The following is a 217,154-nucleotide window of genomic DNA, read 5'->3' on the forward strand; positions in this document are numbered from 1 at the left end:
TATTTTTCTTTAATGTTTTGTGAAGACGCTTCCTCATATTCTTTTTTCTTCTTGTAGGATTTGTAAATTTGACAAACTTGAAAATTATTCATCTACGAGGAAATAGAATAAGCGGATCCGTGACAAGACTGGGTACTAACAATTCAATTTATAGAAAGTTGCTTATCTATTTATGAGAAAAATTAATAGACAAGCAAGATCTTGAATTGGATTTAGCTAGGTTACATCGGTGGTACCGTACCACTTCTTTTATCTTTTGTGACAGCTCCACGAGAAATTTTCTTAGAACCCCTTCCACACCAGAAATTTTCCTAAAATCCCTTCCACTCACTTTTATTCAAACTTTATTTCATAAGTATTAAGCTAATTTCCACTTGCATCCATGAGCACATTTGAATTAGCACCTTGCCATATTTAATATTATTTTTATTCTATATAGCACCTGTATCACAATACCCCTTCTTTACTATTTTGAGATTGAATAATTGCCATGTTTAATTTAGAACCTTACACTCCTTTTTTTTTAATATTAGCATTTTTTTGAATCTATTATCAAATTTTATTTAACACTTTACACTCTTTTTATAATAATTTTTTACTTGTATTTTTATCATATTATTTATTTCAAGTATTTTTATCTTATGGGTGCATCTGCTTCATCATTATTTGTTTTATTAGGTTGTGTTGCATTATTTTTATCACATTAGGCTATATTAAACTATATTTTAGTAAAATTTTTATCCTTCTTATGTAATAATAAATTTTTTTAATAATATAATGTCAGTCAGTCTATACTGCATAAAATTAATCCAGCACCCATTTAGATATGATGAATTATTATTTACAACAGCAAATTAAAGGTTAAATAACATGATAAAAATAAAAGTATGAAAAATTATAATATTTTTTTGTAATAGAGTTATTAGAATTACATAATTTGTTGTGAATGTAAGAAAAAAATACCATATCATTTTAAAAAAATGAAACAAAAAGAGTGTAAAGTATTAAATGAAATTTAATAGTGGATGTAAAAAAAAATTGGAATTTTAAAAATGTAATTAACAAGGAGTGTACGGTTTTAAATTAAACATGCCAATGATTCAATTCCAAAATAGCAAAGAGCGGTATTGTGATACAAATGTAATATTGGATAAAAGTTTACAAATATGATATAGTATAAGGTGCTAATTGAAATATACTTATAAATGCGGATAAAAATTAGCTTAATAATTATGAAACAATTATTAAATAAAAGTGAGTGGAGGTTTGTATGAAGATTTATCACAAAAGACAAAAGAAGTGGTACAGTACTACTGTTGTACCCATATATACACACACATTTCTTCTTTCTTGGTGCTAGACTAGCAAAACTTAGAAACTTGAAAACATTGTATCTGAGTTATGATAACATAAACGGTTCCCTAGAATGCCAAGCTAAAGTTTCACTATTTGCACAATTATTCTCATAGATTTAAAAAAAAAATTTCTCACATTTTGAGTATGATTTATGTTGGATGGCTGTATTTAGTTTGTAGTGGTTTATATTTATTTATTTGCTCTTTTCAGTTTTTTGTTTTTGAATTGCACATGATATGAAGAAAATGATGACAAAGCTGTCTTTGAATATTTGTAAACAACAATTGTTAGTTGCTTTAGTCTACTGTAACTCTAGTTTTTCTTTTTTTATTATGGATTACACATCAGATTACTACATTGCACATATATATACAACAACTGCTATTATAGCAGATATTACACTGATATTTACAATCAGATATACATGATTGGGACTTATATCATTACATTAAATTCTATGAAGTACATGCTCAGACAAATAACCCCTCACAGACGAGGGATATCCATACTCTATTCGCATTTCACAAGAGAGAAGAATTTATACCTATTTAAGAATCTTTAACCCCCACAATTCTTTTGTGGGGGCCTGAATGTGAGGGCAGCAGCCCACCACTTCGACCAAGGCCGAAGTGGCGTAACTCTAGTTAATGTCATACTAAACAAAGAGCACGTACATGGCTATAGTTCTTTTCTGCTGAAAATAACGTTTTGAACTTGAATCAATTCTCGATTTCACCGTCAACCATGGTCAAAGGAACTAAGTGTGTAAAAATTAAACAATTCACTGTCAAAATTTTGAAAATTATAATCTTTTAGCAGAAAATAAGAAGTAATAATTGAGTGTAGTATCGTTGATGGTCTGCCATTTCTAGCGACTGTTGGTCAATAAACTATTTCATGCACAGATTATGAAGACAAGTTTATTCCTAACTGTTGCTGAAAAATTATTTTTTGTTTAGTTTTTCAAAATTTACAATTGTTGATGCCGAAAAACGACCTCAACAACTGAATTTGCCTTCTTTTGAAGAATCACAGTGCGAATCCAAACTTAAACGTCGGTCTGAACGTAACTTTATATACATGCCAACCAGAAAACACAGTTGAAATACGCCGGTGGGGTTCCGGCGTAAACCCTCCGATGCTTAAGTCAGAAATTGTGTATAAGAGAAAGACAAACAAGAAGGAAGAATCGTGAAAAGTGAAAATCAAGGAATTTTTCTGATAGAGAAGCTAAAAATCTTCTAGGGAATGTTAAAGCATTTAGATAGGTGACTTATAAAATTTTTGGTTTATTTTTCTAACCCCTTCACCTGATGCGCTCTTCAGTTTAAATAGGCTCTTGGTCGTGGACGGTTACTTCCTTAACTTCAGCCCGCTTTCTTTAGTAGTTGCAAGTGGTTGTCAGTTAGAGGTGGTTTTAATAGATCGTGGCACACAACTTCCCCATAAATTAGGTCACGTTCTCTTGACTAGAAATTTTCCATGCCAAGCTAATTCTCAAGTTAGACAAATGAAATTTCGAGGTCGGATTATTTCACTTTCAGATCGGACAGATGAATTCCTCAGTCACTCATATAGGCTTGAGGTTGTATTCTTAAACTAAGTCATTCACATAGACCTTAGGTCGTACTTGTAAACCAGGTTGCTAACATAGGCTCCAGATTGTACTTATGAGGTCAGCTCAACAAAAAAAAATTATGAGTAGATTAGGATCGACTATATTTCGAGACACTACCAGAAAAATCCAACCTAAACAATGATAATTTGTAGTGTCACAAAATTTATGATTTCTTAATTTAGATTGCTGGAAACGTTTTTGCTTTCAACAACAAATCATAGTACATTTAATAAATAAAAATTATTTGTGAACCAAAATACGAAGACTACTTGTTTTCTAAACTCGATTTGTTAAATTCTGGCACATATTGTTGATGCGAGATTCTGGTTACCCTCTCTACCATGACTAGGATCTCTGCTCAATCAACTCGACCACGATTAAGATTTCTCCTCGTATGCCTTCTTCTCTAAAAATTCCAGCGTACACAGAAACAAGTCAGAGCACGCCGGTTATTTTTCCGGCATAAACCCTCCGACGCACAAGTCAGAAATGAAGGTCTTTTGTTCCTAGAAACGTTAGCCACTAATCTTATGGCTTATTTTTTGTATCGATTATTCAATGCTCTCTTTATCTCAGTTTCAATGTCAAAAATTCTAACCCTTTCACCTTCGTTGGCCACCTTTTTATAGGCTTCTCCTGAGTTCAGACCTACCCTCAACCCACGCCTATTACCTTCCCATCTCTCGGAAGTAGATGCTTCGTTTCCATAATTGTGGGTGGTTGCGTGGTCTTCGTGCCTTGATTCTTGGGCTGGAGTGTACGTCTCGCCAACTACCGTTGACTGGGTCTTCTCGCCTCAGCCATTAGCAGGAGACCGGCCTCGCTGATGGCATATTCGTGGACGAGCAGAATATTCCTGCACCTGTTCTCCTGCTACTAGACTTCTGCTCATCACGACTGGTCTCATCGAAGTACATATCCGAAACACGGTCCTCCAGTTTCTGGTGTTGGGTAATGATCTACCCCTTCGTTTGAATTTCAAATAGACGGTTATAAAACTCTTGGGATTTGCGCCGTTAAATGCTGGCAGCCCAAGAGTTTATTCATTTGGAAAACCCAAAACCCCCGAAAGAGAGACTCGTCATTTTCTTCATCTCTGTCTCTCCGGCGAAGGATTTTCGGCATAAAAAGCTTCCATCCGACTGAGCCACAACTTCATGTATTATTCATATCGCCTCGTTCTTGGATAGTTGTAGACAATTTTTTTCTCTTTGTTTTATTTGGGTAGTGTTTGGTGATACTGCTCTGGTTATAGTTTTAAGGAATGTCAAAAGACAAAGAGAAAGTTATTGAGATTGAGGACGATGAGTTAGGCTTCTTATCTAGTCTGCTCGCCGGTCCTACCTTTGACCCCGTGATCCCCTTAGAACCCATTAGATCTAATGTTGAAACTAATGCTAGGAGGATGTCCCCCCAAATAACCTCCTCAACTAGTAATAACGACGACGAGGATTCTTCTGGTTCGGAAGACACCTTGAGTAATGATTAGGGAGATGATTCTGGTGAGATGCCCTCACCAGGAACATCGCGACCAGATAGGAGGAGCACAATAGGAGGTAGAGTTCTATCACAGCATTACGCTATTGATTTCATCACGTGCACGACAACAGTAGACGAGCTCACTAATCTCCGGATTAGGTATGGAATTCCCGATGAGGTACCTCTTAGGATCCCACGAAAGAAGGATACCCCCACCCGGCCTCCTAGGGGATATGTTACTCTGTTCCTAGAGAGTTTTAAACTTGGGCTAAGGTGCCCCATACAGCCCTACTTTGCCCAAATACTCAATGGATTGAATTTAGCTCCTGGTCAACTGAACTCCAATGGGTGGCGAGTACTTTCTGGTCTGTTCATATTATGGGATAGATGTTGCCAAAGCGAGCCAACAGTTGACGAGGTGAAGCACTTGTACCAGCTAAAGAGCAGCCTCAAAGATGCCGACTGGTATTACTTCCAGTCTAGTACCAAGACCAGGAAACCCATAACCGATCTTCCAACTATTGGTGGTGGGACTTGGAAGAAAAAATTCTTTTTTACTGGGGGTCCCTGGGGTCAAATTGCACAGATTGACGGGAAGGATTACCGCGTCCCACCCCGTTACGTGGTCCCAGGTTGCGTGCTCGCTTCAGATGTCTTGTCTCCATAGTTGTTTTTATTTTGCTGATTTGTCTCTAATCCAATATCTGTTCGCATTGCAGGTTCTCGGGGTGTGTACTACCAGCTTAAACTTGAGCCACTCAAGCGGGTCGAAGCTGTGCTGGCCAATTCCTGTACGAACCAAGAGCTGCTAACTCCTTATAACTTCGTCGAATCTCGCTTGGTGTCTACTGGCCATAAAATGGAGGATGCTATGATCGAAGCTTTGAATCAGAAACGTCCTCGACCTCATGCTACAAAGCAGGACTAGAATAAAGACGCTTCCACTGCGAAGCGGGTGAACATTGTGCAGCAGGTTCCTCCCTTGAAGACTCTACCACTTCCTCCTGCCAGAGTCGGAGAAGCTAGTGGAGCAGCCACTGATCCCGCTTCCTCTTCTCCTCCAGTTGGGCTGAGATCTTGTTTATCTGACAATCGAGCAGAACACTTGGTCCCCTATATCAATGAGTTTTCTAAACTCATGAGCAAAAGAAACCTGGAGGATTTTGACGGTAGTACTCTAGGTGAGCTGGTGGGAGCCATGCAGTATAGCGCTTTCCATCTCAGTTGCATGGCCACTTACTATAAGGCCAAGGTTGGCGCTATGACCAGAAGATGAAGGAGGACATTCAATTGGTGATGACCAAGGCTGATGCTGTCGAGAAGAAAGCAGGAGACCTGAATCTCGAGAACTTAAAGTTGATAGAGCAAGAATCTCTCGCTCAAGCAAAGGCCATTACCCTTGAGGAAGAGTTGATTAAGGTCAAGGAGGATCTGCAAAGGCAGCAGGCTATGTATGAGGCTCAGCTCGAATCTCTTCGGGATTCCCACAAAGATCAGGTCAAAAACCTGGAGAAGGAGGCTGACAACCAATATGACCAGGGGCTTCGGCATTCCTATCGTTGCATCATGGCTGTCCTGGGGAAGCAGCATCCTGATCTAAAGATGGACGAGCTTGCTACTGGTGTTGCTCAGCATATGGATGAGGAAGCAGCAAAAAAGAACGTCGAAGAGGTGGAGCCAATTGGGGTTGAGGAGGGAAACTCTCCTCCTCGTGCAATCCCTGCTGATCTTACTGAGGTGAGTACCCCCTCGGAAGCAACTGATGATACCTCCCATGCACCTGAGGTGGACCAGCCAACTGAGGCTGCTCGACTTACTGACCCGCTGTCCTCTTGAATGTATATTGTGTTGTAGTTGCTTTTTTAGAACACTGTATGTTATGACTAGCAGCTTTTCATGATTGCTGATAAATTAATAAGAATGTTCTTATTTGCTTTCTCATCTTATAGTTGTAAATTAATTTACGTTTAAGAGTCTGCTCACCTTCACTTGGTCGAGCAGATCCTGGCACGCTTGGCCTCTGGTCTCGCCATAAAACATGCTTTGAGATTTTGTGAGCCTTTGAATGCCTTAGAAATTTTTCAATACTTGGGAGTCTGCTCGCCTTCACTTGGTCGAACAGATTCTGGCACGCTTGGCTTCTGGTCTCGCCATAAAATAGGCTTTAAGACTTGGTGAGCCTTTGCATGCTTTAGAAATTTTTCAATGCTTGGGAATCTGCTCGCCTTCGCTTGGTCGAGCAGATCCTGGCACGCTTGGCTTCTAGTCTCACCATAAAACAGGCTTTGAGACTTGGTGAGCCTTTGCATGCCTTAGAAACTTTTGAATGCTTGGGAGTCTGCTCGCCTTCGCTTGGTCGAGTAGATCCTGGCACACTTGGCTTCTGGTCTCGCCATAAAACAGACTTTGAGACTTGGTGATCATTTGCATGCCTTAGGAATTTTTGAATACTTGGGAGTTTGCTCGCCTTCGCTTGGTCAAGCAAATCCTGGCACGCTTGGCTTTTGATCTCGCCATAAAACAGGTTTTGAGACTTGGTGAGCCTTTGCATGCCTTAGAAACTTTTGAATGCTTGGGAGTTTGTTCGCCTTCGCTTGGTCGAGCAGATCCTGGGATGCTTGGCTTCTGGTCTCGCCATAAAACAAGTTTTGAGACTTGGTGAGCCTTTGTATGCCTTAGAAAATTTTCGTACTTTTACAAGTGGATGAAATTCCTCGACGTTTCATTAATTGCTGAATTCAACTTACATAGAAATGCATAGCAACGAGGACAAATTGAAATAATTTTAAAACATGATCAAATCTTACTGGAAATATTTCCTGAGGTGCGCTGCGTTCCATGGGTGTTTCACCTCGTGGCCATCTATACGAGCAAGCTTGTAAGCTTCGGGTCCAACTATCTGCTTGACCCTATATGGCCCTTCCTAATTTGGTCCAAGTACTCCTCGAGTCGAGTCTTTCGTGTTCTGATTCACTCTCCTTAACACCCAATCTCCGACCTTGAACTGCCATACATTCATCTTCCGGTTGTAATACCGAGCAACCCTCTATTGGTAGATGGCTGATTGCTTCGATGCTTGCTCCCTCTTCTCAGTTAGCAAATCCAGATTCAGGCACTTGTGCTCGTTGTTTTCCTACTCATCAAAATGATCTGTCCAATGCGTGGTCGTCCCTATCTCGACTGGTACAGCCGCTTCATGTCCGAAGGCCAAAGCGGACGAAGTTTCCCCAGTTGCTGTTTTGTGGGTTGTCCTGTATGCCCATAATACACCTGATAGTTCGTCAACCCATGTACCCTTTTTTGCTCTAAGCCTGGTTTTCAAAAGCCTCTTGATCGTCTTGTTGGCTACTTCTACTTGTCCGTTAGACTGAGGGTGAGCAGGCGAGCAATACTTCAATTCTATCCCAAGGTTCTGGCAGAAGTCCCTGAAGTTCTGGTTATCAAACTGCCTGCCATTATCTGTGATAAAAGCATAAGGGATCCCATACTGACAGATCAGGTTTCTCCATATGAAGTCAGTTGTCTTTTTCTCTGTGATCCTGCTGAGGGCTTCTACTTCTATCCACTTCGTGAAATAGTCTATTGCTACTATTGCATGTGTTGCTGCTCCTCGTCCTTTTGGCAATAGCCCGATCAAATCAATTCCCCATTGAGCAAATGGCCATGGGGAGGCCATAAAAGTGAGCTTTTCTGGTGGTTAGGTAGAGAAATTTGCAAAACTCAGGTAACTTGCGCAGTTCCTGGTCTTCTCCTGCGCATCCTGGTGCATTGTCAGCCAGAAGTATCCCCGCCTTAGAACCTTGTGGGCAAGGGATCTCGCACCAGAATGATTCCCACAAATTCCTTCATGTACTTCTCTCAGTACGTAATCTGCGTCGTCCTCATCTAAACACCAAAGAAATGATAGGGTATATCCCCTCTGATACAATACCCCATCAATTATTGTGTACCTTGACACTTTGGCTCTGGTTTTTCGAGCTTGTAACTTATCTAGTGGCAGTACTCAATTTCGGATGTACGAGATTATCGGGTCCATCCACGAGCACTTCTGTTCTATCTACAGTACCTCCAGATCCTGCTCGATGCTAGGGCTGGACTTCACCTCCAAAGGGACTGACTTAGGCATTTTCGGATCTGCTACCGCTGCCATCCTGGCCAGAATGTCTGCTCGACTATTCTCCTCCATTTGGATTTGTATTACCTCTACCACTTCAAACTTCCCAATCATCTGCTTGACTTTCTTCAAGTACTGTTCCATTTTCCCATCTCTCGGCTGAAATCTTTCATTGACATAGTTTGCAACTGGTTGGGAATCAGTTCAGATCTTCACTCTATCCGCTTTCACTGCTTTAGCCAATTCCAAACCTACTATCAGGGTTTCATATTCTGCTTGGTTATTTGTGGCTGTGAACTCCAACTTTACAGTATAAGAGATCTCTTCCCCTTCTGGGCCTTCCAGGACAATCCCTGCTCCAGAACCCTACTCCCTTGATGATCCGTCCACAGAAACCTGCCATACTCAAGCTTCGTTGCCGGCTATAACAGTATCCAGCTGGTCGAAACATACTTCAGGCTCTGCGAATTCTGCTACGAAATTGGCCATTGCCTGGGCCTTTATTGCTGCTCGGGGCTTGTAACTTATATCGAACTCGCTCAACTCTATGCCCTATTTTACTAGTCGACCAGAGGCATCTGACTTGTGTAGAGTTTGCCGTAGCGGTTGGTTCGTGATTACCGAGACGGGGAATGCTTGGAAGTATGGCCTCAGCTTCCGAGCAGCAACCACAAGGGCCAGCACCCATTTTTCTAGCGACGGATATCTGGTCTCAGCATTTAGTAGGGCCTTGCTCGTGTAATATATTGGGTATTGAACCATTTCTTCTTCTCTCACTAGAATAGAACTTGTGGTATGATCCGATACCGCTATATACAGGAACAACACATCTCCACCCCGCGGCGTGGACAACAGAGGTGCTTGCTGCAAATATTGCTTCAAATTCTGGAAGGCTTCTTCGCATTCTGGGGTCCATTCTGTTTTCTTTCCTCTCCTTATCACTTGAAAGAATGGCTGGCATTTATCTGTTGCCTTGGATATGAATCGGCTCAATACTGCCAACCTCCCTGTAAGGCTCCCCATCTCCTTCAGGTTACGAGGAGACCTCATCTGCACGATCGCCTGAATCTTCTCGGGATTCACCTTGATCCCCCTATGACTCGCCATGAACCCGAGGAATTTGCCCGATTCGACCCCAAAAGCACACTTCTCCGGGTTGAACTTTATCTTATACTTCATCAGAAGTCCAAATGTCTCCTCGAGGTGCTCGACATGTTCCTTCGGGATTTTTGACTTGGTTATCATGTCGTCCACATGCACCTTCATTGTTCTCTCAATCAGCAGCTTAAAGATTTTTTTTACCAGCCTTCGGTACGTGGCCCCCGCATTTTTAAGACCGAACGACATTACCCTGTAACAGACTAAACCTTAGTTAGTAATAAATGCCGTGCTCTCCTCATCCTACTCGAACATGGGGATTTGGTTATATCCCGAAAATGCATCCATGAAACTGAGCAGGCCATGTCCGGCTGTTGAGTCTACCAGCTAGTCGATCTTGGGTAAAGGAAAGCTATCTTTCGGGCACGCTTTATTGAGGTTCGTGAAATCTACACGCATCCTCCATTTGCCATTAGCCTTTTTTACTAACACCACATTCGATATCCACTCAGGATAGTTGACTTCCCGAATGAACTCTACCTTCACGAGTTTTTCCACTTCACCGTTTATAGCCTCATACCTCTCCTGATTGAAGCACCTCCTTTTCTGTCTTGTTGCTCGAGCACCCTTTTTTATTGCCAACCTATGGCATGTGACCTCAGGGTCGATTCCCTGCATGTCTTCATGTGTCCAGGCAAACACATCCGCATGAGCTCGTAAGTAATGCACCAGCTCTTGTTTCTGCTCATCTTTAAATCTCGACCCGAATCAGACTGTTTTTCCAGAATCATCGTGCTGCAAACTTACTGTCTTTAGTTCCTCTACAGGCTCCTGTCTGCCAATTTTGGTCTCCACTCGAGTATCAAGGGATGTGATCTGCATTGCTTCCTTTGCTGCTGTGGAGTAACAGATTTGGGCAATTCTTTGGTCTCCTCGCACCACTCCGACAACCCCATTCACCTGATATTTGAGAGCTAGATAATGATTGGATAGTACCGCTTTGCTCGTCCTCAGAAAGGGGTGGCCTAGAATCATCTGGTAAGGACCCTCTTTGTCGACCGCCACAAAATTCAGTATCATGGTCTTTTCTGTCGGAGAGCTGTCAATTGTGATGGGTAGCTCGACCATACTCAGAGAGACTAGCTTTCCTCCTCTAAATCCCTTCATGGAGGTATTGGTGTGCTCCAACCTCAAGTCTGCTATTCCCATCTCCTCCAGAGTTGACTTAAACAAGTCATCAATCGAGCTCCCTGTGTCAACCAGTATCCGGTCAAACTTCTTGCTAGCAACGGTGGTTTTGATGACTAAGACATCCCCGTATGGATATAGAATCCCTTCTTCATCATCATCTGTCCACATAATTGGTATTTGCCTGACTCTTGCTCGTTTGGCTGCTGGGGTGTTGAAGAATACTTCTTTGCTAGTCATGGCATATCTAGCATAGTTCTTCCTCGGCCTGTTGGAATCTCCTGTTAATGTTGGGCCCCCAGCAATCACTCTTACTATAGGCTGCTCACGGCTCAAGTTTCTATTACTTTGCTCCCCTTCACCTGACAAGGTCACCATCGAAAAAGTCTCATCTATAAACTCGTCCAGTATCGATTTCTCACCAAATCTTCAACCTGGGTCTTGAGATCTCTGCATTCTGTTATGGTATGGCCATGAGTGCCATGAAACTTACAATAGTGTCCCATGTCCTTCCTGCTGGGTAGCTTTGTTATTGGGGCAGGGAGGTACGCAATCCCCGGTCCTTTATGGCCTCGTACACCTCGTCCAGGGGCATCTTCAAGGAGGTATACCGCCATAGTCCTAGTTCTAGTCGATCATGTACACTACCCTTTCTCTGTTTGTGCCGTTCTGAACTAAAGGGGGTGGTAGCGCTTCTGGTCTGCTCCCTCTACCACCATCGGGGTGTGGATGAGGATGACCATGAGTCGAGTCATGCCTTCTCTAAGGCTCCCTTACTGGCGAGCGAGGAGGTTGTGCCCTGTTGCACTGATACTGTGGTGGCCTCTGATAAGGCTGATAAGCGGCGGCCCGATCTCCTGTACCACTACCTGAGGCATGGTGGTCCCTCATCTTGATCGGCCCATTTCCTGGTAAGGCTCTTTTCTCTTTCCTTCTCAACCCTTCTAGCCGGTCTGTTTTAATTCGTGCTGCCTTTTCCTCCTCAATCTCTATATCCCTTTTAGCCTACTCGTAAGCGGCTGCATACGTTTGAATAATTGGGCTCCTCAAATTGTACCACAGTCTTCCTATCATCACCCCTTCTTTCAATCTCCTTAATCTCTGAGGATGGTTAAAGGCTTCCAAGTCGATGACAGTGCGATGAAACTTCTTGATGAATTCCCAGAGGGTTTCTTCCTCCTCCTATTTTATACTTTTCAACTCCATCATGTCATCTTCCAGTGCCATTGCCCTACGAAACTACTCTGTAAATTCATGGCACATCTGCTGGAAGGATTTGATGCTTCCTTGAAAAAGTTTCCGATACCACTCACGTGCTCGTCCCTCTAGAGACATCGGGAACACCCTGTATCTTTGAGCTTGAGATAATCCTTGCACCCTCTTTATGTCGTTAAAGTGCTCTATGTGCACCAATGGATCGGTTCGCCCTGAGTACTTGAGGTCTGGGAGGCGAAAATCCCTTGGAATGACTGCTCTCATGATCTCTATCGAGAGTGGGGATTCTCCGTCCAGCATTATCCTCCAACTAGGTGCTCTACTCCTTCCTTGCATGTCATCAATTACCTGCGCTAGTCTGTGCACTTCTCCTCCAACTGTACTGCACAACCAGAGTCACGTGCTACAACATGATCCCGCTCTTACTCTACTTCATGTAAGTGTTGCCTGAGCTTTGTTTCCTTTGCATTCGCCACCCTGTCACCATCATAAAAAATCTACCTTCCTGGGGATTGGTTTTCTCCTCTATGAATTTCTCCCTGTAGAGATAAGTTACCTCATTCACCACCAAATCTCCTGGTGGTCCGACTTCTCATCATACCATCGTGCCCTGGTGCCACTCCGTCACCTCTTACCCTTTCCTCATGGGTTCCCCTTCGTTCACTCCTCAGCTCAGGTAGGATGGTTGTTAAGGTCTCCATCTGCTTTTCCATTCATTCCATTCGATCATGCATGGCTTTTTCCCGTGCTTCAATGGCTATCTCCTTCAACGTTATGGATTCGTTAAGCCTCATATCACCTCCTTGTGCACTACTTTCTCCTACATCCATTGTTTCTGCACTTGCTTTACTCCTCCTCTTTTTGCCAACGGAAGCTTTTTAATCAGCTCCCCACAGACGGTGCCGAAATGTTGATGCAAGATTCTGATTACCCTCTCTACCACGACCAGGATCTCTGCTCAATCAATTCGACCACAATCAAGATTTTTTCTCGTATGCATTCTCTAAAAATTCCTGCGTACACAGAAACAAGTCAGAGTACGCCGGTTGTTTTCCCGGCGTAAACCCTCCGACGCTCAAGTCAGAAATGAAGGTCTTTTGTTCCTGGGAACGTTAGCCACTAATCTTATGGCTTATTTTTGTTATCGATTATTCAATGCTCTCTTTATCTCAGTTTCAATGTCAAAAATCCTAACTCTTTTACTTTCGTTGGCCACCTTTTTTATAGGCTTCTCCTAAGTTCAGACCTTCCCTCAACCCACGCCCATTACCTTGCTATCTCTCGGAAGTGGATGCTTCGTTTCCGTAATCGTGGGTGGTTGCATGGTCTTCGTGCCTTGATTCTCGGGTTGGAGTATACGTCTCGCTAACTGCCGTTGACCGGGTCTCCTCGCCTCAGCCATTAGCAGGAGACCGCCCTCGTTGATGGCGTATTCGTGGACGAGCAGAATATTCCTGCACCTGTTCTCCTGCTATCAGGCTTTTACTCATCACAGCTGGTCTCGTCGAAGTACATCCCCCAAACACATACATTACTTGTATCCTGTCTATTTGAAAAGAATACTTACAAAAGCTTATAGGGGAATTAAAAGCTTTTTAAGATGCCTTAGCTGCTAAAGATTAAAAAAAAAAAAAAGCAAAGCTTGAATGAATGAAGTTGACCAATACTTTAACAAACAAAGAAAAAGGAGATACTGAAATGATGTGACTATCTATACTCTAAAATATATTTTAAATATTTTATTACTCTCTACACTCTCGTATATAAGATTTTAAAAATAAATTTTCTATTCTATACCTTTTATAAAATGTCAAAAATATCCTCATTTAAGCCGTTCAAATTAATTTTTTTCATTAACTCTACACATCCATAAAAATATTCGGCACACCTAAAAGAAAATTCTTAAGATGAACTACAAGCCATTAAAACTGATGGTCTTAGGCTTCTGTTTTGATCATCCTAACTTTTATTGAGTTCTTAAAAAATACATTATAAAATTCTTACAATTTATTAATTTTGAAAATTGTAGACATTTTATTATAAAAATAATTGTCGAAACTTGTAATTACACTAGTTTGTGAAACGAATTTGTACGTTTATTTCATCTATACTCTGTAAAAGAGCACGACTTGACGCCAAGCCCATTCAATTGAGAGAGAGAGAGAGAAAGAAGAGAGAGATAGAGTTAACTTCGACAAATTTTTAGGATTTACATAAAATAATTGAATGTTGAAAGTGATGAGTGTTAAAAGTAATAATGTAATATTTTATTATCCAATATTATTCTGAATAGTAACATGCTTCATGGTATTTTTTTAATAAATTATGATGGTTCATAGTATTTTTCTAGAGTGCAAATGACCCCACTCATACCGAGAAGCAGTTTTCTTCTCTTGCTTATCGCTGAATTATTGTTGGTGGTAGGGTTTGTTCTCTTTTACTTTTGTGATATCTAAGCAAACAAACATTCTCTCTGTTGCTTGCTTTACTCTTCAAAACCATACTTGTTCATTACAGCATTTCAATTTCCGCAGAATTTTTCTTCTTCATTTTCCATTATTTCTACTGTTTCTTTCCCAGGTTTTCCTTTTTTTTTTTTGGGTTAACCCTTGCCAAAGAAAGGGGGCCGCGGAAGCACTTGTGGCTGGCAAGTGTTTCGGTGCAGATCTAAGATTCATACTAAGACCAGAGACCTCGATAGCAAAGCGGAACTCAATGAATTTGGACTCTTTCCCCCCAAAAAAAGGAAAGAAAAGAAAAGAAAAAATGTCGATTCCTTATATCGGCGTCAGTGGAGATGCTGGTGAAGTTAGGCTATTAATATTCAAGAATTTATCATGATAGAGAGATGACTCTAAAGAGTCCAGGAATGTAGGGACAATAAGAAGAAGCCGTTTGGCTTTTACTGTAGAATTGGAGTGAGTGAGATTGGCTGATTGGGGGACCATTTTGATACGAGAAGAGTAAGTATGTGCTTTTTTGAGATAGTGAGATGACTCTAAAAGTGTCCAGAAGTGTAGGGACATTAAGAAGCCGCCGTTGCTTTTATCGAGTGAGTGAGAGAGTAGGGGACCATATTGATGCAATAAGACTGTGTATGCATGTGTTTATTTGAGACAGTGTGAATATCTCTTTTAAGGAAATAAAATTCCATCAATCGTGATTCATGCATGCATGAATTTTGTATGCATGCAGATGCGGCTTTGTATCACAAAGAGACCTTATACTCTGAGCTCAAGCTGTCTATAAATTCAATCATTTCTCCATCGGGTTAATTCAACAGCTATCCAACTAGAATAATCAAAATTTCCAAAATGAAGAGTTCTTCATTAGCAGCAACAACAACAGCACTGCTTTCCTTCTCCTTCACTCTCCTCGCCTTAGCCACAATACCTGTCATTGCCAATTCCGAATCTCAGATTGAAAATAACGCCATACCTAATTGTAATGCCTATATTGCCACAAAAGGTAGCTCAGAGAAGCCCGTGACTGATATCAATGGCAATGCTGTCAAAACTAGCATGGATTACTACGTTATCCCAGCCAACGCCAAGGGTGATGTTGGCAGAAGTGGTGGCTATGGTGGCATTAGCTTAATCACGGGCAGACACGGAAATGGGCTTATGGATGTTATTCTACATCCTAATATTAGTAATCATGGAATCAAAATAAGATTTTCACAGGCAGGTTATTCGAGTGACAACATTGTCATGCAATGGAGTGACCTGAAATTTATTTTCTCAGCATTACCCGGCAAGCCATCGTGGTCAGTGGACAATTACGACAAGTCTCTTACGCAATGGTTTATAACAGATGGGGGAGTTGAAGGAAACCCGGGAGGCCACACGTTGCTAGATTGGTTTAAATTCGAGAGTGATGGTGGAAGAAACACTTACAGGATTATTCATTGTCCATCTGTTTGTTCGACTTGCGGCACACTCTGCAACCATATCGGCCTTTCACCAGACGCTGTGTGCCTTCAGCATCTGGCTGTACTTCCTAATAATCTGCCGGCTTTGTCTGTTAAGATTGTTCCAGCAGCAGCGCCATGTGTGTGTTAATTTTTTAATTACTCTCTAAGACTCTCTGCTCTTGGTTTTGCAGGTTGCTTAAAATAAAATGTATCTTTAATGAGTGTCCTTGTATGCGGTTTTAATTATTCCTACTAAACGGACCGAGCTATATATACCTTAGTCTTTATGATTAAGTATGTATTAAATAAAATAGCCTCGGATCCTTTTGGTTGAAACTTGTAATGTTTACTTATATCTGAATAAATTTGGAATGTTTCCAATGTTGTTATGCACACACACACACATACTAGTGAACTATACTCATCAGTTTTCCTTCTCGAAATTCAAACTTACAGGGCTTTTTTTTTTTTTTTTTTTAATTTGACATTTTTTCTAATCTGAGCTTTTCATCACGTAACATTATGCACAATCAGTTTATCTACATGGTATGCTAGGCAATGTCTTTCAATTCTAGTTTCTGAAAACTTTAATTGTAAATAAAGGATCTTGAAAATGAAGAGATTATATTATGATACTAGAAATTTTATGTTCAAAAGTTTGTCTTCCAAAAATAATTCTAGATATTGTATTTTATTTTATCCTATTTTTCTCTATCAAAATAAGTTGGCCAGCAATTCCAAAAGTGTTTGTACAAAACAACCCAAAATTAGAAGTTTTGCATGTGGCACAAACTATTCTCAAGAATTCTTCGACTCCCCAATGCCAAACATGATTTGCTTCGTCATCTAAATGATTCTAGTAATAGTTTCACTAGTAAGCTTCCCCAGAAAATTAGGTATGTCAAGAAACAATTTTCAAGAAATAATTATGAAGGTAATGTTGATGCCGAAATCCAGATGAGTTGGTCAGATCTCGGATCCCTGCATTAGCATTAAATTTGTTTCGTGGGAAGTCGCTGATTAGTTAGCACCATGAGCAGATTTTCCATGAACAGAGGATCCATGAGCAGACGATCCATAAGTAGATAACCCATGAACAGACAATCCATGAGTCGACAACATATGAGCAGACGATCTATGAGCCTGTGAACACAACCAACAGTCAGGAGGCGCCGGAAGTCTTTCCGGCGAGAACCCTTCGATGCTCAAGTCAGCGATTTGGGTCTATTTAGGAAAACCAATACCATAATTCATGTTGCTTAATTATGATTGCTAAGCTTTTAAGTAAATTTAAAGGAAAATAATTGAAAATAATTAATCTTAAAGAAATCATAAGTGAAAGAGAAATTTAACAGTGGTAGAGAGAGAAAAAGATCCAATGGGTTCAGTCACCCAGAGAGAGAGAGAGAGAGAGAGAGAGAAAAGAATAGAATCCCCTTTCCTTCCTTTTCCCAGCGTTTTTATAGGAAATTATAGCTGTTTTTATCCTCTCGCCTACAATTATCAAGACAACTACTAATTTTCAGCCCACTAAGAATATGGTGCCTAATATTTCGTAGAAAATGTTTTGACTGAGTCGTGCTTCCTGGTAACCTCCTGGTCGAGGTGATGTGCTCGAGGTGACCAATAACATCCTGGTCGAGGTGATGTGCTCGAGGTCATCACATATTATTCTGGTCGAGGTGACCAATAACATCCTGGTCGAGGTCATATGCTCGAGGTGACCATATATTATTCTGGTCGAGATGATCTGCTCAACCATTTACTCACTTTTACTTTGAGGAGAGCACGATAATGTATGAGCAAACACCTTTATCTTGGTCATCCTATTTCATTCCCTAAACACCAGTCCCCCAGTTTCTAGTGTTGAGAGTGAAACGAATCAAGACTGGAAACTATAAAGTCTATAGTTTTTACAAACTTAAAACCTTAAGCAACTTATTTTGCTTCATCTGTTAACCACACCATAGGTGAATATGTATTGTATGTTTAAGGTTTTATGTCTTATCAAGGGTAAGTTTCAAAGTTTTTTTTTGTGGTTTTGTTTTGTTTTGCTCGTCTGCACTTGATCGAGCAGATGTTGACAAGCTTGGCTTCCGGTCTCGCCATCGAACAGACTTTGAGACTTTGGACCCTTTGCATGCCTTAGAAATTTTTTGGAACTTTTGGTGGTCTGCTCGCCTTCGCTTGGTCGAGCAGATCCTGGCAAGCTTGGCTTATTGTCTCACTATAAAACAGGCTTTAAGACTTTGGAGCCTTTGCGTGGCTTAAAAACTTTTTGGAACTTTGGTGGTCTGCTCGCCTTCGCTTGGTCCAGCAGATCCTGGCAAGCTTGGCTTACTGTCTCGCCATGAAACAGGTTTTGACACTTTGGAGCCTTTGCGTGCCTTAGAAACTTTTTGGAACTTTGGTAGTCTGTTCGCCTTCGCTTGGTCGAGCAGATCCTGGCATGCTTGGCTTCCTGTCTCGCTATAAAACATGCTTTGAGACTTTGTAGCCTTTGCGTGCCTTAGAAACTTTTTTGGAACTTTGGTGGTCTGCTCACCTTCGCTTGGTCAAGCAGATCCTGGCAAGCTTGGCTTACTATCTCGCCATAAAACATGCTTTGAGACTTTGGAGCCTTTGCGTGCCTTAGAAACTTTTTGGAACTTTGGTGGTTTGCTCGCCTTCACTTGGTCGAGCATATCCTGGCAATCTTGACTTCTTATCTCGCCATAAAATAGGCTTTGAGAATTTGGAGCCTTTGCGTGCCTTAGAAACTTTTTGGAACTTTTAGTGGTCTGCTCGTCTTCACTTGGTCGAGCAGATCCTGGCAAGTTTGGTTTACTGTCTCGCCATAAAACATGCTTTGAGACTTTGGAGCCTTTGCGTGCCTTAGAAACTTTTTGGAACTTTAGTGGTCTGCTCGCCTTTACTTGGCTGAGCAGATCCTGGCAAGCTTGGCATATTGTCTCGCCATAAAACAGCCTTTAAGACTCTGGAGCCTTTGTGTGCCTTAGAAACTTTTTGGAACTTTGGTGGTTTGCTCGCCTTCGCTTGGTCAAGCAGATCCTCACATGCTTGGCTTCCTGTCTCGCCATAAAATAGGCTTTGAGACTTTAAAGCCTTTGCACGCCTTAGAAACTTTTTGGAACTTTTGGTGGTTTGCTCGCCTTCGCTTGGTCGAGCAGATCCTGGCTAGCTTGGCTTACTGTCTCGTCATAAAATAGGCTTTGAGACTTTGGAGCATTTGCATACCTTAGAAACTTTTTGGAACTTTAGTGGTCTGCTCGCCTTTGCTTGGTCGAGTAAATCTTGGCAACCTTGGTCTACTGTCTCGCCATAAAATAGGTTTTGAGACTTTGGAGCCTTTGTGTGCCTTAGAAACTTTTTGGAACTTTGGTGGTCTACTCGCCTTCGCTTGTTCGAGCAGATCCTGGCAAGCTTAGCTTGCTATCTCGCCATAAAACATGCTTTGAGAATTTAGAGCCTTTGCGTGCCTTAGAAACTTTTTGGAACTTTGGTGATCTGCTCGCCTTCGCTTGGTCGAGTAGATCCTGGCATGCTTGGCTTTCTGTCTCGCCATAAAACAAGATTTTAGACTTTGGAGCCTTTGCACGCCTTAGAAACTTTTTTGGAACTTTGGTGGTCTGCTCGCCTTCGCTTGGTCGAGTAGATCCTGGCAAGCTTGGCTTACTGTCTCGCAATAAAACAAGCTTTGAGACTCTGGAGCCTTTGCGTGCCTTAGAAACTTTTTGGAACTTTGGTGGTCTACTCGCCTTTGCTTGGTCGAGCAGATCCTAATATGCTCGGCTTCCTATCTCGCCATAAAACAGGTTTTGAGACTTTGGAGCCTTTGCACGCCTTAGAAACTTTTTGGAACTTTTGGTAGTCTGCTCGCCTTTGCTTGGTCGAGCAGATCCTGGCATGCTTGGCTTCCTGTCTTGCCATAAAACATGCTTTGAGACTTTCGAGCCTTTGCACGCCTTATTAGTAAACTTTGATTGGCTTCTCAATGCTAGCCTAGCTCTCCTTTCTTAAATCATTCTCATATTGAGTAACTTTCAAGAAATAAAGTTAACTAAGTTATAGCATCAGCCCTAATATGAACACAATCAATTTAATGAATATAAGGCATCCTCATCTCACAAAGCAGGATTTAAAGAAATAATTAAATTTTCATAGAAAAAACTGCTTGTAAATCGAAATATAACTTCTAACCTGTTCTGATTCCTACAAATGTGTGCCTTCAATGTGCTCTTATTTGAGGTTTTTGCTTTAAATCCTTAAATATGGATTTGCTCTGCAAATTGATCAGCTGTAATAAACCATCAAAAATTTAATTTCTGACCTGTAACTTATAACTTGTCCAGAAAATAGCTCAGCATTTACAACTTGTGCTTTAGCTATTTATATATGTTTGGGCCTTTGATGGATAAACATCCTTGGTGTTTTTATTACCATCTATAATATTTGGTTAGCAATATTATTAAAGACCGTTGCGAAAGGTGCAGAGCAACGTTTACTAGTGCTATAGATATTAAAATTTATATATAAAATAAATCATATTATGTAAAATATGTAATGAACAAATGAATGGTAACATAAAAGTTTAAGCAAAGTCATATCACTATATCAAGGAGACATGAGCTCATGCCAACCTAAGTTCTATCAATCCTTCGGTCAAGCACGCTGTGTGCCAATATATGACTATGCTATATATTTTATAATATGTAATCTTAACTATTTTCTATTAATGACTTAATAAGTCAAAACTCCATCCCTCAGATTTTTTAAGTCAAGTAGTGGATTTAAAGGATAAATATAAAACTATGGTTTTAAAACAAGTGTACCTGAGATTGTGCTTTGCATTATTTCATTGGTATTTCATCGAACAAATCCCGAGCTTGACTCTGCTTTGCTCCCTTCTTAGAATTATTCTTGAAATATTGTAACACAGGCCCAAAACGAATAAAATATGAAAGAAACAAAAATCCAACTTCATCAATTCTTTGAAGCTTGAAGACATGCCTATCAATTCTCATCATCAATAAGCATTTTTTTTTTTGTTTTAAAACCATTGTTAAAGTTAGCCAAAATACCAATGCTCGGCCTCATCCAGATTATGCTAATTATACTTCTTCCAACACTCATTAACGATTATGAGAATTTGTGCAATGTGGATGACAGCCATTATTTACAGACAACTATATATGCGTAATTTCTAATGTTTTTTCATGCAAAGGTATAATAGACTACGATTAAGAATATTTTCGTGCTCTTAATTAGTTTGATGAGTATATTGAATAAACTGAATCAGAATCTGGATTTTTGTCTTTGGTTCCTAGACAGTGTTCTTTCTAGCGTCACTCCCTTCAATTTCAGTTGCTGCCTTTGCTTTCCAATCCAATTAATCTCACCATCATGAATATTTTTCTGTAGATTCCTGAGCTTGTTCCTTAGAATTTGAGGCGATTCAATTTATTTCTTTTCACGTGAATCCACAAATAAATGAGAGCTTGCTGCGATTCGTGCATGATTAGAGACAAAAGGTTGGCTTTTTGTTGATGCCGAAATGTTGATGAGTTGGTCAGATCTCAGATCCCTGCATCAGCATTAAATTTGTTTGGTGGGAAGCCACTGATTAGTTAGCACCATGAGCAGATTTTCTATGGGCAGATGATCCATGAGCAGACGATCCATGAGTAGATAACCCATTAACAGACAATCCATGAGCAGACAACCCATGAGCAAACGATCCATGAGCCTGTGAGCACAACCAACAGTCAGGAGGCGCCAGAAGTTTTTCCGGCGAGAACCCTCCAACGCTCAAGTCAGCGATTTGGGTCTACTTGGAAAAATCAATACCATAATTCATGTGGCTTAATTATGATTGCTAAGCTTTTAAGTAAATTTGAAGGAAAATAATTGAAAATAATTAATCTTAAAGAAATCTTAAGCGAAAGAGAAATTTCCCAGTGGTAGAGAGAGAGAGAGAGAGAGAAAAGAATAGAATCCTCTTTCCTTCCTCTTCCCAGCATTTTTATAGGAAATTATAGCGGTTTTTATCCTCTCCCCTGCAATTCCCAAGAAAACTACTAATTTTCAGCCCACTAAGAATATGGTCCCTAATATTTCAGAAAAAATATTTTGATTGAGTCGTGCTTCCTGGTAATCTCCTGGTCGAGGTGATGTGCTCGAGGTGACTAATAACATCCTGGTCGAGGTGACGTGCTCGAGATCACCAAATATTATTTTGGTCGAGGTGACCAATAACATTCTGGTCGAGGTGACCACATATTATTCTGGTCGAGGTGACCACATATTATTCTGGTCAAGATGATCTACTCAACCATTTGCTCACTTTTACTTTGAGGAGAGCACAATAATGTATGAGCAAACACATTTATCTTGGTCATCCTATTTCATTCCCTAAACAGGTAATATTCCCTATTTTAAACGATTTTCTGGATTTGTCTACAAACAAGCTTTCAGGTGAATTATCTGCGCCATTCGTCAGTGGTTGCCTTTCACTCATGTTCTTGCACTTGTCATGTAATAACTTTTACGGCAGATCTTTTGCCAATTTTATGAACTTGACGAATTCGCAATGGTGGTGTTTGGACAACAATACTTTTAGTGGGATGATTAAATAATCCGGGTTGTTGAACTTCACCGAATTATTTGTCTTGGACGTATCTAACAATATGCTATCCGGTCATATATATTCCTCGTTGGATCGGTAACTTGCCAAATCTTCAGGCTCCGTCAAAATATCATTTGCAAGGCAACCACCCTCTTGTCGTACTTACCAACGTTAAAGCGCTTCAAATTTTAGATGTCTCTAAAAATAGCCTATCTAGGTACTTGACATCTTCCTTCAATATTTTATCATCGCTGAAGCAGAGTCATTTGCAAAAGAATTTTCTTAATAGTTCAATTCCAAATGCGTTGTTTAAAAGCTCTGAACTAATGACTCTAGATTTGAGGGATAATCAATTTTTTGGTACAATTTCTCATCAAATCAGTAAGTATTCAAATCTGCGTATTCGTCTTTTGAGAGGGAATTATCTATCCCATAACTCATAACGGAGAGCTTTTCTAATATAAAAATGATGAGAGAGCTTGGACTTTTCCCACATAAGATTTAGTGCCCAAGTTCCTCCTCAACTGATTCAACTCAATTATTTTATCTAACTTAAACGTGTCATGCAACAACTTGTCTGGCCCAAACCCAGATCAGGGCAATTTGATACGTTTGATGAAAGCAGTTATAGAGGAGATCTTGATCTTTGTGGTTCATTGATAAAAAAGTAATGCAGCGTTGCATTGATACCAGCAGCAACATCAGCATGTGGTGATAAAGAAGAATATGAATCTGCAATTGATATGGTGGCAGTACATTGAAGTTTTGGTTCATCCTATGTGGCAGTCATATTGGGTTTGCTTGTGATCCTTGGGATAAACACATATTGGAGCAGATAATGGTTTTACTTTTCATTGATGCATATGTATTGAATCCTGTTACTGTTGGCTTTACAAGTATGTACTCTATAGTGATTGTGTAATTAGGCCATTTGCACTGATGTATATTACGGATTGGTTGGTTCTAAAACTATACTCATCTTTTCATTATCTTTCAGGTTGTTTCTCAAATATTATTTTGTTCAATTTTTGTTAGTTAAGAATCGGAGATAGAAAATATAATATATATTTTTTTTAAATGTAGTTCTCCCTGTTTTTTTATTTTTGGGAAAAATGTCTAGCCTGCCAAAAGCATTTAATTTTTCGCTTCCAAAATAGAAAAGACAAGTTACATAGCCAAATGGCCAGTGTTTAGCGGGTTCTCTCACTCTTAAAAGTCTCTTTCTGCCTCACTCGCTCTATCTGTTTGGACTCTCAATCCTAATAACTTAGAGAATTACAATTAAATTATTAAGAGTTTACAATTTATTGGCTTCATCTTCCCTTCCAGAAACACCAAACGAGCTCCAGGTGAATCTCTATCTCGACTGAAAAATTGTTTATTTGCTACTAGGGTTTGATTAAAATCATATATTTAAAAGTCAAATATGAGTTTTTGATGCTTTCATCCCTTGATACTGAGAAACTAGAGTTTTTGGGTTTGGGAAAATGGGAAAAAGTTCAAATGCAACTACTTAGTATATTTATTTACAGTCATGTTATGAATTTTCCAGCAGCTTGCTTTACGCCCAAATTCTTACTTGCTTTACACCATTGTTTTATGTATTCAAAAGGAGAACGGTACTTTTTCCCTGCAGTAGTTGTTGCGTGACACATAAATTTTGCATCAAAAGGGTAATGACGGTGTGGGTAAACGGTAAAATACCAAAAAACTGCGAGGGGAAAGTGTCATTCTCCGTTTCCAACATTAATTCTCCTGCAATGATAAGTATTTTGGCAGCAACTTACGTTGCCAAAAGATATGTCTTATTACACTCATATTTTATTAAAGCAGATATATTAGAAGAAGAAAAAACACAAATTAATTGCAAGGTTTAGAGATCTACCTCAAGAATTGGTGGCTACGATTCTTGCAGTGCTGCCGGTGGACTCACTGATGCAATCCAAATGTGTACAAAATCCATGGTGCTCTCTAATTTCACACCCCAGCTTTGTAACTAAGCAACTCCACAATCAGATACGTAGCAAGAACACTGGTGTTCTTTTCAAGGGCTTGATTGTCACTGGTACTGGCAAAGTAAAAGATTTCTTGTCCTTCCTCTCTTTTGACAAGAAAGCAGGAACATCAGCTGGTCAGGATCATGTTTCTGCTGTTTGGAAGACTGTTGATTTTCCTTTCTTTAGGGAGTTAATGTTTTGTAGTTTCTTGGGTCATTGCCATGGAATAATATTTCTTGCTTTTTGTAACGGTGAACTCCTTTTAGCTAACCTAGCCACCAGAGAAATCAAAGCACTCCCTGAAACCCTTATCCTTCCTTCAGTAGGTTCACGTGGTCTGAAGAAGTTTCCGGCTTGTGTTGGATTTGGTTATGACCTCAAATCCAATGATTACGAAGTTGTAATCATCCATCGTGTTATAGATAATTCCGTTTTTCATAGGGTCAAGGTGTACACCTTGAGTACAAAATCCTGGAGAGAGGTCAACACCATGAACATTTTAGGAACTGACAATTTTGACTTTGTTGGTTTTGGTGGTCTATACATCAATGGAGCTTCTTACTGGTTGGCATATGGTGATTTTTTTAAGGAGCACACAAAATTCATCCTTTCATTTGACATGAGCGATGAGGTCTTCCAAAAGCTATCAATGCCTTGTTATGATGAGGGAGAAGATTTTAGGCTTATGGTGTTCAACGAATCTCTTGCGTACCTTCATAATACCTCGAGTGTCCTTGTTCATTCACAATATGGATACGGGATGAATTTGGTGCCAATGCAACTTGGAAAAAGTTGTTAATGATTGGACCCAATCCAAGACTTCGAAGTCCATTACTATTTTGTAATAATGAGCTTATCATGCACGGCAAGGATGGAATGATGTGCTGCTACAATCTTGATGTTGGGAAAATATGCTCATTAAAAGTATATGTATTTATTTAATTGTAATAAATAATTTTTTTAATTAATAAAATAAATGAGCTATTTTATTCAAATATCTTAATTGCATTAATATTTTGATTAAAGTCCATTTAATCATATTATATGTATTTATGTGATCACTATGTGGATTAACAGAAGACATAAACACAAGTTATCTTATGATTAAATAAATTTAGTTTGCAGTTGATAAATAAAGTTGGGCACTTTATTTAGGTATAGACTGTAATGAATTCATTGAATGATTTGTCTTAATCATATATGAATTTATTGATGTAGTACGACTATATTGAACATGATCAAATATGAGATTTACTTAACCTTGAAATGACTGTTAGACTTATTAAATCTCATAGACATTGATTTTACTGTAATCTTAATTTTGAGTTAGTTCTGATTTCATGATTGTAATTGTTATTCCACTTGAGTTACCAATAGGCACGACACACAATTGTTGTGAAGATTACCCGGTATCTTGGTGGGAGCATTTATGAGTATTGGAGTTATAGATTAACAATAAAGAATTTGTACAACACATCTCTTGATGGGTTTTCGGTACTTAATCATAGAATTCTCTGACCAGAGTGTATCAACATATTTAGTATGTTGAAAATGATCATTAGAGAAAACCAGTAAGTATCAAGGAATAAGATGTAATTAAATTGATTGGACAGTTGAGATATCGATTTAATTAATGATGTGATACAAGGGATTGTGCAATAAAGAAATCAATGTGGTTTGAGACGAATTATTATTCGAGCATACAATTATGGAGGTCAATTCCAATCTTTTAGTGGAGTAGATTTGGAATGAAATAATTGGGTTAGTTTAATTATACGTCTAGTTATTATAGCCACTATTATATGTTCCCAAATTATCCCCGAGTTAGCTCATTTAATTGACTGCGCCACTACTGGATTAATAAGTAAGATAACTAGTTATTTAGGTTAAAAGCCTAAATATATTATTTAGTGGGAGGCTCCATGTAATGTACTTGTGTCTAAGGGGTCTTGTGTTATTTTACAAGATGGGCCCCCATGACAAGAAAGACGTAACATTACTTTTGGTTTATTATTTTTAATTTAAATCAAACTTGATTTAATAGAATTAAATAATATAAAAATGGAGCCTACGGTTTCTGCTAAATAGAGATATAAAAGACTTATTTTTCTCTAAAGAAAAGAGAGCAGCCACTTTATACAGATTAGAAAATAAAATTTTTCTCTCTAATTTTGAGAGAAAAATTTTCTTGTGCTAATTGCTTTAGTAGTGAAAAATGAGCCCACACGTCAAGTGCAGATCAAACCTGAGTCATAACCTGGAAGATTATTGGTATAGTTCGTGATCTAACAAGCGTGGTAGCGACAGTTCATGATCTAACAAGCGTGGTAGTGACGGATCGTGATCTAACAGGAGTAGTAGTGACGGATCGTGATCTGGGAGCCTAAATCACTTCAGCAGAAAAAGCCAAATCGGATTTTCAAGGTACGATTTCTAGATTACAAATTCTTATATATTGTATGAGAGCGATCTTAAAAGGTTTTATAAAAAATTTATAAAACTGTATTTTTCTCTAACACTTGATACCCAAGAGATTAAAGATATTCCTGTTCCGACACGATTAAAGCCATATTATTTGGCAGTTTACCTCAGCAGCCTAGCTTCAGTCAAATGATCAGAAATAAGGCTGGCATATAGGAGATTATTATTTGACAAAGAATGAGACGATGCATCTAATATAGGTTCAACTCCATCTTTAATATGTGTCACAGTGATATTGGGATTGTTTATGATCCTCCAAATTAATTCATATCTGCGAAGGCTATGGTTCTATTCCATTAATGCTTGTATTTATAAATAGGTATTCTATCAGTGATTCGTTAGGCCATAAGCAGTGATGTATTCTACTGGCTTTTCAGCAAAAACTGGTGTGTAAATATTTGTTGATTCAATTTGTTTCTGAAACTATGCTCCACTTTTTAAATATCTTTCAGATTGTTCATCTAAAGTTATGCATTTGTTTTCTTCAATTTTTGTTGGTTGCAAATATAGACTTTGATTAATTGTATATTATGCCAATGTTTTACTGGCTTTACGCTATTGTTTTACTAAATTTTCGATTTTTTTTTTGAATTACTTAATTTTCAAAATTATTTTTTCAGCAAATGACAAGTTTTTTTGGCAAGAATTTATACTGGAAAGATATGTATGCCTCACTTCACTGGTATCCTATTGAAGTAGATGTAGTAGACAAAAAAGCACAAATGATTAATGGCAGGACAGGTGGTCAAGAGACTACTACATTGCTGCCGCGGTCTCTCTGATGCAATCCAAGTGTGTAGCCAAAGACCGTACGTAGTAAATAATATCTATATCTATATATATATATATATAAAGTTGAGACTTGAAGAGGTGATGTGGCATCACTATTTCTCATCTTTATATATTCTCTATTATCTAATAAATAGAGAAATTTTCTCTTAAATTTGGCTTTTCATCTTCTCATAATTAATTTGATTGTTATTATACAATAACAATTATGTAAAAATTTTAATGAGGCATATTCTTTGTAATGAACATCCAATGGGGAGTGTTATGAATTTATTAAAATAAATATAGATATTCATAACATATATCTCTTAGTCTCCTCACTATCTCTCATTAGCAACATTTACCTTCCTTATAACTCTCACTATCTCACAATGAATTATGATCCATAATTTTTCATTAATTTCATAAAGTGATTATGTAACTATAAAAAGAGAGCTCATCTTTTTGTTTTGTACACACACAATTAGAATGAATAAAATAACTCTATAATATATTCTCTCATTTTATTCTTTATTTTGCGTTGCTTCTTTATTTGTATTGCTGGCTAATAGCTTTTTTTGTTTTTTATAAGGCTGCCTCATTTAAAAAAAATTAATTTATATTTTTTATCAGTTTCATCAAGTGTAAAGGAAAAAAAAAGATAATATTAAATTCTTTTTTTAAAGCCGCGTGAAGCGCGGTTCTATTTTCTAGTATATATATAAAGCTAAGACTTGAAGAGGTGATGTGGCATCACCATTTCTCATCTTTGTATATTTTCTATTATCTAATAAATAGAGAAATTTTATTTTAGATTTGGCTTTTCATCTTCTCATAATTAATTTGATTGTTATTATACAATAACAATTATGTAAAGATTTTAATGAAGCATATTCTTTGTAATGAACATCCAAGGGGGAATGTTATGAATTTATTAAAATAAATGTAGATGTTCATAATATATATCTCTTAGTCTCCCCACTATCTCCCATTAGCAACATTTAGCTTCCCTATAACTCCCGCTATCTCACAAGGAATTATGATCCATAATTTTTCATTAATTTCATGGAGTGATTATGTAACTATAAAATGAGAGCTCATCTTTTTGTTTTGTACACACACAATTGGAATGAATAAAATTACTCAATAATATATTCTCTCACTTTATTCTTTATCTTGCGTTGCTTCTTTATTTGTATTGTTGGCTAATAGCTTTTTTTGTTTTTTATAAGGTTGCCTCATCTTTAAAAAAATCAATTCATATTTTTTATCAGTTTCATCAAGTGTAAAGTAAGAAAAAATGATCATACTAAATTCTTTTTTCAAAACCGCGTGAAACGCGGTTCTATTTTCTATATATATATAAAGTTAGGACTTGAGGAAGTGATGTGGCATCACTATTTCTCATATTTGTATATTCTCTATTATCTAATAAATAGAGAAATTTTATTTTAGATTTGACTTTTCATCTTATCATAATTAATTTGATTGTTATTACACAATAATAATTATGTAAAGATTTTAATGAAGCATATTCTTTGTAATGAACATCCAATGGAGAATGTTATAAATTTATTAAAATAAATGTAGATGTTCATAATATATATCTCTTAGTCTCCCCACTATCTCCCATTAGCAACCTTTAACTTTCCTATAACTCCCACTATCTCACAAGGAATTATGATCTATAATTTTTCGTTAATTTTATGGAGTGATTATGTAACTATAAAGGAGAGCTCATCTTTTTGTTTTGTACACATACAATTGGAATGAATAAAATCACTGTATAATATATTCTCTCATTTTATTCTTTATCTTGCGTTGCTTCTTTATTTGTATTGCTGGATAATAGTTTTTTATTTTTATTTTTTATAAGGCTGCCTCATCTAAAAAAAATATCAATTCATATTTTTATCAGTTTCATCAAGTGTAAAGTAAGAAAAAATGATAATACTAAATTCTTTTTTCAAAGCCGCGTGAAGCGCGGTTCTATTTTCTAGTTTGTTATATATATCACAGCCAGATTTATAATAAGAAGGTACAGGTGTTCTTTTCAAGACTTTGGTGGTGGTTAATGTAGTGTAATGATGAGCCCTTATTGATGAGAATCAAAACAAAGGTGAAGATAAAGAATCAAAGAGGGTTAACTATCGACAGTGATTGTTTCAACCTTTGCCAATCAAACCATCCAATGAAAAGAACAATTGCAGTTTTTGTCAATCCATTAAACTTTTAGACCATCGCCCTCATTTTAATGCTTTTATGTGTACGAGGGGAATCCATTTTCCACTTCAGTTTACCAGTGAATTTACGTGGTGCTTTTGAGCCAAAATTACGTGTGATTTTCACCAGTCTGTCTGGTAAATGTCCAGAAACAATTGGTGATTGATCAAATTGGTATTAGTATAAGAAAATTGTCCAGTCTAATTTACTTGCATTGTTACTATATAGTTTGCATATAATGGATTAATGGATCAATAGCTTCATGCTTTGCTAATGTATTGTTCTGGAGAGTAGGAAATAACGATCTTTATGGTAATTGATTTAAGTGATTAGCTGATATGAAACCTAAACTTGAAGTAGTGCTGAGATATTATTAAGAAATCTTAGTGATTACTTACACTTCCCAAAGTTTTAAGTAGTTGGGGGACTCCTTAAAAATAATAATATGGTTGTGTTATTATTTGTATCGTTAGTATTTCTCATTTAATTTAGAAAAATACCGTTTATACACAGCTAGCAAAGTCCAATTTATCCTTAAAAAGTAGCTTTTTGAACTTGAGGAAAAGGAGTATCAAGCTAAAAAAAATGGAGGACAACTTAATTGGATGTTGGCAACTTAACTGCGACCGTGAATTATATTCGATTGATAATAATTTTTTAATATAAATTAGGCTAGTGGACTTTTGACCTTGAAGGCTTGAACATAGATGTCTTATTTCATTTGTCCGTTTTATTTAATTATTATTGGTTAATGTTAGTGGGGTTAGTTGCTTTTGCGAAGATTCTTGAATCTAATGTAAAGTATTGTATTTGCATGATTGTGATCGATTTCTTTTGCTTCATTCACTACTCGTCTTCTCCTGTTCTTTAGTGGTAAACGCGGTTTTGAGTGGTTATGAAAATTATGGCGACATGAGCAATGGAGAAATAAAATTGCGGCCGTTAAAAAATACAAAAGTTAATGGGGACACAATAATTTTATGGGATTCGAAAATATTTCTGCATGCAGCAAATGTTGGCAAGTGAAGTGTGAAGCTAACTTTTCACTTTGCCGAAAGCCATGTGAAACTAATTTGCATCTTGGAATATTTCACATTCCAATTTCTTTGGTAGGTGCTAAAGTTAACTTTAGCATGATATATTGAAGTCAATATTTCAACATTCCTTTCTCTCTTTAGTCTTTAATCTGGTCAAATTTTTTGTTCTCTTACATATATATATAATATATCCCACTTACTTTTCTCAATCCATGCATTGAAAGGGCACGTGAAAATGCACAAAAATGTCATTGTAACCATCGAATCTGCCCCAAAAACTGATCTTATACCAAGGAATTAATTTCTTAACATTTCCATGTGTGTGTGTATATATATATGTTTTGCATACATATATAAGTCGTACAATTTGCTAGAGAAGATATAAGAACCTCAAGAGATCAACAAGTGACAGGTCAATCTTGTGAGTGTTTCTCTTACAAATAATTATTATATTAACAATGAAAAGGTTTCTGATTAAGTTGTCATTGTGGATTGGCCTAGCTTTGATTCCAATACATGGATGCAAAGCCTGCTTGGAAACAGAGAGAACTGCTCTGTTGGAAATCAAGAGCTTCTTTATATCAATCAGTGATTTTGGATATGAAGACCGCATTCTTCCTTCATGGGTTGATCATGATGATGGATTGCCGTCTGATTGTTGTGATGATTGGGAGGGAGTTAAGTGCAACGCCACCACAGGACGGGTGATGGATCTCTCGCTTGGTTTTACGAGGATACATTACCATTTCAACCAGTATGATGGAGCAGTTTCGCTTCTGAATTTGTCGTTGTTTCGTCCTTTTGATGAATTGCAAAGCCTTGACGTATCTTTCAATGACTTTAAAGGCTTCTACGAGAATAAAGGTACTATATAGAGTCGTATTTAGGTGCGGACGTCCACATAAAATTTCGTGCAAACACCCGTTGACAAGTCTTATACAAGGCTGTAAAAAAATCATTTCTTTTATTATATATATGTAAATAATTTGTAATTATTGTGTTCATTGGTGACTAATTAATGCTTACCATTTCCTTTGTAGCTCACCATGGCTTTGGGATTTTGAAGCAACTGAAGGTCTTGAATCTCCGTTATAATTACTTCAACGACAGTATATTACCATATTTGAATAAACTTACTTCTCTTACCACTTTGTATCTTCGACAAAATAGCATTGAAGGTTCCAACCCTAAGGAAGGTAGTTTTTCTCGATATGTGCGTCATGCCAAGCCATGCCATGGAATTTAATCATAATCAATGTTTATCTACTTTTCAAAGTATATATATTTTCTCTTTCAATAGTTACATCTAATTTTCTGTATGCAGGATTAACAAATTTGAGTAACCTGAAAAAGTTGGATCTTATTCACAACAGAATAACGAGTGCTTCCATAACAAGGCTAGGTAAGCAAAGCTACTGCAATAAGAAGCAAACCAACACTATTATACTGATCAAAACCTTCTACAATTATTTTAAAGTAATTTTATTACTATTATTGTCGTTTTTATTGTTATAGCTGATTTGAGATGCTCTATTGGGTGCAGTGTACACAAACATCAAATAAGTTATTATAAAAAATAATTTAATGAAGAGTGGATTCTCATATAAGTGATATTTATTTGACAATCCATCACAGCCCAAACATGCATTACCAATTTCTGACAGCACGTGCACTTGAAATGTCTATATAACCCCAATCTTTTTTTTTTAAAAGTGACTTAATTCTTCTTTGTGTCGGTTCTTTTATTTTTTTAAAGCAGGATTAGCAAATTTGACCAAACTGGAAGTTTTGGATCTAAGTGCAAACGAGATAAGCGAATCCATAACCGGGTTAGGTACGAAATTTAATTTGTATATGTATTGAAAATGATCTGCAATTAAAATTTAAGAAACACCAATCTATTTGATCTTATTTACTTTAATTTTCTCCGATTTATTATATTCTTGTTGCAGAATTAGCGAAATTTAGAAACTTGAAAGCACTGGCTTTAAGTTATAATAAAATAAACGGTTCTCTAGAAAGCCAAGGTAAGATAAATTTCATCATTAAGGTGCCTTTCCTTATTTATTTTTTTGTCTTTTTAAATGTGACTGAATTCACTGTTAATAGGAAATAATTAATTAAAACTGCAATTTTAGTGTTTCTTTGTTAAATTTAAAGCATGTTTCTTGCCCATCTTCACTTTTCAGGAGTATGTGAGTTGAAGAATCTTATTGAGTTGGAACTTAGTGGTAATAATCTTGAAGGTCACCTTCCACCATGTCTAAACTACTTAACCCGTCTCAAGGTTCTTGATATTTCATCCAATAAGTTAAGAGGAAGCTTGCCTTCTGTTATCACCAACTTCACCTCACTTGAATATTTGGATCTTTCTAACAACAACTTTGAAGGCATATTCACCCTCAGTTCATTAGCTAATCATTCAAAGCTTGAGGTCTTGGTACTCTCACCTGGAAACAAAAAGCTGCAAGTGAATACTGAAAACTGCCTCGCTACATTTCAATTGAAGGTCCTCCAGCTACCCAACTGCAATTTAAATGTCATTCCTAGTTTTCTTGTACACCAGTACCACTTAAAATACCTTGATCTCTCACACAATAAGATGGTCGGCAATTTCCCAACTTGGTTGTTACAAAACAACCCAGGATTAGAAATTTTATATTTGGCGAACAACTCATTCACAGGAAATCTCCAACTTCCCCGTGCCAAACACGATTTCCTTCGTCATCTAGATATTTCTAGCAACAATTTCACCAGTATACTTCCAAAGAATATGGGCATTGTCCTTCAAAAATTGACATATTTGGATATGTCAAAAAACATTTTTGAAGGTGATATTCCTTATTCGATAGGTGAGATGAAACAACTACGTTTGTTGTATTTGTCTAGAAATAATCTTTCAGGAGAGTTACCCGCAACACTTCTCACTGGTTGCGTCTCGCTAGAGTCATTGGAGCTATCAAACAACAATTTCCACGGCCAAATTCTTCCCAAGTTTACGAACTTGACTCAATTGAATTGGTTATATTTGGACAACAATCATTTCAGCGGGAAGATTGAAGATGGGCTGTTGAGCTCCTATCCATTAGAGGTCTTAGATATATCCAACAACATGTTATCTGGTCATATTCCATCCTGGATCGGCAACTTCCCAGCACTAGCAGTTTTGATAATGTCCAAAAATCGTTTGGAAGGTAATATTCCTCCCGAACTCAGCAAATTCGGAGGGCCTCTAATTTTAGACGTCTCCGAAAATTGCTTATCTGGGTACATGCCGTCTTCGTTGAATCTTTCATCATTGAAGCACCTTTATCTTCGAAAGAATGGTTTTAACGGGCCAATTCCAAATGCATTGTTTAGGAGCTCCGAATTACTTACTTTGGATTTGACGGATAATCACTTTTCGGGTAGAATTCCTCATCAAATTAATACGCTTCCAAATTTGCGTGTTCTTCTTTTGAGAGGGAATTACCTGCAAGGACCTATTCCTAATCAGTTGTGTGAATTACAAAAATTAGGTATCATGGATCTTTCGCATAACAGATTTAATGGGTCGATACCTTCATGCCTTACTAATGTGTCATTCTGGAGTCTAGGAAAAAATGATTTGTATGGAATCGAACTTAACCTTGAATGGGATTTAGGTGAAGGTGCTGCTGGTACTTATGACAACTCCAATCTTGAATTGTACCTATCTAATGGAGCTCATGGACCGCCAGGTCAACATGTAGAAGTTGAATTCGTAACAAAGAATAGAAATGAATTTTACAATGGTAGTAATCTTGATTACATGAGTGGATTGGATTTGTCATGTAACGAGTTGACCGGAGGAATCCCAATGGAAATTGGAGAACTTCAAAATGTTCGTTCATTGAATCTATCCCATAATTACTTATCGGGATCTATACCAGAGAGCTTTTTCAATTTGAAGATGATAGAGAGCCTAGACCTTTCTTACAACAGATTAAGAGGCCGAGTTTCTCCTAGACTGACTGAGCTCAACTTTTTATCCAACTTTAACGTGTCCTACAATAACTTGTCCGGCCTAGTCCCAGACAAAGGGCAGTTTGCCACGTTTGATGAAAGCAATTATAGAGGTAATATCCATATTTGTGGTCCAATAATTAATAAAAGTTGCAACAGTGCAGAGGAAATACTAGCAACAACATCCAATCATGAAGGGGACGAAGATGAATCCGATATTGATATGGTGTCATTCAATTGGAGTTTCGCTGCATCTTATGTCACATTCATTTTGGGGCTACTTGCTATCCTTTGGATAAACTCATGTTGGCGGAGACTATGGTTCTATTATGTTGATGCATGTATTGATTCATGTTACTATTGGCTTTTCAAACATGTATTTAATCGGTGATCGTGCTAAGCCATATGCAGTGATGTATTATATTAGCTTTTCTTCAAAAACGATTTATAATAAATGTGTGTTAATTCAGTTTGGTTAAAAATTATACTCAACTTTTCAATATCTTTATATGGTTCGCCAAAATTATACATTTCTTTCTTCAGTTTTTGCCAAATTAAAGCCCAAACATAGCCTAAATATAGACTAGTCCAAACAAAGCCTAACATTTAAAAATCAACTTTCATAATCACTAAGGAGACTTGAATTCTCACCTTGAAGTTCCTCCACCTCACTAAGGAGACTTGAATTCTAGTTTGAATTTTGCGTAGTATCAGTGAGAATCAGTTTAATTGTGAATGTCGACTGGGAAGAATCCCACCAGGTAGTATAAATAATTCCTAATTACACATATAATTTTAAGACCAAATTAATTAACCAAATAAAAAGTTTCCTCGCAATGGAAAATTCCTACAGAATTTCTCAGTGTCAATGATTTTGATTATTTTAATTTATAAAAGAAGGAAAAATCGTAATTAATAATGCGCATTCTACATGACCCTTCATTGAGAACCAAAAGGGGAAAAAAAATTATAAAACTGGTTTTGTATTATCAATTTCCCATCGTCAAGAAGTCGATCCTTAAATGATGTGAATTCTTATCGAAAGTGGACCAGGCCAGAAAGTTGGAGTTGACGAAACTATATCCTATCAGCTATCACCAATAATTAAGATATTTCTTTTCAGTTGAGTGGCTACACTTATAAGCCAAATTAAATTATTACAAGTAAATTGTATTGTATTGTATTTGATTGTGATGATATTTTTGTTCAGAAATAATACTTCCTAATTAAATTAATAATCCATCTAATACGAATCTAAATATTTAAATGCATACATCCACTGTAATGTAGCTGCAGATTGGAACAATGAAAATTTTCCTCAATAAGTTCCCAATATCTGTGATTTTAATAGCTTAATTTGATTCGGATGCATGGATACTCAAGAGCTTCATATTACATTCATGTGTTTGTCATTTCAATGTACACCATATGCAATTTACTAAACATGTATGAAAATTTCATTAGTTGTGTGGACTGGAGTGTTATGAATTTAAAACTCAAAGCACCAAAACGGCTGCGTTTTGATTAAATGCTTTTGCTCATAAGTCACGTGCAGTCACGGGTCACTTAACTTAAGGGAAAAACGGCGTTGCTTCTGTCGTTTTGGGCAAACTTAAGTAAAGCACGTGAGATAGCGTGTGAGGAAGGAATCAAAGTCGTTAAGAAGCCATTACCACGTGGCCAAAGGCTGTGCAATCTGGGTTTTCATACACAGGGTAGATAGAGGCTGGTTGTTGAAGCAGTTTGAGCGTGAGTTAGTGAGCTTTCCAGAGAGTTCCAAGAAAGTGAGAAAGAGTCATCTTGTTCCTTGTATCTCTCTCTGTATTATCTCTGTAAAAAATCATCTTGAATCATCAATAAAGTTCTTTTTGTGGCTTCTCCCGTGGATGTAGATTGTGCATTTTATGCACAATCGAACCACGTTAAATCCTGTCTTTGTGTGTGTGTTTTGCTTCTTGATTAGTTAATCTTGTAATCTAAATCTCCATTAACCTAGAGCTAAGGTTTTGTTTACGTCATTGAAGTTTAAGATCAGTTGTTGGTTTAATTGCAACTTGAATAGATCTTGGCAAAGTTCTTAGGCAGTGGTTTATTGCTAGCTAGTAAATTAGGCAATCTAATCACTTCAAGTTGATTATTAATTTTCTAATAATTTAATAAATATCTCAACCATCCAATCAAATTATTTTCAAAGAATCAATGTTAGACTTGAATGGAAGTTAACATTCAGAAGAAGTATATCTCTAAATAGTGAATAACAAGTATATCTCACTCAGAAAAGTATCTAACATAGTAACATATTTTTTGCTGACATTTTGAGATTTTATTTCTCACCATCTGATGAAATTACAATTGTATGTAGTTTCTATCAATCCATTAAACTCCATTGACGACTTTCATGTTTAGTGCTTTTATGTGCAAGAGAGGAATCTTCGGTTTGCTAATGAATTTACCTGGCGCTTTTAAGCCAAAGTTAACAAGCCAATCACCAATCTGTCCTGGTGATTAATGCGGATCTGAACCCGACTATACTCGGGGTTTAAGTGCTGATCCTTTCGGCACTCACTACAATTTCTACTCTTGACCTGTGGTATGGATAAATTATACGAATTTGTGACAAAGAATATAAATGAAGATGCAATGGTAGCAATCTTGACTACATGACTGGACTGGTTTTGTCATGGAACGAATCGACCTGACAAAATCCCGCCATTAGGTGGAACAGAAGAAGATGAATCTGCACTTGGTGTTTGCTGCATTATTTCACATTCATGTTGGAGTTATGGAAATCATATCGGCGTAGAATTTAGTTACTGAAATTCATGTTACTTTTGACTTATGTATTCTACCGGTGATGGTGTGCTAGGCCATATGCACTGATGTATGTTGGTTTTTTTTTTTTTTTTTAATAGTTAATTTCAATTGGGTTCTAAAACCATACTCATCTTTTCATTATCTTTCAGGTTTGTGTTGATTCATACAGGTTATAGTTTTTATTTGTTTTGTTTATCAATATCACATTACAGAGTAGGATGGATATTTGAATTTGACAAAGAATGAGATAATGCCTCTGATATAGTTTCGGCTGCATGTGCCAGATGGGGGATAGTATATAACGAGACAGCTAGCTTTCTTGATTAACTTCATGCTCTAATGCTGTACTGGTTTTGATTCCGAAGATTAAATTTCCATGGCGCGTTTCAGAATTTCGTCCTATTAGTATCTGTAATGCCATTGATCGCATTATTGCTAAGGTTCTTGCAAATCGGCTCAAGGTATTAGACGAGTTGATTTCTAAGAATCAAAATGCCTTTGTCCCTAATAGATTGATAGCTGATAATGTTATTACTGAATATGAGTGTTTACATAAATTGAGATCCCATATGTCTAGAAAATCTGGATTGGTGGCCATGAAATTGGACATCAGTAAGGTGTACAATTGGGTTGAGCGGGGCTTTTTATAGCAGATGTTGCTTCGATTGGGTTTTGCTGAACAATGGGTGAATTTTATATTGGCCTGTGTTTTCACGGCTCAATTTCTTTTATGATTAATGTTCATATTCGGAATTCTATTCAGGCTACACGTGGTCTACATCAAGGCTGTCCACTATCGCCGTACCTCTTCCTTAATTGTGCTAAGGCATTTTCTTGTATGCTTTATGCGGCTGAATTAACGCGGCTTATTTGACGGGTCCGTTTTGCTTCTGATATTTGGGTCTCTCATTTGTTGTTTCCGGACACCCTTCGAGGACTACGCTACGCTGGAGGAGATTTTTTTTCCTTATTTAATGGCTTCCGGTCAATTTAGTTACGAGAAATCTTATATTTCATTCAGTCCATATGTGGCACCTTCTGTTTGGTTGGAGATTAAGAATCTACTTGGGATTACTGAGGTCTCTACTTTTGGTAGGTTCTTGGATTTATCTGCAATGGTCGGGAGGCAGCGGAGGGCTTTTCCCAATGAACTCTAATTTCAGGTGGATAAAAAATTATTGAATTGGCAAATGGCAAGAATGGATGTCCTCTTGTGGGGGTAAAGAGGTTCTGATTAAAGCTGTTGGCCCTGCCTATCTCAACGTACATGGTGAGTGTTTTCCGATTACTTACGAATATTTGTGACGGTTTTTAGAGAAAACTCACATCATTTTGGTAGGGTTCGACTGAATAGAAGCTCCAAATTCATTGGATGGAATGGCGGAGGCTGAGTAAGTCAAAGAAATCAGGTGGATAGATCAGACTTTCGTGATCTGTTTTGCTTTTAACCAATCCATGTTTACTAAGCAGGGGGTGAAGACAATCATTGCATGACGATGTTGTGTTAAGGGTGTTGCGAGCTCGGTATTATTGTAGTAGTAGTTTCCTTGATGCTACCACTGGTGCCTGGTGGTAGTCCTTATGTTTGGGGCAGTATTCTTTAGGCCAGGGAGCTTTTACGGAGGAGCATTAGGTGGCCCGTGGGCTCTGGTGATACAATTAGTGTCTATCATAGTAATCGGATCTCGAGACCTTTTAGTTCTATACCCGTTTCGCAGATTTTGCTGGAGTTGAATGTGACTGTAGATTTTTTTTTTTTTTTTAATAAATTATGGATGGTACCTCTTGGAAAGTTGCTAGTTCACCTAATTCTGCTATTTGGCATTTTGATAAGCATCGGGAGTTCTTCATAGGGTGCAGTCCCTTATCCATAGCACATGCCTTCATAGAACTGTACGATTTTTGCGATCTGAATCAAGCAAGTTTGAATGCTTTGCTTATGTACAAAATCAAAAATATTCTAATTGGACCATTGAATCATTTTTCACTGATAAATCACTGCAAGGGACGAAGATACATGATTTACATAAGAAGGAAACCAATATTTAAAAATGTATCCAGAACAACTGGAAAGTTCATCACTTTGTTATCATGTATAATGACTTGATTCGTACCCTTATATTCGAGTTTTGCTTCCAAAAGTCTCATGAAAGTTTAGTCTAAATTGAAGAGGCAACAATTTAGTATATAATAAAATGAATATAATTTTTTTCATCAAAATTAACATGTGAAAATTTATGAACAAATACTGCGGTATGTAACATCTGAATTCTGATCTGGAAAAAAGTAAAAAGAAATTTGGAACTACTAGAATATTTTTAATTTTTTTTTTCTATTTTGCAACATTCGCTTGAGTGAAAATGGTAATTATTCTATGCATCAATTGTCCATCTTCAAAAATCAAATGCGTGCGTGTTGGGTTATAATTTTATCGAAGAAAGTGGGACCTGATCACATTTATATTCCTATAAGATAAATATTTTATTCACAATCAAACCATAAAAAAAGTTGAGAAATAAAACAAAATTAAAGAAATATGTCAAGTTAACAAAAACAGTAGTTTGGACCGGATAATATGGTAATTTCTCAAAATCAATGATTCTTTTCGATTTTTGTTTTAGGGTAATTTCTGCCCTGCCCCCAATTGTTTGGGCAATTTCCGCTGCACTGCCAAATGTTTTGCTAATTTCTGCCACGCCCCAATTTCCATAATTTGACTTATTTTTATTGGAACTGTTTGAAAGTTATTTAAAAGTCAGAAATTCTCCGTATGTTGAATTGAAAAAGAATTAAATTGACATAAAAGCCCAATCAAACAATTGATTCCTTAATTAAAGGTAGTTACACAATAATCGGGTCAATTAACTTATCAAATAAATTTAATTTATCACCATCAAATAATATTAAAGGCATGAAATTCTAAATTTATCATTTCACTGTTAGAAAAAAATGATCAAATTAATGGATTTGGGTGCTAGGTGCAACATGTCAAAACATTTGGGAGCGTGCCCAAAATTGTCGAAACATCCAAGGGCAGGATAGAAGTAACCTTTTGTTTTAATTAATAAATGAGCAATGAGGGCAAAAGATCGTAATTATTATATCATGCTACATTGATGCACCCTTCATCGACAGCCAAAAAACATAACAATACTAGAAAATAAGTTTTGGTTTTACATCAATTTTCCATAGTCAGAAAGTTAGACTTGACAAAATTACACCCCTATCACCAATTAAGATATTTCTTTTCAGTTGAGTGTTTGCAATTATAAGCCATTGAAATTTTTGTAAGTCTATAATGGATGTGATGATATTCATGATTTCGAGTTTAACCGCATCGAGAAAAAAAAAATAGACAACCATGGCTTTACTTTGAAAGTCAAAGTCAACTTCTGTTTTTCCACGGAGTATTAATGAAGCGTTTTTTCTCATTGGTCCAACTTCTCAATATAATGTAGTTTCAAGCTTCGAAGACTTCATTCAGGACAGACTTCAAGATGGCGTGTATTGAAAACATTTTCTCCTTAACAAACTTAAATGCAAAATTAAGACTTTTTAACTACTTTATACCCCTAAATATATCACCACTTAAGATACTTCATTTTCGTTGGGTTTAGTGGTTGGTAATCCTAATCCAATCAAGTTGCAATGTCTGTGATAAATGTTTAGTATAAATATTGAATTTTCCTTACGGTACATTGAATCTTAACCAAATTAAAAATTGCTTTGCAATGGAGAGTGCTTCCTTTATTAAGTTGTTAGTAATGTTAATGATTTGGATTATTGTTTTGAATGAAATGCATGGATCCAAAGCATGCTTGGAAACAAAGAGGACTGCTCTGTCAGAAATCAAGGGCTTCTTCATATCAATAAGCGATTTTGGATATGATGACGATATCAGCGATATTGGATATGAGGACGAAATTCTTTCTTCATGGGTTGGTGGTGGAATTGTTGAAAAATAAGAAAACCACGTAATTCTTGTGTTCTTTATTTTTATGTGATTATTCGATACGCTTGTTTTCGCATTCTGCGCACAACAAGTGGTATCAGAGCCGACGGTTCGTACTTGGGGGGATACAGTATTGTTCCCTTATACAGTACTGTTCACGAATACGGTGGAGATGGCCATTTGTACTTGGGAGACAGTCTATTGTAAGTAGTGTGTATTTTTGCATGTCTAGGAAAGTTCTATCAACAAGGCGATAAGAGTCTAAGGATTCTGGTTTTTAATTGGGACAAAGTTCCTGTCCAGTCTTCTGGGAACTTGACCGGTAGACTTGAACCTTGTTCCTACATGACCCGATCAATTCGATCAGGCACTCGCCATCTATTTTCATTGTTCAACTCTTTGACAACACGAAAAACCCATTGTTCAACTCTTTGACAACATGAAAAAACCAAAAGCTCTGCCCTCCCTCTCTATCTATACAAGGGATGGAAGGGCGGAGGCCTTTGGTGTCCCCTCCAGTCAAGAAGTGGGGCCTCACAATCACTAGCCAATATGCTTTTCTCGCATGCCTTTCTTCGTTCATGGTTCGATATTCTGGTGTCCTAGGCGTAGAGGAACCACACCAATCCATCCCGAACTTGGTGGTTAAACTCTACTGCGGTGACGATACTGTAGGGGAGGTCCGACCCGTCCAGTGACCTTGGCACTGGACGTTCCCAAAATTGGTACTATCAGGTCAGGTGAATTCAATAATTGACGCTTGTTAGCATTCCAGCCTTCTTTCTCATTTCAGGACCTATTCGAAAGAGAATCCAGTACTTCTTCTTCTTGGTCGTGAATATCTGAATAGGGCGAACCGCCCCTCCTGGTGCATTTATTCACGCGAAATTAGCATCATAGAGGCTGCTTTTCAAGTGGAAATAGTTCGTTGAGAAAATGGTAGAAGGTGAAACTTTCAGAATTAGGGAGAGATCTATCGAGACTATTTCAGGAGACACTTCAGGTGGGAGTCGAGATTTGTCAAATTGCTATTCAACACCTGTTATAGGAGGCCAGAAGATCGATGTTAAAAAGTTTGATGGGAAAATCAACTTTGGCATGTGGAGGCGCGAAGTTATGGATGCCCTTATTCAAATCGATCTCGATGTTGTTCTGAAAAACAAAAGACACTTGTATGATGAAGAAATTTGGGATCGTATGAATGAAAAAGCATGTGGTCAGATAAGATCTTGTTTGAGCAAGGATGTGAAATACTTGGTGAAAGATGAGGAGTGTGCGATGACTTTGTGGCGTACATTGGAGGAGAAGTACCTGCTAAAAAGTCCTGAAAATCGTCTTCATACAATGAGGCAAGTATATGGCTTTCGAATGAAGCATGGGGTGTCAATGCACGATCATGTTTCAAGATTTAAAAAGTTACCTACTGATTTGAAGAATCTTGATGAAGATATTAAGGATGAAGTCAAGACTATGATTTTTTTACACTCACTACCAGAGGAATATAGTCATTTTATGACTACCTTGATATATGGGAAGAGTGTGATTGTCTTCAAAGATGTTTGCACAACATTGACTAACTTGGAGATTCAGAATAATGATAAAAATTTTGAACGAGCATCGTTTGAAGCTTTGGTGAGTAGAGATTGGGCGATGGAGAAAAAGAAAAAGCGTGGTGGAAAGAATTCTCGATCCAAATCGAGAAGCAGAAATATAACTTGAGATGAGTGTGCCTTTTGTCATGAAAAGGGTCATTGGAGGAAAGATTGTCTAAAGGCTCAAAAGAGAGATGGGAAGAAATCAACAACAACAAACATGGCACGGAAAGATGAAGATTCTGATTATTCACTAAGTATTACTCCTGCAACATACGTGGCTAGTTCGAGCGAGTGGATACTTGATACTGGAGCAACCTATCATTTGTGTCCTATTAAGGAATGGTTTACGGATTTTCGTAATCTGAAATTCGATGCAGTTGTAATGGGGAATGATCAACTTTGTCGCACAATGGGGATAGGAACAATTCGACTCAAAATGTGTGATGGAATAATCAGAGAACTCAAAGAGGTTAGATTTGTTCCAGCTTTAAAGAAAAAATTAATTTCTGTTAGTGCTTTGGAAGCTAAAGGTTACAAGGTTACCATTGAAGATGGCACAATAAAGTTTACACATAGGGCTATGGTGATTCTGCAAGGGGTTCGGCATCACAATCTGCACTATTTAAAGGGAGGTACAACTGATGAAGCAAATATTGTTGAGGCGCACAATAACACCACCAAGCTATGACATGTACGACTGGGACATGTTGGCGAGAAGTCTTTGCAAACTCTGATGAGGCACGGACTCTTAAAAAGTACCAAAACCTGTAAATTAAATTTCTGTGAGCATTGTGTAGTAGGCAAGAAAATAAGGGTCAAGTTTAGTACAGCTAATCACGATACTCGTGAGATCCTTGAATATGTTCATAGTGATGTACGGGAACCAACAAAGACTACATTAATTAGTGGAAGCCATTATTTTGTTACATTTGTCGATGATTTCTCGAGACGTGTATAAGTGTACACCATGCGAGCAAAGGATGAGGTTCTAGAGATTTTCGTGAAATTGAAGAAATTAGTGGAGACTGAAACTGGTAGAAAGATCAAAGTATTACGATCTGATAATGGGGGTGAATATACTTCTGATCCATTCTTGCAAGTATGCCAGAACGAGGGTATTAAAAGACATTTCACGGTGAGACATACTTTGCAACAGAATGGTGTGACTAAACATATGAATCGTACTTTATTGGAGAATGTATGGTGTATGTTATCTAATGTTGGTTTAGATAAAAAGTTTTGGGCTGAAGCTATGAGCTACGCAAGTCACTTTGTAAACCGATTGCCTTATGCTGCAATTGGAGGTAAAACTCCTATGGAAATGTGGTCTGGAAAGCATGCACAAGACTATGATTCCCTTCGTATATTCGGGTGTCCAGCTTATTATCATGTCAAAGATGGTAAACTGGATCCTCGTGCTAGAAAAGTTATCTTTGTGGGATTCAAAGGTAGAGTAAAGGGCTTCAAGCTTTGGGATCTCGAAGACAAAAAATTTGTGTGTAGCAGAGATGTCACATTTGATGAAGTTTCAATGATGAAAGCTTTAAGTTCTCAGCAGATGGAGAACAAGACCAAAGAGGTATTGCAACGGGTGGAGTTTGATGCAACTCCATATGCACCAGTTAGTTCTACATCAGAGAATGATTCAACTATAGAGGTGACACCTAGAGTTGAAGAAGAGGTTGTTTTTTCTTATGTCCCACAAAATGAAGAAACAATTGATGATGTAGATAATGATGATTTTATAGCAACAAAGAGGCCAAGAAGGGAGATAAAGAAACCTGGATAGCTTACTAAAGACATGGTGGTAGTCTATGCACTTCCAGTTATTGATGATGACATCTCCAACACTTTCGGTGAAGCATTATGCAACAGTGAAAGTGATCAGTGGAAGTTAGCCATGGAGGAAGAGATGAAATCTCTCCATCAAAACCAGACTTGGAAATTTGTAAAGTTACCAAAGGGGAAAAGGGCTATTGGTAATAAATGGGTCTACACCAAGAAGCAATGATCTCCGAATCAATCAACTCCTCGATACAAGGCAAGGCTTGTGGCAAAAGGTTTTGCTCAGAAGGAAGGTATTAACTACAATGAAGTTTTCCCTCCCGTTGTAAAATATACTTCCATTCGTATCCTACTTGCTTTAGTTACAGAATATGAGTTAGAGTTGGCTCCATTGGATGTGACGACATTCTTACATGGAGATTTGGAGGAGGAAATATATATAACTCAGCCTTGTGGTTTCAAAGTTGCTGGAAAGGAGAATCATGTGTGTAGGTTGATTAAATCTTTGTACGGACTGAAGCAATCACCAAGGCAGTGGTACAAAAGATTTGATCAATTTATACAAGGGCAGAAATTCACCAGAAGTGAACACGATCATTGTGTTTACTTTAGAAGACTACTAAATGGAGCTTTCATTTATTTGTTACTCTATGGTGATGATATGCTTATAGCTTTGAAGAATAAAGATGAGATCGAAATATTAAAAAAGCAGCTGGCTTCTGAGTTCGAGATAAAAGACTTAGGTGATGCACATAGAATACTTGGGATGGAGATTCGTAGAGACAAGAAGAATGAGAGTGTATGGTTGACTCAAAAGTCTTATTTGAAGAAAGTGCTAAAAAGATTCGGTATGGATGACAAAACTAAACCGGTATGTATACCTCTAGCTCCTCATTTCAAATTAAGTTATTCTTCATGTCATACATCTCAAGAAGAGCGTGATTATATGGCTCGTGTTCCATATACTAGTGCTGTGGGTAGTCTTATGTATGCTATGGTATGCACAAGGCCCAATATATTTCAAGCAGTGAGCATGGTTAGTAGATACATGAACAATCCGGGTAAAAATCACTAGCTTGCGGTAAAGTGAATTCTCCGATATCTGTATGGGACAGTTGATGTTGGGTTATTGTTCAATAAGGATTGTGGTCAACAATGTGTTGGGTATTGTGATTCTGATTTCGCTGGAGACCTAGATAAGTGAAGATCAACAACGAGCTACGTATTCACATTGGGTGGAGGTCCGGTTAGCTGGAGGTCGATTTTGCAATCGACAATTGCTCTATCCACTACGGAAGTAGAGTATATGGCAACAACTGAAGTTGTAAAAGAAGCTATCTGGTTGAAAGGTTTGTTAGGTGATTTGGGAGTAATTCAGGAGAACATTACAGTCTTCTGTAATAATCAAAGTGTGATATTTCTTGCGAAGAATCAAACATATCACGCTCGGACGAAGCACATAGATGTGAAATATCATTATGTGAGGGAGATTATCGAGAGCGGTGTTGTGTTGTTGAGAAAGATCGATACCAAAGATAATCCATCGGATATGTTGATAAAGGTAGTTTCTGGAGTTAAGTTTCAACATTGCTTGAAACTAATTCAAATCCTTTGATTGTGTTAAGTTATATCCTTCGAGAATTTTGAACTACGGTAGGCTTGATCCCAAATTTTGGGTACGTAGGTAGTCACAGAGATGCAACTACTTTGGGGATGATGATTCGTTGGTAGTTAGCTCAGATTTGGATAAATCTTTGCCGATGTGGAGAATTGTTGAAAAATAAGAAAACCACGTAATTCTTGTGTCCATTATTTTTCTGTGATTATTCGGTGCACTTGTTTCCGCATCCGCACACAACAGGAATGTCATCTGATTGTTGTGATCATTGGAAGGGAGTTAAGTGCAACCTTACAACACAACGGGTGATGCAACTCTCACTCAGTCATACAACAAAATTCAATTACTCTTACGACCCTCTTGATCAAGTTTCGCTTCTGAATATGTCATTGTTTGATCCTTTTCAAGAACTGCAGAGCCTTGACTTGTCTGAAAATTGGTTTGAAGGTGTCTATGAGAATAGAGGTATGTGTGTGTTTTTTGTTCAGATATTGTGTTTAGTCACTAAAATGCCTTTGCAGCTTATGGAAATAAAAATTCGGAAGAGATTTACAACGTTGGAAATTCGTTACCATTTTAATAAAATTTGGGATTCCCGGATAGGAAACTAATACACACACACACATGTATATGTATATGTATATGTAGATTATATATGACCCGTGCCTGAGAATCTATATACACACACATATTATCACTTACTGCAAAAACCAATCAAGTCCAAACACTTTTGAACTTTACTGTCAGGATCGGCTTACTCATAATATCTATTAGATCATCTGCTATAGAAATCTTTTTCACAACAATTGTACCATATGATATAATCTCATGGATAAAAGTGAAATCTGTCATTAATTTATTTGGTTCTTTCAAAATTCATTGATTTTTGATCCAATGTATAATACTTTGGCTATCACAATGAACAACAATAGTTTCTTACCAACAAAGTGTTGGCTCAACTGGCAATGGAGTCCCCTTAAGTGGCTTGACTGGGTTTGCTCCCTAGTTCGAGTCGCAAGGAAGTCGCCTTTGTTGGGAGAATATGTGGTTAAAGGTGCCTCCCACAATTGCGACCCTCCCTAGGATATCTCGTGGTTAAGACCAAAAAAAAAAAACAACAGTAGTTTCTTGCTGTAGGCCAAGATCAGTAACCAAATGCTTCAACCAAATTGCTTCCTTTATTGCTTCTGTCCCTGCCATATATTATGCTTCTGTGATAAACAGAGCATTAGTTAGCCTTCCAACTAATAACAGACTTGAAAGTGTGAAAACATAACTAGTCAGAGATCTTCTCTTATCCAAATCACCAGCATAATCTGAATCCACATAACCAACAACAAATTTATGCGTCTTGGAAGTTTTTCCTTATACCAAGCCAACATCTGAAATACCTCTCAAATATCAAAGAATTCATTTTACTGCTTGCCTGTCAACACATTGAATAATTTCTTGTTGCAAAGTGATAATAGCACGCTGAACTTCTTGTCGCATAACAAAAAGTTAGAGATAAGATTCAAGTCGAAACCAATTTCAAGAAGAAGCAAATGACAGTGAAAACTTATTTTACAAAAGTCTCATAGACATATCATATATAATTATTGATTTATGTATTGAGTGGATCCTATAGAAAAATGAGAATTTTTTGAAAATTTATTATCTAATAAATGTATTGAAATTATTAATTTACCAGATTACCCAAAAAAAACTATTATTTAATTGAGGTTATCAATTTATTAAGTACTAATTTAACGAAATTCTATTGTATATTGTTCATAATTATTTTTTCAGAGACTAGTAATACTTCATATCCATTTGTAGCTTGCGATGGCAATGGGAGATTAAAGCAACTGAAGATCTTAAATCTTGAAGGTAATAACTTCAACGACATCATATTACCATATTTGAATACACTAACTTCACTTACCACTTTGATTCTTCGTGGTAATAAAATTGAAGGTTCCAAAAGCAGGCAAGGTATATACATTTTGGTTAAGCAAATACGCATCTGAGGCAAGTTAATCTCTTAATTAAAATACATATCTATATTGTCTTGATCAAATTTAATGCTTTTTTAACAGGATTAGCAAATTTGAGATACCTGCAAGTGTTGGATCTAAGTGGTAACACCAATATAACTGGTGGATCTTTAACAAGGCTAGGTAGGCTACTAAGATAAGAAGCATTTACAAAGCTAGTGCACTAATCATAGCCTTCGACAATAGTTTTAAAGTAAAATTTTATTCTTCTTATTCTTTTTCCCCCTTTCGTTTTTAATGGCTGTGTAGGATTGGCAAATCTAGAAAACTTGAAGACGTTGGATCTTGGTTATTGTGGATTAACTACACTTCAAGGTATAATGCAACAATCCACTTCCTAGTTTCTTGTGATATTATGATGCCAACTTAATTAAATCTTAATCATGAGCGGCTTAATCTCTTAATTAAATACATAACTACATTTTCTTGATCAAAATTAATATTCTCTGAGCAGGATTAGCAAATTTCATAAACCTGCAAGTGTTAGATCTAAGTTGTAACTTCAATATAACTCGAGGCTCTTTAGAAAGGCAAGGTAGGCTACTGAGATAAGAAACCAAGCTAGTGCACCAATCACAGCCTTCTATAACAATTTTAAAGTAATATTTCCCTTTTTTTTTCTTCCGCTGTGTAGGATTGGCAAATTTGACAAAATTGAAATCATTGGGTCTCGATGCTTGTGGAATTACTACACTTCAAGGTACACTGCAACAATTCGCTTCCTAGTTTCCTTATGATATTATCTTTTACATACATATAATGTCAAATTAAAGCCAAGCTTTGGTTGGCAAACTTGACAAACTTGGGAAGATTGTGGCAACTTTAATTGCTATACAGCAAAAGTTTACTTTCTAGATTTGTAGTATAGTTTTTTGAAAAAAAAAACATAAATCTTTTTTGCGTATACGATCAACTTAATTAAATCCTAATCATAAGCTTTATCACTACAATTATTTAAACTTTGAAATTTATTTCTTAATTCTTTTGGTTTCCTTTTTTTTTTTAAATTAAAGACGATTAACAAGATTTTTCTTCTTTCTTGTGCAGGATTTGTAAATTAAATAACTTGGAAGCATTATATTTGCGTTATAATCATATAAACGATTCTTTAGAAAGTCAAGGTAAAATTTTTAAACAAAATTTACGCAGTTATTTTTCATGGAATGTCTACTGACATAACTCTCATTGTTAGGCAATTAATCTCTTAAAATATCTATGTTGTTATATATATATAGACAAATTTGACGAGCTTAAAAGCATTAGATCTTGGTCATTGTGGAATAACCACAATTCAAGCTATACCGCCGCAACAATCTCCTTCTTACCACATTCCCCCCCCCCCCCCCCCCCCCCCCCGGCGGGAAAAAAAAATTCGGCAGCCCTCAACCTTAAGGGCTTTTGAAATGTTATTGATAAGTGTATATATAACACAACTAATCCAAGGATTGAGATTATAAATTTGCTTTTACCATTTATTGACTTAATTCTTTTGTGTCGCTCTTTTTCATTTTTTTTTAAATTAAGCAGGACTAACAAATTTGACAAACTTGAAAGTCTTGGATCTAAGTGGAAATAGTATCAGCTTATCCGTAACATGGCTAGGTAATACTTGAATTTTCGGAAGTTGTCCACCAATTTTTAAATTCCGCGCCATCCTTTTTAACATGATATGCTCTTTCTTGATGCAGGATTACATAAATTGAAGAACTTGGAAGCATTGGATTTAAGTTTTAATAATATTAACGGCACAGTAGAAAGCCAAGGTAAAATTTCTAAATAAACTTACATATACTTATTTTTCACTGAAACGTGATAATTCTGAATATTTACATTAATGTTATATACGACCTTCTTGTTGGTCAACCTAGCTACTTGAAAGACAAAATTATGAAGACCAGCTTTTTTCCCCTTGAACCATTGCCTTTAAAAAGCGAGTTCTTTATCTGTACTGTTATATGCATGTTACAATAAGTGCTGGACGCTTTTTCAAGTTATTTGAAATGCTTTGGAAACTAACATCGAAGTAGATGAGAATAACACAAATTGATCTCTATGTGTTTGTGATTGACTTCGCTGCAATTAGAAAACTATGAAGTCATTTCTTTCAACAAAATTTGACCATTTTATTTTCATTTTCAGGAATATGTGAGTTGAAAAATCTTTTTGAGTTGAATCTTGCAAGAAATAATATTGGGGGTGATCTTCCTGATTGTCTCAATAATCTGACTCGTCTCAAGGTTCTTGACACTTCCTTCAATCAGTTAAGTGGGAGCTTACCTTCTGTTATTGTGAACCTCACATCACTTGAATATTTGGACCTTTCTAACGGCTACTTTGAAGGCATCTTCCCCATCAGTTCATTAGCTAATCATTCAAAGCTCAAAGTCTTGCTGCTTTCAACTAGGAACAACAATATGTTACAACTGAAAACTGAAAACTTTCTCCCTACTTTTCAATTGAAAGTCCTTCGGTTACCCGTTTGCAACTTAAAAGTCATCCCTAATTTTCTTGTTCACCAGCATGAGTTAAAATACCTTGATCTCTCTCACAATAATTTGGCTGGTGATTTCCCAACTTGGATCTTACAAAACAACACAAAGTTAGAAGTCTTATGTTTGACAAACAACTCATTCACTGGGAATCTCCAGCTGCCCCATTCCAAACATGATTTTCTTCATCATCTAGATGTTTCTAGCAACAACTTCACTGGTAAGCTTCCACAAGATATGGGTATTATCCTTCAAAAATTGTTGTACATTGATATGGCAAACAATCGTTTTGAAGGCGATCTTCCTTCTTCAATCAGGGAGATGAAAACACTCAGTTTTCTACATTTGTCAAAAAATAATTTTTCTAGAGAATTATCAGCACTTTTTACTGGTTGCATCTCACTATGGTTCTTGGACCTGTCACATAATAATTTCCACAGCCAAATATTTCCCAAATATATGAACTTGACTCGGTTATGGTTTTTATATTTGGACAACAATAATTTTAGTGGGAAAATTGAGGATGGGCTGTTGAAGTCAAATGAATTAAAGGAGTTAGACATGTCCAACAATATGTTGTCTGGTCATATTCCTCATTGGATTGCTAATTTCTCATCATATCTTGAGGTTCTTTTAATGTCCAAAAATTTTCTGAAAGGGAATATACCTGTACAACTCCTAAATCATGGAAGCCTTCAACTTTTAAGTGTCTCCGAAAATTGTTTGTCTGGGTTCATGACATCTTCCTTCAATCTTTCTTTACTAGTGCACCTTTATATACTGTTGTGATGTGAAGCAAATCTGTTGGTGAAAACGTCAGCTGATGCTGCGTTTTGGAAAGTCAAACTCGTATCTCCTGGAACGACATGTATGAAGGTCGTTTTGGTTAAGTGATGCACGAGAGTTTCACGTGCACGGATAAGTTGCGTTCTTGGTTCGTTAGAATCAGTTAACTCACATGACTGTCACGTGGTTTTCTGGGTTGGTTACTGATTCGTTAACGAGCTGTTTTATACAGCTGATTCTGGCAACAGAGAAGAAGGACAAGAGAGCTATTGTGAGTTGAGAAGATTGAAAACCAAAGGCTTCTTGAGAGACTCTGTAACAAGCTTGATAAACTCTCTGTAACTTCTTTGAACAATCAATAGAATTGGGTTCTGTTTCTCCCGTGGATGTAAGCTAGACTGAAGCTAGCTGAACCACGTTAATTCTTGTTCCTTTCTTTAATTCTTTCAGTTCTAATAATCTGTGTGTATTCTGCTGGATTGATTCTTGGTGCATCTTGTTTGTTTGGTTGTGATCTTGGGAAGTGTTTTGAGTTGATTGGGATAGTTAGTCACTTTTAAACACTACATATACAAAAGAATTATCTGAGTGGGACAATTCCGAATGTACTGTTTAGAAGCTCCAAACTAATGACTCTAGATTTGAGGGATAATGGATTTTCTGGTATAATTCCCAATCAGATTAATGAGAGTTCAAATCTACGTGTTCTTCTTTTGAGAGGGAATTATCTAGAAGGACCAATTTCAAACCAATTTTGTCAATTAAGAAGATTAGGTGTCATGGATCTTTCACAAAATAGAATTAATGGGTCCATACCTTCTTGCTTTACTAATATGTTGCTATGGACCACAGGAAATTTTGATTTGTATGGATTTGAACTTCGGTTTCTTCCTGAATTAACTTTCAGTTCCATTGGTACTTACTACAACTCTACTCTTGACTTGAGGATATCTGAAGGAGATGATTACTTATTGCCTCAGCTAGTAAAAGTAGAATTTGTAACAAAAAATAGATATGAAATTTTCGATGGTAGCAATGCTAACTATTTGGTTGGACTGGATTTGTCATGCAACCAATTGACTGGAGACATCCCATCAGAAATTGGAGAGCTCCAAAAAATTCCTGGAATGAATTTGTCTCATAATTCATTGTCAGGTTCTATACCAGAGAGCTTTTCCAATTTGAAAATGATAGAGAGCCTAGATCTGTCCCACAATAGATTAAACAGTCAAATTTGATTAGTATTAAAAATTGTTTAATTATCAAGCGATAATATGTTATTTTATGCTTATGTTATAATTTATATTTGTGTTTATGTAATATAATATGAATTATTAATTATGTTTTAAATATATTTAATTTTATGTATTTTTATGTGTTTATTAGGAGAATTATTAATTTCACGTACTTCGAGGCTCCAAACAGATAAACGGAGGTCAAATTTGGATTCCGGAGGTCCGAAAACCTTAAGATCAGTCAAGATCGGCTTAAAATTGGGCTTGTGTAAAAAAAGTTGACTTTTCCTGTTGACCGATCATTGATTGGATGATGAAATGAGCTTACAATAGATATGAGTGCATGGGATAACTGGCAATCTTGACTAAATCTCAACCGTTCATGATTCAATGGCCATGATTGTGCCACGTGGCAATGGTTGGTGAAGCAAGTTGGAGGATCCGAATCTTTGTATTCGGGTCGACCCGATCCACCCATTAACCCGTCAAATCTCAACCGTTCTTTGGGCAAATCGGACGAGTCAAATGATGCCATGTGTGATGTTGACTTTTGAAGTTTGACCAGCCATTGGATCTTGATCTAAGGGTTGTGAGGAGCACATACATGAAGCCTATGATGGACCGCAAAGCACTGGATTATGAATGTATTTTTCTATAAATAGGGCCTCATTTTTATGTTTTAGGGAGCTCTCTACAACTCTTTTCTTCTCAAATTCTCTCCATCTCCTTGTAATCTTGATTTCCAGGTGTGTTTTTAATATTTTGTATAATTATTTTCATTAATAAAATTAGTTTTATTTCCAATTTTAGTTGTTTTTATTTCTTTTAATTATAAGTAATTCAATTTTACTACTTCTTTTTATTTTAATTATGCTTAACTAAATAATATTAGTTAGGGGAAGGTGAAACTCTTAAGAAATAAATATGATTTAATCAAATTCTATGTTGAATTTTATAAATTAAATTATTTTCTATTTAATTTTATACATGTTTTATATTTTGAAAATTTGATTTATTGTAGACAAACAAATGAATTTGGCACAATAAATTCTTAAGATCTTAATATAAGGCATGGTGAAATGGTATTTTGACTTATTGTAGACAAATTAAATTTTGGCACAATAAATACTTAATCCATCATAAAATTAAAGGGAAAATAATAATAATTTGTATAATTAATCTTTTGAGTAATAAATCTAAAATAAATTGGCAAAAAGAATTTATTAAGTTTTATTTATTTCTAAGAGTGGATCCATAACCCTAACTAGTTCAATTCCATAGTTTCATTTAAATTAAGTTGTTTATATTCAAGTTTTAATTTCAATTTTTAGATAAAATAAAATAAACTAATTAAATCTTTTCTCTGTGGATCGACCTCGGACTCACCGAGTTATAATACAACAAGACACTCTTATACTTGGGAGTTAAAATTTACTTTTAAGTTGTGTCAAAATTCCTCCTCAACTAATTGAGCTCAACTTTTTATCCAACTTTAACGTGTCATACAACAACTTGTCCGGTCAAATACCAGACAAAGGCCAGTTTGCCACATTTGGTGAAAGCAGTTATAGTGGTAATCCCCATCTTTGTGGTCCAACAATTAACAAGAATTGCAACAGGGCAGAGGAAATACCAGCTACAGAACTCAATCAAGGAGAAGATGAAGGTGAATATGCATTTGATATGGTGTCATTGTATTGGAGTTTTGGTGCATCTTATATGACAGTGATATTGGGATTGTTTGCGATCCTTTGGATAAATTCCAATTGGCGTCAACAATGGTTCTATTTCATTGATGCATGTCTTGATTTATGTTACTATTGGCGGTGATCATGCAGAGCCATAAGTAGTTATATATCATTCAATTTGCTTCTCTATCTACAAATCTAGTGTACAAATACATGTTTGTTAATTCAGGTTGGTTTTAAAGGTATACTCAACTATTGTACATATGTTTTCTTTAGTTTTGGTCGATTTCAAATCTGAAAGTTCATTAATTTAATGACTTCATGCTATTTCGTCATGATGAAGGCTTGTGTTGATTCATGCAGGTTATTAATTAACTTCCATTCCATTTCTTTGAAATTGTCACATGCTTTTATGTATGTTACATGTATTTTGGTTTCTCCAAGCTGGATTTCTCTGAGCTTATTGTGCATTTTCCCTGCTGGCCATTCAGCTTATTCAGCTTATTGGTTTTCCTAGACGATTAAACTACCAATATTTAGGGGGAAAAAGTTACAATCCCATTGAACTAATTCTTTTTGCTGATTCCCCACAAGGCAAGTCTTTGGTGGCTATGAGTCCATGATTGAATCAATTCTATATCGTTTCCATCGATCCGTGATTGAATCAATTCCATATCATTTCCAAACTACGATGGACGAAAGCAATCCAACATAAAGGCTAGAAATAAAATATCTTTTACCTTAAAAATAAATCTTATGACAGTCAAGGTACAATCAAGATGGTAATAGAACCAAAGAAGTTGTGACCAAGTGCATAAAGGTTTACAACATACTACAGCTTGTTCAGTTTTCATATGACAATAAGTTGTGAGTGTTGGACTTATTGTTATTTTGTGCCCTAAAAACATGTGATAAATAACAATTTCTGAATTTCATAAAATTAATTTATTCATATTTATTTGAGCATGCATCATTAGCCCTCATTTATAAAGTATTTGATTCATGTATTAGGCATTTGATGCCAATAAATTACAAGTTCTTTATAAATAAAAGATTGTTCACAGGGGCATTTCATTATGTAAGGCTATAACTTTTCTACTTCTATTGTGAGTGATTTTATCTTGACCATTGAAGTGGAGATTTGAGTGGAACAGTTAATATGAATATGTGATATGCATATTGAATTAGATATTGAATTATAATCTAATTTAACATATGTCGTTGATCATAATTCACATAAGCTTTAATAAGCTTAATCGACCTTAATCCTGAGTGGATAATGAACTTACATTAATGTATTATGTCTTTTGAGTTATCACGGAATGAGATCCATATAAACAGTCAAAACCTCAATAGCTTGGAGATATAATTTTCACGGATCATGGGAACATATACTTATAAGATGAAATTTGTACTATTGATGCTTACCTAAGCTGTTTGTGGTACATGATCATTTAGATCTATGGCTACAATTTATTCAATAAATTGTTTATTGAATAATAATATTTATTTGTAAATTTATTTACAAATATATATATATATAGATAGATAGATAGATAGATAGATAGATAGATAGATAGATATTTTAAAAATGATCATTTGAACAAATAATGACTTAGGGGTAAATATGTAATTAATAGACACGACATTTGTTAATGGCCTATCTTTAATTATGAGCATCATATGAAGAGTTAAAGAGGCTACTATTGGTCTAAGACTGAGGCTAAAATTAATTAAAAGGAGCCCTAATTAATTGGGATTTTATTTAATTATAGGCGTTATTAGAGAGCAACTTTAGGCTTTTAGTGGAATAGCCTATGTTTTACTTAGTAGTTTTGGTGTGTCATGAGATGATTGGTCTTTAAGTATTAAGTTGAGCTAGAAAGCCTATGGGTCTACAGTGCTACCTCAATTCCTAATCAAAATCTGACTCTAATAAATGCCTGTATAAATGAGAGGAAACTAGAATAGAAAGATGATTTAACATATAGTTTTTCTTGATTTTCGTCTCCTGCATGGTAATTAGAGTTATCTACATGGTTACATGTGTGACGAAGACAATTAAGGATAGCAGAGAAGATTGCAACTATATTCTGCAGATCTTTGATCTTTAACAAGAAATTAAGGTATTTCTCTAATCCTATGCACGTATGCATAATCAAGAAAATTTATTGTCTTTCATTAATTTCATAAAATAGAAAAGTATTTTTTTTTTTTTTTAGATTTGATTTTCCAATAGTGAGAACTAATCAAGCTTTCAATAACTTAACCAAATTGATAAGGGAACAAATTGATGAGTCTTTCAAACAAGTCCTGTGAATATGAAATGGTTAGCTTCACTTGGGCGGAGGAATATATCAAAGAACAAATGCCTATTTCTGTTGTTGCACGGCTTGGTCACATTTTCATCACAAGGCACTGTCTGGTTCCCAGCCTGAGGGCTCCAGTATCTTACACCTTCAGCTATTGCCCAAAGACCCTTAATTCAGATCAACAGATGCTATAGAGAAGATCTGATGAAATCTTAATCAAGATTGATAACGTACCAAGAGGATGATAATTGAAACACAAAGGACAAACAAGAATTGAAATGAACAAAGAATCGAAAAACAAAGAACAGAGGGATATAACATGGTTCAACTAATTCTCATTAGCTTACCTCTGCGGAGGAACAAATTGACAGGCCTTTCATTGATTGATCTTCAAGATAAAAAGAGTTTATAGAGTACCTAGCATGCATAGAATATTAACCCCTTATTGCAGAGTCTATATTCTCCTTTATACTCCTCAGTGTAACTCCGGTTTGTTGCACTAGAATCAATGGCATTCAACAGTCTGTAATGACCCAGATGCAATTCCAGAAATTCACGTAGTCACGTGCGAGACACGAGTGATACCAACGTTTAACAACCTGAATCCAAGCTTCTTTATTTGCGTTCATCTCATGTGCTTCATTAAACCAGAAATGATAATGCATGAAGTCGTTTCAATGAGTATTTAGTGAACACATCAAAATGCTGCGACTGATGTCGTTTTTCCTGAATTAATAAGCACTCAAAATGCACAATATGCATGTCATTTTGAAGCCATTTGAATTGTTTCACTAGTTACACAACAATTTCGATTTATATCAATGCAACATGTTTACACAACAAGCCATTTTGTGTGGTATGTCATGCACCGCTTGGAGAAAAAAAAAAAAACAAACAAAAGCCAAACGTGTTTAGGAAAATAAGTGGCCAGCTGCCCATTGGATGCAATACACAATATAAGAAAGCTTGCTTTTTGCAGCATTTGATGAACGCTGCATTAAGTCTTACATTGAATTGGTTAATGAGCATGTTAACTTGAAAAAAAAAATATAAAAGAGAAACAAAGCAAAAGCAATACGTGGAAAATATATATATGATAACAATAAATAGTACTAAAAAAAGCTTACACTGAACTATGAAAAAAGAAAGTTTTTAGCTACAGTTGTATTTCTTTCCAATTGATCACATGTGCCAAGATCCTGTCAAATGAACCCAAAAAAAATGTTAGCTGAATTCAAATTGTTTCAAGTATAACAAGCACAAAAAAGGAACCCAAAAAAAAAAAAAGAATAAAACAAAGAAAACATCTATACACAAATTATACAAAAATGTCCTCACAATCCTTTCTAACATGTTGTATATCCTCATTCGTTTTATAAGGTAAGTTAAGTACTGATGCATCTAATATTGTATAAGAAGTAAAATCTGAATCTTTGTACATCTCCATATCATAGGATCGTCGTGATGGTGCTTTCAACATAATATAATATGATGATGTATCATCTATCCTAGAATAGAACACTTATTTTGCTTGTGAAGCAAAAATAAATATCGTTTTCAAATTGTTTCTGTCCTTTCCGAAGATTCACTATCGTAAACCCATCTTCAATTTTAATGCCATTAATAATGTTCTTCCAATCACACTTGAACAAAGGAACCCGAAATGTATGGTAATCCAATAAAATGATGTCCTTTATTATTCCATAGTAAATGATCTTTTCCAGAACTTGGTTGTTGTCTTTTGCACTTGATCTGCATATTGTTTCTGCTTCAATAGACCACTATTTTTTGTAGACTTCTCATTTTCTTTTGTGTGGAAACGAATTCCATTAATAATGTATCCAGGATATGACATTATATATCTTCTTGGTCCATATGCAAGCCATTTCAATGTCTCATTGACCCCACTTTCTTGGAACTTAATCTGTTTCAATTAAATTTCTATTAGCATATAAAAGTGCATATATTTTATAGTTAACTAAAGTTACATACTATACAACCTTGTCTGACAGTCAAGTGCAAAATGTCTCCGTGTGCCTTTTTTGAAGTAAAGCTTCACTCTTTGGTCTACACAATCGTCTATCTAAAGATTTCAACTCCATTTTGTGCATTCTATATATAAAAATAAAAGAAAAATTTAAGACTAAAATAATTGTAAATAATGTAAGGCTGAATTTCATTATACTTATTCAATATATGGTTCCACTTCTACAGTATTATATAACACATAACGATGTGCAATATGTAATAATTCATCAGATAATATAGTTGGCTTTCCACCCATGAGTGGACGCCCTCATACTAATTGTTCATAGCAATCACGTTTAGTACCTACTGCATTCACTTGCTTGCAAAACCTCATGGCCTCTTCAGCAAGTTAACATTCAACTATGCATCCTTCAGGTCGTGCACTATTAACATATCCTTTTAATTTTTTCATAATTCTAAAAAAAAAATTAGATTAAAAAAATCAATATATTTAAGTATTTAGCATAAAGTAAAATGAAATATAATGTAAAAGAGAAATTATAGTTAATACCTCTCAAAAGAATACATCCAACGATATTGCACTGGACCACATTGTTGGGCTTCACGTCCTAAGTGGATTGTCAAGTGAACCATGATGTCGAAAAAAGAAGGCGGAAAATACATCTCGAGCATACATAAAGTCTCAGCAAAATCATTTTCCATCTCTTCCGACTTAGTTCCATCAATCACTCTTTGGCATAATTCATTGAAGAATGTGGAAAGTCGAAATATTGCAGTTTGTGGTCCCTTTGGTAAAAGCCCCCTAATTGCTACTGATAACAATTGTTGCATTAAAATGTGATAATCATGAGATTTCAGACCTGTGATTTTACATTCTTCAACTGAAATGCACTTTCCAATGTTAGAACTGTATCCGTATGGCAACTTCAAATTAAACAATCTCTTACAAAATGGTTGCTTCTCTAGTTTAGAAAGCGTATGCATGGCTGCTGATAAACGTATTCCATTCTCTTCTAACTTTGGATGCAAATTAGGTCTAATTCTCAGTTCTTCTAAATCTTTACGAGATTTCAACCCATCTTTTGATTTTCCTTTCAAATCTAACAGTGTACTAGTGATGCTATCGCATACAATTTTTTCCACATGCATTACATCCAAGTTATGACGCAAGACTAAACCGTGAAAATAATTTTAAAAAAGTTATTATTTGAATAAATATTTACAATGTCATCATATAAAACTAATCATAATCATATTCTTCAATTTATTACTGATTATGATATTCAATCAATTATAATCATAGATTTGAATTTATTACTTAATATGATTATTATAATTAATTAATCTAACGAGATAGACGATAACCGCAAGAAAAAAAAACATTGCCACTTAGCGTGCAGAAGCAGAATCCGCCAAAGCCGAACCTGCTCGGCCCCACCTCCACAGTCGCCAATGGATAAGCCAAGAAAACAAAAAATAAACAAATGTGAGATAAATACGTTTAGATCCCTGAATTTATTAAATTTACAGATAAAGACAATCTACTTCTTTTCGTGGCGATTTGTCATTAGGGTACCTTTCAAATTATTATTATAAACAAATAAATGTGGCAGTAAGGATTATTTGACCAATATATTTTAAAAAAATGATTTTACCCGTTAATATATTACGAATTTTAGTCGATTTAAATTAACATAAAATAATATTATTATTAAGAATATTAATTAATACAAAATCTTTTTTGACACATGAAGCTGTCTCTATCATAATAATTATTTGACTAATTCATCATATTATGTTGATTCATTTTTTTTAATTTCAAGTCTCAACTGTTATACCTTTAAATTATTCAAATAAATAAATAAATGTAGTGGTAAGGATGATTTGAATCATATTATAAAAAAAAATTATTTAATCCATTAATATACCATGAGTTTCAGTGGTTTTTAGTTGACAAAAAATGATATTACTAGTCATGCATTATTAAAATTTTTTGACAGGTGGACCTGTGTATCACAATAAAGGTATTATTATTTCCTATTCTAAACATTAGCTATTATCATATCAAAACTCATTGTTAAGTTTAATGTAAAATGCATGGCACACATTATGACATTATAAGTCTAATTAATATTTTAAAATTTTAATGAAATTAATAAATAAGTTGAATTCGTTTGGTTAAATTTAATATGATTCAAATTTGATATGCTAATTCAAATTGTCACATACATATATGATCACGTATTACATAAGGATTTGCGTCAAAGTAACTACAAACTGTATTTTCATTTAAGATTTTACAAAATTTGGGTGTCTAAACGTTATCATTACGAAAAAACAATTTAAAAAAATAAAATCTTAAGAATTGGTCCCCCAATAATAATTCTGAGATTATTTCCTCAATGGGTGGAGCATGACAGTTGAACTAATTCTGAGATTAGTTATTAAAACACAGTGCAATCCTGTCTCACTATGCTTTTAGTGAGCATTTGTCTTTGACATTCTTTGATGCTTATGTTTACTATCATGGAGTTTACTATCATGGAGTGACATTCTGTGACGCAAGCTGTCTGGCTTCCATTTTAAAGTTTTTTCTTAATTACTGGGTGGACTGAATACTTGTATTAATATACATTTTCTTGCTTTACAGGGTGAAGTGGAGCGCATGTTTTCTTGCTTGGTAATTGAGTGGCTTAAAGTAGTGGTCTGCTGCAGTTTTTATAACAAATATTGATCAGAAGATATTTCCTCAATGGGTGGAGCTTGTTCTAGGAAGAGAGACCAAGTAGACAATGAAGATGGTTTGCACGGAGGGGTTTGTGGAAGATATCAAAAAGTTGTAGTTCAAAGTGGTTGATGACCTCATTTTCAAGACCTCCTTTGGATATTCAACGAGGCGAAGGGAAATGTCCATCCCTTAGGGAGTTGTGTGCTTACAAAATTCGTGAGGTATGCTGTGTTCATCTCATGCGTGGTTGAAGACCTCAACAGCTTGTTTTCTGTTCTGATCTTTACGGTAAAGCCATCACTGAGTCTCAAGCAATTGTCGCCCGAGCTGCGAATGCCGTGAACTCATTTAGTACAAAGACATTCTGCAATGTGGAACCAGCACAAGCATTAAACCCAATACTCCAGGCCGTGTTGGCAAAGTCCTCCCCCATCATGGTACAAAGTGAATGTTGATGCGGCTGTTAGTTCTACGGAAGATCGTGCTGGCATTGGAGTATTGGTTTGTAATTCGACAGGAGAGGTTATGGCAGCTTCTATCTGTACGGTGATTTTCTCCAGAGATATAGAGTTTGTGGAAGCTGTTGCTGTGCACAATGGCCTGCAATTGGTGATGGATATTGGGTTGGCTCCAGCAATAATTGAGTCAGATTCTTTCAATGTCGTCAATCTTATTAATAACAAAATACACAGTAGATGTGAAGTGGGGTGGTTAATCTCCGACGTTCAAGAAGTCTTATCTTCCTCTGAGAGCTCTTTTCAAGTGAAATTTGCTCCACGGTCCTGCAATGAAGTTGCACATCATCTTTCTAAATTAGCTCTCTGTAATTCCATGGAGAAAGTTTGGTTAGAAGAAGTTCCAACTGAGATCGCAGCTTATGTATGTAAAGATAAATCACTGTAATAGTTTTCTATTAATAAAATTTTAATTTAAAAAAAAAAAAGAGGCATCTGTTGATTAATGAAGTTTATAAATTATTTCAACTTAATTCGAGGGGCAAGGGGAAGTTAATTACATCATAAATAACCAGCAAGATAACTTACACCAGCTATCATTAATTCATGGATAACTAATGATGAATTTGAGAACCCTCTCTTAGTGATGACAACAAGGACTTAAGGGAAAAAAAAAAGTCCAAGTTAGGCCCAAACCCTCTATTTAAAAAAATAAATTATAAATTAAAATTTAAAAAATAATGAAAAATGCTTAAATTTCTAATTTATATGTCAATAATGAATCAGAAAATCAAGAATTATAATATAAGTCTCTTTTAAGTGTTAATTAATTAAGAGAGTGCTTAAATTAGAGAATCCAATATTAAAAAATTAAATCTCTAAGCTTTTATTTGCTTTATTTTATTTAATTCATTATTTATTATAACAATTTATTAATTATTAATTTATTTCAAATTTATAACAATTTAAAAAATATTAAAAAAATAAGTGAAAACTCAATCCTGACCTTTAGACTTTCCCTCTAATAAGCTTGAGCTTAGGCTTGAAAAAGCTCAGCCCAAGCCCGCATTTTGCCGTCTTTACTCTTAGTCAACTTGGATCATTTTTCTCCAAGACAATATTCATCCTATGTGACAAGGATTGAAGCAAAGATGAGGACAAAAACTATTAATTACCGAGAGTGATTATCTCTTTTTTTTTTAATTACCGAGTGATTGTCCAATTTATTCAATTATTACAAAGATTTATTGTCAATCAATAAAACCGATTGACACAAAGATTGATTTTTTTTTGAGAATATCAATGCTTGAATGTATTATTTAATATATAATTCAATGTAAACCCAATCATACTCTTAAGTTATTTTTATAAATTCTCAATATCGTCTTTGGTTCTAATTCGATCTTTGATTCAAATTAATGCAAGGATACAAAGGGACTCAAGAGCTTCAGATCTCGTTTATGTGCTATTATTTTGGCGTACACCATACAGTTATTAGCTGATTATTAATTGTCACAAATTTCAATATATCAAACATCCTATCGAATTATTAATTCCAAAGCATGTTATTTAAGAATCAGTATTGGAAAAAAATTATTTGATAATTTCAATCCCGAACTTACGCTTTAATTCTTTAAATTACCTCAATTAACTTTTATTTTATTAGTTGACTATCTCCATCACCTGTTGGAAAAAATAGAATTGATGACCACCGGTAGATATGTTGCCTTAATTTGAAAGTCAGTCAACATGCATTTTTCTGCAGAGATATTACGTAACTAACAATAATAAAATAGTTTATAAACCCTTTCTTAACTGGAAATAGTTTAATATATTTCTAATAATAAACCCTTTCTTAACTGGAATCACGGGATGGGGTGAAATTTGAAGTTCACATATCACACACATTTTCAAGAAATATCCGTAACAATAAGACAGAGAAAGAAGGGCCCTTGACCAGCTTAAAGAAAATTATGAACCCAAGAGGAGAAACAAAAATTAGATTAATAACTGGAATTGGGCTAATACAAAAACCATAACCGGAGAAATAATTCAGCAATATCAATTTAACAAACACAAAAGAAACAACCCCTCATACGGACAATGAGGTAGAAAATCAATTCAGCTGCAAAAATAAATTTCCAATCACAAATTCGGACAAATCTAAAAATTTATGAATCCTAGGCTGAAGCCTTATGTAAATCAGTGTAAACTTACGGAACAAAACAAAATAAAAAAAAAATTATAGAATCACAGAGAACAAGATAGCAATTAAAAGGAAGGGGTAAAGATGACATTTTCTAAATTACCATTTATGTGAAACATCGACTGTCCAGCTTTTGAGAAGGAGAGAAGGAGTTTCATTCCATTTATGATTTTTTTTTAAATAAATACAATTTATGTTGTTGAAGTCGGGTTCCCTTGTAGCGGGTCGACGTGGGTTAGAGCATCACCAAAAAGCTCTTCAAATAAGATTTTATTACTTATTTGAAGAGTCACATCAATATTTAAGGCTCCAAAAGATATTTCAATTAAGATTCTTTAAATAAGAAATGATTCTCTCTCTTTAAATTTGGAGAGTTGATTTCTCTCTCTTCAATTTATATTTTATTACTTTTCATTGGAGAAAAAGAGAGAAGTGTTTTAATTGCTATTGACTTTTTTAAAAAAATAATTATTTAATTAAAATAATATTAATTTATTTCTATTTGAAGAATCTTTTAGAGAATATTATATTTTTTCATCCTTCTATTTGCCACATAGGTAAACAAATAGATATTTGAAGAGTAAAAGTTATAGAGGCTTTTGGAGATGCTCTTAGGTTTCGTGAGTTGTAGTTAACGTCCGGTTTGATATGACAGCCAATGATGATATGTCACGTCAGAGCGAGGGGACACGTTTAAATAAGTGACAGGCTCTTTTTTATGGGCATATTTGGGATTAGGTACATATAATTATAATAACAATAATTGACTTCCGAAAATTGTTTGTCTGGGTCCTTGTCATCTTCCTTCAATCTTTCTTCACTAGAGCACCTTCATCTACAAAAGAATGCTATGAGTGAGCCAATTCCGAGTGCGCATCTTTAGGTGCTTCGAATTAATGACTCTCGATTTGAGGGATAACGGATATTCGAGTATGATTCCCCATCTGATTAGTGAACCATTTAAATCTTCATGCTCTTCTTTTGAGAGGGAATCATGTACAATGTCATATTCTTAATCAGTTGTGTCAATTAAGAAAGTTAGATATCATGTATCTTTCAAATAACATACTTAGTGGATCAATACCATCTTGTTTTACGAATATGATATCGGAGAAAGCAGGAATATGACTTTGTACATACAATTTTTTTTTATTGACATGGGGCATTACTAGTTGAAGTAGAATTTGTGACAAATAATAGATATAAATTATATGGTTGGACTAGATTTGTCATGCAACTATTTGATTGAATGTGCAATTGATATGGTGTCATTCAGTTGGAGTTTCGGTTCATCATATGTCACATTCATCATGGGGTTTTTCGCGATACTTTGGATAAACTCATACTGGCGCAGAATGTGGATCTATTACAATCATGTATTCACTAGGCCATACGCGTGATGTGCTTTTTTGCTAAAACTAGTTCATAAATGTGATTTAATTAAAATTAGTTTACACACATCTTTCCCTTGGCTTTTGTTGGTTCGAAATCCAGACTTTTATTCATATCATTACATTACTTTATGTAGTATCACCGAAAGGCTTGTGATGATTAATGCAGTTTATAAATTATTATTATTATTATTATTATTATTATTATAACATTAATGATATAATAAATAAGTTTTTTTAAGTTGTAAAAGTGAGAAATACTAAAGAGATCTTTATTACATCATTAATGTTCGATCAAAAATTTCCTCCTCCGAGCTCGTAGTCTATGGAGGAGACTGTGTCAATGTCGGAATTCTCCGGACCAGCTCCATTTTGTTGCTTCTCCATTGAATAGTGCATTTTACACAGCCCAGTGTTCTGATAGGGCCCAATGCGAAAAAGATAAAACTCAAGTTTTTTTTGTTAACTTTGGGCCTGCCTAGATACCATGCCCAATTGTGTCTGGTAGTAACAAAAGCGGCAAGACATTCATGCCCAAAACCCCAAGAATGTTTTAATATTTAAAATTTAACATGATTCTAGATTTTTTTTTTAATAAAAAATAAACCACCATGAATCTAGTTAATAAAAAATATATAGATATACATGTGTTGTGTAGACCAGGCCAATTCTCGTGGAATTCTACAACAACCATCCTAATTCTTGAATGGCCACGAAAATTCCGCAAGCGATGAACCCCCTCTATCACAAGGAACAAAACAAAGACGAGGACGAAGACTATTAATTACCGAGAGTGATTTTCTCAATCTTTGTCAATCACTACTAAGATTCATTGCCAATCAATAATATCAATTGACACAAAGATTGATTGTCTTTTTTTTTTTTTTTTTTAGAATATCAGTGCTTGAATATATTATTTGATATATATAATTCAATGTAAACCCAATCATACTCTTAAGTTATTTATATAAATTTTCAATATTGGTATTTGATTTTAATTCGAGCTTTGATTCAAATTAATGCAAGGATACAAAGGGAGTCAAGAACTTCAGATATCCTTTCTATGTTATTAACGTATTATTTTGGTGTACGCCACAAATTTATGAGTAATTTATTAAAATGTCTAAACATGTATGAAAAATAGTTGATTATTGATTTTCACAAATTTCAATATATCAAACATCCTATCGAGTTATTAATTCCAAAGCGCATTATTTAAGAATCAATACTAGAATAAATTATTTGATAATTTCAAACCCAAACTTACGCTTAAATTCTTTAAATTATCTCAATCAACTTTTTTTTTTCTTAGTTGACCATCTTTATCAATTGTTGGAAAAAATAGAATTGAGGACTACTTGGCCTAATTTGAAAGTCAGTCAACATTTATTTTCCATGTAATGTTAATGAAGCATTTCCCTCATTGGTCCAACATTGCAACATGTGGAATTTCAGGCTTACAATTCTTCATTAGTCATTACAGAGACGAAAACTGATTGTCTTAAGTGCCAGTCACTATAAAATTTGGTTGACAGACAATATCAAGATTGACTGGCATTTCAATATATGCCACAATTTTATGAGTAATTTACTAAAATCTTTAAACATGTATGAAAATTATTTGATTACTGATTATCACAAATTTCAATATATCAAACATCCTATCAAACTACTAATTCCAAAGCATGTTATTTAAGAATCGATAATGAAATAAATTATTTGAATAAATTAATTATTGATTATCTAATAATAAAAACCAATTTATCAAAAATCTAATAAATAATTTTCAAAACCCATTAAATATTTGAGAATATCAAATATCAATGCTTGAATAGATTGTTTGATAATTCAATCCAAAACCCAATCATATAATTCAATAAATAAATAAAAAAACCAATCATAGAGGAAAAAGAGTTGATGGCCACTTGTTTGTTGGCTTAATTTGAAAGTCAGTCAACTTTAATTTTCCACGTAGTTGTAATAATATATGGAAAATTAGTTAGGGTCATTTAAATTGGACCCGTACATCTGTCCCAAGTCCATACGAAATTTCTGTTTTTGTCATTTCAAGTGATTGTAATAGTAGTGAAAAGTGTAGACTGAGAGCAATGGAAACATTTATGTGTTTTGTCATTTCGGATTAGGCCCCAATTTTATGAGTAATTAAACTAAACATGTATGAAAATTTACGTTGATTAATTATTGATTTTCTAATAAATTAATTTAAACTTATCAAACATCCAATCAAATTTTTCTCAAAACACATTATTTAATAGATTGACTGATAATGCAATGGAAATCCAAGCATACGGTTAAATTATTTAAATTCTCTCAGTCAACTTTTATTTTATTAGTTATGATTATCTCCATCAAACTATTGAAAAAATTTATAGTTTACAATCACTTTATCTATATTTTCCACGGGGTATTAATGAAGTGCTTTTCCCCGTTGGTCGAATGTTGCAAAACATGAAGTGCTTACGAGTCTTCAAAGATGGCGATGTATTGGAAAGTCTTAAAAAAGTCTTCAGCCAATCAAATTGCAAGACCTGCGATAAACTTTTAGCATAAATTGCTCTGCAATGGAAAGTTGCTCATTGCACATTTAATTTTAACCAAATGAAAAGTTGCTCTGCAATGGAAACTACTTCCTTCATTAAGTTCTCATTAATGTCACTAATTTGGATTATTGTATTGATGAATGAAATTCATGGATACAAAGCATGCTTGGAAACAGAGAGGACTGCTCTATTGGAAATCAAGAGCTTCTTCATATCAGTCAGTGATATTGGATATGATGACAAAATTCTTCCTTCATGGGTTGGTGAGGATGATGGAATGTCGTCTGATTGTTGTGATGATTGGGAGGGAGTTAAGTGCAACGCCACCACACGACGCGTGATGCAACTCTCACTCAATGAGACAATAAAATTCAACTACTCTTCGGGTTCGGGTTCTGCTTTGCTTCTGAATATGTCATTGTTTCATCCTTTTGAAGAATTGCAAAGGCTCGACTTACCTGGGAATTGGTTTACAGGCATCTATGAGAATAGAGGTCCGTATATATGTATACATTTATTTCTGGTCCATAAATATTTTGTCAGTGACTAATTAATAATAACACTTCATATGCATTTGCAGCTTACGATAGCTTTGGGAGTTTGAAGCAGCTGAAGATGTTAAATCTTGGTGATAATTTCTTCAACGACAGCATATTACCATATTTGAATACACTAACTTCACTTACCACTTTGATTCTTAGTGACAATTCCATTGAAGGTTCCAGAACCAAGCAAGGTATATACATATACGTTTCAGGCCAGCAGATATACATGTCAGGCAACTTAATTAATTTCTTAATTAAAATATATATTTATATTGTCTTGATCAAAATTAATGTTTTTTGAGCAGGATTAGCAAATTTGAGATACTTGCAAGTGTTGGATCTAAGCGGGAACTTCAATATAACTAGTGGCTCTTTAACAAGGCTAGGTAGGCTACTGAGATAATTACCAAGTTAGCACACTAATCACAACCTTCTACAATAATTTTAAAAGTAATATTTTGCTTTTCATTGGTGTAGGATTGGCAAATTTGACAAACCTGAAAAAATTGGATCTTGGTAGTTGTGGAATAACTACAATTCAAGGTACACGGCAACAAGTCACTACCCAAATTCCTTGTGATATTATTATGCTCTTAATTTTTACATATGTATAATGTCAAATTAAAACCAATTTTTGACTGGAAAACTTGATAAACTTGACTACAATATGTACACGGCAAAATTTACTTTCTAATGTCTTAGTAAAATTTAAAAAAAAAAAAGAAAAAATAAAATCATTTTTGAGTATATGATCAATTTAATTAGATCTTAATCATAAGCTTTATTACTACAATTATTTAATCTAACTTTGAAATTTGTTTCTTAATTAGATCTTAATCTTAATTTTTTTTTTCAAAGATGATTAATAAAAGTTTTCTTCTTTCTTGGTGCAGGATTAGCTAAATTAAAAAACTTGGAAGCGTTGGATTTGAGTTATAATTATTATATACACAGTTCTTTAGAAGGTAATTTTTTTAATTAAACAATTTGCTCAGTTAATTTTCATTCAATATTTATCATATTATTTTAATTAAACAATTTAGACAAGAGTGACATAACTATTATTGACAAAATTTATGTTTAACAGGATTAGCAAATTTGACAAACCTGCAAGTGTTGGATTTAAGCGATAACCAAAATTTGACAACGTTAGGTAAGCCACTGAATCTGAGATAAGAAGCAAATTAAGAATTAATATTCATCAAATGTGCAGATCACATACAATGTCTTTAAATGTAATATTTTCATTTTTTATCAGCTAGAATTCGCAGATTTGCCAAACTTGAAAATATTGAATCTTCGTGATTGTGGGATAACCACAACTCAATGTAAAATTTTTAAATAAATGTAGGCAGTTATTTTTCGTTGAAACGTGACAATTTTTTATACTTACATTAATGATTTATACCCTCAATTTCTAGCAATGTTGATGCGGGATTCTGGTTCTCCTCGTTATACGACCAGGATCTCTGCTCGATCAACTTTTTCACGACCAGGAGGTCTCCTCATAAGGCTTTTTCTCCAGATGTCCCTGCACACACAGACAAGTCAGAGTACGCCGGTTGTTTTCCCGGCGCAAACCCTCCGACGCTCAAGTCAGATATGAAGGTTCGGGGAACGCTTGCCACAGATCTTATGGCTCTTTAGTGGTTTTCTCTTCCTTTCAATTTTCTCTCTAATCTCAAAAATGCTAACCCTTTTACCTTCGTTGGCTACCTTTTTATAGGCTTCCTCTGAATCCCAGTTTTCCGCTCCTTTCGAGACAGCATGGGACTCTGACTGCTGCGTTATGGGCAAACGTGGGATCTTGCGTGTTACGCCACGGTTCTGTGAGATCTTGCGTGTTACGCCACGGTGCAGAGGAAAGCGTGGCTGTCGTGGTTCTGTGAGATCTTGCGTGTTACGCCACGGCGCAGAGGAAAGCGTGGCTGCGGTGCCTAGATTCTCGGGCTGGAGAGCATGTCTTGCCAACTGCCGTCGACTGGGTCTCCTCTCCTCTCGACCTCTAGCCGGAATGGCCTTATGCCACTTACAGGAAATTGGCTTCGCGGATGGGTGCTCGTGTGCGAGCAGGATACTCCTGCTCCTGTTTTCCCGCGCACCAGGCTTTTATGGAGCACATCGGCTCGCAGAACTTTGCCACCAGATATCTGCTCACCACGCCTGGTCTCGTCGACGTATTTCTCCCAAACACCGGTCCCCCAGTTTCTGGTGTTGGGCAATGTAGTGGACCAGCAGTAGAAACTTTGACAGTAACCGCTCGCGTGGGATTGGAAGAGGCTGCCAAGAGTCATGTCGCATTTAATTGCGGACGAGGTGACGTGGCAGAAATCCCCCCCTCCATTTGAATTTCAAACTGACGGTTATGAGATCCTCGGGATTCGGCGCTGTTAAATGCTGGCAACCCAAGAGTCCGTCCTCTTTAGGAAAGCCGAACCCTCTCGAACGGCATATTCATCGTTCACACCCTTCACTCCGTCTCCGTCTCTGTCTCTCCGGCAAAGAAGTTCCGGCGTAAAAGCCCCCATCCTTGCTTTTCTCCGATTGAAGCAGTACTTCAGGTATTACTTCTCTTTCCTCGGTCTCGGATAGTTAGTAGATAACTTCCCCTTTTCCTCTCTTTTTTTTTTTTTGTTTGGGTAGCGGTTATTTGGTGTTGTGGTTAGAGCTTAGGGAATGTCGAAAGGCAAAGAGAAAGTCATTGAGGTCGGTGACGACGAGTTGGACTTCCTGCCTAGTCTGCTCACCGATCCTGCTTTTGACCCCGGGATTCCCTTAGAGCCCACTAGGTCTAGTGTCGGGACTAGTGCTAGGAGGATGTCTCCCCAAACAACCTCCACGAGCGGAAGTGATGGTGAGGAGAGATCTTCTGGCTCTGAGGATACTTCGAGTGAGAGTGGCGAGGGTGACTCTGGTGAGGTGTCTCCATCCGGAGCGTCACGACCAGAGGGACGGGGTACAGTAGGGGGTAGAGTCTTGTCGCGTGATTATGCCATCGACTATATGGCGTGCACGACCACGTTTGACGAACTCGCTGACCTGCGTCTTAGGTATAGCATTCCTGGTCAAATACTTCTCAAGGTCCCGGGCAAGAAGGATAGCCCTAGCCGGCCTCCTAGGGGATATGTTACCCTGTATCTGGATAGCTTTAAGTATGGGCTGAGGTGTCCCTTGCAACCCTATTTCGCCCGGATACTTAGCGGGTTGAATCTATCCCCTGGTCAGTTGAACCCAAACGGTTGGAGAGTGCTCTCTGGTCTGTTCATACTGTGGGACAGATGTTTCCAAAGCGAGCCCACGGTCGACGAGGTGATGCACCTGTACCAGCTGAAAAGCAGCCCAAAAGATGCCGGCTGGTATTACTTCCAATCAAGTACCAAGACCAGGAAACCCATAACCGATCTCCCTACCGGTGGTGGTGGGAATTAGAAGAGAAAGTTCTTCTTTGCTGGGGGTCCTTGGGGTCAGGTCGCACAAATGGATGGGAAGGATTATCGGGTCCCACCCCGTTTCACGGTCCCAGGTTGCCTGCTCGCTTCAGATGTCTTGTATCCATAATTGTTCTTGTTTTATTGGCCTGTCTCTAACCAAGTGTCTGTTTGTGTTGCAGTTTCTTGGGGTGTCCACTTCTCGCTCAAACCTGACCAGCTCAAACGGGTCGAGGCGGTACTGGCCAATTCCTGCTCGAGCCGAGAATTGTTAAGTACATACAACCTGCTCGAGTCTCGCTTGATACTTCCTGGCCATAGGATGGAGGACGCTGTGATTGGGGCTCTGACCCGAAAACGTTCTCGACCTCCAACCACGAAGGGGGGCCAGGGTAAGGATGCCCCTACTGCGAAGCGGGCCAACATCGTGCAGCAGGCCCCACCCTTGAAGATTTTACCTCCTGCTCCTGAAAAAGTTGGGGAAGCTAGCGGAGCAGCCACAGATCCTGCTACCTCCTCTTCTCCTCCTGTCGGGCCTCGACCTCGCTTACCTGACAGCCGAGCTGAACACCTGGTCCCTTACCTCAATGAGTTAACTAAATTCGTGAGCAAGAAGGACCTGGAGGACTTTGACGGCCGCACCTTGGGTGAGCTGGTGGGGGCCATGCAGCATAGCGCTTTCCACCTCAGCTGCATGACTACCTATTACAAGGCCAAGGTCGGGCGCTACGACCGGAAGATGAAAGAGGACATTCAATCGGCGACGACCAGAGCTGACGTTGCCGAGAAGAAGGCAGGGGAGCTGAACCTCGAGAACCTGAACCTGATAGAGCAAGAATCACTTGCTCAAGCCAAAGCCGTTACCCTCGAGGAAGAGCTCGCCAAAGTCAAGGAGGATCTGCAAAGGCAGAAGGCTATGTACGAGGCCCAGCTCGAATCTCTCCGCGACTCCCACCGAGCTCAGGTCGAGAACATGGAGAGGGAGGCCGAGAACCAGTATGACCAGGGACTTCGGCATTCCTATCGTTGCATCATGGCCGTTCTCGGGAAGCAACACCCTGATCTGAAGATGGACGACCTTGCAGCCGGTGTTGCTCAACATATGGACGAGGAGGCGGCCAAGGAGGATGCTGAAGGGGTTGAGCCGATCGTGATTGAGGAGGAAGACTCTCCTCCTCACGCAGCTCCAGTTCCTGCTGATGTTGGCGAGGCGAGCACCCCCCCGGACGCAACTGGTGATACCCCCCCTGCTCCTGAGGAGGCCCAGCCAACCGATGCTGATCCACCATCCTTTTGACATATTTCTTTTTGCTTTGTAATGAACAACGTTTATGAATTTTATCCCCCTTGTTATTCATTAACAAATTAATAGAAATGTTTTTTGTTTACTTTCTTGTGTTGTAATTATGAATTAATTTTCGTTTGAGAATCTGCTTGTCTTTGTCTAGACGAGCAGATTCCGGCTTGGCTCATGGTTTTGCTACATGCCTTTGAAGATTTTTCAATGACTGGGATTCGGTTTGCCTTCGCGCGGTCGAGCAGATCCCAGATCCTGGCACGCTTGGCTTCTGTCTCGCCATAAGACAGGCTTTGAGACTTTGCCGAGCCTTTACATGCCTTAGGAATTTCTTCGAAGCTCAGGATTCTGCTGCCTTTTCGTGGCCGAGCAGATCCTGGCATGCTTGGCTTCTGTCTCGCCATAAGACAGGCTTTGAGACTTGACGAGCCTTTGCATGCCTTAGGAATTTCTTCGAAGCTCAGGATTCTGCTGCCTTTTCGTGGCCGAGCAGATCCTGGCATGCTTGGCTTCTGTCTCGCCATAAGACAGGCTTTGAGACTTGACGAGCCTTTGCATGCCTTAGGAATTTCTTCGAAGCTCAGGATTCTGCTGCCTTTTCGTGGCCGAGCAGATCCTGGCATGCCTTGGATGGCTTCTTCAACGCTCAGGATTCTGCTGCCTTTTCGTGGCCGAGCAGATCCTGGCATGCTTGGCTTCTGTCTCGCCATAAGACAGGCTTTGAGACTTGACGAGCCTTTGCATGCCTTAGGAATTTCTTCGAAGCTCAGGATTCTGCTGCCTTTTCGTGGCCGAGCAGATCCTGGCATGCCTTGGATGGCTTCTTCAACGCTCAGGATTCTGCTGCCTTTTCGTGGCCGAGCAGATCCTGGCATGCTTGGCTTCTGTCTCGCCATAAGACAGGCTTTGAGACTTGACGAGCCTTTGCATGCCTTAGGAATTTCTTCGAAGCTCAGGATTCTGCTGCCTTTTCGTGGCCGAGCAGATCCTGGCATGCCTTGGATGGCTTCTTCAACGCTCAGGATTCTGCTGCCTTTTCGTGGCCGAGCAGATCCTGGCATGCTTGGCTTCTGTCTCGCCATAAGACAGGCTTTGAGACTTGACGAGCCTTTGCATGCCTTAGGAATTTCTTCGAAGCTCAGGATTCTGCTGCCTTTTCGTGGCCGAGCAGATCCTGGCATGCCTTGGATGGCTTCTTCAACGCTCAGGATTCTGCTGCCTTTTCGTGGCCGAGCAGATCCTGGCATGCTTGGCTTCTGTCTCGCCATAAGACAGGCTTTGAGACTTGACGAGCCTTTGCATGCCTTAGGAATTTCTTCGAAGCTCAGGATTCTGCTGCCTTTTCGTGGCCGAGCAGATCCTGGCATGCTTGGCTTCTGTCTCGCCCTAAGACAGGCTCTGAGACTTGACGAGCCTTTGCATGCCTTAGGAATTTCTTCAGGATTGGGATTCTGCTGCCTTCTCGTGGCCGAGCAGATCCCGGCATGCTTGGCTTCTGTCTCGCCGTAAGACAGGCTCTGAGACTTGACGAGCCTTTGCATGCCTTAGGAATTTCTTCAGGATTGAGATTCTGCTGCCTTCTCGTGGCCGAGCAGATCCCGGCATGCTTGGCTTCTGTCTCGCCGTAAGACAGGCTCTGAGACTTGACGAGCCTTTGCATGCCTTAGGAATTTCTTCAGGATTGGGATTCTGCTGCCTTCTCGTGGCCGAGCAGATCCCGGCATGCTTGGCTTCTGTCTCGCCGTAAGACAGGCTATGAGACTTGACGAGCCTTTGCATGCCTTAGGAATTTCTTCGAGGATTGGGATTCTGCTGCCTTCTCGTGGCCGAGCAGATCCCGGCATGCTTGGCTTCTGTCTCGCCATAAGACAGGCTCTGAGACTTGGCGAGCCTTTGCATGCCTTAGGAATTTCTTCAGGATTGGGATTCTGCTGCCTTCTCGTGGCCGAGCAGATCCCGGCATGCTTGGCTTCTGTCTCGCCGTAAGACAGGCTCTGAGACTTGACGAGCCTTTGCATGCCTTAGGAATTTCTTCAGGATTGGGATTCTGTTGCCTTCTCGTGGCCGAGCAGATCCCGGCATGCTTGGCTTCTGTCTCGCCGTAAGACAGGCTCTGAGACTTGACGAGCCTTTGCATGCCTTAGGAATTTCTTCGAGGATTGGGATTCTGCTGCCTTCTCGTGGCCGAGCAGATCCCGGCATGCTTGGCTTCTGTCTCGCCCTAAGACAGGCTCTGAGACTTGACGAGCCTTTGCATGCCTTAGGAATTTCTTCAGGATTGGGATTCTGCTGCCTTCTCGTGGCCGAGCAGATCCCGGCATGCTTGGCTTCTGTCTCGCCGTAAGACAGGCTCTGAGACTTGACGAGCCTTTGCATGCCTTAGGAATTTCTTCAGCATTGGGATTCTGCTGCCTTCTCGTGGCCGAGCAGATCCCGGCATGCTTGGCTTCTGTCTCGCCATAAGACAGGCTCTGAGACTTGGCGAGCCTTTGCATGCCTTAGGAATTTCTTCAGGATTGGGATTCTGCTGCCTTCTCGTGGCCGAGCAGATCCCGGCATGCTTGGCTTCTGTCTCGCCGTAAGACAGGCTCTGAGACTTGACGAGCCTTTGCATGCCTTAGGAATTTCTTCGAGGATTGGGATTCTGCTGCCTTCTCGTGGCCGAGCAGATCCCGGCATGCTTGGCTTCTGTCTCGCCATAAGACAGGCTCTGAGACTTGGCGAGCCTTTGCATGCCTTAGGAATTTCTTCAGGATTGGGATTCTGCTGCCTTCTCGTGGCCGAGCAGATCCCGGCATGCTTGGCTTCTGTCTCGCCGTAAGACAGGCTCTGAGACTTGACGAGCCTTTGCATGCCTTAGGAATTTCTTCAGGATTGGGATTCTGCTGCCTTCTCGTGGCCGAGCAGATCCCGGCATGCTTGGCTTCTGTCTCGCCGTAAGACAGGCTCTGAGACTTGACGAGCCTTTGCATGCCTTAGGAATTTCTTCGAGGATTGGGATTCTGCTGCCTTCTCGTGGCCGAGCAGATCCCGGCATGCTTGGCTTCTGTCTCGCCCTAAGACAGGCTCTGAGACTTGACGAGCCTTTGCATGCCTTAGGAATTTCTTCAGGATTGGGATTCTGCTGCCTTCTCGTGGCCGAGCAGATCCCGGCATGCTTGGCTTCTGTCTCGCCGTAAGACAGGCTCTGAGACTTGACGAGCCTTTGCATGCCTTAGGAATTTCTTCAGCATTGGGATTCTGCTGCCTTCTCGTGGCCGAGCAGATCCCGGCATGCTTGGCTTCTGTCTCGCCATAAGACAGGCTCTGAGACTTGGCGAGCCTTTGCATGCCTTAGGAATTTCTTCAGGATTGGGATTCTGCTGCCTTCTCGTGGCCGAGCAGATCCCGGCATGCTTGGCTTCTGTCTCGCCGTAAGACAGGCTCTGAGACTTTGCGAGCCTTTGCATGCCTTAGGTGATTTTCTCGGTTTCAAGCGGGAGAAATTCCTCGACGTTCCATTAATGGCAGTATTTGACTTACATGAAATTGTTCGAATATAAAGCGCGAAAGATAAACAATAATGAACATAAGCAAAAATAGCCTTCAAATGGGAACAGGTCTTACTGGAAGTATTTCCGGAGGTGTGCTGCGTTCCATGGCCGTTTCACCTCGTGGCCGTCCGCGTGAACCAGCCTGTAGGCTCCGGGTCCTGCTATCTGCTTGACTCTATATGGCCCTTCCCAATTCGGCCCCAGCACTCCTTGAGTCGAATCTTTGGTGCTCTGATTCACTCTTCTCAGTACCCAGTCTCCGACCCTGAATTGCCGTATGTTCACCTTCTGGTTATAATACCGAGCAACCCTCTGTTGGTAGGTGACAGATCGCTCGGCTGCTTGCTCCCTCCTTTCCGTTAGCAGATCAAGATTCAAACATATCTGCTCGTCGTTCTCCTGCTCATTGAAATGATCTGTCCGGTGTGTGGTCGTTCCTATCTCGGCCGGCACGACCGCTTCATGTCCGAAAGCCAAAGCGAACGGTGTCTCCCCAGTGGCGGTTTTGTGGGTCGTTCTGTATGCCCATAGCACACCTGACAGCTCGTCAACCCACGCACCTTTCTTTGCTCCTAGCCTGGTTTTCAGAAGCCTTTTGATGGTCTTGTTGGCTGCTTCTACTTGCCCGTTCGACTGAGGGTGAGCAGGCGAGCAATACTTCAGCTCTATCCCGAGGTTCTGGCAGAAATCCCTGAAGCTGTGATTATCGAACTGCCTGCCGTTATCCATTACCAAGGCATAAGGGATCCCGTATCGACAGACCAGGTTTCTCCACACGAAGTCTGTTGTTTTCTTCTCTGTGATCCTGCTAAGGGCTTCCACCTCTATCCACTTCGTGAAGTAATCTATAGCAACTATTGCATGTGTCGCTGCTCCTCGTCCCTTTGGCAATGGGCCGATCAGATCAATTCCCCATTGAGCAAATGGCCAAGGGGAGGCCATGGAAGTGAGCTTCTCTGGTGGTTGGTTGGAGAAGTTTGCAAAACTCTGGCAGCTTGCACAACCCCTGGTCTTCTTTTGCGCATCCTGGTGCATTGTCGGCCAGAAATATCCCTGCCTTAGAACCTTGTGGGCCAGGGACCTCCCGCCAGAATGATTTCCGCAAATTCCTTCATGTACTTCTCTCAGCACGTAATCCGCGTCGTCCTCATCCAAGCACCGAAGGAACGGTAGTGTATATCCTCGCCGATACAGTACCCCATCGATCACCGTGTATCTCGAGGCCTGGGCTCTAATCTTCCGAGCTCGCAGCTTATCTGGTGGTAATACCCCATCTCTAAGGTATGAAACGATCGGGTCCCTCCACGAGCATTTTTGCTCTATCCGCAACACCCCCAAATTCTGCTCGATACTTGGGCTGGACTTCACCTCCAGAGGGACCGACTTTGGCATTTTTGGGTCGGCTACTGCCGCCATCCTCGCCAAAATGTCTGCTCGACTATTCTGCTCCCTGGGGATTTGTATCACCTCCACTGCCTCGAACTTCCCCATCATCTGCCTGACTATCTTCAGGTACTGTTCCATCTTCTCCTCTCTTGGTTGGAACCTTTCATTGACATGATTCGCAACCAGCTGGGAATCGGTTCTGACTTTAACTCTGTCTGCCTTCACGGCCTTAGCCAACTCCAGACCTGCTATCAAGGCTTCATACTCTGCCTGGTTATTTGTGGCTGCAAATTCCAACTTTACAGCATAAGAGATCTCCTCCCCTTCTGGGCTTTCCAGGACAATCCCTGCTCCTGAACCCCGCTCTCCTGATGACCCATCTACAGACATCCGCCATGCTTTAGTCTCGTCATTGCCTATAGCTGCATCTTGTTGATCTAAGCATACTTCGGGCTCTGTGAACTCAGCTACGAAATCGGCCATTGCCTGGGCCTTTATCGCTGCGCGGGGTTTATAGTCTATGTCGAACTCGCTCAGCTCTACAGCCCACTTGACGAGCCGACCAGAGGCATCTGGCTTGTGCAGAGTCTGACGCAATGGCCGGTTTGTTATTACCGAGACCGGGAATGCTTGAAAATATGGCCTCAACTTCCGAGCGGCAACCACAAGGGCAAGTGCCCATTTCTCCAACGGTGGGTATCTGGTCTCAGCGTCGAGCAGGGCCTTGCTGGTGTAGTATATCGGATACTGAACTCCTTCTTCCTCCCTCACCAGAGCAGAACTGGCGGCCCGATCCGATACCGCCAAATACAGATACAACCTGTCCCCATCCCTCGGTGTAGACAGCAGTGGAGCTCGCTGCAAGTATTGCTTCAAGTTCCGGAAGGCTTCCTCGCATTCGGGGGTCCATTCTGTTTTCTTTCCCCTCCTTATCACTTGAAAGAATGGCTGACACTTATCGGTAGCCTTGGATATGAATCTGCTCAACGCTGCCAACCTCCCCGTGAGGCTCTGCATCTCCTTCAGGTTACGAGGAGACGTCATCTGTGCAATCGCCTGGATTTTCTCGGGATTTGCTTCAATCCCCCTATGGCTCACCATGAACCCAAGGAATTTTCTAGACTCGACCCCAAAAGCACACTTCTCCGGGTTGAGCTTCATCTTATACTTCCTCAGAAGCTCGAATGTCTCCTCGAGGTGTCTGACATGTTCCTTCGGGATTTTGGACTTGGTGATCATGTCGTCCACGTACACCTCCATGGTTTTCCCAATCAACGGCTTAAAGACTTTGTTCACTAGCCTTTGATAGGTGGCCCCAGCATTTTTGAGACCGAATGGCATTACCCTGTAGCAGAACAAACCTTGGTTAGTGATGAAAGCCGTGCTCTCCTCATCCTGCTCGTGCATCGGGATCTGGTTGTATCCTGAGAACGCGTCCATGAAGCTAAGCAGACCATGCCCAGCCGTTGAATCTACTAGCTGGTCGATCTTTGGTAAAGGGAAGCTGTCTTTTGGGCACGCCTTGTTGAGGTCTGTGAAATCCACACACATCCTCCACTTGCCGTTTGCCTTCTTTACCAACACCACATTCGATATCCACTCCGGGTAACTGACTTCCCGAATGAACCCTGCCCTCAGGAGCTTCTCCACCTCGCCATTTATCGCCTCATACCTCTCCTGGTTGAAGCACCTCCTCTTCTGCCTTACTGCCCGAACACCTTTCTTTATTGCCAGCTTGTGACATGCTACCTCAGGGTCAATCCCTGGCATGTCTTCATGTGTCCAAGCAAACACATCGGCATGAGCCTGTAAGCATTTCACCAACTCCTGCTTTTGCTCTCCCCCAAGCCTCGACCCGATTCTGATCGTCTTTCCCGGGTTCTCTGGTCCCAGGCTTACTGCTTCCAGATCCTCTATAGGTTCTTGTCTACCCTTCTTGTTTTCCACTCGGGTATCGAGGGATGTTATCTGCATTGTTTCCCTTGCTGCCGAGGAGTAGCAGCTTCTTGCGATCCTCTGGTCTCCTCGTACCACTCCTACTACCCCATTCACCCGGTACTTCAGAGCCAGATAATGGTTGGATAACACCGCTTTGCTCATCCTCAAAAACGGCCGACCTAGGATCAATTGGTAAGGACTTTCCTCGTCCACTACGACAAAGTCCAGTATCATTGTTCTTTCTGTCGGGGAGCTCCCAATTGTGATAGGCAGCTCGACCACGCCCAGAGGGACCAGCTTCCCTCCTCCGAACCCCTTCAAGGAGGTATTGGTGTATTCCAACTTCCGGTCGGCTATTCCCATCTCTTCCAGGGTTGACTTAAATAGCACATCAACTGAGCTCCCTGTATCAATCAGTATCCGGTCAAACTTCTTGCTAGCGACAGTAGCCTTGATGACTAAGGCATCCTCGTGGGGGTACAGGATCCCTTCCTCGTCCTCATCCGTCCACATGATTGGCACTTGCCTGACCCTTGCTCGTTTGGCTGCTGGGGTATTGAGGAGTACCTCTTTACTGGTCATGGCGTACCTAGCATAATTTTTCCTCGATCTGTTGGAATCTCCGGCCAATGTTGGGCCCCCAGCTATCACCCTTACAGCGGGCTGCTCGCGCCTCAAGTTTCTATCATTCTGCTCCCCTTCACCTGTCGTGCCCATCATCGGGAAAGTCCCATCCATAAACTCGTCCAGGTACCGATTTCTCACCAAATCCTCGACCTGGGTCTTGAGATCTCTACACTCTGCTGTGGTATGGCCATGGGTGCCATGGAACTTGCAATAACGCCCTCTATCCCTCCTGTTGGGTAGCTTTGTGATTGGTGTAGGGAGGTGTAGCAGCCCTCGATCCTTTATGGCCTCGTACACCTCATCCAGGGGCATCTTCAAGGAAGTGTACCGCCCATAGTCCTGGTCCTGGTCGATCAGGTGCACTGCTCTTTCTCTGTTTGCCCCACTCTGAGTTGGGGGCGGTGGAAGTGCTTCTGGTCTGCCCGTTCTGCTACCGTGGGAATGCTGATGAAGACCGCCAGATGCCGAATCATGCCTTCTCCAAGGCTCCCTAGCTGGGGAACGAGGAGGTTGCGCCCTGCTGCGCTGATACTGTGGTAGCCTCTGATGAGGCTGGTAAGCAGTTACCCTACCTCCCGCTCCGATACCGGTGGCCTGGTGGTCTCTCCTCCTGATCGGCCCATTCCCCGGTAATGCTTTCTTCTCTTTCCTCCCCAATCCTTCTAACTGGTCTGTCTTGATCCTTGCAGCCTTCTCCTCTTCAATCTCGATGTCTCTTTTAGCCTGTTCGTATGCGGCTGCATACGTTTGAATAGCTGGGCTTCTCAGATTGTACCACAGCCTTCCTATCTTCACCCCTTCTTTCAATCCCCTTAACGCCTGAGGGTGGTTGAAGGCTCCCAGGTCGAGTACAGCCCGGTGAAATCTCTTGATGAATTCCCGAAGGGTTTCTTGCTCCCCCTGTTTCATGCTTTTCAGCTCCATCATGTCATCTTCCGGTGCCATTGCCCCACTAAACTGCTCTGCGAATTCCTGGCACATCTGCTCGAAGGTTTTAATGCTGCCCCGAGGAAGTTTCCGGTACCATTCTCGTGCACGTCCCTCAAGGGATAGCGGGAACACCCTGCACCTTTGGGGTTGAGATAATCCTTGTACCCCAGTTATGTCGTTGAAGCGCTCTATGTGCATCAGCGGATCAGTTCTTCCCGAGTATCTGAGGTCGGGGAGGCGGAAATCTCTCGGAATAACTGTCCTCATGATCTCTGCTGCGAGCGGTGATTCTCCGTCCAGCATTATCCTCCAACCAGGGGCTCTGCTCCTCCCTTGCATGTCGTCAATTATCTGTGCTAGTCTGCGCACTTCCTCCTCCAGCTGCCCTGCACGACCAGGGTCACGTGCTGCAACTTGATCCCGCTCTTGCTCTACATTGTGCAAGTGTTGCCTCAACTCTGTTTCCTCTGCATTCACCACCCCGTCGTCCTCGTCACAAGTCTGTCTTGCCGGGGACTGCTCTCTTTCTCTATGAAATTCTCCCCGCAGAGGTACGTTACCTCTCTCATCACCAAATCTCCCAGTGCTTTGACTTCTCCCTGCACTATCGGGACCTGGTGCCAATCCACCGCCTCTCGCCCTTCCCTCATGGGTTATCCTTCGCTCGCTCCGCAGCTCATGTAGGATGGTTGTCAAGGTCTCCATCTGCTTTTCCATCCGTTCCATCCGGTCGAACATGACTTTTTCCCGTGCTTCACTGACTATCTCCCTCAGCGTCACGGAATCGTTAAGCCTCATATCCCCCCCTTGTGCACTACTTCCTCCTGGCTCCATTGTTTTTCACTTGCTTTGCCCCTCCTCTTGCTATCGACAGAAGCTTTTTGCTCTGAATCCCCACAGACGGCGCCAAAATGTTGATGCGGGATTCTGGTTCTCCTCGTTATACGACCAGGATCTCTGCTCGATCAACTTTTTCACGACCAGGAGGTCTCCTCATAAGGCTTTTTCTCCAGATGTCCCTGCACACACAGACAAGTCAGAGTACGCCGGTTGTTTTCCCGGCGCAAACCCTCCGACGCTCAAGTCAGATATGAAGGTTCGGGGAACGCTTGCCACAGATCTTATGGCTCTTTAGTGGTTTTCTCTTCCTTTCAATTTTCTCTCTAATCTCAAAAATGCTAACCCTTTTACCTTCGTTGGCTACCTTTTTATAGGCTTCCTCTGAATCCCAGTTTTCCGCTCCTTTCGAGACAGCATGGGACTCTGACTGCTGCGTTATGGGCAAACGTGGGATCTTGCGTGTTACGCCACGGTTCTGTGAGATCTTGCGTGTTACGCCACGGTGCAGAGGAAAGCGTGGCTGTCGTGGTTCTGTGAGATCTTGCGTGTTACGCCACGGCGCAGAGGAAAGCGTGGCTGCGGTGCCTAGATTCTCGGGCTGGAGAGCATGTCTTGCCAACTGCCGTCGACTGGGTCTCCTCTCCTCTCGACCTCTAGCCGGAATGGCCTTATGCCACTTACAGGAAATTGGCTTCGCGGATGGGTGCTCGTGTGCGAGCAGGATACTCCTGCTCCTGTTTTCCCGCGCACCAGGCTTTTATGGAGCACATCGGCTCGCAGAACTTTGCCACCAGATATCTGCTCACCACGCCTGGTCTCGTCGACGTATTTCTCCCAAACAAGCAACTTGTTTGTCGGTCAAACTTGCTACTTGAAAGACAAAATTATGAAGACCAGTTTTTTTCCCCTTTAATTAATAATACCTTTAAAAAGCGAGTTCTTTATTGTATTGGTAATATTTACGAGAGGTGATATAAATTTTCAAGATAAATTAATTAAGTGTATTTTAGACCATTTATTATTTATGAAAACAAAGTCCAAAATTAGAGAACCAATATAATGTCCAATGAACGTGTACCTAATATGCAGTAGGCAATTATGACGAACAAGAAGTGCTGGACTCTTTTTAGATTATTTGAAATGACTTAGAAGTCAACATCAAAATATATGAGAATAATACTAATTAATTTTTAGGTATAATTTAACGGGGATTTGATTTTTTTTTTTTTGATAGATTATAGAGGTTCTGACTAAATTATCTACTTTTAGAAAATTAGGATGTCATTCTTTCTCTTTTTTTTTTTTTTAGATTATCTACTCTGGCTCTTTAACAAATTTATGTTTTTTTAACTGGATTAGCAAATTTGACGAACCTGCAACTGTTGGATTTAAGCTATAACAAAAATTTGACAATGCTAGGTAAGCCACTGAATCTAAGATAAGAAGCAAATTAAGAATTAATGCTCATCAAACGCATGGATCACATACAATTTAACGGTGATTTGAATTTTTTTTTTTTGGATAAATTATCTACTATGGCTCTTTAACAAATTTATGTTTTTTTCTTAACAGGATTCGTAAATTTGACAAACCTGCAAGTGTTGGATTTAAGCAGTAATCGAAATTTGACAACGCTAGGTAAGCCACTGAGTCTGAGATAAGAAGCAAATTGAGAATTAATGTTCATCAAACGCGCAGATCACATAAAATGCCTTTAAATGTAATACTTTCATTGTTTGTCGGCGCATGTAGGATTGGCAGATTTGCCAAACTTGAAAACATTAGATCTTCGTGATAGTGAAATAACCACAATTCAAGGTCAATTTTTTAAATAAATGCAGGCAGCTATTTTTTGTTGAAACGCAATAATTTTGAATACTTCCATTAATGATTTATACCCCCAATTTCTAGCGACTTGTTTGTTGGTCAAACAAGCTACTCGAAAGGCAAATTTATATATGAAGACCAATTTTTATCTCCTTTAATTAATAATACCTTTTAAAATTGAGTTCTTTATTTGTATTGTTAATTTTATGAGAGGAAATACATACAGTTTCAAGACAAAATTAATTAAGTGTATTTTAGACCATTTATTATTTATGAAAACAAAGTCCAAAATTAGAGAACCAATATAATGTCCAATGAACGCGTACCTAATATGCAATAGGCAATTATGACGGGCAAGAAGTGCTGGGCTCTTTTTTAAATTATTTAAAATGACTTAGGAGTCAACATCAAAATATATGAGAATAATACAAATTAATTTCTATGTATAATTTAACAGGGATTTCATTTTTTTTTAATAGATTATAGGGGTTGTGTCTAAATTATCTACTTTTAGAAAATTAGGAAGTCATTCTTTCTTTTTTTTTCTTTTTTTTTTGGGCTAGATTATAGTGGCTCTTTAACAAATTTATATATTTTTTTAACAGGATTAGCAAATTTGACAAACCTGCAAGTGTTGGATTTAAGCGGTAATCGAAATTTGACAACGTTAGGTAAGCCATTGAATCTGAGATAAGAAGCAAATTGAGAATTAATGTTCTTCAAACGCTTAGATCACATACAATGCCTTTAAATGTAACATTTTCATTTTTTATCGGCACATGTAGGATTGGCAGATTTGCCAAACTTGAAAGCATTGGATCTTCGTTATTGTGGGATAACTACAATTCAAGGTATATAACAATTCACTTCCTTCAATGACAAAAATTGTTTTAGATGTTAATCAAGATGATAATATATTTCCATTCTTTTAATTGCTTTTTTCATATTTTCAAGTTTACTCAAAGTGCAAACTAATTTAAGAATTATGATTCAAATACTCCAAATCTTGGTAATGTTAAAAGTGACAGTAGATAATAAAATATCAATAGAAATGAAAAATAACTCTTCCTGTCATATTAATTATTCACGAATATCATTTAGAAAATTTATGTCTCATAATACAGTGCTAAAAAATCTCATTGGTTTGGTATGGAAGAAATCCTTTTTTTTTTCTTGGAATGGAAGAAATGGGTTTAATAATAAAAATAAATAAAAACTAAAGAATGGGGTTTACACTAATAAGTTTTAATAAGGGTACTTTTGTCATTGAAGGAGGTGTTAAAAGAATTTTATAATAATTTCAAATATTTTAATGGGGTTAATAAAGAAAATGGGTGTTAAGAGGTATTTAGAGGGGTGCCAATAGTTCCACTCTTATTTGAAATGCTTTAGAAAAAAACACCATAATATACGAGAATAATACAAATTGATTCCTATGAATAATTTTACAAGGTTTTAGTGTTTTTTTTTTATAAATCATACGGGTTTTGACTAAATTCACTAAAATTAGAAAACCATAAAGTCATTCTTTCTATGAATTTTAAACTTTTTATTTTTTACTTTCAGGATTATGTGAGTTGAAGAATCTTTTTGAGTTGAATCTTAAAAGAAATAATGTTGAGGGTCATCTTCTTAATTGTCTCAAATACTTATCCCACCTCAAGGTTCTTGATATTTCTCACAATCAGTTAAGTGGGAGTTTGTCTTCTACTATCACCAGCCTCACTTCACTTGAATATTTGGATCTTTCCTACAACAACTTTGAAGGACCATGCCCCCTCAGTTCATTAGCTAATCATTCAAAGCTTGAGGTCTTGCTACTCTCATCAACGAACAATATATTACTAGTGAAAACTGAAAACTTTCTCCCTACATTTCAATTGAAAGTTCTTGAGTTAGCTAACTGCAGCTTAAATGTCGTTCCTACTTTTCTTCTTCACCAATATGACTTAAAATACCTTGATCTCTCTCTCAATAATTTGGTTGGTGATTTCCCATCTTGGATGTTACAAAACAACACCAAGCTAGAGGTCTTGTTTTTGACAAACAACTCATTCACAGGGAATCTCCGACTACCCAATACCAAACATGATTTTCTTCATCATTTAGATGCTTCTAGCAATAACTTCATTGGTACGCTTCCGCAAGATATGGGAACTATCCTTAAAAAATTGTTGGTTCTGGATATTTCCAACAATCATTTTGAAGGCAATATTCCTTCTTCAGTTGGTGAGATGAAAGAACTCATAATTCTACACTTGTCAAAAAATAATTTTTCAGAAGACTTCTCAACACCATTTCTCACTGGTTGCATCTCACTATGGTTCTTAGACCTATCTGATAACAATTTCTACGGCCAATTTTTTTCCAAAGACTTGAACTTGACTCAGATGGAGTTCTTATATTTGGAGAACAATAAGTTTAGTGGGAAAATTGAGGAGGGACTGTTGAACTCCACTAAATTATATCAGTTAGACATATCCCACAATTTTTTGTCCGGTCATATTCCTCACTGGATGGGTAATTTCTCAAATCTTGAGATTCTTTTGATGTCCAACAATTGTTTGGAAGGTAATATACCTGTCCAACTCCTCAATCATAGAACGCTTAAACTTTTAAGTGTCTCCGAAAATTATTTGTCTGGGTCCATGACATCTTCCTTCAATCTTTCTTCACTGAAGCACCTTTATGTGCAAAAGAATGCTCTAAGTGGGCCAATTCCAGATATGTTGTTTAGAAGTTCCAAGTTAATGACTCTAGATTTGAGGTATAATGGATTCTTTGGTAGAATTCCCCGTCAGATTAATGAGGGCTCAAATCTACGTGTTCTTCTTTTGAGAGGGAACAATCTAGAAGGACAAATTCCGGATCAAATATGTCAATTAAGGAGATTAGGTATGATGGATCTGTCGCATAACAGATTCAATGGATCAATACCTTCTTGCTTTACTAATATATTGCAGTGGACCATAGAAAATGTTGATTTGTTTGGAGGTGAACTTTCGATTTTTCCTCCTTTAGGTTTTTGCTACATTGGTACTTACTACAACTCTACTCTTGACTTAGAAGTGTGTAAAAGAGATATGTTTACATCCCCTCAGCAAGTAAAAGTAGAATTTGTGACAAAGAATAGATATGAACTTTATAACGGTAGCAATCTTAACTATATGGTTGGGCTGGATTTGTCATGCAACCAATTGACTGGAAACGTCCCATCAGAAATTGGAGATCTTCAAAAGATTCGTGGGTTGAATTTGTCTCACAATTGCTTGTCAGGATCTATACCAAGGAGTTTTTCCAATCTGCAAATGATAGAGAGCCTAGACCTTTCCAACAACAGATTGAGTGGACAAATTCCTGCTCAACTGATTGAGCTCAATTTTTTGTCCAACTTCAATGTGTCGTACAATAACTTGTCCGGCCTAATCCCAGACAAAGGCCAATACTCCACGTTTGATGAAAGCAGTTACAGAGGTAACCTCTATCTTTGTGGTCCAACAATTAATAAGAGTTGCAACAGTGCAGAGGAAACACCAGCAATAAAATCCAAAGGAAGAGAAGACGAAGATGATTTTGTAATTGACATGGTGTCATTGTATTGGAGTTTCGGTGCATCTTATGTGACAGTGATATTGGGGTTGTTTGCAATCCTATGGATAAATTCATTTTGGCGCAAACGATGGTTCTATTTCATTGATGCATGTATTGATTTATGTTACTATTGGCTTTACAAATATGTACTCAATCAGTGATCATGCTATAGGCCATAAGTACTAATGTATCATTCAATTGGCTTCTCGATCCGCAAAACCTTGTGCATAAATAAATGTTTGTTAATTCAGTTTGGTTCTCAAACCAAAGTCAAGTATTATTCATATATTCAGCAAATTTTGAAATGTTGCTGTATTTTTGTTTCAACTCCTTATTATTGTATGTCAAACTCAAATCAACTTTAGCCGTGTTGATGAAAAAAGTTGATTTAGATAAATTAGACTCAATTGTCTCTGTGCTATTGAACTCATCTTTCAAGTTCTTCACTGTATTTTCAAAGCCATCGATTTGTTTGTCCAAGGATAAGCATTCTCCATACAGGAAAAAAAGAAATTAATTATTTAATAATAAAAATTCAAACATTGTTAATATCCAATATTAAGCTAAAGAGATATCACAAATTTATTAACATCATAAGGAAGAAAGCCGCAGCCACTGGATCCATAATTGACACCCGATCTCACTTTTTTTTATTTGTTGTTCATCCTTTAAACTTAAGCTCGGAGGAGGGAGTGGCAATCCAAATACTTGAGCTATCATCAGCAAAATATTAATCACTCATTAATGATTAATCATAATTATAATTAAAAAAAAAAAGATCAATGTTTCATTTCGTTTGCAAATTCTAGAATTTCGTTTGCAAATTCTGTTTGTTACCTTATTGGAGACGATGTACCATTAACCACAACAATATTTGGCTATCTCAAAGGTTGTTTAAAAACAAACTTTTAATACTAAACTTGTAATTGTAAACAAAGAAATACTAAACTTATTAGCCAATTTCAAGTCATTAGAAAATAAATTTTCTTTCTATTTAGAGACAATTGTTAACAGTGATACATGGTTTCTGTCAAGATCCATTTAGGAATAAAGTCGAGCAAAATGAATTCTTTTAGAGATCACAGCAAACAGGCTTTAAATCCCTTCTCTAATTCCTGTCCATTCAAGTTCTTTCCGATGAACATAATCTTGTTTACTCTTGGTTCGTCTGGGCCCCACATCCGATCAGGCGAGCCTTGGAATATGTCATGAACACCCTGTCAGACAGCAAACCATGATCAACTGAGAACAGATAAACTTGATCAGGAAATTATTATAATAATGCTGAACGAATGGGTCAATTCTCATAACAGCCTTTCGAAAGAACTTTATTGCTTACCTGAAAGACAAATCGCTCATCCATACCCCGAACAGACAGAAGGCCTTTCATCCGATATATGTCTTCGCTACGTTCCATCAACAATGTTCCCAGCCACATGTTAGCCTGAACAATAAGGTATCGCACGTCAACCTTGTACTGAGTTTCTGACGGTTTCAAGCTTAAAAAACATTCATAATTGAGAAAATGGGTCTTTTAAGGAACTACTGAGAAGAAAGAACTACTCATGTCACTTAGAAAGAAATGACATGCATCCGGAGACTTTAACCATGTGAAACCAACCTTATCAAGATCTAAATTCCCTTCACAAACTATGCTGACAGATGAGACACCACGATCATGTGTGTGATCATGTGAATGGTGATCATGATGATGTTCTGCATATTAGCAACCAGAAGAACTAATGTTAGTACATAATATTGATAATGATATGAGAAGAAAATTAGACTCTCATTCCAGCCAAAGACTAGGACACTAAAAGAAATGGGCAATCTATTCCAAAACAAGTCCTCCATGCGTCAGTGAAGGAATAAATTCTAGTACGCAAGAAATTGGAAAGTTCCCACTAATAGATTTATGGAAAATCACGTGCATTAATCTGAAGGGCACCAAGCGATCACCAAGTAGCCTAGCACAACAAACAACAGAATACACGCCATTGCCCACATGAAACATAGAATATATAAAGAAAACAAAATACAGCATACAAGATGAGGCATCTATAACTATTTTTAAAACTGTACCATGCTCGGGGTCATGTTCATGATGATGATGATGATGACCGTGATTGTGATCATGATCATGGCGGTCATGTGCAGCATCATCTTCCTTTGCATCGACAGCACTCTCTATCCTGGCAAGTACTAGGAAATGTTAGACCACAACCTCAGAATCAAAAATAAATCAGGAGATGGACAACCAGAAAAAATAGCTGCAAGTTACAAGCATCTCAAGTTGACAATAAATTAACAAAGTACCCTATCTTTTCATTGGATATTTTATGTCCCGTATTTTGTTAATTTTAATTAGCATGTGGAATGTACCCTATCAAGGTCATCACTTACTAGCTAATTGACTCTGAATATTTGACAGAAAAACATCAACGTAAGCTTGTAGTCACACCAGAAGGCAAGAAAAAATGTTCCCTCTGGCTAAAACTAATCACCTGGAAAGAGTGTCTATCTAATTCAAGAGACAATCCAAACTAATTCACCTTTGGTCCTGATGCCAGAAGATGCCACAAAAATAAAATCAACAAAGCACTCATTTAATAACCTGTGACTACATGTTAGTCTAGCATGACCCTTGAAAATCCCTTAAGGGCCCATATTTTGAATTCCCTTCCAAAGTGTGAAGGCTGCAGCTAGGATCTATATCAGTGCAGCCAACAAGCACCAATTAGAATTCTCTATGATGCAAAGATAAACATAATGAGAATGAGTCCTCAACATTAACCAGTGACAAGCATGGGTCACAAGCAATATGGGAATTATCAAGTAAAGATCTTTGTCAAGCTTCCAATTACATGTTAATTAAAAGAAAAGCCAATGAAAGAAAAAAATTATATTCACAAGAAACATCCAAATGTAACAACAGCTATGCAACAAACAATATTAAACCGCCTAAATGACTTAATCCAGATTCGGAGGCAAATCAGAAACATGCTCTTATGTGAAGACGACTCCAATGTAAACTCAGAAACAAGAGAATCAATGAGAAAAACTAACCTCTCTGGATCAAAGCCTCCAATTCCAAGAACATAATCCAAGTCAACTTTTCCAAACTCCATTCGCTTCATATGAGCCATCCTATTTATGTTCTCCATTCACCCAAACCAGCTTCAACAGAATAATCAAAACGAACTAGAACAATAAGAGAACTATGATGCATTTTAGTCAAGGCAAGCAGAACTCAGACCTTTATTCTCTCGACCAATGAAGCAACTTGTGGCCCACCAACAAGATCAGTCTGATAATAACATGAATAAGCATATTAGTTGGGCAATAGAACAAATCTGACACGTAAAATAGAATATTCTATCACACCCTAGATGCCAGAGTAAATAACACACAAAATAATTATTGATTGCAATTAAAACCACATCAGAAACATAAGGAAGCTCTTCTCTTCTGAAAAGAATCAGAAGCCCAAATGTTTCATTTCTAAGACATCAATCTGGGAGAATTTATCAATGAACTTGGCCACATGCGCAGAACAACCACAGGATGCCTCTGGCAGCCACAGCTGGCCTCCTATGGAATGAGCATTACATGAAGAAACAAGTCCCTTGATATACCTTATTTACTATAATACGGTCTGCATATGCAATTTGCTCTACTGCCTCATTGACAACTCCTTTTGGCTTAACCTCATCCAAATGAAAACCAGCATGCTTAGCATCAACCAAAGTGACAACACCATCCAACTTCACTTCATTAAAAATCGCATCCTCAGCATAAAACGTCTGAATGATTGGTGCCGGATTAGCCAATCCCGAAAAATAAAATTTCAAATTCACAAGAAGTCGAAACAACTCAAAACTCCCAACTGATTCAGTTGACCCAAACAAAGTCTTATCACATAACTATAGCAGAGCCTGTGTGTTAACAAAAATCATACCTGCAGTTTCAATCACAATATGGTCGAATTTCCCTTTCTTTTTACTGACTAATTCTGAAATCATCCTCACAAGATCACCTCTTACTGTGCAGCACAAACAACCATTGTTAAGCATAATTATGTCCTCAGCCCCAGTAGTTTTAGCAGCAACTAACGACCCATCAATGTCCACTTCACCATACTGCAATTTCAACATAAAAGACCATAACTTATCCATCAATAAACGTATCCCACTTAAGCAAATCCTACCAACAAATTCAATAATGTCAAAAACTCAAGTTCACACCTCGTTCTCAATCACGGCTATGCGCTTCCCGTGATCTGCAGTCAAGATATGGTTGAGCAATGTCGTCTGTTAGTCCCATCCACCCACACAAGCTTTGTTAGCCTCCAAAAATTTGAAAAAGAAATACCATAAAATGAAAAATTGAAAGACAAATACATTATGGTGGGAAAAATTGTACCTTTCCAGAACCCAAAAAGCCGGTGATTATGCTGGCGGGACTTCTGTTATCGGGTGGAATCTTTGTCAACAAGTCAGAGTCCTCGCTGGCAGAAGCAGAGACCGTGAACCGGCGGTAGGGTCTGGGGACTCTGAAGGCGATGAATTTGGAGTGAGATGAGGACGCCGTCGTTTTGCAGGATAAGTTTCGGGCTCTGGGTTTGAAGAGGACGGGGAGGACAGTTGTTCGGATTTTAGCAAATGGGTTTTGTGGGCGACTGGTGAAGGAGAGGAAGGTGGTGGCCATTTCTGTTGCGAGTGAAGAAGCCATTTTTGTTTTCACTGCGGCCCGTGTTTTGGAATTGGATAATGGAGTTTTTCGCTGGGGGTTTTAGATATTTCAGAGAGTGAGGGACACGAATCAATTGAATTGTAATATTTCGCCTGTTTAATGTTCCAGATTGTTCCGTCGTTTTATGTGCCATGTATCTTCCATTGAAGAGTTGAGGATTTAAAAAATAATAATAATTTATAAATCTTTTACATATGAATAATGAGAAATGATCTGCTTTGCAAAAGCGTTACATAACATTATTGAAGCAATTCAAAAATTAAATATTATTTATAATGAGTCATCACTAGATCAAGTTCTACTCTGTGTATGCATGTACTTAAATATTATTTACCCAAATATTATAGATAAATTATAATAAAATCTTTATAAATTCATAGTATTGGGAAGAAATTTATTATTATATGGAATATATTTATATTCTAATGATAGGCGTTTAATCAATTAAAAAATTAATTGAATATAAATTAATTCACTAAATAAACACTATATTAAACAAAAAATATATATATTTAAAATTATTGCATTTGAGAAATTAGACATGAGATCCAATTGTATTAAATTAAAGAAAAAATAACAACTGAGTTATATCTAATTTAATAAAATGTTATGATTATTAAATCTGTAATTTTAGGTGTAATAAACATAATGACAAAATGACTAATGTTTTAACTGGACGGCATGAAATAGGTTTTTAATTGACAGAAAAAAATAAAAAAAATAATTTTGTTCTAATCTTATTCTTATATTTTTATTGATGGACCCTTTCGGCCTAAGCCTAACAGATGTCATCAGGCCAATACTCATCTCAATTACCCAATTTTGGTATTTTTTATAAAATTATAAATACACATATAAAATATATTTTTTCCTTTTTTATTTATATAGTAAGTAGCTAGATTGCAAAGTGCACATTCTAAAATTTTTGTCTCTAAATTTGTCTTCCCAAGTCGGACAACCAGCAGTAAGTTCTCTAAATAAAGGTTAGGATGTTTTTGTATTTTCTTTTAAGTTTTTTATTTATGATTAAATCGTATGTAAATTTATTATTATTATTTGCTTAAATAACATAATGAGATAGGAGAAATCAGTTATATTTTTTAGATGTGAAAAAAAGTTGAGTTTTTTTATTTTTTTATTTTTTGATGTAGGGATAAATTGTTTTGCCCAAGCACAAGAAAATATTTTTTTCCCCCATTTTATGTTATCGAAGTTGAATGATATAATAGCATTTTTTAAATAGTTTGATTTAATTCATTATTTTCATGAATTTAAAATAATGCCAGTATTTGAGTAGAATAATATTTTACAAATTTCATGAAATAAATTCTTTCAGAGATCAATTCTCTTTTCTTCAGAAAGGAGACGCATTCTTGATAATTTTAAAACCCTAAAACATGATTAATTTCATAAACAAAAAATGTTTTCTGTTATATTTATTATTATCTCACGTCGAACTTAGGACATGAGATCCAATAAAACTACTCTTTAATACTAGAGCATTTAATGATCCCTGTAGCTGTAGGAAAACAATAAATCAATTTCCATAAATAAATCTTGTAAGACTATAATAATGATGTTCTTCTGCTAGAATCCCCAAGACTTGTGACATAAGTACATGGTAATTGTATTTATTAGTTTCCTTGCTAAACTTGGGCTTCGTACTATATATTTAGTTTATATAATTATTAAATTTCATATTTGTTTGATTTTCATAAATTAGAGAGGACGAAGCAGTATGATGAAGAGGCAGCAGCTAATTTCGGATTCATCAATTTGAATGATGTTTGATGAGATTATTACGTGGACTTGGACTTGCAATTGGATTCGTTTGCGAGTGTTTGTCTCTTTTTTCGTTGTTGTGACCGGGCTGTTAGAGGTTTATTTTGTACAACTCATGCTATCCCTTTTTAAGAATTTTAAGGCATGTTCAACATTATTTTTAGAGTGGTGTTTTCATTTTTGTTTTGAGTGTACATATATAATATATATTTGATAGATTAAATTTAAAAAATAAATTATAAAACAAATAATTCAAATTTCACTTTATAGTTATAAAACTGAAAACATATTAAACACGTTCTCAATGAATCATAATCCAAAATCCTGAATAAGAGAGGAGTAAGCATTCTGATGACTGTTATTTGTCATCAGGATCTTAGTGGTGTATCGACTATCAACTTCAACTTGTAGACAGCTCTAGATTTACAATTCAATTGCCGAAAAATTCAATCACATGTGGAGGAAATTGAAAAGTGGGATCATACCATGGACTTGGAAATTTTGTACATACCCTTGATTTGGAGTTTTTGCGCAGCAATATGAATTGAGAGCATGATGATCACTTTGTTAACATGCATAATGACTTGATTCGTACCCTCATATTCGAGTCTTTCTTCCAGAAGTCTCATAGAAGTTTAATCTAAATTGAAAAGAGAACAATCTAGTATATAATAAAATGAAATATAATTTTTTTCATTAAACTTGTGAAAATTTATGAACTTAATACTGCATTAACACCACCAGCAACACCTACAGAAGGAGAAGAAGAAGAAGACAATTCTGTGATTGAAATGGTGGCATTAAGATGGAGTTTTGGAGCATCCTATGTGATTGTGATTTTGGGTTTATCTGCAGTCCTTTGGAGAAACTCACATTGGCGCAGACTGTGGTTCTTTTTCATTGATAGATGCATTGACATATGCCACTATTGTCTTTTCAAATATGTACTCTTATCGGTGATTGTGCTTAGGTGCTTTTCTGCAAATCTAGTTCATAAATGTGTGTTAATTCTGTTTGGTTCTAATACCGTACTGTACCTGCTGTATTTTAATGGCTATTAACAAGAAATTAATCAACACACACAGTCTTGACCGATTACAGACAGAATGGAACCAATAACAAGGAAAGATTCAACAAAATAAGAACTCAGAAAAGTATTCACAGTGAACAAGCCTCCAAGTTTTTGAAGGAAAAAGAACAAGCTCCTATTACTCAAATGCTTTACAATCAGATCAATTGTTTTGAGGACACTTCAAGAATTCCAAAGAATCTCGAATCACACGTTTTGGCTAAGAAACAAAAGAGAAATCACACACACAAGGCACTGCACAGCAGCCCCTTTTATCTTCTGGAAATTTTCCAGAAACAGCTTAACAAACTTTAACGGTTCTGCCACATCAGCGCAAAATTTACAAATTGACCCCTCATCTGAAGTCGTTCTGCATAATTCCCCATAAACTTTCACTCGATTTCATTTTAGTCCAAAAACAGTATTCATGTCTTCACAGTACCCAATATTTTCCCCGTATTTCTAGTGATTTCACTAAAATTATGCAAATATTTTCTTCACCTTTTGTCGGTCACAAATCTAGATTTTGATTAATTTCATGACTTTTTGTGGTTCCACCAAGAGGCATGTGTTGATTAATGAAGTTTATAAATTATTTCTACTTAATTCGAGGGGCAAGGGGAAGTTAATTAGATCATAAATAACCAGCAGGATAACTCACACTAGCTACCATTAATTCATAGATAACTAGTGATAAATTCAAAAACCTTCTCTTAATTAGGAATGACAAAAAAGTCTGGGCCAATATGACCCATTCCTAGGGGCTTCGGCCTGGGCCTCCATATGAAGTGTTTAGACAAGGACTTAAGGGAAAAAAAAAAAAAGCTCAAATCAAGCTCAAACCTTCTATTTAAAATAAATAAATTATAAATTAGAATAGTAAATTAAAATTTCAAAATAATTAAAAAAGACTTAAATTTTTAATTTATATATTAATAACGAATCAGAAAATCTAGAATTATAATATTTAATTCTCTTTTAAGTGTTAATTAATTAAGAGGGTGTTTGAATTAGAGAATCTAGTGTTAAAAAATTAAATTTCTAAGCTTTTATTTGCTTATTTTTTATTTTATTTAGAAATATTCATTTTCTTTAATTCACTATCTATTATAACAATTTATTAACTATTAACTTATTTCAAATTTACAACGATTTCAAAAAATATTAAAAAAATAAGTGAAAACCCAAGCCTGGCCCTTATACTTTCCCTCTAATGGGTTTGAGCTTAGATTTGAAAAAGCTCGATCCAAACCCGCATTTTGCCATCTCTACTCCTAGTCAACTTGGATCATTTTTCTTTAAGATACTGTTTGATCTTTGCGACAAGGATCGAAACAAAGATGAGGACAAAGATTATTAATTACCGAGAGTGATTGTCTCAATTTTTTAAAGACCGAGTGATTGTCCAATTTATTCAATCATTAGAGAGACTTATTGTCAATCAAAAAGATCGATTGACACAAAGATTGATTGTCTTTTTTTATTTTGATTTTTTTTGAGAATATCAATGCTTGAATGTATTATTTGATATATAATTTATTGTAAACCCAATCACACTCTTGAGTTATTTTTATAAATTCTCAATATAGGTCTCTGATTCTAATTCAAGCTTTGATTCAAATTAATGCAAGGATACAAAGGGACTCAAGAGCTTCAGTTCTCGTTTATGTGCTATTATTTTAGCGTACACCATAAAGTTATTAGTTGATTATTATTTGTCACACATTTCAAAAAATCAAACATCCTATCGAATTATTAATTCCAAAGCATGTTATTGAAGAATCAGTATTGGAAAAAAATTATTTGATAATTTCAAACCCGAACTTACGCTTTAATCCTTTAGATTACCTCAATTAACTTTTATTTTATTAGTTGACTATCTCCGTCACATGTTGGCAAAAATAGAATTGACGACATATGTTGCCTTAATTTGAAAGTCAGTCAACATGCATTTTTCTGCGGAGATATTGCAAATATCTCGAACTTATGCATTATTAATTCAGTCAACATGCATGCATTTGAAAGTCAGTCAACATGCATTATTAATTCACCGTTGAATCCTTCTCTTTAATATAATGACAAATTCCATCTACTACTAGAACCGTAGAGTTGTTAGATAAAAAGTCAGTCAACTTTTATTTTCCTCAATGGTCGAACTTATGTGTTTGTCATTTGAGTGCGCGGATCATTTTTATGAGAAATTTACTGTACATGTTTGAAAATTTAGTTGATTATTGTGTTTTTTTTCATATCAAACATCCAATCATATTATTTTCGAAACACATTATTACTTCCTTTTGATTTCTTTAAAGTTGTCTTATTATATTGATTTTGATTTTCTTTTTTGGCCATTTGACTATATTGTCCATGTAAAAAAAGTCTTTCACTATTTTATTGACCTTAAAAGTTTTAGAATTAATTTGTGGATGCTCTAAACTATATTTACGGGATTGGCCATTTGACTCTTATCAGTTGCTTGTAATAAATCCTTTTCAATTCAATTGTCGAAAAATTCCACCGCGTGATGGAGAAAATTGAATTGTGTGATCATACTGTGGACTTGCAATGCTTTATACTTACCATTTAAATCGAGAGCATGACTTTGTTGACATGCTTGAATGACTTGGTTGAGTTCGTACCCTTATATTCGAGACGTTTGTTCAAAAGTCTCATCAAATTTTTAAATCAATTTGAAGAGACAACAATTTAATAGATAATAAAATGAAATATAATTTTTTTTCTTTGAATTTATGTAAATTTATGAGCAATGCCTTGTTTGTCACATACTCACATAGCATCTATTCTAAAAAAAAAAAAAATAATAATAATAATAATAATAGTTGCATTAGTGTTATAATTTGACTAGATTAATAATTAAATAAGGGCATATTTGGTTGATGTATTATAACTCCTCATTACATTAAATTTATACAAGCCCATGTTTGGTAAACTAAAAGCTACAGAAACACTGCATAATAGGTCAATCTAATGCGGCAAACTAAACCCGACTCACATAGTCTTGCTTAACTTTGAAAATAGTAGTTCACCACTGAACCAAAGCTCAAATGACAAAAAACTCAAATTTTAATTGAAGATAAATTGATTACTAGACACACCAATTAATTCCACTGAGAAAAAACAAACCTACTCTATTCCACTATCTTGGCTCTCATACTACATCACAAAGACTATTAAATAACCGAGAGTGATTATCCCAATATTTGTTAATCACTAGAAAGATTCATTGCCAATCAATAAGACCAACTGACGCAAAGATTGATTGTCCATTTTCATTTTTTTTTGGGACAATATCAACGCTTGAATGTATTACTTAATGTATAATTCAATGCAAGCCCAGTCATACTCTTTAAGTTATTTATATAAATTCTCATTATCAGCCTTTGATTTTAATTTAGAGCTTTGATTCACATTAATGCAAGGATACAACAAGACTGAAGAGCTTCAGATATCGTTTATGTCTTGTTATTTCAATGTAAACCACAATTTTATGAGTAATTTACTCAAATGTTTAAGCAGGTACGAAATTAATTTATTATTGATTTTCACAAGTTTCACAATATATCAAACATCCTATCGAATTATTAATTCCAAAGTACGTGATTTAGGAATCAATACTAGAAAAAATTATTTGATAATTTCAAACCTAAACTTTCGCGTCGATTCTCTAAAGTATCTCAATCAACTTTTATTTTATTGGTTAACTATCTCATCACCTGCTGGAAAAAATAGAATATACAACCACTTGTGTGTTGGCTTAAATTCAAAAGTCAGTCAACATTTATTTTTCACAGTATTAATGAAGCATTTTTCATCCTCATTGGTTCAAGTTTTACAAGTCTTCGTTAGTCATTATAGAGGCCAAACTAAGGCTATGTTTGGTACAGCTTTTCAAGTAAAACTTATTTAAGTAAAGCTTTTGTCAGTAGAGCTTTTACAAATAGAGTTTTTACCTAAAAAAATTTAGTTGTTTGGTTATCAATAAGTGTTTTTATTAAAAATCTATAAAATTAATTTAATAGACAATTTTTTTAAGTTACGTTATGAAAAGAATAAAATAAAATTTTTAAATAAGTAGAGGATATTTTGAATATTTTAACATTTAAAAAAAGTTTTTCAACCTCTACTCCCAAAAGCCCAAAATTTGAGTTTTTACTAGTAGAGGCAAAATAACTTATTTAAGATTTAAAAGCTTTACTAAAAAAATAACCAAACAAAAATAAAAATTATGATAAAGGGATTAAATAAGCATTTATGGCCATTAGATAAATTATACCAAACAGGTACTAATTATCTTAATATATGTCTATCACTATAAAGATCGATTGTCCAGTAGCATTAAGATTGATTGAATCAATCTTTGAAAATCAATCAAATTTACAATTATAATAATTGTAACATTTTTTTCATTAATTTTTAATTTTTGTATAAATTGAGCTTTTATGCCCATGATTAGTGAATTGATATAGTGAAAAAATTGATTTTGGTTTACGTGTATAATATTTGAACAAACTTCAAGTCTTGAGCTATATAACACTTAAATATGAGTTAGGTCCACATATTATTCTACTTGCCCTTCTAGTGGGAAATATTAATTTACCACACAGAGTTTTAATGGACTTATCATTCATAGGTTTTAGTAGTCACCGTGGTTTGGCACTTTAACTCAATGATTAAATGTTGTAATATATATGTATTTATATATAAAATTCGTCGTATTTAAATTGCACCTCTCCATATGTTGTGCATCATAAAAGATGTCATGTTAATGTAATCCACACTTTTATGAGTAAATTAAGAAATATAAAGGGAAAATTAACTGATTAATTATTGATCATCTAATAATAAAAACCAATTTACCAAAAATCTATTAAAATAATTTTCAAAACTCATTAAATATTTGAGAATATCAAACATCAATGCTTGAATAGATTGTTGAGGCGAAGGCTTAACTCGAGTGGTAAGAGCATTGCTTGCCTAAGGCCAAGGTCTTGAGTTCGAGTCTCATTAGAGGAGAATGAGGTGAAATCTAGTGATCCTCTTTAAAAAAAAAATGCTCGAATAGATTGTTTGAAAATTCGGTGCAAACCTAATCATACAATTCAACCCAATTATGCTCTCAAATTATATAAATTCTTAGTCAACTTTTATTTTATAGTATTGACAATCTCCAGTAATTGATAGTAGGGGTGGACAAAATATCCGACCCGATCCAATCCGAAAAATATTGGGTTTAGATAAGATCGGGTTGTTACTGAAACCCGATCGGATGAATTCTTCTTAACCCGATCTAATCCGAAACCTGATTGGATTGCTTTAGAATTAAAAATAAATAAAAAATAAACCTAAACGGCAAACACTAACCTAACACACACACACCACACAACATATTACATGGCACATTATACAATACGCACACAACGCTCACAACCTCACACTCATAGCTCAAGCCTCACAAAACTCAAAACACGTCGCCGACAGCCACAACCACAACCATCTCCCTCCCACAAGAACACTCTTCACGCCCCTCAGGGTCACGGTTTCATGCACACAGCACACACACACGCACACGGCGCACACGCATCTCAAGAAGTCAAGCACTGTCTTCACGGATCACAGTCACAGTCACTGCTGAACACTGTGCTGCTGCGTGTCCGCGAGATCTGTGCTCCATGTTGCCGGATATGTCCAAGCTCCAAACAATCTGGCAACTGCTGCATGTGCAACTCGATTCCAGTACCCGACCTGAGTTTCCCTTTCTGAACCTGATCTTATCTGAATTCAATCCGATTTTTTTTATCTAATCAGATTGGGTTATAAATTCGAGTTGCATTTGAATTAATTAATGTCCAACTCGATCTGAATCCGATTTTGCCCACCCCTAAATTATTCATTTGATAGAAGAAAAGGAATTGATGGCCTTGTTTCTTGGCTTAAATTGAAAGTCAGTCAACTTCAATTTTCCCATAGTTGTAATAATATATGAAAAATAGGTTAGAGTCAGATGTCGTTTATGTGTCATTATATCAGTGTCCACCACAAATTTATGAGTAATTTATTAAAATGTCTAAACATTTATAAAAAAATAGTTGATTATTGATTTTCAAAAATTTCAATATATTAAATATCCTATTGAATTATTAATTCCAGAGCACTCTTTTAAGTATCAATAGTGGAATAAATTATTTGATAATTTCAAATCCAAACTTATGCCTAAATTCTTTAAATTATCTCAATCAACTTTTATTTTATTAGTTGACTATCTCCATCAATTGTTGTACAAAATAGAATTGACGGCCATTTGTATGTCGGCTTAATTTGAAAGTCACTCAACATTTATTTTCCATGGAGTATTAACGAAGCGTTTTTCCTCATTGGTCCAGGTCCTACAAGTCTTTGTTAGTCATTATAGAGACCAAAACTAATTATCTTTATATGCGCCAATTGCTATAAAGATTGATTTTGAATTAATATTAAGATCGATTGTCCAGTAACAATAAGATTGATTGAATCAATCTTTAAAAATCAATCAAATTTCCAATTATAATAATTGTGACATTTTTTCTTAAATTCGTAATTTTTGTATAAATTGAGTTTTTATGCTCATGATCGGTGAAGTAATAGAGCGAAAAAATTGATATTGGTAGAAAATATTAATTAAGCATACATTGGGTTTCGATTGACTAATCATTCACAGGTTTTGGTGGTCATCATGATTGGCGCTTTAACACAATGATTGAATGCTGCAATATATAAGTATTCATATATAAAATTAAGCCTGTTTAAATTGCACCTCTACATATGTCATACATCATATAAAATGTCATTTGGATGTAGTCCACACTTTTACAAGTAAATTATCAAATATATATGGAAAATTACTTGATTAATTATTAATCATCTAATAGTAAAAAAAATTTACCAAAAATCTAATAAAATAATTTTCGAAACTCACTAAATATTTTAGAATATCAATCCTTGAATAGATTATTTGATAATTCAGTGCAAACCGAATCATATTCATACAATTCAATAAAAGCCTAATCATACTCTTAAATTACATAAACTTTTAGTCAACTTTTATTTTATAGTGTTGACCGTCTCCACTAATGGTTAGCGGATAAAGAATTGATGGCCACTTGTTTGCAGGCTTAATTTGAAAGTCAGCCAACTTTAATTTCCCACGTGGTTGTAATAATATATGGAAAATTAGATAGGGTCATTTAAATTGAACCCGTACAGCTGTCCTAAGTTTATATGAAATTTATGTTTTTGTCATTTCAAGTGATTGTAATAGGAGTCAAGCTGCAGATTGAGAGCAATGGAAACTTTCCTCGTTAAGGATTCTCAATATCTTTGATTTTAGTAGAGCTTTGATTCAAATGCATGAAGACAAAGAGTCACAAGAGCTTCAAATAACTTTGATGTGTTTAGTCATTTAAGACTGCGCCACAATTTTATGAGTAATTAAACTAAACATGTATGAAAATTTAGGTTGATTAATTATTGATTTTCTAATAAATTAATTTAAACTTATCAAACATCCAATCAAATTCTTCTCAAAACACATTATTTAATCGATTGACTGAAAATGCAATGGAAATCCAAACAAACGGTTAAATTATTTAAATTCTCTCAGTCAACTTTTATTTTATTAGTTATGATTATCTCCATCAAACTATTGAAAAAATTTATAGTTTACAATCACTTTATCTATATTTTCCACGGGGTATTAATGAAGTGCTTTTTCCCGTTGGTCAAATGTTGCAAAACATGGAATGCTTACAAGTCTTCAAAGATGGCGATGTATTGGAAAGTCTTAAAAAAGTCTTCAGCCAATCAAATTGCAAGACCTGCGATAAACTTTTAGTATAAATTGCTTTGCAATGGAAAGTTGCTCATTGCACATTTTATTTTAACCAAATGAAAAGTTGCTCTGCAATGGAAAGTACTTCCTGTCTTAAGTTCTCATTAATGTCACTAATTTGGATTATTGTATTGATGAATGAAATTCATGGATACAAAGGATGCTTGGAAACAGAGAGGAGTGCTCTGTTGGAAATCAAGAGCTTCTTCATATCACTCAGTGATATTAGATATGATGACAAAATTCTTCCTTCATGGGTTGGTGAGGATGATGGAATGCCGTCTGATTGTTGTGATGATTGGGTGGGAGTTATGTGCAACGCCACCACACGACGCGTGATGCAACTCTCACTCAATTATTCACAGGGATTGAATTCTTTTTATAGTACTTCGGCTTCGCTTTTGATCAATATGTCATTGTTTCATCCTTTTGAAGAATTGCAAAGCCTTGACTTATCTTCCAATGGGTTTACAGGCATCTATGAGAATAGAGGTCCGTATATATGTGTACATTTATTTCTCGTCCATAAATATTTTGTCAGTGACTAATTAATAATAACACTTCATATGCATTTGCAGCTTACGATAGCTTTGGGAGTTTGAGGCAGCTGGAGATGTTAAATCTTGGTAATAATGACTTCAACGACAGCATATTACCATATTTGAATACACTAACTTCACTTACCACTCTGAATCTTCGTTACAATTCCATTGAAGGTTCCAGAACCAAGCAAGGTATACATATACGTTTCAGGCCAGCAGATATACATGTCAGGCAACTTAATTAATTTCTTAATTAAAATATATATTTATATTGTCTTGATCAAAATTAATGTTTTCTGAGCAGGATTAGTAAATTTGAGATACTTGCAAGTGTTGGATCTAAGCGCGAACTACAATATAACTAGTAGCTCTTTAACAAGGCTAGGTAGGCTACTGAGATAATTACCAAGTCAGCACACGAATCACAACCTTCTACAATAATTTTAAAAAGTAATATTTTACTTTTCATTGGTGTAGGATTGGCAAATATGACAAACCTGAAAGAATTAGATCTTCGTGGTTGTGGAATAACTACAATTCAAGGTACACGGCAACAAGTCACTACCCAAATTCCTTGTGATATTATTATGCCCTTAATTTTTACACATGTATAATGTCAAATTAAAACCCATTTTTTACTGGAAAACTTGACAAACTTCACTACAATTGGTACACGACAAAAATTTACTTTCTAATTTCTTAGTAAAATTTAAAAAAAAAAAAAAAGTCATTTTTGAGTATATGATCAATTTAATTAGATCTGAATCATAAGCTTTATTACTACAATTATTTAATCTAAATTTATTTCTTAATCTTAATTCTTTTTTTTCCAAAGATGATTAATAAAATTTTTCTTCTTTCTTGGTGCAGGATTAGCTAAATTAAAAAACTTGGAAGCATTGGATTTGAGTTCTAATTATATTAGACACGGTTCTTTAGAAGGTCATTTTTTTAATTAAACAATTTGCACAGTTAATTTTCATTCAATATTTACCATATTATTTTAATTAAACAATTTAGACAAGAGTGACATAACTGTTATTAACAAAATTTATGTTTTTTTTTTAACAGGATTAGCAAATTTGACAAACCTACAAGTGTTGGATTTAAGCGGTAATCAAAATCTGACAACACTAGGTAGGCCACTGAATCTGAGATAAGAAGCAAATTAAATGTAGAATTAATGTTCATCAAACGCGCGGATCACATACAATGCCTTTAAATGTAATATTTTCATTTTCTATCGGCGCATGTAGGATTCCCAGATTTGCCAAACTTGAAAACATTGGATCTTGGTTATTGTGGGATAACTACAACTCAAGGTAAAATTTTTAAAATAAACGTACGCAGTTATTTTTCGTTGAAACATGATAATTTTTAATACTTTCATTAATTATTTATACCCCCAATTTCTAGCGACTTGTTTGTTGGTCAAGCAAGCTACTTGAAAGGCAAAATTATGAACACCAATTTTTCTCCCCTTTAATTAAAAATACCTTTTAAAATCGAGTTCTTTATTTGTATCGTTGATTTTATGAGAGGAAATATTTAAATATTCAAGACAAATTAATTTAGTGCCTCTTAGACCATTTATTATTTATGAAAACAACTAAAAAATTAGAGAACCAATATAATGTCCAATGAGCGCGTACCTAATATGTGGTAGGCAATTATGATGAACAAGAAGTGTTGAACTCTTTTTTAGATTATTTGAAATGACTTAGAAGTCAACATCAAAATATACGAGAATAATACTAATTAATTTCTAGGTATAATTTAACAGGGATTTGATTTTTTTCTTTTTTGATAGATTATAGGGGTTCTGACTAAATTATCTACTTTTAGAAAATTAGGAAGTCATTCTTTCTCTCCTTTTTTTGATAGATTGTAGTGGCTCTCTAACAAATTTATGTTTTTTTTAACAGGATTAGCAAATTTGACAAACCTGCAAGTGTTGGATTTAAGCGGTAATCAAAATTTGACAGCGCTAGGTAAGCCACTGAATCTGATATTAGAAGCAAATTAAGAATTAATGTTCATCCAACGCGCATATCACATACAATGCCTTTACATGTAATATTTTCATTTTTTATCGACGCATGTAGGATTCGCAGATTTGCCAAACTTGAAAGCATTGGATCTTGGTTATTGTGGGATAACTACAATTCAAGGTATATAACAATTCACTTCCTTCAATGACAAAAATTGTTTTAGATGTTAATCAAGATGATAATGTATTTCCATTTTTTTAATTGCTTTTTCACATTTTTAAGTTTACTCAACGTGCAAACAAATTTAAGAATTATGATTCAGATACTCCAAATCTAAGTAATGCTAAAAGGGACGGTAGATATTAAAATATCAGTAGAAATAAAAAATAACTCTTCATGTCATATTAGTTATTCATGAATATCGTTGAGAAAATTTATGTCTCATAATACAGTGCTAAAAAATCTCATTGGTTTTGTATGGAAGAAATCCTTTTTTTTTTCTTTTAAATAGAAGAAACGGGTTTGATAATAAAAATAAATAAAAACTAAAGAATGGGGTTTACACTAATAAGTTTTAATAAGGGTATTTTTTTCATTGAAGGTGGTGTTAAAACAATTTTATAATAATTTTAAATATTTTAATGGGATTAATAAAGAAAATGGGTGTTAAGAGGTATTTAGAGGGGTGCCAATAGTTCCACTTTTATTTGAAATGCTTTAGAAATAAACACCATAATATACGAGAATAATACAAATTGATTCCTATGAATAATTTATAGGGTTTTAGTGTTTTTTTTTTTTTATAAATCATACGGGTTTTGACTAAATTCACTAAAATTAGAAAACCATAAAGTCATTCTTTCTATGAATTTTGAACTTCTTATTTTTTATTTTCAGGATTATGTGAGTTGAAGAATCTTTTTGAGTTGAATCTTAAAAGAAATAATGTTGAGGGTCATCTTTCTAACTGTCTCAAATACTTATCTCACCTCAAGGTTCTTGATATTTCTCACAATCAGTTAAGTGGGAGTTTGTCTTCTACTATCACCAGCCTCACTTCACTTGAATATTTGGATCTTTCCTACAACAACTTTGAAGGACCATGGCCCCTCAGTTCATTAGCTAATCATTCAAAGCTTGAGGTCTTGCTACTCTCATCAACGAACAATATGTTGCTGGTGAAAACTGAAAACTTTCTCCCTACATTTCAATTGAAAGTTCTTGGGTTAGCTAACTGCAGCTTAAATGTTGTTCCTACTTTTCTTCTTCACCAATATGACTTAAAATACCTTGATCTCTCTCACAATAATTTGGTTGGTGATTTCCCATCTTGGGTGTTACAAAACAACACCAAGCTAGAGGTCTTGTTTTTGACAAACAACGCATTCACAGGGAATCTCCAACTACCCAATACCAAACATGATTTTCTTCATCATTTAGATGCCTCTAGCAATAACTTCATTGGTACGCTTCCGCAAGATATGGGAACTATCCTTCAAAAATTGTTGTTTCTGAATATTTCCAACAATCATTTTGAAGGCAATATTCCTTCTTCGGTTGGTGAGATGAAAGAACTCAGACTTCTACACTTGTCAAAAAATAATTTTTCAGAAGACTTATCAACACCATTTCTCACTGGTTGCATCTCACTATTCTTCTTAGACCTATCTGATAACAATTTCTACGGCCAAATTTTTTCCAAGTATATGAACTTGACTCATTTGGAGCTCTTATATTTGGAGAACAATAAGTTTAGTGGGAAAATTGAGGAGGGGCTATTGAACTCCCCTGATTTATGGGTGTTAGACATATCCCACAATTTTTTGTCCGGTCATATTCCTCACTGGATGGGTAATATCTCAAATCTTGAGATTCTTTTGATGGCCAACAATTGTTTGGAAGGTAATATACCTGTCCAACTCCTCAATCATAGAACGCTTGAACTTTTAAGTGTCTCCGAAAATTATTTGTCTGGGTCCATGACATCTTCCTTCAATCTTTCTTCACTGAAGCACCTGTATGCGAAAAAGAATGCTCTAAGTGGGCCAATTCCAGATATGTTGTTTAGAAGTTCCAAGTTAATGACTCTAGATTTGAGAGATAATGGATTCTTTGGTAGAATTCCCTGTCAGATTAATGATCGCTCAAATCTTCGTGTTCTTCTTTTGAGAGGGAACAATCTAGAAGGACAAATTCCGAATCAGATGTGTCAATTAAAGAGCTTAGGTATGATGGATCTGTCGCATAACAGATTCAATGGATCAATACCTTCTTGCTTTACTAATATGTTGCAGTGGACTATCGGAAATGTTGATTTGTTTGGATATGAACTTTCGGTTTTTCCTAGTTTAGGTTTTGGCACCATTGGCACTTACTACAACTCTACTCTTGACTTGAGCATGTCTGAAGGAGATGTGTATACATCCCCTCAGCTAGTAAAAGTAGAATTTATGACAAAGAATAGATATGAACTTTACAATGGTAGCAATCTTAACTATATGGTTGGGCTGGATTTGTCATGCAACGAATTGACTGGAAACGTCCCATCAGAAATTGGAGATCTTAAAAAAATTCGTGGGTTGAATTTGTCTCACAATTGGTTGTCAGGATCTATACCAAGGAGTTTTTCCAATTTGAAAATGATAGAGAGCCTAGACCTTTCCAACAACAGATTGAGTGGACAAATTCCTGCTCAACTGATTGAGCTCAATTTTTTGTCCAACTTCAATGTGTCGTACAATAACTTGTCCGGCCTAATCCCAGACAAAGGCCAATACTCCACGTTTGATGAAAGCAGTTACAGAGGTAACCTCTATCTTTGTGGTCCAACAATTAATAAGAGTTGCAACAGTGCAGAGGAAATACCAGCAATAAAATCCAAAGGAAGAGAAGACGAAGATGATTCTGCAATTGACATGGTGTCATTATATTGGAGTTTCGGTGCATCTTATGTGACAGTGATATTGGGGTTGTTTGCAATCCTATGGATAAATTCATTTTGGCGCAAACGATGGTTCTATTTCATCGATGCATGTATTGATTTATGTTACTATTGCCATAAGTACTAATGTATCATTCAATTGGCTTCTCGATCCGCAAAACCTTGTGCATAAATAAATGTTTGTTAATTCAGTTTGGTTCTCAAACCAAAGTCAAGTATTATTCATATATTCAGCAAATTTTGAAATGTTGCTGTATTTTTGTTTCAACTCCTTAATATTGTATGTCAAACTCAAATCAACTTTAGCCGTGTTGATGAAAAAAGTTGATTTAGATAAATTAGACTCAATTGTCTCTGTGCTATTGAACTCATCTTTCAAGTTCTTCACTGTATTTTCAAAGCCATCGATTTGTTTGTCCAAGGATAAGCATTCTCCCTACAGGAAAAAAAGAAATTAATTATTTAATAATAAAAATTCAAACATTGTTAATATCCAATATTAAGCTAAAGAGATATCACAAATTTATTAACATCATAAGGAAGAAAGCCGCAGCCACTGGATCCATAATTGACACCCGATCTCACTTTTTTTTATTTGTTGTTCATCCTTTAAACTTAAGCTCGGAGGAGGGAGTGGCAATCCAAATACTTGAGCTATCATCAGCAAAATATTAATCACTCATTAATGATTAATCATAATTATAATTAAAAAAAAAAAGATCAATGTTTCATTTCGTTTGCAAATTCTAGAATTTCGTTTGCAAATTCTGTTTGTTACCTTATTGGAGACGATGTACCATTAAACTGCGACCACAACAATATTTGGCTATCTCAAAGTTTGTTTTAAACAAACTTTTAATACTAAACTTGTAATTGTAAACAAAGAAATACTAAACTTATTAGCCGCTTTCAAGTCATTAGAAAATAAATTTTCTTTCTATTTAGAGACAATTGTTAACAGTGATACATGGTTTCTGTCAAGATCCATTTAGGAATAAAGTCGAGCAAAATGAATTCTTTTAGAGATCACAGCAAACAGGCTTTAAAAAATAATAATAATTTATAAATCTTTTACATATGAATAATGAGAAATGATCTGCTTTGCAGAAGCGTTACATAACATTATTGAAGCAATTCAAAACTTAAATATTATTTATAATGAGTCATCACCAGATCAATTTCTACTCTGTGTATGCATGTACTTAAATATTATTTACCCAAATATTATAGATAAATTATAATAAAATCTTTATAAATTCATAGTATTGGGAAGAAATTTATTATTATATGGAATATATTTATATTCTAATGATAGGCGTTTAATCAATTAAAAAATTAATTGAATATAAATTAATTCACTAAATAAACACTATATTAAACAAAAAATATATTTAAAATTATTGCATTTGAGAAATTAGACATGAGATCCAATTGTATTAAATTAAAGAAAAAATAACAACTGAGTTATATCTAATTTAATAAAATGTTATGATTATTAAATCAGTAATTTTAGGTGTAATAAACATAATGACAAAATGACTAATGTTTTAACTGGACGGCATGAAATAGGTTTTTAATTGACAGAAAAAAATTAAAAAAAATAATTTTGTTCTAATCTTATTCTTATATTTTTATTGATGGACCCTTTCGGCCTAACAGATGTCATCAGGCCAATACTCATCTCAATTACCCAATTTTTATATTTTTTATAAAATTATAAATACACATATAAAATATATTTTTTTCCTTTTTTATTTATATAGTAACTAGCTAGATTGCAAAGTGCACATTCTAAAATTTTTGTCTCTAAATTTGTCTTCCCAAGTCGGACAACCAGCAGTAAGTTCTCTAAATAAAGGTTAGGATGTTTTTGTATTTTCTTTTAAGTTATTTTATTTATGATTAAATCGTATGTAAATTTATTATTATTATTATTTGCTTAAATAACATAATGAGATAGGAGAAATCAGTTATATTTTTTAGATGTGAAAAAAAGTTGAGTTTTTTATATTTTTTATATTTTTTGATGTAGGAATAAATTGTTTTGCCCAAGCACAAGAAAATAATTTTTTTCCCCCATCTTATGTTATCGAAGTTGAATGATATAATAGCATTTTTTAAATAGTTTGATTTAATTCATTATTTTCATGAATTTAAAATAATGCCAGTATTTGAGTAGAATAACATTTTACAAATTTCATGAAATAAATTCTTTCTGAGATCAATTCTCTTTTCTTCAGAGAGGAGTCGCATTCTCGATAATTTTAAAACCCTAAAACATGATTAATCTCATAAATAAAAATATTTTCTGTTATATTCATTATTATCTCACGTCGAACTTAGGACATGAGATCCAATAAAACTACTCTTTAATACTAGAGCATTTAATGATCCCTGTAGGAAAACAATAAATCAATTTCTATAAATAAATGTTGTAAGACTGTAATAATGATGCTCTTCTGCTAGAATCCCCAAGACTTGTGACATAAGTACATGGGTAATTGTATTTATTAGTTTCCTTGCTAAACTTGGGCTTCGTTCTATATAATTAATTTATATAATTATTAAATTTCATATTTGTTTGATTTTCATAAATTAGAGAGGACGAAGCGGTATGATGAAGAGGCAGCAGCTAATTTCGGATTCATCAATTTGAATGATGTTTGATGAGATTATTACGTGGACTTGGACTTGCAATTAGATTCGTTTGTGAGTGTTTGTCTCTTTTTTTGTTGTTGTGACAGAGCTGTTGGAGGTTCATTTTATACAACTCATACTACCACTTTTTAAGAATTTTAAGGCATGTTCAACATTATTTTTAGAGTGGTGTTTTCATTTTTGTTTTGAGTGTACATATATAATATATGTTCGATAGATTAAATTTAAAAAATAAATTATAAAACAAATAATTCAGATTTCACTTTATAGTTATAAAACTGAAAACATATTAAACACGTTCTCAATGAATCATAGTCCAAACTCCTGAATAAGAGAGGAGTAAGCATTCTGATGACTGTTATTTGTGATCAGGATCTCAGTGGTGTATCGACTATGAACTTCAACCTGCAGACAGCTCTAGATTTACAATTCAATTGCCGAAAAATTCAATCACATGTGGAGAAAATTGAAAAGTGGGATCATACCATGGACTTGGAAATTTTGTACATACCCTTGATTTGGAGTTTTTGCGCAGCAATATGAATTGAGAGCATGATGATCACTTTGTTAACATGTATAATGACTTGATTCGTACCCTCATATTCGAGTCTTTCTTCCAGAAGTCTCATAGAAGTTTAATCTAAATTGAAAAGAGAACAATTTAGTATATAATAAAATGAAATATAATTTTTTTCATTAAACTTGTGAAAATTTATGAACTTAATACTGCATTAACACCACCAGCAACACCTACAGAAGGAGAAGAAGAAGAAGACGATTCTGTGATTGAAATGGTGGCATTAAGATGGAGTTTTGGAGCATCCTATGTCATTGATAGATGCATTGACATATGCTACTCAAATGCTTAAACTTATTACTCAAATGCTTTACAATCAGATCAATTGTTTTGAGGACACTTCAAGAATTCCAAAGAATCTCGAATCACACGTTTTGGCTAAGAAACAAAAGAGAAATCACACACACAGCAGCCCCGTTAACAAACTTTAACGGTTCTGCCACATCAGCGCAAAATTTACAAATTGACCCCTCATCTGAAGTCGTTCTGCACAATTCCCCATAAACTTTCACTCGATTTCATTTTAGTCCAAAAACAGTATTCATGTCTTCACAGAACCCAATATTTTCCCCGTATTTCTAGTGATTTCACTAAAATTATGCAAATATTTTCTTCACCTTTTGTCGGTTACAAATCTAGATTTTGATTAATTTCATGACTTTTTGTGGTTTCACCAAGAGGCATGTGTTGATTAATGAAGTTTATAAATTATTTCTACTTAATTCGAGGGGCAAGGGGAAGTTAATTAGATCATAAATAACCAGCAGGATAACTTACACTAGCTACCATTAATTCATAGATAACTAGTGATAAATTCAAAAACCTTCTCCTAATTAGGAATGACAAAAAAGTCTGGGCCAATATGACCCATTCCTAGGGGCTTCGGCCTGAGCCTCCATATGAAGTGCTTAGACAAGGACTTAAGAGAAAAAAAAAAAAAAAAAAGCTAAAGTCAAGCCTAAACCCTCTATTTAAAAAAAAAATACATTATAAATTAGAATAATAAATTAAAATTTAAAAATAATTAAAAAAGACTTAAAATTTTAATTTATATATTAATAATGAATCAGAAAATCTAGAATTATAATATTTAATTCTCTTTTAAGTGTTAATTAATTAAGAGAGTGTTTGAATTAGATAATCTAGTGTTAAAAAAATTAAATTTCTAAGCTTTTATTTGCTTATTTTTTATTTTTTATTTTATTTAGAAATATTCATTTTCTTTAATTCACTATCTATTATAACAATTTATTGACTATTAACTTATTTCAAATTTACAACAATTTCAAAAAATATTGAAAAAATAAGTGAAAACCCAAGCTTGGCCCTTATACTTTCCCTCTAATGGGTTTGAGCTTAGATTTGAAAAAGCTTGATCCAAACCCGCATTTTGCCATCTCTACTCCTAGTCAACTTGGATCATTTTTCTTTAAGATACTATTTGATCTTTGCGACAAGGATCGAAACAAAGACGAGGACAAAGATTATTAATTACCGAGAGTGATTGTCTCAATTTTTTAATGACCGAGTGATTGTCCAATTTATTCAATCATTAGAGAGACTTATTGTCAATCAATAAGATCATTGACACAAAGATTGATTGTCTTTTTTTATTTTCACTTTTTTTGAGAATATCAATGCTTGAATGTATTATTTGATATATAATTTAATGTAAACCCAATCACACTCTTAAGTTATTTTTATAAATTCTCAATATAGGTCTCTGATTCTAATTCGAGCTTTGATTCAAATTAATGCAAGGATACAAAGGGACTCAAGAGCTTTAGTTCTCGTTTATGTGCTATTATTTTAGCGTACACCATAAAGTTATTAGTTGATTATTAATTGTTACACATTTCAAAAAAGTCAAACATCCTATTGAATTATTAATTCCAAAGCATGTTATTGAAGAATCAGTACTGGAAAAAAATTATTTGATAATTTCAAACCCGAACTTACGCTTTAATCCTTTAGATTACCTCAATTAACTTTTATTTTATTAGTTGACTATCTCCATCACCTGTTGGCAAAAATAGAATTGACGACAACTGGTAGATATGTTGCCTTAATTTGAAAGTCAGTCAACATGCATTTTTCTGCGGAGATATTGCAGTAGAAGAAGACTAAGGTTAAAAAAGTTTATAAGAGAAGAACAAACATCCAACACCCGCTTCTCTCATTCGTTTGTTTTGCTAAAGTAGTTGAAGTGAAAGCATACTTTTCCCGAGCTGTTATTAATTAGAAAACGAGTATCAACATTATCATAATTCTTCGTGACCTACACTTCCAGTCAAGAAATAGTTTATTAATTTATTTTATTAGTATAGGTTTTTAAAAATTAATTTAAGTCTTAGTTTAAAAAATATTCTAATTATTTTATGTTTATAATTTATTAAATGAATAAATGAAATTTGAATAATTTGTTTGAATATTTTCATATTTTGACAGCTTGAGTTTATAAATTTGTATTAATCGATGCTATAATCTAAGGAATTAAATTTATGCATTATTATATTATAATTAATTATTGTGAAATTAAATATATAATTGTGAAATTTTGATAAATCGATAATAAAATATCAATTGTTCTCCGAATAAAAATTATAATTATTATTGTGGTTGTTGTTGTTGTTGTTGTTATTATTATAAGTGCTTGACTTGATGGACTTGAAAAAGTACGTTAGACACATAGACTTAAACAAAACACGTTAGACATGTGAATTTAAAAAGAAAAAGTTAGCGGACTTTTTTTTAAGTACGGCTCACAGCACAACCCACTCACTTAGTGGGTCATGCCGTGCCAACTCATGGACCGCAATAGGCCTTGGTTTATGCCGGCACAGCCCATTGGTGATCTTTAATCGAGAAGATGAAAAAGAGGAAAGTATAAACCAGTTGCATTAATTTCATTTAAAATATTCAACTGCTAACAAAATTCAACCACGTGATGGAGAAAATTGAAGAGTGGCGTCATACCACCGACAAACAAACTTTATACGTATCATTGATCTGGACCTTTTAAATTGAGAGCGTGACTTCTCTTTAATATAATGACAAATTCCATCTACTACTAGAACCGTAGCGTTGTTAGATAAAAAGTCAGTCAACTTTTGTTTTCCACGCATCTAGAGCCCTTTTCCTCAATGGTCGAACGCTGCAATAGATGGAAAACTTATGTGTTTGTCATTTGAGTGTGCGCAGCATTATTATGAGTAATTTACTGTACTTGTTTGAAAATTTAGTTGATTATTGAGTCTTTTTCATATCAAACATCCAATCATATTATTTTCAAAGCACATTATTACTTCCTTATGATTTCTTTAAAGTTGTTTTATTATATTGATTTTGATTTTTCTTTTTTGGCCATTTGACTATATTGTCCATGTAAAAAAAGTCTTTTACGATTTTATTGACCTTAAATCTTTTAGAATTAATTTTGTGGATGGTAGGAACTATATTTACGGGATTGGCCATTTGACTCTTATCAGTTGCTTGTAATAAATCCTTTACAATTCAATTGTCGAAAATTTCCACCGCGTGATGGAGAAAATTGAATTGTGGGATCATACTGTGGACTTGCAATGCTTTATACTTATCATTTAAATCGAGAGCATGACTTTGTTGACATGCTTGAATGACTTGGTTGAGTTCGTACCCTTATATTCGAGACGTTTGTTCAAAAGTCTCATCAAATTTTTAAATCAATTTGAAGAGACAACAATTTAATAGATAATAAAATGAAATATAATTTTTTTTCTTTGAATTTATGTAAATTTATGAGCAATGCCTTGTTTGTCACATAGCATCTGTTCTGAAAATAACAACAACAATAATAATAATAATAATAATAATAGTTGCATTAGTGTTATAATTTGACTAGATTAATAATTAAATAAGGGCATATTTGGTTGATGTATTATGACTCCTCATTGCATTAAATTTATACAAACCCATGTTCGGTCCACATATTATTCTACTTGCCCTTCTAGTGGGAAATATTAATTTACCACACAGAGTTTTAATGGACTTATCATTCATAGGTTTTAGTAGTCACCGTGGTTTGGCACTTTAACTCAATGATTGAATGTTGTAATATATATGTATTTATATATAAAATTCGTCGTATTTAAATTGCACCTCTCTATATGTTGTGCATCATAAAAGATGTCATGTTAATGTAATCCACACTTTTATGAGTAAATTAAGAAATATATAGGGAAAATTAACTGATTAATTATTGATCATCTAATAATAAAAACCAATTTACCAAAAATCTATTAAAATAATTTTCAAAACTCATTAAATATTTGAGAATATCAAGCATCAATGCTTGAATAGATTGTTAAGGCGAAGGCTTAACTCAAGTGGTAAGAGCATTGCTTGCCTAAGGCCAAGGTCTTGAGATCGAGTCTTGAGTTCGAGTCTCATTAGAAGAGAATGAGGTGAAATCTAGTGATCCTCTTTGAAAAAAAAAAATGCTCGAATAGATTGTTTGAAAATTCGGTGCAAACCCAATCATACAATTCAACCCAATTATGCTCTCAAATTATATAAATTCTTAGTCAACTTTTATTTTATAGTATTGACAATCTCCAGTAATTGATAGTAGGGGTGGACAAAATATCCGACCCGATCCAATCCGAAAAATATTGGGTTTAGATAAGATCGGGTTGTTACTGAAACCCGATCGGATGAATTCTTCTTAACCCGATCTGATCTGAAACCTGATTGGATTGCTTTAGAATTAAAAATAAATAAAAAATAAACCTAAACGGCAAACACTAACCTAACACACACACACCACACAACAGATTACATGGCACATTATACAATACGCACACAACGCTCACAACCTCACACTCATAGCTCAAGCCTCACAAAACTCAAAACACGTCGCCGACAGCCACAACCACAACCATCTCCCTCCCACAAGAACACTCTTCACGCCCCTCAGGGTCACGGTTTCATGCACACGGCACACATGTAAGAGAGATTGTAACATTTTTCAAGTTTCTTTGGTTTGATATTCTGGACAAAAACGGTTTGCCATTTCTTGAGAAAACGGCTAACCGTTTAAGTCCAGAGAGCATGTTTTTTGTTCTGGAATAAACGGCTCACCGTTTATGGTGAAAACGGCTTACCGTTTAACTCCAGAGAGCATGTTTTATGTTCTAGAATAAACGGCTCACCGTTTATTGAGAAAACGGCTAACCGTTTATTTCCAGAAAGTTGTCAATTGGAAAAACGGTTAGCAAGATTGAAAAGATTTCAATTGTAAATCGATGCAAATTAAAACCAAAGAGTTTTTCCGAAGAAGTATCATTTCTAATGGTTGTATTCTTTCAAATAAACATCTTCTTCATAAAAGAAAGACACACAATTAGATGAGCAATCAGATTTTGAAGATTTCATGCTTGTTCTGGAAATACAATCTTATTTGCTAAAGATTGTATTCAGGATTTGATATATCTTGGGGGTAATTTGCCATTAAAACTCTATAGCAAACCAAGATTGGTGAGGGCAAATAAAACCTTAAAGGAAAGTGTGCAAACACGTCTCAAATCCTAAGAAATTTCATTGTTCTTTGCCTTCATATTCTACAATTCTCTAACAACACACACGCGCACACGGCGCACACGCATCTCAAGAAGTCAAGCATTGTCTTCACGGATCACAGTCATAGTCACTGCTGAACATTGTGCTGCTGCGTGTCCACGAGATCTGTGCTCCATGTTGCCGGATATGTCCAAGCTCCAAACAATCTGGCAACTGCTGCATGTGCAACTCGATTCCAGTACCCGACCTGAGTTTCCCTTTCTGAACCTGATCCTATTTGAATTCAATTCGATTTTTTTTATCTAATCAGATTGGGTTATAAATTCGAGTTGCATTTGAATTAATTTATGTCCAACTCGATCTGAATCCGATTTTGCCCACCCCTAAATTATTCATTTGATAGAAGAAAAGGAATTGATGGCCTTGTTTCTTGGCTTAAATTGAAAGTCAGTCAACTTCAATTTTCCCATAGTTGTAATAATATATGAAAAATAGGTTAGAGTCAGATGTCGTTTATGTGTCATTATATCAGTGTCCACCACAAATTTATGAGTAATTTATTAAAATGTCTAAACATGTATAAAAAAATAGTTGATTATTGATTTTCAAAAATTTCAATATATTAAATATCCTATTGAATTATTAATTCCAGAGCTCTCTTTTAAGTATCAATAGTGGAATAAATTATTTGATAATTTCAAATCCAAACTTACGCCTAAATTCTTTAAATTATCTCAATCAACTTTTATTTTATTAGTTGACTATCTCCATCAATTGTTGTACAAAATAAAATTGACGGCGATTTGTATGTCGGCTTAATTTGAAAGTCACTCAACATTTATTTTCCATGGAGTATTAACGAAGCGTTTTTCCTTATTGGTCCAGGTCCTGCAAGTCTTTGCTAATCATTATAGAGACCAAAACTAATTATCTTTATATGCACCAATTGCTATAAAGATTAATTTTGAATTAATATTAAGATCGATTGTCCAGTAATAATAAGATTGATTGAATCAATCTTTAAAAATCAATCAAATTTCCAATTATAATAATTGTGACATTTTTTCATAAATTCGTAATTTTTTGTATAAATTGAGTTTTTATGCTCATGATCGGTGAAGTAATAGAGCGAAAAAATTGATATTGGTAGAAAATATTAATTGAGCATATATTGGGTTTCGATGGACTAATCATTCACAGGTTTTGGTGGTCATCATGATTGGCGCTTTAACACAATGATTGAATGCTGCAATATATAAGTATATATATATATATATAAAGTTGGGACTTGAGGAGGTGATGTGGCATCACTATTTCTCATCATCTCATATTCTCTATTATCTAATAAATGGGTTGAAATTAAAAAATAATTACATTACAAAATATTAAAATAGAAAATAATTATTAGATTATAAATGATTACATGTCTTTTCCTCTTTCTATTTAAATTCAACAATATGTAATCATTAATAATAATTAATTATAAGTCTTGAACCATTCATTTATTTTATTATGTCAACAATTAAATTTTAGTGGCTTAAAATACATCAATTAATTAATATTAGTATATGAAGGAAGATTCCTTCATCTTCTCTCAACAATGCCATTACAACCTAATTTTAATGCCATAATCCCATATTTAATTATTCAATCTTTTGTTTAGTGCATTTTAGCTTCTTCAAACTCCATAAACATTAAATATTTAAGATTTGTGGCATAATTATTTCTCATCTTTTTATATTCTCTATTATCTAATATTTTGGTTGATATTAAAAAAATAATTACATTACAAAATATTAAAAATAAAAAATAATTATTGGATTATAAAAGATTATATGTCTCTTCCTCTTTCCATTTAAATTCAATAATATGTAACCATTAATAATAATTAATTATAAGTCTTCAAACATTAATTTATTTTATTATGCCAACAATTAAACTTTAGTGGCTTAAATATATCAATTAATTAATATAGGAATGTCCCTTCATCTTCCCTAAATAATGTCATTAGGGTCTAATTTTAATGCTATAATCTCATATTTAATTATGCAACCTTTTGTTTAGTGCCTTTTGGCTTCTTCAAACTCTATAAATATTAAGTAGTTAAGATTTGTGGCATTATTATTTCTCATCTTTTTATATTCTCTATAATCTAATATATTGATTGAGATTAAAAAATAATTACATTACAAAATATTAAAAATAGAAAACAATTAGTATATTATAAAAGATTACATGTCTCTTCTTCTTTCTATTTAAATTCAATAATATATAACCATTAATAATAAATTAATTATAGTTTTGAAACATTCATTTATTTTATTAAGCCAACAACTAAACTTTAGTGGTTTAAAATACATCAACTAATTAATATAGGAATGAAGGTTCTTTCATCTTCCCTCACCAGTAGCACTAGGACCTAATTTTAATGTCATAATTTCATATTTAATTATGCAACCTTTTATTTAGTGTCTTTTACCTTCTTCAAACTATATAAATATTAAGTATTTAAGATTTGTTATGTTTGGGGTTTTTTTATTATTTAACAAACATTCTCTTTAGAAATGTTCTTGTGTTTTTATTTTTTGACTTATTTAAATTTTTTGTATTGTGTGCTTCATGGAGTATTCTTTTCTTCATGAGTTAAACAATGATAAAGATAGTTGGATGATAAGGGTTAGATTTTGTAAAATGTAGGAGTCTGTTAATACTAAGAAGAATGGAAAGTTGATTAGTGTGAATATAATTTTTATTGATGAAAAGGTTGTGTACACTTAACTATACACATTAATATATATTTTTAAAGTTAACAAAAAAATAATTAACTTTCATAAATAACATTAGTTTTATAAGGCTGCGTCATCTTTAAAAAAAATTAATTAATATTTTTATCAATTTTATCAAGTGTAAAATAATAAAAAAATAATACTATTTTTTTTTTAAAACCGCACGAAGTGTGGTTCTATTTCCTAGTATAAAATTAAGCCTATTTAAATTGCACCTCTACATATGTCATACATCATATAAAATGTCATTTGGATGTAGTCCACACTTTTATGAGTAAATTATCAAAAATATATGGAAAATTACTTGATTAATTATTAATCATCTAATAGTAAAAAATTTTTTACCAACAATCTAATAAAATAATTTTCAAAACTCACTAAATATTTTAGAATATCAATCCTTGAATAGATTATTTGATAATTCAGTGCAAACCGAATCATATTCATACAATTCAATAAAAGCCTAATCATACTCTTAAATTACATAAACTTTTAGTCAACTTTTATTTTATAGTGTTGACCGTCTCCACTAATGGTTAGCGGATAAAGAATTGATGGCCACTTGTTTGCAGGCTTAATTTGAAAAGTCAGTCAACTTTAATTTCCCACGTGGTTGTAATAATATATGGAAAATTAGATAGGGTCATTTAAATTGAACTCGTACAGCTGTCCTAAGTTTATATGAAATTTATGTTTTTGTCATTTCAAGTGATTGTAATAGGAGTCAAGCTGCAGATTGAGAGCAATGGAAACTTTCCTCGTTAAGGATTCTCAATATCTTTGATTTTAGTAGAGCTTTGATTCAAATGCATGAAGACAAAGAGTCACAAGAGCTTCAAATAACTTTGATGTGTTTAGTCATTTCGGATTACGCCCCAAATTTATGAGTAATTAAACTAAACATGTATGAAAATTTATGTTGATTAATTATTGATTTTCTAATAAATTAATTTAAACTTATCAAACATCCAATCAAATTCTTCTCAAAACACATTATTTAATCTATTGACTGATAATGCAATGGAAATCCAAACAAACAGTTAAATTATTTAAATTCTCTCAGTCAACTTTTATTTTATTAGTTATGATTATCTCCATCAAACTATTGGAAAAATTTATAGTTTACAATCACTTTATCTATATTTTCCACGGGGTATTAATGAAGTGCTTTTTCCCGTTAGTCGAATGTTGCAAAACATGTAATGCTTACAAGTCTTCAAAGTCTTCAGCCAATCAAACTCTTCACTGCCAATGATCGTGCTAGGCCATACGCATGATGTGCTTTTCTGCTAAAACTAGTTCATAAATGTGATTTCATTAAAATTAGTTTATGCGCATCTTTCCCTTGGCTTTTGTTGTTTCCAAATCCGGACTGTTATTCATATCATTACTTCACGTGGTTTCACCAAAAGGCTTGTGATGATTAATGCAGTTTATAAATTATTATTATTATTATTATTATTATAACATTGATGATATAATAAATATTTTTTTTTAAGTTGTAAAAGTGAGAAATACTAAAGAGATTTTTATTACATCATTAATGTTCGATCAAGAATTTCCTCCTCCGGGGTCGCAGTCTGTGGAGGAGATTGTGTCAATGTCGGAATTCTCCGGACCGGCACCATTTTGCCGCTTCTCCATTGAATAGTCCGTTTTACTGCAACAAGCCGAAATACGGCCCAGTGTTCTGATAGGACCCAATGCGGTAAAGATAAAACTCAAGTTTTTGTTAACTTTAGGCCTGCCTAGATACCATGCCCAATTGTGTCTAGTTGTAACAAAAGCGGAGACATTCATGCCCAAAACCCCAAGATTGTTTTAATATTTAAAATTTAACATGATTCTAGATTTTTTTTAATAAAAAATAAACAACCATGATTCTAGTTAATAAAAAAAATATACATATGCACGTGTTGTGTAGACCAGACCAATTCTCGTGGAATTCTACAACAACCATCATGATTCTTGAATGGCCGCGAAAATTCCACAAGCGATTAACCCTCTCCCACGACTTACGCACCACTCATCCTCTATCACAAGGATCAAAACAAAGACGAAGACGCAAACTATTAATCACCGAGCGTGATTTTCCCAATCTTTATCAATCACTACTAAGATTTATTGCCAATCAATAATATCAATGACACAAAGATTGACTGTTTTTTTTTATACTCTTAAGTTATTTATATAAATTCTCAATATCGATCTTTGATTTTAATTCGAGCTTTGATCCAAATTAATGCAAGGATATAAAGAGACTCAAGAGCTTAAGATATCGTTTCTATGTTATTAACTTATTATTTCGGGGTACACCACAAATTTATGAGTAATTTATTAAAATATCTAAACATGTATAAAAAATAGTTGATTATTGATTTTCACAAATTTCAATATATCAAACATCCTATCGAGTTATTAATTCCAAAGCACATTATCTAAGAATCAATACTAGAATAAATTATTTGATAATTTCAAACCCAAACTTACGCTTAAATTCTTTAAATTATCTCAATCAACTTTTTTTTTTCCTTAGTTGACCATCTTTATCAATTGTTGGAAAAAAAATAGAATTGACGACTACCTATATATTGGCCTAATTTGAAAGTCAGTCAACATTTATTTTCCATGTAATGTTAATGAAGTATTTCCCTCATTGGTCCAACATTCCAACATGTGGAATTTCAGGCTTCCAATTCTTCATTAGTCATTACAGAGACCAAAACTGATTGTCTTAAGTGCCGGTCACTATAAAAATTGGTTGTCAATCAATATCAAGATTGACTGTCATTTCAATATATGCTACAATTTTATGAGTAATTTACTAAAATCTTTAAACATGTATGAAAATTTTTTTATTACTGATTATCACAAATTTCAATATATCAAACATCCTATCGAACTACTAATTCCAAAGCATGTTATTTAAGAATCGATAATGAAATAAATTATTTGAATAAATTAATTATTGATCATCTAATAATAAAAACTCCACTAATTAAACATGTATGAAAATTATTTGATTACTAATTAGGGGAAACCTTAGGTGCAATTGTGGTACCGTGCCACAGTTGCATCCAGCTGTTAGATTCCAGTGGAACCCACTAATTCAAATGAATCCAACGGTTAGATGCAACTGTAGCACGGTGCCACAGTTGCACCGTATTCTGATCCTACTAATTATCACAAATTTCAATATATTAAACATCCTATCGAACTACTAATTCCAAAGCATGTTATTTAAAAATCGATAATGAAATAAATTATTTGAATAAATTAATTATTGATCATCTAATAATAAAAACCAATTTATCAAAAATTTAATAAATAATTTTCAAAACCCATTAAATATTTGAGAATATCAAATATCAATGCTTGAATAGATTGTTTGATAATTCAATCCAAAACCCAATCATATAATTCAATAAAAAAAAAACAATCATAGAGGAAAAAGAGTTGATGGCCACTTGTTTGTTGGCTTAATTTGAAAGTCAGTCAACTTTAATTTTCCACGTAGTTGTAATAATATATGGAAAATTAGTTAGGGTCATTTAAATTGGACCCGTACATCTGTTCCAAGTTCATACGAAATTTCTGCTTTTGTCATTTCAGGTGATTGTAACAGTAGTCTTAAAAAAGTCTTCAGCCAATCAAATTGCAAGACTTGCGATAAACTTTTAGTATAAATTGCTCTGCAATGGAAAGTTGCTCATTGCACATTTAATTTTAACCAAATGAAAAGTTGCTCTGCAATGGAAAGTAGTTCCTGTATTAAGTTCTCATTAATGTCACTAATTTGGATTATTGTATTGATGAATGAAATGCATGGATACAAAGGATGCTTAGAAACAGAGAGGACTGCTCTGTTGGAAATCAAGAGCTTCTTCATATCAGTCAGTGATATTGGATATGATGACAAAATTCTTCCTTCATGGGTTGGTGAGGATGATGGAATGCCGTCTGATTGTTGTGATGATTGGGTGGGAGTTAAGTGCAGCGCCACCACACGACGCGTGATGCAACTCTCACTCAATTATACAACAAAATTCAACTACTCTTATAACTCTGTTTATTGGGAGGGAGTTTTGGTTCTGAATATGTCATTGTTTCATCCTTTTGAAGAATTGCAAAGGCTTGACTTACCTATGAATTGGTTTACAGGCATCTATGAGAATAGAGGTCCGTATATATGTAGACATTTATTTCTCGTCCATAAATATTTTGTCAGTGACTAATTAATAATAACACTTCATATGCATTTGCAGCTTACGATAGCTTTGGGAGTTTGAGGCAGCTGAAGATGTTAAATCTTGGTAATAATGACTTCAATGACAACATATTACCATATTTGAATACACTAACTTCACTTACCACTCTGAATCTTCGTTACAATTCCATTGAAGGTTCTAGAACCAAGCAAGGTATACATATACGTTTCAGGCCAACAGATATACATGTCAGGCAACTTAATTAATTTCTTAATTAAAATATATATTTATATTGTCTTGATCAAAATTTATGTTTTCTGAGCAGGATTAGCAAATTTGAGATACTTACAAGTGTTGGATCTAAGCGCGAACCACAATATAACTAGTGGCTCTTTAACCAGGCTAGGTAGGCTACTGAGATAATTACCAAGTCAGCACACTAATCACAAACTTCTACAATAATTTTAAAAGAAATAGTTTGCTTTTCATTGGTGTAGGATTGGCAAATTTGACAAACCTGAAAAAATTGGATCTTGGTAGTTGTGGAATAACTACAATTCAAGGTACACGGCAACAATTCAATGCCCAAATTCCTTGTGATATTATTATGCCCTTAATTTTTACATATGTATAATGTCAAATTAAAACCAATTTTTGACTGGAAAACTTGACTACAATTGGTACACGGCAAAAATTTACTTTCTGAAAACTTGACTACAATTGGTACACGGCAAAATTTTACTTTCTAATTTCTTAGTAAAATTTTAAAAAAATAAAAAATAAAATCATTTTTTAGTATATGATCAATTTAATTATATCTTAATCATCATAAGCTTTATTACTACAATTATTTAATCTAACTTTGAAATTTGTTTCTTAATCTTAATTCTTTTTTTTTTCCAAAGATGATTAATAAAATTTTTCTTCTTTCTTGGTGCAGGATTAGCTAAATTAAAAAACTTGGAAGCGTTGGATTTGAGTTCTAATTATTATATACACGGTTCTTTAGAAGGTAATTTTTTTTAATTAAACAATTTGCACAGTTAATTTTCATTCAATATTTATCATATTATTTAATTAAACAATTTAGATGAGAGTGACATAGCTATTATTGACAAAATTTATGTTTTTTTAACAGGATTAGCAAATTTGACAAACCTGCAAGTGTTGGATTTAAGCGAAAATGAAAAATTGACAACGCTAGGTAAGCCACAACGTCTAAGATAAGAAGCAAATTAAGAATTAATGTTTATCAAGTGCACGGATCACATACAATGCTTTTAAATGTAATATTTTCATTTTTTATCGGTGCATGTAGGATTGGCAAATTTGCCAAACTTGAAAACATTGGATCTTCGTTATTGTGGAATAACCACAATTCAAGGTATACAACAATTCACTTCCTATTAAAGTCGAATTTAGATAAAGTTTTCGACAACCTTACTTTTTAGTGTTTTTAAAATATTATTGATAAATGTATATAACAACACAAAGATTATAAACTTTTTAAAAAAAATTTACTGACTTAATTCTTCTATTCCTCTATTTTTTTCCTAAATAAATAAATAAATTCTTCTATGCCTCTAATTTTTTCCAAAATAAATAAAGCAGGATTAGCCAATTAGTCAAAATAGTGTAAGCTTATCCGTAACATGGCCAAGTAATATTTGAATGCTGCATCCTTGACATCGTTTCTTCTTTCTTGGTGCAGGATTGGCTAAATTGAAAAGCTTGGAAGCATTGTATTTGAGTGGAAATAATATAAACGGTTCTTTAGCGGGCCAAGGTAAAATTTTTAAATAAATGTGGACAGTTATTTTTCATTGAAACGTGATAATTTCGAATGCTTACATTAATGATATATACCCCCAATTTCTAGCGACTTGTTTGTCGGTCAAACTTGCTACTCGAAAGACAAAATTATGAAGACCGGTATTTTTTTCCCCTTTAATTAATAATACCTTTGAAAAGCGAGTTCTTTATTTGTATTGGTAATAGTTACGAGAGGTAATATAAATTTTCAAGATAAATGAATTAAGTGTATTTTAGACCATTTATTATTTATGAAAACAACTAAAAAAATTAGAGAACCAATACAATGTTCAATGAGCGCGTACCTAATATGTAGTAGGCAATTATGATGAACAAGAAGTGCTGAACTCTTTTTTAGATTATTAATTTGAAATGACTTAGAAGTCAACATCAAAATATACGAGAATAATACTAATTAATTTCTAGGTATAATTTAACAGGGATTTGATTTTTTTTCTTTTTTGATAGATTATAGGGGTTCTGACTAAATTATCTACTTTTAGAAAATTAGGAAGTCATTCTTTCTTTCTTTTTTTTTTTGATAGATTGTAGTGGCTCTCTAACAAATTTATGTTTTTTTAACAGGATTAGCAAATTTGACAAACCTGCAAGTGTTGGATTTAAGCGGTAATCAAAATTTGATAGCGCTAGGTAAGCCACTGAATCTGATATTAGAAGCAAATTAAGAATTAATGTTCATCAAACGCGCAGATCACATACAATACCTTTACATGTAATATTTTCATTTTTTATCGGCGCATGTAGGATTCGCAGATTTGCCAAACTTGAAAGCATTGGATCTTGGTTATTGTGGGATAACTACAATTCAAGGTATACAACAATTCACTTCCTTCAATGACAAAAATTGTTTTAGATGTTAATCAAGATGATAATGTATTTCTATTTTTTTAATTGCTTTTTTCACATTTTAAAGTTTACTCAAAGTGCAAACTAATTTAAGAATTATGATTCAGATACTCCAAATCTAAGTAATGCTAAAAGGGACGGTAGATATTAAAATATCAATAGAAACAAAAAATAACTCTTCATGTCATATTAGTTATTCATGAACATCATTGAGAAAATTTATGTCTCATAATACAGTGCTAAAAAATCTCATTGGTTTTGTATGGAAGAAATCCTTTTTTTTTTTCTTTTAAATAGAAGAAACAGGTTTGATAATAAAAATAAATAAAAACTAAAGAATGGGGTTTACACTAATAAGTTTTAATAAGGGTATTTTTGTCATTGAAGGTGGTGTTAAAACAATTTTATAATAATTTTAAATATTTTAATGGGATTAATAAAGAAAATGGGTGTTAAGAGGTATTTAGAGGGGTGCCAATAGTTCCACTCTTATTTGAAATGCTTTAGAAATAAACACCATAATATACGAGAATCATACAAATTGATTCCTATGAATAATTTTACAGGGTTTTAGTGTTTTTTTTTTTTTGATAAATCATACGGGTTTTGACTAAATTCACTAAAATTAGAAAATCACAAAGTCATTCTTTCTATGAATTTTGAACTTTTTATTTTTTACTTTCAGGATTATGTGAGTTGAAGAATCTTTTTGAGTTGAATCTTAAAAGAAATAATGTTGAGGGTCATCTTCCTAACTGTCTCAAATACTTATCCCACCTCAAGGTTCTTGATATTTCTTACAATCAGTTAAGTGGGAGTTTGTCTTCTACTATCACCAGCCTCACTTCACTTGAATATTTGGATCTTTCCTACAACAACTTTGAAGGACCGTGCCCCCTCAGTTCATTAGCTAATCATTCAAAGCTTGAGGTCTTACTACTCTCATCAACGAACAATATGTTACTAGTGAAAACTGAAAACTTTCTCCCTACATTTCAATTGAAAGTTCTTGGGTTAGCTAACTGCAGCTTAAATGTCGTTCCTACTTTTCTTCTTCACCAATATGACTTAAAATACCTTGATCTCTCTCACAATAATTTGGTTGGTGATTTCCCATCTTGGGTGTTACAAAACAACACCAAGCTAGAGGTCTTGTTTTTGACAAACAACTCATTCACAGGGAATCTCCAACTGCCCAATACCAAACACGATTTTCTTCATCATTTAGATGCTTCTAGCAATAACTTTATTGGTAAGCTTCCGCAAGATATGGGAACCGTCCTTCAGAAATTGTGGTTTTTGAATATTTCCAACAATAATTTTGAAGGCAATATTCCTTCTTCAGTTGGTGAGATGAAAGGACTCAAATTTCTACACTTGTCAAAAAATAATTTTTCAGGAGAATTATCAGCATCATTTCTCACTGGTTGCATCTTACTATTCTTCTTAGACCTATCTGATAACAATTTCTATGGCCAAATTTTTTCCAAATACATGAACTTGCATTCGTTGGGGTTCTTATATTTGGAGAACAATAAGTTTAGTGGGAAAATTGAGGAGGGCCTATTGAACTCCCCTTATTTACAGGAGTTAGACATATCCCACAATTTTTTGTCCGGTCATATTCCTCACTGGATGGGTAATTTCTCAAATCTTGAGATTCTTTTGATGTCCAACAATTGTTTGGAAGGTAATATACCTGTCCAACTCCTCAATCATAGAACGCTTGAACTTTTAAGTGTCTCCGAAAATTATTTGTCTGGGTCCATGACATCTTCCTTCAATCTTTCTTCACTGAAGCACCTGTATGCGAAAAAGAATGCTCTAAGTGGGCCAATTCCAGATATGTTGTTTAGAAGTTCCAAGTTAATGACTCTAGATTTGAGAGATAATGGATTCTTTGGTAGAATTCCCGGTCAGATTAATGAGAGCTCAAATCTACGTGTTCTTCTTTTGAGAGGGAACAATCTAGAAGGACAAATTCCGGATCAAATATGTCAATTAAGGAGATTAGGTATGATGGATCTGTCGCATAACAGATTCAATGGATCAATACCTTCTTGCTTTACTAATATGTTGCAGTGGACCATAGGAAATGTTGATTTGTTTGGAGGTGAACTTTTGATTCTTCCTATTTTAGATTTTCGCACCATTGGCACTTACTACAACTCTACTCTTTACTTGAGCATGTCTGAAGGAGATGAGTATACATCCCCTCAGCTAGTAAAAGTAGAATTTATGACAAAGAATAGATATGAACTTTACAACGGTAGCAATCTTAACTATATGGTTGGGCTGGATTTGTCATGCAACGAATTGACTGGAAACGTCCCATCAGAAATTGGAGATCTTCAAAAGATTCGTGGGTTGAATTTGTCTCACAATTGCTTGTCAGGATCTATACCAAGGAGTTTTTCCAATCTGAAAATGATAGAGAGCCTAGACCTTTCCAACAACAGATTGAGTGGACAAATTCCTGCTCCACTGATTGAGCTCAATTTTTTGTCCAACTTCAATGTGTCGTACAATAACTTGTCCGGCCTAATCCCAGACAAAGGCCAATACTCCACATTTGATGAAAGCAGTTATAGAGATAACCTCTATCTTTGTGGTCCAACAATCAATAAGAGTTGCAACAGTGCAGAGGAAATACCGGCATTAAAATCCAAAGGAAGAGAAGACAAAGATGATTCTGCAATTGACATGGTGTCATTATATTGGAGTTTCGGTGCATCTTATGTGACAGTGATATTGGGGTTGTTTGCAATCCTATGGATAAATTCATTTTGGCGCAAACGATGGTTCTATTTCATTGATGCATGTATTGATTTATGCTACTATTGCCTTTACAAATATGTACTCAATCAGTGATCATGCTATAGGCCATAAGTACTAATGTATCATTCATCTTTAGCCGTGTTGATGAAAAAAGTTGATTTAGATAAATTAGACTCAATTGTCTCTGTGCTATTGAACTCATCTTTCAAGTTCTTCACGGTATTTTCAAAGCCATCGATTTGTTTGTCCAAAGACGAGCATTCTCCCTACAGGAAAAAAGAAATTAATTATATAATAATAAAAATTCAAACATATGTTAATTACCAATATTAAGCTAAAGAGATATCACAAATTTATTATCATCAAAAGGAAGAATGCCGCAGCCACTGGATCCATAATTGACACTCGATCTCACTTTTTTTATTTATTGTTCATCCTTTAAACTTAAGCTCGGAGGAGGGTGTGGCAATCCAAGTACTTGAGCTGTCATCAACAAAAAATTAATCACTACTCATTAATGATTAATCATAATTATAATTAAAAAAAAAAAGATCAATGTTTCATTGCAGGAAAAATTTAACTACTAATCATGAAATTACCAATAAAGTCTGCCTCAGTTCAACCATTGGTGAATCGACCAATGGCTCTTCCACCATCAAAATCAATTCCATACGGTGTGTAATTCGCCCGGGAGACATGCTTCAAATGCTGCAGCAAATCCTTCGGGCTTGTGTTAAATGGTGGTACCTTGATAAATTCTCCATTGGGTTCAGCCTTCGCTATTATTTCATGCAAGACAAATATAAGGCAATGCACAAGAAGATAATTTCCAAAACTTCCTCCAATAATTTTTCTTTCTGCTGGTTTTCTTTCACTTTGATGGGAATTGTGTCATCACATCAGGCACTTATCTAGAATTTCGTTTGCAAATTCTGTTTGTTACCTTATTGGAGACGATGTACCATTAAACTGCGACCACAACAATATTTGGCTATCCCAAAGTTTGTTTTAAACAAACTTTTAATACTAAACTTGTAATTGTAAACAAAGAAATACTAAACTTATTAGCCGCTTTCAAGTCATTAGAAAATAAATTTTCTTTCTATTTAGAGACAGTTGTTAACAGTGATACATGGTTTCTGTCAAGATCCATTTAGGAATAAAGTCGAGCAAAATAAATTCTTTTAGAGATCACAGCAAACAGGCTTTAAATCCCTTCTCTAATTCCTGTCCATTCAAGTTCTTTCCGATGAACACAATCTTGTTTACTCTTGGTTCGTCTGGGCCCCACATCCGATCAGGCGAGCCTTGGAATATGTCATGAACACCCTGTCAGACAGCAAACCATGATCAACTGAGAACAGATAAACTTGATCAGGAAATTATTATAATAATGCTGAACGAATGGGTCAATTCTCATAACAGCCTTTCGAAAGAACTTTATTGCTTACCTGAAAGACAAATCGCTCATTCATACCCCGAACAGACAGAAGGCCTTTCATCCGATATATGTCTTCGCTACGTTCCATCAACAATGTTCCCAGCCACATGTTAGCCTGAACAATAAGGTATCGCACGTCAACCTTGTACTAAGTTTCTGACGGTTTCAAGCTTAAAAAACATTCATAATTGAGAAAATGGGTCTTTTAAGCAACCACTGAGAAGAAATAACTACTCATGTCACTTAGAAAGAAATGACATGCATCCGGAGACTTTAACCATGTGAAACCAACCTTATCAAGATCTAAATTCCCTTCACAAACTATGCTGACAGATGAGACACCAGGATCATGTGTGTGATCATGTGAATGGTGATCACGATGATGTTCTGCACATTAGCAACCAGAAGAACTAATGTTAGTACATAATATTGATAATGATATGAGAAGAAAATTAGACTCTGATTCCAGCCATAGACTAGGACACTAAAAGAAATGGGCAATCTATTCCAAAACAAGTCCTCCATACGTCAGTGAAGGAATAAATTCTAGTACGCAAGAAATTGGAAAGTTCCCACTAATAGATTTATGGAAAATCACATGCATTAATCTGATGGGCACCAAGCGATCACCAAGTAGCCTTGCACAACAAACAACAGAATACACGCCATTGCCCACATGAAACATAGAATATATAAAGAAAAAAAAATACAGCATACAAGATGAGGCATCTATAATTATTTTTAAAACTGTACCATGCTCGTGGTCATGTTCATGATGATGATGATGATGACCGTGATCGTGATCGTGATCATGGCGGTCATGAGCAGCATCATCTTCCTTTGCATCGACAGCACTCTCTATCCTGGCAAGTACTAGGAAATGTTAGACCACAACCTCAGAATCAAAAATAAATCAGGAGATGGACAACCAGAAAAAATAGCTGCAAGTTACAAGCATCTCAAGTTGACAATAAATTAACAAAGTACCCTATCTTTTCATTGGATATTTTATGTCCCGTATTTTGTTAATTTTAATTAGCATGTGGAATGTACCCTATCAAGGTCATCACTTACTAGCTAATTGACTCTGAATATTTGACAGAAAAACATCAACGTAAGCTTGTAGTCACACCAGAAGGCAAGAAAAACTGTTCCCTCTGGCTAAAACTAATCACCTGGAAAGAGTGTCTATCTAATTCAGGAGACAATCCAAACTAATTCACCTTTGGGCCTGATGCCAGAAGATGCCACGCAAATAAAATCAACAAAGCACTCATTTAGTAACCTGTGACTACAGATTAGTCTAGCATGACCCATGAAAATCTTATGGGCACATAATTTGAATTCCCTTCCAAAGTGTGAAGGCTGCAGTTAGGATCTATACCAGTGCCGCCAACAAGCACCAATTAGAATTCTCTATACTCTGATGATAAACATAATGAGAATGAGTCCTCAACATTAACCAGTGACAAGCATGGGTCACAAGCAATATGGCTTTGTCAAGCTTCCAATTACATGTTAATTAAAAGAAAAGCCAAAGAAAGATAATAATTATATTCACAAGAAACATCCAAATGTAACAACCGCTATGTGACAAACAATATTAAACCACCTAAATGACTTAATCCAGATTAGGAGGCGAATTAGAAAGATGGTCTTTTGTGAAGACAACTCCAATGTAAACTCAGAAACAAGAGAATCAACGAGAAAAACTAACCTCTCCAGATCAAAGCCTCCAATTCCAAGAACATAATCCAAGTCAACTTTTCCAAACTCTGTTCGCTTCATATGAGCCATCCTATTTATGTTCTGCATTCACCCAAACCAGCTTCAACAAAATAATCAAAACGAACTAGAACAATAAGAGAACTATGATGCATTTTAGTAAAGGCAAGCAGAACTCAGACCTTTATTCTCTCGACCAATGAAGCAACTTGCGGCTCACCAACAAGATCAGTCTGATAATAACATGAATAAGCATATTAGTTGGGCAATAGAACAAATCTGACACGTAAAATAGGATATTCTATCACACCTAGATGCCAGAGTAAATAACACACAAAATAATTATTGATTGCAATTAAAACCACATCAGAAACATAAGGAAGCTTTTATCTTCTGAAAAGAATCAGAAGCCCAAATGTTTCATTTCTAAGACATCAATCTGGGAGAATTTATCAGCGAACTTGGCCACATGGGCAGAACAGCCACAGGATGCCTCTGGCAGCCACAGCTGGCCTCCTATGGAATGAGCATTACATGAAGAAACAAGTCCCTTGATATACCTTATTTACTATAATACGGTCTGCATATGCAATTTGCTCTACTGCCTCATTGACAACTCCTTTTGGCTTAACCTCATCCAAATGAAAACCAGCATGCTTAGCATCAACCAAAGTAACAACACCATCCAACTTTACTTCATTAAAAATCGCATCCTCAGCATAAAACGTCTGAATGATTGGTGCCGGATTAGCCAATCCTGAAAAGTAAAATTTCAAATTCTCAACAAGTTGAAACAACTCAAAACTCCCAACTGATTCAGTTGATCCAAACAAAGTCTTATCACATAACTATACCAAAGCCCGTGTGTTAACAAAAATCGTACCTGTAGTTTCAATTACAATATGGTCGAATTTCCCTTTCTTTTTACTGACTAATTCTGAAATCATCCTCACAAGATCACCTCTTACTGTGCAGCACAAACAGCCATTGTTAAGCAAAACTATGTCCTCAGCCCCAGTAGTTTTAGCAGCAACTAACGACCCATCAATGTCCACTTCACCATACTGCAATTTCAACATAAAAGACCATAACTTACCCATCAATAAACATATCCCACTTAAGCAAATCCTACCAACAAATTCAATAATGTTAAAAACTCAAGTTAATACCTCGTTCTCAATCACAGCTATGCGCTTCCCGTGTTCTGCAGTCAAGATATGGTTGAGCAATGTCGTCTGTTAGTACCCTCCACCCACACAGCTTTGTTAGCCTCCAAATAATTGAAAAAGAAATACCATAAAATGAAAAATTGAAAGACAAATACATTAAAGTGCCAAAAATTGTACCTTTCCAGAACCCAAAAAGCCGGTGATTATGGTGGCGGGAATTCTGTTATCGGGTGGAATCTTTGTCAACAAGTCAGAGTCCTCGCTGGCAGTAGTGGCGGCGGCAGAAGCAGAGGCCGTGAACCGGCGGTACGGTCTGGCGACTTTGACGGCGATAAATTTGGAGTGAGTTGAGGACGGCATCGTTTTGTAGGATAAGTTTCGGGCTCTGGGTTTGAAGAGGACGGGGAGAACAGTGGTTCGGATTTTAGCAAATGGGTTTTGTGGGCGAGCGGCGAAGGAGAGGAAGGTGGTGGCCATTTCCGTTGAGAGTGAAGAAGCCATTTTTTGTTTTTCACCGCGGCTCGTGTTTTGGAATTGGATAATGGAGGTTTTTGCTGGGGGTTTTAGATATTTCAGAGAGTGGAGGGAGACGAATCAATTGAATTGTAATATTTTCGCCTCTTGAATGTTCTAGATTGTTCTGTCGTTTTATGTGCCATATATTATCTTCCATTCAGAGTTGAGGATTTAAAAAAGGCCATTTTCTATTGTTTAGTTTCTCACTCCACATCCAGCCACATCCAACGGCTGATGCTGCAGTCTGTGGCTTACAGATTCTGTAAAGCTAGTCAAGTGAGTGCTTTAAATACCGATGCTTGCCCAATCATCTTGTTATAGATAAATTATAATAAAATCTTTATAAATTAACAGTATTGGGATAGAAATTTATTATTTTATGGAATATATTTATATTTTAATGATAGGCTTTTAATCAATTAAAATTTTAATTAAATATGAATTAATTCACTAAATAAATATTATATTAATTAAAAATATATATTTAAAATTATTACATTTAAAAAATTAGATATGAGATTCAACTATATTAAATTAAAAAAAAAGTAACAACTGAGTTATATCTTGTTTAATGAAATGTTACAACCATTAATTTGTAATTTTAAGGGTAATAAATTTAATGACAAAATGACTGGTGTTTTAACTGGACCCCATAAAACAGCCTTTTGATTGACAGAAAACAATTAAAAAATATATATAATTTTGTTCTAAATTCTAATCTTATATTTTCATTGATGGGCCCTTTCCGCCTAACAAATGTCATAAGCCCAATACTTATATTAATTACCCCATTTTTGTATTTTTTATAAATTATAAATACACATAGAAAAAATATTTTTTTCCCTATTTTTATTTATATACTAACTAGCTAGATTGCAAAGTACACATTCTCAAATTTCTCTCTCTAAATTTGTCTTCCCAAGTCGGAAAACCAGCAGTAAGTTCTCTGAATAAAGGTTAGGGTGTTTTTGTATTTTCTTTTAAGTCATTTTATTTATGATTAAATCGTATGTAAATTTATTATTATTATTTGTTTAAATAACATAATGAGATAGGAGAAATCAGTTATTTTTTTAGATGTGAAGAAAAAGTTGAGTTTTTTTTTTATCTAGGAATAAATTGTTATGTCCAGGCACAAGGAAAGATTTTTTTTTCCCCCTTCTTATGTCATTGAAGTTGAATGGTATAATAGCATTTTTTAAATAATTTGATTTAATTTATTATTTTCATGAACTTAAAATATTGCCAGTATTCTAGTTGAATAATATTTTATAAATTTCATGAAATAAATTCTTACCGAAATCAGTTCTCTTTTCTTCAGATAGGAGTCGCATTCTCGGTAATTTTAAAACCATAAAACATGATTAATTTCACAAATAAAAAATATTTTCTGTGATATTTATTATTAACTCATGTTGAATTTAGGACCTGAGATCAAATAAGACTACTCTTTACCACTAGAGCATCTAATGATTCCATATAGGAAAACAATAAATCAATTTCTATAAATAAATCTTGTAAGACTGTAATAATGATGCTCTTCATTGTAATTGTGTTTATTAGTTTCCTCGCTAAACTTGGGCTTCGTTCTATATAATTAATTTATATGATTATTAAATTTCATTTTGATTGATTTTCATAGATTAGAGAGGACGAAGCAGTATGATGAAGAGGCAGTAGCTAAGTTCGGATTGATCAATTTGAATGATGTTGATGAGATCATTACATGGACTTGGACTTGCAATTGGATTCGTTTGTGTATGTTTGTCTCTTTTGTTGGTGTTGTGACGGGGCTGTTGGAGGTTCATTTGATACAACTCATGCTACCCATTTTAAAGAATTTTAGGGCCTGTTCGGACTATTTTTAAAGTGGTATTTTCATTTTCGTTTTGAGAGTAGAAATATAATATATCTTCCATAAATCAAATTTTAAAAGTAAATTATAAGATAGATAATTAAATTTCACTTTATAGTTATAAAATTGAGAACGTATTAAACACGTTCTCAATGAATCACAATCCAAACTCCAAAGTAAATTAAAAATTTAACCTTTGATACCCTTCTTCTTCAACCGTAACTCACACTCCCTCTAAATTCACAACTCTCTCTCTCTGTGGATACACTTCTTCTTCAACGACAATTCACCATCACAACTCTCTCTCTCCGTCGCAATTCTTCAAGCAAATCAGTTGTTACTACTACGTCTCGACTTTGTCTGAACTACTGGTGGTGGTAGTGTTGTGTCTCTGCTCTACATCAACTAGTGGTGGATTAACTGCTACTACTGCATTGACGATCAATCACTGCTGTTGTTGCATCATTGATGATGATGGGTGGTGGTGGTGGTGCTATGTCTATTTTAGGGGTGGCAAAACAAATAAATGAATCAAATCGTAAATGAATTGGGTCAAAATTTTACTAATTTGGATTCGATTCATTTATTAAACGAATTGAAATTTCGAGATTTGGATTCGATTCGTTTATTAAATGAATATTCAATTTGATTCGTTTAATAGAATTAATAAACGAATCGAATTAAATCCTAATTCGTTTATTATTCGTTTATCCTATTATGAATCCATAACGAATCGAATAAGGATTCGTTTACAATTCGTTTAGAAAAATATAATTCATAAACAAAATTAAGCAAAATAAAAAAAAAGCCACAAACTTAATATCCCACAACAAAATACAAATAACCCAAACCATACACAGTCATACAAATGTCAAATTACAAATCCCTAATAATACAAATAATAATATTTAAAATTCAAATTATAGAGTAAGATAATTTCTTTAGTTCTCTTCATTTTGTCTTTGTCACCTTGAAAACAAAAATCCTACACCGAAAAAGTAAATAAAATGTTATTAACAAGCTGCAATATTGATAATAGTCATTGTAAAATTTCAAAATATCAAATATTTGAAATTTAGAATTGTAAAACATTATTTTCATTCTCATTTTTGTTTTCAAAAAATACCAATTAAAAAAAATTACTGAACAAGCCATTAATTTTCATTTTGGAGTAGTGACTGGCATCTATTTGTATTTTACCTTATTTTTTAAATTTAAAGTTCGCTGTAGACAAAAGCATTTTTAAATGCGACTTAAATAAGTAATCTATAAAAGTCGTAACTACAATTGTTTTTCTTGAATTTGATTAAAGTAAATTTAATTATGACTTTTATAGACTACTTGGTTAAGTCGCATTTAAAATGGTTTCGTATATAGAAAACTTTAAACTTGAAAAAAAGATAAACAGATGTCAATAACTAGACCAAAACTTGACCAGTTTGATAATTTTTAGAAAATAACCAACATTTATCAAAATATTAATCAATTTTTTAATTATAATTAGTGACAGAAAAAAAAAGAAATAGTTGTAGCAACATGTATTGTTGAATTGGTTTCAAAGTCCATTTAATGGGCTTTATTATAAACCGAAGAGTGGTGTTATTGCCACCTACGGACGCTTTACGCCTAATCATTTTGAATAACGCTTGCATCCTCTATATTATTGTGGTTGCCAGCACAGAGTTAGTCGATGCTTATTCCATAGATACCGTCATTGCCTCTTCTCTAGAAAAGAAGTTCACCACCCATGAACCTTCTACCTCCACACGGCATTGCTCCTTCAAATTTACGCCCATTGCGGAAAATTCCCCACTGCTGCCCCTAGGAGTTTGGGCTGCATCTCAGTCCTAATGCGGTTGATCATCCTCTCGAATCAGCTATTGATCATCGTCTCAGTAAACTATTGCCTCGCCAACTAGTTAATCAGACGCGAGCCCCTCCTCGGGCATATTCCTCCTCTTGCTCCTTTAGCCTACCGGGTATTAACAGCCGTTTTCAGCTGTTGTTCCCCTCTTAAGTGCCGGTTTTTACGTGTTGCTCCCTCACTTAGTGCAACTTAATAAAGGACAAAACCATCTAACAAAAACTTACTTTGCTCCCTGTTCCCTTTCCTCTCTCTCTCTCTCTCTCTAAACTCTTTACAATTGGCACACCCAATCAGCCATAGCCACATTTCTTTCTAATCTCAAGATCGAATGGATTAATATAATGACTACTGAATTTGGATCTGAGAATAAATTTTTTGAAGACACTTACGCTATAAAATAATGCACAAGTGCAACCGTGCAAGTAATGTCTCGCAAACTTGGCTTTCAAATGTTTAGAATCTAGCACTTGTGTTTTTAATGAATTCCTTTCAGTCTTCATAATAAAATTCTTAAAAATGGGAAGAAGCAAATAAAGTTAACAGTCAAATACTGTAAACTTAGAAATTAGCCTTAATCCCTAATTTAAAATTATTGGATCAAATAAATGATTGGTATTTACACATTTTCTCACCAAGAAAACTGAAGACAGTGGGTAGGAAGCTAGTAAAACTGTAGAAGACTCCACGGGAAAAATCAAGAAAATTGTGTTTCGTTGAAGGGGAAAAAAAAAAAAAAGAGGTTTCTAAGAAAGATGATAATTTCGGAATTAAAAGGAGTATTAATAGCAATAAAAAAAATTTGTTAGTATTATGCAATGCCGTTTGCTTTTAGGATGGGGCTTCAATAGAGCTTTAAAGGGTGTCAATAGTCCAGCTCCAGACCAATTCACAACTTTTCTAATTTCCTCGTTCAGCCCAAAATTATTTATTCCTTAAACGACCTTCTAAAATCAAGCACCTTCAACGGCTCTCCTTAAAGAACCTGTAAAATTTCTTTGTACGCACGCTAGTACATGCACCAAACCCCCGTCATCATATAAAACTAATCCTAATCATAATCTTGAATTTATTACTGATTATGATATTCAATCGATCATAATCATGATTTGAATTCATTACTAAATATGATTATTATAATTAATTAATCTAACGAGATAGACGATAACCGCAAGAAAAAAAAACATTGCCACTTAGCGTGCAGAAGCAGAATCCGCCAAAGCCGAACCTGCTCGGCCCCACCTCCACAGTCGCCAATGGATAAGCCAAGAAAACAAATGTATGATAAATACGTTTAGATCCCTGAATTTACTACAATTACAGATAAAGACAATCTACTTCTTTTCGTGGCGATTTGTCGTTAGGTTACCCTTCAAATTATTATAATAAACAAATAAATGTGGTAGTAAGGATTATTTGACCAATATATATTTAAAAAAAAATGATTTCACCCGTCAACATATTACGTATTTTAGTGGATTTAAATTGGCATAAAATAATAATATTATTAAGAATATTACTTAATACAAAATATTTTTCGACACGTGAAGCTGTCTATATCATAATAATTATTTGATCAATTCATCATATTATGTTGACTCATTTTTTTAATTTCAAGTCTCAAATGTTATACCTTTTAAATTATTCAAATAAATAAATGTAGTGGTATCAATAATTTGAATCATATTATAAAAAAGAATTGATTTAATTCATTCATCTATTATGAGTTTCAATAGTTTTTAGTTGACAAAAAACAATATTACTATTAAGAAAGTCATGCATTATTAAAAAAAATTTATAAATGAATCTATCTGCATCACAATAAAGATATTATTATTTTCTATTCTAAACATTAGTTATTATTATATCAAAATTTATTATTAAGTTTTACATAAAATGCATGACACACATTATGACATTATAAATTTAATTAATATTTTAAAATTTTAATGCACTTAATAAATAAGTTGAATATTTGAATTCGTTCAGTTAAATTTAATATGATACAAATTCGATATGCTAATTCAAATTGTCACATGCATATATTGCCACTGATTAGATAACGATTTGCGTCAAAGTAACTACAAACTGTATTTTCATTTAAGATTTTACAAAATTTGGGTGTCTAAATGTTATTATTACGATAAAACAATTTTAAAAAATAAAATCCTAAGAATTGGTCCCCCAATAATAAAACTGGGGCCAGTAATATCTTCTCCCTTTATCTCTATCTTCTTTAATCAGAACACCTAACACCGAGCCTACCTCACTCGCTGATCAAAACTGAACAGCCAACGTGTCGTCCATCCGTTGGTCCGGACTGTGGCTCATTGCCACTAAGCACTTTTCGTTAGTCTCTTTATACACTCTTCTCTAAGCTTCACTCCGAAACCATCTCTCTTCATCTCTCTTTCTCTCTCTCTCTGAGTCACTGTTGAAAGCTTTAGGTGTCTCTATTTCTCTTTCTAAAAAATTCCAAAATTGATGATCGGCATGAGGTATCGATAGAGATTTTTTACCCCTATTTATTTCTGTTTGTTATTCATATTTTTGTTTTTATTTGATTCTGTTTGTTCCCTGAGAAAATGAACGATTGCTAGAAAATTTTTCCGGCGAGACGAAAATTCTATGATGTAAGGTCGTTGCTGTTTTTGTTGCTATTTTCATATTTACTTTTTTGACTTTTTGTCATCCTTCAACATATAATATTTTTGTTTGAGTTTTTTTTCAGCATAATTTTTTATTTTTTTTTATTTTGTGAGTCTGCGACGACGATCATGACTTTCAGCATATTTTTGTTGTTGATTTGATTTTATTCGTCAATTCGATTTATTTATTTATTTAGTTATATTTTGTTATTTTGAGAAAAAAAAAATTGTCTCTGTTTTTGGTGTTGATATTTGAAACTGAAAACTTCTTGTCAGCTGAAGGCCACTGTTGTGTTTGTTGGTTAGTTGGTTGGTTGGTTAGAAATGTTATTAATCAAAAGGAACTGAATATTGTTATCAATGGAAATTTTGACTCTGAAAAACTTTATTGTTCGGTATGAAGAAACAAAATGAATTGATTACACTTTTGGACTGAAGCATATAGTTATGGCTGAAATCGAAGTTTTTGCTGTATTTGGAACTAAGAAACTTACATTTCCGCTACATTTCTCTGTATTGGAAGATATTTTCTTATTTCTTGTTCTATGACATTAAGTATTTTGTGTTACTGTAAGTGAAATTCCACATACATACACATGCTTTTTTCTCTGCCTCAAGGTCACTGTTATGCCAATTAGATTTTTATTACCTTGGCTTTCTGGTGACATGGTACTGAAACAGAGCTAATACTTCATGGATTGGGGTTTGTTACTATAGGAAGTGAGTGATATCATCAATTTATTGCCTCTGCATAATTTGAGATATTGCTGTTTTGTTGAATCTATGAATTTGTTTTCTCTGGCAGTCATTAGTTATGTTTGTTTTGCATTTTTCTAGAGTCAGAAGATTTGATCGTGGGCATGACAGTTGAACTAATTCTGAGATTAGTTATTAAAACACAGTGCAATCCTGTTTCACTATGCTTTTAGTTAGCATTTGTCTTTGACATTCTTTGATGCTTATGTTTACTATCATCGAGTGACATTCTGTGAAGCAAGCTGTCTGGCTTCCATTTTAAAGTTTTTTCTTAATTACTGCGTGGACTGATACTTGTATTAATATACATTTTCTTGCTTTACAGGGTGAAGTGGAGCGCATGTTTTCATACTTGGTAATTGAGTGGCTTAAAGTAGTGGTCTGCTGCAGTTTTTATGACCCGTATTGATCAGAAGATATTTCCTCAATGGGTGGAGCTTGTTCTAGGAAGAGAGACCAAGTAGACAATGAAGATGGTTTGCACGGAGGGGTTTGTGGAAGATATCAAAAAAGTTGTAGTTCAAAGTGGTTGATGACCTCATTTTCAAGACCTCCTTTGGATATTCAACGAGGTGAAGGGAAATGCCCGTCCCTTATGGAGTTGTGTGCTTACAAAATTTGTGAGGTATGCTGTGTTCATCTCATGCTTGGTTGAAGACCTCAACAGCTTGTTTTCTGTTCTGATCTTTAAGCTGCTTACTTAAACAGGATATTGATAGATATAGCACCTTCTCAATGCTTCCAAGGGATATCAGTCAGCAAATTTTCAATGAACTGGTCTATTCCCGATGTCTAACTGAAGTTTCTCTTGAAGCTTTTCGAGATTGCGCTCTCCAGGTAACTCCTAGCATGAAATTTGGCTTTTAGAATCATCATTGTTGTGCTAGTCATAGTTATTAGTAAATCACGTTGATCTCTAACATTTTTCTGACAGGACCTTTGCCTGGGACAGTACCCTGGGGTAAATGACAAGTGGATGGATGTCATCGCTTCCCAGGGATCATCTTTACTATCTGTGGATCTTTCTGGTTCTGATGTCACCGATTCTGGGTTGATTCATCTCAAAGATTGCACTAACCTGCAGTCCTTAGATTTTAATTTTTGCATCCAGATCTCAGATGGTGGTCTAGAACATTTACGAGGTACCTTTTCAACTCCTTTTTTGATTTAACTATCATTATTGGTGAATGTTGTCTGCTTTTCTTAAGTAACCAGATGCTGTAGTTTTGTGGTCCAAAAAATATATGACAAAAAGAAACAGGTACAAGAGACTAGGAGTTTATCTAAAGAGAAGGGTGGTGATTTTGAAGTGAAAAAGGAGCCATGGAGGAGTAAAATGACGGCATTTTGCTTTTCCATACAATAAGTTTAGACTCAAGAAAAGCGGACTAAAGACATTTAAATCTTTGCATAACTAATCAAAGCCACATTTCTCTTCATCTATTTTTTTTTTTTTTCATTTTATCATTTCATTTTAGCGAACAATCAGTTGGGATATGGAATTGGGAGATATCTCCATTTTACTTCTTTTGGATTTATCCTTCCCCATGCACTTTCAATAGAACCTTTTTCTAATGATTTACGTGTAGCAAAGATTTTGATGCTTTGTTATTATTGACTCCATTGAAAGAAAAATGTTTAAGCATGCTTCAACAGCTAGATTTTGTGGATTGCCCTATGAATTTAATTAAGATTAAGCTTGAAGGTATGGCATATCAACAGATCCAGATGCATTGAATGGTTGTGGCATATCAACAGATCCAGATGCATTGAATGGTTGTGACTATCTGGACCTGGATGTGATGGAGTGAAATTTTAAATTCTTATTATTTATTCACTTACTTACGGTGCTTGCTTAATTTGTTTTAATTATTTTTCTTGGTTTTAATTTTATTCTGGTTGATTTGGTTGAAGTTCCTTTCATTTATCTGTTTTGTAAAACTTCGTATCTGCCACAGCTGTAGAACATATTTATTCACTTTCTTCCTTTAATTAGTGTTGTCTGCAAATAAGCTGCAGAATCCTTGGTTTCTGCAATTCTCTTTATGATGATGTAAATAGCTAAAAGCAATGCTTTCAGTATTAATTCATCTTTCATCAAATCTTGCGTGCATCCTTATGAGTAAATTTAAATAATTACCTGATGTTACTCCGATTACAAAGATTTTTCAACTTGTTTTGTTTTTCTGTGTTTCATAACTGCATATTTTTTACTCAAAGCACTTTTTTTATGCATGCCTTTTTCTTCTTGTTGAGAATCCTTTAATTCTCCCATTATTTTGAACAGTTCTTAGGTCTGTGAAATATATTAGAATTTTCGCCTTTTGACATGTTGCATTTAAATTTTACGGCCAGAAATCTTATTGCTGAATGAAGTTTTTGCAAAGGAGGTAATTGCATCTTATGTATAACTTCTACCAAATTTAATTGTATGGTTTTGTTTCAATTTTATATTCCTTTAGTACTCGACTTTAAACCCCCTATATTCAGGAATAATTTTAGGTTTGTAAAAATTGTATTTGAATGACCTCATTGTATGTGTATGCTTGTGCAGCTTAAGTGGCTTTCTATTTTGAAACCTCACTGGTGTGCATTTTGTTAATGCTCTCCCTTTTATTTCTAGTATTCAAGTGAATTAGCTCTGCCACTTTACACTTCCAGTTGCTTTATGATGGATTAGAAGTATGACTGAAAATCTTTCAGGTCTCTCAAACCTCACAAGTTTGAGTTTTAGAAGAAACAATGCAATTACTGCACAAGGAATGAAGGCCTTTGCTGGCTTGATAAACTTGGTGAAATTGGACCTTGAAAGATGTACCAGAATTCATGGTGGTCTTGTTAATCTCAAAGGTATGTTTACGTGTAAATCTAGACCGTGAAAATATATTTTTCTCACTGTTATTGTGTAATTGTTGATCTCAACATATTTGAAAATACTCAAGTGCATTCTAAAAAATCACTGGAGTGGAACCCATTGTGGTAACAGATTTGGGAATATTTGCATTCGTATTGTCCACAAACCCTTTGTCTCCCTACTCTCTTTCTTCCAAGGTGGGGTATCGATTTGATTTCCTATATGAGGTTAAATTTTTAGAACTAGTGTTTCTTGATAAAAATAATTGTATTTGGAACTAGAAAGGATATTGGAAAAAGAAAAATCACTTGTGTTAAGCTCGGTCTTTCCTGTTGAATTTTGATCATAGAGCAATAGATTTCGATTGGAGTTGTCAAGTACTGTTGATAATTCCTAATCGGCAGTCTAATAATCTGTTTAATGTGTACCATATTTATGGTTTTACAGGTTTAATGAAGTTAGAGTCTCTTAATATCAAATGGTGCAATTGCATCACAGATTCTGATATGAAGCCTCTTTCTGGTAAGCTGATCTTTCTTTCTATTTTGGGAAAAGAAATGTGTTACAAGTTTAAAAAGGCTGGATCTATTAATATCAAATTGGTGTGATATACACTCAATCATGTCAAATGGGCTTTCTGTCTGTTAATAGACTTACCAGAAAATTCTGATGGATGCGCGTATGATAATAAATTCCATTTTTAAACATCTCAACACTCTCCCCAAACTGAAGCATAGATGTATTATCATGCATAGCTTGTTGCAGAACAGGAACTTAGCAATTGTCCTGTTCCTGAATTTTCTTTAAAAATACCACTCAGTTGATCATATGAATTCATATTCGCAGCAACAGTTTGTTTATCATCACTAGTTATTGTTAAAAGAATTGTACGGCTACAAATACTTGTGCAAATAATTTTAGACAAACTAATATGGCGATATGTAATTGGTTGATTAAAAATATAAAAATAAATTATGTGGGTCCTAGCATGATTTTAATTCAGCCAATGATAATACATCTGTTTGTACAAAACCATTTGTGGCTGTATCATTAGTCATAATGACCTTAAAATGTTCTCATTAAGAGCTTATATTCATTTTAACCTTACCCCCCCCCCCCCCCCAAAAAAAAACAATACCTTTCTACACTTCAATCGGCCATTCTTGATCATGGGGTTTGCAACCATTGAACCTTGTTGTTAGTCAATTAACTGAATGGCATTTTGTTTGCATGAGGCTTACCTTAGTTAAATTGAATATGTTTTCAGTGCCAAGTTCTGCTTGTAAGAACTCCCCCCCTTCTACCTTAAAAATAGTACTTCACATCTGTCTAAATGTATTTGACGGATCTGTGAAGTAAACTTTTGATATCTATTGTGAGTTTTTAAGCTGTAAATATTCCCGTGTAAATTAATGTTTTAATTATATGTCAGGGCTTACAAACTTGAAAAGCTTACAAATATCCTGCAGTAAGGTCACAGACTCTGGCATTGCTTACTTGAAAGGTATTTAATTCTGTTATTTATTCTCATGCTCATTTTTACTACTTCAGTGATAAGTTGTGTTACACATCAATCCTGGACATATGAACATTTCACTACCTTTAATGAATGTGGGATTTCTACTATCTGTAATTTGCTGTTATTTTTTTCACGCTATTCAAGGTCCCTTGGAAAGCAGAAAAACCTGTTAACCAAATGAGAAGACTGGTTTGAGGGGATGTGCAAGGTTTACTATTGAAAAAATATTTTGAAAGCTATAATTTTCAACGTATGGAATTAGTCTAAAAGCAAAATAATCAGTATGCTGTGACTATTAGACCTATCTGATAGTACAATAGTTGAATTACAACGACAGACCATTGCCACGTCCTAGTTCTGAAAAGACCTAAAATTACCAAAATACTTAACAATCCATACAGCTGCAAATCCCTTGAACAACAATCATACGCATTGTTTTCACAATTTTGAACCGTCGTCTTTGATCTATGTTTCAGGATTATCAATTTCAAGTGTCATCTTTATTCTATGTTCCATGATTATAAGATTGTTCTGTTTGCACGTCTTTCTGACAAGTATTCCAACTTCCTTGTCTAGTAACTTTTCCTGGTTTCGTTACCCCCATTTTATCTAACATTTGGGGCATTTAACTCAATATTTCAAACTGCTTTCCTTTGAAACTGGATTTATTTGTTCCAGGTCTGCAAAAGCTTACTCTACTTAACTTGGAAGGTTGCCCAGTGACTGCTGCATGTTTGGACTCTCTTTCAGGTCAGAATTGCTGAGTGTTTTGTGTTTGTAGTAATCATTAATTTTATTTTATTTTTTGTTGGTATCAAGCCTGCAATTACCAACTCATGTACCTAGGAATTTTTTTTTTTTGGGGGGGTGATTGACATCTGATATGGTTGTAAGACATGGAGGTAATATATAGAAAATTATCAGTTACATTACTAGAAGCGATTGTTTGCTTAGAATTTACGTTGTTACATCCTTTTGCCTATTTTTCTGCAGCTCTTGGTTCACTCTTCTACTTGAATCTTAATCGATGTCAACTGTCCGATGATGGATGCGAGAAGTTTTCCAGTAAGTAACCTTAATGCTCACTTATCCGCACATTCTGGAATCGTGGAATATACTGCAGTAGATAAGAAGTTGATATACTTGTTGTGTGCAGAGATTGGGAGTTTAAAAGTTTTAAACCTGGGTTTCAATGAGATCACGGATGAATGTTTGGTACACCTGAAAGGTGGGCTATATTCTGCTATAGTTCTATCTTATAAAGCTTAGTTCTTGTGATTAGTGTTATCCTCTTCAGTACTTGTTTATTTATATCATGGTAAAGAAAGTCGTCTTGCTGTTTTCACCATAGAATGAGAGACTCCACATTGAAAGTTCTATAACTTATTCTATTACCTGGTATAGCTTGCATTTTTCTGTTTCATGGTTGAGTAAACGACTCTTGATTTATGGCCTTTATCTTCTGCAGCTTTTTGGTGAATACATCTTACTTGGTTTACAGATTGGAACAATAGTTTTCTTTAAAAGAAATTAGAAAGAAGAAAAAGAGATAAACGGAGGGGATAATATTTATTTAATTTTTCCTCTGAAACAGGATTGACAAACTTGGAGAGCTTGAACTTGGATTCATGTGGGATTGGTGATGAAGGACTGGTTAATTTGACAGGTGATTACTCATAACAATTTTTCTGTAGTTGTAACCTCTACTTTGTAACGTTTTACTTATGCTTAATAGTTATAATAAATTTTTCGGGCTGGAATTACTGTTGATCGATTTACTTGTTCTTCCATAGTTTTCTGCTTACAAAGAAAGATAATGGAATTTCTATCACGCAGCTATGTTTATTGTGAATTTGAGCACCTGCTGAAATCAAACTTTTACTTGCGTTACAAACTTCATATTTTGAGGGCTGAAATCAACCATTGGATTAAAATCATTGATGAGGTTACCCTATGTTAGAATCATTTTTTTGTAACTAATAACACAAGATTTGTACTGGGAATGATGAACATAAATGTCTTGCATCTCTGCCAACTGAAAACAATCCTCTGATCGTGAACCTGACAGAAATTGTGATGTTTTGAACTCTTTAAGTCTAGGCAGGAAATTGTATGACTTAGTAGAATGGAAACATGAACTAGTCTCTAGGGGTAGTAGGTACCAGAGGATACCATTGTGTTTTACGTGGGGATTTCTTGAGTGGTGTGTTACCCTTTTTTTATTTATTATTTATGCACTGTGGTTTTATTCCCCCCCCCCCCTTGTTACGTGAGTTTAGCATACTTCTTCCTCATCTTTTATTTTAGCCCCTGTATATTCTTTTGTGCTTCACGAGATGCTGAAGTTTGCATTAATTGTGTTGGATTCAGGCCTTTGCAATTTAAAATGTTTGGAGTTGTCTGACACACAAGTCGGAAGTAGCGGGCTCCGCCATCTCTCTGGTTAGACATATCACCTTCTGGTCATGATTCTATCGATGTAATATCACATTTCATGTGTACAGATATACGTGCTTTAAAAAATGAATGTAGTCTTGGTCTCTGTAGATTGATTTATCTTGTTTTGCCTGAGCACTCGACTTTAATGTGTCTGGATATACTTTCTTTTTAGTTTAGCTGGATTTAAACTGGTTTGCTTCCTATACCTCATCAGTCCTTTCCTGGTGTAGTAGGATGCTGGTTTTGAAGCCTGTTTTACTATTATTATTTTTCAAATTTATTGTTCTGCCATCATGATTTTGGGATGGCAGTTCCTCAAAATACGTCTTTTCATCTGTGATGAGCTCATCAATCTCAAATAGTTTCTATCTTTCTTTCTTTCTTTCTTTCTTTCTTCATAGTGCTTTATGTCTGTTCACTCTAAGGTTCCTCTGGAAATCAATTTGAAAACTCTACTGATTGCTGATCTAAGGTTTCTTTCCCAAGAAATAGTTTCTGTTGTACTCAGTCTTGACAGACAGTAAACTTGCTGAAAGCCTTGAATTTGGACTTGTTCGGCATTGACTCAATCTTAAAATGCTCCCTGGATTTTATATTATGTATTAACGTGACTTCTACTTTTATATCTTGTTGTAGGTTTGACAAATCTGGAGAGTATAAATCTTTCATTCACTGGAATCTCGGATGGTAGTTTAAGAAAATTGGCTGGATTGTCATCACTTAAGTCTCTTAATCTCGATGCTCGGCAAATTACAGATACTGGACTTGCTGCTCTCACAAGTGAGTGTCTTTAAATGAATGGAACCTTTGCAGATTTGATTACTCATCTTTAAGATGAATGTTTCCTTTAATAGTTGCAATCACCACATGGTATCACAACCTAGGCTAGCCCAAAAGTTTTGTATTATTTTTTCCTGAACTCTAATAATTTAATTGTCTTTTTGTGCTTATTTGCATGTAATAAATTTCTCATATAAATTTGGCCATTTAGTAGGGCATGTTATTGTTTAAACTTTATTGCTGGTCCTTATATGCTATAACTTTTGAGATTAATGCTAAGTTGAATGGATGTGAGCTCTGGCTTTTTTATTCTTGAGATGTATTGAACTTGTGAAATTTTTATGTGTCTCTTGTACAGGTTTGACTGGATTGACCCATCTCGATCTTTTTGGAGCTCGTATTACAGATTCTGGAGCAGCTTATTTGCGAAGTAAGTTCCACCGTGCTTAAATGATTCAATTAGAAGGAGAAAAATATTCTTTTACTATTGATGTTCACTACATGAAAACTACACTTGCACTTTTGGACCTGCTAAATAGATTCTGGCAGTGAGGTTCAATTTTCATAATGACAACTAGATGCCCTAACCTTACCGACAGCCATTCTAGAACACCCAATGTGGACTAGAAAGATGGATGGATGCATGCATAAACGATTTCCAATTATCCAGTTTATTTATTTGGAACTGAATGACATCCTGGGTTATGTTATTTATTTATCCTATGACATCCTGGGTTATGTTATTTACTTATCCTATGTGATTGTACAGAGAAAGAACTTGAAGTGTATTAATGAACCTTAGAAGGCAGTTCTCATGAAATTGGAACTTATCTGCTAATTATTTGATATTGGACGCATCGGCTTGTAGATTAATTACTCAACCTAAGTTATGAAGTTTACTTTGGTTGTCACTAACTGCCCTTGATTTGAATTTAGTTATATATGCAAATGGTTACAAATCTTTATTATCCTTCGACAGATTTTAAGAACCTGCGGTCCTTGGAAATATGTGGAGGAGGATTGACTGATGCAGGTGTAAAGCATATCAAAGATCTTTCATCCCTCACACTGCTAAATCTGTCACAAAACTGCAACCTGACAGATAAAACATTGGAGTTGATTTCTGGTATCTTGATGAACTTTTAACCATATACTACCTTCATCTCGTTACTTTGGATGATTATCATAGAGAAATTGTTGAAAGCACCTTCTTGTGGATCTTGGATTCAAATGTTATGTGCAGGATATACATGTGCATTCGTCAATGATTAATGATTGGTAGTACTAGTTCATAAGCTTATTTCTGAAGTAAAAATGGTTACCATGACCATCTAGTGAATTAGGAGAGTATTTCACTTATCTTTGGTTGGTGAATTCCGACTCTGCATTTGTTCTACTAGGTATCATGTCATCCAGAAATAGTTTCATTTTGCTATTTTAACCATAGGAAGCTTAAGAATGCTGCAATCCAAAATAGTTAGGCCTATCCTGTCATATAATCAAAGAGAAGTTTTAATTAAAGAAGAAAAAGTAACCATATGATTATCCTTTGCTAATTTTCAGTGGGTAAAATTTTTGAACTTACAAAAACTCACAAGAAGTTAGAAACTAGAATTTTTAGCTTGTTAAGGAATAACAAAAATCATATTGGATATGCTCGTATATATATTGAGGATCTTTTAACCTTGTTGCCATAACCTCTGTTCCTGTAAATGCAGGATTAACAGGGTTGGTCTCTTTGAATGTTTCAAATTCCCGGATAACAAGTGCAGGATTACGTCACCTGAAGCCACTGAAGAATTTAAGATCACTGACTTTGGAGTCATGCAAGGTGACTGCTAATGACATTAAGAGACTTCAATCAAGGGACCTCCCCAATCTGGTAAGCTTCCGCCCTGAGTAGTTCTGGAGGTTGAATATGATGTCCTGTAAATAGCTATGTTGGCATGGAAGAGCTGCTACTTATATGCCTAAGAAGACATTTGACGAACTGTACATACGGGTTAGACTTGGAAGTGGGCTCACCAGTAATTAAAGGTGTTTATGTGATGATTCTCTTTGCTCTATGAGAACCGTTCTTTTGAATTATTTCCTGTATTTAAGTAATTGTACAGAAACTTCTCTGACGGTAGTTTGAATTTCTCGTCCAACGAGCATCATTTCATCATTTCGTACTGTTTCAAGAACTAAGTATCTGCCGGTACTTTTGGTTGATGACTGAAGAAAAGTTCCCGCATGTAATTCTGTGTACAGACTCTTGAACCATGCCATTTTATATCATTAAATATATACCACTAGTCTTGTTACTTAGGTGGGTCTTGTGATTTCTTGTTTCATTTGAATTCAGATAACTGAATGTCCGGAACGGTCGATTCGATTATCAATCCAACTGTTGGGTACTTCAATTTTTTTTGGGGTTATGATTATTGATTAATTTCAAAATTTGAAGAATATTTCCCTTCATTTGTTCGCTCCTCGTATATGACAAGTTAGCCTGTGGAAAGACCCAAATACTTTCTTTTGTTTTTCACGCAACCTCAAACCCAAAAACCTCAGTACCTCCTGCTTTCTTAACCATCTTGTTTCATTTTCGCCTTTTTGGTATAATGTAGTCGTATGGTCTATTCAAGTTTTGTTCCATGTCTTTTCAGATTAATTAAGAATTGTTATGGGTCCTGACATGAAATTGTGTTTTTGATTCGTCATCAGTTTTCGGAAAAGTTACCCCATTATGATTTATGACTGGCTGTATGGTAATGGTACAGCACTTCCTATTGAATATTAATTTATACAATTATAGGTATAAATATATTAAGTTAGGTCTACTTAAAATATAGCTTGAAAGTTTACATCTAATATAATTGAGATTTATCGGGCGCATATAAATATTTAATTGTTTACGATGGTATGGCCCTCCAAGATGGAATGAAGGGTTTCAATTACAAGTTAGAGCTCTAATACATATATTAACGTAAAATAATTAAACCTACATTAGTTTTTTTTAAATAATATAGTCAATTATGTCGTTTATGAGTAAATATTGTAAACGACGCACCATATAATTTCATGAATGTGTTGGTAAGTCATTTGTATGATAAAGTTCATGTACAACAGCTCATACGATTTTTATTCTGGAGTAAAGGTTTTAGTAACATGTGATCTCCGAATTGAGACTATGAACGGCATATCATATGCATTGGGTAAATTGTAAGTAATGTTTTGAATATAAAAACAATTTGAATATAAAAACATCATTTGTGATATTAACTTCTACATTCTAACTTTATGAGCCTGCATTACTCAATTTTAACCACCTAAACGACGTATCCCTACAAATTCCTCATGGTGCTTTCTATTTTCTGCGTGAAACTAGAACTAACAAAATTTAACACAACCTAAACAAGATAAGAATAAATGAGTATGCGTTATCAAATTTGACACAATTATTTAATGAGTTGAGTTTGAATCAACACAATTTTAAAGTTTTTAATTCATTTATCCGACCAACAACGTGATTATATTTTTTATTTTAAATTAATGTTTTAGTTTTTGTCATTAAAATTCAAATATTGGATATAATTTTCTCTTTTTATCTTTTCCTGGGGAAGGACGGACATACACACAAATTTACTTGTAAAATTTTATATAAATTATAAACTTTTGATATCGGTATATATGTATATTTTATAGTATCGATATGTAACATTATTTACATGTATATAATTAAAACTTTAATAATATAAATGTATAATATTTTAATACGTGCGTGTAAAACATTCGTTAAATATATAAATATTAAACAAGTTATTAGATAGCCTCCTTTGTTTTTTAGGTTTCAATATTTTGACACGACATTAATACGATTTGGTGACCCGCTCTGCCAGCTCTGCATGAAACAAGGCTATTTACTGCAAGCTTGTCATTCAAATTCAATCTCATCGAGCTCTTATGCAGATGACAAAGGGCAGAACAAAATCCATTGCTCGAACATTGTAGTAATAATATTTGTTGCATATTACAAAAGGTTGAGTTGCTGCAATTTTGAAAAGCTACAAAGGAACGTGCATAGTATCCTTCCGGTTGACAATAAATTGGGAACAAAAACCAAGGGGTTAAATACAATGTTAAGGAAAATTTCATTCAAGTTGATATTTTAAAACTGCGTTGATATTTAAAAACTGCATTGATGATATTCAACATCAAGAGCGGAAAGATAAATAGCAATTCCTTTAAAAAGGATCTTTCTAAGAGTTAAAAAGGGAAATCATTTCACTATCAATTCTCCCACAGCGTTTACCTTACATCTTCTTATAATTATCTTGATTAAAGAAAACATGTTAAAATCTACATCTTTGCATGTCCTTCATTTAAATTACACATCCCGAACCTCAAACTGCAAAATTGGGGAAACGAATATCAATTAGATAAGAACGAGGACAGATTGTTTAAAATTCATAAGTAAAATAGAAATAATGACATTGGACTGAATCAAAACTCAATGCATCGGTCTTAGTTTGAAATAATTATAAGAAGTATACCTAATTTGGAATGGTGGCTGGCAAGGCAAGCATCTAAAAGAACTTATGCTCTGCCAGCCATTTCATCATCTCTGTGCTTGATCTGAACCTGAACCTCCAACTGGAGGAGTAGCTGGCATGCTGCTTGTTGACCCATTGTCAACAGGTGGTGGGACGCCCCATTTACCTTCAGATTCAAGGGGCTCAAAAACATGAACCCCACCATCAGATAGTCCCAACGCAAACTCATTTGGTTCTTGTGGATGCGCAGCAATCACAAGCGGGTGGACATTGGAACTGCTGCATAAAGGCATAGTGATGAATTATCAATGGCAGTCACAGTAACAGATGCAGGAGTTGGAGCATTATTTGACTTCCAATCAATTAGTAAATTGCATATTTATAATTGAAAAATTCTAGCAATTAGTTCAAGAAGATTACATCAATCTGACTTAACATTCGGCATCGTAAAAAAAAAAAATTTACCAGGTCAAAGTTCAAAAGCTCAAGATTACATAAAACTTAAGCACTTTACTTCTTCAGTAGATTCTATAGAAATGAACCTCAGACAACCAAAATCAAATAAACTTCATTATCAAATGGTTTATTTTTGAAAAAATCTTCACTGGGAATTTTGTTAATTTTTTTATTACTAGACACTCAAATGTAATCCTAAAGATTGGGGGGAAGAGTTATTTGAAAAGCAAAAGCTCAAACTGAATAGATCGACTCAGCCATTGAGAAGATGAAATAAGAGACAAATGCTCAAGATTGGAGTTGACTGTTATCTCCATAGTGACCCAATTCCCACAGAATATTTTCATATCCATGCACAAGAGAAGGAATAATACTTCAGTTCTGGAATAATGTAGAAGCCGATCTTTTAAGGTTAGATATAAATCAGGGTGCTGAGATCTCAAAAAGTAAGATAAACTGTTGATGGTGAATGCAAAAGTGGCAATTTGACGTAAGGACATGCCATAGCAAGGGGCAGTTCTAAAATGTATGCAGCATTAGGTTGCCTGTGTTTTGTGTAAATGGTCAAGCACTATCAGGCTAATGAATATCACCCAATTGCTAATGAAACAAAGGATGATGTTAGTTCAACTCAAAATTGATTTTGATCATGAAAATAGAACCCACTTCGATCATATAGAACCAAATACATAGCAAAATGAACTAGAAAACATGCACAAAGTAAGGCAAAGGAGGAACCAGTACACCCAATTTGAGCATGTCACAAGAGATGTACCTGACACCAGCAGGAAGATACGCAGACGGGTTGATACGACAACGCAATTTGAGATTTGCAGCACTAAAAACACAGACAGTTGCATCTAAGAAGCAAGCATATACCAGCTGGCTATCGCATGAGAATGTTGCATGAGTGATTGGAGCAGAAGACTCACGCGGGACCCACTGATCACAAATTATTTATAATATTTTAAAAAAATAATAAAAAGTTGCTTCACACACAACAAAGTGAACTTGGTAAAGAAAATACCTGCTTCACACATTCTAGTTTTGTAGTTTCAAATATAGCAAGCTGTGTCTCATGTACAACAAGGAAGTGTATTTGGTCTTGATGAAACTGTACACGTGTGTCTGACTGCGCAGTTGGTGTCCTCCCAGTTGGAATTTGCAAGAATCTATTCTTTTGCTTTTCCCATCCATCAGAGCCCCATACACAAAGCTGTTGAAAAAGCAAGAAGATAGGTCAACCATCATCACAGCTTAGATTATGGCTTCAACATGAGAGCTCCAAATGGGAGCCCAAATAACGGAAACTTTTATTTTGCTGAGCATAATAGTATTCAGGGATAATTCACTGGTGCTAATAATTTTAATTTGAAATTTGATCATAATCTTTTAGTCAACTAAGCTACAGAGTAAGCAACCAATTATTGTGTGGGTAGAAAGTAGAGAATGTTAGAAAAATAGGTCATGTATTTAGGCCATTATAATAATAAACCAAAAGAGAATGCCAGTTGATGATGCACATCAACACAGGAAAATAACTACCTGAGAATCTGCTCCAGATGAAACTAGCACATTCAATGCATGAGAGAACGCCAGACCGGTTATTCTTTTGGAGTGGCCTTTAAGTTTGCTTTTAACCTGGAAGAAGAGAAGGTAGATGAATAATGCATTCTCAAAAAAAAAAAAGGGGTCAGACAATTGTATAATCCCTACCATACCTCATCTACTCGAACGTTATATATCTGAATTGAGGAATCATCCATGCCAATAGCAATGATATTGTTGTCTTGAGGATGAAAAGCAAGAAATGTCGCTGCAGGTGGCGGTGGCATAAAAGTTGCCATAGTCTGCATTTGCAAAAGAAGTTGAGATTAGTGACATGAATTTGAATATGAACATCAAATTATAGAAAAAGATTCATGGATTACCTTAAATGTCATCATATTGAAGAGGGAAATCTTTCCACCAGAGGCCGACATTACATAAGAATCATTCTTTGACAACGCAAAGCAGGGTACAGCCTCCTCAGGGTTAGAGTCTGTAACATCATTAGTCATCATAATGCCACTCGGTGGTTGCCATAGCTGAGGTGCCACACTGGCAGTTGCCTACAGGATGAAGCAGCAATCATTGAAACTATATAGTTCGTTTCTAATTAATGACTTAAAACTGTCAAAAGTCTCAGGATTGAAACTACATGGTTTTTTCTTAATAATGACTTAAAACTGTCAAAACTCAGAGGACAGAAACTACTTTCTACATATCCAAATACCTTGCCAGATGAATTACGCTCAGTTCGCTGCCACTTCCAGAGCAAATGAATTGCATTCGAAGCTAATGCCAAGATAGCATTACCTGAATTTGTGAAGATCAACCTTGATATCTGTCGTATTCAAGTAACAAGTTATAAGGATAACCTTCTTGGAGGACAAAGGAAAGTAATTCATTGTCCATCAGTTTGCACAACATAAAAAGTAATTCATTGTCCATCAGTTTGCACAACATAAAACCAAATATAAGTTTGTTAAAGTAAGTATCAAATTTACTTAAGAAATCAAACTGTCAACATCCAAGGTTAGCACCACTAAGCAGGTCCTGAAGGCATGATTGTGAATTACCATTCAATAAAGGCAATAATTACTTACACACATAGAGAGAGAAAAAGAAACAAAGAAACTAAAATAGAAAATAAAAATATTGCATGATCAAAAATCATCAGAAAACATTCACATTTCTAAACAAAGAAATGGCTGTATATGTCACAGAACAGGCTTCACAACCAGGACAACTATTTTTTAATTGTATGACAGGCAGCCATGAACAAAGCCAGTTAGCAGATTTTTGTACCTTTGTTGCTCTCAAGTTTTCAGGAAGCCTCAAAGATCGACACTGATTTGGTTCACTGAGTTCAGTTAGCTTCCAAACCTTTGATTTGTCATTGGATTCTTCAGTTATTCTAGGTTTCACATCCGCCAAGCTCCGTACATCTCCATTCTGGCAAAATATTAATTTGCTTATTGATAAAGATATGATAAAAGAATCATAAAACAATGATACCAAGCTCCATCTGTCATGGTAGAAATGTTTATTATATAATAAATATACTTAAAATAACATTGAGGGGTAACTGTAAATGGTTAAGTAAAATTGTGAGATTAAATAAAAAGCATGTACGTTCAACAGACCATTCCTGGAATTGAAACCATAGAAGCCGCTCTGTCTGCAAGTCCAGCACTAGTTGCAGCGGCAGCTGCTGCAGCTGAAATTGGGCTTATCGTAGGCTGCGTTAGGTAACACATATGAGGTTACACTCATTCAACACTGACACAATGAGCTACTACACCAATAAACAATATTTCTACCTTCGAGTTTTCAGATGTTCGTGATGCATCATAAGCAAGATTCTCAAATGTACGCAGCAAACGAATGCCATCTGAAGTTGCCAAAATCTTGATTCCATTATCATTGGTAGAAACAGCCAAGAGACAGCCATCCTTGTTAAAGCGGATTCGAGGGCTTGCCTAAGAAATATGGAAGGATGAAAGTGAGCAATTGCCAATCTTCAAAAGATTCTAACAATCAACTTAGAGATGGTACACTTACTGGAAGACCTCCATCAGCATCAATACTAGTCAAAAGTTGCACACTGTCCATATCCCAGAATTTAATAGAGAAATCATCACCAGCAGCCAAAAACCTGTTTTTAGTTGTATCAAACTGAACAACACCCAGAGACCGTTTGCGGAATCCTTGATAGGTCCTCTTCACAGCTCCTTCACTTTCATTCCATTCAACAATAAATGATTCCCCATCTTTACTTGTCCCGCATGAAAAGAGCCTGCAGTATCCACCCATCAATATAGTAAGGGGAAGAGACACAAAAACAAAGCCATTCAAGCATGAGGCCATTCAACAACAAATAGCATAATACTGGAAACACAGGTAGAATTGAGTCCAGCATATTAACCTTGTACCATCAGCACTGTAGGCCATTGTTGTGCACCAGCGGCCAGGAGCTTCGTAATCAACTCGAGATCCCAAATTGTCATACAACCAAGCTTTAATCTTTCCATCAAGTGCCGTTGAAAAGATGAACTAAACATAAAATAAAAAATAGAGGATCAAGAACTAGAAAAGATAGGACAAAAATAGACAGCAGGCAAAATAAGCAAGAAAATCTCCAACAATGTAATCAAGACAATGAAGCAAAAATATAACACAGCTACCTGGATATTTTCCTTGTGATGAGGGCAGACAGAATAAACAGGAGCCTCGTGGCCTTCAAATATATACTGCTTCGCACCATTAGTAGCATCCCACACCTAAATTTACAGACCAAATTAGCAAGGAATAGCAATTTATTTTCCACAAATAAACATGAAGAAATAATCATATAGAAAAAAAAAAACCTTTATCGTTTTGTCGTCACCACAGGTTATCACGCAAAGTTGCTTATTTGGATGCGAGAAAGCAATATCATTTACTCCACCAACGTGAGCATCAATCTGGATAACAAATTTTAGAATCATTTGCATATGGGAAACTCAAATAAAATAACAGAAAGGTCAAAAAACTGGACACGCATATAACTTAACAATGAATACATACCTCCAAGTGCTGTCGAACTTCATCTCCCCCATGATATGAATAGATTTGGACAATGTGCCTTGAGTATGCAACTCCTGTCAATTACATCGAATGGACATCAATTAATGATCTATTCCACCAAAATTAGTGTAGAATCCAAAGTCCAAAATCCTCAAGCTTACCAAATAAACTACCATCCGGGCTCCATATGACACGGTTAACAGACACACCAGGATCTTTGACTAGAGCTGCCTGGATTCCATCAATATTCAGATTTAGCCACTCCAATATTACATGCATTAATCATAGGGCCTGAACATAACTGGTGTCTTTAATTGATAAGGAAAGAGGTGACACACCTGGAGAGGCATTGAACATGCGCCGAGATCCCAAACTTTAAAGTTTCTCAAAACAAGTCGCTCCCTAGAACCAACTTCCCATAATCCTATGTCCCCCACATTAGTTCCAACTGAACCATTACATTTGAGTACAACATTGAGGAAAAAAGGATAAAAGTCAATCATAGGAAAAAAGAACAATGCTTTTTAAGGGCAGAAACATACCAAATAGCACATAAGAAATAAAAGGCTCAAAATTTTAAACCTAAAAGAAGTGTCTGTTGAACAGGATGGAAGTCCATGCTCATAGGAGATGATCCCTGATTCAAAGTCCTTGTCACAGTCTTTGGCAAGTCTTCAGGTGCACTAAAGGCCTGACTGTGACTGTGACCCGTAAATGACACTGGCAACACATTAACAGGCAGGTTTATCTGAAAAAATGACAAAAGGTCAATTAAAGAAGTCACTAAGAAGAAAATAACTTGTATTAGGAGAAATGACTACAGAACTTCACCGTGAGATGTATAATTTCATGAGTCAAGTGAAAGCCAAAGCCAGATTACCTCATCGGATATTCCTATTGGCCTAGTCCTTTTAGAAAGATGGTCAGAATCCCCTGATGGGTAGTCAACAGAGGGATTAGTTGGAGGAGTTCTGGGGTGCTTCAAAGCAGCTGAACAAGGCAATGTAAAACATCCAAAGTTAAAAATAATGCTTATGCATTACATAGATCTCAAACCTTTAATACAGAGAGGGTTGATGCCTACAGTGAGACAGGGATGTACCAGCTGGGATGGATGGACTACCAAGACCAATAGCTCCTCCAGAAACTGCTGGATGAGTTACAGTGGGAGGATTAGACATCCAACCTGCAAGGGGTGTTGGAACTGGGGCTGGTGTAGGTTGAAAAGGCTGAATGCATAAATTAAGAATGATGAGAATACATGCAAAGACTCAGAAACAAAAAACAGCAATGGAAGGAAGCTTAATGACTCACCCCATGTGCACCCAGAGGAGGGAAAACCCCAGCTTTTGGTAAGGATCCAAGCAATGGATTGTTTGCAGGTGATGGGGCCCGTGCACCATTTGGTTGTCCACAAGTGTGATCCACAAAGAGAGTCTTTATATCTGGATTTGGCCTTGGGTTTTTACAAAGTTGGTGCTGCCAATTCAGGCTGCGATTTCCATGAGAAGAATCAGTTATTGTACTAGTCAACAATTACAGCTGACAGGACCGGATTTGAAAAATGCCAATGTCATGAAAACCTTATAAAAGTTACTGGAAGAATGTGGGTGGTTAGAAGTTTATAATTGCACTGTGCAAGTATGCCTTGAACAGTATACCCATTGACAAGAACTAGAATACTATTTGTAAGCAATTCAATCAACCAGGATAACAGCATTTTCTTTCTATGGCACTTAGTGGAATTCTCCACTTGAACTTCAAATTGAAGTGATTATTACAAGAGGTTTTTAGAAAAGAAAAAATGCCCCAAGTTCATTCAACTGTTTTTCAAAACTATTTAACATTCTGAAAGCCAAATGGACTCTGTCCATGGTATACATAGACCTTTTAATAAAAACATGATCAAGTGCAAATATCCCTCTAAGTGCCCCTGATAAACTTTTAACAATCAATCGATTTAAATTTCAGGATATAAGAAATCTCTATAAAAATTACCTTTGGTTGATAAGAGTGCGTAACCTTGAATTTTTAAGGTTGGGGAACTGCAATTTATCACGAAATAAGGGGTTGGCTTCAATAAGCTTCTTGAGCTCAACCAACATGATTGATCTTGCAGACTTTGTGTCTCCATACTTAGACAATTGCTCATTCTCCCTACAATGATATAAAATTACCCATTTTAAGTTCCATTACCTGTAAATTATTCTGCATTCAAAGATTAAACCAAAACCAAATAAACACAACCATGATACCTAAAATTCTCCAATGTCAACAGCTGGGTAATCTCCTTGAATAGTTCCTCGTTAAATGTAGAAAAAACCTTCAAATCTTTCACTAATATTTCCACAGCCTTTGCCCGGTCATGCCTATTAAGAATCAGTCGTACACTCATTATATGGCAACCATATCCAGAACACACTTACAATGACAATAAATTAAATGTGTCCATAAAACAGTGCACTTACTTATCCAATGCCTCGAGATATTTCTGTTTCCTTATCTCGAAAAATATTTTCATCGAGTAGCGATTATCATCCACTTTAGTAAAACCAGAGAGGTATTTCTCAACATCATCCCAATTCCCATTATGCACCTCATCCTCAAAATATTTCATGTTAAAGAAAAACCCAGATTCCTGTTCAAGCCTATTTTCAAATAAAAAAATATTAGTCAATTAATTAATTAATTAATTAATCAACCAAATGCTGCCAAATTACTACTTAGTAAAAACCAAATTATAATTCCACTTAATTAAACACTACAGTTAAAAAAATTCATAAAAATTTTTTTAAAATAGATAAATAACAAAAGTGAGACGTTACAAGAAATGCTTACTTGTGAACAGTTTCTTTGAACTTTTCCTCATCCAGAAACTGTAAGATCAGGAACACCAGCTCTCTACTGAGAGACGACATCGTTTAAGCACCCAGTTTTTTTAATTCCAAGCGTACAATTTTCACCAACTATTACCGTAGATCTGCCAAAAATCAATTTACACAAACATAAAAATTTAATAAAAATAATTAAATTAAAAAAAAAACTGTGCTAAAAATGATTAAAAGTAACCCAAAAAAAAAAAACCCTGCCTTGAACTAGATGATTTAACTGCCTTAAAAAACACACCCAAAAAAAGATTAGTATAATTATTAAAAAAAAAGAAATAAATGAAGTTGAATCACCTAAAAAAGGAGCTTTTGAAGCAAGCAAATCATGTTAATCTCAGAGATCAAACGAACAAGAAAAAAAAAAACAGCTTTAAAATATTAAAAAATACAAAATTATATGATAAAAGCTAAAATTAAACAAAAACAATATTTTAAATAACTCACCTGGTGAATCGATTTGCAAGAGAGAAAGAGAGAGACAGAGAGTTAAAACGAGCTCCCTCAGGGAATTGGAGCTTTCTCTCTTAAGAAATGGAGCTTTATCTCTCTAAAAATAAAAGACTTTTTTTTTCTCTCTCTCTCTATTTATATATCCTCCTAAGCCTTTTCTAATTTATATACCGACATTAAACCTTGCAGAAATTGCGATTTTTATAGGAAGAGGAGACAGATTGAGAGGATGATAAGTACCAGTGCTTATACAAATAACTTATCACGGAAAGTGATAGCTTATTCAATAAGTTATAATACTTTTGATAAGCCCAGTTATCGAGTGGGCCCCACTAAGCCGGCTGCATTTTGTCGAGTTTATCGGCGCGGAATCTCTAGCTAACACAGCTGTATAACTTGGAGCAATGATTCCCTACATGGCAAGATAGGCTTGATTCTGTCAAGACCTGTTTGGTTTTTAAAAGAACAGCAAATAATTTTCTGAAATCCTTACGTGAGGTCCACGTCGGATTAATCGGACGGCTAGTAATGGAGGTTCAGGTGGAGCTGAGGAATATGGTAATAAAGCTGGGAAAGCGATTTTCACTCCTCTCAGATCCCCCCAGGAAACGACAAGCTTTTTCTGGGATGGGGCGCAATAAACAATTGACCCCAGATGTAGTGGAATATTACGGTATTTGCCATTGGGGTTTACTTATTGTATCACGTGATACAATGAAAGTTGTTCACGATTTCGATATGAAACGAACGATGGACGGTTTCTGAAATTTTGAAGGAATAATAATGATTTCTCGGCGAGAAGATGGAGTCGTTTTTATCGTGTTGTGAGATATCGCTTTCGCCGTCTGATAATGTCCTGGTTATAATTAATTAATGGAAAGTTTTATGATTAATTGAGAAATAAGATTATCGTTTTGAGTGGGGAGTTGTAGTCGGAGTTTGGTATCTTTCCCACTCCATATTGATGGATAAGTCCGTATAAATATTAAAAAAAGAAACATATTTGAAAATGGATAAAGTCATTATTGGCTGTAATTATTATTTTTATAAGTTTATTATTCATAATTATCAATATCTTGGCTTCACTAGTCCGAAATAGATTCGGTCAATTATAGGCCCAGATATTTACATTACGTCATGTTTGATGTAAAAGAACTTAATAAATTTTTGATACATAAAAAAAAAATTGAAAATGAATAACGTCATAATTAGTTATAATTAGTATTTCTCTTTTTTTATTTACTATTGATAATTATTTATCTCCCATGTTTATTAGTCAGAAAGTAGATTAGGTCAATTATAAGTTCAAATATTCAGACTACGTTATACTTGATGTAAAAGAAGATGATAAATTTTTGATTTGTCAGTGCGATATTAAAATAATAACAATAATTATAAGCTTTTAGTTTGGTACATTCATAAATGGTATGGACTATGCTTGCAAAGAATATGATTTGTTTTATATATAATAATAGTTGTATTATGCCATAATTGTATTAATAAAAAGTCTACATGGGAAATGTTTTTAATGATGGATACGTTTTTGAATTTCTTGTCAATGCCCACTTTCCAAATGATGTTATATTTAAAGATAAAAGTATGTAAGCGTTTATGTTACATGTATGAACCTACGGTTGTAATTTGTAAACCTTTTTATAGGATGCTTTTCTAAATGCATTTCATCGTGAGTTGGAAAACACGACTTGAGTAGAAAATGACAATTTTTTTTTCTCTCTTTTTGAGCTAGAAAATGACATGTGTTTTATCATAGTGAATAATATATAGTCACGTAATATTGCACCACACATTACTTTTGTGTTTAAAATCTAAATGCGAATGGCGTGTTTTCGGGAGAAGGGAGATACATATGTAGAAATTAACTATTTAAAATATAAATTAACTATTTAAAGAAAAAAAAAGTTAAATTGCTCTGAGGAAAACAATTGGTAATACTCTATTAGTAAATGATTGTAGTTAGTATTATTTATTTAAATGAAGAAAAAAAATGGTTAGCCTCGATAACCTAAACATAGAGTAAAGATGTTCAGTTGTTCCTCCCAATAATTAAAATAAAAATTAAAGAATCCGGCCATAAACGAACTAAAATGTATTAAAAAGCCAAAGGTAGTCGTGAGTATTACGTAAAGGACAAATGAATATGTGGCGCTTTCCGATAATATATATCTAGCAAAAAGAATTAGAGATATGAATTAATAAAACTGTATCTTCATTTAGTATTATGATTGTGTGAATTATAAAAGCTTGAACCGTAGTTATATTGAAACGAAAGCTCTAACCTTAGAATAAAACTTATATGGTTAAATAATTTTAACAAGATATTGTGGTAACATAATATAGATATGAGTATTTACCAAGTGTTTAATCACAACTGCTGAATCTCAATATTAAATCGAGCTTGTATCGTACGTTTGTGTTGCCCATTATAAAATAAGTAGAGTCATGCGATAAATATCACTAATTAAAATTATAATTAAATTTAAAATAATAATATAATAAGTGACTATACTCACGTTATTACATACGAAATTGTCACCTGAAGTTATCTAATTAATTCACGGTTTCCACATTATTATCATCGAATTATAAAATCACGACACGTGTCAAAGTGTAATTTCCCATCAAATTAGATTGAAGATTTTTAGTAATTTTGAGAGTGAATGCTGAAAAAGGACAGATGACAGCCAGATGGGTGCGTAATGGGAGAAAAATTTAACGCACAAAGACAGAGACACCAAACGTAAGATCAGAAAAATAAAAGGGAGAAGATTCTAGTCTTGCTATCAGACACAACACCGGGAGCATTAAATGTGACTCACGCGCCGTTTGGACGTGCACGTGGTTAACAATTTCTCTCTCTCTCTCTCTCTTTTTTTCTCAGTACTGACAGCAGATCGAAGTGGTCGTGTGACTTGTGTCAGAAAGGTGGGGCCCACGCGGTATTGTTAATTTCAGTCTGGAAACCAGATCTCTGATTATTTGAAGTTAGCTGTTGTACTGCCATCGCCATGAACTGCGACTGGTTCTGTGTGGACCTGCCGTATTCCGCGCGTGGGTCCTACAGTTTGTTTTTTATTGACAGATTCTGCTTTTCACTAGGTTTCCTGAAATTTGTACCACACACAAAATAAATAAATAAAAACAAAAGTGAAAAAAAATAGGGATTATAAAAATGATTACTTTTTAACGTACAATGTAGGAAATAGTAATGCATATTAAACAATAAAGGCACTATTAAAAACACAAAATAATAATAATAATAATGCTGGCGGAATTTTTCTTTTTTTTTCTTTTTTACAATACCTGGGCCATGTTTACTTGTCTTGATAAAAGGTTGGATTAAACGAATTCTAAAGGTAAATAAACTAATTCTATCTAATGTTATGTTTGTTTGTAAGAATTAGTAATTAAATTAGTTCGATAGTTATAGGATTATTGACCTTTATTTAAGGGTGGATTTTGGAAGGAAAATATTAAATGAGAAGTTGTTCTCCTCTTGATGACTCTTTTCCTTTTTTTTTTTTGTTCTTAATCACGAGGTATCCTGGATGGGGTCCCAACTGAGAGGCACCTTTAAGCCCGTACCACAACCCATATTATAAGTCCCCGCTCGAACCGGGAGGCATATGTTGGGGTCCCAACTGAGAGGCACCTTTAAGCCCGTACCACAACCCATATTATAAGTTCCCGCTCGAACCGGGAGGCATATGTTCTCTCAACAAAAGCGACTTCCCTACGACTCGAACTGGGGAGCAAACACAATCAAGTCACTTAAGGGGACTCCATTGCCAGTGGAGCCAACAATTTATTGGTGATGACTCTTTTCCTTTTATTTATACTAGTATTGCATATTTAGCATAAAAAGAATTTTCAATTATTTATTTACAACTATATTGAGTTTTTAATATTAGAATCAACTATTAGTAATATAACTTTTTTTAGAAGCAATTGATAATATAACTTAACAAATATTAATACTATTTAAATAATTTTTTTAGTTTCATTAAATTAAGTTTTATTCGGTCTTGTCGGGCAATGTATTAAACAAAAGTCAATAATTTATATAATATAATTCAATTCAATCTAATTCTAGAAGTTCATTTAGTCAATCCCATCTTCTAAACGCAGTTTCATATTGTAATAAATATTCTATTTTTAAAAAAAAAATCAATTAAGACCTAACTTTTAAATTTTATATATGCCAGCCAACTAGTTTAGTTGGTAACATGAATTGACTCTTGTGGTAGTAGAAATTCAATTTTCAATCGTGCATTAATTAGTAGTGAATGAAAATTCTGGATCTCGTGCTCTTAAGGCGCGCACCAGCTAATCGGTAAGTCAACAAAGAAAATTAAACCATTTTTCACGTTTGGAGGAGGGAGATGAGAGCCTTTTTTTTTTCTTCAATAATCTCATTATAAAATTTAATAATAATTAAAACTTAATGGTTAGAAAACAATATTCGATATTGTAAACTCGTTAATCTTATGTTCGGTTGGATTTTATGAAGTCAATGCCCAAGATACAAATTAATATGCCATGTCACATCACACACTGTGTGCATAAGTAGAATTTATATCTTTAATAATTATTGTTATTTTCAAACTATAACTACTAAAATACAGATATCGTAATTGTGCAAATGGTTTTTGTGCTATCATTTGAAGGTGATTGAAATTGCTCAAAGGGTTTGCCTTTGGCTAGAGAGTGGTTCTATAGCGGTATTAGTTGGTGTTTGTTTGATATATTTTATCTAATAGTTATAAGTACTTATTTAATCTCATAAGTTTTTATTAAATTTTTTGTTGTTATTTAGTTTTTTTTTTAAATAACTTTTGAATATTAAAGCTCTATTTAGTAGAGGTTTTAGGAATAGAGCTTATATTAATAGAGTTTTTGACCAAAAGTTATTGGATGTTTGGTTGTCAATTACAAAAGCTCTTCTAAACTATTAAACTGTTGGGTTTCGCAAAACTAAAAGACTCACATAGAAAACATATACCAATAAAGTAATAATCAACTAGTTACCAAATCCACTGTAAGATCGCACCCACACATGAACTTATTAAAGCATTAACCAATAACTATTAGGCGTTTGCTTAGAAGCTAAGACCAGGTTTAAAAGAAAGATGAAACAGTACTAAGTTATGGCAATAAACATATTCAATAATATAATAAAAACAATGTTGAAACAATAGCAAGAAACATTGCTTGGTACGCTCCTCACAAAAAGTGTTGGCTATGAGTTTGCTCTCAAGTAGTGGGTAAGCATAGGGTTTTGTATAATTAAAGTGCCGGCAATTTCAATGAAAAAAAAAAAGTGAAGTGGCAGCAATACGTTTATTATCAAATGTTAGTAATAATTTTTATTGTGTAAGTTTTGTATAAATAAGTGTACGATGTAATTAATGAAATATTTTTAGGTCATATATGATATTACATATTTTTTGTTAAAGTTGTCTAGCCTCTACTCCTAAAAACTCAAATTTTTTATTTTTTCAAAATTTTAGCTTTTACTAGTAGAGATAAATTAACTTATTAAAACTTGAAAAATTCTATCCAAAAAACAACCAAACACAAAAAAAAATTAAAAAGTACTTATGAGGTTAAATAAGCACTTATAACCATTAGATAAGTCATATCAAACAAACACTAAATAATTTATTTTGCCTCCATTAGTAAAAGCTCAAATTTTGAATTTTTGGGAGTAGAGGTTGAAAAACTTCTTTTAAACATTTAAAATATCTAAAATATCATTTACTTATTTCACAATCTTGTTTCATTATTTTTATAATGTAACTTTAAAAAACTTGTCTATTGGAGTAATTCTATAATTTTTTAATAAAATTTCTCCTTAACAACCAAACAATTAAAATTATTAGATAAAAGCTCTATTAACAAAAGTTATATTTAAATAAACTATATTTAAAAAGTTATACCAAATAGAATCTAATTAAGAGCTCTTCATTTCACCCTACTTGGCATATTCATTCTTGTTAGTTAAATTGCAATATTGCATCATGATTATTAAGTATGATTAACTTCCATAGTCCTTAGGCTCCCAAAAACCTATCAAATAATTTTCAAACAATTTTATTTAATAGGCCACCTAAATTTAAGTCTTCCTTAAGGTTGGGTCAAAAATTTGATTAGGTTTTGCCCATTGTTTATCTTTTCAAAAGGGAAAATGATAATTCCAAGTAACCAGAACTAGTAACTGATAGTCATAAGAATTTCATTTTTAAAAAATTTTGAAAACTTCTTTTTACTTTATCGAGGCCCGGATTGGCACCCCATTCATTGAGTATATCAATACTCTTTAGAAAAACAACGTTAGTAGCTACGGAAAAAGTTTCCATTGTACGTATACATTTTTGTGAGGCAATTGTGTAGTTGATTATCCAGTAAATATGGGTGTGACATGTACATATTTTTGTTCGAGATTAATTTTAGATTATTCTCTTATAGATTGATTATTTTTAAATTATTCTCTTTATTATTGAAAATTTTAATTTACCTCTTTATTTTTTTAAGAATACTAAACAAACTCATCAACTCATTCATATTTTTCTCTTATCTTTTAAATAAAAATGAGAATAATTTAAAGTCTTCAAAAATAAAGAGTACGATTAATTCATGAGAGAAGTAATTCAAAATTTACTCTTTTTTTCTTTCTCTTTTTGGTGAAAGGAGCCTCCTCGACTACCTAAAAAACTCATGCATGAGATTTTATGGGATTTGCAGAAATATAGATTTTGTAGTGAGATTGCTCTTGCACTAGCAATTGTTCCTTAATTTTGAAATTTTTTTATTTTATTAAAAGTTTAACGTTTACTCAAAAACAATACATATTTGGCAATATTAACATTTATTTGTTAGTTAATATTTACAAACTATTCCCTACATTTTATACCGTACAATTATTTAATAATCCACAACAACTCTCCACATTACTTTTATTCCAAATATAGCGTTAATTAAAAACCTTTAACACTCACAAACCAAGAAATTTATTTAATTAGTTAAATAAATTAACTACCAACTTTGTCATCAAGCAACATAGCCGCTTTTCACATTACCTTTATAGGTTAAAATTAGTCCACTGGTGACGAAGTTCAAACTTATTAAAAACTTCTTTTTCATTACAACCGTAGCTTTCATTAAAATCAAATCCATGGTACAATCACATATTTATATATAATAGCTCTAACTAAGTTACACTTAATATAGTTTAGAGTCTGACAAAATTCATTCACTAGCTCATTTGGCTGGCCTGTATTACTAATTTTTGCATTGTTTTACTAATTTACAGTGTATTTACTTTTCAGAATTGAAATTGACTAGAATGAGAATAAGAAACAGAAATCAAAATAAGTTGTTTATTTGAATGGTAGGAATCAAGATTATGATGAGTTGTATACTCATTCATGTGCTTATTTTATCTTCTAATTGAAATAGATTGTTATGAATTACTAAAATGTCCTTAATTATAGTTATGTATTTATTCACTAATAAAGTAAAGAATTTATATTTTACTATAAATATTATTACCATCATTGCTATTACAATTATTATAATAAAAAAAATAATTATTATTATTAAATATTAAGTATAATAATTATTACCATTATTATTATTATTGTTATTATTATCACTACTAATATTATTACTATAATTATAATAGTACTAGTAATATTATAATAATTTTATTTATTATAGTAGTTATAATGATAATAGTAACAATAATAATTACTATTACCACTAATATTATTATTTATTATTAATTTACTATTATTATTGCTGTTGTTGTTGGTAAATATTTAAATGGTGATATAAAGGAATTATAGGTTTCGTTTAAAGGTAAAATCTCAATTCATTTCCCATTCTCTTTCCCCACTTTTATTTCCACCTCCACGTGAAAATGAGATTCTTATTTTTCATTTCTAAATTTATGGGTCCCACTCAAAATCTATTCAATTTCTTTATAACTTTAGTTAGCAAACATTATCAATGAAGGATGGGAGTCATTCTCATTCTCTTATCCAAAAAATAAACACACTTTAAATGTAATTTAGGGAAACCCCGTGTATAATAAAACAATTTTATTTAATATATATTATCAAATTATTTAGGAATATTCTTGTTACTATTCTCAAAATAAATACTAATATAGTAAAACTCCTCTATAGTCATGCTATTACTCTAAAGAGGCTATAAGTTAGTAGAGGTGTGGTTACAAAATTTTTTATTTTACCTTAGTTATTCTTAATGCAAAAGATATAGAGGAAAAGTATGTGCTACATTGATAATTAATTAAAAGAGCATGCCAAATCTAATATATAAATATTGATAAAATAGATAGACAAAATTTCTGAAGTTATTACATATATCTATCAGGATCAGGATCATCTCCTGATCTGATCTTTATTTGAGCAAATGCTATTAATATGATTGGTAGTTAATAAATGAAAAGAAAAAAATAATTAAATCTTAATAATTCATTAATATTAAAATACATGTGGCACAAGATCTGTAAAAGATCAAGAGTGCTCAAATCAGGAGAGGATCGCAATCCTATCTATCATCTATGTAGTGTTGGGAATATGAAAAATCATCTTATTAAAACGGAATATGCAAAATCATCTTATTAAGTCTAAAGAATAAGTTATTGCCCCAAATAATTTTGAAAAATATTTTATTTAATCTTAAACATTTAATATAACATATAGCATATATTTTTTACAATAAACAATAATTATTAATATGTGGAGGCGAGCTCCTTAAGGGAGGATTTAGAAAAATTATAACGTATTAAAATATAAAATTTATTCTTATTTAAATCTGTGTTCAATTGCTCCAATAGAACCATTTTTTTTTTTTTGGTTTTAAACTATCCGGTTTCCGGCGACCGCATTGGGTCTCGACTAATCTGAATTCAGAGTGTAGTCACAATTTAAGCTTCTTACCCCTCCCAAATGGAGTGTTTAGTAGAGATAGAACCAATTTTATTTTTTTTATAACTATAAAGTGATTTTACTATAATTGTAAGGCCATCTCACCTCCTCTTAATCAATATTTATGAATGTTGAAAATTGATAGATTGAAGTTTGAATAATTATTATTTTGCATGTCTAGCAACCATTATATGACAACTAGTTGGAGCCATAACTTTTTTCTTGGGAAGCACTTTTAATCTCGATAATGTTATATTTCCATTGCTCTTTGTCGTGAGAAAAAAATAGAACACTTTTGCAAAAGCATGTTATCAAACAATCAAAAAGTGTATTTCGGCTACGCCTAATTATCTTCATATAACTTTGTATAATTTTTTTAATTATTAGCATAGAAAAAATATTTGATATATATCAACAAATCAGCAAGATAACAATAGCTCCACGCGCCCTGTCAACTCCAATTAAAGAATAAAGATTTTTTTTTCGAAAGTATTTAAAGATCAAAAAGTTGAGTGGCACTTTGCTTGTGTATTACTAAAGTTTTGGGTTCTTCTTCATCTTGATTCTCTTATGATGATATCATGTTGAGATCGTCACACTGTGTGAATTGGGTTCCTTTGAAACCAAAATTTCTTTTAGAAAAATAAAAAAATTAAAACGTTGTCGACCCAAATGCCTATTAAAGTTTAGAATATTTCGAGTGCGTACACCCCCTTTTTCTTCTCTTGTGTTGATCACTTTTGTATACAAACTTATTTGTGTATGAATATTACTCAAAAATCATAAATAAAACTTGATAAAGGTCAGGTAAAATATCAAACAACAAATTTTCTCCAATCACTTTAAGAAGATCCGAATCCTTCCATGCAAGATTGGAGATGTAATTTTACAATAACGGATCCTTTATATTAAAATAACGACCAAATTAAAAAGATAAAAAAAATATATACTATACTGCAATATATTTTACCTTATATTATATTAAAAAATATATATATATTTAACTTGGTTCTTAATTAGTTGATGTAAAAGATCCCTTAATAGAAGGGAACTCTAAAATTAGGAACTAATAAATATTTACATCTTCACCCCTAAGGGCATGGTCGGGTTGATAACAGTATAAAACTTGTAGCAGGTGACCACCGAATTCGAAACTTGGAGGAAGTAAAGAGAAAATAAAAATTATTTAAGTTTGACCCACCCCTTAACTTTAAAAAAAAAAATTGTGAAATTATCATTCACGTCTTAGTTTCACCCCATGAATTCACCTATGCACAAAAATCAACTAAATATTTTCTTTAACATTTGTGGGAAAGGATATTGATTGTTAAACTTTATGCTTCCACGAAAAAAGATAAATCAATAAGTACGTTTTAATGAAAATGTCTTGATACAAATTTGGTGGCACAAGGAATAATTTGAACCCAAAAAGTGAAGAAAATGGCAAGCAAGTTGATTGCACAAGTTATTTACTTGTCTCCTTTTATTGCTTTCATAAATATAAACCATTGGGATATGTCAACAGCACATTACACATTGAAGCATCAAAAGTCAAAAGCACTTGAAACGTCTTTTCTTTTCTTTCTTAGGAATTTGTTACCATATCTCTACGAGGTTAAAGGGGCAAGAATTTTGCTTTACTTTTTCTTTTAATTTTTCTTGGAAGAAAAGAATTTTGCTACTTTATATCTAAAACTTAAGAATTCTGCCGAAAAGTTAAAAATGAAAATAATCATTTCAATTTAATAATTGAAATGTTACTTTAGTTAACAAAAATCATATATTGATCATCAAGATTTATTTTCAACTTTTCCATATAAGCTCTAATTTGAACACTATAATAATAGGGTTCGACTATCTTGTAACTGCTTTAAGGTAGATCATCCCTTCGTTACATGTGTGGTTAAGATTCTTACTCCACCATATATCAGCTCCAACATAACCATAACTATAATAATAAAACTTATATTTCATGCATATGCAAAAAAGTCTCACCCAATATATATTCATTATTTTTATAGTAATTTGAATATTAGTCATAACAACTTTTGCATCTTTCCGGTATTCACTAGTTGATTCGAGGAACAAGGTCCTTTGAAGTGATACAAAGGTACTGAAAATATTCAAATATTGTTGCCACTAGAGTGAGAATGACGTTTGATTTATATTTATGAAATTCAGTTTCTTTTTAAATATTTATAAAAAAAAAAATTCCTTGCAAGAGCCAATCAGTGAATTGCATCTTTACATGTGGACCCTGTGAAAAATATTGGTCCCCATTACGGGAGTTGAATCATCTTTGTGGATTACATTATTTTATTTTAATTAATAGTTTTTTACTACTAAGATTAAGACTGCACATTGTCATAAGAGATCAAGAAAATGACCAGATGTCATTTTTTTAAGACTATAAATACTGTGCATGCAATGCTATTCTTGTCAAATTTTGCGTTCCAAATGGGTTTTATTGGTCAATGCATCATGTGTCACTTTCTTATTTTTATTGAAACCATACAAATAAAATAAAATACACAATATCTCATCTATGCCACATTGACATCACTTGTATTATTTTGATGCCTCCCAATAATTCAAATGTGCTCTCTATTTTATCACTTTGGGGTGTTGTTATCATGTATTTGAAGTAATATTTATATTTTTTAGGAATCTTTAAAAGCAAACTCACTATGATAGATTAAACTAGATGATTTGCGGAACCATTAAAAAGCAAACACAATTTGTTAGAAAGAAATGAACTTTTAAATGAACACATATCAAGTAATTTTTTTGAACACATATAATATATTTTATTTGCGGATTAAGAAGAAAAGAAAATTATTCCAATAGAATTTTGAATTTTGAATTTGTAATTTGTCTCATATTAAATCTTTATCATAAAGTAACTCCAAAAAAAAAATCCTTAAATGATAGAGATTGCATACGCAATGAGTTGTGGCCACTTGAAGGGCACAATTGCAAAAAGGCTTATTTTCATGAGCCGAGCCCCAGCAAATTAACAAGCTTAGCTAGAAGAATAAGTTTTTTTTTTTTTCTTGGTGGAAGGGGGGGGGGGGGGGGGAATGCTTTTCTTAGGTTTTGATGGAAAAAGACACTTAAAAAGATTAAATCAAAAATAAAATGGAAAAGAAAAGAAAGGTGTTGATAATGGCAGCCATTTATGGAGAGAGCTTTCAATGAAACTCACAAGAAAGGGACAATTTATCATGCATGATTTACTTCCTTTGGGGGGTATCTTTCGATTATTGCTTCTTTTTAAATAAAATAAAAATGAAAGAATAAAAATAGAAGGGTTTCTATTGGATGCTAAATGTCTTCATCGAAGATATCATAATAAAAAATCAATTGGGTCACTATAATTGTATGTCATTTTCAGTTGGTTCAAACCACAAATCTTAAAAATGTCGCTTGTTCAAGAAAATTTGAAGATGGTTTTTAGTTGGCAACATTATAGTTGTTTGAATTCTCCATCAAATTTTTGAAAGGATGCTAATTATACATCTTTGTCATTATTGAAACCTCATAGTATACTTTTCAAAAAACACATACTATAAATGAAATCAGTTCTTATTTGTGGGGCCGGATTTCAATCTCTAAAGTAAAAATTATAAATTTTTGGCCTCTTAAAATAACTGTTGGAATTAGGCAATATACTTTTCATGGTTGATGAATATTATTTCGATTAGTTTGATAACATCTTAATTTTTTTACCACATAATATATGTGGGTGTGGATCAAATTTTAAAATTTTTACACTGTCTCTCGAGTATTTACTTGCTGAGCTAACCTGTACCCTATTTAATAATAAAATTTTCATTTTTCAACGAGTTTAACTATAGAAAGGTAAAATATGATTTTTTTTTTAATGGTAGTAAGTTCTTATATATTTTTGAAGGGAGTCCTTCTAACATACAATTGTTGTACGTTGCAACAATCAAAAGTTCTTCATTTTTTTCATTAAAAATATAATCATGTTTTCCATAAATACAATGCAAAAGTTCGTAAACGTAATGTAAACTATTTAGAAATGCATATATCAGTAGACTTCTAATTGTATATATATCATTATATAAATACATAATTTTTTTTTCAATATTGTAGTTGAAGAGTAAATTTTAGCCTTAGAAAGGACAAAATTTCAGTACTAGAAGTCTAGAACAACAGTATATAACCGGCCCTGCTTCGCAGAAGCACAGGGAGGGAGGTGTACTATTTTTGCAGCAAAAAATTCCCTAAATCATTTATGACAAATTTACCCAAAAATTTTATTTTATTTTTTACTTTTGTCCTTAAATAAATATTAAAAAAATAAAAGAAAAACATTAAACAATAAAGTCTCCACTGCAAAACCTGCAACGTACAGCTGGGGGTGACTGTGTCTGTACCAAACAGATGGACGAGTTCATTATTGGGCAAAGCTGTGCCCATCATGGGCCCCACACCGCGAACCTAAGTCCCCGTGAACCCCACGCGCCTAGCACGAGAATGAACTCTTAAGGTTCCAATTTAAAAGCGCTTTTATGAGGTCCACGATGCGTCGCTTTCATCGCTTATAATTTTTCTTTTTTCGTTAAAATTTAATTTCTTTAAAATCCCGAAGAGTCAAGGCAGCCTGTTTAGAGTGTTAGGTTCGACAGATACCTATCAATCTAAATTCTCTTTATGGACTCGTGAGAAAACGGGCGGATTCCGAAATATCGTGAGATGATGATACGAGAAATTTGGATCGGTTGGAATTTGTTTGTTTTGAGTTTAAAGTTTCTCAGTTTACGTGCCAGGAGGTTTTTTTTTTTTTTATTTTTTTATTTTATGTTTATTTAAATAAGGAAAGTGGAGTGAAGCTAGCAATGACTTTTCCTTTCATCTTCTCTTTTTCTTTTATTTTAAAATTTCCTAATTTTTTTTATTGTATTTTATTTTCAATGGTTAATCATGTTGGACAGTGACCTGTCAGCTCAGCAAAATTACGAAAATTCCAACAATTTCCTTAAAAAAATATTCCATAACCCTGGTTACTTAAGGGTGAAATCCGTTACATGACAAAAATGTATGATACATCGAATGTGGTGCAGATATCTAACAGCTTTCCAGTTTCAGTGATTTTTAAATAGTTTTTTTCTAGTTGAATACGTGAGAAGTTTTTAATAATATTTAATTAAAAGATAATAATATAATTAACGGGTGATAATATGACTTAATGGCAAACGAAAAATTAATTATCTTACAATGATACTTGCATTTTAGACAAGTGTAGATAAAATTAAAAGATAAGAGAGAAACATGAATTTGATATATAATTTTTTTTACTTTTCAATCTATTAAAACTTATACAATTTTTTTTTTGTCTTTTTAACTCTATCTATATGATATAATAATGTGAATTCTCATACGAGAAAATGGTTGTAACTTGTAACAGTATCATATTAAAAACGAACCATATGGGTGGAGAGAATAGGTGGGGAATCAAACTCTTAGTGTACTCCTCTTTTTGTAGTATATATAAAAAAAATTAATATATATTTTTTGGGTATATTAAATGATTTGGTATTTAAAGATTATATTGGACCCTGATTAATTTAGTTTCGAGTTGGGTAGGTCACTAAAATGACAAAACTCTCTGAATAAATATTTAATGCATCTGCATTCCCAAGCCTCAAACTAATACATTATGATTAAATAACTAGCATGTTTGATTTGAACAAATAAAAGGAGATGGGAAGAGAGGAAAGAAAGAGAGAGAGAAAAAAGAAAAGAAAAAAAGAGATAGTTACACGTCAAATTAAACAATAAGATTGAGATTAACACCTCATTTTCTCTTTTCCTCCCTCTTTTCCATGATCTTGCCTCTAATTTTTTTCCAACTGAACACGAGAAGCGTGTAAGTGGATTGCTTAAACCAATGCATGGCCAACGATGGCGTTTCTCTCGTTCATCAAGGAAATGGTCAGCAATATCCCCCCATTAAAATATATCCTGCAAAAACGATTAAATAACATCTTGATCTTGATTGGTCAACCCGAAGCTTATAGCCAATGCATGCTGCTCTCCAATCAAAATAATTAAATCCTAGCCAAGAACACGAAACTGTTGGCAGCTCCCACACACTTCGAGATTTGGTCTTCTATTGGTTTTCAAAATACATGGCTTTGCAATATTTATATACAACAAAATGGAGAGTAGCTGGGGAGCAAGAGCTTGATTCTCTACCTAATATCTACACCACCCACTTAATTAATGCATGTTTGTAATATTGTGGTTGATTCTTGATTGTTGCGAACTACACTCTCATACTATAATAATAGATCAAGAATTTGCTTTTATTTATTTTAAATCAAATAAATAGAATTTGTCACTTTCTTAAACCTAAGTAGATAGCTGCCACACAAAGTATTGAAAATAGATATATTTTATTATTTTTACCTTAATTTTATGGATTTGGCGAAGAATAAAATCAAGATTCCTTTCATGATTTGAGTTTCTCTTGAATAAATAATAAGAGATGATCTGAACTTCTAAGAATAAGATATTAATTTTCTTGAAATATTTTCTTAATTTAAAGGGTAAAAAATTATTTAATGGGAGGTTCGTGGTGTTTCGACTAATTATCTAAGTTATGTTAAATAATTGTTAACAAAAAAAAAAAAAAAATCATCGCTCTTCTTGTTTACCAACGGGTTTGGGCCAATGTGAGACACAAGTAATATTTTTAAAGTTCTTTTTGCCCTCATTTTTAGTCATCGACTAAGAATTGGAAAAAAAATAATAATTATTTATCCTAGTACTTTTATGAAAATTGTATAACAAAATAATATTTCTTGACCAAGTTATAAATATAAGAGCAGCAAACCAATACTCCTAGGGTCCAGCCAACTGTTACGTCGATCCGACATTGACTGAACTAACGATAATCTATGGTCCTAACAGATGGAGATTATTCTACCGAAATTGAATGTTAAATCCCTTGACAGTTTTTTTTGCTTTAAAAAAAATTCAATTCAATTCAATTGTTCAAACTTTCACATGAAACTTATTATAAATTAACAACCAAAATTATAATAAAAGAAACAAAAAGACTTTAATATTAGAAAGTGTGTGATACCCACGAAGTTGTTTACGAAATTTGAAAGCAAATGCTTCACATTCAAGAATGATTCAAAGAAAGAAATTAAAGAGAAGAGTATAAAGAAAAAAATGGAAAAAACAAAAGGAAACAGTCAACTCAAAAAGATGCTGTAATTTGTGAGCCGGTAGTGGTGGCCTGAGTCCTTCTTCTTAAATTGGTCTTGAATATCGCCATCGTCGGTAAGTCCAAATCAAACGGTGACCATGACTCAGTCATTGCATTTTTATTCTATTATGAACAGTTAGATACACAAAAAAATCTTTATCGGACAAGAACTAATCTCACACGCATTCTCTATATGCTCCGGTTTAGCTAGAACTGTTGCTATCAAATATGACCGACTAATTTAATGGGTGACTTGGACATTATGTACAATTTGTCTTTTATTTTGTCCAAGACAAAAGCAATATATTTGTTAGGTCTCTTGCTGTGTAAGGAAGGAGTTTAAGATGATTGAATCTTAATAATTATCACACCAATATTGTTTTTGTTTAAATATAGGATATATACAAATAAAGGTTTAGAATTTTGTATTGATTTGAGCTCTTCCAAACTTTTGTGTGCCTAGAACGATCACCCACATGAATTTTTTTTTTCAAAAGAAAACTAAATTATGGGAGAATTCTTATTAACGAACTAAACCTTTTCTCAATTCCATGTGAGCAAATCCAAACGACAAACCTCTTGTATCATTCTTATTTTATTTTATTCTTTTATAGTTAATTTAAATAGAATCCAAAATTAACATTCTTTGTAACATCACCGAAATAATAATAATAATTGTGACATTGTTGACATTAGATTATTGGTGTTAATTCATATTTGGACAAGTAATAGCTCATCCATCAAAACTTTCTAACTCCCTAGTACGTTTTTTAGAAAAAATAAAAATCTAGTACCCCAAAAAAAAAAAAATCGAATTACGTAAATCTTTAGCTTTTTGTAGCTACACAAAGATTAGCCATCATAGTTTAATTATTAAGCATTTTCAATCAAATAAAATTATATCCCATCTTTCAAGTTTCTATTTCGTCACTTATGAAAACAATATTTCGTGTTATGAGAAGCATATCCTCACAATTATAATCAAACTTACGTATGCTGTTTGATTTATCTGATGAGAATAATTTTGAAATATTTAAAAATTATTTGATTTTAAACCCCCTTACAAACACAATGTTGTTGATTGGACCACATAATTGAGCTTGACCATGCATGCATCCAGCCGGGCGAGACTACTTGGTAATTGGAATGAGAATATTAAATAAATGGATGTGGGTAACTGGTAAGGTCCATCTAAGTAATGACGATGATGTATGCAATGCTTATCACCAACTTTTATTAGTCCCATTCTCCACGTCCATTCAATTTTTTTTTTTATTAATTTAATTTGTTAGGGACTTTTTTTGCAGCCCCACGTTCTCTCTGGAGATGATCCACTTTCTATAAATACCCCACTGTTTCACTCTTGCGAGAAATTGAAACTCTCTCTTTTCTCTTCTTTCTATCCTTTTTTTTTTTTTTTTTTCTGTTTGGATGGATAGAAAAGTAAAAAGGGCAAGAATACAATTCCTTAGTGTTGGATGAGTGAAAAAGATGAAAAAGAAAAGAACATGTAGGAGGCATACCTATGATCTTTTGTCATTATTGTTACCTAGTGTAAGGGCAATTTTTTTTTTTTAATAATGTCTATATGATTTTCAAATTTATTTAAGGGTATGTTGTTTAACCAAATTTAAAGAATAATAATGCTAAGTTGGGATATAAATTATGTGTATATCCTAACCAATGTAATCTAAAACATGATATTCGTATAAATTGATATGTACGTAATAAGTGATTACTTATTTTATTATCTCATTAGTTATAACATGACGTAGATCATATAATAGTCACATTTATCTTACATCAGTTCGAAAACAAACCTCAAATATTTTAATTTTATAAACATAACATTACTCCTTAAAAAAAAAGATTAATGTATTGGATGAAATATAATCAAAGTCTCTTTTCTTAGTTGTTGGATATTAAGTTCAATTTAACTCAATATTATATTCATAAAAAGAACTTGTTACACTCAACTTAATATTAAAAATCATATTCATTGAATTCACGTATCAAGAAATAATATGAGACGTAAATTAATATACATTCAAGTTATTTTATTTTTCACATTTCTTTTTTATTTTTATTAGTAGAAAAGGAATAATCTAGTCCCAAAGAAAAATTTCATCTTTCCATTTTCTCTCTCTCTTTTCTTTCCAATAAAAAAAGGAAACGAGGATAAGCTTTTCTCGTAGCATTTTTATCCACACTTCCGTTTCCCTTTCTTCATAAACAACGTGATTCATTCCCCGAATAAAAGTACGATATAATAATAATTGAGAATCAAATTATCGCCAAAGTATTCTTGCGATAAATTGAAAAATCCACAATATTCCGGTATATTGACCGCAATCTGAGGTTGACGTGACGTGATTTCTACCGTAGTTTTGGGGATTTAAAGATAAATGAGGAGCTGTGATTGAGACCCCAACCCCTCAATTAATGAATGAATTAATTTTCTAATTTTGAGTTTAAAAATTAATATCTTTATCAGTTAATTTTAGTTTCTGTCTTTAACTTTCATATTCATCTATTCAAATTTGGTTGGCTTAAAAATATATAAATAAAAATTACAAAAAAAAAAATCCCTTTCAGTTCAGGTGAAAATGATATTTACATATAAAGTAAAAAGCCGAATTTACCCTCACCATATCTTAAAAAAAAGAAATGTTGGGACACTCTTTAAATAGAAAAATTTAATTTCTTTAAACTCCCCCCCCTCAAAAAAAAAAAAAAAACTTGCAAAGGTGTCCCACTCCCACCTCATTAAAATTTGACCTCAAAATTATAGTGCCGACAAATTAGAACGACAAAATTAATTATTTGATTGTATGTGATCCACAATCATTTATGATAATTGATCCAAATAAAATGTTCTGCCAAAAAAAAAACATTTATCATAATTGATCCAAAATTCCTAAGCAAGAGATATGATTTTTGCACACGTTTGATCCCTCATTGGACCCAATTTTATTTATTTATTATTATTAATATTAAAAGAGACAATTCCTGCCGACACGACGAATAGTCACATAAAAGAGCACCAAAATCATCAACAGTAATAATAAAGAGACAGTTGGGCCGGGCTGACCCTACAAAATGGGTTGGACCCATATTTTGTTTACTCTGCGCGGTCAAATCATTCGAAATTGTGTGATGCCTTAAACGGGGCCCGTTTGTAACGGATCTGCTTCCTATCTCAATACCTTTAAAAAAAATAACAATAAAATATAAATTCGGTTTCCGTACTATCATTCTTACATATTTTTAAATATCAGTACTTTGAACCACTTCTTGATGGAGTGATGGGCACATGCTTAAATCATTCCATGCATATTGTGAAATTTTTTATTTTCTTTTAATTAAATGTTTAAAAGTAAGTCTGTCGCAAAGTTAATTTTAGAAGGTTTCAAAAAATTTCATATTATGATTATCGGTACATTATAAGGTTACAATAATTACACGTTGTATTTTTTTTTTTTTTGATTAATTGTAGCAATATACGCGACGTTTTCGATATTCTGGGCACGGAATCTTGATAATTGGAGCCAATCATTTCGAGCCAATGAGTCTCTTTAGTGTCGTAATCTAAATTATATGCACAAAATTAATGGATGAAAGTGCTGCAAGTGTACTTTTTTTTTTTTTTTTTTTGGTGGAATGGACAAATGAGCTAATTCTGGTCCATTTCATTATGACATGATGCTTATATGATCAATAAAAAGACGCTGCGTCTCATATTCAATTTGATGCAGAAAGATGCAACTTGAGCTTTGGTGCAGTAGTAAATTACTACTTTCAAAGTTAAACAGAACTATGAGAGCAATAATTTGATTCTCTATACGCTCAATCTCTCTTAATTAAGTAAAAAATTATATAGAATTAATTTATAAGTTTTTATTCCTTGTGAAATATGAGTAGAGTAGAGACATCCTCGTCTGTGAGGGTGCATGTTCTTCATAGAATTAATATAATAATATAAGTACCAGTTATATATTTGATTGTAAATATCAGTATAATGTATGCTCTAATAATAGTTGTAAATATTTGTGTAATACAGTAATTTGATGTGTAATCAATATTAAAAAAATTAATGTAGAAAGATCAATGAATAGGAGATTATTATTATTATTAGTATAATTGGGGGGACACAAAACTCTCAAAGTTTGTCGTAATTTACTTGTAAATAAATTTCTTACATTTTAAGAATTGATATACAAGTTTTAATCTATTTGAGGTCAGGCTCTGTTGTTAAAGATCTTTTATCATGAAGATATTAGCTTCGAAAATAACAACAGAGGAGCCGCACGCGCAATGTTAACCATTTATTAAGAAACTAAAATGGTGGTTGATTGGTTGATAAAGGGAGAAATGGACTGCAATTGCCAACTCTGATTATCTAGAAATTAATATTCACGAGACACGTCAAGATATTCAATCTTAATTGATGTAACTTAGCCTGTGGGCAATTGTATATATTCAGTGTTGTGTTGTTTGATCTTATCAAAAGTAGGATTAAAGTAAGCAATCATGGGATTTTATTTATCGGAATAAACATTACATCTTTATATTAGTTGACTGGTCGCTTTTACCAATTCCTTTTGGGTTCAAAAACGGTGGCTAGTCTCATGACGCAGAGTTTGTTGAAGTTCATATAAATTTAAAATTCGGCAATATATATATATATATATATATATATGAAAGGATAAGCATTAAAGATTGAGTACATAATCTAAAATTAATAGGGTCTTAAGATTTTAATTTTTAACTTAAAAATGGAACAAAACTTTAATTAGTCACTTGTATATGTATCTAAAGGGCAGTAGTTAGTTTAACGACAGTAAGGCTCCGTTTGGTACAGCTTATTAAATAGAGCTTATAACAGTAGAGCTTATAGCAGTAGAGCTGATACCAATAGAGCTTTTGGACAAAAAGTCATTGGGTGTTTGGTTGTCAATAAAAAAAGCACTTTTGAACCATTAAACTATGTGATATTTTTTATATTATATATATTTAGAAAAGCTTTATAACCTCTACTCCCAAAAGCTCAAATTTTGGGCTTTTCCTAGTAGAGGTAAATTAGCTTATTTAAGCTAAAAAAACTCTACTAAAAAAATAACCAAACACCATAAAAAATTTTAAAAAGTGCTTATACGATTAAATAAGCACTTATGGCTCTTAAATAAACCATACCAAACAGGCTCTAAGTGTTGCAAGTCCAAATCTAAAATAACACCATCTCTCTAAGATGTTGGGCATGGAATTAATGCCCTAAAGAAAACATGTCGAACAAGTAAAAATAAATAATGTGACTCACGTAATAAATGATAATAGCATAATAATGTTATATCAATTAATATAAGAGTGTTAAATATGTATCACATTTAAAAGCCACTAGAGAATTTAGGTCATAATTTTTTTAATAAAAAAATTGTAAGTCATAATATCATAAACATTATTACTATCATTATTATTATTATTTAATAATTATTAATATCTTTACACAAATATGCTCTCATCCAAACAAAAAATATCCGTAAGAACTCGGATTTCTTACTTTATAAAAGTAAACTATGTGTCTAGTCATTTGACTAATCTTTTATGTACTAAAATAATTTTTGCCTTGAGATAAAAAGAACTATTCATCTTACATCATGTTAGTTCTTAAATCTCAATAATGTGATAGATTATTATTATTATTTTTTTCAAAAGAAGTAGGCAAGAAGAAGCTTGAGGTTAATAGGAGTTGTTACAACTCAAAGCTTATCATGTTTATTTAATTTCCACATGTCCACTCATTTTGTCATGGTTGGGTGCTCCATCATCCATTTGTCCTTAACCATCCAAACCATAGCTATTGATAATTTCTCATTCTGTAATTTCACATTTACAATATCATAAATGCCAAACATCGTTTCTATAATGTATGAAATTAATTATAAAATAATAATGTCGCTGTCATCATGCATAGACCAAAGAAAATGAAATAATAATTAAAAAAAAATAATAGTCATTGTTTCAGAGGGAGGTGGTGAAACGAGATAACACACAAAAGATAGATGCGCTGTGATTGAGACTCCTCTTTTGTCATTGACATTGACAATTTCACAAATTTCTCTCTCTCTCGCTCTCTCTCTCTCCATTTTTTCTATATAAAAAAAAAATTATAAGAAGATTTGTATATAGATTTTATTTGATTGCTTAAGATTGAAGAATTGTCAAAAAGCACGTGCCTCCCACGTTCCACCGCCGAGCGGCGTGTGCGTGCATCACCTTTCTTGTTTGGTTGGGTTGGTGTTTTTATTTTGACGCTTCTTCAATCCCCTCCCTTTTTCATTTTCTCTACTTTACAAACGATTCCTTTTAATTCTTTTTGAGTGAAAATTAAACACTGCAAATTATGAGTTCATTTATTGACGAAAGGTTAAAGAATCGAATAATAAAAACTTTGTAATTTGCTGTAATTTTGCCCCCCCAAAAAAAAAAAAAAAAAAAATTCCCTGGGTTGGCGTTGCGCGAGGATTGAGATCTGGTCAACTGAGTTCGATTGGGCCCAAGTCTAATGTACTCTAAAAGCCCATTAAAATTCAATTCTTCTGGGCCTTCAAATTCTCTTTTTTCAGTCTTTGAACAAATACAAATTTTAATATTTGATTCATCTGGGAATTCTCTGAGTGTGTTCATTGACACCGTGTTTCAATCTCCCCCTTTTTCATTTTTCTCTACTTTACAAACGATTCCTTTAATTCTTTGAGCCAAAAAAAGAAAAATTGCAAATTATGAGTTCGTTTATTGATAAAAGATTAAATTATGGGTTCATTTGTAATTTGCAATTAAAGTTGCATGAGGCAGTTTAGGCTTACAGTTTTGTCTTAGTGTCCTGAAATTGTACAATTGAAGCAGGAATTTGATGAATTGTTGTTAGTTTTAGGCTTTCTGTTCGTCGCGTAAACGTTTAATCCCCTCTTTAGCAAAACGACCGCAAAAGCATGACAAAACGAACCAAAAGTCTCAAGGTCAAAGAGAGAACTAATAAGTACTAGAAAAGCAAAGTTGTGTTAAATTAATTATTAATTTATATTTTGGTCAACAACTTCGAACATAAGATATTTATAAATTTTTAAACAAATTTATTGATTTTTTTTTCTTTTTATGAACGTCAAAGTTTGAATATAAATAAAAAAATAGAATTTAAAAAAGAATATGTTTCCAACCACTCCTCTCATTTTATATTTTGTTCCCATCAACCTTTGTTGAGGGATCAATTTATTTTGTGTGTCATACTTGGTGGCGTGGCAAAGAATATAAATAAAAAATTATTCATCCAAGATTTTAAAAATTCTATTTATTAATAATGTTTAATATCTAAGCATGTTGTCAGAACAAAATTATTTTTTGAGCTAAACTTTAATTATGATATATTCAAAAAGATCTTGACAAATTATGACGCATGTCCTAACTTGTAGTTATTTAAGAGTTCGATAATATTACGTCAATTAATAAAATCACTTTATATTTAATTAATTTATAATTTTTATGATAAATTATCAACTTACAATACTTGTTTAGCTAGTTAAGAATTACGCGGACATAGTGTCTAGCTACATATATATATTAAACAAAAGATGTGACTTTTGCTGCCAATTTTAATCAAACTAAAATTATATTAGAAAATTAAAAAAAAAAATGTAGAAGAAAAGTCCAAAAATAAAAATCAAAATATAAAGAAAGTCCACGTAAGAAAAAAAATCCTCCAATAAGAGAACCTCTCAGTTTCCTGTGAAGTACATCTAGCCATTCTCTGTTCAAGAGCCAAGAAAAGAACTCAAAACCCGAGGGAGACAAACAGTTGACCCTGAGATCTAGGGTTCCATTGTTGTTCGCATCTCAATTCCATCCAAGAACTTGATGAGACGTTGATTCTGTTTGTTTCCCATTTCAAGATTTCATTCATTCATTGTAAGTTTTTAATCTTTACCCACATTTTCATTTTCATTATTTCATCTTCAACTCTTGACATTTCTTTAGCTTCCTAGAAAAATCTCCTTTTTAAAAATATTTTTTTCCTCGTAAGGAATGGATAGTAATTATACAGTTATTCCCAAGAATTCATTTTTAGAGTTACAAGTATACGATAATGATCAAAACCCGCCATCCCGAATAAAATCCCACGTCAAAATTCAAACTTTTGATGAAGAACACGATTCAGATTCCAAGAATTTTGTTGATCATGTTGATAATAATCAAGATGATGAACATGATGATTACCCCCTTATTAGTGCTAAATCCAATGAAGGGTCTGCTGTTGCTGGTGCTGTTTTTAATTTAACCACTACGGTTATTGGTGCTGGGATCATGGCATTGCCTGCTGCAATGAAGGTTCTTGGATTGGCTGTAGGCTTTGTGTTGATTATCTTTATGGGTATCTTATCTGAAGTTAGTGTTGAATTGTTAGTCAGGTTTTCAGTTTTGTGCAAGGCAACATCATATGGGGAAGTTGTGCAATATGCATTGGGAAGGCCCGCCAAGATTTTGTCGGAAATTTGTATAATTTTAAATAATGCTGGTGTTTTGGTGGTGTATTTGATCATTGTAGGAGATGTCATGTCGGGATCACTTCATCATACTGGGGTTTTCGACCAATGGTTGGGGAAAGGGATGTGGGATCATAGAAAATTATTGATTTTGATAGTGTTAGTGGTATTTCTTGCGCCGCTTTGTGCTCTGGATAGGATTGAATCTTTGAGCATGTCTTCAGCTGCTTCAGTAGCTCTTGCTGTCGTGTTTGTCGTGGTTTGTTTCTTTATTGCGTTTATTAAACTTGTTGAAGGAAAACTTGATCCTCCTAGGATGAGTCCGGACTTTGGATCAAAAAAGGCGATTTTGGATCTGCTTGTAGTGATTCCGATTATGACAAATGCATATGTTTGTCACTTCAATGTTCAACCTATCTATAATGAGCTAGAAGGGCGGACCCCCCAGAAGATGAACCATGTTGGAAGACTTACTACTATTCTTTGCATTGTGGTTTATTCATCGACAGCCATATCAGGGTATTTACTTTTCGGAAAGGACACTGAATCTGATGTGCTGACAAATTTTGATAAGGATCTTGGGATCGGTTACAGCACTGCCTTGAATTATATTGTCCGGGTTGGTTACATTTTTCATTTGATCCTTGTTTTCCCTGTCGTGCATTTTTCACTACGGCAGACTGTGGACGCCTTATTCTTTGAGGGATCAGCTCCACTTTTGGAGAGTAGAAAGAGGTCTTTGGCTTTGACAGTGGTGCTTCTGGTGTTGATTTACTTCGGTTCTACCATGATTCCAAGCATTTGGACTGCTTTCAAGTTTACAGGGGCAACTACAGCAGTGTCATTGGGTTTTATATTCCCTCCTCTTGTGGCATTAAGATTAAGGAAGGAAGGGCCGGGTTTAAGCCTTGGGGAGAAGTTCCTCTCAGGGCTGATGTTAGTATTGGCTATTGTAGTAAGCTTTGTTGGAGTTATCGGAAACATATATAGCTTGGAAAGCAAGTCTGATGATTGATCCCTGAGAGGTGATCTGTGGGATGTTTTTGCTAAGTTTTAATTTGGCAAATCTATATTTGAAGTCACGGGTGGGACTGAGCTTTAGTTTTTCTGACGTCATTCCTTTAGTCTTAGTCTGTTGATTTTGCTAAGATGTGGAGAGAAAAGCTTGGAAATATCTGGTGCCATGCACACATTACTGATACAATGTGGTTATATATGCTTCATAGGAGCTGTAATAAGTTGACTCACCATTGGAGTATTTAGGGAGAATACTTCCACGGACATGCCCCAGATGTAAGTTAATCAAACATTTTTTTCCCCGCCCAATAAATCCATCAATATCTTGTCCTAATTTTTATTTTTTTTGTCATTTTTTTCCATTTCTCTAGAATAATGTTATACTTGTATAAATGCAAGAACAATTCTGCTATTGAAATGAATTCCTTCGTCATTATTTTCTTCTACAAGTTAGGAATTGGATAAAAGGTTTTAATATTTGGAGTGACTGCTTTTACGGCTTATGTGTTTCTGCATTTCGATTTGATTAACAACTCTTACTCTTGCACAACATTTTATTGCTTGTTTATTTGTGAAAATGCATATTCAAGAACAAGTTCTAGACTGGATTATTGTTTTTCATGCTGAGCCCTTGTTCAGTTGTTTGATTGTCATGTATGTACGTGTGTCCATCTGAGATTCATACATGTATGGTCTACCAACCAAGCATGCCTCTAGAAAATCGTGTAGGCTTGTTATCAGTTGATCCAATTGAATCACTTAATTTTTCCGATGGCTTTGATTTATGTAATTGTAGCGTGTTACAACAATTAGATTTTAAGCCACTAGAAGAAACAAATGTCTCACGGCAGTAACAGTTCGTTATTCGGTAATGCAGTTGTTACTATGTAAGGATCGAACTCCGGACGCCTCCTTGTTGACGATATTACTTGGCTTATTGGCTATTTGAACTGAAGGGAGATCATGCGAGTATAGTTGGAGGGATTCAAGTTGAGCTTTCCATTATTTCACTTGTACTAGCCTCGAAATTACAAATTCCGCCACCCAACATTATTTCACTTGTACTAGCCTCGAAATTACAAATTCCGCCACCCAACGTAAGCTTCTATAGGCTTGGCAATACCTGGGTCCGGTCCGGGTTTTGGTGTTGCCCGGGATCGGACCGGGTGAGTGAAATGCAAGACCAGACCCGGGTTAAAACCCGATTTTTCCAGGTGTGGTCCGGGCTCAAGCTCGGCACCCCTTGGGTTCGGATTTTTGATTTGGGCTTCGAAGCCTGCATGTGATAACTTCAATTTTTTTTTCCTTCAATTTTTTCTTTCATTTTTCTAACAATACAAATTTTAAAAAAGAAAATAGTCAAATAAACTTATTCAATCTTAAGCTTTAAAAAAAAATGTCAAATACAAATATATAACATACTAACAATGCAAAATTTACACAAATAATAAATAAAAATTGTTTCAATCTACTTTCTAATATTTAAATTCATTCAATTTCTAATCTAAGGTAGTGTTTACTTGCTGGAGTGGGAGTGTAGAGTGTGGATTCCTCCCACTCCAGTGTTTACTTACCTTAAAAAAGGGGGGAGTGGGAGTGGGAATCCGTGAGTCCCACTCAATTTTGTAGTGGGGAGTGGGAATCCACTCCCCCCTCTTCCCATTTTATCCTTATAATTAAAATTAAAATAAATAATATTTAATAAAATAAATAAATAATATTTAATAAAATAAATAATATCATATTTATTAAAAATAATAATAATATCATATTTATTAAAAATAATAATAATATCATATTTATTAAAAATAATAATTATATCATATTTATTTTATTAAATTAATAAATATTATATTTAAATTAATAATATTAAACATTAATTTTAATAAATATTAATTATTTATTTATTTAATAATAATAAATATTTTATTCTAAAAAAATATTAATTTTGTACTATATTATCAATAATAATATTTCATTTGTGTTGCTATTATTAATAATTTTTATTCACATAATTTAAATTAAAATTAATAAAAAATTATGATTTACATAATTAAGAATATTAGTAATTATTATTAATTTATAAATATAATAAAATATTTATTTTATTTCTCAAATATATTTTTTATTAATTTTTTAATTACAAATTATAATTTTGTACATAAGGATAAAATTATAATTTAAAATAATTTACTCCCAATCCAAGACAAAGTAAATAAATAATTGGGATTCTGATTGACAATCCATACTTTCATTTAGTTTAAGTAAACACCCTACTCCCACTCCCACTCCACACTCCTAATCCAAGGATTCCCACTCCAATCCAAAAAGTAAACGCACCATAAACTCATTCAATCTATATAAAAAAAAATTAAATTAAATTGAACACAATAATCACAAAATAAATCTAAATAACATCCAACATGTCATAAATTCACAATTATATATTTATATAAAATATATTTATATATTTTTTTAATTTATTAAGAAACCAGGTTCGGATTCCAGGTGTTTTTTTTGTGTTGAGCCTGGATCTAGGCCCGGAAATATCCGGATTTGAGAATTTCAAACTCAGATTTGGTTTTTTGTGTATACGGTCTGGATTTTGCCCGGATCCGGTCCGGACGGTTTTTTTTGACACTCCTAAGCTTCTACTTGGGGGATACTCAAATTTGATCAAATCTTGTTGATCGATAAAATTTTTATTTAGAGTCAATTATATTTATATCTACTCTATAACTAAATTTACTTGCATAAAAGGAATGGGCCCCAAATGCAGTGTTTCAAGAAAAAGCAAGAACATATTGCACAAAAGCGATATGCTATTTTGTAAAAGGCGATTAAAGCCATCAGGAATGGGATGCCTAATCTTTTCAAATCATGCCGCGCGAAGGCAAAAACAACCAAGATTCTTTTATTAATTTCTTTTTCTTTTTTTTCAAAAAGAAAAGAATAAGAATAAAAAAAGTGATACGCTAATTTATTAAAGGCAATTAAAGCTGTCAGGAATGTAACATGTCTATTTTTTTTTTTAATTTTTAATTTTGATATACACTTCCGCAGCAGATTGTGTTCATCAATATCTTTAAATTTTTTTTGTGATTTCTCTTGGTTGAATTCTTATCCAAAGTATGGGTAACATTTGCCAAATCTCAATCTCGTGCGATGGTGCTTTTTTCAATCGTTGCTTAGATTGCTTCCTTGGAAAAGCAGCATACATAAGTAACCTCCAAGATAATCTTGTTGCCTTGGACACTGAATTGAGGAAACTAATCGCAGCAAAGAACGATCTGATGAGGAGGGTTAACGATGCTGAACGGCAACAAATGAGAAGGCTGGACCAAGTGCATGTGTGGGTTTCAAGGGTGGAAACTGTTGAAACGGAAGCTGGTGCATTTATTGGAGACGGCACTCAAGAAATTGAGAAATTATGTCTTGGAGGCTACTGTTCCAAGAACTGCAAGTCAAGCTACAAGTTTGGGAAACAAGTGGCTAGAAAGCTGAGAGACATCAAGACTTTAATGGGCGAAGGAGTTTTTGAGGTGGTGGCTGATAAAGTACCAGAACCTGCTGTAGATGAGAGACCCACTGAGCCAACCATGGTAGGCTTGCAATCACAACTTGAAGAAGTTTGGAGATGTCTTGTAGAAGAACCAGTTGGAATTGTTGGCCTATATGGCATGGGCGGTGTCGGTAAAACTACACTATTGACCCATATCAACAACAAATTTCTTGGGAGTCCAACAAATTTTGATTTAGTGATATTGGTCGTAGTGTCAAAAGACCTGCGACTCGAAAGCATTCAAGAAGTTATTGGGGAGAAGATAGGTTTGCTGAATGAAACATGGAAGAGTAGAAGAATTGAACAGAAAGCTCTTGACATCTTTAGGATTTTGAGGGGGAAGAAGTTTGTTGTGTTGCTAGACGACATATGGCAGCGGGTTGATTTAACAAAAGTGGGCGTCCCTCTTCCTAGTTCACAAACTAGTGCATCAAAAGTGGTATTCACAACCCGTTCCGAAGAAGTTTGTGGTTTGATGGAAGCTCACAAGAAGTTTAAAGTGCAGTGCTTATCAGGCAATGATGCTTGGGAATTGTTTCGACAAAAAGTTGGGGAAGAAACTCTGAACTGCCATCCTTATATTCTTGAGCTAGCCCAAACAGTGACCAAAGAATGTGGGGGTTTGCCACTCGCTCTTATTACCATTGGCCGAGCCATGGCTTGCAAGAAAACACCTGAAGAATGGAGTTACGCAATTCAGGTGTTAAGAACGTCAAGTTCTCAGTTTCCAGGTTTGGGAAACGAGGTTTATCCTCTTTTGAAATTCAGTTACGATAATTTGCCAAATGACACAATTAGATCTTGTCTCTTATATTGTTGTCTATATCCAGAAGATTGTTGTATTTCTAAAGAGAATTTGGTAGACTGTTGGATTGGAGAGGGTCTTTTGAATGGAAGTGTCACGTTAGGATCTCATGAGCAAGGATACCACATTGTGGGCATTCTTGTTCAAGCTTGTTTACTGGAGGAGGTAGATGAAGACGAAGTAAAAATGCATGACGTGATTCGGGACATGGCATTGTGGTTAGCTTGTGACGCTGAAAAGGAGAAAGAGAACTATTTGGTTTATGCAGGTGCTGGATTTAGGGAGGCGCCAGATGTCATAGAATGGGAAAAGTTGAGGAGATTGTCATTGATGGAAAATCAAATTGAGAATCTATCGGAGGTTCCTACATGCCCTCATCTCCTTACCTTATTTCTTAACAATGACGGCCTCTTACGGATAATCAACAGTGACTTCTTGCAGTCTATGCCTAGTCTCAAAGTTTTAAACCTCTCACGTTACATGGGATTATTGGAATTACCTTCGGGGATTTCAAAGTTGGTTTCACTTGAACACCTTGATCTTTCCACCTCACTTATATCTGAGATTCCTGAAGAGTTAAAGGCGTTGGTAAATCTTAAATGTCTGAATTTGGAAAACACTGGTCTTTTATTAAAAATTCCTCTGCAACTAATATCTCATTTTTCAAGGTTACATGTGCTGAGAATGTTCGGTAATGGTTATTTTTCGTGCGGCCTTTATCCAGAAGACAGCGTTTTATTCGGTGGGGGAGAACTCTTAGTAGAGGAGTTGCTTGGTCTGAAACATCTAGAGGTATTGAGCTTGACCTTGGGAAGTTCTCGTGCCCTCCAAAGTTTTTTGAACTCACATATGCTACGAAGTTGTACTCGAGCTATGCTCCTCCAAGACTTCAAAGGTTCGACTATGGTTGATGTTTCTGGCTTGGCAAATCTGAAGCAGCTAAAAAGATTACGGATTTCAGACTGTTATGAATTGGTAGAATTGAAGATTGATTATGCAGGGGAAGTACAACATTTTGGTTTCCACAGCCTTCAGAGTTTTGAAGTAAACTTTTGCTCTAAATTGAAGGACTTGACACTCCTTGTTTTGATTCCAAACCTCAAGTACATTGCAGTAACAGATTGCAAGGCTATGGAAGAAATCATAAGTGTGGGAGAATTTGCTGGAAATCCAAACGCATTTGCAAAACTCCAGTATCTTAGAATAGGAAATCTGCCAAATCTGAAGAGCATTTACTTGAAGCCCTTGCCCTTCCCATGTCTAAAAAAATTGACTGTAAGTGACTGCTATGAGCTGAAGAAGCTTCCACTCGATTCCAACAGTGCAAAGGAGCGTAAAATTGTTATTCGTGGAGCTGCAAACTGGTGGAGAAATCTTCAGTGGGAGGATGAAGCCACTCAAAATGCTTTTCTTTCCTGTTTTCAATCTTTAGCATAGATCACATTTGATTAATTTCTGGTGCGTGCTTCTCCAAGTTAAATAAAATACTATTTTTACGGCTTGATTTCATTATTATAGACGTTTCTTTCTTCTTCAACATCATAAACTTGCTTAGATTGGTGCAAATTAAATCGATCTCTGTAAAATTCTGCTGCACCTTTGTGCAGAAGTAACAAAACACTAAATGAAGGCCATTACTCATGCTTGAATATATATTGTTCATTTTTACTTTGCTGGAAATGTGCCTACAGACAAACACCAATTATATTCATCTTTCAATCAGCTGCATGTGAAAAGTAAGTAGAATCCAACCTTTTTTAATTTTATTATTAACTCACACAATCATTGAAGATCGAACTTAGGATTGGAACAGTAGAGCTAGACCTTAGCTTAGGAAGGCCGCTCCTTACTATTGATTGGATTAATCCAATGATCACCAACTTACAACTAAAATTAACAATTCTAGGTAAAGCAGTGTCGAATTCCCAATGGCAATTAATTCAGTCAAACAACAAAAAACATTAACCGTCAAAGCAAACTTGACTAAAACATGAGTCTGCCATTTGCGGAAATGCTAAACTGGAACCATCCGCTGAAAAATATCCTGAAGCACCAAATTAATATCCTTCGGAGTCCCACATTTATCCAATTGGATATTCAATAATCAAATGAAACAAAGCTAGTTTTGGGAAAAAAAAAAAAACAGAATTATAAGACACACCGCAATGAATAAGAAAATGATTTTGCTGCTTACATTCTCATTCATAACATCACTATTTATAGTGCAAGGGCCCTGATTTATTCTCACTACATTACAAGAAAGGATAACAACCTCTTAACTCTGGTACATTTTGTCTCATTGCTTGATGACCAGCTCACAACCCTTATCTTGAACCAAATTTCTAGGTCTTTCTAGGTTTCTTTCTAATGCTAGCTCTTCATCTCAGCCCTCTGATGTCTGATCAAGTCTCTCCTTGATGATTGAATCTGGTGCTTACAATAATTACACGTTGGTTCAAGATCCACTTTTGGAGAGTAGGAAGAGGTCTTTGGCTTTGACAGGGTTGCTTCTGGTGTTGATTTACTTTGGTTCCACAATGATTCCAAACATTTGGACTGCTTTCAAGTTTACAGGGGCAACTACGGCGGTGTCATTGGGTTTTATATTCCCTTCTCTTGTGGCATTAAGATTAAGGAAGGAAGGGCCAGGTTTAAGCCTTGGGGAGAAGTTCCTGTCAGGACTGATGTTAGTATTGGCTATTGTAGTAAGCTTTGTTGGAGTTATGGGAAACATATATAGCTTGGAAAGCAAGTCTGATGATTGATCCCTGAGGGGTGATTCTGTGGGATGTTTTTGCTAAGTTTTAATTTGGCAAACCTATATATGAACTATGAAGTCACGGATGGGACTGAGCTTTAGTTTTTCTGACATCATTCTTTTAGTCTCAGTCTGTTGATTTAGCTAAGATGTGGAGACAAAAGCTTGGAAATATCTGGTGCCATTCACACATTACTGATACAATGTGGTTATATATTCTTCATAGGAGCTGTAATAAGTTGACACACCCTTGGAGTATTTAGGGAGAATACTTCCATGGACATGCCCCAGATGTAAGTTAATCAAACATTTTTTTCCCCGCCCAATAAATCCATCAATATCTTGTCCTAGTTACTGTTATAATTGTATGCATGCAGGAACAATACTGCTATTGAAATCAATTCCTTTGTCATTATTTTCTTCTAGAAGTTAGGAATTGGAAAAAAGGTTTTAATACTTGGAGTGACCTCTTTTATGAGTTATGTGTTTTTGCGTCTCAATTTGATTAACAACTTTTACACTTGCAGAACATTTTATTGGTTGTTTATTTCTGAAAGTGCATATTCAATCATGGAATAGGAACTCGCAAAGACGATGTCAGCACAGATTCTAGACTGCATTATTGTTTTTCATGTTGAGCCCTTGTTCAGTTGTTTGATTGTCGCATATGTATGTATACGTGTCCATCTGAGATTCATATATATATAGTGTACCGACCAAGAATACCTCTAGAAAATTGTGTAGGTTTGGTATCATTTGATCCAATTGAATCACTTAATCTTTCCATTAGGGATGGTTTTTAACTCATTATCTGATTGCGAAGGCTGTTGTTGCTGCTTGCATTGGTACTAAATTTGGAATTGATGGGAATCCTGGGGAGCTGCCGAAGTGGTACGCAATTGTTGTAGTGCTTTTCTTCTACATATACGTTGCTGGATTTGCCTGGTCTTGGGGTCCTCTTGAATGGTTGGTGCCTAGTGAAATTTTACCACTCGAAATACGATCAGCGGCACAGAGTGTGAGTGTTTCTGTCAACATGTTATGCACATTCTTGGTTGCGCAAGTGTTCTTGAACAAGCTATGCCATCTTAAGTTTGGCTTGTTCCTTTTCTTCGGGTTCTTCGTAATGGTGATGTCATTCTTCATCTACTTCTTCTTGGCGGAGACCAAGGGAATTCCGATTGAAGAAATGGGTAAAGTGTGGAAGATGTTGATGCTGAAATCTGGTTGCCCTTTGCCTGACTAGATTGGCTCACCAACGATTGTATTGACAATGATGAAAATACTACACTCCACAAGCTTTTGCAATTACACAAACTCTTGAGGCTTAGATCACCATTTTTCCTCCTTCAAGACTTGTGTTCACAGAAATAAATCACAGGGGCCGGTGTTTTTTCCCGCGAAAACTCTCCGATGCTTAAGTCAGTATGTAGGTTTGGGAAAACTGTGTAATTTAAGTTCGTGCACACTAGCAGCAATGTTCTCAAAGAAAAATGTATTAAAGGTTTTTATGAAGTAAAATTCTGATGTCAATTTGGCAGAATTTTCCCTCACTTTTTCTTTTTCTCCCCTTTCTCAATCGATTTTCCCAGCTTTTATAGGCAATCGTCCCATGTTCATAGAGCATTTCCCATGTCCATCATACTCGGGCGGTCAAGGGCCTTAACGGGTTCCAACTATTAAACGTGAGTAAATGTAGGGCAAATGTTCTCCCTAGCGGTTTGGGGCGTGGCGAAATTGTCGCATTGTTGCAGGATTGTGCATTCTTTCTGAATGACAAGCTTGTGGTCGGCACGTATCTATGGTCGGTACTCATTTCTGGTCGGCTGTTATGTGCTCCATGAAGAAGACATCACCAGGAATCTATTCATACCATTCAGTCGAGGAGATTCAGCCCCGGCTAGGAAATGAGGACATGTATGACTGATGCTTTTTCATTATTGAATACTAGTCCCCAAGTTTCTAGTATTACGAGTAAGGCTAGTTAAGATTAGAAATTAAGAGTCGAACCTGGCCACATCCGGGTTGCGTCTTCCTATTTATTGCTTTGTTGTGATGGATTTGAGGTGACGCTTTCTACTTAGAGGATTTCTAGTCAGGATGTAGATGTATGTTAGTGTTTCCACATATGCTACCGAGCTAACATCTTGTCACGTCGTCTTAAATGTCGATGACGTGACACTTTTTACACCATGTGTTTGAAATTTGAAATGGCGATTTATCTGCCCTCGATACACGCTGATTGAACTGACACCCATGTTACTTAAACGCTTCCATTCTCTCTCCTGCGTAAAATCCCTAATTCGAAGGTTTTTATGGCATCCCATTTTACGTCATTCTATCGTGAACCAACTCATTTTATGAAATTAAACACACTTTCTACGCCGGAGATTTCCTTTTGCTTGGCTCCCTCGCCGTCACAGCAACGCCACTAGCGTCCATCTACCTAGGTATCGCCCTTAACCCCCTCTTTGGTTGTTGTTGCGTGGGTTTTATACTGTTCTTTCGTGCTCTGATGTCTGGATTTGCTGTACTTTCCTCTTAAAACTTCACTATGTTAAGACAAAAAGGAAAAATAATCATAGTTGAGAGCGATGAGGAGATAAATTCGTACCCTAATTTGTTGAGAGCCATTGATCCCCAAAACCCTTCTAGTAATGTAGGTCTTTCTTCTAGTAAGTACACTCTTAGGTACTCTTAACCAGAAGCTATTCCGCCACCTTATGATTACGAGCCCAATGGGAACCATAGTGGGCAAGCATCTGGTTATAGGGAGAATCGCAGTTCTGACGAGGCTGAGATCCCTGGAGAAAATGGTGGCAATGAGGAGAGTAACTCCGAGCCGAGCCGACCAGCCAAGAAAATAAATCTCGGTCATAGAATGGAAGTCGATTCTTACCCCATTGATTACCTCAAGTGTGCCACCACCCATTCTGACCTATTTAAACTAAGAACCCTTTATCAAATCCCCAACGATGTTTTCCTTACTATCTCGGGAAAGGTGATGCTCATAGTCGTCCTCCTAGAGGTTATGTAACTTTGCATCTGGAGAGCTTTAAATTAGGAGCTAGATTGCCTATTCAACCTTATTTTGTCAAGATTATGGGTGGCATGCATCTAGCTCCTAGTCAGCTTCACCCTAACGGGCGAATGGTACTCTCGGGCCTGTTTGTGTTGTGGGAATGGTGTCAGCTTGGGAAACCCTCCATTATGGAAATAAAGAGCTTGTATCAACTGAGGAGTAGTCCAAAAGAGGCATGCTGGTATTACTTCATGTCGAGCTCTGCGAAGAGGAAACCCATCACCGGCTTTCCCTTTTCATGTAAAAATTGGAAGAACAAGTTCTTCTTTGCTGGGGAAACTGGTACCTAGCGATTCAGTCGCTTGGTGGTGATATTCACCTTCCCACGCGTTTTGTCACCCCAGGTCATTTTTTTTTCTTTACGCTTCATGTCTCTGGTCGTCAATTATTTGTTTCTTTAACCTTGTTTATGTTTTCAAACTCGTGGGGTCTGGTCAGTAAACTCGATGACGAGCCGCTGCTCAAAGTCGAAACTGCTCTGGTTAACACCTTCAACTGCCATGATCTCTTATCATCGACCAGTCTCATCGAATCCCGTCTAGTTAACGTAGCTGCCGGGATAGATAATAAGATCCTCAGCGCCATGTCAAGGAAACATGCTTGGGTGTCGGGCGAATCCAGCAGCGCTCCCTTTCCTCAGAAGAAAAGCAATACCGGCCTTTCCAAAACCTTTGCTCCTGCTCTGCCCCCTCCTCCGACCCGAAAGAATGGTGGGGAGAATCTTCGCGAAAAGAGTCCTGAGGGTAGCGTTCAATCCAGAGATCGGACTTCGTCGCCCCCGCCTTGTGACCGATGCGATCATTTGGCCTCTTACCAGAGGAAATACACCAAATCAGTGAGGCCTAAAATGGTTAAAGATGTTGAGAGCATGGATCTTGACGAGTTGGGGGGTTCTCACCAAAGGGTTGCTTTCAAGCTTGCTACATTGGCTTCTTGCTACAAACTTACGACCGCACGTCATAAGAGAAAACAACAGGCAGAGATTCAGGACCTAAAGAAAAAGGTTGAATCTGCTGACTGCTCTAAGGAGAAGATGCTCGAGCTGCACAGACAGGTCATGGACCTAGAAGAGAAAGCTGCTTCTGCTGAATCCAATTCTTTTCAGCTTGAGAGTGAGTTGGCTGACCTGAAGTCCGACCTCGAGGATACTTAAAGCGAACTAGACACTCAGAAGACAGCATACGAAGAACAAATCAAGTCCTTGGAAATGCTGGTAGCTGAGTTAAAGGGTAAGTCTGCTGATGTGAATGACCGACTGGACGCGGAGTATGATTATGGGCTTGCCTTTTGCTATAAATGTATCATGTTCGTACTCAAGAAATAATATCCAGAACTGAACATGAACAAGCTGGAGGCGGGCGTGCAGGAGTATATGGCTGAGCAGGGCTAGGGGGACAAGGACCAAAAAGAGGCTCTTTCAAGTGGGGAGCAGAAGAAGGAGACAAGGGACCAAGCTTTAGGCGCAGGTCAGGAAGTGGTACCTGCTCCTTCAGAAATGGTCGGTCTTTCTTTGCCTAAGATTGCAGATCCCTCTTCTGTTGAAATTATTGATCCTTCTACTCATGACCCATAAACTTTAATCTTTATGTAAATCATAAACTTTTTGCTTAGTTACAAACGTTGGAATTTTATAAGCTTTTGATGCTTTCTAATTGTTTCCCTGCTAGTCTTTTCTTTATGGATTGCCTTAAAAAATTTCCTCGAGCTTCAATCAGCTCGTGGTATAACCATAAAGTAGGTTTTGTGACTTTATTTGCCCGCCCTCAGACGACTAAGCGAGTTTGGGCAACTCTTTACCTCAACAAATTTTGTAGATCTTGCTTGCTTGTCCTCAAATGATTGAGCAGGATTAGGCACTTTTTTACCTTAATGAATTTTGTAGATCTTGCTTGCTCGTTCTCAAATGACTGAGCATGATTAGACACCTTTTTGCTTTAATGAAATTTATCACTTTTGCCTGCTCTTCCTCAAGCGACTGAGCATGAATATGCACATATTTGCTTTTAACGGAATTTGTTGATTCTGCCTGCTGGTTCTCAAGCGATTGAGCAAGATTAGGCACATTTTTTCCTTAATGAAATTTATCGCTTTTGCCTGCTCGTCCTCACACGACTGAGTAGGAATAAGCAATTCTTTTGCCTTAACAAAATTTGTTGATTTTGCTTGCTCGTCCTCAAGCGACTGAGCAAGAATAGGCAACTCTTTTGCCTTAACAAAATTTCTTGATTTTGCATGCTCGTCCTCAAGCAACTGAGTAGGTTTAGGCAACTCTTTTGCCTTTAAAATCGTTTTAACAAGATATATGTGAACATAATTCATCTCTATTGAACATTTGACTGGTTACAAGGAATAAAACACATGCACATGCAACAATTTCTTACTACATCTAGCGGAGATAACTTAACAAGAAAAATTTCACAAAGTACTTTGCTTACTGGAAGTATTTCTTTAAGTGTTCAGCGTTCCATGATTTCTTCACCTCCCGTCCATCTGGGTAGGCCAGCTTATCGGCTCCTGGGCCAGTTGCTCGTATTACCTTGTACGAGCCTTCCCAGTTCGGGTCAAGAATGCCATGGTTAGGATCTTGCGTGTTCTAGTTTACTTTTCTGAGAACCCAATCCCCGGCTCGGGATTGCCTTATGCGCACATTTCAGTTGTAGTAGCGTATGATCCTCTGCTGATACTAAGCTACCTTCTGCAAGGCTTTTTCTGTCTTCTCTTTCAGTAGATATAAGTTTATACACATCTGCTCATCATTTTGCTCCTTACTGAAATATTCTGTTCGATGTGTTCCTACTCCGATTTCTATTGGGACCACAGACTCATGACCGAAGGCCAAGGCGAATGGGGTTTCTCCAGTTGCGGTTTTATGTGTTGTCCAGTAGGCCCATAATACCCTTGGTAGTTCATCGGCCTAGGCTCCATTCTTCTCTCCCAACCTGATTTTCAGGAGTTTTTTTATGACTTTGTTGGCTGCCTCTACTTGTCCATTTGCTTAGGGGTGTGCCGGAGAACAAAACTTCAATTCAACACCTAAATTTTGACAAAACTCTTTGAAATTATGGTTGTCAAATTGTCTTTCATTATCGGTTATGATTGCATAAGGGATCCCCATATATGCAAATGATGTTCTTCCAAACGAAACCGATTGTCTTCTTCTCTTTGATCTGACTTAAAGCCTCTACTTCTACCCATTTCGTGAAGTAGTCTATAGGCACAATTGCATGCGTTGCGGCTTCTCGTCCTTTGGGCAAGAGACCAATTAGGTCAATCCCTAATTGTGCAAAAGGTCGAGGAGATGACATAGCGATCAGCTTTTCTGGACGCTGAGCAGGGACATCTGAGAAACTTTGGCAGACTTAGCCATTTTTTGCGCATCTCGGTGCATGCTCGGCCAAAAATATCTATGTCGCAGTGCCTTGAACACTAAAGTCCTTGCCCCCGAATGATTGCCACATTTTCCACATGTATTTCCCGCAGCACATAATTTGCTTCCTCGTCATCTAAGCATCTCAGGAGTGGTAAAGCGAACCCCCGACAGTAAAGCATCCCATCAAGCAACATATATCTGGCTGCCCGACATTTCAACTTTCTCATTTGCTTTCTATCCACTAGTAATATGCCATCACAGATATATGAGAGAATTGGATCTATCTAGGATCTTCCATTGTCCACCCCCATCACTTATGCTTCTACCCCAATGCTTGATGAAGTTCTCACCTCCAGTAGGACTGACTTGGGCAACTTCGAATCTGCAGTTGCAGCCATTGTAGCCAGTATGTCTACTCGATAGTTTTCTGTCCTTGCTATTTACTTTATTTCAACCTCTCAAAATAGCCTAATCATCTGCTTTGCATTCTTTAAATAAAGCTCAATCTTCTCTCATCTTGTCTGAAAATGCTCGTTAAGCTGATTACAGACAAACTGGGAATCTGCTCGGATCTCGACCCTTTCTGCTCGTAATGCGTGCGCCAACTTAAGCCTAGTAATGAAGGCTTCGTACTTCGCCTGATTATTCGTGAGCTGAAACTCAAACTTTATTGCATACGAGACCTCAACCCCCTCTGGACTACGTATCACCACCCTTGCTCTGGATCCTTACTCACTGCGTGACCATCAACCATTATTAACCATACCTCTTCTGGCTTTTTTTTCTCAACTGGTTGCTCCTCGTGAACCCCTATAAGTCTGCCACAAAGTCGACCAGGGCTTGTGCTTTGATGGCTCCTCGGGGTTGGTAGGTTATGTCAAACTCGCTTAGCTCCACTGACCATTTAACTAAGTGACCAGATGCATCCGATTTCAGGAGTGTTTTTCGGAGAGGTTGATCAGTCATTCAATTATCAGGTGCGCTTGGAAGTATGGTTTGAGCTTATGCACCATTATTACCAAGGTCAGTTCCCATTTCTCCATTACGGGATACCTAGTATCCACATCCACCAAGGCTTTACTGGTGTTGTACACTAGATATTGCTTTCTTTCATCTTCTCTAACCAACACCGAACTGGTAGTCCACTTGGAGACAATCAAATACAAGTACAACTCGTCGCCCTCCCTTGGAGTTGATAACAATGGGGCACCGGTGAGTTATTCCTTCAGCTTCCCAAATGCCTCATCGCATTCCGCTGTCCACTCCATTTTTTTCTTTTCCTTATAATTTGGAAGAAATGGTGGCATTTATCTGTGGCCTTTGAAATGAATCGGTTCAACGTTGCCAGCTTCCCAAATGCCTCATCGCATTCCGCTGTCCACTCCATTTTTTTCCTTTCCTTATAATTTGGAAGAAATGATGGCATTTATCTGTGGCCTTTGAAATGAATCGGTTCAACATTGCCAGCTTTCCCGTGAGGTTTTGTACCTCCTTGACTATTCAAGGAGACTTCATCTCTACTACCGCCTGTATTTTCTCTAGGTTGGCTTATATTTCTCGGTGGCTCACCAGGAATCCTAAGAACTTATCCGACCTAACCCTAAATGCGCACTTTTCGGGATTTAGTTTCATTTTGTACTTCCTCAATAGCTTAAAGGTTTCTTCCAAATGCCGTACATGATCTGATGAGTTCTTGAAATTTGTAATCATGTCGTCCACGTACACCTCCATTGTGCGTTCGATCAGCGGTTTAAAGATTTTATTTACCAATCTTTGGTAAGTGGCTCCTGCATTCTTTAAACCAAATAACATTACCCTGTAACAGAACAAACTCATATTAGTGATGAATGTAGTGCTATCCTCATCCTGTTTGTCTTGGGGTATCTGGTTGTATCCAGAAAAGGCATCCATAAAACTAAGCAAGCTGTAGCCAGCCGTTGAGTCAATCAGTTGGTCTATCTTCGCAAAGGGAAACCATCTTTTGGGCACGCCTTATTGAGGTCCGTAAAATTCACACACATCTTCCATTTTCTGTTTGCCTTCTTTACCAGTACCACATTAGAAATCCACTTTGGATACCGGGCTTCCCTAATAAAACATGCTCGTAATAATTTTTCCACCTCGTCATTTATGGCCTCGTACATCTCTTGATTAAAGCACCTTCTTTTCTGTCTCACTGGCCTAGCCTTTTTTTTATTGCTAACTTATGGCAAGCGATCTCAAGATTAATTCCTGGCATGTCTTCATGCGAACAGACAAATATGTCTGCATGAGATTGTAAGCACTTTACCAGCCCGTCCCTTATTGCCTCGCTCAAGCTGGACCCGATTTTTACTGTTCTGCTCGGATCATCCTGGTTCACCACCACCTCCTCCAAAGTCTCAGCTGGCTCCTGGCGACCCTTCCTGGAATCCCCTCGGCTATCGAGCGCGGTAACTTGTGAGGTTTCCTTAGCAGCTGTAGCATGGCAACTCCTTGCCATCCCTTGGTCACCTTTCACCACGCCCACCGCCACATTCGCTTTATACTTCAACGCCAGGTAATGCGTGGATATGATGCATTGGCTTACCCTTATAAATGGTTGCCCAAGTATTATCTGGTAGGGGTTTTTTTTTCTACAACAACAAAATCCAGCATCACTGTCTTTTCAAACAACCTTGAGCCTATAGTAATCGGCAGCTCAATGATCCTCAATAGAGTCAACCGTCCTCCTTTAAATTCTTTTAGAGATGTGTTCGTACATTCTAACTTCAGGTCTGCAATTCCCATTTCATCTAAGGTCGATTTAAAGAGTATGTCGACCGAGCTACCTGTGTCCACCAGTATCCGTTGGAACTCTTTACCCGCCACAATCGCCTTGATTACTAGTGCGTCCTCGTATGGGTATATAAGACACCTTCATCATTATCATCTATCCACATGATGGGAACTTGCCTCACATTCGCCTTCTTGGTTGTCGGCAAGTTAAAAAACACCTCTTTGCTGGTTAGAGCATATCTTCCATAATTATTTCTTGTTCTATTCCAATCACCAGCTAGTGTTGGCCCTCTTGTGGATGGTTGGCTGTTCACGGTCCAGATCCCTCTCAATTCTAGCTCTCGATGTATATTGCGAATCTATAACAGAAAATGCCCCATTAACATACTCATTAAGATACCAGTTCCTTACCAGATCTTCAATTTGGTTTTTCAGATCACGATATTGGCTGATAATGTGCCCATGAGTGTCATAAAACCTGCAGAACTTGCCTTTATCCCGTTTGTGAACAGGTTTGGTTACAGGGGTAGGGGGTACAAGAGGCCTTGCCCTTTAATCCTTTCATATAACTCTTCCATAGAAATCTTCAATGGGGTATACTGTTTGTACGCTAGGCTCTAGTCAATCAGTTGGACTGCTCGGCTATCGTGAAAATCGTCTCGGGCTGGCATTGGGGGTGGCTGGTTTGGTCGGCCAACCTTGGGGTTAATTGCATTTAATGTCCTTGGAATGTTGTGATAATGATGGGCAACCATATGTCAGAATTCTCGTTGCTGTTCCGGGAATGGGGAGCGCTAATACTGAGCTTGGCCGTGCTGGAACTGTTGCGGTCTTTGAACCATCTGATAGGGACGAGTCCGAGCTGATGCTCCCCACCTATTGATGATTCATCGGTTCGTCCGCTCCCATTTGATACTTTCTTCTCCTTTCGCCTCATCTCCTCCAACTGTTCACTCTTTATTCTCGCCGTTTTCTCCTCGATTTCTATATCCTTCTTCGCCTGTTCATACCCTGTTGAATAACTTTGAATAACAGGATTTCTCAGGTTATACCACAATCGACCTATCCTCACCCCTTATTTTAACTTTTTCAATGCTTGAGGGTGATTGAAAGCCCCTAAATCAATTACGGCCCGATGATATCTCTTTACAAAATCACGAAGAGATTCATGCTCCTCTTGTTTCATCCTCATTAACTCTATCATATCGTCCTCTGGGGCTACCGCTTCGCGGAATTGCTCGGCCAACTCTTGGCACATTTGCTCGTAGCCCTTTATACTTCCACACAGTAACTTACTGTACCATTCTCAGGCTCAACCCTCCAACATCAATGGGAATACCCTACACCGTTTTGCTAGTATTAACCCCTGCACTCCCGTCATATCATTGAAATGTTCAATATGCACTAGCTTGTCACTTCTCCCAGAATACTTGAGGTCGGGAAAACGAAAATCCCTCGGGATCATAATAACCATGATCTCTGCTGACAATGGAGATTCGTTATTTAACATTATCCTCTAGCTAGAGGGCTTTCTTTTGCCCTGCATCTTATCATCACCTGTGCTAATCGTCGCACCTATCCCTCTAATTCTAAAGCCTAACCAGGATCACGGGCAGCAACCTAGTTCAATGTTATGCAGCCGCCATTTGAGCTCGCTTTCCTCAGCATTCACTCCTTGGCTATCAATTCCCAAAACTCGCCTAGAGCGAGATTGGTCTTTTCCTTCATTCTCATATTCTCTTGGGACTCGAACTGCACCTCTATGGGGATGTACCCCATAGGGCTGTTCCCCCAATGGAAGAACCTCCTCATTTCTATGCCTTCGATGGCTGGGTTCCGCAGTGGCCTCATTTCTTGTTGCGGCGGTCTTATAATCCCTTCTTTGTTCATCCCTCAGCTCATGCAATATAGTGGTAAGGGTCTCCATCTGCTTTTCCATTCGCTCCATTCGTTCTTGCACCACTCTATCCTTAGCCTCATTTGCTATCTCTCGGAGGGTGATTGTCTCACTAGTTTCATTGTCATCCCCTAGGGCGTCACTCCTTGTCACATCCATAACTATTCATTCGCTACTCCCCTGATGATTACTATCTTTGTGGTAGCTTTTTATCCAACTGTACTCCCTACAAACAACGCCAAAATGTTGATGCTGAAATCTGGTCGCCCTTTGCCCGACCAGATTGTTGTACTGACAACGATAAAAACGCTACACTCCACAAGCTTCTGCAACTGCACAAACTCCTGAGGCTCAGATCACCCTTCTTCCTCCTTCAAGACCTGTGTTCACAGAAACAAATCAGAGGCGCCGGTGGTTTTTCCGGCGAAAGCCCTCCGATGCTTAAGTCAGTATGCAGGGTTTTTGGAAAACCTGTGTAATTTAAGTTCGTGCACACTAACAGTAATGTTCTCAAAGAAAAGTGTATTAATGGCTTTTATGAAGTAAAATTCTGATGTCAATTTGGCGGAGTTTTCCCTCTCTTTTTCTTTTTCTCCCTCTTCTCAATTGATTTTCCCAACTTTTATAGGCAATCGTCCCACGTTCATAGAGCATTTCCCATGTCCATCATACTCGGACGGTCAAGGGCCCTAATGGGTTCCAACTATCAAACGTGGGACGTCGTGTTCTCCCTAGCAATTTGGGGCGTGGCGAAACTGTCGCATTGTTGCAGGATCGTGCATTCTTTTTTAATGACAAGCTTCTGGTCGGCACGCGTCTCTGGTCGGTACTCATTTTTGGTCGGTACTCGTTTCTAGTCTGTTGTTACATGCTCCATGAAGAAGACATCACCAGGAATCTATTCATACCATTCAGTCGAGGAGATTTGCCCCCGGGTAGGAAATAGGGACATGCCTGACTGATGCTTTTTCATTACTCAATAGAAGACTCATTGGTTCTGGTGTCGTTATGTCGGTGAAGATGATTTTGTCCCCGGTGGAAACGTGGAAATGCACAAAGGAAGCAATGCTACCAAGAATGTGTGATAAAAAACAACTCCGGAATTTATTTTCCGTTTTTCATTTTTCTATTTTGTGACACTAATCAATCAACATTATCATATGTTAACAACTCCGGATTGTTGTTTTTTATGTTGAGCCTTGTTCAGTTGTTTGATAGTGGCATATGTATACCTGTCCATCTGAGATTCATACATATATGGTGTACCGACCAAGAATACCTCTAGAAAATTGTGTAGGTCTGGTATCATTTGATCCAATTGAATCACTTAATCTTTCCATTAGCATCCGACATTGAGGAGGAGAAAGAGGAACATTTGGTTTATGCAGGTGCTGGACTAAGTGAGACGCCAGATGTCAGAAAATGGGAAAAGAATGTGAGGCGATTGTCATTGATGGAAAATCAAATTGAGAATCTATCCGAGGTTCCTACATGCCCTTATCTCCGTACTTTATTTCTTAACAATAACGCACCATTGCGGAGAATCGATAGTGGCTTCTTCCAATCCATGCCACGTCTCAACGTTTTAAACCTGTCAGGTGCTATACGACTGTATTCTTTTCCCTTAGGGATATCAAAGTTGATTTCATTGCAACATCTTGATCTTTCAAATACAGGCATAGCAGAGTTGCCAAAAGAGTTAAATGCGTTGGTGAATCTGACGTGTTTGAATTTGGAAGAGACATGGAGGTTAACTGTAATTCCACGGCGACTAATATCCAGTTTTTCAAGTTTGCATGTGTTGAGAATTTTCGGCAGTGGTTATAGTTATTCCGATGGAATGATTGGCAATGGTGAATTTGAGCAATTGTGTGGTTTGAAATATTTAGAAGTATTAAGCTTGAACTTGAGTGATTCTGGAGCTCTCCAATGTGTTTTGAGCTCGCATTAGTTACGATGTTGTACTCACGCTCTGTACCTCAAAGGCTTTCGACGTTCGAAGTCTCTTGATGTTTCGGCTTTGGCAGACCTGAAGCGCCTCAACAGATTAAAGATTGCAGAGTGTTATGGGTTGGCAGAATTGAAGATGGATTATAAAAGTGTAGTGCAAAACACGGGCCAATCTTTTGTTTTCCACAGCCTTAAGAAGTTTCAGATATCCTATTGCAAAGAATTGAAGGACTTGACATTCCTTATTTTCGCTCCAAACCTCAAGTCTATTGAAGTAGACAGTTGCTATGCTTTGGAAGAAATCGTTAGCGATGTTCCAGAGGTGATGATGGGAAATCTAAACCCATTTGCTCAATTCCATTTTCTTTGTTTCTCTTATTTGCCAAATTTGAAGAGCATCTACAGGAAGCCCCTACCCTTCCCGCATCTGAAAGAGATGAAGGTAATTCATTGCCTTAAGCTTAAGAAGCTTCCACTCGATTCCAACCGTGCAAAGGAGCGGAAAATTGTTATTCGTGGATCCAGAGAAAGGTGGGAACAGCTTCAATGGGAGAATCAAGCCACCAAAAATGCTTTTATTCCATGTTTCTAGTCTCTCGATGCAGTTCGATATTGATTCTGATAGTAATTCCTGAGCAGATATTGTATTTGATTTCTGGAGTGGTGCCTGCTTTTTCTTGTATTGATCATCTTGTTAATTCCCTTCATGTAAGATAAGACGCTCTGTTTCCTGCATTCCCATTTCTTGTTCCATTCGCTAAAAATAATTTTACGAGTACGGATTCTTAATAATGATTATTCTCTTTGTAATAATCTATGAAACTTTTGGTTAGATTCATCATTAGCTAGTATGTGATTTGTTTATTCAACTTCAGATGCATGGCAAAACACCCGTACACTCTTCGGGACGTTCCAATTATAGCTTTGCATTTTGTATTTATCACTTTTTATGTTTCATTTTAGTTTTCTTTTCCAAGTATTAATTTGTATTCTTCATTGTACCATAAAGTATATATAGCAGGAATTTTTTTTCCTTCTTAATAAATTAAGGATCAAATATCAACACTCAAGCATAGATATTAATTTTGGAAAAAGAACCTTGTATTCTTCAAATATTTCTTTCAAGATTGAGAATAGAAAAATGGTTCCCAAATGATCATCACATCTGAAAATGTTTCCAAGTATTACTTGTATTTTTCATCTCTCCATTTATAAGGATGCGCACTACAAGAAAAAGTAAAATACTTGACATTTTTTATTTTTTCAGTTTTTAGGAAATATTAAGTATATTTGGCATTATGTTAAAAAATCAGTGATTGTGAAATATAAATGACAATATTTTTTTCCTTGCGTCAATAGAAGTAAAAGGTATTTGGTAAATGATAATTATTCTATAAATGTATAATATAATTGTCACTTACTTCATAAAACGTCATGAGTATTTTTAAATGAAATTCATTTTCGAATCTCATCTCCATTCTTTTCAGGAACGAAGAATCACAAAGGATTCCATCATGCTTCAACTTCATTTGCTTCTCAAATTTCAGTTTTTTTTTTAATTTAATTTTTTTACTTTTCTCCTCTAATTTTGATAATTTTGGGGTTATGGCTTGATTTAATTGTTCTTTAATCAATCTAGGGTTATATTTAATTAACTCTAAGATTCATCTCTGTTCCATTCAAAAAACGACGAACTCACAAACACTTTTCCTCTTTCATTCTCAATTTCGAAATAATCAATTTAATTTATCTTCGATTAATAAACTGCTCTTCAGTTTTTGGTTGATTTATCGTTCAGGTAACCCAAGAAAATTTTCTTTTCTTTCTTCTCTTGGAGCAGATTACATCTTGTTATTAATTTGGGTTCTTATCTTGTCTTATTATTTGAATGCACGTTACGTGTTTGAAAAAATGTCTCTTTAAAAAATTACTTATATGTTCAATTGTTGATGTCTTAATAAGAAAGCGTTTGAACGTGGACCCATAATAATGGAGGCAATAAATACTTTATATTAATTTATGACTGAAAATTACAAAAGATATGTTTATGCCAGTAATCGTGCCAATTGGGTGTTCAGATTTTGATTGAGATTTGTGAAAACATTCCGAACTTCAAACCAATTCCACTCTTTTATGAAAAGCTACTACAATAAGATGAAGAACAAGAATAGTCGTACCGGAAACTTTGGGAGAAGATATCACCTGCCAATCAACAGCAAAAATTGCTTCACTATCATCATCCCTCGATAACTGTTCTTTAGTACGCAACCTCAGAAATATCTCTGCTTTTGGCTGACCTGGCAGCTCGCCTCCCACTCCATTTTCTTCTTCCTTAGAGCTTCCACTTTCTCCCTGCAGATCCTGCAGATTGTTTGAAAACAAAAATCGTAAGTTAAAAGAGATAAACAAACAGCAGATCATATTTTGCTGCTGTTGACCATGTAGACCAAAACCATGTAGTACTTTTGGTCCACTGATTCACACTCTTCTATCGTTTCTCCAGCATCAATCTGCATCTCACAAGTGCATTTTGGATTATGAATACAAGTCCAGACACGTAAATCACAAGACAGGAATGGTTCGGTAACTGCTGACCTTTCACAAGACAGGATATTTGAGCCAAAAGTCGTCGAAGATATTTAAAGTGGTGTGCTTATTAGATAACAATGCTTGGGAAGAAACTTTGAGATGCCATCCTGATTTCTTGAGCCAGCGGAAACAGTGGCAGTGGCAAAAAGAGTGTCGAGGGTTTGCCACTTGCACTTATTACCATTGCCCGAGCTACGGCCTGCAAGAAAACACTTGAAGACCAGATTTACGCAATTCAAGTGCTAAGAACATCAAGTTCTCAGTTTCCAGGTTTGGAAAACGAGGTTTATCTGCTTTTAAAATTCAGTTATGATTAATTGTTCAATGATGCAGTTCAGGGGTCAAAGCCAATAATTTTTTTGGTATATTGAGCTAAATTAATTTTTTCAAGTATGAAATTTATCTTAAAGACAAATAAATCTTAAAAAAAAGTTTCAATTGAACATAAGAAATTTTTTCAAGATTTCTTTTTTCTACAAATGGTGTTTAACAATGTAAAGAGTCTAAGAGAGTCTATAACATCAACAATCTTGGAGTTTTGTCGTTGAAAGAATTATGGAAATGAACAATAAAAAAATTCTAAAAGTAAAATCTGTAAATATAATGCCCGGAAACCAAGTGAGTAATTATTAATATTATTTTGATTGTATTGTTATGATTATTAGTTATTTTCCTAATTATTTTTCCGTTGCGTTATTATTACTGCTAACTATTATTTTATTGCAATCAATAACATCAACGTGGATATTGTCATATTGATATAATAATAGAGGTTATACTTAATTTTGAGCTTAGGATTTTTGTTGGGCCAAGTTTAGTGTTGGACTATTTGTACTCCTTCACTGATATCTTAAAACCCCTATTTTATTAGAATATTACCATCATATCTGAAGACAAATATAATAAAATTAGTCCCACTATATTTTTTATTTCACTCTTTTTTTTCTTAAATAAGCTCTTCAATTTCTTTAACATGCACACGTATGATTTTTTTTTTAATTCAAAATACAATCTATTAAAATGATAGGTTTTGATGCAGTAGAAGTTTAAATGTTCAAAATATTATGTTGATTCTAAAGAATATCGGAATAAAAGAACAAAGTAAATTCACGTTGATTCAAAGAATATGGCGAATTAGGTGTCAAAACTCGTTGATTCCGTAGAAAACTGAGAATGAATTCAACTCAAAACTCACACAGAGATTTGAAAATTAAAATATTATTGAACTCGAATCTCAAGTTTATTTCAAGACATAATCAATAACAAATAATCAAGATCTGTTTGTAGAAGTTACAAAAAATACTTATTTATATTGATTATGATATACCCTAATTTGACTAGAAAAACTTATTTTAATAAGACTTATACCTAGATTAGGAATACAACTCAAATAGGGAATGCCTACACAATAAGACTGTAAATAGGCAACTAAGTTAAATTAGAATACAAATTAATTAGAATATTCCTAAATATTATAAATTTCAATGTAATTAGGATTTCTTCAATTTCTTACTCTGCATCATTCCCGCCAGGTTGGAGAAAATTCGTCCTCAAATTTTGCTCGTTGTAGTCTCCAAGATAATCTTTAATTGCCTTAAGATTAATCTTTAAATTACAACGTTGATGCTAATGAATAACCCTGAACTTTCCAACCTTGGTGATATATCCATCCAATTTGTCCAACAATGCAAGATAAAATCTTCAATCAACAATTTTTCTAAGAATACCCTATCGTAACATCCTTCCAAGCTCTCAGAAAAACCAATAACAAAAGAGTGCTTCTTAGCCCCCAAGAGCATGGTCGGGCTGGTAATAGAATGAAACTTGTAGCAGCTGACCACCCGAGTTCGAGCCTTGGGGGAGGAAAGGGGAAAATAAAAATGATTTGGGTTTGCCCCACCCCCTTACCTTTTAAAAAAGAAAAAAAAGTGCTTCTTAAAATCTTCCACTTGTTGAAAAATCTTATGATACCTCTCCCCATTTGAATCGAATGAATAATATGAGACTATATTAATTGCTACCTCATCTTGTTCCACAGGATCAATATAGTCATCAAATTTTAGTGGTTGATCCAAATCAATGTATGTATGTGGAGAATTTGTTGTAGACATGAATGGCCAATTAACAGTCTCCCTGGAATGAATACTATTGTCAAGTAAAGAAAGTTATCATTCTCCTTATTATTCTCACAACATGCATTAACACGAACAACTTCGTCAAATCCATATATTTGCTTTATGTGAAAATATTTTCTATTTCAAAGTTTCTCTAAATCTTGAGTAGTCGAACTCAAAATTCTAAACATTCTAATTAAAACATCTTCTTTCAAGATAACATATTCACGGCGATGTTGTAATTTCATGACTCAATTTTTTTACTATTTTCTCTCTTTTTTCTCCTTTTTTTGGTGTTTGGTTGGTTTTTTTTTGCTAAGATCACAAAACAAAAGCGCAATAATGGTATAAATGAAAGAACTGAGTCAAAACTGTAAATAAACAAAAGATAGGGTTATCGGCGACGGTGGTCGGAAAATTGGATAAAGATGGTTTGATCTAGAAGATTTGAGGACGATGAGTGTGATGGCAGTGTCGTTTTGTCCAAAAAGCGGTGGTTTGGCTGGAAATTTGAGATAAGTTGCGGTGATTTTGAGGGCTTCGATCTCCGGCAATTTGAGCGTCGATCGGCGGTAAGGAATGGTGGGAAAGATCGAGCTCCTGGAGAAGAGCTAATTAGTGGTGGTGGATCTGGCTAAACCAAGGCTAAAACCGGCGAACGACAGTAGTGGCTTTGCGACTAATTTGATTGTTTTCCGGTGGATTTGGTGGCAGGAAGGAGAGTTTGATCATTGGGATAGGATCAGCGGCTTTGTCTGATTGGAATGCTGATGGTTGCGACCAAAACGGTGACCGAAAATAAAAGCTGGCGGCTGTGGATGGTGGCTGACACGACAGGCGTTTTTGTATCTTGTCTTTTTTTTTTGGGTTTTTTGATTTTTTTTAAGATATCGAGTTTAAAGGAAAAAAAGGATAGGAATTGAGGATAATTTAGAAATAAGGTTAGACTTTGATACTAAATTGATACAGTGAAAATTTAAATGTTTAAAATATTCCGTTGATTTTAGAGAATATCGGAATAAAAGAACAAATTAAATTCACATTGAGTCAAAGAATACGACGAATTTAAGAGTTAAAACTTGTTGATTCTGCAGAATATTGAGAATGAACTGAACTCAAATTTCGAGTTTATTCCAAGGAATAATTAATAATAATAATAAATATAGTCATTTGTCTTTGCAATTTGATCAGAATATCGAAATTTGAGTTCAATGACTTTGAGTTTGCTTCTAAAACAGCTAAACTTGTGGTGTGGTAATGGCTTGGTCAGCACATTTGCAATTTGATCATTGCTGCCAACATAGTTTATTTCCAATTCACCTTTTGTAACTTTGTCTCTGAGGAAATGAAAGTCTATCTCAAAATGTTTTGTTCTAGAATGATACACTGGGTTTGCTGCTATGGCTGCTGCACTGGTGCTATCACTTAGGATAATTGGTACATTTTCAACTTCCATCTTTAGCTCACCAAGTAGAGAATTTATCCATGTGATTTCAGTGCTGCATAGAGCCATTGCTCTATATTCTGACTCTACTGTGGACCTTGCAACAATGCCTTGTTTTCTCGAGCTCCAAGCAACTAGATTATCTCCCAAGTACACACAATATCCACTTATGGATCTTCTGTCATTTGGATCAGTTGTCCAATCTGCATCTGTGTAGGCAATGAGATCCAGATGCTTAGATTTTTTGAAACTTAAACACATATTCATTGTGTTTTTGAGATACATCAGCACTCTTTTGCATGCCACCCAATGTGGCTGTCTGGGATCAGACATGAACTGACTGAACTTGTTAATTGAGAAAGCAAGCTCTGGCCTAGTCAACACTGCATATTGCAAGCTTCCTATGACACTTCTATAGAGTGTGGGATCATGGAATCTGTTCCCAACATCCTTCTTCAATTTCTCAGAAGTGCTGAAAGGTGTCTCTATTCCTTTACAGTCTGTTATCTCTGTTTTGGCCAGCAAGTCTTGAATATATTTTGCTTGAGAAAGTAGAATAGAGTTTTGACTCCTCAGAACTTGTATCCCAAGAAAGAAATTTAAATTTTCGAGATCCTTCAGAGTAAAGGATGTATTCAGATCTTTAATGACTTCCTCAATGCCTTGACTGTCACTTCCAGTGATTATGATATCATCTACATATATGAGCATGATAAGTATCTTTGATTCAATTCTTCTGAAAAACAAAGATGTGTCATTCCTGGAATTTTGAATCCCCAAGAACTCAAGGCACCTTTTAGTTTATCAAACCATGCTCTTGGAACTTGCCTCAATCCATACAGAGCCTTTTCCAGTTTGCAAATATAGTTTGGCTTGTTCTTGTCTTCAAAACCTTCAGGTTGTGGCATGTATACTGCCTCTGTCAAGTCATCATTCAAGAAGGAATTGTTTATGTCCACTTGCCTAAGCAACCAGTCATTGTTTACAGCCATGGTTAGGGTGATTCTAATAGTTGCAGCCTTAACAACAGGGCTGAAAGTTTCATTGAAATCAAGTCCTGGGGTCTGCAAGAATCCCTTTGCAACTAATCTGGCCTTATACTTATTAATGCTGCCATCTGAGTTTTCCTTTACTTTGTAGATCCATTTATTTCTAATTAGTTTGCAATTGTGGTTGTTTGGTATCAAGGTCCAGGTTTTACTCTTCATCAATGCATGATACTCATCCTCCATTGCCTTTTTCCACTTGGGATCCTTCAAAGCATCTAAGGTGTTTTTGGGAAGTAGAGGTTGTGTTTTACTAGAAACCTAGTACAACTTTGGTTTGAAGATGCCAGCCTTGGATCTTGTTACCATGGGGTGTGAGGTAAGGCCTTTTGTGTGGGAAGGTTTTGATTGTTTGTTTCTGTAATGTGAGGTGGACTGTGAGTTAAAGGGCTACCTAATATTGTGTCAGTATCATTTACCTATTGCATTTCATTATGGACTGGACTTGGGATGCATTCTGTGTTTCCAGTAGTGTCTGGAGAGTTGCTATGAGCTATTGCCACTTATGTGAGACTATGAAAACTGTTAACAGAGAATGACACAACCTGAAATTTCTCAAGTAAAGCAACTTCATCACCCTCCTTTACTGACTCTTGTTTCCTAAAGCTAGAATCATTTTC

The 217,154-nt window shown here is 35.2% G+C and overlaps 14 protein-coding genes, 1 long non-coding RNA gene and 2 pseudogenes across 71 annotated transcripts; 13 read left to right on the forward strand and 4 right to left on the reverse strand.

The window, feature by feature from the left end:
- The first annotated feature begins 15,382 nt into the window (after positions 1–15,382).
- On the forward strand, positions 15,383–16,129 carry LOC107178900 (kunitz trypsin inhibitor 5-like). The gene has a single exon (XM_015534553.2). The coding sequence runs from the start codon at positions 15,383–15,385 to the stop codon at positions 16,127–16,129; it is 747 nt and encodes a 248-aa protein (XP_015390039.2).
- Positions 16,130–24,541: 8,412 nt separating this feature from the next.
- LOC127898808 (putative F-box protein At3g16210) lies at positions 24,542–25,402 on the forward strand. The gene has a single exon (XM_052431294.1). The coding sequence runs from the start codon at positions 24,542–24,544 to the stop codon at positions 25,400–25,402; it is 861 nt and encodes a 286-aa protein (XP_052287254.1).
- A 6,078-nt stretch (positions 25,403–31,480) lies between these two features.
- On the forward strand, positions 31,481–32,589 carry LOC112495983 (receptor like protein 21-like). The gene is made up of 2 exons (XM_052431594.1): positions 31,481–31,976; positions 32,153–32,589. The coding sequence occupies exons 1-2, from the start codon at positions 31,571–31,573 to the stop codon at positions 32,356–32,358; spliced, it is 612 nt and encodes a 203-aa protein (XP_052287554.1). The 5' UTR covers positions 31,481–31,570; the 3' UTR covers positions 32,359–32,589.
- Positions 32,590–32,960: 371 nt separating this feature from the next.
- LOC112495984 (receptor-like protein 15) lies at positions 32,961–35,555 on the forward strand. The gene has a single exon (XM_025092954.2). The coding sequence runs from the start codon at positions 33,274–33,276 to the stop codon at positions 35,485–35,487; it is 2,214 nt and encodes a 737-aa protein (XP_024948722.2). The 5' UTR covers positions 32,961–33,273; the 3' UTR covers positions 35,488–35,555.
- Positions 35,556–47,113: 11,558 nt separating this feature from the next.
- LOC112495985 (receptor-like protein 45) lies at positions 47,114–49,537 on the forward strand. The gene is made up of 3 exons (XM_025092955.2): positions 47,114–47,325; positions 49,146–49,211; positions 49,351–49,537. The coding sequence occupies exons 1-3, from the start codon at positions 47,169–47,171 to the stop codon at positions 49,446–49,448; spliced, it is 321 nt and encodes a 106-aa protein (XP_024948723.2). The 5' UTR covers positions 47,114–47,168; the 3' UTR covers positions 49,449–49,537.
- A 762-nt stretch (positions 49,538–50,299) lies between these two features.
- Positions 50,300–51,920, forward strand: LOC102627518 (receptor-like protein 14). The gene is made up of 5 exons (XM_052431295.1): positions 50,300–50,312; positions 50,424–50,498; positions 50,585–50,659; positions 51,036–51,776; positions 51,895–51,920. The coding sequence occupies exons 1-5, from the start codon at positions 50,300–50,302 to the stop codon at positions 51,918–51,920; spliced, it is 930 nt and encodes a 309-aa protein (XP_052287255.1).
- A 16,779-nt stretch (positions 51,921–68,699) lies between these two features.
- Positions 68,700–131,366, forward strand: LOC102618606 (receptor-like protein 15). 50 transcript variants are annotated; one of them, XM_052444921.1, is made up of 21 exons: positions 68,701–69,230; positions 69,317–69,514; positions 69,587–69,667; positions 69,759–69,824; positions 70,175–70,246; positions 84,620–84,679; positions 84,833–84,898; positions 85,693–85,758; positions 85,873–85,938; positions 105,579–105,650; positions 105,780–105,845; positions 105,965–106,030; positions 106,634–106,699; positions 106,814–106,879; positions 126,366–126,437; positions 126,564–126,629; positions 126,744–126,809; positions 127,137–127,211; positions 127,823–127,888; positions 128,003–128,068; positions 128,790–131,366. In XM_052444921.1, exons 1-21 carry the CDS (start codon positions 68,795–68,797, stop codon positions 130,973–130,975), a joined length of 4,044 nt encoding a protein of 1,347 aa, XP_052300881.1. In that variant the 5' UTR covers positions 68,701–68,794; the 3' UTR covers positions 130,976–131,366. The 50 variants fall into 50 exon arrangements, with proteins under 50 accessions (XP_052300886.1, XP_052300898.1, XP_052300881.1 ...); XM_052444919.1 differs by lacking the exon at positions 84,620–84,679 and adding an exon at positions 70,369–70,434 and having other exon boundaries at positions 68,702–69,230; XM_052444922.1 differs by lacking the exon at positions 84,620–84,679 and adding an exon at positions 70,369–70,434 and having other exon boundaries at positions 68,704–69,230; positions 69,317–69,472.
- LOC127903810 (uncharacterized) lies at positions 72,673–74,097 on the forward strand. Its single transcript, XM_052444977.1, has 2 exons — positions 72,673–72,804; positions 72,892–74,097. The coding sequence occupies exons 1-2, from the start codon at positions 72,759–72,761 to the stop codon at positions 74,004–74,006; spliced, it is 1,161 nt and encodes a 386-aa protein (XP_052300937.1). The 5' UTR covers positions 72,673–72,758; the 3' UTR covers positions 74,007–74,097.
- On the reverse strand, positions 89,649–93,578 carry LOC102622054 (uncharacterized). Its single transcript, XM_052444978.1, has 10 exons — positions 93,101–93,578; positions 92,923–92,988; positions 92,642–92,817; positions 92,314–92,515; positions 91,935–91,985; positions 91,745–91,836; positions 90,761–90,870; positions 90,300–90,394; positions 90,018–90,122; positions 89,649–89,895 (listed from the first exon to the last, which is right to left on the reverse strand). Exons 1-10 carry the CDS (start codon positions 93,407–93,409, stop codon positions 89,758–89,760), a joined length of 1,344 nt encoding a protein of 447 aa, XP_052300938.1. The 5' UTR covers positions 93,410–93,578; the 3' UTR covers positions 89,649–89,757.
- On the reverse strand, positions 101,424–117,851 carry LOC127903811 (uncharacterized). The gene is made up of 2 exons (XR_008056669.1): positions 117,600–117,851; positions 101,424–101,601 (listed from the first exon to the last, which is right to left on the reverse strand). It is a non-coding gene; the product is annotated as an uncharacterized LOC127903811 (long non-coding RNA).
- A 598-nt stretch (positions 131,367–131,964) lies between the features above and the next one.
- Positions 131,965–135,942, reverse strand: LOC102628970 (uncharacterized). Of its 2 annotated transcripts, none has more exons than XM_052444976.1 (10): positions 135,395–135,942; positions 135,218–135,283; positions 134,932–135,112; positions 134,609–134,805; positions 134,231–134,281; positions 134,041–134,132; positions 133,077–133,186; positions 132,616–132,710; positions 132,334–132,438; positions 131,965–132,236 (listed from the first exon to the last, which is right to left on the reverse strand). In XM_052444976.1, the coding sequence occupies exons 1-10, from the start codon at positions 135,716–135,718 to the stop codon at positions 132,201–132,203; spliced, it is 1,257 nt and encodes a 418-aa protein (XP_052300936.1). In that variant the 5' UTR covers positions 135,719–135,942; the 3' UTR covers positions 131,965–132,200. The 2 variants fall into 2 exon arrangements, with proteins under 2 accessions (XP_052300936.1, XP_052300934.1); XM_052444974.1 differs by having other exon boundaries at positions 131,965–132,211; positions 135,395–135,935.
- A 5,848-nt stretch (positions 135,943–141,790) lies between these two features.
- Positions 141,791–152,758, forward strand: LOC102630409 (uncharacterized). 5 transcript variants are annotated; one of them, XM_006492049.3, is made up of 16 exons: positions 141,791–141,950; positions 143,182–143,481; positions 143,565–143,693; positions 143,791–143,998; positions 145,560–145,706; positions 146,158–146,232; positions 147,143–147,214; positions 147,908–147,979; positions 148,223–148,294; positions 148,386–148,457; positions 148,824–148,895; positions 149,600–149,671; positions 150,305–150,448; positions 150,807–150,878; positions 151,428–151,574; positions 152,167–152,758. In XM_006492049.3, exons 2-16 carry the CDS (start codon positions 143,284–143,286, stop codon positions 152,349–152,351), a joined length of 1,737 nt encoding a protein of 578 aa, XP_006492112.2. In that variant the 5' UTR covers positions 141,791–141,950; positions 143,182–143,283; the 3' UTR covers positions 152,352–152,758. The 5 variants fall into 5 exon arrangements, with proteins under 5 accessions (XP_006492112.2, XP_024948710.2, XP_052300144.1 ...); XM_052444184.1 differs by having other exon boundaries at positions 141,939–142,085; XM_052444185.1 differs by lacking the exon at positions 141,791–141,950 and adding an exon at positions 141,953–142,090.
- Positions 152,759–154,612: 1,854 nt separating this feature from the next.
- On the reverse strand, positions 154,613–163,561 carry LOC102631324 (protein TOPLESS). 3 transcript variants are annotated; one of them, XM_006492054.4, is made up of 27 exons: positions 163,386–163,561; positions 162,892–163,033; positions 162,522–162,701; positions 162,309–162,422; positions 162,052–162,210; positions 161,368–161,545; positions 161,156–161,282; positions 160,934–161,043; positions 160,636–160,801; positions 160,392–160,501; positions 160,215–160,284; positions 160,054–160,127; positions 159,855–159,950; positions 159,672–159,767; positions 159,413–159,540; positions 159,049–159,283; positions 158,808–158,966; positions 158,631–158,726; positions 158,293–158,439; positions 157,718–157,828; positions 157,374–157,553; positions 157,164–157,292; positions 156,988–157,083; positions 156,470–156,658; positions 156,218–156,384; positions 154,987–155,262; positions 154,613–154,841 (listed from the first exon to the last, which is right to left on the reverse strand). In XM_006492054.4, exons 2-26 carry the CDS (start codon positions 162,969–162,971, stop codon positions 155,052–155,054), a joined length of 3,408 nt encoding a protein of 1,135 aa, XP_006492117.2. In that variant the 5' UTR covers positions 162,972–163,033; positions 163,386–163,561; the 3' UTR covers positions 154,613–154,841; positions 154,987–155,051. The 3 variants fall into 3 exon arrangements, with proteins under 3 accessions (XP_006492117.2, XP_006492116.2, XP_015390076.2); XM_006492053.4 differs by having other exon boundaries at positions 154,987–155,265; XM_015534590.3 differs by having other exon boundaries at positions 154,987–155,265; positions 161,138–161,282.
- A 23,815-nt stretch (positions 163,562–187,376) lies between these two features.
- On the forward strand, positions 187,377–190,218 carry LOC102606926 (amino acid transporter AVT6E). The gene is made up of 2 exons (XM_052431534.1): positions 187,377–189,436; positions 190,038–190,218. Exon 1 carries the CDS (start codon positions 187,686–187,688, stop codon positions 189,156–189,158), a length of 1,473 nt encoding a protein of 490 aa, XP_052287494.1. The 5' UTR covers positions 187,377–187,685; the 3' UTR covers positions 189,159–189,436; positions 190,038–190,218.
- A 1,186-nt stretch (positions 190,219–191,404) lies between these two features.
- LOC102612504 (probable disease resistance protein At5g63020) lies at positions 191,405–195,031 on the forward strand. The gene has a single exon (XM_006465161.4). It carries the CDS (start codon positions 192,292–192,294, stop codon positions 194,962–194,964), a length of 2,673 nt encoding a protein of 890 aa, XP_006465224.2. The 5' UTR covers positions 191,405–192,291; the 3' UTR covers positions 194,965–195,031.
- A 913-nt stretch (positions 195,032–195,944) lies between these two features.
- On the forward strand, positions 195,945–200,520 carry LOC127898809 (uncharacterized; annotated as a pseudogene).
- A 7,879-nt stretch (positions 200,521–208,399) lies between these two features.
- LOC127898810 (disease resistance protein SUMM2-like) lies at positions 208,400–209,933 on the forward strand (annotated as a pseudogene).
- Positions 209,934–217,154: the final 7,221 nt, after the last annotated feature.

This window comes from Citrus sinensis, chromosome 7 (assembly GCF_022201045.2).
Source record: "Citrus sinensis cultivar Valencia sweet orange chromosome 7, DVS_A1.0, whole genome shotgun sequence".
NCBI lineage: Eukaryota > Viridiplantae > Streptophyta > Magnoliopsida > Sapindales > Rutaceae > Citrus > Citrus sinensis.

Bases quoted from the DNA above. Each gene is read 5' to 3' on its own strand.
- LOC107178900 (XM_015534553.2), top strand. From the start codon at position 15,383: ATGAAGAGTTCTTCATTAGCAGCAACAACAACAGCACTGCTTTCCTTC.
- LOC127898808 (XM_052431294.1), top strand. From the start codon at position 24,542: ATGCAATCCAAATGTGTACAAAATCCATGGTGCTCTCTAATTTCACAC.
- LOC112495983 (XM_052431594.1), top strand. From the start codon at position 31,571: ATGAAAAGGTTTCTGATTAAGTTGTCATTGTGGATTGGCCTAGCTTTG. The intron at 31,977-32,152 runs GTACTATATAGA...TTTCCTTTGTAG, and splicing joins AGGCTTCTACGAGAATAAAG to CTCACCATGGCTTTGGGATT.
- LOC112495984 (XM_025092954.2), top strand. From the start codon at position 33,274: ATGTTTCTTGCCCATCTTCACTTTTCAGGAGTATGTGAGTTGAAGAAT.
- LOC112495985 (XM_025092955.2), top strand. From the start codon at position 47,169: ATGCAACTCTCACTCAGTCATACAACAAAATTCAATTACTCTTACGAC. The intron at 47,326-49,145 runs GTATGTGTGTGT...ATGGCTGTGTAG, and splicing joins AGGTGTCTATGAGAATAGAG to GATTGGCAAATCTAGAAAAC. The intron at 49,212-49,350 runs GTATAATGCAAC...TTCTCTGAGCAG, and splicing joins TGGATTAACTACACTTCAAG to GATTAGCAAATTTCATAAAC.
- LOC102627518 (XM_052431295.1), top strand. The intron at 50,499-50,584 runs GTAATACTTGAA...TTCTTGATGCAG, and splicing joins CTTATCCGTAACATGGCTAG to GATTACATAAATTGAAGAAC. The intron at 51,777-51,894 runs GTTGCATCTCAC...CAATAATTTTAG, and splicing joins ATTATCAGCACTTTTTACTG to TGGGAAAATTGAGGATGGGC.
- LOC102618606 (XM_052444919.1), top strand. From the start codon at position 68,795: ATGAAAAGTTGCTCTGCAATGGAAACTACTTCCTTCATTAAGTTCTCA. The intron at 69,825-70,174 runs GTACACGGCAAC...TTCTTGGTGCAG, and splicing joins TGGAATAACTACAATTCAAG to GATTAGCTAAATTAAAAAAC. The intron at 70,435-84,832 runs GTAAGCCACTGA...TTTTCTTAACAG, and splicing joins CCAAAATTTGACAACGTTAG to GATTCGTAAATTTGACAAAC.
- LOC127903810 (XM_052444977.1), top strand. From the start codon at position 72,759: ATGGATGGGAAGGATTATCGGGTCCCACCCCGTTTCACGGTCCCAG. The intron at 72,805-72,891 runs GTTGCCTGCTCG...TTTGTGTTGCAG, and splicing joins ACCCCGTTTCACGGTCCCAG to TTTCTTGGGGTGTCCACTTC.
- LOC102622054 (XM_052444978.1), bottom strand. From the start codon at position 93,409: ATGGCTTCTTCACTCGCAACAGAAATGGCCACCACCTTCCTCTCCTTC. The intron at 92,818-92,922 runs GTGTGAACTTGA...TTGAAATTGCAG, and splicing joins TAGCCGTGATTGAGAACGAG to TATGGTGAAGTGGACATTGA. The intron at 90,395-90,760 runs GTACAGTTTTAA...GCTAATATGCAG, and splicing joins TGAACATGACCCCGAGCATG to AACATCATCATGATCACCAT.
- LOC102628970 (XM_052444974.1), bottom strand. From the start codon at position 135,718: ATGGCTTCTTCACTCTCAACGGAAATGGCCACCACCTTCCTCTCCTTC. The intron at 135,284-135,394 runs GTACAATTTTTG...GGGTACTAACAG, and splicing joins GCTTTTTGGGTTCTGGAAAG to ACGACATTGCTCAACCATAT. The intron at 132,212-132,333 runs GTAAGCAATAAA...GCTGTCTGACAG, and splicing joins ATGAGCGATTTGTCTTTCAG to GGTGTTCATGACATATTCCA.
- LOC102630409 (XM_006492049.3), top strand. From the start codon at position 143,284: ATGGGTGGAGCTTGTTCTAGGAAGAGAGACCAAGTAGACAATGAAGAT. The intron at 147,215-147,907 runs GTATTTAATTCT...TATTTGTTCCAG, and splicing joins TGGCATTGCTTACTTGAAAG to GTCTGCAAAAGCTTACTCTA. The intron at 151,575-152,166 runs GTATCTTGATGA...CTGTAAATGCAG, and splicing joins AACATTGGAGTTGATTTCTG to GATTAACAGGGTTGGTCTCT.
- LOC102631324 (XM_015534590.3), bottom strand. From the start codon at position 162,971: ATGTCGTCTCTCAGTAGAGAGCTGGTGTTCCTGATCTTACAGTTTCTG. The intron at 159,284-159,412 runs GTTAATATGCTG...TGGATACTGCAG, and splicing joins TACAGTGCTGATGGTACAAG to GCTCTTTTCATGCGGGACAA. The intron at 158,440-158,630 runs GTCTGTTGAACG...ATATTTTGCCAG, and splicing joins TGGTTTCAATTCCAGGAATG to AATGGAGATGTACGGAGCTT.
- LOC102606926 (XM_052431534.1), top strand. From the start codon at position 187,686: ATGGATAGTAATTATACAGTTATTCCCAAGAATTCATTTTTAGAGTTA.
- LOC102612504 (XM_006465161.4), top strand. From the start codon at position 192,292: ATGGGTAACATTTGCCAAATCTCAATCTCGTGCGATGGTGCTTTTTTC.